General features: G+C 44.3%; 3 protein-coding genes across 5 annotated transcripts in view; all 3 read left to right on the plus strand.

Annotated features, from left to right (window-relative positions):
• Window positions 1-64,487, plus strand: part of LOC137571446 (diacylglycerol O-acyltransferase 2-like) — an 82,452-nt gene extending 17,965 nt beyond the window's left edge. For 2 of the 3 annotated variants that reach the window (XM_068280561.1, XM_068280562.1), the window contains 6 exons: window positions 8,110-8,217; window positions 38,544-38,614; window positions 51,405-51,609; window positions 52,187-52,361; window positions 54,505-54,707; window positions 61,427-64,487. In XM_068280561.1, coding sequence (XP_068136662.1) covers window positions 8,110-8,217; window positions 38,544-38,614; window positions 51,405-51,609; window positions 52,187-52,361; window positions 54,505-54,707; window positions 61,427-61,581 — 917 coding nt within the window. In that variant the 3' untranslated portion in view covers window positions 61,582-64,487. Of the gene's footprint in view, window positions 1-8,109; window positions 8,218-29,220; window positions 29,259-38,543; window positions 38,615-51,404; window positions 51,610-52,186; window positions 52,362-54,504; window positions 54,708-61,426 lie in introns of those variants that run through there. The other variant, XM_068280563.1, reaches the window with a different exon arrangement.
• A 20,730-nt stretch (window positions 64,488-85,217) lies between these two features.
• Window positions 85,218-237,896, plus strand: ACSL3 (acyl-CoA synthetase long chain family member 3). Its single transcript, XM_068280564.1, has 15 exons — window positions 85,218-85,427; window positions 142,749-143,139; window positions 156,313-156,490; window positions 186,628-186,737; window positions 187,905-188,037; window positions 194,423-194,573; window positions 195,563-195,686; window positions 202,479-202,550; window positions 206,215-206,354; window positions 211,417-211,589; window positions 212,795-212,869; window positions 217,963-218,154; window positions 223,902-224,016; window positions 224,435-224,592; window positions 228,887-237,896. Exons 2-15 carry the CDS (start codon window positions 142,789-142,791, stop codon window positions 229,042-229,044), a joined length of 2,130 nt encoding a protein of 709 aa, XP_068136665.1. The 5' UTR covers window positions 85,218-85,427; window positions 142,749-142,788; the 3' UTR covers window positions 229,045-237,896.
• A 39,555-nt stretch (window positions 237,897-277,451) lies between these two features.
• On the plus strand, window positions 277,452-282,892 carry KCNE4 (potassium voltage-gated channel subfamily E regulatory subunit 4). The gene is made up of 2 exons (XM_068279189.1): window positions 277,452-277,552; window positions 280,275-282,892. Exon 2 carries the CDS (start codon window positions 280,345-280,347, stop codon window positions 280,834-280,836), a length of 492 nt encoding a protein of 163 aa, XP_068135290.1. The 5' UTR covers window positions 277,452-277,552; window positions 280,275-280,344; the 3' UTR covers window positions 280,837-282,892.
• Window positions 282,893-288,358: the final 5,466 nt, after the last annotated feature.

The raw sequence follows: 288,358 nt of genomic DNA on the forward strand, positions 1-288,358 counted from the left end.
TCACATCTGCAGGATGGGGAGTGCATGTGAGTGAATGAAGTGAGTGACGTATGGAGGCTGACATACTAATTTCCTTTGAAACATTGCAAATTGCTTGGCTGTCCTGCTGATCCTCTGCCTTTAGGGCTCATACACAGGTCCAAACAATCTGCCCAACTAAACATGGTTTGTTGAAAGACATTTGGGCTTGTGTACCGCTGTCAAACAACAAGATGACCAGCTGGTAGCAGGTTGTTTGCCAGATCCAACCGGTGGATCAGCCTGCCCAACTATAGGGCAGGTTGGAAAGCGTGTACAAGTCTTTTGAACAACTTGTTGTTTTTGAATGAGGACATGTTGTGCAGATTATCATTTAGCTTGTGTGCATAGTATTTAAGTGAGTTGGTTGTTAAGTTGGTTGGCGTGTGTGTACGCAATTGTCAGATAAATAACTTGTTGTGCGGTTGGTCATGTTCTGCGGTTGATCCTGCATTATGTTGGACATGTGTATGAGCCTTTAAAGTGGTATAAAACCCAGCATTTCTTCTTTGCTCTGAAAGAATATTTACAGCATATAACATACTAACACAATTTTTTTTTTAGCAGAACAGCATTCAAAGAGTTAAAACACAGGACTTACTTTTTCAATAGCAAGCTCCCTGCAGGGAGATCCGCACCCAAACTGGTGATAACATTATCTTGTGTTTAATGAATTGTAGCAGAGAGGAATGTAAACATTCCCTGACTGTGCAGAAACTTCTTCTAATGTGTCCTGAACTGAAACGCTGCTCAGAAATCATTACTGCGTACATTACAATATAAATACACCAGTTATAAATAAAATGCAATGGCTGCTTTCAGATCAAATAAAACTGTACTTTGGGAACTTGTAATTTCTAAATGAATAATAATACTTATGCACAAAAGCAAATATGATAACTGTATGGGATATAAAAAGTAGGAAAACACATTTTTATGGAATAGTATGTCAGAGTTTAGTACCACTTTGAGGGTCCTTTCACACTATATACATTGTTAAAAAGTTAGAAGTGCAGTTTGATGCATACAGTGACGCATATAGTACATTGAAAGTACGCCTCTTTGGCACTGTAAAGCCACACATTGTTTGGTAAGGCACAGCATGCTGTGTGTTATGCCGACGTAACCCACCGCACCCCAAGTAAACGTACCAAAGAAATGTAATTGCATTATGAAGCGATCATATTGTCCATTGCAACAGACGCAGTGTGAAAGGACCCTGAGGGAGGGATCACACTTGTGTTTGCAACAAACGCAGACGATGCCCCATGAGCGTTTTACCACATGATATGCATTTTGCTTGCGTTTTAGCGCATACATCTTTTTTTTACAGTAGCCAGTGCTTTTCAACGAGGAATCGCATGCGTTGTGTGGAAAAGTAGTGCAGGTTATAGGTGGCATATTATAATCCTAACAGGACCTAGAGGCATGTTGTGTGCACAATGACATTCCTCTGGGTCATTGTACCGCCGCTGTCAGACCCCCTGCGCCGTGCTGCACCCCCTTAAAAGACCACCAGCCTAGCAACAAGCAGATTGTCGCTAGCTGGCTTTATTTATGTGAGGCTGTCAGTCAGCCTCATAGCATCTCCGCCTCGATTCCAGGCTCTCCCTGCCTCTGTTAGCTTCCACCAAAAAGAAGCCAAGGCGCGACCCAGGAAGTACCTGGGTCGCGGCCTTTCTCAAATAGAGCATCAGAGGAGTCAGTATGGCTGATATTGTGGTGAATCCCCTCCCACAGTGTGATGTCATGAACATGGTCCTGACATTATTCTGTCTGTGAACCTCATTGCATTTTGGGAAATAACGACTTTTTCCACCTGCCAAGCAAGCAATATCTCGCTCAGCGCATAGAACTCTCAGTAACAAACATTCTGCAGACATCACTTGCCAGTAATAAAGATGTCTCCACCAGTCATACATTTCAGAATGTAAATCAGGGAGAGGAAAGATTTTACAATAATTAAACACCGACTAAATAATTTATAAATGAATATTGTAAAAAATATAACCAATTTTATTCATTATGCTGTTTTCACTACAGTTCCTCTTTAATATACAGTATCTTAACCTGCAACTCATTGAAAGCTTTTTATTCTAGAATAGATCATCGACTAATTGATGCATTAATTGACTGATTTACAACGTACTAACCTTGGAAAGCATCAGAAGAAATATTAACAAAAGTAAATAGTAAAGCCCTTTCTTTTGTGATGTGGTTAAAGAAGGGTGGGACAGTTTAAGTGGGGATCATTGTGGGTGACAGCTGGGAAGAAAGTTACATGAATGGCGGAAGCCTTGAAACTTTTGTAGCCAACTGTTTATTGGAAGCAGAATGTGAAGAAATAGTCGGGAAGTAAGATTAGTAATAAGTAATGTGCAGGAGATCATGGCCGTGAGTCACACATCTGCAGGAACACACAGCACACCTTAACTTCCGAGTTGCCCAGTATTATTTGCTTTATCGTGTTGTGTGAGGAAATATTTCAGACGTAACGTGAAGATTTTCACCTTTGTGTTACTGAGCTCTGGAATTTCACCCTTGCCGTGTTGACAGCTCATCCCTGAAGCAATTTCACTGTGTGAAAAGTAAAAGTGTCAATATGGTTGTATTTGAGATGTACGGTAACTGTTCTTCATTATTATAGGTAAAAGTGCATTCACATTATGAGGGCGATTCATTAAAGAGAAACTCCGACCAAGAATTTAACTTTATCCCAATCAGTAGCTGATACCCCCTTTCCCATGAGAAATCTATTCCTTTTCACAAACGGATCATCAGGGGGCTCTGTATGGCTGATTTTGTGGTGAAAACCCTCCCACAAGAAACTCTGAGGACCATGGTACTCCTGGAAGTTTCTTGTCTGTGAACCTTGTTGCATTGTGGGAAATAGCTGTTTACAGCTGTTTCCAGCTTCCAAAACCGTAAGCAGCAGCTACATCACCTGCCAGCAGTAAAAATGTCACCATGTGATAAATGTCCGAATGTAAATCAGGGATTTAAACCACTTCAGCACCACAGGGTTTTTTGCTTAAAAACCAGAGCAATTTTCACATTTCAGCGCTCCTCCCATTCATTCACCAATAACTTTATTGCTACTCATCAGATGTAAATGATCTATATTTTGTTTTTTTTGCCACAAATTATGCTTTGGGAGGGTGATATTTGCTTTTAGTAATTATGTTATTATCTGTGCATTTTAAAGGGAAAGATGAGAAAAAAAAAGAAAAAATACACTATTTCTCCATTTCCATCCACTATAGTTTTCAAATAAACAATGTTACCATAGGTAAAACCCACACATTGTATTTGCTAATTTGTCCTGGTTATCTCAACATTTAAATAATATTCCTAGTACAATGTATGGCGATAATATACTAGTTTCTGGTTTGTGTTTTTTGATTTCTCATTGTACTCTATCAGTAATTAAAAGCCCTTTTCTTCATGATTAACAGTAATACACTCTCATGGCATACATATTTTAAAAGCTAAGTCCCTAGGGTAACTATGTATTCTCTTTTCAATGCTGTCACATTTGTTGTTTTTACAAGTATTTATTTGGGGGTATAGAGTACATGAAAATAACAGTTTTATTGCTTTTCATTCAGTTTTCCGGTAAAAAAAAATCACATGACTTATCCCTCAGTTGTCAAACACCACAAAATCTATTCTCTCACTTGTCACGGTTAAAATTATACCCTATATACATAATCAGATAGCTTATTGGGCATACAGCACACTGTTTACCACAAGTACGCCTATCTACTCCCCTGAGCTTCAGATGAAGTTTTGTGGGGAGTAGATAAGCGTAGCAAGGGTTTCAAAGTGGTTAAAAGATTTTACAATGGGCAAACGCTAACTAAATCATTTATACATAATTATTCAAAAAATTAAGCACTTTTTTATTACATTATTTTTACTGGAGTTCCTCTTTAAATTAGCAGCACAGCTAATCTGAGCAGCGCGAGTAAAAATCTCAGCATGCATGCTATGCGCGGTAGTGCTGCGTAGCGTGCGCTGATAATTTATGCCCACTCCTTTTAAATAATGGTCGCTCTGTTAATCCTGCCCTTAGCCCTATCGGATCCTGTAGCTTTTTAGGATGTGATTCCCACACCTTGATTGGTCCAATAGGCTGCCAGTCAAGTGACAGGCAGCTTGATAAATTGATCTGTATATCCATTGCATTGCAGAGTAATTCTCCATGTGAATTCACTACCAGGGGAGAACTGGGACCAATTGGCCTGTGGGGAAACCACAGCCCAGAGGCCCTTTAGCGGCAGCCCCATAAGTATATACAGTACATACACCTATACAGTTTTCTATCATGTTTTGATGGAGTAGCACACAAGAAGCATCAAAAAGTGGGCAGTTTAAGTGGGGACAACAATGCTTCCGGCCACAACTCAACTGATCCAACAGGTTTAAAAGCTTGCCAACATGCCAAGGGAGGTCAGGGCTGCTGTTCATATGCTAGATTCTTGGCAGACATGGTTGTTATCAATCGAGTTTAATCTAGCGTATGTGTAATCCAGTCTGCTAACACACAATAAAACACAGCTACCCCCCTCCTGACATCAGTAACCTATAGTGAATGTAAAGATATTTCAATTCAAGCAATCAATGCAGGAGAAATACATTTAACTAGAAATGCAAACAGCGTATATCACACACAGTATACGTAAACTGACAGCTATGATAGCCAGGATGAACAACAAAGGCATGTCACTGGTATAGCAGTGAATAACTTTCCTATGTCCTCTTTATGCCTTCTTATACACTCTTCTCAGTGTTCCCTTAGCCATGCATAAAGTAAAAGTACACTTCATAGAGCAGCCACTGCCCAGAAGTCATTAGTACTCTGTGGGCTTAAAGGACAACTGTAGTGAGAGGTAGATGGAGACTTCTATATTTATTTCCTTTTAAACAATACCAGTTGCCGGGTACCCTGCAGATCCTCTACCTCTAAAATTTTTAGCCATATACCTTGAACTAGCATGCAGAAGATCAGGTGTTTTTGACATTGTCAGATCTAACAAGATTAGCTGCAAGCTTGTTTCTGGTGCGATTCAGACACTACTGCAACCAAATAGACCAGCAGGGAAGCCAGGCAAATGGTATTGCTTAAAAAGAAATAAATATGGCTGGCTCTATAAACCTCTCGCTTCAGTTGTCCTTTAAGGGCTTGGGTATTCTGGTGTACTGGTCCAAGCCCTGAACTGGTCCGACCCCTTAAATTTTAGAACCCTTTGCCTCCCATCAACATTTGCTAATCCCTGAGCAAGCATATTAGGCAATTGACTCCTATAAATGTTTACGTTTCACAGGCAGAGCCATGTGTGGTTTGGATGCAAACATAATGAAAATAAATGTAGCAGATTTTTGTTTTGTTTTTTCTCGTGCAGCACATAGCGAGCGAAAATTTGCATGAGAGAGTTACTAGCCCATTGACTATAATTAGCATAATGCATATTTTCGTAAAAAAAAAAAAACCTTGGAAAATCTCATGGATGTTTCAAAACTTAAAGGACTTACGAGGCGAAATTGCTAAAAAAAGTAAATTACCTGCCTCATCTTTTATGGCACGGAGGACGCCGTCCGCGCCCTCCGTGTCGATCCGCCAGGTCCCCCGCTCATTAGATCGGGGGGGTTGGCCCTAGAGCTGCGCAGCCGCACTCGCGGCCAGGCGGACTGCGCAGCCGCGGCCAGAGGAAGCGGCCATGTTGCGAGAGGCAGGCGAGCCCGACCCGGGCCGCGGGGTCGGCAGCCGGCCCGGGGGGCTAATGAGCAGGGGGACCCAGCGGATCGGCACGGAGGGCGCGGACGGCATCCTCCGTGCTTTAAAAGATGAGGCAGGTAATTTACTTTTTTTAGTAATTTCGCCTCATAAGTCCTTTAAGGCCTGTACTCTCTGGTAGATGGATCAAGAGGAGTGCTCATTGACGTGACCCAAGGAACGAGTTTTCCCCCAATCCATCTTCCTTCCCATGGGAGCAAGTGACGTCACGCGAAGGGTGTGAACGAGAGTTCAAATGATTGCATCGTTTTTTGCAGGAGTCGTCGGGAATCTTAACGATCTGATCTGCCATGATGGTCGTAATAACCGCATATCGCCAAATGTCATTTGGTTAATCATGTACATTTATCCACGTCGCATCATCGCGGAAACGATCACTCATCTCAGGAAAAAGAATAATAGTTTGAAAACCGCAATGTGGGTAGGTAGCTTAAGCCTTACTATCTGATTCCAGGGTGCTTAGTGATGGTTTGAGTGTTCCACTTGGTTCATATTCCTGTCTTGGGACCATATCAGAGTAATATCTTTACCAGGTTTCTGAGATGAGGAGGCAAGGACTAAAAGTGGTCACTAATGGTCTAATTTCTAGCGAAAAATCGTTCGAGCGATCAGAAATTCTGATGGGATGAAAAATTGTTCACTACACCATCAACGAACCAATCTTTGCTTCCTATCTATCACAACCAACAAGAAAATCCAAATTTTGGTTTGACAAAAATCCAATCGGACGTAATCATTTGTAATCAAATGTGTCCATCAACTGAGATTATTTACAACCAATCCGATCAGAATTTCTGATCGCTCGAACGGTTTTTCGCTAGAAATTGGACAGTTAGTGGCCACCTTAAGATGGACTGGTTTGTAGGTAATAAAGCTGGCTGTTGGTAGGTTATCTTGTTTTCTTGCCACAGGAATCACCCCCTCAGATGAAAAGCATAAAAGAAAATAATTTTGGGTGCTAACAAATATTTTAGCAACTTACAGTATATAAAATGTGTAATGGTGTTAGATAAATATATTAACCACTTTTTCCCCCACTACGGTATATCTCTCTGACTTCATCTAAGCCACGAGGACGTAGCTATAAGTCATGTAGCTGAAGCACAGCTGTGCAGGATTGGGCTTGCTCCTGTGCACACTTCTGGCACTGTCTGCTGCACTAATCGATGAAAGGGAATATATGTTCCCTGAGCCAATAAGATTGATTTTTACCAATAAAAATACTTTTATTTTCTCATTTCATAGTGAAAAATACACAATTTTGCATTATTTCAGAATCAAATATCTTCACCATAAATTGTGACAGGAAAGTAATTTAAAGAGGAACTGTAACGCCAAAACGGCCCCTGGGGGGTACTCACCTCGGGTGGGGGAAGCCTCAGGATCCTAATGAGGCTTCCCACGCCGTCCTGCGTCCCTCGGGGGGTCTCGCTGTAGCCCTCCGTGCAGTCCGGGCAGCGGTGACGTCATTATTTACCTTCCTGGCTCCTGCGCAGGCGCTCTGATGCCTCTCGGCGCCGAAGTAGGCGGAAATACCCGATCGCCGTCGGGTCTGCTCTACTGCGCAGGCGCAAGTTTCCGGCGCCTGCGCAGTAGAGCGGACCCGACGGAGATCGGGTATTTCCGTCTATTTCCGTGCCGAAAGTCGCCACAGCGCCCCCGCTGGAGCCAGCAAAGGTAAATATTGAACTGACAGTCGGCACAGTCGCCGGCTGTTCGGAGGGCTGCGGCGAGACCCCCGTGGGACAGAGGACGGCGTGGGAAGCCTCATTAGGATCCGGAGGCTTCCCCCACCCGAGGTGAGTACCCCCCAGGGGAGGTTTTTGTTGTTACAGAGTCTCTTTAAGTTTTGTGATAAACAGTAAAAATAGCCAAACAAAATTTGTGTTTTTTATCTACAGTAATGCTTTTTATTTTTAAACTGGAAATGGTAAAAATGAGAAATAATGTGTTTTTACTACTTTTTTCCACTTTTTCCTATAAAATGCATAGAAAACAAAATTGTTTGAGGCAAAAAAAAATGCCATACAATGAAATCCTATTTAGTCTTGAAAAAAAGATATATATTTCATTTAGGTGTCATAAGTAGGGATAACGTTACTGCTGATTAAATAGGGACATAGCTAAAATGTCAAAACTGCTCTGGTCCATAAGGGGGAAAAAGGTCTGGATGCAAAGTGGTTAAGCCACTTTTTGGGGGGTTGTTTCCCTTTTAACTTCCATGAAACTAGTATGCTAGTGTTTTTGTTGTGTGCTAGTGTTGCTGTATAATGTCTTCTGTGGTATTGCCCCAGGTCCTGTGTGTGTCCTCCTAATCACCTGGATTGTGTTCAGTCAGCTGTGGCCCCTGTTTGCCATCTACATGATATGGATGATTTCTGACTGGAAGACGCCTGAAAGAGGTAGGTCAAAAATAATATTTTGTCTTTTAATTCATAGTTGTTGAGAATGCTACCAGAGAAAATGCTAATAGACGTACAGCCAGTACCTACCCACGGGCATCCAAGGCCGGATTTATACTTTTGCAAGTTTGTTGTGGCTCCCCTTTCTTGTGCTGCAGTGACCCTACCATTCCATGTGCAGTTCCCTCTCCCATTTGTATCATGCATTTAATGCACTCCCCCTCCTCCCCTCCTCCACCCCTCCCCCTCTTCCACCCCTCCCCCTCTTCCACCCCAGCTGCACTCACTCCTGAACTTCACTCACTCTCCCGTTTCATCTTTTACCGCCACAGTTTACTTTAAATAATTTTTCCCCACACAATGGTCATCATGTTGGACAATGCAGTACAGTGTACATCCTGCAACATGTATGCATGCCTTGATCAGCGGATTGAGGGTGTTTACTGTTGCCCTGGGTGTGTGCGTGTTGCTCAGTTAGAGGCGGAAGTCGCAGAGCTAAATAAGCATCTCGCAACACTGAGACGCATACACAATATGGAGATGAGCTTGGATCTCACGATCCAGACACTGGATGGAACCGTTGAAGATGAGGTGGGTGGAGTAAAGCCGGAGCAAGAAGCAGAGGTAGCCGCTAGTTGGGTCACAGTTAGAAGGGGTAGGGGAAAAAGTGGCAGGGAGACTAGTCCCGAGTTGTCCCTCACTAATAAGTATGCTTGTTTGCGTAATATTGGGGAGGATGATTCAGGAGTAGCAATGCTGCAGCAGGATGTGCTCCTTAGCAACCAAGGGGCAGACTGCTGTAACGAGAAAGGGAATAGGAGTGCAGCTATGGCTAGACAGGTACTGGTGGTAGGGGATTCAATTATTAGGCGTACAGATAGGGTAATCTGTCGAAGAAACCGTGAATGCCGTACAGTCTGTTGCCTCCCGGGTGCTCGGGTTCGGCATGTAGCGGAAAGAATTGACAGATTATTGGGTGGGGATGGGGAAGACCCGGCTGTCATGGTACACATTGGCACCAATGACAAAGTTAGTGGGAGATGGAAGGTCCTCAAAAATGATTTTCAGGTACTTGGAGATAAACTTAAAGCAAGGACCTCCAAGGTGGTGTTCTCTGAAATACTGCCAGTGCCACGTGCTACATCTGAGAGACAGAGGGAGCTTAGGGAGTTAAATAAATGGCTGAGAAATTGGTGTAGGAAGGAAGGGTTTGGGTTCCTGGAGAACTGGGCAGACTTTGTAGTCGGCTACAGGTTCTACAGCAGGGATGGGCTGCACCTTAATGGGGAGGGTGCAGCTGCATTGGGGGAGAAGATGGCTAAACGGTTGGAGGAGATTTTAAACTAGGATCTGGGGGGAGGCGGGAGGATAAAGTCTCAATATGTAAACAAGATAAGGTAAAAAGACAGTGGGAGCCTAACATTATGGGGGGGGGGGGGGTGGAGAGGGGATGGGGACAGTGTAAAGATTAAGGAGGTTGGTAAAACTTCAAGTAGCCCATTTCATGTAAACAAAATTGGTAAATGTGGTGGTAAAAATATAAAGTGCATGGTAACCAATGCTCGGAGCCTTGCAAATAAAATAGATGAACTAGAGTTCATTCCGAATGACAAAGGCTATGACATTGTGGGAATAACCGAGACATGGATGGATGAAAGCCATGACTGGATAGCTAATTTAAAAGGATACAATGTGTTTAGGAGGGATAGAACAGGGAAAAAAGGTGGAGGGGTTTGTCTCTTTGTTAAGAATTATTTTACAGATGTCCTCAACGATGAGATGGAGGAAGATTGCGAAGATGTGGAGTCCGTTTGGGTAAATATTCATGGTGGAAATAAAAGTTGCCATTTGCTTATTGGGGTATGCTACAGACCACCTCATATTAATGAGGCTGCAGAACTGCGATTACTACAGCAGATTGAAAAAGCTGCAAGTAAAAATGAGGTCATAGTTATGGGCGATTTCAACTTTCCAGACATTGACTGGGGTATTGAGGCTACCCATTCTGGTAAAAGCAGCAGATTTCTGGCAGCACTACAGGACAATTACTTGACTCAAATGGTAACGGAACCAACTAGGGGTAATGCGTTACTGGATCTGATCATTTCTAATAGACCAGATAATGTATCAAATGTGCAGGTTCAAGAACATTTGGGAAATAGTGATCACAACATGATAACGTTTGATCTGGTGACTGATAGGCCACGGGGCAGCGGGACCACTAAATCTATGAATTTTAGAAAAGCAAAGTTCAATCAAATTAGGCAGGCACTAAGTTTGGTGAACTGGGATAATGTACTACAAGGGGAGGACACTGAAGGGAAATGGCAAGCTTTTAAACTTATTCTCAATCAATATTGTAGTATGTATATCCCATATGGAAACAAAATGTCTAGGGATAAAAAAAAGGCCTCTATGGATGAATAGAAAGGTTAGGGATAAAATGAAGAGGAAAAAGAATGCCTATAAGGTCTTAAAACAGGAGGGGACCGAGGCTGCACTAAGCAATTATAAGGAGTGCAATGAAAATTGTAAAAAAGAAATTAGGCTGGCAAAGATCGAAGCTGAAAATCAAATCGCTAGGGATATCAAATCTAACCCAAAAAAGTTTTACAAGTACATCAACTCTAAAAAAAGAAAGGTTGACTGTATAGGACTCCTAAAGGATGAGGATGGGAACTCAATGGTGGATGACCAAGGTAAGGCAGAGTTATTAAATGCTTTCTTTGCTTCTGTCTTCACAAAGGAAACAGCACTGTTGCAAATTACAGAGGCAGAAGAGTCTCAATCTTCTAACTGTAATATTAAATACTTAACACAGGAGGAAGTGAAGGCAAGACTAAATAAATTAAAAATAGACAAGGCACCTGGCCCGGATGGCATGCATCCTCGGGTCCTAAGGGAATTAAGTTCAGTTATAGATAAACCCCTTTATCTTATCTTTTGTGACTCTCTTGCAACTGGCAGAGTCCCAGTGGATTGGCGTACAGCCAGATTAAGGCTAAATGGGGCCCTAAGAAAAGTAACTGATTTGGGCCCCCCATCATGACGTAATAAAATTAGAAGATGCAGCTGCACAGCAACATGCCGCACACACTGGGGTAGCCGAGCTACTGGTTGCTATGGGCAACAGCCCGCTTTCCTCTGTGGGAGCACAATGCAGGGAATAGCAGCGGCAAAATGCAGAGTGAGAGATGAATGGCTGGGACATTTGCACTCAGGGGCTGGGGCACCCCTGTGAAGAGGGCGCCAGATATCACAGCAGCAGCACTTCCTCCTGCATCTCCAGCCTGGCAATAGCAGAAAGCTCTGGACACTGCCAAACCGGGAACCGTTCCCCAGACAGAATTACATAACCACCCCCACCACTGAACAACCGATTCCTCCCAAACTAGACAGCCATCATGCAGCCTCCATCCCAGTGAATACGATAGTCCAGCAGAAAAGGCAGCCGCAGCGGGGGAGAATGACAGCACCAGATGACTCACATTCACCTATTGCGATCCAAGCAATAGAGGTCCCGTCATCCGGAGCCCATCTGTCTCCTCTAGAGTGCTGCCGCTCTGTTACTACTACTATTACTACTTCCTACTTCCTGTCTGATCTGAGAATCAGGAAGTTCAGAGCGAGCGGCTGCACTGTAGAAGAGACAGATGGGTTTAAGATGACGAGATCTCTATCGCTTGGATCATGGATAGGTGAGTGAGCGTTTGCCATCTGTTGCTATCATTCTTGCTGCAGCTGTGGTTCTCTGTGGGAAGGGAGGGCGGAGTGGGCAGCAGCAGAGCGCATAGTAGCAGGAGGGGGACCTAGGAGACGAGACTGGCTCTGAAGACAATCTGCAGCGCACGGCATCATTTGACAAGACAAATAACATTTATATCGCGCTTTTCTCCTGGCGGACTCAAAGCGCCAGGGCTGCAGCCACTAGGACGCGCCCTATAGGCAGTAGCAGTGTTCGAGAGACTTGCCTAAGGTCTCCTACTGAATAGGTGCTGGCTTACTGAACAGGCAGAGTCGAGATTCGAACCCTGGTCTCCTGTGTCAGAGGCAGAGCCCTTAAAGGGACTCCGAGCAGTGCCTGTGGGTATGCCTATAAGCATACCCACAAGTAATTAATTACATCCTCACACCTACCAGCATTATGTTTGTAATTATATCCCCCTGGGTTCCTTATATTTCATTGCATTTTGCTGAATCAAGCTGCCGTCTTTGGAGAAGTCGTCCTGTGGCCGCGATTTCAATCGCGAAAATAGCAAAAACTAAAAGGCATAGGGCGGCCGTTTATATATCATTGAAAAGAAGAGAAAGAGAGCTTTAAAATGATATGCATCTTTCCATAGTTACTGCACTGCTCAGAGTCCCTTTAACCATTATACCATCCAGCCACCGCTGACAGGATGGCGAGGGCTGGTTTATGTTCTGATGGGGCCCCTTTGACTCTGAATGGGGCCCCATGCGACTGCTTTTGTTGCCTGGTCGGTAATCCGGCCCTGCGTACAGCCCACGTTTTCCCATTATTTAAGAAGGGCAAAAAATCAGATCCAGGAAATTATAGACCTGTAAGCTTAACATCAGTTGTATGCAAACTATTTGAGGGGTTACTAAGAGACACTATACATGACTTCATAGTAGAAAATAATCTTATTTCTCAGCATCAACATGGGTTTACCAAAGACAGGTCCTGTTTGACTAACATGCTCAGCTTTTATGAGGTAGTGAATGCTAATATGGATACTGGGAAAGCTGTAGATGTGATATACTTGGACTTTGCAAAGGCCTTCGACACGGTTCCCCACAAAAGTCTGGTGCAAAAGTTGAGGATGCAAGGACTGGGGAAGAGTCTGTGTGCTTGGATAGGGAACTGGCTAATGGACAGAAAACAAAGAGTTGTGGTCAATGGATCATACTCAAAATGGGAGACTGTTAGCAGTGGGGTCCCACAGAGGTCTGTACTGGGTCCAGTGCACTTCAATGTATTTATTAATGACCTAGTAGATGCAGTAGTGAGCAATGTTGCTATTTTTGCAGATGATACAAAATTGTGCAGAATCATCAACTCTCAGGAAGATAGTGTCATATTGCAACAGGATCTGGATAGGATGGCTATATGGGCACATAAATGGCACATGAAATTCAATGTTGAAAAATGTAAAGTCATGCATTTTGGTCGTACCAATGGTCTAGCACCATACAAAATAAATGGGATACAGTTGGGGACATCAAATTTGGAGAAGGACTTAGGAGTACTCATCGACAAAAAGTTAAATAATCGTACTCAATGCCAAGCCGCTGCAGCTAAAGCTAACAAAATTTTGGGATGCATTAAAAGGGAAATAAAAACTCGAGATGCTAGCATAATATTGCCCCTGTTTAACTCTCTAGTAAGGCCACATCTGGAATATGGAATTCAGTTCTGGGCACCACATTACAAAAAAGATATTGCCGTTTTAGAGCAGGTGCAGAGACGAGCAACAAAATTGATATGTGGGATGGAAGGTCTCGCTTACCAAGAAAGGTTAGATAAACTGGGTTTATTTAGTCTAGAGAAAAGACGCCTTAGAGGGGATCTAATTAACATGTATAAATACATCAGAGGGCAATATAATAGCTTGGCAGATGAGCTTTTTGTCCCTAGGCCTTCTCAAAGGACTAGAGGACATAATCTGCGCATGGAGGAAAAACGGTTTAGCCATTTATTTAGGAAAGGGTTCTTTACAGTAAGAGTGATTAAGATGTGGAATGCATTGCCACAGGAAGTTGTTATGGCAAACTCTATACCTGCATTTAAAGGGGGCTTAGATGCTTTCCTTGCGTTGAAAGACATCCATGGCTACAATTACTAGGTAATGCCTAATGATGTTGATCCAGGGATTTTATCTGATTGCTATCTGGAGTCGGGAAGGAATTTTTCCCTTTTGGGGCTAATCGGACCATGCCTTGTAAGGGTTTTTTCGCCTTCCTCTGGATCAACAGGGCAGTGGCGGCTCCAACTTCAGATTTTTGGCGGGCTCAAAGGGGGCACAAGGGCTGGCAGGCCGGGCTTTGCGGGGGGGCGCAACAAAAAAATGGGCGTGGCCATGACGTCATGTGGGCGGGGCTAACTGTAATGTAGTTGTACCAGCTAACGTAGTTACATTAAAAAAAATGAAGTAAACGTACATAATGACAGCCTTTCACCAGTAAATGCACAAGAGTCAGCTTTTCACCAGTAAATGCACATAATGACAGACAGCGTTTCCCCAGTAAATGCACATAAGAGACAACTTTTCACCAGTTAATGCACGTAATGACAGACTGCATTTCCGCAGCAAATGCACATAAGAGACAACTTTTCACCAGTTCATGCACATAATGACAGACAGCGTTTCCCCAGTAAATGCACATAAGAGACAACTTTTCACCAGTAAATGCACATAATGACAGACAGCGTTTCCCCAGTAAATGCACATAAGAGACAACTTTTCACCAGTTAATGCACGTAATGACAGACTGCATTTCCGCAGTAAATGCACATAAGAGACAACTTTTCACCAGTTCATGCACATAATGACAGACAGCATTTCCCCTGTAAATGCACATAAGAGACAACTTTTCACCAGTTAATGCACGTAATGACAGACTGCATTTCCGCAGCAAATGCACATAAGAGACAACTTTTCACCAGTTCATGCACATAATGACAGACAGCGTTTCCCCAGTAAATGCACATAAGAGACAACTTTTCACCAGTAAATGCACATAATGACAGACAGCGTTTCCCCAGTAAATGCACATAAGAGACAACTTTTCACCAGTTAATGCACATAATGACAGACTGCATTTCCCCAGTAAATGCACATAAGAGACAGACAGCATTTCCCAAGTAAATGCACATAAACGACAACTTTTCACCAGTTCATGCACATAATGACAGACAGCATTTCCCCAGTAAATGCACATAAGAGACAACTTTTCACCAGTTCATGCACATAATGACAGACAGCATTTCCCCAGTAAATGCACATAAGAGACAGACAGAATTTCCCCAGTAAATGCACATAAACGACAACTTTTCACCAGTTCATGCACATAATGACAGACAGCATTTCCCCAGTAAATGCACATAAGAGACAACTTTTCCCCAGTAAATGCACATAATGACAGACTGCGTTTCCCCAGTAAATGCACATAAGAGACAGACAGCATTTCCCCAGTAAATGCACATAAGAGACAACTTTTCACCAGTTAATGCACGTAATGACAGAGAGCCAGTGTCCCCAGCATAGGTAACCAGGTGTATAGCTGTCCCCAGTATATGTAGCCAGGTGTATAGCTTTTCCCAGTATATGTAGTCAGGCTGGTGGTGGTGGGCTGGGGGCCCCAGGGCACCTCAATCCTGACTGGTGGTGGGCTGGAGGCCTCAGGCCTGTGTGGCTGGTGGTGGTCTAGGGGTCCCAGGGCAGCTCAGGCCTTGCTGGTGGTGGTGGGCTGGGGGCCCCAGGGCAGCTCAGGCCCTGCTGGGGGTGGTGGGCTGGGGGACCAAGGGCAGCTAAGGCCTGGCTGGTGGTGGTGGACTGGGGGACCCAGGGCAGCTTAGGCCTGGCTGGTGGTGGTAGGCTGGGGGCCCCAGGGCAGCTCAGGCCTGGCTGGTGATGGTGGGCTGGGGGCCCCAGGGCAGCTCAGGCCTGGTTGGTGGTGGTGCCGGGCTGGGCTCAGGGCAGCTCAGGCCTGGCTGGTGGTGGTGGGCTGGGGGCCCCAGGCAAGCTCAGGCCTGGCTGGTGGTGGTGGGCTGGGGGCTCCAGGGAAGCTCAAGCCTGGCTGGTGGTGGTGGGTTGGGGGCCCCCCAGGGCAGCTCAGGCCTGGTTGGTGGTGGTGCCGGGCTGGGCTCAGCTCAGAGCAGCTCAGGCCTGGCCGGTGTGAAAAAGGAAATTTGCCTGTTGGCTGGCTGTCCACCCACTCACCAACCTTGAGTCTTCCTTCCTCCAATCCTCCTGATGCTGCTGCTGAGCTGCCTGGCTCCAGTCCGACTACTGAGTCCTCGGAGGCTCGGACGTTTGTGCGTGCTGCCTGTCTGCTGTGCTGTCCATGGGTGGGTGTGAGTGCTGGCTCTGGCTGGCAGCCAGTCACTCACAGTGATACAGTCTGGCCTCAGTGGTGCTGGCCTGCTCCCTATTCAGCCGTCGGCAGCAACTAGCTGAAGCTGCCTGGGCAGGCAAGGCGAGCGCGCTGCACGTGTCACGTGACGTCACGCCGGACGTCGTCACGTGACACAAATTTATACGCCACCAGCCCACCACGAACGTACCCTTGTGGCCAGCATCTATGACCCGGGATCGCTGTCAGACAGTCAACCAGGCCCTCCTCCAGACGATCCTCCTCCTCATTTTGCCTGTCTGTGTGCAAAATAGGAACTTGCGGCGCCCGCCGGGGGGGGGGGGGCTTGCTTTAGGCAGGGCTGATAAGTCGCCAGCTGGGGCTGAAGCCTGGACAATCCCCAGCGTGGCGCCGCCGCTGCAACAGGGATATGTGAGGGAGCAGGCTGGTGTTGTACTTTATACTGGTTGAACTCGATGGACGTATGTCTTTTTTCAACCAAAATAACTATGTAACTATGTAGCTCATCTCTTTCATGAACAGCTCCCTTGGGCATCAGTTTTCCTTTTTCCATGTGCTGCTCCCATTTTCATGTTTTTTTTAACTTATACATCACATCACTTAAAGGAGAGGTCTGTGGCCCAGTGCTGGCCTTCAAGCTGTTTTGATACGGTCCGCAGGCCTAACCTCTCTCTCTGGTTTTTATTTATGCACGGCACCAGGGTTGCCAAACCAATTTTTTATTTTTCCTGGACAAAATGGTCAAAATTCTGGACACGCCATGGTTTGGACGGACAGGAGGCAGTAGCAGGCTTTTAAGGAAACTTCTTGTGAATTTCGGAAGGAGAGAAACCTAGCTAAAGCTATATGGGCACATATCACCAGTACATACACTATGTGGGCAGCAGCCGCAGCACATTTCATCAGTAAATACATGTTGTCAGCACTTTTCACCAGTAAATACATGTGGGCATGGGCAGCACATTTCACCAGTAAATACACTATGTAGGCAGCACATTTCACCAGTAAATACACTATGTAGGCAGCACATTTTACCAGTAAATGCACTGTGTAGGTAGCACATTTCACCAGTAAATGCACTATGTAGGCAGCACATTTCACCAGTAAATGCACTATGTGGGCAGCACATTTCATCAGTAAATACATGTTGTCAGCACTTTTCACCAGTAAATACATGTGGGCATGGGCAGCACATTTCACCAGTAAATACACTATGTAGGCAGCACATTTCACCAGTAAATACACTATATAGGCAGCACATTTCACCAGTAAATGCACTATGTAGGCAGCACATTTCACCAGTAAATGCACTATGTAGGCAGCACATTTCACCAGTAAATGCACTATGTGGGCAGCACATTTCACTAGTAAATACATGTCGTCAGCACTTTTCACCAGTAAATACATGTGGGCGTGGGCAGCACATTTCACCAGTAAATACACTATGTAGGCAGCACATTTCACCAGTAAATGCACTATGTAGGCAGCACATTTCACCAGTAAATGCACTATGTAGGCAGCACATTTCACCAGTAAATGCACTATGTGGGCAGCACATTTCACCAGTAAATGCACTATGTGGGCAGCACATTTCACCAGTAAATGCACTATGTAGGCAGCACATTTCACCAGTAAATGCACTTTGTGGGCAGCACATTTCACCAGTAAATGCACTATGTAGGCAGCACATTTCACCAGTAAATGCACTATGTAGGCAGCACATTTCACCAGTAAATGCACTATGTGGGCAGCACATTTCATCAGTAAATACATGTTGTCAGCACTTTTCACCAGTAAATACATGTGGGCATGGGCAGCACATTTCACCAGTAAATACACTATGTAGGCAGCACATTTCACCAGTAAATGCACTATGTAGGCAGCACATTTCACCAGTAAATGCACTATGTAGGCAGCACATTTCACCAGTAAATGCACTATGTAGGCAGCACATTTCACCAGTAAATGCACTATGTGGGCAGCACATTTCACCAGTAAATGCACTATGTGGGCAGCACATTTCATCAGTAAATACATGTTGTCAGCACTTTTCACCAGTAAATACATGTGGGCATGGGCAGCACATTTCACCAGTAAATACACTATGTAGGCAGCACATTTCACCAGTAAATGCACTATGTAGGCAGCACATTTCACCAGTAAATGCACTACGTAGGCAGCACATTTCACCAGTTAATGCACTATGTAGGCAGCACATTTCACCAGTAAATGCACTATGTAGGCAGCACATTTCACCAGTAAATGCACTATGTAGGCAGCACATTTCACCAGTAAATGCACTATGTGGGCAGCACATTTCACCAGTAAATGCACTATGTAGGCAGCACATTTTACCAGTAAATGCACTATGTAGGCAGCACATTTCACCAGTAAATGCACTACGTGGGCAGCACTTTTCACCAGTAAATACACTATGTAGGCAGCACATTTCACCAGTAAATGCACTACGTGGGCAGCACTTTTCACCAGTAAATACACTATGTAGGCAGCACAGTTCACCAATAAATGCACTATGTAGGCAGCACATTTCACCAGTAAATGCACTACGTGGGCAGCACAATTCACCAGTAAATGCACTATGTAGGCAGCACATTTCACCAGTAAATGCACTATGTGGGCAGCACATTTCACCAGTAAATGCACTATGTGGGCAGCACATTTCACCAGTAAATGCACTATGTGGGCAGCACATTTCACCAATAAATGCACTATGTAGGCAGCACATTTCACCAGTAAATGCACTATGTGGGCAGCACTTCTCACCAGTAAATACACTATGTGGGCAGTACATTTCACCAGTAAATGCACTATGTGGGCAGCACATTTCACCAATAAATGCACTACGTAGGCAGCACATTTCACCAGTAAATGCACTATGTGGCCAGCACTTCTCACCAGTAAAATACACTATGTGGGCAGTACATTTCACCAGTAAATACATGTGGGCATGGGCAGCACATTTCACCAGTGAACACATGTTGGCATGGGTACTGCAGCACATTTCACCAATAATACATATGGGCACTGGGCAGCACATTTCACCAGTAAGCACACGTGGGCATGGGCACTGCAGCACATTTCACCAGTAATACATGTGGGCATGGGCACTGCAGCACATTTCACCAGTAAGCACATGTGGGCATGGGCACTGCAGCACATTTTACCAGTAATAAATGTGGGCATGGGCACTGCAGCAAATTTTACCAGTAATAAATGTGGCCATGGGCACTGCAGCACATTTCACCAGTAATACATGTGGGCATGGGCACTGCAGCACATTTCACCAGTAATACATGTGGGCATGGGCACTGCAGCACATTTGCCCAGTAATACATGTGGGCATGGGCACTGCAGCACATTTGCCCAGTAATACATGTATGCATGGGCAGCACATTTGCCCAGTAATACATGTGGGCTTGGGCAGCACATTTCCCCAGTAATAAATGTGGCCATGGGCACTGCAGCACATTTCACCAGTAATAAATGTGGCCATGGGCACTGCAGCACATTTCACCAGTAATAAATGTGGGCATGGGCACTGCAGCATATTTCACCAGTAATAAATGTGGGCATGGGCACTGCAGCATATTTCACCAGTAATAAATGTGGGCATGGGCACTGCAGCACATTTCACCAGTAATGTAGGCAGAACCTGACTTCACCTGCAGACGACTCCTCTCCTGAGTCCCAGTCTTCATTACAGCGCAGCTCCCCTGGTCTGACTCTTCGCAGCCAGCAGCTGCAAAATTCCCGCGCTCAGCCTCACACTCACAGGCGGAGCTATGGGAAAATGCTGCCCGAAGACCTGTACTGGAGACACAAATAGTCTCAAGTGCAGGGCTTCAGCAGTCATCTTCCCGTAGCCCTGCTCTGCTGCTGGTGAACTGACGCGGTCAGTTCACGTCCTGCCTGCCAGGCTGCCACCCCTCCGCGGACAGACGCCTTTCCCCAAGGACGGGCAGGGACGGACACTGCCTTTTTGGGGTTAAAAAGGCAGACTGTCCGTAATTTCACGGACGCTTGCCAACTATGTATGGAAGTTTGTAGCACAGCATCGTCAGGTGTCGCCTTTTTTTTCTGGGGGGGGGGGGGGGGATAACTATGGTAGAGTGGTAGAGTATTTTTATGAAATTTAAAGAGAACCCGAGGTGGGTTTCTGCCATGAATATTAGGACACAAAGGCTGGTTCTGCATACTGTCACTAGCCTCTGTGTCCGTATAGTGCACCCCCAGACCCCCCCCCCCCCCCCCGCGCTCTACTTTCACCCAATATAAAAACAGCGATGCTAGCGACATGCAGCTTTAGTTGTTTTGTGCGTCCCTTCCCTCCCTGCCTCCGTAAGCTTCCTCCAATCCGCTTACAGAAGCGGGGAGGGAAGGGACGCAGGCGGGGAGCGGCACTATGCAGGAGCTGTACTGTGCTTGATTATGCTACTTTGTAGCAGCCTTGGGGAAAAGATTGATATCTTTGATAGTGCAGATGAGACCTATTTTAAATGTATACACTATGTGGGCAGCAGCCGCAGCACATTTCATCAGTAAATACATGTTGTCAGCACTTTTCACCAGTAAATACATGTGGGCATGGGCAGCACATTTCACCAGTAAATACACTATGTAGGCAGCACATTTCACCAGTAAATACACTATGTAGGCAGCACATTTTACCAGTAAATGCACTGTGTAGGTAGCACATTTCACCAGTAAATGCACTATGTAGGCAGCACATTTCACCAGTAAATGCACTATGTGGGCAGCACATTTCATCAGTAAATACATGTTGTCAGCACTTTTCACCAGTAAATACATGTGGGCATGGGCAGCACATTTCACCAGTAAATACACTATGTAGGCAGCACATTTCACCAGTAAATACACTATATAGGCAGCACATTTCACCAGTAAATGCACTATGTAGGCAGCACATTTCACCAGTAAATGCACTATGTAGGCAGCACATTTCACCAGTAAATGCACTATGTGGGCAGCACATTTCACTAGTAAATACATGTCGTCAGCACTTTTCACCAGTAAATACATGTGGGCGTGGGCAGCACATTTCACCAGTAAATACACTATGTAGGCAGCACATTTCACCAGTAAATGCACTATGTAGGCAGCACATTTCACCAGTAAATGCACTATGTAGGCAGCACATTTCACCAGTAAATGCACTATGTGGGCAGCACATTTCACCAGTAAATGCACTATGTGGGCAGCACATTTCACCAGTAAATGCACTATGTAGGCAGCACATTTCACCAGTAAATGCACTTTGTGGGCAGCACATTTCACCAGTAAATGCACTATGTAGGCAGCACATTTCACCAGTAAATGCACTATGTAGGCAGCACATTTCACCAGTAAATGCACTATGTAGGCAGCACATTTCACCAGTAAATGCACTATGTGGGCAGCACATTTCATCAGTAAATACATGTTGTCAGCACTTTTCACCAGTAAATACATGTGGGCATGGGCAGCACATTTCACCAGTAAATACACTATGTAGGCAGCACATTTCACCAGTAAATGCACTATGTAGGCAGCACATTTCACCAGTAAATGCACTACGTAGGCAGCACATTTCACCAGTTAATGCACTATGTAGGCAGCACATTTCACCAGTAAATGCACTATGTAGGCAGCACATTTCACCAGTAAATGCACTATGTAGGCAGCACATTTCACCAGTAAATGCACTATGTGGGCAGCACATTTCACCAGTAAATGCACTATGTAGGCAGCACATTTCACCAGTAAATGCACTATGTAGGCAGCACATTTCACCAGTAAATGCACTACGTGGGCAGCACTTTTCACCAGTAAATACACTATGTAGGCAGCACATTTCACCAGTAAATGCACTACGTGGGCAGCACTTTTCACCAGTAAATACACTATGTAGGCAGCACAGTTCACCAATAAATGCACTATGTAGGCAGCACATTTCACCAGTAAATGCACTACGTGGGCAGCACAATTCACCAGTAAATGCACTATGTAGGCAGCACATTTCACCAGTAAATGCACTATGTGGGCAGCACATTTCACCAGTAAATGCACTATGTGGGCAGCACATTTCACCAGTAAATGCACTATGTGGGCAGCACATTTCACCAATAAATGCACTATGTAGGCAGCACATTTCACCAGTAAATGCACTATGTGGGCAGCACTTCTCACCAGTAAATACACTATGTGGGCAGTACATTTCACCAGTAAATGCACTATGTGGGCAGCACATTTCACCAATAAATGCACTACGTAGGCAGCACATTTCACCAGTAAATGCACTATGTGGCCAGCACTTCTCACCAGTAAAATACACTATGTGGGCAGTACATTTCACCAGTAAATACATGTGGGCATGGGCAGCACATTTCACCAGTGAACACATGTTGGCATGGGTACTGCAGCACATTTCACCAATAATACATATGGGCACTGGGCAGCACATTTCACCAGTAAGCACACGTGGGCATGGGCACTGCAGCACATTTCACCAGTAATACATGTGGGCATGGGCACTGCAGCACATTTCACCAGTAAGCACATGTGGGCATGGGCACTGCAGCACATTTTACCAGTAATAAATGTGGGCATGGGCACTGCAGCAAATTTTACCAGTAATAAATGTGGCCATGGGCACTGCAGCACATTTCACCAGTAATACATGTGGGCATGGGCACTGCAGCACATTTCACCAGTAATACATGTGGGCATGGGCACTGCAGCACATTTGCCCAGTAATACATGTGGGCATGGGCACTGCAGCACATTTGCCCAGTAATACATGTATGCATGGGCAGCACATTTGCCCAGTAATACATGTGGGCTTGGGCAGCACATTTCCCCAGTAATAAATGTGGCCATGGGCACTGCAGCACATTTCACCAGTAATAAATGTGGCCATGGGCACTGCAGCACATTTCACCAGTAATAAATGTGGGCATGGGCACTGCAGCATATTTCACCAGTAATAAATGTGGGCATGGGCACTGCAGCATATTTCACCAGTAATAAATGTGGGCATGGGCACTGCAGCACATTTCACCAGTAATGTAGGCAGAACCTGACTTCACCTGCAGACGACTCCTCTCCTGAGTCCCAGTCTTCATTACAGCGCAGCTCCCCTGGTCTGACTCTTCGCAGCCAGCAGCTGCAAAATTCCCGCGCTCAGCCTCACACTCACAGGCGGAGCTATGGGAAAATGCTGCCCGAAGACCTGTACTGGAGACACAAATAGTCTCAAGTGCAGGGCTTCAGCAGTCATCTTCCCGTAGCCCTGCTCTGCTGCTGGTGAACTGACGCGGTCAGTTCACGTCCTGCCTGCCAGGCTGCCACCCCTCCGCGGACAGACGCCTTTCCCCAAGGACGGGCAGGGACGGACACTGCCTTTTTGGGGTTAAAAAGGCAGACTGTCCGTAATTTCACGGACGCTTGCCAACTATGTATGGAAGTTTGTAGCACAGCATCGTCAGGTGTCGCCTTTTTTTTCTGGGGGGGGGGGGGATAACTATGGTAGAGTGGTAGAGTATTTTTATGAAATTTAAAGAGAACCCGAGGTGGGTTTCTGCCATGAATATTAGGACACAAAGGCTGGTTCTGCATACTGTCACTAGCCTCTGTGTCCGTATAGTGCACCCCCAGACCCCCCCCCCCCCCCCCCGCGCTCTACTTTCACCCAATATAAAAACAGCGATGCTAGCGACATGCAGCTTTAGTTGTTTTGTGCGTCCCTTCCCTCCCTGCCTCCGTAAGCTTCCTGCCAATCCGCTTACAGAAGCGGGGAGGGAAGGGACGCAGGCGGGGAGCGGCACTATGCAGGAGCTGTACTGTGCTTGATTATGCTACTTTGTAGCAGCCTTGGGGAAAAGATTGATATCTTTGATAGTGCAGATGAGACCTATTTTAAATGTAAAATAATATGTATTCCTGATGTTGACTTTGAAGCTGATTTTTTGGTTAATTGCCGGGGCTACACCATACTGTATATAGTGGCTCGATAGTGTACTGGTTAAGGGTATTGCAGGAGACCAGGGATTAAATCTTGGCTGTACCTAGCAAGTTAGCCAGTATGGGGTCCTTAGTAGAAGTAGTAGTTCTTGGGCAAGACTCCTTTAGACTGCAGGGTGGCCTGTTGAGCACGCCCTTAGTGGCTGAATTAAGCGCTATACAAATGTTGGCATATATTTTAGTATGTTTACCAAATGGCACTAGCTACTAATCGGGCTACAAAGGCAAGTGAACAAGAGTCGGTTTGAACTGAAAGTGACTGATTAGTAATTGGGTTTGTGTGCTTTGTAGATGCTGGCATGAGTACTTGTGCACTTACTTTATCCGTTACCAAGTTCAGTAGATTGCAGGTCAGGCTGACATTCTATGTCAATGGCCAGCCTAAGAATAGAAATGGAATATCAGTATATCAGCTGGGTACACTGTAAGTCAGCGTGGTGTGATGTGATTGCAGAAATAGGAAGGATCTCATACTCAGTCCAAAAGTTGCTAAAGACATACCTTTGTCCAATTGTAATCATTTATGGTTGTATAAGGCAGTATGTATAAGGCAATGATCGTAAATACATACGGATTTAAACCAACATCTGCAACAAAACCTCCACAGGAAAATATAGATAAAGTGAAAGAGCTTTTTCTGTTGCAGCCAGTCGGCATTCCCTTAACCACTTGATGACCCACCCTTTACCCCCCCTTAAGGACCAGCGCTGTTTTTACTGATTTGTGCTGGGTGGGCTCTGCAGCCCCCAGCACAGATCAGGTAGCAGGCAGAGAGATCAGATTGCCCCCCTTTTTTCCCCCCTATGGGGATGATGTGCTGGGGGGGTCTGATCTCTTCTGCCTGCTGGGTGATGCGGGGGGGGGGCACCTCAAAGCCCCCCTCCGCGGCGAAATTCCCCCCTCCCTGTCCTACCTGCTGCCCCCCCCCCGGCGATCGAGGCTGCACAGGACGCTATCCGTCCTGTGCAGCCAGTGACAGGACGTCCCCTGTCACATGGAGGCGATCCCCGGCCGCTGATTGGCCGGGGATCGCCGATCTGCCTTACGGCGCTGCTGCGCAGCAGCGCCGTACAAATGTAAACAAAGCGGATTATTTCCGCTTGTGTTTACATTTAGCCTGCGAGCCGCCATCGGCAGCCCGCAGGCTATTCACGGAGCCCCCCGCCGTGAATTGACAGGAAGCAGCCGCTCGCACGAGCGGCTGCTTCCTGATTAATTAGCCTGCAGCTGGCGACGCAGTACTGCGTCGCTGGTCCTGCAGCTGCCACTTTGCCGACGCACGGTATAAGCGTGCGGTCGGCAAGTGGTTAAAGAGACACTGAAGCGAAAAAAAATATATGATATAATGAATTGGTTGTGGACTATGAATAATTACTAGAAGATTAGCAGCAAAGAAAATATTCTCATATTTTTATTTTCAGGTATATAGTGTTTTTTCTAACATTGCATCATTCTCTAATATGTGCAGATTACACAACACTCAGCATTCAAAATGATTCTTTCAGAGCAGTCTGTGAACTAATGACCTCTCCTCTGGCAGAGAAAAAGTAAATAGTTAACTAACAGTTGAGATAATAAAAGTCAGAAAACAGCCCTCTCCACGACTTTGAAAGTCGTAGAGCTTAATGGCTTTTTTGTATAGAGATAACAACCGGAGTTTCTTAACCCTTCCTGTACTGGAAACAATTAGACTGATGTATCTGATCTTAATGTTTTATTTCTTAGCTGTGCTACACATACAAATCATAATATCATCATTTTTTTTTCGCTTCAGTGTCTCTTTAAAGGGACTCCAAGCACCTCTCATGGGCATGCCTTTAAGCCAGATGACTTCCAACAAAGTCGCGCTATGATCCCTCTAGAGGAGCCTCTTGCAATGGCCATGCGTCTCACTTCCTCTTCCTGCTTCATTCAGTGATGTACATCTCTAACAGAGAAGACAGGGGTGACCCGGAAGTTATAACATAGCCAAGATGGCAGTCGTGATTTTTAAATTGAAATAGAACGAAAACTATTTGGTGTAGAATGATGATTCAGGCATCAAATAAAAGAGCACAAGCTACAGAATAGTATGAATCTTTAAGTACTTTGCAGTACTGGTCGGAGTCTTAAAGGCATGCCCATAAGAGGTGGTCAGAGTCCCTTTAATTCTCTGCTTCATCTCTCACTTCAGAGCAAAGACCTGGCAATATCAAGAAACTATTGCACACAGTGTACATGGTTGCCAGAAATGATCAGTCACTTTTGGTAAAGGAAAAATCATTACCATAAATGAGTGAGATCTTACCATACGACTCATTTACAGTTATATACTGTATTATTTTGTATTTATATAGCGCCAACATCTTCCGTAGCGCTGTAAAGAGTACAAAACAAATATTAGGCAACATAGATACATGTATAGTTCAAAACACTGTACAATCAGAGCATGCAGCAATACAAGTACAAATATATACATAGTTGATGTGTGGTTTGAGACATCATTAAAATTGGTACACATTCATATGATAAATTGCAGTAAAGTAAGAAACAATAGGAGAAGGTCCTTGCCCTTGCGAGCTTATGATCTAGAGAGGGTAGTGGGATGGAGACACTAGGAAAGGAGACACAGGAGATACCGTATATACTCGCATATAAGCCGACCCAAGTATACGCTGAGGTTCCCACTTTCCCTCAGAAACCGGGAAAAGTGATTGACTCGCATATAAGCCCCCTCCCAAGTATTGCCCACTCCACAGTAGCCAGATGTGCCCCCAGTACAAGTCAGCACCTCTCCCCATAGCCAGATGTGCCACAAGGGTGATAGTTGTGCCTCAAGACGCCACTAGATGGCGTCGTAGATATGAGACACAGCGATTGCCACACAGAAAGAATCCCTGATCATTGCACCTCTGACACATTTCTTGCACGCTCCGCTCCACAAGCCAGGGGAAACTGGTAGTTTGAGCAGCGCACTCTGCACACCATGTTGCAGGGGATGGAGGGGCACGGACACAGCAAGGAGCCAGCTGGCAAGAGCAGAATTACTAGTGCATGATCTTTACGCTTCTCTGCCAGTAACAAAACCTGCTCTACCATCCATTCTGCTCCGCTGACTCGCATATAAGCCGAGGGGGTAACTTTTCAGCACATTTTTTTTGTGCTGGAGAATTAGGCTTATACGCAAGAATATACAGTAAGCCCTTCCACTGCGACCTACAGCACATATATCTAAGGTTTATATACTGCCATATTACTAGCCCAGTGATTTGATTAGTCATATCGTCAGGTTTTATATGTTAATTAGCCTATCTCCACAACTGTGTAAATACATCCGTGATACCCAATGATGCGATTGCACACTTGGTCAGTTATCTACGAAGTCAAATGACTGACAGATTGCCAGAAGTGTGGACTGAGTACTAGATATATTATAATGTGCATTTATATGTTGCCAACTAGATTTCTGGGGCATAAGGCCCTGTTCACAGTGCTCAGTTGCATTGTAGAATAATTCTGCGTGTCAACTCACCACCCATACAGTTCTATGGGCCTGTTCACAGTACTGCGCTGTAACGGATCGTGTTATTCTAACTCGCTGCATACAGGCTTTGTATTACAGTCCAAGTCCAGTCTCCACTGCAGTTCACACTCATTATAACGCGTGTTATGCAGCTGACCACTGTGAACCTAGCCTAATTCACAGTGATCAATTGCATAACATGTTATAATGCATTATAATGACCGTGAACTGCAATGGAGACTGAAAATAGACTTTAACCACTTCAGCACCGCAGGGTTTTTTGCTTAAAAACCAGAGCAATTTTCACATTTCAGCGCTCCTCCTATTCATTCACCAATAACTTTATTGCTACTCATCAGATGTAAATGATCTATATCTTGTTTTTTTGCCACAAATTATGCTTTGTGAGGGTGATATTTGCTTTTAGTAATTATGTTATTATCTGTGCATTTTAAAGGGAAAAATGAGAAAAAAAAGTAAAAATACACTTTCTCCATTTCCATCCGCTATAGTTTTCAAATAAACAATGTTACCATAGGTAAAACCCACACATTGTATTTGCTAATTTGTCCTGGTTATCTCAACATTTAAATAATGTTCCTAGTACAATGTATGGCGATAATATATTAGTTTCTGGTTTGTGTTTTTTGTTTTCTCATTGTACTCTATCAGTAATTAAAAGCCCTTATCTTCATGATTAACAGTAATACACTCTCATGGCATACATATTTTAAAAGCTAAGTCCCTAGGGTAACTATATATTCTCTTTTAAATGCTGTCACTATTGTTTTTTTTTTACAAGTATTTCTTTGGGGGTACAGAGTACATGAAAACAACAGTTTTATTGCTTTTCATTCAGTTTTCCGGTAAAAACAATCACATGACTTAGCCCTCAGTTGTCAAACACCACAAAATCTATTCTCTCACTTGTCACGGTTAAAATGATACCCTATATACATAATCAGATAGCTTATTGGGCATACAGCACACTGTTTACCACAAGTACGCCTATCTACTCCCCTGAGCTTCAGATGAAGTTTTGTGGGGAGTAGATAAGCGTAGCAAGGGATTCAAAGTGGTTAATACAAAGCCTGCATGCAGTTAGAATAACGCGATACGTTGCAATGCAGTACTGTGAACAGGCCAATTGAATTGCATGGACAGTAAGTTGTAATGCAGAATAATTCTGCAGCGCAACTGAGCACTGTGAACAGGGCCTTATGCTTTTGGATGTACCAGCACTTTTTCATAATTAGTGGAATTCTGTGGGGCTGTGCTTTTCAGCTGACTTTATACTGGCTGCTCCTAGGTATATGGATCCATTGAATATTATATTCTGATTTTTCTTTTATGTATATTTATAGCATGTTTTGCTGCAAGCCAGCGTTTGTTTCACATGCACGTGAGTTTTATATGTATGTGTGATTTTATTTTCTGTTTGCTGTGGTAATTTCATAAATTAGATGTTTTAACTCTAATTATTACTTTTCACTGTCAGTGTGTACACAAATGTCTACTCCCATGTTTGTTTCCATTATCGCACTTATTGACCTGTGGCACACTGATAGATATCTTTATTTATTGTTTTCTTTTCGTATTTTTTTCATTGTTCACTTTTGGGGCTTGATTCACTAAACTGTGATAACTCAAATATCACACCTTATGAAAAGATATTACACCTTATCAAAGTTAACATGCCTTATCAGAGTAGCAAAGCGAGCGCTACGTACATGCAGGGGCTCAGGGCAGGACGAGTTCCATTGCCAATTAGCAGGCATAAGTTCATAGCACTCACTCTGCTACTCTGATAAGGCGCATTAACTTTGATAAGGTGTGATATCTTTTGATAAGGTGTGATATTTGAGTTATCACGGTTTAGTGAATCAAGCCCTTTGTGTTTTTTTTTCTTTTTTGGGGAGGAGGTTTTACAATTTATTGGGTATTTACTAGTCTAAAACCGGTCAGTAAGAGGTTTTGAGCTACAATAAATACATATTACACTCAAAATTTAGCCTGAAGTGTACTCAGACATATCACCTGAATACTATCCTATAATAAGGAATAAATATATATAGGGGAAATAGGGTCATTGACCCAAATCATACATTGTCAAAAAAGAAAAAGAGATTTCCCCTTTAAATAAAAGGATAGGACAATACTACAGCGAATCCAATAACAAATCTTTATTAGCCAACAATAAAGTTAAAAACACTTAAAATCAAGGCATGGCCAGCCGGGCTCGTAGATCCCAATGATTAAAAATGGTGTAATGTTACCCAAACACCGTCACTAAGGTCAGCAGTACATGGGTCCAAAAATAAATTGGGGTGTTACACCTTCATAATAACCAATCAATATTTGTATATGGTGTGACACTGGATCAGTGTACTGCAGATCAAGAGTCATATATCTCCTTTACAACTAAGCATTAAAGAGAACCTAAACTGAGAAGGATATGGATTTTTTTCTTTTAAAAGAATACCAGTTGCCTGGCAGTCTTGCTGATCCTCTGCCTCTAATACTTTTAGCAACGGCCCCTGAACAAGCATGCATAGTAGGTGCTCTGACTGAAGTCAGACTGGATTAGCTGCATGCTTGTTTCAGGTCTGTGATTCAGCCACTACTACAGCTAAAGACATCAGCAGGACTGCCAGGCAACTGGTATTGTTTAAAAGGAAAAATCCATATTCCTCTCAGTTTAGGTTCCCTTTAAATCTGGCACAGATTTGCATATATTCAGCAGTGATGCACTGGGAGACATCTCGGAAGTTACTCCAACCTGAATTATCACAAATACTTTCTGTTCTAAGAAAGCAAACTTTTGTTTTTCTTGTAAAAGAGGAGACGATGGAGAGCTTACCGATGTAGGCAAAGTAGCAGAACCCGGGCGGCCACGCTATCCTACTAGTTGCATCAGTCTTCGCTGTAGTATAGTCCTATTGTTTTATTTAGGCTTCTTGCACACCAAGACGTTGCATTAGGTGGCACGTTAAGGTCGCATAACGTGCACCTAACACAACGTATGGTGCTGCAAGAGCCGACGGTAGAGTGAGCCGCGTTAGGCGGCTCGAGTCCTATAATGTCTCCCAGAGTGGCGCTGATTGGCCAGCGGGACCACGTGATGCGGAGCGAGACACTCCGCATCACGTGGTCCCGCCGGCCAATCAGCGCCCGCCAGTGCAGTGAATATTAAGTAGCCATGTGCGCGGCTACTGTAGCTGGCTCTCCCCGCCTCCTCTCCGCCCCCCACTGCGCATGTGCAAACAGTCTAACGCGGCTATAGCCGCTCCAACGCCGTAGCATGCTGCACTTTGCACCGAACGTGCAGCGTTACATGTAACGCAACGTGGGCTGTGTGAACAGCCCACTTGTGTTACATTGCTGTGCGTTGGGGGAGCATTACAGGCGCACTAACGTGCGCCTGTAACGTCTTGGTGTGCAAGCAGCCTAAAAGGGGAATTTTCTTTTTTGACAGAGGTTTTGAACTATCAGAGTAATAACACCTTCTATAAGTGTCAGCAACAAAGGGAAAAAGTATGTTTTAGTGCATTTTAGTCTGGGACAGATGTGCATTTTAAGTGTATTTTATATTTTATAGTTTTTCTCAATAGTGGTTTGTTAAAAAAAAAACTAAGGCCCTGGAATAATGTTGGTTAAAATCCTTGCTATGTACACTGCTTGACCTGTAGGGCAGGATTTTCATAGTGGCATTTGGGGCATGACCACTGGATTCCAGGTGTGCTGGGACTTACCTCTCTGTACTGCTCTGATTTAGGGCTCTTTTACTCTAATCAGTTGCTGTCAGTTATAACTGAAAGACAACTGATTTTCAAAGTAATGTCCATGTTTTCCTATGGCTTAGTTCCCACTATACACGTTTTAAGGATGAACTCCAGTGAAAATAATGTAATAAAAAAGTGCTTCGTTTTTACAATAATTATGTATAAATGATTTAGTCAGTGAGCTATAACATTCATCTCTCCTGCGCTACTCTGTATCATAAGGTGGGAGCAACAGCAGAGGGCAGTGAGCTGTGGGCAGGCAGGTAAGTATGTTGGATGGCTAGGGAGAGAGACCATGCAGTGCCCTGCTCACAGCACTGGGGCTTCCCCAGTGCCCCAGCTGTGCATCCTTCACTGTCTTTAGCCAGTCTTCGTGGGACACCATATTACATGTGACACCATGGAGCTTTTTGATTTGTCAGTGCTGCATTTGCATAAAAATAACAGTAAAAGTTGCTGCAAATTGCGGCAGAACATGTTCTCGCAGCACTTTTACCACGATTTTTATGCAAGTCAATGGGAGCGTTTTTTTTTTCTTAAAAAATGCAAATGCCGAGCTGACAGATCAAAAATCGCTCTGCAGCGTGTCTCAGGCCTTACAGGTGAATTATCGCCTTCTGTTTTAAGAAGGCAAAATTACATTTAGCATTGCTTTTTATCACAGGGCTTTTTTTGGTCTCATTAAAGAGACACTGAAGTGAAAAAAAATCTATGATATAATGAATTGGTTGTGTAATACGTATAATTACTAGAATATTAGAAGCAAAGAAAATATCCTCATATTTTTATTTTAAGTTATATAGTGCTTTTTATAACATTGCATCATTCTCTAATATTTGCAGTTTCCCCACTACTCAGCATTGTAAATGATTTTTACATAGCAGGCTGTGAACTTTTGACCTGTCCTGAACTGCTCTGCAGAAGAAAAAAACCTGACAGCTGCGATAATAAACTTCAGATAACAGAGCTCTCTGTGACTTTGAGGGCTTGTTTCCACTGTTGCGACGCGATTTCGGCCGCATTCCGACGCTTGTAAAAACGCATGCGGATGCGTTTCCACATGCGTTTTTACCCGCGATTTCGCATGCGATTTCGCATGGCAGGGTGCCATGCGAAATTAACCATGACACTGCCAGGGCTAAATAAAATTGAAAAAGGTGCGAAATCGCACGCGAAATCGCGGGTAAAAACGCATGTAACAAACGCATGCGTTTTTACTATTAAATACATTAGCGGCGATTCGCACGGATTCCCGACGCAGGCGAAATCGTTGGCTCTTTTGTGCGTTTTTTTCACGCTGAAAAAAACGCACCTCAACAACGCTACAGTGGAAACAGGCCCATCCACTTGTATTACATGTGCGGATCTGCATGCGTTGGACGCATGCAGATTCGCGATAGTGGAAACGAGCCCTTAAAGTCATGGAGCTGAATGGCTTGTTTTGCATAGATAACAACTAGAGTGTCTTAACTCTTCCTGTACTGGAAACAATTTTAGACTTATGTCTCTGCTACCAATATTTTATTTCTTAGCTGTGCTACACATACAAATCAGTATAGCATATATTTTTTTTCGCTTCAGTGTCTCTTTAAGCCCTTTATACCTCCTAGGTGGTTCTGTGTCACCATGAGCTAGGTATTCCTTAGTAAAGACAAAAGGTGAGCAAGGGTCCTGACAGCTTCACTTTCCTTGCAAGTAGCTTTGTATGAAGGTCCCCCACTCATCTGGAGAATGCATAATGGAACCTGGAGAAGTGAAAGTGGAAATCCACAGTGAGTGGATCTGGAGGAGTGAAAGAGGGGAATCCAGAGTGTGGGATCTTGGCAGGCAGGGAAGAGAGCGTGAGTCAAAACAAACGCCCAGCTGCTATTAGGTTGTAACATTTGTTAGGCATTTGCTTTAGCCCAGGAGTGAGTATAGAAAATTGACTTAGGGCTCGTTTCCACTATCGCGAATCCGCATGCATCCAACGCATGCAGATTCGCACATGGTATACAAGTGAATGGGCCTGTTTCCACTGTTGCGTTGGTGATGTACGTTTTTTTGAGTGGTGAAAAAATGCACAAAAGAGCCAACGATTTCGCCTGAGAGTGGAATGCATGCGAATCGCATGCAATGTATTTAATAGGGAAATCGCATGCGTTTTCCCCATGCGTTTTTTGCCGCGAATTCGCATGCGAATTCGCATAGGTCCCGATGAAAATTCACACAGGCAGTGACATGGTTAAAATCGCATATACCCTCACCTATTCGAATTCGCGGCAAAAAACGTATGGGGAATCGCATGCGATTTCATCAGCGGTGGAATCCAGGCGATTCCGCACCGCAATAGTGGAAATGAGCCCTAATTAAGTATAACATGAACAGGACACGTGGGACCCACCACTGTAGAGGATATTTTACTTTTTTTTTAAACAAAAATGGAGGTTTACACTTTAAAATGGACCTGAACTCAGAACTTTCTCTCTGTTCTAAAAGATAAGCAACATCATAATAACATTTAAAGAAAAACATTTCTTGCTTACAGCTGATACAAATCCTGCAATCAATCTGCAGTGTGCCTACTTCCTGCTTTCATGGAAGCAGACATAGGGTTAACATCCAGTGTTTATAAATTAGCTGCTCTGCTGAGTCAGCCAGCTGACACAGCTAAGAGATCAAATTACACTGTTGATTAATGGGATGAGAGGGAATTAGACAGGATAAACTCTCTAAATACATACAGGGTGAATTTCTTCTTCATTTTCCTTGTGTCCTGTGCAAGAGTTCAGGTCCACTTTAAAAGACTGTGATTTTTCTTAAACTGCTATACACCTTCCCACTGATTTCTATACCTAGCATAGCGTTGTGAAACTATGTCCTACCCACGGGCAATGACAAATTTCTCAGCCACTTCACTTGCCTGAGATATAGGAACAGTTTCCTTGTGTGAAGTATTTTTGGCATGCTGCTTTGTGTATGCTATGGAAGGCATGCAGCAAACCTATTATCACAGTAACAGTGATCAGCACATGACATGACACTTGTGTGTGTCCGAAAAACAAGGTCATTTCAGCTGAATACCTTTGTGTGTGTTAGCAGTTGTTTCACCTTTAGTACAAATAACATCTACAGATCATATGTCAGGAATAGTCATAGCCGGCCTTTGACATGAGCGACCGGAGCGGTTGCTCAGGGCACCAGCTTCCAAGGGGGCGCCTATAGCTGGTTGCCTATACTGAGGGCACCTACATCTGATTTCCTATACTGAGGGCACCTATAGCTGGCTACCTGTGTGTGTGTGTGTGTGTGGGGGGGGGGGGCTAGAGACCTTCAACTGATTTCCTATACTGGGGGCACCTATGCTTGGCAACCTATATTGAGGGCACCTACACATGAGATCCTATACTGGGGGCACCTATACCTGGCTACCTACCTATACTGAGTCTGAAGGCGTTTTAGGGGGGGGTGCACTGCAGCTATAACGCGTGGTGCAAATTGTCGGTGCTGTGCTATCATTCTAAATGGGGGGGGGGGGGGGGGCTAACTGTCCCACTGATTGTTTTTATTAATATTCCTGAAAGGTTCTAGCCTTCATTTTTAAATGTATTCAGGATAATGCACTCTTTCCATCCATTTGTGGTTATTAATAGTATTTTTTCTATTATACATATGTGACGTGTCACAGAGATCTGAGCATTGGCACTTTGAGTCCGCAAGGAGAAAAGCGCAATATAAATGTTATTTGTCTTGTCTTGTCTTGTCATTTGGCGTGATGTGTCACAACGTCAAAAAGGTTTGGAACCACTGTTCTATGAGATATCTCAGGAGAAAAGGAGAATTGCATATGGGCCTGTGTATGTATATACGTGCGTGCGTGTGTGTATATGCACATGAGAAGAGGATGAAGGGGAAGGGTGGGCACAAAAATCAGGTTTCGCTCAGGGCGCTGTGAAACCTAAGGCTGGCCCTGGGAATAGTGATCAGCAAAAATTCTCACGTAATGGGAGGGAGGAGGAGGGGCCTCAAAAAATATTAAACTGTAAAATAGAACTGGATGGCTCTCAATAAAGGTCAATCGTTCATGAAGAAAACAATTTATTACACACTAAAGGGATAAGGCATTTCAAATTCTTTGAACGTTCCTTTTATAGTTGTATTCTAGACACTGTATTGCCCCGAAGAAGCGGGGTGCACAAGCAAAACGCGTAGTCCCCTTAGTGTGTAACGCATTGATTATTTTGCATCAACAATTGCCCTTTATTGAGGTAAGCCATTCAGTTTTATTTTACAGTTTTATATTTTTGGGGCACCTCATCCCTCCTGTTATGGAGATGTGAGAGAACGCGGAAAAGCCGCCGCGTGTGCTGACAGCAAGGCGGCTAATTCCGCGTCCAGCGCGGCGGGTTACATGCAGAGGCATGCGTCTGGTACTGGGAGTGAACGCGGAAGGGCCGCCGCATGCACTGATAGCGGGGCGGCTGGTTCCGCGTCCAGTGCGGCGGTTTGCACGCAGCAGCATGCGGCTGGTGTGGCTGGGTCTGTTAGATCACACAGATTCAGGAATACGCGCGCGCGCGCTGAGAGGCAGAACTTTTATGACGGCCAGGGGGGGATCAGCTGACCAGGCTGGTCAGCTGACCTCATAACTAGTGGCTATTGGACTATCACTTAGGGGTGGCGCCAGAGAGCGCTACTCTATATATAGTTACGGCTGGACAGACACAAGTTGTCTGCCGTTGTGAACACTACGTGGAAGCACTCAGACCTTAGTCAGATCCAACAGTGTGTTTGAACCAGGAGGACCTGGGAATTCACACTGAGCCAGATTACTACTGTATTATTATTGTGTTATACTTCAGACTACTTCCAGGGTGTAGAGACCACGGACCTCACACCCAAGACTAGGGAACTTGTGTTATCATTCTGTTATACTTCAGACTAGTTCCAGGGTGTAGAGGCCACGGACCTCACACCCAAGACTAGGGAACTTGTGTTATCATTCTGTTATACATCAGACTAGTTCCAGGGTGAAGAGACCACGGACCTCACACCCAAGACTAGGCATTGTTTGATATCTGTTATGACCTATTGCTTTCCTGACTAGCCCTCCGCTCGCTGATTCGGTACCACGCATATCTGATTACCTGTTGCCAACCCTGCCTGTCTTGGATACCGAACCAGCCTTCTTTCTTTGTACTTTATTTGTCCGTGTGTTGCCGACCCGGCTTGCCCGACCTCGAGAGCTATCTACTCTCTTTAGGAGATAGTCTCCAGATCAGTTAGTGACATCCACCTTCAGGTGTCACTCACTCTCTGACCCTTCCTACTTCAGCCTGAGACTCCACCCCTTGGAAGAACTCAGGCTGCTGGAGGGTTCTCATGCTTCTCAAAAGAGCAGTGTTACCCACACTGCCAAGGACCACCTGCTCATCAGGTGGATTACTCAAAGTATACTGTTGCACCAAACACTCACGATATATACAGGTGTCCAGAGGTTAGTAATATATCTGTATTATTGGTGATTCTGCAGATCATCAATAATCAGGTATATATCTGTATTCTTGGTGATACTGCAGATCACCAATAATCAGATTCTCTCTGTGTGCTGACACCGATCGTTACAGGAGAAGATCTTGTCTCTGTCACACAGCTGGTAGCACAAAGCAAAAAAATAATGCTCAATAGATTTGCTTTTGTTATGCAGCTTAACCTCCTTGGTGGTAACCGCAAGTCAGGCTCGGGTGAAAATAGAAGCCAGGAGTGGTAATCCTGAGCCTGACTCGGGGTAGCCGCAGGGTGGTATGGGGAGAAAGCACGGGGCAATTAGAACTCACCCCGAGGATCCAGATGCTGGCAGCCATTCTTCTTCCTGTTCTTGGAGGCTCTGGATCCCTTGAGTTAGATCGCTGTTTGTTGTCACAATGACAGATGGCGATCTCACTATAAGGCTCCCTGCACACTGCAAATCCGTTTTCCGATTCTGATTCCGATTCCGTTTCCGATTCTGATTTTCAATTCCGATTTTCCCTGAATACATTCAACAGAAAAACGGATCAAAAAATGCAGCATGCAGTAAAGATTAAAAATCGGAATCGGATGTAAAAACCGATTAAAAAGCGGAATCGGAAATGCATGCAGTGTGCAAGAGGCCTAAGACCTCTTGCACACTGCATGCATTTCCGATTCCGCTTTTTAATCGGTTTTTACATCCGATTCCGATTTTTATTCTCTACTGCACACTGCATTTTTTTTTTATCAGTTTTTCTGTTGAATGTATTCAGGGAAAGTCGGAATTGAAAATCGGAAACGGAATCGGAATCAGAAAATGGATTTGCAGTGTGCAGGAAGCCTAAGGGTGCAGCGCCACCTGAAGGACAGAGGGATAATTGCAGCTCTGGATCCCAGGGAGGCGAGTAAGCGCAGGGCTGCTGCAGAGCAGCCATTTTTTCCTGGTTTTTAGGTCTAAAGGGGTGTGAAAAAACTGCACCACTTTTAGACCCTAAGGCTAGAAACCCACTAGGAGAGCTTTTCTGAGTGCTTTGTGATTTGAAAAGCTCTAGCTAATGTAATGCTATGGGTGTGATCCCACTTGAGTGATGTGATTTTATAAAAATCCCCCATAGCATTGCATTACCAAGAGCTTTTTCAAATCACTCACGCTTACAAAGCGCTCCCAGTGGGTTTCTGGCCTTAAATCCAGAAATAATCATACCGCTAGGGAGGTTAATTCACAAAATTGCCTCCCTACTACCCAGTATGTCTGCAAAACATTCTTCATTGTTTCAGGAACCTAGCATATGGCAAACATGGCAGCATCATTCTATATTTATTTGTTTAATGTAAATTAAATAAATATGTAAATATTTTTTACTTTTATTACTTGGACTTCAGCTCTAGTTGCCTAATGTTTAATTATCTTACAGGAGGAAGGAGATCTGTTTGGATGAGTAGGTGGACAGTCTGGAAATACTTTAGAGATTATTTTCCTGTACAGGTAGGTACCATATATAATGTTAGTTTGAGTAAAGCTATTTTTGTAACTCTTAGGGTGGCCATACATGGTACAATTTTTCATTTTCGATTAGATCATTTAGTTCTGTTATTCTGTTAGATCAAATATAAAGATTTTTCCAGCATGTCGGATCTAATTTTTCTCAAAAAAATGGGATAATCTTTTCAATTTCTTGATCGAAAAAAAAATATTTTCAGCTTTCATTCGATTCGATCATTTAGATCGAATAAACGGGATAATCGAACGTTTTTATTGTACCATGTATGGCCACCACTAATCAGACTTGGACCCATATCTTTTAAGTTTTCTCCTAAGTGATATTTTCAAATGTGTCAATAAAATGCCTCTTGAATCACCAGCAAGCAAAAAAAAAAAAAAAAATACTTAAAATAGTTTTAAAAGTGCTTTTCCGCCTACTTTTTGGTACTTTTTCAATTGCAGAGCGCTGAAAAGTTATTCTAAATAGAAGATGAAAAACTCTCTCCTAGGAGAAATCATAGGAGAAAATACTCATTGCATATGGGCCCTTCTTGCAAAGGAAGCAGACAATTCTTGGGTTTAGATTTTTATATTTGAAATGACAGTAATCAGTTTTTAAAGCGGCCCTGACGTTAAACTCTCCTGTGTTCCAACAGTTTAGCCACATTTTTATGGACAAACATTTATATGATAAAAAGTGACTGAAAAGGTTGCAGTGGGACAGAACTTATTTATTTTTTAAAACCATCACATTTTATTGAGGATTTTTGCAAATAAAAAAACTTTCATTCTGACTTTTACAATTAAAAAGTACAAGTATACAGATGTCAAATGTCCATCAATTGCGGGTGAGAACTTGTATAACATACCGTACATATTATTTTTTTTTAACCCTCATGTACCAATTCTTAGGTACAAGAATAGTCGTATGACATAGATCACCTCTTTTTACAGTGGCTTGCAAAAGTATTCGGCCCCCTTGAAGTTTTCCACATTTTGTCACATTACTGCCACAAACATGAATCAATTTTATTGGAATTCCACGTGAAAGACCAATACAAAGTGCTGTACACGTGAGAAGTGGAACGAAAATCATACATGATTCCAAACATTTTTTTACAAATAAATAACTGCAAAGTGGGGTGTGCATAATTATTCAGCCCCTTGAGTCAATACTTTGTAGAACCACCTTTTGCTGCAATTACAGCTGCCAGTCTTTTAGGGTATGTCTCTACCAGCTTTGCACATCTAGAGACTGAAATTATTGCCCATGCTTCTTTGCAAAACAGCTCCAGCTCAGTCAGATTAGATGGATAGCGTTTGTGAACAGCAGTTTTCAGATCTTGCCACAGATTCTCGATTGGATTTAGATCTGGACTTTGACTGGGCCATTCTAACACATAGATATGTTTTGTTTTAAACCATTCCATTGTTGCCCTGGCTTTATGTTTAGGGTCATTGTCCTGCTGGAAGGTGAACCTTCGCCCCAGTCTCAAGTCTTTTGCAGACTGCAAAGCTACGTACACACATGCGACAACGATCGTTCGTTGTCAACGACAAACAAACTTTTAATTGATGAAAGAACGACCTAAGTAAAGTTAGTTTTAAAAGGTGTGTAACAGGGGCGTAGCTAGAAATGACTGGGCCCCATAGCAAAAAAAAATTATGGGCCCCCCCCCCCCACGACCTTCCAACCCCACGGACCTCGGACCTCCCACCCAAACATTTTGTGGAGAAATCTGATTTCCCCACAAAATGCACCCAGATTGGCGGCAGATTTCCCCACAAAATGCACCCAGATTGTCGGCAGATTTCCCTACAATATGCAACCAGATTGTCGGCAGATTTCCCCACAAAATGCATCCAGATTGTCGGCAGATTTCCCCACAAAATGCATCCAGATTGTCAGCAGATTTCCCCACAAAATGCACCCAGTTTGGCGGCAGATTTCCCCACAAAATGCACCCAGATTGTCGGCAGATTTCTCTACAATATGCAACCAGATTGTCGGCAGATTTCCCCACAAAATGCACCCAGATTGTCGGCAGATTTCCCCACAATATGCAACCAGATTGTTGGCAGATTTCCCCACAATATGCAACCAGATTGTTGGCAGATTTCCCCACAAATTGCAACCAGATTGTGGGCAGATTTCCCAATAAAATGTAACCAGATTGGTGGCAGATTTCCCCACAAATTGCAACGAGATTGGTGGCAGATTTCCCCACAAATTGCAACCAGATTGTCAGCAGATTTCCCCACAGGGTAGGCAGATAGGTAGACAGGTGGGCAGGGTAGGCAGATAGGTAGACGGGTGGGAGGGAAGGCATATAGGTAGCCGGGTGGGCCGGTAGGTAGCCGGGTGGGAGGGTGGTCAGTTAGGTAGCCGGGTGGAAGGGTAGGCAGTTAGGTAGCCGAGTAGGCAGTTAGGTAGCCAGCTGGGCGGGTAGGTAGCCGGGTGGGTGGGTGGACAGTTAGGTAGCCGGACAGTTAGGTAGCCAGGTAGACGGGTGGACAGTTAGGTAGCCGGGGGTGGGTGGACAGTTAGGTAGCCAGGTAGCCGGAGGGGTGGGTGGACAGTTAGGTAGCCGGGTGGGTGGACAGTTAGGTAGCCGGGTGGGTGGACAGTTAGGTAGCCAGGTAGCCGGGTGGGCGGACAGTTAGGTAGCCGGGTGGGTGGACAGTTAGGCAGCCAGGTGGGTGGGTGGACAGTTAGGCAGCCGGGTGGGTGGGTGGACAGTTAGGCAGCCTTGGACAGTTAGGCAGCCGGGTGGGTGGGTGGGTGGACAGTTAGGCAGCCGGGTGGGTGGACAGTTAGGTAGCCGGGTGGGTGGGTGGGCGGACAGTTAGGTAGCCGGGTGGGTGGACAGTTAGGTAGCCAGGTAGCCGGGTGGGCGGACAGTTAGGTAGCCGGGTGGGTGGACAGTTAGGCAGCCGGGTGGGTGGACAGTTAGGTAGCCGGGTGGGTGGACAGTTAGGTAGCCAGGTAGCCGGGTGGGTGGACAGTTAGGTAGCTGGGTGGGTAGCCGGGTGGGTGGACAGTTAGGTAGCCGGGTGGACAGTTAGGTAGCCGGGTGGACAGTTAGGTAGCCGGGTGGCCAGGTGGGTGGACAGTTAGGTAGCCAGGTAGCCGGGTGGGTGGGTGGACAGTTAGGTAGCCAGGTATGTGGACAGTTAGGTAGCCGGGGCGGGTGGGTGGACAGTTAGGTAGCTGGGGCGGGTGGGTGAGTGGGCAGACGGGTGGCTTAGTGGGGTAGGGCCCCCCTCCATCCCTGCCTCACCTTAGGCGCTAGAGGTCCAGCTGCCTCCGGGCTACGGTGTCTCCTCTGTATGCTGCTCGAATACAGAGGAGACGCCGTAGCCCGGGGGCAGCTCTAGCGTCTGAGCCTGCTGGACCTCCCGCCGGAGCCTGGTCTATATGCCGCTCTCCCGCGCCGCTCATAATAGGAGGAGGGGGGCCCCCCGAGGTGAGGCAGGGAGGGGGGGCCCGGGCCGGAGCCGGAGCGCCGGCATTATTATAATTTTAAAAAAAAGTCCTCTCTTAGCTGAGGGCGGCGGGCCCCCTGTGACGTAGGGCTGTCGTGGGCCCTATAGCAGCACTATGGTTGCTATAGCGATTTCTACGCCGCTGGTGTGTAACGATCTGATCGTTAGAACGAACGTTACATCACGTAAAAGCAACTATTAACGATCTAGCTCGTCCGTCGTTAGACTTAATGGTCGTTGGCTGCTTTTTTTTTAAACGATCGTCATTTTAAACGATCGGGGAATGATCGTTTCAAACGACTATAGTCACATGTGTGTACGCACCTCAAGAATTTTTCTTCCAAGATTGCCCTGTATTTGGCTCCATCCATCTCCCCATCAACTCTGACCAACTTCCCTGTCCCTGCTGAAGAGAAACACTCCCAGAGCATGATGCTGCAGAGTGATGTGCAGTGTTAGTTTTCCGGCACACATAGCGTTATGCGTTTTGGTCAAAAGTTTAATTTTTGGTCTCATCTGACCAGAGCACCTTCTTCCACATGTTTGCTCTGTCCTCCACATGGCTTGTGGCAAACTGCAAACGGGACTTCTTATGCTTTTCTGTTAACAATGGCTTTCTTCTTGCCACTCTTCCATAAGAGCCAACTTTGTGCAGTGCACGACTAATAGTTGTCCTGTGGACAGATTCCCCCACCTGTGCTGTAGATCTCTGCAGATTGTCCAGAGTCACCATGGGCCTCTTGACTGCATTTCTGATCAGCGCTCTCCTTGTTCAGCCTGTGAGTTTAGGTGGACCGCCTTGTCTTGGTAGGTTTACAGTTGTGCCATACTCCTTCCATTTCTGAATGATCACTTGAACAGTGCTCCGTGGGATGTTCAAGGCTTTGGAAGTCTTTTTGTAGCCTAAGCCTGCTTTAAGTTTCTCAATAACTTTATCCCTGACCTGTCTGGTGTGTTCTTTGGACTTGATGGTGTTGTTTCTCCCAATATTCTCTTAGACAACCTCTGAGGCCCTTACAGAGCAGCTGTATTTGTACTGACATTAGATTACACACAGGTGCACTCTATTTAATCATTAGCACTCATCAGACAATGTCTATGGGCAACTGACTGCACTCAGACCAAAGGGGGCTGAATAATTACGCACACCCCACTTTGCAGTTATTTATTTGTAAAAAATGTTTGGAATCCTGTATGATTTTCGTTCCACTTCTCGCGTGTACACCACTTTGTGTTGGTCTTTCATGTGGAATTCCAATAAAATTGATTCATGTTTGTGGCAGTAATATGACAAAATGTGGAAAACCTTAAGGGGGCCAAATACTTTTGCAAGCCACTGTGTGTGTGCATATATATATATACATGCTGTAATCTGCTGGGGGATTAGCCAGGTACATATTATGCATAGGTAGCTTAGAAAACCAATCACAGTTGGATGTTAAACCCCAGCTATAAGCAAGAGTAGCCAAGAGTTGAGGTTTATGTACAAGACGGTTAGAGGGTGACACCTGTATTGTCCATTCACCTTTGTTGTCCATGGACAACATAACACTCACTGATTATAGAGCCTCCAGCATGGACTCACCTTCCCTTTATTCAGAGGCGTATTTAGAGGGGTGCAGGCATGACTCATGCCATGGGCGCCACAGCACCATGGGCGCCACGCTTGCTCCTGTGCTGTGCCACTATGCTTGCTCCTGTGCTGTGCCTCCCCCCAAATCAGATTAGTTCTGTTATCTGAGGCTACTTAATTTTATGTAGGGTGTATTTGTTTCAGTGTTAGGAAAGTGGATAGAGACAGGGCCGGCCCTAGACTTTTTGCCGCCTGAGGCAAAATTTAAAAAAATCGCCGCCCCAGAACACCCCCCCCCCGCAGGTGTGGGGGGGCCACTGAGCTGGAGGGGTAGCGGGCAGGAAGGGGGTATTGGGACTAGTAAGTGGGCGGCGTTGCAGGAAGTGACGTCAGTGGAGCGCTCGCTGGAACGCGGAAAAGGTGAGTGGTCCCCGCCCGTTGCCTCTTAATCTATACGCTGCCGATGGTACTTAACTTTTTACAGCTGGAGGGGAGCGCAGATCGGGGGACCCAGGCGAGGGAGGGGGGGTCCGACTTCTCTCCCCACCGCTAGGCCCAATACCCCCTTTCTGCCCGCTACTCCTCCAGCTCGGCGGGCGGCCCCCCACCCACGGACAGGCAGGTGCCGCCCCCCCAGATGTGCCGCCTGAGGCAAATGTTTCACCCCACCTCATGAGCCCTGGATAGAGAGGGAATAGGAAGATGTAGGAAGACATACTGTATTTCCAAAAAAGTAACTTCAGAAATATTCTGAGCCAAAAAAACACAGGTAACCATAATAACACATGTTTGCAAGAAAGGAGAGGATGCTGTTTTTAGAGGAGAATGGGGCTCTGATGGAGGAAGGGGGTGTGACGCCGGGCGACGCCCAGTCGTCCGAGGATTCGCGGCCGATTGTCCGATCGCAACCGTGATCGGAAAACTGACATTCTTTATTTTTAAATAGAAGTTTTTCCTTCCTGCCTTTCCCCCCTTTTTGCCATGAGGGCTGAATGGGCCTGCGTTAGCATATGGCTAAAGCAACCTGGTTTAGCAAGAAATCCTTTTAAGGCTCCCGGAAAAGCTCTGGTGACACTAATGTGCTAATTGGGCAGAGCTGAAATACCAACAGAGTCTATTCAACAGGGGAAGCTAGCACAGCATGAGGTCTATTGACACCTACATTCCTCCCAGTCTTGACGGCACCGACTAAACTGAGTATGGAATGCATGGTGTTGATAACTTTGTCACATTTTGCAAATACCATCCATGGGAGGAATATGAAAATTACATAATTTTGTTTCCCTAATTCTGTAGAATATGGTGATACTAGACATAGCCAGGTAACCCGAGCAGGGGCTGAGATATGAATAATGGGGTCCCCGTGCGCCCCAAATATTGCAAGTTTGATGTCCTATGAACGTGTATTCTCAGCCCAATCTGAATATGAAATCGGTTTGCATGTGCGACAAAACCCCGGCGGGGTATGAAATTGGACATATTTTGTGGATGGCTGGAAGTTCCTCCCCTGAGAACTCACTGCCTGACACGCCCCTGGGCTGAGCTTGAGACTCCGCCCAGAAATGTCAGTGCTCAAAACTGATTGCATGAGGACCCCCAGCCAATTCCCCCACTTTCCATCATACCGAAAAGACTGCCACTGCTTGGGGAAATAGCAGTGGCCATCTTGCAGGCGGAGCAACGGCCATGTGGTTCGGCCATATTGCGAACTAACTGCAACAAAGGAACTTTGTCTTTTCCCGAACGGACTTTCCACAGAATCATAAGTATTCGTTCTTTTTATCCCTTTTTCTTTTATGTACTGTGTTATCACTGTCTCTCATCGTTTAATTGTTCACGATTGTCTGTATATATTAATTATTTATATTGTAACAAATAAAGGCTTTTTAAAAGGTCTTTACCTCTCAGTAAAACCTTCTATTCAGTATACACAGACGAGACCTAAACTTCCGAAGGGACGCTACTGTTTTGATAGATAGATAGGAATTGCACAGTTTTAACCGGTTGTTTGTTTCACAGGTCTATAGCCAGTTAGCAGTTATCTCTGGGCTGATAGAAAACAGAGATGGTGGCAAATCTACCCCTGGGTTGGAGTAAAAGTGTATTTTCGTAACCTCACAGGCTCCCTACTGCGTCGTGACGCTCAAACTCCGCCAATTCTACGCAGATTGCGTCCATAGCTCTCAATCTGTGTGCTAGAATCGGATCGGACGGTTTTGCGTGTTCACGGCCAGTGGGGCTCTTGTGACAGTGGTCGGCAGCGTTTGGGATCTGTGTGTGCTGATAGTATCTCAGGTAGGGCTATCGAATTAGCCCTATCGAGAAACGAACTAATTCGTTGGTAGTGACTGAGTGCAATATATTTTTCATATATACAGAGAGACTGTGTAACCAGTACCCCTCCCCTAAGTTTTCTTTTATTTGGCATGGAAATGTCCGGGAATTACAAGGTCATGGTCCTATCCGACCTGCAGAGTCTGTGCGAGGCGAGAGGCATGGACATCCGCGGCAAGAAACAGCAGGACCTGATAACGGACTTGTACCGATGGGATAGCCAGAATCTGCGGACGCTGGAGGTGTCCACTGTGGAGGACACCGGCTCATCTAACGCAAGTCGAGGGGAACCAGAGACTGAAGATCCTGTGCGTACCGAGGTTGAGCAACCCGCGGGCAATGCGGCAACAGATACGCAGGAGGCTGTCAGTGTGATCCCCGACCCCAGAACCCCTGAAAGTACTCGCCTGGAACCGGCCAGTACTGGACTGTCCAGTTATGTTGATCCAGTAATGCAGCAGGCATTGCAAAAGCTGATGGAAACTGATGTGGACAAGTACCTGCAGTACATGGCGGAGCAAAAGCGAGAGGAACGCCAATCTGCAGAGGCGCGGGAGAGACGACAGCATGAGCTGAACATGGCGAAAGTGCAGCAAGCCAGCCGGAGTTCAACGCCCAGCCTCCCTGCTGAAGGGACTGCCGCTCCAGTAAGTGCAAAATTTAAATTTGCTATTATCGAAAAAGACACTGACATTGACTTGTTTTTGAGGTCTTTCGAAAAGGCCTGCCGTCAGTATCGTCTGTCCCAAGACCAGTGGGCCAGACATCTGACACCCTTGCTGCGCTACAAAGCGCTTGATGCTTTCTCAGAGCTGCCTGTGGAAAAGGACAATGATTATACCGCTATAAAGGAGGCTATAATCACTAAGTACCAGCTGACGCCAGAAGCCTACCGGAAAAGGTTCAGGTCCTGGCAGAAAAAATCTACTGATTCTTATCAAGATGTGGTCAGCAGTCTGCTCACCACACTCCGCCAGTGGACGCTAGGCCTCACTAAAGGGTCTTACGGTGTCCTGGAGGACTTAATCGTCCTGGAGCAGTTTCTGAACATTTGCCCGGCTGATGTACGCCAGTTTGTGCTGGAGCGCCGACCGGCGTCAGCGACGGTCGCTGCAGACCTCGCTGAGACCTTTGCAACGACCAGGGTGCCGGAGACCCGCAGGACTGCCCCATCTAGCTGGAGAGGAGGTCAGTCCCACAATTTTGCAGACTCTCCTACCTCTGTGAGCCGTGCGCCCCAGAGGCCCTCCAGCGCAGCTGCTGCGTCCAGGCCTGCAGTAACAGAGGGCATCACCTGTCACTTTTGCCGCAAGCCCGGACACATGAAGTTTAACTGCCCGGAGCGGAGGCAGACAGCGCCAGCTCCTGCACCACCTACACCTCGCCCACGGCAACTGCCGCCAGCCAGCGCACCCCAGCCGGGAGCACCCAACAACGTCATGTTCGCAGGTGGGAGAGGGATCCACTCCGCTACGAGCAACCACCAGCTGGTTACAGTGAACGACCAGCTTGTTACCGGTTTCCGCGACACTGGAGCGGATGTCACCCTGGTGCGTGCGCACCTGGTCCCGACGGAAAATATCCTCCCTGACAAATACCTTACCCTCACTGGAGTGGGGGGCACTCTTTCTCGCATTCCCCAGGCTCGGGTGTCCATCGATTGGGGGGTGGGGGTTCAAGAGAAGGTTGTTGGGGTCCTGGACCAACTGCCGGTCCCAGTTTTGTTGGGGACCGACCTGGGCAAGCTTGTGTCCTATTATGAACCTGCCCCAAGCCCCTCAGACTGCCAGGAGGGAGACGGACTCTCCGCCCACACTAAGGTACTTTGCACCAAGGGGCAAGAACAGGGGGGAGGTGGGTTGAATGTGCCCAGTCCAGGGGTACCGAGTCCAATAGTACCTGTGTCACAGGTACCTGTGTTTGATATACCGATTGTTTGTGATGAAAATGTTGTTGTACCTGTCACTGTAATTCATGCATGCAGCCAGGATGTGAGTAATGCCAGTATGTGCCAGTCTGAAGGTGTACCTGTACTGGCAGTAACACGCAGCCGCGCTGCTCAGAACCTGGGCTCAGAGCAGGTGGAAGAGGTTCCGGCCTCCTCCCCCTCCTCTGACCACAGGGATGGTAGCGTGGCCGAGCGGTCATTTGATGTGGGTGACAGGGTATATGCCCTTCTTCCCGTGAGGCAGAACAAGCTGCAAGCAGCCTGGGAGGGGCCTTTTACTGTAGTGCAGCGGTTAAACCCTCTGACGTATCTAGTGAACATGGGGGGCAGGAAGCAGAAGAGCTTTCATGTAAACATGCTGAAGGCCCACCATGACAGGACCCAGTATGCGCTGCCAGTGTGCAGCCGGTTAGAGCAGGGAGAGGCAGACCCCCTGTTAGACCTGCTGGCTGACGTACGAGATGTGGACGGCGACCTAAACGTCAATCCACAGCTCGCCTCAGCCCAGCAAGAGCAGTTACAGAAGGTGCTGGGCCAGTACCAGCACACCTTCTCCGGTATCCCGGGGCGGACCAGTATGGCGGTGCATGGGGTAGATACAGGTACCCATCCCCCCATCAGGCAATCCGCTTACCGTGTCTCTCCCGAGGTACAGGCGGACATGCAGAAGGAGGTGAGGGAGATGCTGGAGTTAGGGGTGGTTCAAAAGTCCAGTAGTGCCTGGGCAGCCCCTGTTGTCCTGGTCCCCAAGAAGGACCAGACAACTCGGTTCTGCGTAGACTACAGGAAACTGAACGCCATCACCACTACAGACGCCTACCCCATGCCTCGCATTGATGAGCTGCTAGATACACTGGCATCAGCCAGGTACCTATCAATCATGGATCTGAGCCGGGGGTATTGGCAGATACCACTTGCACCTGACGCGAGGCAAAAGTCGGCCTTCATCACCCCTTTCGGCCTCTTCGAGTTCACGATGATGCCCTTTGGGATGAAGAACGCCCCGGCCACGTTTCAGCGGGCCGTGAACGACCTGCTAGAGGGAATGCAAGGGTTCGCTGTAGCGTATCTGGATGACATTGCGGTGTTCAGCCCCACCTGGGAAGAACACCTCAAACACCTGTCCCAGGTACTAGAGAGGCTGGCCATGGCCAATCTGACGGTTAAACCGAGTAAGTGTCAGATTGGCATGACCGAGGTGCAGTACTTAGGTCACCGGGTGGGGGGTAACACCCTGAAACCTGACACGGGAAAGGTGGACGCCATCCTGGCATGGCCTCGACCTATCACGAAAAAGCAGGTCCAGGCGTTCCTGGGGACCGCCGGCTACTATAGGAAATTTGTTCCCGCCTATAGTACACTGGCGAAGCCCCTGACCGATGCCACTAGCAAGAAGCACCCCAAGGTTGTTAGCTGGACCCCCGCTTGCGAGAATGCCTTCCAGGCCTTGAAGCAGGCCCTCGCAAGCGCCCCTGTGCTTCAGGCCCCAGACTTCAGTCGTCGGTTTGTGGTGCAAACCGATGCCTCTGACTACGGTCTCGGCGCAGTCCTCAGCCAGGTGGATGGAAAGGGGGATGAACACCCTATCCTCTACCTGAGCCGGAAGCTCCTGCCCCGAGAGGTAGCCTACTCCACAACTGAAAAGGAGTGCCTGGCGATCGTGTGGGCCCTACAGAAACTGCAGTCGTATCTGTACGGCCGCTCCTTCACGATCGTCACTGATCACAATCCCCTGAGTTGGCTAAACCGTACTGCTGGAACCAACGGCAAGCTCCTACGGTGGAGCCTGTCATTGCAGCAGTACGACTTTACGATCCAACACAAAGCAGGCAGCCGACACCAAAACGCTGATGGGCTGTCGCGGTGTCAGGGGGAACCCGACCCAACAGCGCCAATAGCTGCTACGGAAGGCGTCCTGTTGACACCTCCCTGAGCAGAGCTCGGGAAGGGGGAGGTGTGACGCCGGGCGACGCCCAGTCGTCCGAGGATTCGCGGCCGATTGTCCGATCGCAACCGTGATCGGAAAACTGACATTCTTTATTTTTAAATAGAAGTTTTTCCTTCCTGCCTTTCCCCCCTTTTTGCCATGAGGGCTGAATGGGCCTGCGTTAGCATATGGCTAAAGCAACCTGGTTTAGCAAGAAATCCTTTTAAGGCTCCCGGAAAAGCTCTGGTGACACTAATGTGCTAATTGGGCAGAGCTGAAATACCAACAGAGTCTATTCAACAGGGGAAGCTAGCACAGCATGAGGTCTATTGACACCTACATTCCTCCCAGTCTTGACGGCACCGACTAAACTGAGTATGGAATGCATGGTGTTGATAACTTTGTCACATTTTGCAAATACCATCCATGGGAGGAATATGAAAATTACATAATTTTGTTTCCCTAATTCTGTAGAATATGGTGATACTAGACATAGCCAGGTAACCCGAGCAGGGGCTGAGATATGAATAATGGGGTCCCCGTGCGCCCCAAATATTGCAAGTTTGATGTCCTATGAACGTGTATTCTCAGCCCAATCTGAATATGAAATCGGTTTGCATGTGCGACAAAACCCCGGCGGGGTATGAAATTGGACATATTTTGTGGATGGCTGGAAGTTCCTCCCCTGAGAACTCACTGCCTGACACGCCCCTGGGCTGAGCTTGAGACTCCGCCCAGAAATGTCAGTGCTCAAAACTGATTGCATGAGGACCCCCAGCCAATTCCCCCACTTTCCATCATACCGAAAAGACTGCCACTGCTTGGGGAAATAGCAGTGGCCATCTTGCAGGCGGAGCAACGGCCATGTGGTTCGGCCATATTGCGAACTAACTGCAACAAAGGAACTTTGTCTTTTCCCGAACGGACTTTCCACAGAATCATAAGTATTCGTTCTTTTTATCCCTTTTTCTTTTATGTACTGTGTTATCACTGTCTCTCATCGTTTAATTGTTCACGATTGTCTGTATATATTAATTATTTATATTGTAACAAATAAAGGCTTTTTAAAAGGTCTTTACCTCTCAGTAAAACCTTCTATTCAGTATACACAGACGAGACCTAAACTTCCGAAGGGACGCTACTGTTTTGATAGATAGATAGGAATTGCACAGTTTTAACCGGTTGTTTGTTTCACAGGTCTATAGCCAGTTAGCAGTTATCTCTGGGCTGATAGAAAACAGAGATGGTGGCAAATCTACCCCTGGGTTGGAGTAAAAGTGTATTTTCGTAACCTCACAGGCTCCCTACTGCGTCGTGACGCTCAAACTCCGCCAATTCTACGCAGATTGCGTCCATAGCTCTCAATCTGTGTGCTAGAATCGGATCGGACGGTTTTGCGTGTTCACGGCCAGTGGGGCTCTTGTGACAGGGGGGTGGGCGCAATTTCATTGTTTGCCATAGGCGCTGTATTACCCAAGTACGCCCCTGCCTTTATTGTAACCTGGTTTTCTTTTACCTCTTTTAGCTGCATAAAACAGTAGATCTGGACCCAAAAGGGAACTACATCTTTGCCTACCACCCTCATGGCATTATGAGCCTAGGAGCATTCTGTAACTTTGGCACAGACAGTACTGGATTTTCTCACATGTTTCCCAATCTGAAGCCACACCTCACCACGTTATCTGGAAATTTTAAGGTGCCTTTATACCGAGAGTATCTCCTAGCTGCAGGTAAGCGATGGACTCAGATAGTCAAATGTGACCATGTCAGCAGACATATCAAATGAGCCTTCTCCTAAGGGAGGTTCGTAAATGATGCGGGGTTCTGGGGGGGACAACGAGCATTTACTTATATAGGGGGGGGGGGGAGTAGTGGCTGCTCCATAGCACTCCAACTTTATGCGAGCCGCCATCTTCTCTACCCTACTTAAACTACCCGTGGTGATGTTGCACGTCCCTGGCCTCCGCCATGCAGGAAGATGTACTTCAATATGATTATGGATTACATCTCCCAGCATGCATTGCAGCAGCCGGAGACATCACCGCAGGTACTTCTTCCCAGCAGTTCTGCAGGCAAGGAGACAGGCAACATGTAGGCCTGAATATAGATAGAGGGGGGTCTGTGGAGCAGCCCCTCTAGGTAAGTGAATGCCTGCTACCCCTCAAAAACCCACACCATTTACAAGCTTTACTTAGAGGGAGATTCATTTGGGAAGTTTGAAAAAAATTGGTGCCAAGTTCCCTTTAAATTTAGTAAAAGAAAATAACAGAACTAAATAAGCTCTGACCATTGTTTCCTTGGTTGCAGGGATGTGCTCAGTGACCCACTCCTCCATAGACTACCTCTTGTCCTGCAATGGGTCTGGCAATGCTGTGGTTATAGTTGTCGGCGGAGCAGCAGAGGCATTGCATTGTGTCAGGAATAAACATGTACTCACCTTAAAGAGACGGAAGGGATTTATAAGGAAAGCGCTGGTTAATGGGTAAGTTATATTATTTTATTCAGTTTCCACTTTGATATTCTGAACTGTCCACATGCATTAGGCTTGGTTAACACATAAATCGGTACATTTCTATTCCAGTCCTGTCCTGTCAGTTTGCAGCAGTTTTGCAGCAGTTTTTTATCCGTTTCACCTGGCAGGATTAAAACCCCTTTTATGTCTGAATCAAGCCATAGAAAACTCATGCATAATGGACAGGACAGGACAGGACTGGAACTGAAATGTACAGATTTATGTGTGAACACAGCCTATATAGAAAGTTCATACAAAAACTGACAGGACTGGAACTGTACACCTTTTATGTGTGAACCCAGCCTTAGACTTATAAACTGTCTAAAGTTTTGGAACAACTAACTGCCTGCCTTTCCTACGATGACCTTCAAGCCTTCTAGCTGTGAGTCCGCTGCTGCCTTTTAAACTCTTTATAAGGCTACATTCACAGTTGCACTGCAATGCACCACCAATGTGTGGCGTGGTTCGGCGGGTGCGTTGCGGTACAATGGGGTGCGGCATAGTAATGCACTGCATTAATGGTTACAGTGAAGCATACTTTTTATTGACTGTATGCTTCACTGTATGCTACACAATGTGCAAATAATATGTAGCGTCGCTTTCCCAATCCATTGCACTGCATTTCTGTTGCTACAGGGAACGCAACACAAATGCCTCTGTAAACATAGCCCTAGGCTGAGTTGTTTATGGAGCCTCAGGCACATCTACTGGTCGTGATTTAAAACTATATATTTTAGGTAATTGGCCATTGTAAAAATTATGGGCTTAGGATCTCATTAGTTTATTGTATAGATTTGCATATCAATTCACAATGATCAAAGCATATTGTAAAAGCTGAAAAGTTACGGATTGCATGATCTTTATTATCTTATTGCCCAATTCATGACAAGCCTTTAAAGGTGCGTCCGTCAGACCCTCCCGCTGGGCGGTTGTTCTCCCGACAGTAGTGCGTGTGTACAGTCTGTCTGCAGACTAATAAGGCTGTTTCTGAACAATCCGCTGCACCTGCGCAATACAATCTGGATGACATCAGTGCAACTCCATGAACCGCACACAGGGGCGTAGTAAGATGCCGACCTGGTGAGGTTGGCATCTGTTCCGGAGGAGCCCGGGAGCCACGGCGAGGGCACAGGACGGATGCCAGGGGCTGGAGGAAGCCCCAGGTAAGTAGATTTTTGATTGTTCTTCACCCCGGACCTTCCCTTTAAAGTAAACCTGAAAGGATTTGTAGGAAATAATTTTTACTTCCCTTGGGCTCCCTCCAGCGCCCTGTAGTCTGTTTGTTTCCTCGGCGTGTCGGATCCCCTCTGTTATGTCGCTGTGAAGTCAATGATCCAGCTGGGATTTGAGTCCCGGCCACGCACACCACCTGATCATGTTTTTCTGCATTTACTTACAGACTTCTCTGCCACACAGACACATTATTTGCTCACTGCAGCTTCTATATGCCTTCTCTACTTAAACAGTTGCCTTGTATTTTGCTGCTTCTAGGTTTGCTCAACTGCCCTGCACTTACACCTCTACTATTTAGCATGGTAACTTGCTCTGTGCTGCACAAAATGTACCTCCATTTACTAGTGCTTTTTTAAAGGGGCACTATGTTGAAAAACTGTATAGAAAAATCACTTTGCAAAGCTCTTTTTCAGGCGCTTAGCGATTATATATTAGGGAAATCGCTAAGCTCTTGAAAAAGCGATTTGAAAATCGATTTCCCGAGCACTTTTAATGAATGTATTTGTATTTATTCATTTCCGGGGCAAAGATGACTGACGTCAGGAAGTGAAAAAAAAAACGCTGCTCAAAAGTGCTTGTCTAAGTGAAAATCGCTCTGAAAGCGTTTAAAAAAAAAGCTTTCAAAAGTGCTCAATAAATCGCTCAGCGCTTGTGATAGCGCTGGTGATTTGTAATGTGAACAAGGCCTGAAGGTAGTGAATAATCACTGATCACAACATTTCCAAGGCACTGTCACAAGTGATTAAGTATCAGCAGCATCTCGGCTAGCAGGTGAGTAATATATTATTCTGACTGCTGCTGATGGAGTAACTGTAGTTGTGTGCTATCTAGGAGCTCACCTGTCTGGTGTGAAATCATAATATAATTGTTTTCTTTACAGAGCCTCTTTGGTTCCTGTGTATTCATTTGGGGAGAATGAAGTTCTTCAGCAATACCACTTTGAACATGACAGCTGGAAGGAGAAACTCCAGAAACTATTCCAGCAATGGATTGGTTTTGCACCTTGTATTTTCTTTGGTCAAGGAATTTTCTCCAGTTCTTCCAAAGGAATAATGCCCATAAGAAGACCTATCAACACCGTGGGTCAGTGCTATTTATTGTGTGCTGGCATTTCATACATTTTATATGTACTGTATATATTTTTCTTCATTAAGGGACACCCGAACTGAGATGGATATGGAGGTTGCAATGTTTAAACTCAATCTCTTTGGCTGTAAATGTGCATGAATCACACACCTGATAAAAGCATGCAGCTAATCCAGTCAGACTTGAGTCAGAGCACCTGATCTGCATGCTTGTTCAGGGGCTGTGGCTGAAAGTGTTATTGACACAGTGTAAGCAGGACAGCCAGGCAACATGCCTTGTTTAAATAAAAATGAATGTCAGCTTCCATATCTCTCTGATCACTGGACATGATTTACTGAAGTTTTCCAAGGCTGGTGAACACTGGAGAGCATAACAGATGTACCAAACCTGGCCTACAGTTATAAAAAGAACTGTCAATAAGCTGCCACAAGTTTGCAACTCTGTTCTATAACCTAGGTTAATGTGTGGTACGCGTACCCCAGGGGGTACTTCTGATGGTTCCAGGGTGTACTCAGACTTGATATACTTAACCAAGAATAACAAATTTAGAATTTTAGAAAATTATAAATCTTATATAAATCTTATTTAACCTTCTTGGCGGTAACCCCGAACGTAGTTCGGGGTAAGCCGCCGGAGGGTGCCGCTCAGGCCCTGCTGGGCCGATTTGTTTAATTTTTTTTTGCTGGACGCAGCTAGCACTTTGCTAGCTGCGCCAGCACCCTGATCGCCGCCGCCGCGCGCCCGATCGCCGCTATCCGGTGCGGCGCGCGCCCCCCCCCCCAGACCCCGTGCGCTGCCTGGCCAATCAGTGCCAGGCAGCGCCGAGGGGTGGCCCGGGACTCCCAATGACGACCCGACGTCAGTGACGTCATTCCGCCCCGTCGCCATGGCGACGGGGGAAGCCCTCCAGGAAATCCCGTTCTTTGAACGGGATTTCCTGATCGGAGATCGCCGAAGGCGATCGAAGAGGGCGGGGGGATGCCGCTGAGGAGCGGCTATCATGTAGCGAGCCCTGGGCTCGCTACATGATATAGAAAAAAAAATTAAAAAAAAACTGCCGCGCTGCCTCCTGGCGTATTTTTTTATACCGCCAGGAGGGTTAAGCAACATCAAATTAGTATTTTAGCTATTTAAAGCGGAATGAAGACCAGCATTTCTACTTTGCTCTAATAGATTATTTATATACAACCAGCTTTTTTCTTTTTACTAGAACAGCATTCAAAGGGTTAAACACAGTTCTTAGAAGCTTCCCTGCAGGGAAAGCTGCAGGAATCCAAACTAGAGATAATGTTATACTGTGTTTAATTGTATCAAGTGAGAAATACAAATAAAATGTTGAGAAACACTGCTCTAAAGCACTGCAGCAGACAACCATGACAACTGCTAAAAGATTAGAAAAAATTGCAGTCACATGATTGCAGAGCATCCTGGATTTATGACAATGTGGTCACCTTAATACAATTCAAACAACTGCTGACCTTTAAAAAAGCCTTTCTGTGGCCTGCTATGACTGAGGTGAGAGATGCAAACCTTTGCCACCTAATATCAATTTTAACCACTTTACCCCCGCCCGTACGGATTTCTCCGTCCCTTTTTCCATCCTTTAACCCCCAGGGACGGAGAAATCCGTACTTTCCGTGCTCCCGCCGCTGCCCGCGCTCCCGCTCGTAAACACGCCACCCACCGCTAGTAAACACGCCGCCGCCCGCTCGCCCGGAGATCAATGAACGGGAAAATCCATTCCTGTTCGTTGATCTAAGCCCCGCAATGATCCGCTGCTCTCCGATGGGCAGCGCGAACATTGTGAAAAAAACCAAACACTCACAGCCTCCTAGTACTTCCTGCGAGCGTCCGGAAGGACGCTCGCAGGTCGCAATAAACAAAAAGTTACTGTTGCCATCTTGTGGCCAAATAGTAAAACTACACCCTAAGCATTTTTTACATATAAATAAATTAGTGTTACACAAAAAATTAACTCATTACCTCCCACACTCCCCATTTTTTTTTTTTTATTAAATTTTTTTTTTAAAAATTTACAATTAAAAAAAATACATAAATAGTTACCTTAGGGACTGAACTTTTTAAATATTTATGTCAAGAGGGTATAACACTGTTACTTTATAAACTATGGGCTTGTAATTAGGGATGGACGCAAAACTGAAAAAAATGCACCTTTATTTCCAAATAAAATATTGGCGCCAAACATTGTGATAGGGACATAATTTAAACGGTTTTATAACCGGGACAAATAGGCAAATAAATTTCATGGGTTTTTATTACAGTAGCATGCATTATTTAAAAACTATATAATGGCCGAAAACTGAAAAATAATTATTTTTTTTCCCACATTTTTCCTATTTTCCCATTAAAACACATTTAGAATAAAATAATTCTTGGCATAATGTCCCACCTAAAGAAAGCCTAATTGGTGGCGGAAAAAACAAGATATAGTTCATTTCATTGTGATAAGTAATGATAAAGTTATAGACGAATGAATGGAAGGAGCGCTGAAAGGTGAAAATTGCTCTGGTGCTCAGGGGGTAAAACCCCTCAGTGGTGAAGTGGCTAATAAATCTAGACCAAGTTTCCAGAATCCTTTAGGTTGTTCATTGTTCTCACATCCCCATGAGCCTTAGGTCGCATTCACAGTGAGACGTTGAGTGTTAATGCGACGTTAAAGTCGCACCATGTCTGCGCTGAGAGGTAACGTACTGCAAGCAGTGAGTTACCACAACGCAACATTTTTCAATGCGACTTTAACGTCACACTGTGAACGGCCCATAGGTCTAGCATTCCAGTGGCACTGTGAATGCAACCTTAGTAAACCGGGCTTAGAAATTGGCCTCAATTCACTAAGCTTCTCTCCTGTCTTTAATAACATTTCTCTAGTTATCACCATGGTGACGACTCACGAGGCATGTAGTACTCAGGAAACATTTTACCTCAGGCAAACCTAAAGTTAACTCTTCTGTCTTTAAGTTAACTCTTCAATCCTTAAAATAACTCCAGAGTTAAAGACAGGTTGTTAATTAACTGCGTGTGAAAATAACTACAGAGGAGGTAACAACTACAGAGGAGGTAAATTAACTACAGAGGAGGTAACTTAAGAATTGAAGAGAGAAGATAACTCTCTCACAGTGTGGAGGTAAGTTTTCTTTTGCCTTATTATCTCCAGCATGATCTTAGTGAATTGAGGCCATAGTGATTTCAAATCTTTTTCTTTAAAGGACAAGTATCACGAAAAATTGTGAAATGTAAAATACATGTATGCATATGCATAAAATGTAAATTTGTCCCAGAGTACAGTGCAATATAAATTACTTTTTATTACCTATCTTATTACCTACATCACTGTCACTTATAGTAGGTAGTAAATAACTGACAGATCTATCAGGTTTTGGACTAGCTCATCTCCTCATGGGGGTTGCTCAGGGTTATTTTGGGTCTTTTTTTATCGATTTATCCATAACCGTGCGCTACCGAGCATTGAATAAACAAAGCAACCTTACAATCAATGAGTGCTTAGGCCACAGTTGTAGAACTCCAATCCTCAAGGGCTGAGGCCTCACACAATTTTGACACAGCTCAAATGAATTGATGGGACTGAATCAGGAAAAGGTGTGGTTCATCAAGAAGAACACATCTCCCTTTCTCCTTTCATCCTAAACACTGGCATGGATATCCCTGACTTAGAGAAAACAGTATGTTCACAATCATCAATAGCATAAAATTACAAGCTTCACCAGCAGGCTCGGATTTACCTCAGTACTTACCTATAGGCACAGATGTCCTGGCACCCTAGACTTTTCTGTCCATGATCCTACAAACCCTCCGCCGAACCACAATGCAAGTATACTGGCTGTCCCAGCTGGCACTCCTCCCTTACTTCCCTTGCCCATCATGGGTAGCTACAGGTGTACCTTTAGTATTAGATAGCCAGAAATACCCTTGATATTAAAGAAAACCTGTACTGAAAAAAAGTTCCCCTGGGGGGTACTCACCTCAGTAGGGGGAAGCCACTGGACCCTATCGAGGCCTCCCCCGTTCTCCTGTCACTGTGTCCCACGGCGGTCTCGCTGCAGCCCCCAGAACGCATAGGCGACAAATCCGACTGCCTGTGCAATATTTACCTTTTTGGGCTCCAGCAGGGGCGCTGTTGTGGCTCTTCTGACGGAGATAGGAGATAATAGCCGATTTCCGTCAGGTCCGCTGTACTGGGCAGGTGAAGGAGAGCGGCCCGACGGAGAACGGCTATTTTCGCCTATCTCCGTGGGAAGTGCGGATACTGCGCCTGCGCTGGAGCCAAAAGATAAATATTTACATCGCCGCCGCTCCGGGAGGATTTTCTCCGCCGCCGTGGGACCGAGGAGGACGGGGGAAGCCTCAGTAGGATCCGGAGGCTTCCCCCCACCCGGGGTGAGTACCCCCCAGGGGAGTTTTTTTCATTACAGATTTTCTTTAAGTAGCTTGAGGTGCCCCCAAGTATTAGGTAGCTAGCGGAATCTCAGTATTAAAGTGAACCCGAGGTGAGATTGATATGGAGGCTGCCATATTTATTTCCTTTTAAACAGTACCAGTTGCCTAGCAGCCCTGCTGATATTTGGCTGCAGTAGTGTCTGAATAACAACAGAAAAAAGCATTCAGCTTGTCAGAAACACCTGATCTGATGCATTTTTGTTCAGGGTCTATGGCTGAAACTATTAGAGGCAGAGGATCAGCTGGACAGCCAGGCAACTGGAATTGATTAAAGGAAAAAAATATGGCAACCTCTATATCATTCACACCTTGGGTTCGCTTTAAGTAGCTAGAGGTGCCCCTGACTGAAGGGAGATCTCGCAAGTGGAATGCTGAGAGCCGTGTGAGTAACCTCTCATTTACACTCTCGTCAGGACTCTGCATAGGGAATGAGAGAGGGAGGCGCTCGGGAGCGGAGTGTGCTTTCCATCATGCATCATAAGGCGCCTGTAGGCACGTGCCTACAGTGGCGTATGGTAAATCCGGCCCTGTTCAGCAGTAAATATGACATAAGTGTACATGAATATATATTACAACCTGCTCATGGTTATCTTTATTTACAAAAACTATTACTGATTCACAGTTGCCCAGCATAAAAACAAAAAGAACAGGAAGTGCTCACTACCAAGCAGCACCTTAAAGACAACTGTAATGAGAGGGATATGGAGGCTACCATATTTATTTCCTTTTAAGCAATACCAGTTGCCTGGCTATCCTGCTGATCCTCTGCCTCTTAAGCTACGTACACACATGCGACAACGATCGTTCGTTGTCAACGACGAACGAACCTTTAATTGATGAAAGAACGACCTACGTAAAGTTAGTTTTAAAAGGTGTGTAACCATCAGATCGTTAGAACCAACGTTACATCACGTAAAGCAACTATTGCGCTTGCGCATAAAAATGAAAAGTTCCATGGAGAAATAGTGAAATGCGCATGTCAAGCCTAGTACGAACGATCGTTTCCAACGATGTACTACTTTTGCAAACGATCGTCGTTGGGAAAAATCCGCCGAGCTAGATCATTCGTTTTGAACGATCTAGCTCGTCCGTCGTTAGACTTCATGGTCGTTGGCTGCTTTTTTTCAAACGATCGTCGTTTGAAATGATCGGGGAACGATCGTTTCAAACGACTATAGTCGCATGTATCACCTTTAGCCATAGACATGGAACGAGCTTGCAGCAGCTCAGGTGTTTCTGACATTATTGTCAGATCTGACAGATTAGCTGCATGCTTGTTTCTGGTGTTATTCAGACACTTCTGCAGCCAAATAGACCTAATGCTGGGTACACACTATGAGATTTTAGTTTCGATTTTTTTTTTTTACCAATCGATAAATTTGGTCGATTTATCGAACATAATATAATTGCATGCATCATCATTTTGCCTCCACACAGTTACGATTTCCAGTGCGATTTTCTTAGTTTTATCGATTGTTTTATGAATCGAAAAGTGGGTTAACTCATGTCCAGTGTTTGTGAGCAGGTCTGTGGAACAGTTCTTTCTCGTCCATGTTATCGACAGAAGCGGTCGAACAGGCCTACAAACGGTAGATTTTCGATCTATTTCGATAGATAATATCAAACATGTTCGATCGCTTTTCGATCGAGAAAACCTTCGATACCATTGTCAGAATTGCAGAAATGCACTCGATACCTGGTTGAACTTTCTAATCGATTCGACCGCATTATCGATCGAAATAAAAATCAAGGTATTCTATGGTATGTACCCAGCATAAAGGTCCTTTCTATCATCATTCGTTTTTCTTCATTTTAACATTTGAAAATTAGAAAAATTTCATTGTAATTGATGTGAATAAAGTTTAGAGCCAGCTAAAGACATTTTTCAGTAGAAGAATACATATATTAACATAGATCTGCACATCAGTCCTGAAAGAGGGACAAAGGGATTTTGTTACCAAAGAGTGACTGTCCCTCCAAAAGAGGGACAGTTCGGAGTTGTGTTTGAGCCATCACCTCTTAGGTAGGAGTCTCACCACATGTCTAGAGCTGCTTACATGGAATGAAAACACAGAATACTAGGTCACATGTATACAGCCATTAATATTGCATTCACGTGGCCTGTAAAAGGAGCCTTGGTTAATTACAAGGTGTGTCTCCCTGATGTAGAGTTTTATTAAGGATGCCAGCTATGCTGTTTGGATTGATTACGCTGACTTGAACATTTTCTTTCCTTCCAGTTGGGAAACCGATCCCTGTGCCTAAGATGAAGAATCCTTCTGAGCAGCAAGTGGATGCTTACCATGCTCTCTATGTCAAGTGTCTGCAGGAACTTTTTAACACCCAGAAAGAACAATTTGGTTTACAGAAAACAGACTATCTGTACCTGGTATAACAGAAACACAAAGGACTGCATTTTGTAACCGGATAGAACAGAACTTTGGATTAGACACAAAATACCACTGCTAGACTCTGCTAACAAATGATAAGATTATGATGATCTTTCACAACTTCCAATGGAAGATGTTGTCCATTTAGCTGATCAGTGTGAAGTCTTCCAAGCGCCAAAAAATTGTGTCCAGTATTTTCATCTCTCAGTTTATTTGCCAGCTTTTAAGACTACGGTAATTTGTTATATTTAAGGGCCTATTTTGCACGGCACCGTAGACACCAATCTGAAGTGTCCAATGTTTTCTTGTCTGTGGGTCTGTTTGCACTAGTGTGCTGTAGCTAGTGGCTAAGCTAAGGAGCTTTGAGCCCCAATGCAAGTTTTACATTGGGCCCCCCCCCCCCCAAGCATTGTTCATACGGTGCAATAAAACCTGTCAAGCACATCCATTGTCAGAGGTGTAAGAAGAGGAGGGGAACAGTTTAAGGATTATTACTATTCAGAGCATATACAGAAGTGATAATTACCAGCATAGCACCATTAAAGAGCAAATACTGTGATTGAGAGAGGGTCCCTTTGGGCAAAGGGCCCCGGTGCGGTCACAACCTCTGCATCCTCAATTGCTACACCACTGGCTGTAGAGGAGTCTGTAATGCCAATGTACCTCTGCATCTGCATTCATGGACAGTGCTTATGTACATTGAATACATTCCTATTGGGACATTTAGTCTCCACCTTTTTGACACTTGCATTTATGACAAATCTCTGGTCCAGAATTTCCTGTTTTCTGATATTTTAGGTGCAGGATGAGCTTATTCATCATTTTTTCACTGAAAAGATCCAAATAATTAATGCCTCAAATTTGTGGCAAGGCAATTGAATGCTCAAGATCCTCAACATCAAGATGGCCATCAAACCAACCTTGGCAGGTGATCAACCATCTGATTTGATTATTATAATCTGAATCGGATGCAAATTGGGTGATTGCCTGATCCACACTGCGACCAATTCTGGCCGAATTAGTCGCACTAATCGGTTGGACATGCTGCAAGATGTAGAGCTGACTTTAACTCAATCGGGTGCTTGGCGGTAACGGCGATTGATATTGAGACGAATGATGAAACCCCCATCGCTATCCCCCCAATGTGTAATGTGCACTATACATTACCTGTCTGTGGCTGCCGCTTATCCTCCGCTGGCTCTGGGCGCAGTCCTTCCTCCATACACACGCCCTGAGTACACGTGCTGGAGTAACGGGGGTGCATGTGTGACGTCACATTCGCCCGCATGTACACTGGCAACCACATGTGGCATGTGTATGGATAAAGGACTGCATAGCCAGTGGATGCTCAGCAGCGGCCATGGACAGGTGTATAGTGCACAGGGGGGGGGCACGTTACACATTAGGGGGTTGGTGAGGTCAGCAGATGCCAATTCTGGATCGATTTCAGCATGAAATTGATCGGGAATCGGCCTGTAGTGTATGGGCAGTGGACAGATCTCTCAGATCAAATTAAATCAGAGAAAGATTTGTCTCTTGGTCGAATCTGCCCTTCATCGATAGATGTATGGCTGGCTTAAGTCAACTAAGATCTTGAAAATTGCAACAAAATCCTCCACAAACCACATGTTGCTCTTTTCTCCAAGATAACCACACCCACATGATGTCTAAATGCTGCATCCATATTATGTGGTCATAATTTAACAATTTTCCTCTGTTAAATAGAAAAACACACATCAATGCGTTGAGGAATACATGCATGGAAACATTGTGCAATATATAGTGTGAATAGATTGTTCAGAGCAATGCTGAGTAAAAATAATTCCCCTCTATGCAAATTTCTGTTCACCAGAAACACTAAAAATATGGAAGGGCTAATGTGAGTCTTCAATTGTTTAGCAATGAACCAACAGCTGATAGCGTGCACACAGCTGCCTGTTTGGTATTGGGCAGTTTGGGGGTCTTATTAACTCCTGCACCTTCCTGGCTTAGGCTGTGTTCCCACTTGTGCTGGACCACGCATGGCCAGTGGGGGTGGACAGTGTAGTGTCCGCTCTGATGCTCCGCTGTGGTCTGGCTGAAGCCCGGGTCAGATGTTTTACCATTACAGGCTATATGTGGAAAGCATCCGCCTGCCTGAGATTATCGCAGATAGCACAGAAGTGCGGCCTGCTTACCACAACCCCAATTCCTAGGATCTGTTGCAAGTGTGAACGGCTCCTACTTATAAAATAGGAGCCATTCACTCGATTGGAGAACAGACAAAAAATGTGGGACAAAGCCGTAGGGTCTGTTTCCATTACATGCGGTGCGATGCAGCTACATAGCCACATCACACCGCGGGTGTCCTGTAACTAATGCACGGCAATGGAACAGTTTTGAACATGTGCATTGCATGCGGAGCGATCTGTGAATCTACAGCATGATTCTAGCACTGCTGCAGCCGCCCGCCATCCCCTCCTCAAGCTTCAGCATCGGGAGATGCGGAAGTGACGCAATGCGGCGAGGTAGCCGCATTCGCATCACTATCCCAGTGGGCCCTTTTACACTTAATCAGTTGCTCTGTTATAACTGAAAGAAAACGGATTTTTAAAGTAATGTCCATGTTTTCCTATGGCTCAGTTCCCAGTATATGCATTTTAACTAAAACCTTGTTCACAATCCACTGCTATGGAAAACCACATACTAATGTACTTTAATACATACCAACGCATCAAGTGTAAAATGACCCTTAGTCAGATTTCACTTTACTTAGGTCTTGCCAATAAAATCTGAACTCTGGCTGAAAATGTAAAATGATTGGACCCTTTACATTGATCTTTGCCTTACTGAACAGCCCTGATTGTGAACTCTGTAAGGAGATTTTATGATGAATGTCTACAATAAAGGTATCTGTATAATCGGTCTATAACCAATGGATAAAGTGCAATTCTTACCTGTCAGTGCTTCTACAATGGAATTATGTATTCCTCTTTATGCTATACAGAATAGGATGGGATTGAACAAGTGAATATCAGATTTTCATATTTTGGATGGGCTCTTTAGACCTTCCAGATATGCTTTGTACAGTATTGCTGGTAGACCTTTGCCTGGGTTTTTGGTCACTGCAGCAAAACACTGGACCAAGGTCATCAAATCAAAATATCAGTACTTTGTGATTGAAGCAACAGCAGGATTACAAGTAGTTCAAAATTTATTATAGAAACATTGAGTCAGTTTCTTTATAAAACACAGTTTTTGCTTTTCAACTTACATTTGAGCTTGAAGAAATGTCTTCATCAAATCAGTACTCCACCCAGATTTGTTTTCATTTACTTTTAGTCTTTAGGGAAGAGTTAAGCGGTCTGTAGATGTTTGGGACATTCAGATCTGCAGGCACAGTCAGAGGCGTATCTAGAGGGGTGCAGGCATGGTTCATGCCATGGGTGCCACCGCACTATGGGCGCCATGGCCGTCTCCTCCTCCCTCTGCCCCCTCCTCTCTCATGCTCCACTACCATACTGAGGGATGACGCATGTTACTTGTACTTGGGGGACTAACTCTAGCAACCTATACTGGGGAAGCTACTTATATGGAGGGGGGGACTCATCTAAATACCTATGCTGGGAGGGGGGCACCTCTGGCTACCTATACTGGGGTGGACACACCTCTGCATATCCATACTGAAGAGAAACCTCCAGTATGGATATGGGGCACAATTTCAGTGTTTGCCATAGGCGCTATATTACCCAGATGCGCCCCTGGGCACAGTGCACTACTAAAGCCTTGTACACACTCTAGAGGAAACTCAGCTAATGACCACTAGTAATGGTCATGTCTAGGAAAACTCATGGAGAAGCATGTGATCAGTTTGAACAGGTGATAGATATGCAAGTCTCTGATTTGCTGGTCATGATCATGCACTAAAGCAGTAAGTGATCACAGCAAATCAGAGCTTTACAAATCTTATCAGCTAATCAAACAAATCACATGCTTCTCCATGAGTTCTCCTAGACATGACCATCACAAATGACCACCTCTGCCGAGAATCAAGAGTGAGTGCAGCGTCCCCCGATGCCTCGACCACCAATCAGCTTGGTTGGATGAATTCGGCTGAGCATTAGCCGAAAAAACACTGTCCAAGAGCGGAAACCGCATGGATCAAGAAGCTTTGGGAAACAGGCCATAGTACGTGGCAGTAGTGGATGGTTTCTGGAGCGTTTGGAGCACCCACACGTGTCTGTCCGGTAGGCAGATGGAGGAGAGCCCGTTACCAAACTCTATGCTGCTGAAACAATCTAGCTTATGTGAGAGCATTTTATTAATACATTTAATTGTTTTCAAGCTTAATTACACTATGAATGCGATTATTTTACATTGAGGTGTTTGATATCCAGCGAATGGGGTAAGGAAGAGAAGAATGTGCTTACCTGAAATTATCCAACAATTTGGATCTTCCAGTAATGCATTAGGACCTGAGCATACTTCAGCGCTTCTGTGGATTATTCCGCAAATTAATCTGTAACATTGATGTGTTGCGGTTGATGCAGGGCCCGCATAAGGTGTAAAGGTATAAGGAGACCCTGGGCAAAAATAAAGATAGGGACCCCTACATGATACTGGCTAACAATATTCGGTAACGTTTGTTTCCCCCCCACCCCCCTTTTCCCACCCAATAGCAGTATTAGGTGGCCCTGCCCCCCATAGCAATATGAGGTATTTTTTGCTTTTCTCCACAACAATGCAAAATAAGCATGCTTGTCCTGCGCCACACTCCCCCCAGTTTCCTTCTTCGGTGCAATTCAGCCTCAAGTATTTCCCCACTAGTGCCTCTTCTCCAGTTCCTGCAGGCATGTACCCACTGGAGGATGCAACTAGGAAGGAAGGAAGAAAGAGGAGTGAGCCGGCCGGACAATTGAGATATTACACTCTGCTCTGCTAACTCTACATTAACCCCCATCTGTCATCTCCAAGGCACGCTACAACCCCAAGACACCCATACTGCTGCCACTGAAAGGGGGAGACTTGGTGCCCACTATGACCATGGGCAATGGACCAGTTTGATCTAATGGAACCATTGGCCCTGGGCAGCTGCACATATGCTAGATTGTTGGCACAGGCGAACCCCACAGTTATTTCTTTGTTTAGGCTATGTTTCCACTGCGATAGTGGTCCTTTGGACATTACCCCAATATTTTAAACACAAGGGTATTTTATTATCTTCACCGAGACAGTTATAATCTGCATAATGAGCGTCAGTTGGCTTGACTCTTTGTTGCCTGGAATTCTTGAATTATCTCTTCATATAAGTTTCTGGGTATTTCTTCCTCCACCTCTCTCTTTAAGGGGCCCATACACTCAGCCGATTTTCTGGCCGACCGATCGATCCCGATCGATCGATCGATTGATCGATTGAAAATCGGTTGGCCAATCGACCGATCGATGGCCGATTTCGATCGATTTCGATGGATTTCCATCGAACTGGCAGGATGGAAAATTTAGGTCGATCTGATGAGATTGCTTATCAGTTTGCATTGGCCTTAATGGAAATCTGATGGCAAAAAAATGCCATCAGATCGAATTTCAATAGATTTCAAACTGAAATCTATTGGAATTCTATCCTGGTAAAAAATGTTCTAAAAACGCATCAGATAGATCATCAGATGCATTTCTTATCTATCTGCTGCCAATCTGACGAGTGTATGGGCACCTTACGTTTCCAGTACAATTGACAAAGAGACCTCTAGATAGCACACAAAAATGTAGACAGTTGAAGCAACAGTTTCTTTGGATTTGGCTTCTATGAGCTATTGTTTGTTCTTGGTCTGTGGTAGCCTACTATAAAGGCAGGATTCCTTTGACAAGCCTAATCTCCCCACCCTTTGGTTTATCTGGTTCATCAACTGTGCCTTGGCAGAGATTTACTGTATGAGGTGTGATCAGTCACTCTGTGTAATTGAGCTGCACAGAGTTGTAAATGATTATACTATGGAATTGAATCCCTGCTGTTAAATTGTAAAGCACCAGCTATAAAGAATATAAAACACAACCATAAGTAAAGATTTACTGATGCAAAAAAAAAAAAAAAAGTGCATCAAAGTAACAATCAAGTCTGCTGCAGAAAGTGCATTAAGTATAAATATTTAATGGCAATCTACACAAAAGAGAGGTATTACAAAGTGAAATCCAATCCAATGTCCTTCTTTTAAGTGCCTCTTATAAACAGAAAGATCAGGCTGTGATAAGACTGTATAAATATTTCTCAAGTTTTGAAAAGATGGCCAAGTTAAACAAGCCATTGTTTAGATGAGGGTAGGTAGGAGGCCAATTATGGGATGTAAAAAATGGATTAACCGCCACTGCTTTCTGACACATAATCGTTGACTCTGAGGACAACAGAACGGAAAGGTCAACAGAAAGACAAATATAAAGCTTTAAGGCTAACCTGATGCAGCATGAATGTAAAGTGATGATGCAGACATAAAAAAATATTTTCTGGTTGTTGTGCTGATCCAATCCTCGAATATCTTCACACACTGACCCTGAAGAAGTAAGCACTCACGTTAGCCTGCCACTTCTGACTGCATTATTGTTGCAGGTGGTGTGACTCCCTGAGGCCATGGAAGATGAGATCAGCATAGCAGCTAGCCAAGCATAGTGTGCATCAGTTGTGTCCCAATCTTCCAGAACCCCAAAAGTATGACCCGGTTTTGTCCTGTTGCAAATGGGTCTCAGCTTTGTATTGACTCAGGCCCCTTTCACACTTATCGCTTCACGTTGTGTTGCACAAAACTGCCGCATCCCACTGCAGAAGCAGTGATAGTAATATGAAGCTATCACATTTATTGCAGTGTGGAGGGTCACGTCAGGATGATGCAAGAGTTGTAGTCCGTTTAATCGTTTAATCCTGAAGTGAGGCATACTTTTATTGTAAATAATACAGCTTTACCTCCTATCGCCTGCAGGTGGCACTGTGTGCCAGGACTATACCAAACTTCCACTGTCCACCAGCAGTTGGCCATCTGCACTTGTTGGTAGTCCAGGTCCACCTCTTACCACCTGCAAGTGTGTGCCAGGTCTACACCAAACATAGGCCAGTAGTAGTGTTTAGGCTGCTCACATCATACAAAACTTTAAGGGATACTGTAGGGGGTCGGGGGAAAATGAGCTGAACTTACCCGGGGCTTCTAATGGTCCCCCGCAGACATCCTGTGCCCGCGCAGCCGCTCACCGATGCTCCGGCCCCGCCTCCGGTTCACTTCTGGAATTTCTGACTTTAAAGTCAGAAAACCACTGCGCCTGCGTTGCCGTGTCCTCGCTCCCGCTGATGTCATCAAGAGCGCACAGAGCAGGCCCAGTATGGTCTGTGTCTGCGCAGTACATAGGGTTGCCAGGTCGGCTGATGGAGAAAACCGGACAGGGGTGGAGTTAGGGGTGGAGTTAGGGGCGGAGTCAGAAGCGCACTTTTATGTAGAGTGGGGCTAAGCAATGGGCTTTAAAAAAAAATTATAGTATTTATATCGCACTGACATCTTCTGCAGCACATTACAGAGTACATAGCCATGTCACTAACTGTCCTCACCAGTAGTACTGGTCCAGTGCACATAAGAGACAGTTTTTCACCAGTAACTGCACATTATAAGAGACACCTTTTCGCCAGTAAATGCACATAATAAGAGACAGCTTTTCCCCAGTAAATGCACAAGAGACAGCTTTCCACCAGTAAATGCACATAAGACACAGCTTTTCACCAGTAAATGCACATAATAAGAGACAGCTTTTCACCAGTAAATGCACAAAAGAGACAGCTTTTCACCACTAAATGCACATAATGACAAACAGCCAGTGTTCCCAGTATATGTAGCCAGGGATATATGTGCCCAGTATATGTAGCCAGGGGGTATATATGTCCCAGTATATGTAGGCAGGGGTGTAAATGTCCCAGTATACGTAGGCAGGGGTATATATGTCCCAGTATATGTAGCCAGGGGGTATATGTGCCCAGAATAGGTAGCCAGGGGGTATATGTGCCCAGAATAGGTAGCCAGGAGCTATATGTGCCCAGAATAGGTAGCCAGGGGCTATATGTGCCCAGAATAGGTAGCCAGGGGCTATATGTGCCCGGAATAGGTAGCCAGGGGGTATATGTGCCCGGAATAGGTAGCCAGGGGGTATATGTGCCCAGAATAGGTAGCCAGGGGCTATATGTGCCCAGAATAGGTAGCCAGGGGGTATATGTGCCCGGAATAGGTAGCCAGGGGCTATATGTGCCCAGAATAGGTTAGGTAGCCAGGTGCCCCCCCCCCCCCCCCCCCGCAGGAGGAGAACAGTGCAGCAGAGAGAGAGCTGGGAGCAGCGGTGGAGAAGGGGGGCAATCTCCCCCCCTTCCCTCACCTTAGGGTGCTCTCTCTCCCCCGCTGTCTCCTCCAATATGATGTGCAGGCTGGCGGGTGGCTGCGGGCGGAACTTACCTCTGTGTCGCAGGCGCCGGAAGTTCTGGTCCCGCAGCCGCTGAGATTCGACTCAAAAAAGATCCAGATCAAAGATTCGAATCATTCATGAGCCGGACAACACTATTCAGACTGATTAGCGTTGTCCGGCTCATGAATGATTCGGATCTTTGACCCGGATCTTTTTTGAGTCGAATCTCAGCGGCTGTGGGACCCGAACTTCCGGCGCTGGAGCGACACAGAGGTAAGTTCCGCCTGCAGCCACTCGCCAGCCTGCACATCATCCTGGAGGAGACAGCGGGGGAGAGAGAGCACCCTAAGGTGAGGGAAGGGGGGGGAGATTGCCCCCCTTCTCCACCGCTGCTCCCAGCTCTCTCTCTGCTGCGCTGTTCTCCTTCTGCGCTGCGGGGGGGGGGGCTCTAAACCGGACAACTTAATTGTCCGGTTTAGCATGCCTTTTTGCACCGGACACAGCGCACAAAAACCGGACTGTCCGGTGTAAAACCGGACACCTGGCAACCCTAGCAGTACACTCCTGGTGACATCAGCGGGAGCGAGGACACGGCAACGCAGGCGCAGTGGTTTTCTGACTTTAAAGTCAGAAATTCCAGAAGTGAACCAGAGGCGGGGCCGGAGCATTGGGGAGTGGCTGCGCCAACACAGGATGTCTGCGGGGGACCATTAGAAGCCCCGGGTAAGTTCAGCTCATTTTCCCCCGACCCCCCTACAGTATCCCTTTAAGCAAGCTCACTATGTAAGGACTTCAATCTGTCTGATTCAACCTTGCTCCCTACAAGAGTGGTGACCCCTACAGCCGGGGGGCCAGCCTCCCCATGGTCATATAACAAGTATGGCTACCACGACAACCATCAACTGTAACAAGTGTGGCCACAATGACACTCTTCCTTCCCCTTAGCAATAACCTCAGTATAGTGATGTTCCCAAATGATTGTCAGGATGCAACCCCACCACCACCACCCCCATCCCCATGCTGTGCAATACAGTGAAATAGGTTTAAATATTGTTACCAGTGTTGGTATGCACTGCAGTCCCTCTTCTCTCATCTTCCTGTAATGATTGTGGAACTTTCTCCGTGATCAGCGCACAACGCGTGCGCTGATACGGCGGAAATCCTCCACAAGCGTATAATTGCAGGCACCCAGCAAAAGGTGCTACGCACCCGTAGAGGGAAATTCCTGTCGGCAGATGGCGCTGGGGAGTGCAGAGGAACCAATCCTCTGTACCTCCACAAATGCCAGACAGGAATTGTACGAAGCGCAGAACGCAATCGCAAGAGAAGCGATTGCGAATGAGAACGAGCAAAGGGACAGATTGTATGTGTGTGCGCCAATCTAGTCGCCACCCCCGCGACCGCGCACACACAACAGCAGATACGAAACAGAAACGCAACCGCAAGAAAGGCGATTGCCAGAAGTGACACAAGGCAGATCAGAACAGAATACGAGGATAGCAAAGGCACAGCAAATCATACAATGAGGAGATGCGGAAAACAACAAACGCTAGCTAACCGCGAACACCGCACTCATTCGCAACAGTGCACGCGGTTATGCGCGGTCTCCACATGATAAGCACAATAGAGACAAGCGCGCCTAACTAACCATCGACAGACAAACATGAAACAGAGGACGCGAAAGCTTGCTTAACGGTTACCTCACCGAGCCTCCAGCAAGCGGTCGTAGCAGACAAGACAGACCCACGAAAACAGAGACAAGCGAGAGATAGGATCCACAGCACTAGCGAAAGTGGCTAGCACGATCCAGGTACAGAGTAGCAGAACAGAAGGATCCACAGCACTAGCGAAAAGTGGCTAGCGTGATCCCAGGAGACAGAACAGAAGGATCCACAGCGCTAGCGAAAAGTGGCTAGCGCGATCCCAGGAGACAGAACAGAAGGATCCACAGCGCTAGCGAAAAGTGGCTAGCGTGATCCCAGGAGACAGAACAGAAGGATCCACAGCGCTAGCGAAAAGTGGCTAGCGCGATCCCAGGAGACAGAACAGAAGGATCCACAGCGCTAGCGAAAAGTGGCTAGCGCGATCCCAGGAGACAGAACAGAAGAGATAGCTGGTAGCAACCGCTGCACCAGCTATACTCCAAGAACAGAGATCAGAACCATTTCCTGTCGACCACCGCTGGGACAGGACAACAGCAACAGAACAAACAAGCAGATAAACAATCCTAACTGCATTAGGGAATCTGCCTAGCACAGTTTCCAGGAATTACTCTAAGCTGATCTTCAAACAAAGAGCATGGCTGACACTCTCCAGAGTGTTTCACAGGAAGACTCCTTATGACCAGCGAAGCATTGTGGGAAAGACATAGTACTTATAGTACACGCCTCCAATGAATGTGGCCAGGCAATTTGCATGACAACGTATGCAAATTCCTCTGCAAGCACAAGCTGCAAAACTGACAGAAGCTCTTCTTTCCAGAGTCCTGCAGCATGAAAACCTACACAATGGTCAAAAAGCTGCCTGCCTGCACAGGCAGCTGAGCAAATCATCACACTTCCCTACTCTACTGGCAGCTTCCTTCTTATGTTTATAGTTGGCACTTGTATGATGTCAGAGAAGCGCCTTCAGGAGACTGATGCAAGGAGATGGCAGCGGCCCTCTAAGAGAGTGAGGCTGGCAGGAAGAAGGGGAGGGAAATCTTGTATTGGGGAAAGTAATAATTTGGGCCTTCAAGTCTCTGGCCGTCCTACTGCAGGTGAATTGTTCCCAGTAGTCATGGGTCTGAATGGACATTAATTTGTTTGCTGTGTGTTTTTTTTCCCTTTTTTTATTATTGTGGCTACATTGTATTTGTTCACTTTACACTTGTTATATACATTTATTGTAGTTTTTCTTTTATGAAGCACTGCTGTATCATATTTAGTAACTCATCAGTTAGCATACGTGGTGGTTATCAACTCCACTTCATGTGAGGTTTATAACAGAAAGGGATGTCAATGCATGCAGCAGTGTGTTACTGAAATGCACTGCACCACAGCATTTTAGTGGGAACATTAGTTATTGCTTTCTGTGCAATTTACCATTGGTTTTTGCATTAGGGCCATAGAGTGAACAAGTCCTAAAATACTGCAGGAAGCGTAAGCTCTACCTAAAGTGTAACTTAAAGTGTACCAGAGACAAGGTTTTAAAACATTTTTTTTACTTACCCGGGGCTTCATCCAGTCCCACAAGCACAGATGCATCCCTCTCTGTCCTCCTGAGTGCCTCCATTAAGCAGCAATCTTCTCCGGTATTCGGCTCTGGGACGTCAGCGGGGGGCCTTCTGCGCATGCCCAGACCCTCTGCGCAAGTGCAGAAGACCCCTGCTGACGTCACTCAGTCAGACTGAGCCCGACTGACCCGAGTACCGGGGATTGATTGTGGCTGAAAGGAGGATTGCAGGAGGACGGCGAGGGACGCATCTATTCTTATGGGGCTGGAGGAAGAAGGAAAAACATTTTTAAACAGCTTGTCTCTGGGTCATTTTAAGCAAAAATAAACTGATGAGATAAACAATTGTATCTATTCTCCTACTTCTAAAATGACTTTTAGATAATACAGTTTTATGTTATGTTTAAACACTTCAAAAAAATAAGTAGATTTTTAGTATTGTGAAACAGTCTGTCCTTTGTCTCAGAGTGCTAAAATATATGCACTATTGACCTTTTTCATCTATGCTCTCCTGGCAGAGAGCAAACTATTTTATGGTGGTAGTTCCTTATCAGTAAGGGACACTATAGTCGACTGGGTCCCAAATGGAGAAAAACTGTTGCATAGTTGAATATTAAATCTGTCAGGAAGACAAAGAAGAAAATCAATGTGGCATATTTATTTGTCTGATTGGCACTGTATACGTACACATGTCTATCTCATCATGTCACTTAAACAGGAACTGTAACCAAGGATTGAACTTCATCCCAAACAGTAGCTGATACCCCTTTTCCCATGAGACATCTTTACCTTTTCTCGAATAGATCATCAGGGACGTCTGTATGGCTGATATTGTGGAGCCTTGTTGCATTGTGGAAAATAATTTCCAACTGCCAAGCAACTAGTATCTCCCTCTGAGCATATGTATATTTATAAAAAATAAACCTTTCGCAATAGCCTATCGCATTGTTAGAGGGTGTGGTTATAGATAATGGCAGTTGCAGCTGTTTTTTTTATGTCTGCCAGTAGTAAAGATGATTACATGCTGCCTCATTGAGGATCAAACAACATGAACTAATTACATGGCAAATATCATTTGTTGATCTCTCTTTTGTTTTTTAACGTCTCACTTTGCAATGTATTGATTTATTTTTTTCCCCTTTTCACTAAAGTTCCTCTTTAGCTTCCTTATAAAGTGAAAAAAAGAAAAGACTTACCTAAGAAGAAGGAAGTCTCTGGGTCCTATAGAGGCTTAAAGAGAACCTGAACTGAAAATTAAAAGTCAAAATAAACATAAACACATCATACTTAGTCTACTCATCCATCTCTTTCTCCTCTCCTGCGTCCAGTTTGTCCACTTTGATCGATGGAATTCTCTGTCCTCCATTTTGAAAATGGCCATTACCCCATAGCAGATTCCTGGTCAACACACTGTTAAGCTGTAATATCACCCACATGAGCCATAGGGAAACATGGACATTACCTTGCACATTCAGTTGTAACTGACAGCAGCTGATATATAACTGATAGCAACTGGTATATTTCAGTTCTGACAAAATCTCGTCAGAACTGGAAGGGATCACTGTAAGAAGAAAATGGTGAGCCTCTGAGAGGAACTGACAGTGAGTTAAGTATGTAATATTCATTTGCAGGTACGTCATGTGTTTATTTTAAGTAATTTTACTCAGTTCAGGTTCCCTTTAATTGGTCCTCCTCGCTCCTGTCCTTGCCTGCTGGGACACCGAGTAACCATGCCGCGCTTCTCCTCAAGCACAAACATGAGAGCACAGCCATACCTGCACAGTAGCGCTGAGCGACTTGTGCTTAAAGGGAACCTGAGATTAAAGCTGGCCATACACTGGCCCGATTTGCCGCCGTTTCGACAGCAGATTCGATTACTGGGATCGAATCTGCTGCCAATCGTTCGCGTTACACGCCGAATTTCGATCCATTTCGTCCGATCCCATCGATCGTTCCGTGTGGAAAATTACCGTCGATCGCCTGCGGGTAGGAAGCGCATCGCTAGCGGCATTCGAGTGCCCGACGACCGATGCAATAGAGCGGCAATACATTACCTGCTCCGCCGGCACGACTACCCCCGGTCACCGCTGCTCCGTGTCCGCGCTGGTCTCCGGCATGCTTCAGTTCCTCCTGCCCGGCAGGAAGTTTAAACAGTAGAGGGCGCTCTACTGTTTAAACTTCCTGTCGGGCAGGAAGAAGTAAAGCATGCTGGACCTGGAGACCAGAGCGGAGGAGACAGCAGAGACCTGGGGACTGGAGTCGCACCGGCGGAGCAGGTAATGTATGCGGGCGGGGGGAGCGGCGGCAGCACCACCACCACAACAGATTGTGAACGGTTTCAGGCTGAAATCGGTTCACAATCTGTTTGCAGTAAAGGTAGCCATACGATCCCTCTCTGACCAGATTCGATCAGAGAGGGATTTATGTTGGTCGAATCTGATGGCAAATCGACCAGTGTATGGCTACCTTTACAGATACCTTTACCGGCTATTCCTGTAATTTTTGCTGCTCTCCTGTGCTCAATCATTTCATTCTTAATTTTTCATTTTTATCCTGCCTAAAATCCAAGATGGCCGCCATCTGCTTCTGGGTCAGTGTCACTGTGTATAAAGTTTTCCATCAAATAATGTATGCAGGGACATATGTATATAAGAAAAAAACATACAGATATATATACACACAGGCACAATTACTTTTACTTTTTCCTGGAAAACCAAAGACAAGCACAGCTGCTGCTGCTTCCTGAGATTGTGTGTGCAGTCATCATCATCATTATTATAGAGAAGTGTCCCTGTATGTTCCTGGCTCAGATGGGAAGAGATAAGTGAGTAACTCAAGCCCAGACACTAATTAGCTGCATAGATAAATAAATCTGTTTACTGAGCTGCTTCAAGTTCTCACATCACAGGCACTGCTCTCTGTGATGCTGTTCTGTGCACAGATAGGGAGAACACAGGCAGAGAGGGGGGCGGGCTTGAGCAGACTGCTCTCACTGCTATAGAGCTTCCTGATAAAGCAGCCGACTGAGAGCTCAGTCTGTGGTTTTTACAGGGGGGATTAGAAGCTCATAGGGCAGATCAGAATGAAACAGACAGCGGGGTAAAGGGGTCCATACACCTAACGATTTTCCCGCCGATATACAGCAGATTTGATCACTGTGATCGAATCTGCTGTGAAATCATTAAGCAAACGCTGACCGAATGATCGATTTCCATCCGAAATCGATCGTTCTCGTCGATCCGTCCGTGCAGAGGATTCGATAGCGGCATTCAAATGTCCAACGACCGACGCTAGTGGCAATACATTACCTGCTCCGCCGGCGCGTATCCCCACTGTCACCGCTGCTCCTTCTCCGCTGGGCTCCAGCAGGCTTCACTTCTTCCTGTCCAGACAGGAAGTTTAAACTTCCCCGGACAGGAAGTACAGTGAAGCTGCAGCCCAGAGCGGAGAAGAAGACAGCGGAGACCGGGGGACTCGCGCCGGCCGGATCAGGTAATGTATGCAGGGGGGGGAGAGGGGGCGGCAGCAGCTCCACAGATTGTGGTTGGTTTCATGCTGAAATGGATTCACAATCTGTTTGCAGTAAAGGCAGCCATACGATCCCTCTCTGATCAGATTCGATCAGAGAGGGATCTATCTGTTGGTCGATTTGATGGCAAATCGACCAGTGTATGGCCACCTTAAGTGTCTGTTCTCATGTCCCTACTAGTATATAGTATGAATTAAAGCAGGTTGCTTCGTTTCTGGTACACTTTAAGAGGAACGCGGCCCTGATCATATTTCTGACAAGCCCTTGCCAAAAATTCTTTGGAGGTCTGTAAGCGTCAACGGGGGACTAGAGTTGGGCCGAACGGTTCGCCTGCGAACGGTTCCATGCGAACTTCCGTGGTTCGCGTTCGCGTCCCGCAGGCGAACCTTTGCGGAAGTTCGGTTCGCCCCATAATGCACCATGGAGGGTCAACTTTGACCCTCTACATCACAGTCAGCAGGCCCAGTGTAGCCAATTAGGCTACACTAGCCCCTGGAGCCACTCCCCCCCTACTAAAAGGCAGGCAGTGGCGACCATTACGGTCACTCGTGTGCCTGCGTTAGTGAGAGTAGGGCGAGCTGCTGCACACTCTCTCTCATAGGGAAAGATTAGTTAGGCTTAGCTTGTCCCTGGCTGCATACCTGTTCTGTGAACCCACCACTGCATACCTGTTCTGTGAACCCACCACTGCATACCTGTTCTGTGAACCCACCACTACATACCTGTTCTGTGAACCCACCACTGCATACCTGTTCTGTTCAGTGAACCCGCCACTGTATACCTGTTCTGTTCAGTGAACCCGTCACTGCAAACCTGTTCTGTTCAGTGAACCCGCCACTGTATACCTGTTCTGTTCAGTGAACCCGCCACTGCATACCTGTTCTGTTCAGTGAACCCGCCACTGCATACCTGTTCTGTTCAGTGAACCCGCCACTGCCTACCTGTTCTGTTCAGTGAACTCGGCACTGCATACCTGTTCTGTTCAGTGAACCCGCCACTGTATACCTGTTCTGTTCAGTGAACCCGCCACTGCATACCTGTTCTGTTCAGTGAACCCGCCACTGTATACCTGTTCTGTTCAGTGAACCCGCCACTGTATACCTGTTCTGTTCAGTGAACCCGCCACTTTAGGCCTGTCATTTAGCATTCAATATGATTTCTGCCCTTAAAACGCTGCTTTGCGTCAAATCCAGATTTTTCCCGGGGACTTTTGGCGTGTATCCCACTCCGCCATGCCCCCCTCCAGGTGTTAGACCCCTTGAAACATCTTTTCCATCACTTTTGTGGCCAGCATAAATTTTTTTTTTTCAAAGTTCGCATCCCCATTGAAGTCTATTGCGGTTCGCGAACTTTAACGCGAACTGATCCTTCCGCGGAAGTTCGCGAACCCGGTTCGCGAACCTAAAATCGGAGGTTCGGCCCAACTCTACGGGGGACCAGAGATCGCCATGGAAAGCCTCTACACAAGATCCAGGGGCTTCCCTTTTCATAGGTAAGTATTTCCCTCTTGACCCGAGCTTCAGCTTGGGTACATTTTATTTATTTAAGTATTTATATAGCGCTGACATAATATGCAGCGCTGTACAGAGTATATTGTCTTGTCACTAACTGTCCCTCAGAGGGGCTACAATCTAATCCCTACCATAGTTACATGTCTATGTATGTATCATGTAGTGCATGTATCATAGTCTAGCGCCAATTTTATGGGGAAGCCAATTAACCTATCTGTATGTTTTTGAGATGTGGGAGGAAACCGGAGTGCCTGGAGGAAACTCACACAGACACAGGAAGAACATACAAACTCCTTGCAGTTAGTGCCCTGGCTGGGATTCGAACTGGGGACCCAGCGCTGCAAGGCAAGAGTGCTAACCACTACACCACTGTGCTGCTGATTTATTATTATGAATTTTACATTCATAATAATAATAATCTTCATAGATCAGTTGACCTTCTAGTTATGTTTTCAGTATATGAAGTGAGGAGTGTCTTCCTTACACATGGATGTACTAGCTGCATAGCAACAGTAAACTCCATGTCAAATATCTCATGTTATGCACAGCTCTAATGCAATTACATACTCACTGTGGTGTGCTGAGGCATCCGGTTATGGCTTCCAGTGCTGATAAAAGCAGCAGTTAATGGCCTCTAAATAGCCATAACCATCTGGTCAAAAGTGATGCAATGTGCCATCAAATAACACTTATGTGACTTCAACGTTCAATATTACTGTGATTGGCAGTTCGAAAGTATTGGACTGATAGGCATGTTAGGTACACAGTAACACCCATAAGCTAAACAAGATTAAGAACAATAAAACCATAGCAGAAAAATACTTGCGTAGTCATCGGTCAATGTGTGCAACACAGCAAAAGCCACATCATTTCCATGACCTAAAAAGAAATTGATCCTGATTTGATAAACTTTTCTCTAGCGTTTTCTCCCAAAATATGTTTTCCCATCTTATCCATCAAGTGCTTTTCAGCCTTCAGCAAGGAGAAAAGTTCTAAAATGTACTTGTCCTAAAAGGGTTTGGTGTTACTTTTTTTTAATACATATCCAATTGAAATGTAGTTAATAATTAAAGGGACCTTAAAGTGAGAGAAATACGGAGGCTGCCATCTTTAATTTCTCATAAATAATACCAGTTGCATAACTTTTGCGCTTATGTTCTGCCCCTAATACTTTAAAGGGACTCCGAGCTCTGAAAAAAAAGGAAAGTTGTACTCACCAGGGGCTTTTTCCAGCCCAGTGCTGGTCGGGAAGTCCCACGCCGGCGTCCTGGCTCCTCTCCTTCTCCCCGCTCCGGAATGGCTGGCAGGCCGCAGCCCGGGCGACACTCTCCCGAGTGTCGGGCTGCTTCTTCCGCATATGACGCGGATTATGTCACACGCCGGCCGCCTCGCGTCATCACGGCGGCCGGCGTGAAAGTACTGCGCATGCGCGCTTTGTTCGCGCATGCGCAGTACTTTCACGCCGGCCGCCGTGATGACGCGAGGCGGCCGGCGTGTGACGTAATCCGCGTCATATGCGGAAGAAGCAGCCCGACACTCGGGAGAGTGTCACCCGGGCTGCGGCCTGCCAGCCATTCCGGAGCGGGGAGAAGGAGAGGAGCCAGGACGCCGGCGTGGGACCTCCCGACCAGCACTGGGCTGGAAAAAGCCCCTGGTGAGTACAACTTTCCTTTTTTTTCAGAGCTCGGAGTCCCTTTAAGTCACTGGCCCAGAATGAGCATGCAGATCAGATGCTCTGACTCTGGTCTAACTCCACTGGCTGCATGCTTGTTGCAGGTGTGTGACTCATAAACAACTTAAAGAGAGCCAGTGGCGGTTCCTTGCTCTCTGCCCCCCCTCCGCCACGCTATAACCCCCCCTCCCCCCACGAGATTAGCGACAATATTTGTTGCTATCTCGGAAGTAAACAAAGAGAGAGGGATTCCCTGTTTAAAATGCCCGCCAGGGGCGTTCCTAGAGGGTTTTCAGTGCTGCCATTGGGCAGCTCTCTTTCCCTCACTGCGCCCTCCTACTGCTCCCCCACCTCCCTTCACGCTAGATGAGAGAATAAATCTCTCTTTCCAGCGTCCTGACCTATAGGTCACAAAAGTGAAAGTGGGCCATTGCGGCCTACAGGAGCAGTGGGGAGCGGCAGTTTTTAAGGCTACCTGATCCACTCAGCCCCCCCCGATCAGCCTACTTTTTTTCTTTTTGAGCCCACCTCGGGCTCTCTTTAAAGGAGTGATCCAAGCATTAAAAATAAAAATACACTTAGCTGGGGCTTCCTACAGCCCGTGGCAGCCATCCTGTGTCCTCGCCGCAGCTCCAGTGGCTCCCGGTCTTCTCCGCTGGCGCAGCCGACCTTGCTAGGTCGGGTTCCGGATTGGCTTCTTCTGCACTCCACCGTGCGGGTCTCGTGGTCTCTCCAACGTCATCAGGACAGTGCTGCGCCAGCGCAGAAGACCGGGAGCCTCCGGAGCTGCGGCGAGGGCACAGGGCGCCTGCCACGGGCTGGAGGAAGCCCCAGGTAAGTGGATCTTTTTTTTTTTTTAGCTTAAGTGTTTCCTTTCAGCCAGAAGCTCAGCGTGGCAACCAGGGAACTGGCATTGTTTAGAAGGGAATGATGATGGCAGCCTCCATATTCCTCTCACTTCAGGTTCACTTTAAGATGAGAAAACATCTGAGAGAACTCACATGAATTGAATCAGAATGTTTTTGCAGGTGCATGGGTGTGGTGTCCCAGAATGTCAGGTGACGTATATTGTTTCTACCATATACAAGAGCAATCTTTTTATTATCTATGGAATGGGATAATGTCTATGAACATAGCAGTAAAACCAACTTTACTCTGTGTTAAAAATGAAAAGGGGATTACCAGAGTGAATACTGCTTTTCACATCAGTCACGAAGGTGGAATTTTTTTAAATTAATACAGAGAGTGTCGAAAGACTCAAGTGAGTTTTTGCCATTTGTGTTTTTAAGGATCTTTTCTCATGGTACCACTCCTGTCGGTGCTCTCTCTGAAGTTCTGTCTGCATTTACTGTCTGGAGTTAGTGACAGTATCACTGGATTTAAAGTGTATTCTCCAGAAGAATACATGGACAACGGGCTACAGAGGGGAAACAGGACATTTAGCTCACTGCATAATAATGATGCAAAACAGAAATTTGTCTTCTTAAAGCGGTATCGTCACCATAAAAATCTAATTTCAACAGCAACTGGTCTGAGTGTATTAAGTGATAAAGATGCTAATCCTGCATTTAAAACTTTCAAAACTTTTTCTGCTGTTATGATTTGGAGTTATCACATACTTAAGGAAACACTGGCCCTTTAGTAGTCGTGCCAAAGAATTGCATGCTGGGGGTTCTTTTTATCTATAATCTATTACTCCTCTTCCCTTTATTTCCCTGCCAGCTGCTTATCTGAAACCTAATCCCCTACTCACTTGTGTTTACAAGCAAGGCTGAGGCGACTCAGTGATTGGAGGAGACAAGAAAAAAAGTAAAGGGCAGAAATGACATCACGAGTTAGCCTTAACTGTGGGCAAAAGACATGGCCCCCACCAGGAACAGAATTCCTGTCATTTACTATATAACATTCACTGAAATCAAAACGTGGATAGTATAATACATGTGTTATGTAAGTAGATCAAGTATTTATCTACTTGTATATGTGTTTTTTCCCTGGCATAGTATGGCTGATTCTACTGCTTTAAAACAGAAGGTATTTGCGATTATTCAGGTTGGAGTGTGCGTCTGCAGTGTCCCACGGTCAGAGCCGGGAGAAGGTCCTCCTGCACCCAAGGCTGAGACACCAAAGTGCGCCCCTCCATCCCTGCCACCCCAGACGTCACACACTGATTGCTATTAGACTAAGAGGTGCCGCAGGACCCACAACCTCCCCAACACCTTAATATCTAGTTATTTGGCTTGCAGTCACTGCTATGTATCCCTTTTTCTTATTTATTTCTGCTTCAAACACAATTAGGAATGACAGTTGAATGAATTCTGCGCCCCCTCCTACACTGCGCCCTGAGGCTGGAGCCTCTCCAGCCTATGCCTCGGCCCGGCCCTGCCCACGGTGCATCACTGCTGAATATTTCATATAATTGTATGTCCCTGAAAGCCAACCACACCTTCAGAACAGGTCAACATCTGCAAGGAGATTGTATATTCTCCCCATTTCTGCGTGGGTTTCCTCTGGGCACTCCGGTTTCCAACCACATCTCAAAACATACAGATAAATGAATTGGCTTCCCCCTAAATTGGCCCTAGACTACACTGCACTACTTGATACATACATAGACATGACTATTGAAGGGATTAGAATGTGAGCCCTCTGAGGGACAGTTAGTGACAAGACAATATACTCTGTACAGCGCTGCATAATATGTCGGCACTATTTAAATCCTTAAAAGAAATAAAAAATAAAAATGTGTCAGCACAATAATCCAGCATGCTTATAGACTGTTTCGGATTGGTTGGTCCTCATCAGTTCATGGTATGGATAAATGTGGCTCTATGGCAGTGATGGCTAACCTTGGCACTCCAGCTGTGACAAACCTACAAATCCCATCATGCCTCTGCCTCCGAGTTATGCTTAGAGTTGTCAGAGTATTACAATGCCTCGTGGGACTTGTAGTTCCACCACAGCTGGAGTGCCAAGGTTAGCTATCACTGCTCTATGGGGTAGGGGTAAGACTTGAAATAACCAGAGTAACAGATTCCTCAGCAAGCTCATGGTGAACCAGAACTGCTAGGAGTGTGTAAAGGGATAAAAAGGACCAAAAAAGCCCTCTTACTAAAATGCTATGCAAAAACATCATGCACTGATAAGGACCAACCATCTAAACATCCTGAAAAAGTAAGGTTGAGGCCTCATTCGCGTTTGCGTGCATATTTGGAAGTGCGTATGATGTGCGACACGCTATGATGCGCTTGCATACTGCTGCATGAGTTCTGTCCACAAGCACAGTGCTGACCCATTCACTGTAATGGGCTCTATTCATAAAAAAATTGTGGCGAAAAAACTCCTGGAGGGAAAATACCGCAGCGGTATTTTAGACTTCTGGGTGGTAATTCATAAAAATGTTGGCAGCTGCGATGCAAGAGCGGAGATCTCCCGCTGAAGACTGGCGGTAAGCTGTCGGAAGGCATGCGGAAACACTTAAGCCGGCAGAGTCCCTCCGTGCGCTGCTCTCTCTGGGAGGTCTGTCCCATTCACTTGTATGTAATCCGCAGGCTTCTCGCTAAATCAGAGGAAGCGGTATTTCCCGTCCACATAACGCTTCCTCTAATCACTGGCATAACAATAGGGCCTGCAGCCCCTGCACCCGCGGGGGGGCCCGGCCTTCCTCTGGGGCCCGCTCGGGGCCGTTTTGTGGGGGTTGGAGGGGATGCAGCATGAGGGGAAAGCCATGCAGCAATTCGGCGGGGAGGGGGGAAGGTCCCCCCCCCCTCCCTCACCTCGGGGCTCTCCCCTCTGCGCTCCCCTCCGCCTTACATCTAAGTCCGGGCAGTGTCTGGGCAGCGGCGGGCAATCTTCGGGTGATCCGGATAGTAGTTATCCGGATGACACCCAGTACTGCTGTGCTGTGCGGGCTGGGCAGAGGATCAAGCTTACCCTTCTGACGTCTTCTCCGGCCGTCCCTCGGCGCCTCCCACGATGCGTTCCACTCGGCGCTCGCGTGACTTCAAACACTTCCTCCTTCCGGGTTGAAGGAGGAAGTGTTTGAAGTCACGTGAGCGCCGAGTGGAACGCATCGTGGGAGGCGCGAGGGACGGCCGGAGAAGACGTCAGAAGGGTAAGCTTGATCCTCCGCCCAGCCCGCACAGCAGTACTGGGTGTCATCCGGATAACTACTATCCGGATCACCCGAAGATTGCCCGTCGCTGCCCAGACACTGTCCGGACTTAGATGTAAGGCGGAGGGGAGCGCAGAGGGGAGAGCCCCGAGGTGAGGGAGGGGGGGGGACCTTCCCCCCTCCCCGCCGAATTGCTGCATGGCTTTCCCCTCATGCTGCGTCCCCTCCAACCCCCACAAAACGGCCCGGGGGGGGGGGGCCCGCTCAGAAATTCTGCAGGGGGGCCCGGTGGGGCCTAGTTACGCCCCTGCCTCTAATCTTTATGAATGGCCATTTTGTTACTTTTTTCTAGATAAATCTAGAAAAACACTGCAGAAGGCGGAAATTTCTCGCTCTGCTGGGGGATTGTAGATTTTCATGCGGGAACAGCTTTTATGAATGCCCACTTTGCTAAATGGTCGGGAAAATCCGCTGTTTTGAGCGGAAAACTTGCGGTAAAGTTTTATGAATAGAGCCCAATGAATTGGATCAGCAGACCAGCGGTGCAGATGGCATGCAATCGTACACATTGCGTTCCGATCACACTGCCATCTGCGCATCATGATGTAAACGAGGCCTTATTGCGCATGTTGTGCAACATCTGTGGGTGTTAGTATTCATGAAATAAACACACAAAAACATTCGAATCCAAGTTAGTCAGAATCAATTCTCAACATATTCCAGTTGACTCGACTTACAAACACATCCTGGAATGCAACCTGTTTGTAAGTAGGGGGGCACCTGTATATGTGAATTATTATTATTTATTGTATTTATAAAGCGCCAACATATTACGCAGCGCTGAACATTGATTTAGGTTACAGACAATATTTAGTGAATTGTTACCTTGTCTGTAACTAGGGACAGGGATTAGGGAAAAACTATCTGTAGATTGCCCTTCAGCATCTCTGTGTGGGAGAGTATCGTCTGCCAGCTCTATGACAACAGTGCACTTGGCTGGCTGTACCAAGGAGAACCACGTGCTCCTGTTTCATTGTAATACACATGGAGATAAAACGCCTGCATTCCTCCACCTCAACTACGACCTCTAATAACCCCTTCCCCGCCTCCCTCGACGTCACGCTCCAGCCCCCACCAACGCGCCACTTTCTACAGCCAACCAGCAAGCAGTTCTCAACGTCCTCAATGACACTGGAGGAAGGATGTGGGGGGCGTGGCATTGCGCTTCACGAACGGACAGGGTTACACCTCTGATTTGCCGGCTGCTGATTGGCTGCCAGAGGCATGGTGGCGGCGTCACTGGCTGTAGTGCGTGTTCACGGCGGTGACACCGGCTGCGGCGAGCATCTTCTACGTGTGTCTTGTGCGTGTAGCATCCATCAACCGCCGGGACAGCCGGCCTGTCCGCCGCTTGGGTGAGTGAAGCGCCCCGCTCTCATCTCTCGTTACCACGGCAACTGGCTACCGTTGTGCAGCGCTGAGGTTACTGGCGGTCATCCGGCGCCCCTGTTGCCCTGGCGCGATCACTGTTGCCTTATGATGGCAACGCCGCATTGTTTGCATCTGTGTGATCTGTCTGCTTGTACCCTTGTGGCTGGAACCCACTAGAGCGATTTTGTGAGCATTTAACTGCTAGCGATTTACTTAAATGCTCAGCTAATGTTAACGGATGGGCCAAATTCCACTGGAGCGATTGCGATTACCAAAATCGCAAACGCAGGACATGCAGCATTTTTAGCGATTAGCGTTTCTGCAATATAAAGTATATAAATGCTGGCATAATCGCTTGTCAAAATCTACACAGAGCGATTTTGCTAGCGATTTTGCATTTCTGTACACTGTAAGTTACAATTAATTGAAAGGACCAATCAGAATTAAAAACGCTACACAATCGCTGGCAAAAAGCTGACACTCTTTACAAATGCTACCAAAATCACTCATGAAATCGCTTACAAACCGCTCATACAAAACTCTAGCGATTGCGATTAGCGGTTTGTAGTGGGTTCCAGGCCTTATGTGTTAAATATGCCTCCTTTTTCGTGCTTGCGCACCTCCAATTTTAATTGACTAATGATTGGCTAATTTTATCTCCTTCTATGTATTATAAGATCTCACATACTCTGTTCATAGTATTCAAATTTTGTTAGCCCTCGTGGAAGTGGTAAAATTGGTGATTGGCCAATCAAAATTTGATGTGTGTATGCACCCTAGTCAGTGCTATTCTCCATGTATCTAACACTATTTTATGTAAAAATTACCCAGTGGTTAATACTACTTTTTAATCCATCTCAGTAAGGACGTTTTGTTTTGTATAGCTGTGTAAATATCTTATGACTTGCCTTCAGAAAGAAGTCTTTATTTTCATAAAACCATTAAAACAATCTGAAACAAATGGTTACATGCATTTCCTTTATCTTTTACTCCCCACACTGAGTGACCTTTGGTCACCTTGGTAACCTTCAGTCTTAATTTGGCCTTGTTGTTGTTGTCATTGCTGTGTGATGTTTACATCACATGATGTAAACATGAGTCCAGTATGAGACCATGTCACGTGGGCTACTTGTGACTCCAGAAATTTGGTAGTGCCTGTGCTCCTACAGAGCGGAGCATTGCTTTTCAGCGCTGCTAGATTTGGACGCAGCCGGCGCCTCCATAGACTACAATAGGAATCACTCCTATTGCAGCACTCAGTAACGTCGGCTCTGTCAGAAGACGGAGCCGAAGTTGCTTAAAAACATAATAATTCGGCCTCCAGCAATCGCTGGAAGCCAAATTATTTTATTCCCCCACTATCCATGTCGGCCTGGAGGGGGAATAGTAATTAAATCGGCCCGGACTTGTGCAGAAGCAGGATCAGCTATATACCGCTGTATCCTGCGCCCAAGTCTACCGGCGCCGATTTCAAATGTACTCCTACAGAGTGCTAGTCTCTGGTTTTAGCAGCACTAAGCAAAGTGTTCTGTAACCTGGTAAGGGCTATACGAAGGTGCTTATCGGTGGTGGGCTAAGTTACTGGGTGTAGGTTAGCATTAGTAGGGAGTGCTAGGTTGATGTTAAGCTTAGTGGTAGGTTAGCGTTGGGAGTTAGTGTTAGGCCTAGTTAATGTTAGGTTACTGTTAGGGGTAGACAAAATGAAGGTTAGTGCAAGCAGAAGGTTAGGTAAAGCTAAAATTACTGTTTTTCAATTAGTGGGATTATCTAGCGCCCAATTGTAGAATATCTGTAGTATTGCCGATATTTTGCTAGTGGCGCCACCCTGAGCCATCCGATGTGCTGGAAAACCATGCATATTCGCAACTTTTTTCAACTACAGCTTGGCCTTGTTCCATGGGGCAGGGAGCCAATTAGCATGCTTGTACAAGAATGTAACCTGAAACTATCACAACCATTTTGTTTGTTTTCTAGGCAGGCAAATCCTGAAGTGTGAACCAGGTTTAGGCATCTTTCAGATGGTCATCTGAACTGCCTGCTTGTTGGGCAGTTCAGCCTCCTGGCAAGAGGCATGGGCATCTTTTGGCTGCTGCAATTTAATACAGCCTAGTGACAATGTTTGAAACCCCATGTGTCAGTATTTGACATGAGGTGGAGTTACCCGGTGGCCAAGAAAAGTGACACGTTGCATCAAAGGTGCTGCCTTTACTAGGCGCTTTGGGGCATGGAATCAGATAACAGGTGGTGAGGTTATTGCTTTCAGCCTCCCATGTGAAAGTGGCCTTAAAGGACAACTGAAGTGAGGGGTATGGAGACTGACATTTATGTCCTTTTAAATTATGCAAATTGCCCGGCTGACCCGCTGATCCTCTCTCTGCCTTTGATACTTTTAGTTCGTAGTTTAGACACTACTATTGCCCTCTTAAAGAGACACTGAAGCGGAAAAAAAATTATATTATGATTTGTATGTGTAGCACAGCTAAGAAATAAAACATTAAGATCAGAGACATCAGTGTAATTGTTTCCAGTACAGGAAGAGTTAAGAAACTACAGTTGTTATCTCTATGCAAAAAAGCCATTTATCTCTACCACTTTCAAAGTGGTGGAGAGGGCTGTCTTCTGACTTTTATCTCAACTATAAGTAAACAGTTTTCTTTTTATCTGCTAGAGGAGAGGTCATTAGTTCAGACTGCTCTGAAAGAATCTTTTTGAATGCAGAGTGTTGTGTAATCTGCACATATTAGTGAATGATGCAATGTTAGAAAACACACTATATACCTGAAAATAAAAATATGAGAATATTTTCTTTGCTGCTAATCTTCTAGTAATTATTCATAGTTCATAGTACACAACCAATTCATTATATCATATTTTTTTTTCACTACAGTGTCTCTTTAAAGCCCAATCTACACGATACGATTCTTTATACGATCTGATTAAATCCAACATGTCCGATCGGGATTCAATTCGATTCGTTTTGCCATTGCAAAACAATGGCAAATTGAATTGAATCGAATCAAATCCCGATAGGACATGTCAGATTTAATCGGATCGTAAATAGAATCGTAATCGAATCGTATAAAGAATCGTATCGTGTAGATTGGGCTTAAGAGGTCAGGGGGACTGCCAGGCACCTGGTTTTGTTTAGGGCTGGATCACACAGACAGTTCTGTAACACTAATGCTGGGCATTACCGTTTTAGATAGTTTTTATCAATCGAGCTGCTGATGGCTCGATTGATAATATCCAACCTGTCCGATCACCGCGGCGGATCGATTCTGCGCTTGATCCCCGCGGGTGGACAGTGGAAGAAACGAGCGGCTGATAACGAAGTGCCTGTGGGGCCAAACGGGAGTCGATCCGCGGGACGCGCCGGCATCGAGCCAGCGGCTCGATTCCGGCGCATAAACGCATCGTGTATGCCCAGCATAAGGGCTCTTTTCCACAGGCGGCTGAACTGTGCACTTAGTGACCAGTTGCCAGGCAGCAGCAAGCAGTTATGAGAGTTCAATATCTTTTCACTGCCTTTCAAGTGCTAGTGGAAAAGGGTTCTAAACTATGTCTGCGGCACCCGTCGAGTAACTGTTCATTCAGATAAATGGACAGCTGTCTGTACTATCGTTTGCGCAACCACTGCATTTTTGACCACCCCCCAACCCATCCTGGAAGTAACATGATGCTTCCAGGATTGTTTACTGCTAGGCTTCTGTGTCCCGCTGCAGGGATGAAAAATGCCGCACGCGAGTAAGCGCAGCCGAAAGCAAAACTTGCAGAAAAGCGTTTGGAATTAGACGCCGGGCTGCTGCAGGAATGGGAAGACAATAAATATGGTAGCCTCCTCTTTTTTTCCAGGTGTACTTTAACAGGTGCTAAGAATTCAATGAATATTTATTATTACATTCTTTGGTTGAATATTCATCTTCAGTAAACATTGGCTAGGTAAATATGAGAAGAATTAGAAGTAATAGTGATGATACACAGTGGTGAAAAAAAAACAAAAAACAGTGACAGTGGTGGGAAAGTTGGTGATCCATGAAAACTGCCTGAATTTACAGAGCATAGCAGAAAAAGCCATTACGACAGGCTGCGTATGGTGAATTGATTAATGTAGGGTGATACGTGGGGTTTAAAAGGCATTGAGTAGTTAATACTGCTTGTTTTCATGGTACACATAACAAATAAGGAAGAAGGCAGCTGCAAAATTGAGATCTATTTTCAGGAGGTTGTCTTTTTCGCAGACATCTTGCTCCTTTTGATTCTGTGGCGTGAATAGGATGGATTGAACCTGCAGAGACCTTGCCTGTCTCATAAGTGCTGCAACAAAAGCCCGGAAGCAGAAGGGGAATGGGAGCATTTTTCCCAGGGATGAATAGGGACGATGCATAGGCAGGACTGTGTGCCGAACTGATGCAGGGTGCATATTTATGTCATCAGTAAACAACTCTATCACGTGACCCAAACCAGCAGAACATCCATTCCATCCTCCTCCTATAAATAGATCCAGCGTGCACTTGCCATGATTGTGATGAAAAAGGGTCTGCCGTAAGCATTCTGTAGAATTTACCGCATCCTTGTTAAGTAAAGAAACCTTTCTGTAGACGAGTGCTGCTTTGCCTGCAGCGTGCGGACGTTCAGCGCTGCTCTCAATATTTGCTCTGTTGCGTAGTTATGTTAATGCATAGTGAGTCTGCTGTGATTGTGTCAAGGTGATAACCTGAGGTCTAGGAAAATCTGCCACCACAAACTGTTTTGCATTCTGTTGTTTGAATTCATCATTCTAGGAAGTAGGAGGTTGTTGTCATAATATTTTAACAGTATGTACCTTGTTACCTGTCTAGAGGAATCGCAACTATAGACTTGCTGTTTTTTAGCATTATATGTAAACAATCCCCAATTAGATGCTAATTTTAAAATATTTGGTACTAATGGCATGCCGCTTTGAATTAAACTAATCCTAATTGGCATCTAATGTATTTGATTGGCTCAGTTTCAGTCTACAATACATATATTGTTTATCTCTACAGAACACAGCAAATCTAGCTGCAAACAGCTTCAACAGTTTATGATTATTTATTCATGTGATACAATGAGGGCAGCCATGTTCTGATTGTCATATTACACACAGGCAAAGCTGATAGCATCTCCAGCTCTCTGCCTGTGACAAATTCACTCTGCTCTCCTCCTCCCACCTCCCCTCTTCCTCTGAATTCTCTGGCTAGTAACCACCTCCTCCTGCCCAAACTGATCTCCCATAAGCCCTTGCTACAGTGCCAAGGCTCTCTGAAAAAACTGTGGGCGAGGCTTGTTTAGTTTATAGGGAATTAGAGTATTAAAACAAAAAAAACAAAAAAAAGTATTTGGCTTGAGGAATGCCCTATAAACTATATGAAAGGAACACAGTTATGCATTGAGTAAAAGTTTCTCTTGGATCCACTTTAACTGCTTGTGGAAAAGGACCCTGATTGTTCATCTCGGCTGTAGGCCTCTGAACAAAGTATGGGAGCAGACTTTAGGTGACCATACCTAGGTTGTAGTGAATTGATTTGGCAAACTAAGGCCTCTTTTCCACGGGCAGTTGAACTGTGTGCTCAGCAAGCAGTTGCCAGGCAGCAGCAAGCAGTTGTGAGAGTTTGAGAGGCATTTCACTGCCTATCAACTGCCCATGGAAAAGAGGCCTAAGGGTCGGCGCCCACTATCTGAGCTCCTGGTGCCGTTGCTAATAGTCAGCGATTGGCACTAGGACAGTGGAACCCTATGAGGGTGATTCCACTGCCGCAATCAGGTGTTTTGTATGAGATCTTAATGTGTGCATGTAGCATTTTTAGAGTGATCACGGTTAAAGGAAAGCAAGGAAGAATCACATTCCTTCAAATCGTAATGATTTCAAAAATCGCTTTGAAAATGTTCAATAAACCCGCAGTCTGAAGAAGGCAGAGTAGCGAAAGCTTACTCTCATTCTTTTAAGTTAGACAATAAATCTTCCTGATTCAAAACTTCGTGTTAATGCAAAGTTATGTGACCCCAACTGATCATCAAATATTTAGGCATTCCCGGTTAAGCTTTTATTTGATCAACTGTCCACAATTGATTATTTATTGAATGGGCTAGTGGGGTCATGTGAAGTCTGCTGCAAGTATTCTGTTTTCCTCCCAGCAACCAACCAGCTTCCTCCTTTCCTGTTTCCATGGTTGCTTGGGGCATGTAAGCGGGACAGAGACTGGTTTAAAGCAGAGTTCAAAACAGTAATCTACAAGCAGACGTTACATACATGTCTCTGAATGTGATCTAATGTTAATGCCTCCCTCATTCTTGTGAAATATGATAATGATAGGTATAGGTCTGCTTGAAATATCCGAAGTAAGCATGTTGCTAGACTGGGTATAATCATTCTTCAAATTGCTGCCTTATACTTCTAAACCTGTAATAAACTGCTTTTATCTGTTTAATTTATTCCAGCAGTGTAACTCAAACCATCTTGTGCAGTGAAGTGTCGTCTCCAGAGATTGGCAATTGTACTTCTGTCATTATATAGAAATTATTGCGGCGAAACAACCAAAGATTACTACATTTATTCCATGTTTCTTTCTGGAGCAGGGTGTACTTTCAACAAAAAGGCTGCTTTCACAGTAAGACGTTACAGGCGCACGTTAGAGCAGCCTGTAACGCAGCCCAACTCACAGTAATGAAAAATCAATGGGCTGTTCACAGTGCCCATGTTGCATTACAGTGTAACGCTGGACGTTCAAAGAAAGTGCAGCATGCTGTGCGTTCTATGTGGTTTTAGCCGCATTAGACTGTTTGCACATGCTCAGTGCAGGAGAGGAGGAGGGGAGAGACCGCTATTGTCCCTAGCTACATGGCTAATTAATATTCACTGCACTGTGTGATGTGCAGAGTTTACTTCCTGGAGCGGCCGCTTTGTGCAGTGATTGGCTGGCGGGACCACGTGATGCGGAGTGTTCCGATCACGTGGTCTCCACAGTCTTTTGGATGCATGCGCCACTTTCGTTCTACCAGTATCGAATGAAAATGGCGTACCAAGAGACGCATAACGCATCTCTATGTAGCGTCCGAGTTTAGCACCACCATGCGTTGCGTTAGGGGAACGTTATGTGACCTTAACGTCCCCTCTAACGCAACATCTCTCTGTGTGAAAGAGGCCTTAAACCAAGCACATTGCCTGGCTGTCCAGCTGACCCACTGCATTTAATATTATTTAGCCATAGACCCTGAACAAGCATGCAGCAAATCAGGTGTTTCTGACAAGATTAGCTGCATGCTTGTTTCAGGTGTGTGATTCAGACACTGCTGCCTAGAAAGTTCAGCAGAACTGCCAGGCAGTGTAAAAGGAAATAAATATGGCAGCCTCCATATATCTCTTACTTCGTTCTTTTTAAATTTGCCTAAAATCTTCATCATCTTGGAATTATTGGTATCTCCTTCACCATCCATACCGATGAAATGATCAGAGATGCAATCTACAACAAATCTAAAATAAACTTGGAAAATGAACATCTCATTGTTATTCTCCACTACTACTTACTTACTAGTACTAGTGGTACTACTACTAGTCCATTGTTTGCATGTTTTCTTCGGTGGAGGTTGTGGTCATGTTAACCTGCTTTTGCACATCTTCACTTCTTGCACTGGGGATAGGATGCTGCATTGTAGACTGAGTGATCCTCATCTGTAGGGATGGTAAGCAAGATGCTAATAATAATAATAATAATAATAATAATAATTGTTGTTCTTATTCTTATTCTTATTATTTATTCTTATTGATTTATAAAGCGCCAACATATTCGGTGGTGCTGTACAAAGTAAGAAACAAACATGGGGTACATAAAACAGATAATGGTGTACACTAATACACAAGATACATAATTGGTGACAAAATACAAAAAATGATACAGCATACAAAATACAGAATTGGTAAGGCCACTGATAAAAGTAACATGATGAATAAAATGAATAATGATTTCCAAGACACAAAAGGGGGGGAGAGCCCAGCCCTTGCGAGCTTACAATCTAAAGGGAATGGGGGGAAACGAGGGGTAGTATACGATAAAATATATAAAGGCAATGTGTTTTAGGATACCTAGTAGGAGTGCAATTTAGTCTTAGGACAAAGGGAAGTGGCCTAAGGTAGCGCATATGCTTGTCGGAACAAAATAGTTTTTAAAGAGCGTTTAAAGGTAACAAAGGTTGGCGAGTGACGGATGTGTTGTGGGAGGGAATTCCAGAGAAGGGGTAAAGCGCGTGTAAAATCTTGTAAGCGTGAATGTGAGGAGGTGGTTCTAGAGGAGGACAACAGAAGATCGTGTGCAGATCTGAGATTGCGATTGGGTTTGTATCTGGAAATTAGTGAGGATATGTACTGGGGAGAGAGATTGTGGAGAGCTTTGTAGATTAGGGTTAGTGGTTTGAACTGGATCCTTTGGTTAATTGGCAGCCAGTTAAGAGCTTGACAGAGAGGGTCAGCAGAGGAAGATCGAGAAGAAAGATGAATGAGACGAGCAGCTAAGTTCAGTACCAACTGGAGCGGGGCCAGTCTGTTAGAAGGTAGTCCACAAAGTAGTATGTTGCAGTAGTCCAGACGAGAAATTATAAGAGCATGTATTAACATTTTGGTTGTGTCTTGAGTGAGAAAGGGACCGATGCGAGATGTATTTTTGAGTTGGAGATGGCAGGAGCTGGTTATGGAGTTAAGATGAGGAATAAAAGAGAGAGAAGAGTCAAATATTACCCCCAAGCACCGTGCTTTGGGAACTGAAGTTATGGGAGTGTTAACATTTTATAGTTATGCAGGATTACGCACATTTTTGCAGCTTGAAAATGCACCAATCAGATGTTGCCAAGGTAGAATACGATTTGTCAGTTTTCACACTGCATACACTTGCACACTTTTTGCATAATTCTGCATCAACTTGAAATGATTTGCAGCTCATTGACCATCGCTACCCATTGCAGTGTGCTGTGGAAAGGAGGGTGTTGGACTTTGGCTTTTAGTTCAGTGCTGGCTAGAAGTGCTAAATAGCAGTGTGACTGGTTGGTTTCCAAGAGAAAAAAAAGTGTTTGCAGATCTATTTTTATTCTATTACATCACTAGTATATCTTTAGATTTTGGGTTTAGAGCAGGACATTTGTATTTTTGTGGCTGAAGCTCGGCTCTAATGTAAACATGTTCCTTCTATTCAAAGTACCCCTAAAGGGCAAAAAGTTTGAATTAAGCCCATAGTGCTCTATATTACTCGCTGGTGCCCCTCTTCATGCTGCTTGTTGTCTTTAGGGTCCTTCCCATTCCCCATCTTCTTTATACTGGCTTCCCCAGTCAAATAGTTCTGAAGAAATTGGGCAGGCACAAGCAATTCAGGACTGTGCTTGCATGAATCTGAACCGGACTTGTGCAATTAAGAATCGCTGGATTGCTGTTCGGAGGAACATCTAGGAGTGTGGGGAGTGGAAGAGGACCTGAAACGGGCAACTGGAGGGAACCTGAACAACAAGCAGCAGGAGGATGGTGAGTAGTTTAAGGCCTTGTGCACATCTAAAATCGCAATTGCTGACACCAGAGTTTTGTGATTTTTGTGCGCGATTATTTTTCGTGCCTCCTTGGCGCTTACCTGCACGTTGCAATTTTTTTATAAAGCGCTTTTCTAAGAGCTATTTGTTTTTTCACTTTCTGATGCTAGTCGGGTAGGGAATTCTTTGACCCGGAAAATAATAAATACAATGTATTTATTCTTAAAAGCGCTGTGGAAATCGTTATACCAAGAGCTTTTTCAAGGGTGTTGCGATTTCGCTATACCTGCTGATATAGGCAAACTGCCCCAAAAATGGTACAGGCAGTGCTTTGGTGAGTGGATAGTAATCAAACCGCTCGTGTGAACACTCTAATAGGGAATCATTGCACAAGCGCCTTTAGGGCAATTTTTGAAAATCCCCGGCACTTAAAAAAAAAGCCAAAAATGCCCTTCTTTTGAACTTGCACACTGATATTCCAGACTATTGTCATTTGAGCAAGCAGAAGTGACATTTCAGAGGACTTGTGCACATTCTTTGGAACAATGACAGTTGACATGTACACACTGGCCAATAATGTCTGCCCAATAGTCCTCTGAATTTCACCACCAGTTGGTTTGAGCGTTTGTATGGCTAAATTTTAACGATTGTCATCGTGTATAAGGATCAAGTCTTAAGTATCCTTGGAAAGTATTTTTGACTTTTTTCCCCCCTCTCCTGTGTCTTGCCAATAGCTTAACTTACTAGTGCTAATGTAAGGTGGGCAGTGACTTCCCATGGCAAGCAAGATTTGCATATGAAGCACAGTGTTCTCCCCAGTATGCAGAGATGAAAAATTTGCCATCCAAAAAGATTGGTTGTGGTATTTCATTTGACAGAAAGCCAGCGACCCTCATCCAATACTTGGCTTTGCTGAGTTTCACTATCCCTGTACAGATGTGCAGGCTCAGCAACGTGCTGTACTGTGGGAGGGGAGATGACGGTAGAAGATGCTCAAGTGATGCATTATTCATGTCACTTGTGTGCCATAACCCAGCACTCTATCAGTTATAGAAAGTCTGCATAAAAAAAGGTCAGCTTCAGTAGGCAGGACAAACACAGGGCTACTGTCATGAACCATTGTTTTTTGCACTGCAGTCAGATACTAATGTCTAAGTAGAGCCTCATGCACACAGTAAATGCTTGTTTGAGATGGCTGTTAGGCGCCACCTCAGCCTATAATTTAGCCACTTATACAGCCGTCACCGATTCCATCTGAATCTTCAGCTGGAGACTCGAACTGCTGGCCTAACGCCTCTGTGCCCTGGTTAAATCCACTGTTCTCCCTCCATACCTGTACCTCTCAATCACGCACCACATGCAGTCTCTCCTCCCTCCTCCATAGCAACAGAATGGCTAGCAATGCGTCTGCCTAGCATCACTCCCTGAACTGACATCTGAATGATCAAGTCCTGACCCTTCCTGGCAGCAGTATTTGAATGTGTGTTCCTAGCTTTGCGTTTTGGCATGCAAACAAACTTGCGATTTGGCATGCAAACAGACCGGATCCGGATCGTATCAGGACCTGATCCGGATTGGAACCGTACGGTTCCGATCCGTTTGCATCAGGACTGCTTCAGGCTGCCATCTGGATCCGTGGGGGGGGGGGGGGAACAAAAAACAAAATACCTTAAAATTTGTTGGGGTCTGCAGAAGGTGCACCTGTAGAATCAGGTCCTCCGCTGTAGGCCTCACCTCCACCTCCGACATACTGCTAAAACAGCTCCAGCACGTGTGTCACTGCTGCCCCACTCCAGATATGCTGGGCCCATGTGTCCCCATCTGAAATGTCTGCTATAAATACGCATAGGAAGTGGGGTAGAACGTCCGGTGTTGTCTCCAGTTTGTTCTGTGCTTCCGTTTTCCATTGGTTTTCTTTATCCGGATGGTGCAGTCAGACTCCGGTCCGGGTGCGTGGGTCGGATGAGCCGGACCAAAAAAATAGCGCATGTTGGAAAAGTGTCCGGATCCGGTCCTGCTCCGTACTGTACGGAACGGACGCGTGTGAACGTCCGCATAGCCTTTGCATTGCTATGCGGAACGTACATTCTGTTTGTACAGTATATGGTCCTGATCCGATCAGGCGGATCCGGACAGGGAACGCTAATGTGAACCGGGCCTAAGGCTTCACAATAGCAGACGTCTTAATAGTAGAGCACTACTTCCACAGACAATGCTGACAAACACAAGTTTGACTTATGTTTAGGTTTATGTTTCAGAGTAAGTTGTTAACCCCTTCAGAACTAGAGCTAGTTTAGCAATGTAGCACTATATCAGTGTAACCTGCATTCATGCTTTGCATAAAAAGATTTTGATCTGAATTTGAGATTATTCTTAACCTCATGAATAGAACTTTCAGATGTAAAAATAGGTTAATATCTGTTTCTTTTCACATGCAGGACTCTGGGCAACAATATAGTATGTGACTTGTGGGGAGAAAAGTGGTAGACTGGAAGGATCAATCTGGTCGTCTCTGGTCGATTGTTCTTTTTGTGCAGCTTTGATTGACAGGACCACTATCCAATCAGTAGAGCTGTGTCTGGAGGGAATGGGGCCAGACAGACGGATAGAGACATTTGTTGCAGGCTTTGTTGCCTGGATTGTCTAACTGCTGCTGACAAAGTGGTGCTAACTGCCTGCTGCTGCTCGAAGAGCAATAGCTGTTGTAGCTGGCTTAGGGCCTGTTTCCACTACACGCAGATTGGATGCAGATAAACTGACTCCAACGAATGCCTATGGGCCCGTTTCCACTAAACGCAATTTTTCTGATGCAGATTTTCCCATAGGCATTAATTGGAGTCAGTTTTTCTACATCCATTCTGCATCCAATCTGCGTTTAGTGGTGGCAGAGTTTTGCTAACTGCTACTGGGGCAGAGTGTAGCTAAGTGCTGCCTGTGCTGTGACAAATCGATTAGGTACCCCGCAGCGACCCACTTTCGTTTCTGGCAATTCAGTAAGTCAATAGCCACTGCATCCTCGAGCTCGCTCTCGCCCCCTGGAACGTCCTGCGCATGCACAGTATCAGACTTTGGCTTCAGTTCACTACGCTTATCTCCTGTCTTTAATAACGTTTCTGAGCTGTTTTTTTAGTGTTTATCACCGTGGTGATAAGGCATGTAGTAAACGTAACTCTTCTGTCTTTAAGTTAAAGAGAAATCTCTAAAGGTAACTATTCAATCCTTAAAATAACTACAGAATTCTAAAGTTAGACAGGCTATTAATAAACTGCATGTGAAAATAACTACAGAGGAGTTAAAGAGAAACCGCAACCATGAATTGAACTTCATCCCAATCAGTAGCTGATACCCCTTTTTTTTCCATGAGAAATCCATTCCTTTTCTCAAACAGATCAGGGGGCTCTGTATGGCTGATTTTGTGGTTAAACCCCTCCCACAAATCATGTCAGCACCTCACAGCACTGAGGTATTGACATCACACTGTGGGAGCCTTGTTGCATTGTTGGAAATAACAGCTGTTTAAAACTGCCAAAAAATGCAAGCAGCAGCTACTTTCAGTGACATAACTTGCCAGCAGTAAAAATGTCACCATGTGATAACTGTTAGAATGTAAATCAGGGAGAGGAAAGATTTTACAATGAGCAAACACTGACTAAATTATTTATACATAGTTATTGTAAAAATGAAAGTGAACCAGAGACGAAGCACCCTCATAGTTATTGTGAAAATGAAAGTGAAGCAGAGACGAATCACCCTCATGTATTTTACATGAGGAATGAAACAGAGCAGAGTAGGCGTTTTCTCTAGTGTTCCCACTGATCTATATGGTAAAATACATGAGGGTGTTACGTCTCTGGTTCACTTTAAGCACTTTTTTATTACATTTATTTTCACTGGAGTTCCTCTTTAAAGCAGATCCTCTTATCTAAAGTTTAGATAGTTTACACAGCAAATATAGCTGCAAACAGCTTTAATAGAAAATGATTATTTCTTCCTGTGATACAATGACAGCACCCATGTTGTTTGTAAACATTACACAGAGGCAGGCTTATCTGTATCTTGAGCACTCAGCCTGTGAAAAAAACCTAATCCCCATCCTCCTTCCTCCCCTCTGCCTCTGAAATCAATGGCTAGTAACACCTCCTCCTCCCCAGACTGAGCTCCCATGAGCCCTTGCTACTGCCAAGGCTCACTGAAAACCTGTGGGCGTGGTTTTAGTTTATAGGGAATTAGAGTATTAAAACAAAAACAAAAAAGTACATGGCTTGAGGAATGCCCTATAAACAATAGGAAATGAACACAATTATGCAATGATTAAAAGTTCACCTCCGATCCACTTTAAGGACTGAATTGATAAGATAACTCACTGTGAAAACTTATCTCTGTGATGTGTGGAGGTAAGTTTTTTTTTTTTTTTTTTTTTTTTTTTCTCTTGCCTTATCTCCAGCATGATCCTAGTGAATTGAGGACTTTGTCGTACTGTGCATGCGCAGGATGCTCCTAGCGACAGGAGCGCAATCGGTATGTCACGGCATAGGGCGGCTGCAGAAGCCCCAAATAAGTTAAAGAGGAACTCCAGTGAATATAATGTAATAAAAAAAAAAGTGCTTCATTTTTACCATAATTATGTATAAATGATTTAGTCAGTGTTTTCTCATTGTAAAATCTTTCCTCTCCCAGATTCACATTCTGACATGTATTACATGGTGACATTGTTACTGTGGGCAGGTTATGTAGCTGTTTTCTAGCTGTTCTGGCTGTTACAGACAGCTGTTTCCTGTCTGTGAACATTGTTACATTGTGGCAGTTTGCCCAGAGTACCAGCGGACCCAGAGCTTCTTGTGGGAGGGGTTTCACCACAATATCAGTCATACAGCGCCCCCTGATGGTCTGTTTGTGAAATGCAATAGATTTGTCATGTAAAAGGGGGTATCAGCTACTGATTGGGATAAAGTTAAATTCTTGGTCGGAGTTTCTCTTTAAACTGGCTTTTTTTTTTCAATTACTTTAGGTTTCCTTTTAAAGAGACACTGAAGCGAAAAAAAAAATGATATTATGATTTGTATGTGTAGTATAGCTAAGAAAGAAAACATTAAGATCAGATACATCAGTCTAATTGTTTCCAGTACAGGAAGAGTTGAGAAACTCCAGTTATCTCTATGCAAAAAAGCTATTAAGCTTTCCGACTAACTTAGTGGTGGAGAGGGCTGTTATCTGACTTTTATTATCTCAACTGTTCCTGGACTATTTACTTTTCCTCTGCTGGAGGAGAGGTCATTACTTCACAGACTGCTCTGAAAGACTCATTTTGAATGCTGAGTGTTGTGTAATCTGCACATTATAGAATGATGCAATGTTAGAAAAAACACTATATACCTGAAAATAAAAATATGAGAATATTTTCTTTGCTGCTAATCTTCTAGTAATTATTCATAGTACACAACCAATTCATTGTATCATATATTTTTTTTCGCTTCAGTGTCTTTTTAAAGCGGATCCGAGATGGAAAACGAACTATAACAAGTAACTTGTCTATATATCTTATCTAAAGTTTAGATAGTTTACACAGCATATCTAGCTGCAAACAGCTTCAAAAGCTTGATTTATTCCTGTGATACAATGAGGGCAGCCATGTTCTGTTTGTCACATTGTCACAGGCTGAGGGCTGGAGATGCTATCAGCTTGCCTGTGTGTAAATTCAGTCCCCTCTCTTCCTCCCTCCACCCCTCTGCCTCTGAAATCAATGGCTAGTGAGCTCCCATAAGCCCTTGCTACAGTGCCAAGGCACAAAAGGAGCTGTGGGTGAGGCTTGTTTAGTTTGTAGGGAATTAGAGTATTAAAACAAAACAAAAAAAGTATTTGGCTTGAGAAATGCCCTATAAACAATAGGAAAGGAACACAATTATGCAATGAGTAAAAGTTTATCTCGATCCACTTTAAGCTTTCAAGAGAAATTTGAAGCCACTTGAATCAGTGTAACAGATTGCCCAGCAAGTTCATGGTGAACCAGAACTCCTAGGAGTTTGTAAGGGACTAAAAAGCCCTCTTACTAAAAAGCTATGTATAGCAGAAATGTACCTTCTTAAAGAGGAACTCCAGTGAAAATAACGTAATAAAAAAAAAGTGCTTCATTTTTGCAATAATTATGTATAAATGATTTAGTCAGTGTTTGCCCATTGTAAAATCTTTTAAATCCCTGATTTATATTCTGACATTTATCACATGGTGACATTTTTACTGATGGCAAGGGATGTAGCTGCTGTATGCTGTTTTGGCAGTTGGAAACAGCTGTAAACAGCTACTTCCCACAAGGCAACAAGGTTCACAGACAAGAAACTGCCAGAAGTACCTCGGTACTCAGAGCTTCTTGTGGGAGGGGTTTCACCACAATATCAGTCATACAGCGCCCCCTGATGGTCTGTTTGTGAAAATAAATAGATTTCTCATGTAAAAGGGGGTATCAGCTACTGATTGGGATTAAGTTCAATTCTTGGTCGGAGTTTCTCTTTAAAACAGAAGGTATTTGCGATTATTTAGATTGGAATGAGCTCTGAGGTGTCCTACTATACATCTCTGCTGAATATGCAAATTGCTCCTTGACCCCGTAAGCTCAACACACCTCCAGAACTCCTGGAATGCAATTGTCATGTTGATAATATTACAGAGCCACAATAATGAACAACTGTAAACACTTCCCTTACTTTAGCATTGATAATGAACCCTACTGTGCTACTTCCCTTTCCTGCTGCTGCAGCTCTGTCTGGCCATACAGAGGGCCATCTGCAGTGCATGATGAATTCTTTGCTCAGGCGTAGCACACATCACATTTTCCAGCATCTCACATGGGAGGTTGGTCATTGCTCAGCAATCAGATTTCCCAGCAAGTCTGGAGTTTCATTGTTATCCTACTCAAAACAGAACTATTCCCTGGAATGTCACCACGTGTTAAAGATGACTGGTATTTCCATTAAATAACAGAAAATGAGTAAGTGCAGCAGTGTACAAGTAAACTCCTGTAAATCTGAATCCGAATCTCTTTATTTCGCCAAGTGCAGCAGGTGCTGTAATCGGAATTATTTGTGGTTCACATGGCATAGACAGAGTATAAGACAGACGCACAGCACGTGCAATATAAAAAATGCAGTTATCAGATCATATCGTCCATTTCACTGTGGTGCAACAAAACACCCAGAAAATAATACAACTCTAATAATAATGATGGAAATAATAATAATGATGCAGGTAATAGCCCGAGTCTGTCTGGCCTAGGCCAGGCAGGCCGCAGCGGGGACCTGTCGATCGACCCAGCTAGAGCGCGATGGTATGCGGGCCCGACAGGGGGAGGTTGGAGTTCAGTAGCCGAACAGCTTGGGGGAAGAAGGTGTTCTTCCGCCTGGTGGTTTTGGATGGTATAGTCCTGTAGCGACGGCCCAGCGGGAGGAGCTTGAAGTAGTGGCTGCCTGGGTGAGAGGGGTCACGGGAGATCATGGTGGCCCTCTTCCTCATCCTAGCGGAGTGGAGGAGATCGAGAGGTGGAAGAGGAGATCCGATGATCTTCTCCGCGTCCTTTATGACTCTCTGAAGTTTGTGTTTGTCGCTGGCCGTCGCGCCAGCATACCAGACAATGACTGAGGAGCAGAGGATGGATTCTATGGTGGAAGTATAGAAGCTGGTCAGCAGCTCCCTGGGCATGCCAAATCTCTTCAGTTGGCGCAGGAAGAACAGCCTCTGCTGAGATTTCTTCTGGATCTTGGTGGTGTTTTGCTCCCACTTCAGCTTGTTAGTGAGAGTTGTGCCGTGGAACCGAACAGATGTCACCTTAGATACTTCTGTACCCCTAATGAGGACAGGTGGGAGGGGTCTGGTCTAAATCTGTGTCTGGTTTAAAAATAATGCTGTTGATGCATACTACCATTTTGTGCAAATTTTATTCAAATTTCATACCAGTACCCAAAGGACTGAGCAAAGTAATTTACTATATCAGAAATTCCTTCTCAAGCACATATACTGTAGTACTGTTCGGCTTTTTTTTTTTGTTTTTTTGTTTTTTGTTTTTTTAGTTCTGTCATTAATTGGGAGTTATGTTTTCCCTTTCTGATGGCATTTTATTGAAAATGCTAATCTAAAACAGTACAGTTTAACAAATCAATGCAATTCAGACTACTGTATATATTAATTAAAGCGGACCTGAACTCAGAACTTCATCTCAGTTCTTCTATAAGATACCCAACAGCGTAAAACCTTTAAAGAAAAACATTTTATTGTTACAATAAATCTGCAGTTTTTTTACTTCCTGCTTTCATGGAAGCAGACATGTTGCTAACATCCTGTATTTACAAATGAGCTCTCTTGCGTGGCAGTCAGCTGACACAGCTAAGGGATCAAATTACTAATTGTGCCTAGTCACAGATGAGGGGGAAATTAAAACAGCCATACACTGGTTGATATAGGGAGGGATCTAATGGCTGCCAATTACTGCACACAGACTTTGAATCGATTTCAGCTTGAAATCGATTCACAAGCTGTGGAGCTGCCGCCTGCTCACCGCCCCCCCAGCCTGCAGGGATACATTACCTGTCCGCCGGCGCGAGTCCTCAGCTGACACTTTCTCTAGCTGGCATGAGAGAACTGTGTGACTGTACTGACACAACTGGTGAGACAGTCTGGTACACACAATTTTCTCATCAGATCGGCGGGTCAAATCCGTAATTTACGCCATGTCCGTCCTGCTCACAAGAATGGGATCGCTTTTGTGCAGTACCGGTTTGAAAGGCTATCGTTCTCAATCGGGAGCAGATTGGTTGTGCTGGAAATTATCAATTCAACTTTTTAATCGGACTGGAAATTGTACCGCATGTACCAGCAAGTAATCAGGCAGCAGCTCACCAGTGGATGCAGTCGTGCACTGCCCGGTAGTCGCAAAGCCCGATATAAATGCAGTGTTCAATACATACAGTAACGTAATCAAGCTGCAGCTCACCAGTTGATGCAGTCTTTTTAGCGCAAGCATTGGCTGGTACAGTAGCAGAGGAAAGCTGCACAGGCCAGAGTGGCATGAAGAAAGCGGGCGGCCTGACCACGGCTCACATGTCTCACCATGATGCATGCACCCGCCCACTTTCCACTATAGCTGGGTACAGAATACAGCAGGGGCCAAAAAACAGGTTTACTATACCTGAAGTTCTATTACATCTCTTACTATACCAGGTGTTACTCACATATACTCTTAATGGAGTTCGGCGGCAGAGTTTACTATAACAAGATTTTGCTGTATTACTATTACAGAGGCTCTATCCTTTTGGATCTCATATCCTCTGAGTGCTGGGCGGTGGTGCTGACTTACAGGAAGGATTTCCACTATCACATGTGGTGTCACTATTTCACCCCACCAAGCACTGCACTATAGTCATCTAAAAACCACTTGCTGTCTCTATAGATGATAACCTACGCACGTCAGATTTTTCCAAAGACCGGTCATTTGGACGTCAAATCGGGCGTGTGTACAAACGGTCTTTCAGCTGATAACGCTGGTTTTGACCGATCCGCCAAGCAGTTCTGTCAACCAGCGTTATCAGCTGAACGCCCATTTGTACACACGCCCGATTTGATGTCTAAATGACCGGCCGTTCAGACGTCCAAACGACTGGTCGTTTGGGAAAATTTGTTTCTCATCAGACCACTCGCCACAAGGACCTTGCCAATAGGATGTTCATTTGGTTAAGCTAACTAAAGCCTTAAAGAGAATCTGTATTGTTAAAATCGCACAAAAGTAAACATACCAGTGCGTTAGGGGACATCTCCTATTACCCTCTGTCACAATTTCGCCGCTCCTCGCCACATTAAAGAGAACCCGAGGTGGCTTTGTATAACGTTAGTGGGGCACAGAGGCTGGTTGGGCACACTAACACCAGCCTCTGTTGCCCCATGGTGTGTGTCAAAGACCCCCCTGCTCGCCGCTATCCTTCCCGCAGTGCTGGCGACACGCAGCGCGTCGCCAGCACAATGTTTACCCTAGCGCTGTCTGTCAGCGCCGCTCCCCCGCCTCCTCCGCATCGCCGCTACCCGCCCTCGTCCCTTCCCTCCAATCAGCGTGAGGGAAGGGACGAGGGCGGGTAGCGGCGATGCGGAGGAGGCGGCGGAGCGGCGCTGACAGACAGCGCTAGGGTAAACATTGTGCTGGCGACGCGCTGCGTGTCGCCAGCATTGCGGGGGTATAGCGGCGAGCAGGGGGGTCTTTGACACACACCATGGGGCAACAGAGGCTGGTGTTAGTGTGCCCAACCAGCCTCTGTGCCCCACTAACGTTATACAAAGCCACCTCGGGTTCTCTTTAAAAGTGGTTAAAAACAGTTTTAAAAAGTTTGTTTATAAACAAACAAAATGGCCACCAAAACAGGAAGTAGGTTGATGTACAGTATGTCCACACATAGAAAATACATTCATACACAAGCAGGCTGTATACAGCCTTCCTTTTTAATCTCAAGAGATCATTTGTGTGTTTCTTTCCCCCTGCAGCTATCTTCCACTGAAGTGTCAGGCTGTTTCTTACTGCAGAGTGCAGACAGCTCTGCCCGTATGTAATTCATCAGTATGTGAAAGCCCAGCCAGCTCAGAGGAGGATTTATCCAGCTTGTAAAAGATAATAGAGCAGAGAGAAGCTGCACTAATCTAAATAACACACAGGCAGTGTGCAGAGAGGGGCCTGGAGGGGGGAGATGCATCACAGAACCACAACACTGAAGAACTTGGCAGCCTTCCAGACACAGGCTGACAAGTCTGACAAGAGAGAGATAAGTTGATTTATTACAGAGATGGTGATAGTAGAATGTGCTGCAGTAAGCCAGAACACATTAGAATAGCTTTTGGAACTTGTAGGATGATAAAAAACAGGATGCAATTTTTGTTACGGAGTCTCTTTAAGGCAGAATTCTGGGAATTCCTAACTTTGCTATCTCTGCTTCCCTACCCTTGAATACCTCAGACATGATGCATTTTTAACATCGAGCATTTTTAGCTGGGAAGACAATTTTTTTTTCTATCTAGTCTTATGACTACACACTGAGTGTTTTGGGGATCAGCACCTTAGACAACCCCTCCCCTCCCCGAGCGCTGTACTTAAGGGGAAAGGGGGATCTGGCAGTTAGGGCTGGTGCACACCAGAGCGGTTCTGGAGCGGTTTTTAACCCTCCTGGCGGTCTAAAAAAGGAGGCAGCGCAGCAGTTTTTTTTGTTTTGTTTTTCTTATATCATGTAGCGAGCCCAGGGCTCGCTACATGATAGCCGCTGCTCAGCGGCATCCCCCCGCCCGCTTCGATCGCCTTCGTCGATCTCCGATCAGGAAATCCCGTCCAAAGAACGGGATTTCCTGGAGGGCTTCCCCCATCGCCATGGCGACGGGGCGGGATGACGTCACCGACGTCGGGACGTCATTGGGAGTCCCAATCCACCCCTCAGCGCTGCCTGGCACTGATTGGCCAGGCAGCGCACGGGGTCTGGGGGGGGGGGGGACGCGCGGCGATCGAGCACGGGGCAGCGGCGATCGGTGTGCTGACGCAGCTAGCAAAGTGCAAAAAAAAGAAAATTAAACAAATCGGCCGAGCAGGGCCGGAGAAAACCTCCTGCACGGCTTACCCCGAATTACCGCCAAGGAGGTTAATACGCTTGCAGGGGGAAACCCGCTTGGCTAATGAAAGTGAATGGGCTGGTGCACACCAGAGCGGTTTGTTTTTTCCACAAACGCAAACTCGGGTGCTGCATTTTTTTAGATTTCTGAGGTGTTTCTGCCTAAATGTTAAAGAGGAGCTGTTAGGTATAAGGTCTCAGAGAAAATAAACACATATATCAGTAGCTAAAGATTGGCTGTACTTACATTACATATGCATTTCACTGTCCACGTTTGTACTTCACAGAATTTTTATATAGTATATGCATAGATTGATGCTCCTGACAGCTCATGGCAGGTTCCATGTTTTTCTGTCTTCTATGAAGCCAAATGTGTCGTCATGTCCTGCCTGCTTCCTGATCACAGAAAAGCTCATACTGAATAACACAGTGTGCAGTGAATATTAATTAGCCATGTGGCTAGGAACAATAGCTGACTCCTGCAGTGTACTCTGCCCGGAGATTTATCAGTGCTACGCGCTGGACTGATTACAAGCTGCTGTAACGTCTCATTAGCAGCCGAGGGGAGGGCCCCAGAATGCTTTGCAGTATAGTATGCAGCTTGCGTCCTGCTTGGGTCTAACAGCTTTGCTGATAAGCACACATCAAAGGTAAGAGAGATTTTTATCTTCAGTAATGCCTTTTTGGCTTCCTTCTAAACTGTTTAACACAGGAGAATAGAGGTTTAAATTAGCTTCTGCAGCCTGACAGTTACTCTTTAAGTATAGGAAAGTGGAAAACTGCTCTGAAAAACGCTAGATCAGAGCGGTTTTCCAAGCGATTTTGTTACAGTAGCTGTTCAGTAACAGCTTTACTGTAACAGTATTTGAAATCTGCTACACAAAAACACTCCAAAAAAACGCTAGGCATGTTTAGAAAACCTCTCTAAACATGCCTAGATTCACTCTGAAATCTGCTTCAAAAACCGCTAGCGTTTTGCGGATCTGCTAGAGGTTTTTGGTGTGCACTGGGCCTATATCTTGTAGGCCACTGTATGTGCATCAGTTTTTGTTTTTTTTAATCTGTTCTGTGCGCAGTCAATACGACTCATTCGTAGATCTGAAAAAAATCGCTCCCACCCCAAACCTGTCGTCTGTTCAGTGGAATGGATCTGTTCCAACAAAACAATGTGAACAGATCCATTGATTAGCATAGGATCTGTTCATCTCCGTTAGGATACATTTTTATGGCAATGTGACGCAGGGCTAATGCTGTAGTTGTAAAAGTTTTCTCAAGATTCTTATCACAGTGGCATTGCAGTGGAGATTACAGCTGTTGTGGGGTTCTGATCCTTTAGGGCCTATTTTCCACTAGTATGTTACATTCTGCATCCATTTTCCTGGATGTGGATTTTCGCATTGATTCTACGAATGTTAACGTGGGAATCTGGATGTGGCTATAAGTCATGTGGGAAATGGATGCATGCTGCAGAAATCCATTTTTTTTTCTGCATCGCACTGCAATGGCAAATTCACATGCAATGGAAATGACTCCATTGACAGGGAGCGCTTGTGATTGATTAGCACTTTCTAGGCGCTTTTTAAAAATCGCTCCCATTCACTTTCACTTTCATTAAAATTGCTGTGATCGCATACGCATAAAATCGTTGGTTTTTTTACCGTGATTTTAATGAAAGTGAATGGAAGCTATTTTTAAAACTCTCAGAAAGCACTAATCAATCACAAGCGCTCAGAAAAGCGCTTATATTGTGGCTGAGCTATAAATTTTCAGTGTGCCCAGAATCCCTCTAAGGGCTGGAACCCACAAGAGCGGTTTTTTTGAGCATTTTGGCAGCACTGCGATGCGCTAGCGTTTTGCCAAAACGCTCAGCTGATAATGGATGGGGCAACTTCCACAGGAGCGTTTGCGTTTCCCAGAAACGCAAACGCAGGACCTGCAGCATTATGGGAGCGTTAGCGCTTCAATGTAAAGTATTGAAACGCTAGCAGAAACGCTCAGCAAAACCTAAACTGAGCGGTTTTGCTAGCGTTTTGCGGTTCAGCACACTGTAACAAAATTTAAAAATAATTCACAGGACCAATCAGGATAAAAACGCAAAACGCTACACAACCACTGAGGGAAAAAATACACTGTTGCAAAACGCGACCGAAAACTCGCATGAATTCGCTTGCAAACCGCTTAGGCAAAACGCTAGCGGTTGCGTTTTGCGTTTGCGGATTTCAGTGGGTTCCAGGCCTTAGGGCTGGTTCACAGGAACGCTTGGCGGCGTTTACCGCCAAGCGTGCAGGACACGTCAGCTAAATGCTCCCATTCAAGTGAATGGGAGCATTTAGCATCGCGCGGTTACTGGCGATTACGCAAACGTGGCATTCTGATCCCTATTTACCACGACGTTTCAGGGTCGCCTAGCCGCCGCGGCTTTATGACCCCTTGCGGGGATGAAAAACACAGATCATGACGGGAAGCTGACTATCACTGTACTGCCACCCCCGAACAAGGCGTCACAGGACGACGCGGCTTCTAGCCGCCGTAAGCCGCCTGCCGTCCGTGTGAACCCAGCCCTTAAGGTGTCCACTAACGATACAATCTCTTTCAGCCAGTTTTACCAAATCTATGTAGTGAATATATTGAATGGATAATTTGGTAAGATTCGATGAAAAAGATTGTATCGTTAGTGGCCAGCTTTAGTGTGCTACTCGTATGATCGCGTTTGTTCTAGGAAATTTCTCTAGCAATAACGTGTACTTTTTTTTTTTTTTTTTTGTTCTACTTTTATTGTTTGTTTTTTTATTTCAAAATAAAGCAATAACAAAGTGCGACGCATCTCTTAGCATAAAGTAGGAGAATAGACATAATAGTCCAAAGATAGGAGGTAGACAATGAGATGACAAGTAAATCAGTCAACTAAAAAGTATATTAAGTCATGAACAATAAGAGTGTTTGATGAGAAATAAAGCATATATCATATTCGCAGAATATGAATCCAGCATAGGAGAAGCGGAAAGCCAGCGGAGTAAAGAAAGAAAGAAAAAAGATACACTCTAATTTTAGAACAATATCTTATAGAGAGAAGATCAGTCTTCTCAGAAGAAGAGGGTGGAAATTGGAGCTAGGTTAATATGGTTGACAGTGAAGGGCAACCCCACGATATAGGCATAAAAGAAAAAGTATTCGAAAGCCAGGGCTAAAAAAAAAAATTAGGATGATGTTAAAATCCAGTAACCTATGACCAAATACGTAAATATTTAACATGATTATTTTAGACATTCCTTCTTGGTCTGATTCATCCATACAAGAAAATCAAGACTAATGCTGGGCATACACGGCCAGTTTATGCACCGGTATTGAGCCAGCGGCTCAATGCCGGTGTGTCACCGCTCGTCTGTGCGGATCGATTCCCGCTCGTCCCCGATCGAGCGGGGAATCTATCCGGTGGGTCATCGGACCTGTCGGATATTACCGATCGAGCCATCAGCGGCTCGATTGATAAGGAAAAAACTTACCGTGTATGCCTAGCATAAGGCCCAGTGCACACCGAGCGGTTTTAGCAGCGATCCGCCAACCGCATCCGCCTGTGAAACCGCTTGGCTAATGTTTTTCAATGGGATGGTGCACACCAGCAGTTTGAGGTTTTTAGCAAACCGCAAATGTGCTTCCTGCTGCACGTTTGCGGTTTGCAGAAGCGTTTCTTCTGTAAAGTATAGGAAAAACGCAAACCGCTCTGGAAAACGCTAGATCAGAGCGGGTTTCCAGGTGGTTTTGTTAGAGGCTGTTCAGTAACAGCTTTTACTGTAACAATATTATTATTATTCTGCTACACAAAAACTCTCCCAAAAACGCTAGGTATGTTTAGAAAACGTCTTTAAACATGCCTAGAATCACTCTGAAATCTGCTACAAAAAACGCTAGCGGTTTGACGATCTGCTAGCTGTTTTGGTGTGCACTGGGCCTGACAGCAGGTTATAGTACATTGAGGTGTAGGTTAATCTTAAAGGTTATAATCTCAAGTTTTCTACGTAAGTATTATGTCTTGTTGCATAATACTCTGTAATGTTCTGTACATCAGGAATCACAGGTCATTGCCCCAGAGTCTCAGAAACCTTTTGTACACCTTATCTCCCTGGGATGACGCAGACAGCAGTGACAACCTGACAATTTCCTAGCTCTATGCTGACCACACGTGATACAATTGAATTGGTTAATACTGTGATGAAACCAATGTATATTTTCTCTTCATAGATGGTGACATTTCAAACGTAAACAGTCATGGTAGTATTTTTCATGATGAAAGGACTGAAAAGAACATAATGAATAAAATTGCTTATTTTTCCACAATATCATTTTATAAGGTATTTAGGCAGTGTTTGCCCATAAAATATATCCCTACCCTGATTTACATTCTGAAATTTATCACTGTTGGTGACCTCTTTTGTCCTGTCAGACGCAGCTCTATGGAATGTTTTATTCTGAACTGAAATGAGTTCTGAAGCCAGAAAAAATATATCTGGTCTCCCAGAATGCCTGGGGGGTGGGGGCAGGGGGATGTGAAAGAGAATTCTGCATAACTAATCGGCCTAGGCTAAACCTCACGGGGCGGCAGGGCTACATTCAATATACAGTAGTGTATACATATGTCAGTGTTTCCAATGGTGAAACCAGGAAAATTACATTAATAGTGGGTATCCTGAATAATTTACTGCATTGTACTGTATGACACTACAGTGCATTTTTTTTAACCGCTTCCCGACCGCCTAATGCAGATTGGTGGCGGGAGAGCGGCTCTCTCGTTCCTCCGACGCATATGAGTCCTCTTGCAAGGAAGGAGAATTGATGGGTGTTTTTTTTTTTTTTTGTATTGTGTTTAGTAATTAAGGTCATGCGGCGCTATACAGAGTATAGTCTTGTCAGGATCACAATCTAATCCCTACCATAGACATATGTCTATGTATGTATGTATGTATAGTGTAGTAATTGTATGGTAGTGTAGGGCCAATTTTGGGGGAAGCCAATTCACTTATCTGTGTTTTTTTTTTTTTTTTTTTTTTTTTTTTTTATGTCTATCTATTTTTGTATTAACCTCCGGAGCGTTACGCCGCTCAGGTTTTGCACTATTAGTCCCTCCCCCCCCCCCCACGCTAATAATGTAGTATTTTATTTGTAACCATTAGATACTAGCGAGTACTAGGCTAGATAGCATTGTCTGCCGGCACCTCTGGATCACCCCCCCCCCAATTCTCCCCCCCCCCCCCCTTCCCCCTCATTGCCTGCTGAATACATTACCCTGCCTGGATCCCGCGATAGGTGCAGCCTCCCCGCTCAGCTCCAGTCTTCACTATGGGGAGGATTGTACATGATGTCACCAACGTCATGCGCAGTCCCGATCCTGCTCATAGTGAGGACCGGAGCTAAGCTGGAGGTTGCTCGATCGCTGGATCCCGGTGTGGGGTGCCTGCAGACAATACTAGCTGGCGTAGTGCTAGCTAGTATCTAAAGGTTATAATCAAACAAATAAATGAATTCCGGCGGGTCCCGATCGGCCGGAAAACCTCGGCAGCGGCATGCCCGACAGTGTCGGGCATACCGCTAAGGAGGTTAACATTTAAAAAAAACGAAATATAGCTGCAGCAATCGCATACCACCTAAGAAAAACAGTTATGTGCAGAATTGTAAAAAAAGGCCTGGTCACTAGGGGGGTATAAACCTCTGGGGCTCGAGGTTAAATTACCTTCATATTTGAGCATTCCCCAACCCCCTCCCCCTTGCATCCTACTGGTAATCCTGTGTAAAATTAGTGATTAGCACAATGGGGGTGAATATCCTAATGCCTCTCGTCATTGGTCACCTGAATACTGGACCGATATGCTGCATTGCATGCTGGTGCTTGCATTGTTACAAGGTGATGGATTGTCACTAATCCCTAGTGACAATCCATCACCTTGTAACAATGCAAGCACCAGCATGCAATGCAGCATATCGGTCCAGTGATCAGGTGACCAATGACAAGAGGCATTAGGATATTCACCCCCATTGTGCTATTTCGGTCCTTCTTCTTATTATATTATTTATATAGCGCAAACATATTACGGAGCGCTGCACAATAAATAGGATTACAGACAATAACGGGTGACAGCACAATACAGGCAATAGACAATAGATACAACCATACAGGTAATAAGCAATGAGATACACAATGCAGATAGTAATACAATGCCAAATCATACACTGGAGTGGTAGTGATAAATTACAAGTTCCCATAATTCTGGGTAAAGTGCACACAGCCATGTATGATAGACAAGCCGAGAGGGCCCTGCCAAAAGCTTACAATCTAGATCAGGCATGGGCAAACTTGGCCCTCCAGCTGTTAAGGAACTACAAATCCCACAATGCATGTGCCTTTCTCAGTTATGACTGTGGCTGTCAGGCTCCTGCAATGCATTGTGGGACTTGTAGTTCCTCAACAGCTGGAGGGCCAAGTTTGCCCTTGTCTGCTCTAGATGGAGGGGTTGGTGACACACAAGGAGGGGTGCACCAAGAAGTACTTGGCAGAGAGGGTTAGAGCAGTATTGAGTTGAGGTAGGCCTCCTTGAAGAAGTGAGTTTTGAGTGCTTTTTTTTTAAAGGTGGGGGCAAGCCTGATGGGCAATGGGGGAGAGAGATGCAATAAGATGCAAATCTGAATAAATACAGGATTATGCAAACCTATGCAGTTATGTAATGGACCAAATGAACCCTGCAGAGGTAGAATTTGGTTAGTCAATTTTCTATGTGCATATATTTGCATCATCACGCATCACCTCAGACTTATTTGCTTCTTATTAACCATCCATAGTTGTCACTGCTGTATTCCCATGTGATTCCAATTGCCCATATGTTTGATGATTAACAGGAGAGCTGCTTAAATAAGTCAAAAAAAAAGTTTTACTCACCTGGGGCTTCTACCAGCCCCCTGCAGCCATCCTGTACCCTCGTAGTCTCGATCAGATGCTCCTGTCCCCCGCCAGCAGCCACTTCCGTTTTCGGCCACAGGCCTGGCCGCAATAGCGCCCTCTATGCTGCTATTGCAGCCAGGACCGCGAAGAATCACTCGCGTTCCCAGGCCTGTCACCAAAAACGGAAGTGGCTGCCGGCGGGGGACAGGAGCATCTGATCGAGACTGAGGGCTCAGGATGGCTGCAGGGGGCTGGTAGAAGCCCCGGGTGAGTAAAGCTCATTTTGTTTTGTTTTTGTTTTTTTGCATGATTTAAGTGTCACTTTAAACCATATCCCTAACCTGCATGAGTGGAAACCTACATTGGGCATTTATTTGTCTTAGTTGATAGGACAATTTTCGGTATGTAGACATGTAAACAAGAGCTGCCTATTTAAGAATGGGAATAAGGCATGGAACCCACTTGAAATAGCAAATTGCTAGCACAATTGCTCGAGTTTTTAATTAGCGTTTTGTAAGCGATTTCATGAGCATTTTTCGGCGATTTTGGCAGGGCTGTGGAGTCTGAGTCGGGGCAATTTTGGGTACCCGGAGTTGGAGTCGTTGATTTCATAAACGTCGGAGTCGTCTGATTTTTGTATAAAATCCACAGCCCTGTTAAGTATTAGACTAAGGAGTCGAGGAGTCGCAGTCGGAGCCATTTTGGGTACCCGGAGTTGGAGTCGGAGTCGTGGTTTCATAAACTGAGGAGTCGGAGTTGGAGTTGGAAGATTTTTGTACCAACTCAACAGCCCTGGATTTTGGGAGCTATTTATTTTTATTTTTGTGTAAGCTTTTTATCAGCTATTGTGATGACTATTTGTCATTGGCGTTTTTAATTCTAATTGGTCCTTTCTAGTTATTTACATTTTTTTACAGTTTCAAGTAACTGAAAATTGCACACAAATCACTGTTTAGCGATTCATGAGCGACTTTCCAGCGCTTCAATACTTGACGTTGAAGCGCAAACGCTCCCAAAATGCTACTTTTCCTGTGATTGTGATTTTGCTCATCGCAATCGCTACTGTGTAATTTGTTACATTTATTTAAATTGGCAGAGCGTTTAGGGAAATCACTAGCAATTTTAAAGCACTCCCTAAAGACTCAGGCTACTTTCCCACCAAGACGTTGCGTTTTAGGGGACATTATGGTCGCATAACGTGCCCCTAACGCAACGCATGGTGGTGTTGAAGTTTGACGTCAGATTGAGCTGCATTATGCAGCTCTCAAAGCAGCCGCTCCCAGGTTAGCAATAGGAAGTCCGGATCTTTTGAAGGATTTGGATCATTTGAATCGGCTCATTGAAAAGGACTTTCCCTGCACTGTACATTCTGTATGTTCCTGTTTCTTCCAGACAGACATCCACTGTGAACCGAATCTTTCATTGTGACGATCGGGATGATTCAACTCACGAAAAAAATCCGAATTAAATGAAAGATTCATTCATTCATGATCCGGACAACACTACAGTCCCACCATGAGTCACCACAGTGTAGTGAATATTAATTAGCCATGTGGCTGGCTGCAGAGGAGGAGGGGAGACCTCCTCCTCCAACATTACCGAGCATGTGCAAACAGTCTAACGTGGCTTAGTCCAGTATAACGTACATCATGCAGCACTTTGTTTAAACATGCTGCGTTACTATGTAACGCAACGTGGGCACTGTGAACACTGTGATGGTACAACACTGTGAACAGCACATTGATTTTACAGTGCTGTGAGTTAGGCTGCGTTACTGGCTGCTGTAATGTGGGACTTTAACATCCCACTGTGAAACCAGCCTCAAAGCGCTCTAGTGGTTTCCAGCCCTGAAAAGTGGTTTCTGGGAATTGTAGTGTCAGGCATGGATAAAACAGAGGATATTGTGTGTTTGAGAACTTTGATCATGCCTACCGCTTCAGTCCAGAGACTGGGATCAAAACTACTGCTTGTGTTGGAGACACGTAAAATGATAGACTAACGTCATTTAGAAAACTCGGGAGAGTTCGGAATGCTGCACAATATTAGGGGAATGGTAGATCGCTTATTTGTCTTGTTTTGTTTTTGTTTTTTTTGTTTTTTTCCAGTTGTTGATTTTGAAGATCACCTCATATAAGGCCAGCATGAGGCTTGAGATATTATGCTTAGTACACACAGTGAGATTTCCTGCCAGATCCATTATTTCCAACATGTCCGATCTGATTTCCGATTGATTTTCCATAGGGGTGAACAGAAAATCGATCGGAAATCAGGATGGAAATTTATTCGACTGTCTATCAGCATGGTGTGTACCAGACATTAGATATGTTTAGGTACTCAGTCATGGAGTATGTCTATCTGAGCAGTTAAGTGTGTAAACCACTTACCGTATATACTCGCAAGAAAGACTAATTTTTGACCCCCAAAAAGTGGGTCAAAAGTTGGGGGGTCGGCTTGCTTGCGAGTGTGTCAAAAAATGAAGCCCCTCCCCCCCCGCGGCCGCTGCTGCTATTACCTTAGCTCGGCGCCGCTTCTATTCCCCTGTCCTGCTCGTATAATCCACAGCGGCGCGCCCCACGGCGGCTGCTGTGATGAGGGAGGGAGCCGTAGAGAGAGAGCGGTTCCCATAGTAACGGCGATAAACATCGCCGCTACAGGAAGCCTCTCTCTACGGCTTCCTCCCTCATCACAGCAGCCGCCGTGGGGCACGCCGCTGTGGATTATACGAGCAGGACAGGGGAATAGAAGCGGCGCCGAGCTAAGGTAATAGCAGCGGCGGCCGCGGGGGGGGGTTTACTATACTACCTACGCTGGGCACTATACTAAGCTATACTGGGGCACTACCTACCCATACTGGGCACTTTACTAGCTATACTGAGGCACCACCTACCTATACTGGGCAATATACTAGCTATTCTGGGACACACTGGGGGGATCACACAGACAACATTTCCTACCCCCGGCTTACATGAGGGTCAATCATTTTTCCTGGTTTTCCAGGTAAAAGTTGGGGGGTCGGCTTATATGCGGGTCGGCTTGCTTGCAAGTGTATATACGGTATAGAATACTTGATAGAAGACCCAATATTGGCCACTTCCTGTATCGTAGACTGCCATTGCTGTAGTCTGCAATTTTTCTTAGAAGATTCAGTCTGGGTCTGTCCCTTCTATAGCCCCAACAAAATGATAAAATTTGTCAAGCAGCAGCCCCACCCACAGAAACAACTCATTCTATGTACTCCCTTGCTTCTGGGCATGTCATCAACCCTTAGGGCTTTTTTCCGCTAGCGTTCGCGCTAAACGCTAGCGATTGCTGAATCGCAAGTGCAGGAAACTTCCCGGCGATTGCGTTCACGATTTTGCTATGCAATGCACTGCATAGCAAAATCGCGGCAAAGATCGCTCCGCGGTGCGATCGCATTTGAGTCAAAAACGAATCGCGGTACTGGAAATTACCTACCGCGATTCCTATGTTAAAAAGCAAACCATAGCGATTTCAAAATCACTAGCGGTTTGCGATTTTGCGATTCAGCATCGCAAACGCCGCTAGTGGAAAAGGGCCCTTCTTCTAGATGATATTTTTAGCTGTAGAAAACTCATTTCATACAATGGAGAACCTCTGAAAACTCTGATCACTGAGCTGTTCCATGAGCTATTCAGATTTGTTCCTGGAGATGGGCTTGTGTTTTGCATATTGCTATCTGTACCATAGAATTGATTGCTTTGTACTGACATCTGGAGACCAACCCAGGAACATAGTTCTATCTGTGCATCAGATGATTGGCTGCATTTCTTAAGCAATCACAAATTACAGTTTGCTGTATTTCTCCCTCATCAGTGGCCATTGTCTTCTGAGCAGCCACTACAGAGGTTAGATGGTAAATTAATATGGCCTACTTGAAATAGTCGGCTCATTAGTCAGCAAATCAATGTTTGCTTTTTGGCGTTAGCTGCAATATGATTAAACAGGTTTCAGTTACCATCTGTCCCAAATAGGAGCTTGCCTGTTCAGAGCTGAGATTAAAATGAGGTTTTCTGCTGAGATTTTCCTGTGTTTGCTTTTCTCAGCGTGAGCTGATCTTGCATTTCATTCCTGAACTCTGAATAGCACAGAAGTTGTACTGGAGTAGATAAAGATAAAACCGTGTTAAAATCCTTGTTTTTTTTTTTTTTTTTTCCCAAACTGGATTGTCTGCATTAGGCAAGGCTCACCCGTGTGGCTAATTTTCAAGTTATTATCCTGTACTACAGGTGTGGTCGTCTGCATTACAATGTATGCGGTTAAATCGCTATGCAGCAAATGGAATTTACATTAAACGTGAACAAGCCAATTGATTAACATAGGCTGTCAGATTTAGGCTCTGTTCACAACACATCCTGGCGCTCCAGTACGCGCTATGATTTTGTGCAAAGCGCTTTTGTAAGCACTTTTGCAGAGCATTTCCGTTTTTTCACTTCCTGACGTCAGTCAGAAAGTGAACTCTTTGACTCGGAAAAGAATAAATACAATGTATTCATTCTTTAAAACACTAATGCAGTCGGCGAATTAAAAAAAAAAATTGTAAGCAGTTTGCGTTTTTTCCTATACTTTCCATTATAGCAAAATTGCCCTGAAAATGGTACATGCAGCGCTTATGTGAACGGAAAGCAGTTGAAACGCGCTGATATTAACTATCTCGTAAGGATTTATTGCACATGGTATTTTAGGGCGTTTTTTTTTTTTCAAAATCTCCGGTGCTCAAAATAAGCGCAAAACGCACTAGGTGTGAACAAGCCCTTAGGCCTCTTTCACAGTGGGACGTTGCGTTTGATGCGACGTTAAGGTTGCATAACGTGCCCCTAATGCAACACATTGAAAGACTATACCTTGGACATTATTTAGCCCTGCGTTTGGTGCGCTGTTTTCGTCGCACAGTGATGGAACGAAAACGATGCATGCGTTACATTTAAAAAAAAAAAAAAAAAACTTACTGAGCATGTGCAACACACATCACAGCAAATGTACTGCTAAATGCACAGCATGCAGCACTGTCTAAATATTGCTACACGTTACACACAACGCAACGTGTGCACTGTGAATGTTGCACAGACTTTATATTGCTGTGTTAGTCCACGTTAAAATATTTTCTAGCGTGCGACTTTAATGTTGCACTGTGAAAGAGGCCTTAGTGTAAATTTGTATGTGTGGCTAGGAAAGCAGCACGCAGTTTTTAGTGCATAGTGTTTGTTTTTCGGTCTTGTGTGTTGACTAATTTTGCAAAGATGATAATAGAGGTAAAAAACACGCTGTGTGCTTTCCATGTGCTACGTTTATTATTATTATTTAGTATTATTTAGTATTCATATAGCGCTGACCTCTTCCGCAGTGTTGTACAGAGAATGTTGTCTTGTCACTGGGGTTCACAATCTAATCCCTATGAAAGTCAAATATCTGTAGCCTGGTTCACACCGCAAGGCTCCTTTTTTATTTTTTTATTTTTTTTTTTAGCACTGGTGATGTAAAACCCTTTTGCTAATGCAATGCTATGGGAGATTTTATAAAATCACATTGCTCAAGTGAGAACAAACTCGTAGCATTACATTAGCAAGAGCTTATAAAATCACAAAGCGCTTAGGAAAAGCTCTTGCAGTGTAAACCAGCCCTATGCATGCATAGTGTAGTGTATGTATCAGTCTAGGTCCAATTTAGTTGGGAGCCAATTAACTTATCTGTGTTTTTAGGATGTGGGAGGAAACCCACGCAGGCATGGGTCGAACATACAAACTCCATGCAGATAGTGCCCTGACTGGGATTTGAACTGTGGACCCAGCCCTGCAAGTATTAGGAATGGCAAAAATGTTGCCTTCTGCCCTTTAGGGCTCGTTTCCACTATTGCGGTGCGGAATCGCCTGGATTCCACCCTGATGAAATCGCATACAGATGCGATTCCCCATGCGGTTTTTGCCATGAATTCACATAGGTAAGGGTATATACGATTTTTAACCATGTCACTGCCTGTGTGAATTTACATTGGTACCTATGCGAAATCGCATGCGAATTCGCGGCAAAAAACGCATGGGGAAACCGCATGCGATTTCCCTATTAAATACACTGCATGCGAGTCGCATGCATTCCACTCGCGAATTCTGCGGCTCTTTTGTGCGGTTTTTTCACCGCTGAAGAAAACGCACCTCAACAACGCTACAGTGGAAACAGGCCTATCCACTTGCATTACATGTGCGAATCCGCATGCGTTGGACGCATGCGGATTCGCGATAGTGGAAACGAGCCCTCACATACTTCAAGAGGGCACTCTATGTGCAGTACACAAAAACACACCAGTGTGTACAGTATGGCGTGGGTAGGTGGGTGTATATGTAGGTAGGTAGGTAGGTAGGTTTTTTTTTTTTTTTCTTTCTCTATACCTATTACAATATTTTTTTCTGTCCTGGGTACTGGTCATGAATAAGCATGTCCACACTGGGCATGAGCGAGTATGGGCAGTGCATGCCCAGCAGAGAAAAGCGCTTGTGCATTGGCCCATAGTTGCGCTTCCCCAGTGCAGATGTGCTTGTTCACAGCCGTACACCAGTCTGAGGATTTAAGGTGGCCATACACTGGTCGATTAGCCATCAGATTGACCAATAGATAGATCCCTCTCTGATCGAATCTGATCAAAGAGGGATCGTATGGCTGCTTTTACTGCAAACAGATTGTGAATCGATTTCAGCATGAAACTGATCACAATCTGTGAAGCTGCCGCCACCCCCCTTCCCCCGCATACATTACCTGCTCCGGCTGGCGCGAGTCCCCCGGTCTCTGCTGTCTTCTTCTCCGTGCTCTGCTCCTCCAGCTTCACTGAACTTCCTGTCGGAAGTTTAAACAGTAGAGGGCGCTCTACTGTTTAAACTTCCTGCTGGGACAGGAAGTTCAGTGAAGCTGGAGGAGCAGAGCACGGAGAAGGGACAGCGGAGACCAGGGGACACTCGCCACTCATAGCAGGTAATGTATTGCTGCTAGCGTAGTTCGGCGTTCGAATGCCGCTATCGACGCACTCTCGACCCGACAAGCGAAATCCGCACAGACGGATCGACGGGAACGATTGATTTCGGACGGAAATCGATCGTTCTTTCAGCGCTCATGCATCGATTTCACAGCAGATTCGATCACCGTGATCGACTCTGCTGTATATCGGCGGAAAAATCGTTAGGTGTATGGGCCCCTTAAAGGGGAACTGAAGGAAGAGGTATACGGAGGCTGCCATATTTATTTCCTTTTAATCAATACCAGTTGCCTGGCAGCCCTGCTGGTCTATTTCTCTGCAGTAGTATCTGAATAACACCAGAAACAAGCATGCTGCTAGTTTTGTCACATCTGACTTTAAAGTCTGAAACACCTGATCTGCTGCATGCTTGTTCAGGGGCTATGGCTAATAGTATTAGAGGCAGAGGATCAGCAGGGCTGCCAGGCAACTGGTATTGCTTAAAAGGAAATAAACATGGCATATTCCATATACCTCTCCCTTCAGTTCCCCTTTAACCACTTGAGGACCCACCCTTTACCCCCCCCCCCCCCCCTAAGGACCAGCGCTGTTTGTTGGGATCTGTGCTGGGTGGGCTCTGCAGCCCCCAGCACAGATCAGGTTGCAGGCAGAGGGATCAGATCGCCCCCCTTTTTTCCCCCCTATGGGGATGATGTGCAGGGGGGGTCTGATCGCTCTGGTGGGCAGGCTTGTTGCGGGGGGGCACCTCAAAGCCCCCCTCCGCGGCGAAATTCCCACGTCCCTCTCCTGCCTGCTCATCCCCGGTGATCGGGGCTGCACAGGACGCTATCCGTTCTGTGCAGCCAGTGACAGGACGTCCCCTGTCACATGGCGGCGATCCCCGGCCGCTGATCGCAGCAGCGCCGTACTATGTAAACAAAGCGGATTATTTCCGCTTGTGTTTACATTTAGCCTGCGAGCCGCCATCGGCGGCCCGCAGGCTATTCACGGAGCCCCCCGCCGTGAATTGACAGGAAGCAGGCGCGAGCAGCTGCTTCCTGATTAATCAGCCTGCAGCTGGCGACGCAATACTGCGTCGCTGGTCCTGCAGCTGCCACTTTGCCGACGCACGGTAGTAGCGTGCGGTCGGCAAGTGAAGGATGCAGCACTGGAACAATGGGCTGTAAGTGGATCATCCAGAAAGCCTCTGGATTTTCCACAGGCCTCCCACAGGTGAGGAGTGAGGAAAGTATCTTTTGGGTTGTTTATATTTGCCCACAGGAAGTTTAGAAACAAAAGTGTGTCAACATTCATGTAGTACATTCAGTAATCTAAATTTGGCAAATGTGACACTATTTGTTCATTGTATCAACTTGCCAAACATAAAGCCCTTCTCCACTGAGAGCAATTTGCTACATCCTACAGCCAGGTCAACATACTTCAGACTGCTGGGGGGCCTGAGTATACATGAAATGATGTAGAAACAATTACATTGAACCTAGGAAGTATAAACTATTACCTGTTAACAGTGTTGCTTGAGAATTTTCATCAATCATTTCCGCATTGAACATTTTTTTTTTTTTTTTTTTTTTATTTCAAGAAAATTTCACAACAGGCTTTGTATTTTTGCGGTTTCCACAAAAACGTGGAAAATCTATATTTTTACCGTAAAAAATTTATTTTTGTACTTCAACGCAGAAAAAGAATATTTTTGGTGCCAGCACTGCTATTCTATATGCCGGCTGCCAATATTTAAAGATGCAGTGGACTGCATATATAAGTAATACATTTTGAGAGGGGGGGGGGGGGCGTAAAAAAAGCATTAGGGGGCCACATTCGGCCCGCGGGCCTTAGTTGGAGGACCACTGTCCTACGGCAACTCAAAAAATGAACAAATGACCCTGCGGCAGAGTGCGTTGATGGGGTCATATGCATAGCGCCTCCCCCGCTCAGTGACATAAACTCTGCTACGCTGTAAGTACGTCACCGAGATACCCGTCGTGCGCTGCAATGCTCCGTCATTCCTGTCATGTGCGCCGCCCATTGACTTTCATTACCACAAGCAGTGTGTGTTAAGCGTAGCTGTGGCGATAACACGCTGCAGGCTCTGCGTCGCTATGAACATTTCTGGTGCAGTGTAATGTGGTAAGTGAAAGTCCCCATTGACTTGCATTTATATTTATTGTGTTCATAAAGCACCAACATATTATTGCTGTTGCGTTACCCTGTGGTAAAAAAATGGAATCTACAAACAAAATATTTTCAGTCGGTAGGTTGGCCCTGAAAGGCTGTCTCAACTTGTTTTGGACTAGTCCATCTCGTTATGAGGGACTCTCGGGGGTTTTTCTTTGTTTTCCAAAGCAATTGCTTTCCTACAAAGCAAATTATTTTTGTCCTGCCATGGTAAAAAGAAGTTTGTGTCTTGAGGTGCTTCCACTGATTTTCTAAAGACTCTAGCAAGGGCCTGGTTACATTGTCTGTACTGTATTTTGACAGTGGTCAAATTGCAATCATTTTATGTGAGCTTGTTTTCCGTTCCTGTTTTGTTTGTTGTGTAAAAAGTCTGGCTGCATGTGGGACATAATGATAGTTGATGGTATTGTGGAAGAGCAGGATGAATAACTGTGGAGAAATAGCTTTATATGTAAGATTCTGAGGACAGACAGAGCAGTAGAAAGCAGTCCGCCGGGCTATTTTTCAGTGTACAGAACCTAATAATTACAGTATGGTAGTTCAGAGTCATGTGACAGTGTTCAACCTAGTTATGAAAACTCTGCCCACCTGCGCCATGTCTGAGAGGAAATTGCACAGACCAGACAGTGTGGGCTTCAACACCATCACAGCACATTAAGTACAAAGGAGAATTTTTAATGTTTCTGTTTAGTTTACTGATAGGCTCCTAACTGACCTCTCCCCCATTTCTAATAGAGAAAAGATACAAGTGTGTGGTGGAAACAGCTCTAAGGTGTTTTCCCTTTTTAGCTTTTGCTACATGGGTAGATTGCAGCTGCACACGTGAGAACAGCTTCATGTGCTTCATGCTGCCTGCACCTGGCACACCTTATACCTGATGGGCTGGGTGTTCCGCCCTAAGGCCTATTGAGGAGGTTACTTTACAATCGCAAAAACTTTTTCCAGTTCAAACTGACTTTAATACAACTGTGAGTTGTTTAAAATGTTTATGTTCTCCTTTGACAGGCTTATATTTAAAACTGAGCAATTCTTGACTACAATAGAAAATCTATCTCCGCCTTACTAATGGAGGCTTCGCCCAAAAGTCTCACACAAAGAAATCCACTTATAAGAGGAACCCTTTTCAATGGTTATGTTTCCAGTTGTGCAGTGTAAGGCAGACACTTGTTCTATGAGGATCAGAGCAGATATTTGTGTGGGATCTGCAGCAGGAAGAGCAATGCGCTCGTTCGTTTGCTCCACATAGTGGACATCTATACCTCATGGGATACCTATACTGATGCTAGAATATCACAATAGACAGTCATGAAAGTCTGTGTAGGTAGCCATACATCTAGCAATTTTGGCAGCCAATGGACCAAGAGACAGATCTCTCTCTGATCATATCTGATGGGTGAGAGATCTGTTGGCTGTTATAGACCGCAGGCTGATTCCTGATCAACTACAGCATGAAATCTTCTTCAAATTGACTGCTGCTCCCCTTATGTTTTATGTCCTCTCTCCCCGCACCCCCACCCCGCCTGTTGCCTGTGCAGTTATGCTTTACCACCTCATTATATACTTCCGCTGTCCTCTTACTTTTGCATTTGTGCCACCACGAGGTTGGCAGCATTATAACACATGGGGCAACTGGCTGTATGGACCCATCGCTAGCCTGTAGTATAATGACGTGTTCTGTTGCTATGCAATAGGGAGAAGGGCCGACTAAGCAGCACACAACAGAGGGGGCAGGGTGTGTGGGGAGAACACCCTCTGCCGAGTTAATCTGCCAGGCCGATGGCTGACTGAGGAGGTTTGGAGGCCACTGTGCTCATGCTAGGTTCCCAGCAGAGGTGGCCCTGACTAGCTGCCTCTGCTGAGTATGCATGCTACATATACCCCTGGGGTTACTGGGGTAAGGTTGGGATCAAGGGGTACTTGTGCATATCATAGTCTGTGAAGTATAGTGAGTTTAGGTGTTAAAAAAAGTATATAAGCAAGCCTAAATAAACATGAAAAAGCATATAATTTTTTTTATTTTTTTTTTACACAAATATTCAGGAGTCCTAACAAATGTGGTGAGTATTCACTATAGCAGGTACTCACAAAATACCACTTTGCGTAAAGGGGTAGTTGCTCTAAAAATGTTGAGAAACGTGGCTCTAGCAGGTGTACAAGGTTTTGGGCAAAACCAGTTTTGGCACCTTCCTGGTGTGAGACATGACGTGTGGTGTTACCAATCACTGCCATTCGGCGCGTGCGGCCAGCAGCTTAACTGCTCGACAAACAAGCTACTCAGCCGTCCATAGAAAAGAGGCCCTAAAAAGTGGCCTTACAGGTGTAGAATTCTGTTGGACTTGGTTTGAGGATTTCGGAAGACATTGCAAATACATCAGGCCAAGTACAAACAACATGCGGAGTATGACTTTTGGATATGCAGTTATGTAACTTTCTTACATTTGCTGTAGCAGATATTTGCAGGTACATCATGCTCACTGGTCTAATCAGTAGATCTTGAGAATTGCACCAGCTTCCTATTTTCTGCTTCTGTTTTTTTTTAACAACTTTTCTATCCTCTGATCTGATAAACATTCACAGCCGCAAGTCTTGTGACTTCTACGAATTAACAGCAATTTACATATAAATCTTTTTTGTTTTGTTTTTACAGCAACTCTACTTTTTATTTTCCCTTCTCAGAAAGCTTTAAAAGTAGCTTCTGATGAATTTTGCAAACTTGCTGCATTATTTATTTGCTATTAGATGGCTCCCATCATTTTTGTGTTTTTTTTTGTTTTTGTTTCCTGCAGCTTGCAGTGAGAAGTGTATTATTTTTCTTGGCATATTCTAATTTGAAAGGGACCCCCACACCAATTTTTTTTTTTTTTTTTTTTTTTTTTTACTTCAGTATTTAGTTTAAAGTTTCATTTTGGTGGGAATGTATTGGCTGCAGACTTTCAGGCCTAGTGCACACCAAAAACCGCTAGCAGATCCGCAAAATGCTAGCAGATTTTGAAACGCTTTTTCTTCTTTTTCTGTAGCGTTTCAGCTAGCATTTTGCGGTTTTGTGAAGCGTTTTTGGTGTAGTAGATTTCATGTATTGTTACAGTAAAGCTGTTACTGAACAGCTACTGTAACAAAAAACGCCTGGCAAAGCGCTCTGAAGTGCAGTTTTTCAGAGCGGTTTGCGTTTTTCCTATACTTAACATTGAGGCAGAAACGCATCCGCAATCCACAATCTGCAGCAGCCCGGGAGTATGCGTTTCTGCAAAATGCCTCCCGCTCTGGTGTGCACCAGCCCATTGAAATACATTACCCTGGCAGAACCGCACCCGCAAGCGGATCGCAAACCGCAGCAGAACCGCTCTGGTGTGCACTAGGCCTACGTGTTTTTCTGCATGGGAAAAACACATTGGAACTGCCTGCCCATGTAAAATGAGCATTTATTTATTTATTTTTTTTCCTCATACGTGGGAAAAAAATAAAAACTGCTTCTTTTCTGAACACCATGCAATATCATCATTTAGTATTTATATACAGCAGCACTCACCTCTTTCGCAGCACTTTACAGTCTACCAGATTTTTCAGACTATAAGACAAAAATCTTTGGTTTAGAGGACAAAATCGTGGGAAAAAAATATATATAGTAAAGCTGGTGCATCCATGGTGAAGGGGCATCTTGTGGATTATGCCCCCTTTGTACCTCATGCCCCCTTGTACCTTGTGTCTCCCTGTGTCTTCCTCTGCCCCCTTATGTCCTCCTGTGTCCCCCATGCGTCCGCCTCTATCCTCCTCTATGCCCTCTGTGTCCTCAGTTTGTCCCCATGTGTCCCCCTCTGCATGGGCACAGTACAGGGAGTCCCAGACAGTGATGTGGGTTGGAGGTTTGTATTGGCAGAATTTACAAGTCAGGACCTCCCTGCATTTGGACTTTAAGATGCAGTGACTTTTTCCCCCCCACTTTTAGGGGAGAAAAAGTGAGTCTTTTAGTCTAAAAAATACAGTGTATATAATCATTAGATTATATAGTCTTGTCACTAACTGTCCTTCAGATGGGCTCACAGTCTATTCCTTACCATAGTTATATTCCCACCAGTGCCTAGGGGAAAGCCAGGAATGTATGTTTCTGGGATGTAGGAGGAAACCAGAGTGTTCAGAGGAAACCCACACACACTGGGGGGGGGATACAAACTGCTTGGAGATAGTGTCCTGGCTGGTATATGAATCGGTGGCCCAGTGCTGCACCGTGCTGCCTATTCGTGCATTGAACAGCATTTCATTGCTATGGAAAATACAGGTGGTTTATCGTGTGCAAATTTGCTTATCGTGCGTGCTCTACAGACATATTGCATGGTTACTAGCCTAGCATCCTATTCTATCCTGTTGGGGGTAGCAGGGGAGTGGATCCTTGCTACAGGAATTTGAAGTAGTCCCGCGGCTACAGTGATGGTTGGAAGTATGTGGTCCAGATTGCTAAAAGACGTCCAGTGACACTTGTACACACTTTAGATTTCCCTTGATTGAAGTGTTTTGTTTTTCACATCTGAAAATCCAATGGTTACATGGTCTAAAACTAGGTGGTGTGAGTAGGGCTAAAGGTTACCTGGCCCCAGGCGAAGCTACATGAGGTAAGCACAGAGATATGTCCGTGCTGGATTCACATACCTCAGTGCATTATCTCTTCCTCTCCTCGTTCCCCCTCTTCTAAAATTTAAGTTTTGTCTAAAAATCAAGTTGTTGGACAGGAAGGCAGTGCGGCAATGTTCCCTCCTTTCATCCTCCCTTTCCCTTCTCTTCTCCACCCACTGGAAGCTCTTTGCCATAAGACGCAGGTGTCAGACACAAGGCCTGCAGGCCGAATGTGGCCCTCCTTACCATTTTATGCGCCCCTCTAATGCTTCAAATATGCGTCATTAGAAGCAGTAAACGAAAAACAGTACACCGCTTTCCAAACCAGAGGATGACAATGTTTCTGGTTGAAACATTGTCAGTTTAAGCCCGGGTGCAGCAGCAACCCATGGGTCCCACACATTCACCTACACACACTCTACCTTTCCCCTCTGCACCATCTCCCCACAATAGTGCAGCAGAGCAATGCTGGGAATAATACAGTTTTTTTTTTTTTGTTTTTTTTTTTTGGGAGGGGGCAGATAGGTGGGTCGATAATTTCCAACAGGTCCGACCTTATTTTGATCGTTTTTCTGATCGATTTTCTCATAGAAGTGAATTGAGAACGATTGGCTAGTAAATCTGCCCAAAAAACTCATTGTGTATTCCCAGCATTCTATTTACCTGCTCCAGCGCTGCATCTTCTCTTTTCTGTTCTTCCCAGCTCTAAACTTCCTCACCTTCAGACCTAAAGCAGCACTGAAGCAGGCAAATGTAAAATGGTGCTACTCTGCAGAAGAGGAGGAGCGGTGATCCAGGCCCCCCACGGTTACTATAGTTATGACACTTTTTAAGATTTAACTTTATTGAACAGTCTCCAATAATTTGTCCCACGACTTGGACTGTATTTTAGATTTTGGCCACTTATGGGATGGAGGTTGACACCCCTGCCATAGCAGAACTCCGGAATATATAAGCAGTGGAAGCTGCACACCGCCGGTGCTGGACACACACCTATCCTCAGAGGGTTGGCTGTAAAATGAATGTGCCGTAGCAAACAGTACATAAGTATTCTGCAAGCTAATGCTGATCAGTGAGAATCCAGGCTGGAAGACACAGTTGCACAAGGCTTATCTGTCTTTTATTATATAAGGTTCCATATGAGATAATGACAAATTGATATTATAGCTGGTATGATGGTATTACTCGAATTCAGTCTTGCGTTAGCATTATATATTCTGTTTCTGTTGCTGAACTTTCCTTTACTTTAAACATAATGCAGTTTTTGACAGATCTTACATCTTATAAGGAAAGAAAAAAAAATCGGGTGATAAGAGAGCAGCACCTAATGACCTCACACTAAAAGCTGCACTGTCTAATCCATGCAGGTTCATCTAGGGACACTGATCTCTGTGGTCATGCTCCCCTGACAGCACAGATTACACACTACCTCCTTGTGTCTGGCAGTTATACAGTGGCAGTATGCCATGTAGTGTGTATTCTGGGAGTGCTATGTACTATGCAAATGCAACTAACCCTTCCTGCCAACTTCCTTCTGAATTACAAATTGTAAGGCAACTTGTAGTCCATTCTTTCATGTGTATAATCCCCAGTTAAAGTAAAATGTAAAATATGTGCAAACATAGACAAATAAGTACATTTTTTTTTCCCGAGTAAAATGAGCCATAAATTATGTTTCACGCTCCTGGAAGTAAGCATATGGGATCAAGTCGCTGATGGTGCCTTCACTGCGACTCACCAGGTTGGTCCCCTCAAACGGCTGCATGAGCCTGCATGCATTTCGCATGAGTGTCCAGACATCCCCATCTCCCCAGACTGTGTCCTTCTACCGTAGTTGTAGAGGTACTGGGTGACGGCTTTCTCCTGTTGTAGCAGGCGGTCGAACATCAGCAGGGTCGAATTCCAGCGAGTCGGGCTATCGCAAATCAAGCGTCTCACCAGCAAGTTGTTTCTCCGCTGAATATCGGCAAAGCGTGCCATGGCTGTGTAAGACCTCCTGAAATGCCCACACAACTTCCTGGCCTGCTTCAGGACGTCCTCTAAGCCTGGGTACTTTAACACAAATCTTTGTGACTAGATTCAGCACATGTGCCATGCAGGCTACATGTGTCAGCTTTCCCAAATTGAAAGCGGAAATGAGATTGCTGCCGTTGTCACACACCATGTTGCGATCTCCAGCTGGTGTGGGGTCGGCCATTTATCCGCCTTTTAAGAGCAGCCAGGAGAGCTGCGTCAGTGTGACTCTCCGCTTTGACGCAAGACATGTCTAAGATGGCGTGGCACAGTCGTACCTGGCATGCAGCATAGGCATTGGTAAGATGGGGCTGTGTAGCTGGAGAGGAGATTGCAGCACCAGTAGTAGAGTTGAACTGCCACTCAGCCGAGGAGGAAGAGGATGACTACAGCAAAGAGGATGTAGCAGGAGGAGAGGAGGTGGCAGCAAGCCGTGGAGGTGTCACAAGTTGGTCCGCTGCTAAGCCACGTACTCCCTGCTTGTCGTCTGTCACCAAGTTGACCCAGTGGGCTGTGTAAGTTATGTAACTGCCCTGCCCGTGCTTGGCAGACCAGGCATCCGTGGTCAGGTGGACCCTTGACCCAACGCTGTGTGCCAGAGATGACACCACTTGCCTTTCAACTTCACGGTACAGTTTGGGTATCTCCTTTTTAGAGAAATAATTGCGGCCTGGTATCTTCCACTGTGGTATCCCAACGGCCACAAATTTACGGAAGGCCTCAGAGTCCACCAGCTGGTATGGTAACAGCTGGTGAGCTAACAGTTCCGCCAAGCCAGCTGTCAGACGCCAGGCAAGAGGGTGACTGGCAGAAATTGGCTTCTTCCGCTCAAAGATTTCCTTCACAGACACCTGGCTGCTGTGGGCAGAGGAGCAGGAACCGCTCAAGGTCCGAGGCGGAGTGGAGGAGGGTGGCTGTGAAGGTGCAAGGGAGAAAGTGGTTGAAGATGCTGCACCTGAAGGAGGGTGGCTTTTCTTTTGTGTGCTGCTTTTCCTCTGGTGCTCTTCCCATGGCAGATTGTGCCTTTTCTGCATGTGCCTTCGTAAGGCAGTTGTCCCTACGTGGGTGTTGGCCTTTCCACGGCTCAATTTTTGGAGGCAGAGAGAACAGATGGCATTGCTCTGATCTGAGGCAGACACATTAAAACATTTACAAACCGCTGAGCCCTCCTGGGGTGATGGCACTATGGTGGCATCAGCAGCTGACTCTAAAGGGCATGTTGGCTGACTGTACATAGGTGGCGATACATGGCGCCGGACCCTGTCACCAGCTTTTTGACGACGAGCTCCCCCTGCTTCTTTCAGGAACTCTTCTCCTCCTACTCCTCTCTGACTCCCCCCTCTGAACTGTCCCCCTATTCATCTCCTCTATTGGGAACAAACGTGGCATCCTTTTCATCATCCTAATCATCCTGCCCAGCTTTGCTTGCCTCAGACACCTCCAAAACTGCACCAACAGCAGGTACATCCTCTTCCTCCTCCTCCTCCTCTTCCTCCTCCTCCTCCCTCCATTTCCCCACCAAATAACTCTTGCGAACTGTCAAATGCAGCGGATGTGGTGCTTGTAGTAGCGCTGGTGACTGTGGAAGATGAGGTTTTCTGTGTTAAATAGTCAACCACGTCCTGACAATCTTGGGAGTTGATGGGACATGCCTTCTTCTTAGCACTGTACTTTGGTTCAGGGCCGCACAAAATCACATCAGCACGACCTCGCACAGACCTGCTGGGTGGCCTTCCTCTGGGTCTGCCTCTTCCTGTTTTGTCCATATCGGGGGGGGGGGGGGGGGGGAGGGGGATGAAGTGAAAGGTATGCACTGACTTGACTAATACAATGTGCAGTCACACAGGTGCAGTTAACAGGTATGCACGGAGTGGTATATCACACTGCGTGCACTCACGTAGATAGGAGGGTGCACTGAACACAACAGGTAGGTATATCCAGTGATGGGTATTGCAATGTGCACCTGTCGCACGCACACTGCAGGCACACGAGTGAGTGAAAAGCCTGACACTGCCTGCCTTTTATAAGGGGGGGGCGACAGAAGGGAGTGTAGGCTGATTGGCTACAATGTGCCTGCTGACTGTAATGTAGAGGGTCAAAGTTGACCCTCATGATGCACTATGGGGACGAACCGAACTTCCAGAAAAGTTTGCGGTTCTCCGCAAACGCGAACCACCGAAGTTTGCCGTGAACTGTTCGGCGATCCGTTCTGGCCATCTCTACTAGCTACTTAACACTGAGGATACTTCTTACTACCTAATGCTAAGGGACACCTGTAGCTACCTATGACGAGTAAGGGAGAAGGGACAGCTGGAACAGTCAGCTCACTTGCTGTGTGTTTCAGCAGGTGTTTGTAGGTTCATGGATGGCGAAGTCTAGGGTGCAAGGACATCTGTGCCTATAGGCTCATGTGATGTAAATCCGGGCCTGCCCCCACTGTCAACTCTGCCCCCCTGTTCCCTCAGAGTCCCCCCTCTGTGCCTCCACTGTGTCCCCCTGTACCACCTGTGTCCCTCTTTGTGCTTCCTTCTTTCCTAGTGATAATCATAATGTGCTATTTTCACAGAACTCTGAACTCTCTATAGTGAACCACAGCAAAACATCATATTACAGAGGTTAATAAAAAAATAAAGTTAATTTGAATTTCTTGAAATTGATTCTTATCAAACTGTTTGAAAAAATATTTAGTTCCCACAGAATCAGATACAGTTCGTATCTCAGGAGGCTTGTAAGTCGGGAACTACCTGTACTGTACAGTGTATGGTTAATGGCTCACTAAAGCCAGTCTTGGCTCATACACTTTTGCTAGTCTGCAAGTCAGTCAGAGTTCACCTTTATTTCCTGTGATGTCAGGAAGTTGTGGCATTGCCTCAATGACTTTGCAGAGCAGCAGCTGTGTACGAATCACAGTAGTGGTAAGATAGGATAACCATTCACATGGCATATAATGAAAGGGTTGCTCTTAGTGGTTTGTAATAATATAATTTATATGGTGTTAGAAATGCAGTGCTCAGTAACTAAAGCGATTTGTAGATTCTCAGCCATTTTCCTCCTCCTCTTTAGCTTGCAGCAGCAACTGCCTCAGTTTCTTTAGCTTTTGTCCAATACGTGTTTGTGTACGTGTGCCCACTACGTTTCATTTTTGTTTTGGTCAAGTGGATAAAAATAACAGCGCAGGCAGTGCCATTTGTCTGCAGAGGAAAGTGGAACCTGCCTGATCAGTCATTCTGGGCAGCCTTCTGATAAGGGATTATTGTCTGATGTGGCATCTTGTGTCTACTGGCAGCTGTCCTGACAGGCTGCAGCTCTGCCGTGATTGGTCGCTGCATTAGACAGAGGCGGGAGCACTACACGATGAGTTCAGTGAACAGATGACTAGACCAGAGCACAGAGGCAAATCAGATTATCACGTCTGCCTTTCCATTTCGCCGCATGTTCTACTTTCCATGTTTTCCAAAAGCACATTGAGAGAGTCTGGATAGTATTCACTTTCCTAACAGGTATTATGAAAGGAGAATATCTACAATTTCACAACACATTACAGCCACCCAGCACTTCACAAGTTGCCAAGCAATATAATTATAGATATGACCTGAGAATTGTATACAGCTCTTGTGGCTGGCTGGAGAATATGTATAGGCAGTCCCCTACTTGCACACAGGTTCAGTTTTGTGGAGATTGTAAGTTGAATTTGTTTGTAACTTAAGTCCTGTGTTAAAAGTGGTAAAATATGGAAAAGTGATTACTCTTGACAACTCTGGACATGGATTTGGACATGGAGTATGAACTGTGTGTTTTGGTTGTTTTCAATGTGCTTTTAAAGGGACAACTGTAGTTAGAGGGATGTGGAGGCTGCAATATTTATTTCCTTTTAAACAATGCCAGTTGCCTGGCAGCCCTGCTGATCTATTAGGCTTCAGCAGTGTCTGAAGTACACCAGAAACAAGCATGCAGCTAATCTTGTTAGATCTGACAATATCAAGAACACCTGATCTGCTACATGTTTGTTCAGGGTCTATGGCTAGAACTATTAGAGGCTAGAGGATCAGCAGGACAGCCAGGCAACTGGTATTGCTCAAAAGTAAATAAATATGGCAGCCTTCATATCCCTCTCGCTTCAGGTGTCCTTTTAAAGTGTATCCGAGGCGATTAGAAGAAAAACCCACATACTTGCCTAAGAGGGAAGCTTCTGGATACTGTAGAGCAGGGGTCAGGAACCTTTTTGGCTGAGAGCCATAAATGCCGCACTTTAAGATGTAATTCCGTGGGAGCCATGCATTATGTCTCAAATGTGGACAGTGCGCATGCGCAGCAGAGGGCTCATGTCCCTGTTGCCATGGTGATGTGTATACAGTTGTTTCGCCGGACAGCGGAAGTGTCAGACAAGTCTTCAGCTTCTCTTGGGTTTCCGCAACATCAGCAATTTTCCAGACAGGAGAATACCGACTAGCAGCTTGTATAATTAGCTAGCCGACTTGGGGTTGATTTACTTTGTAGTACGAGATTCCCGCACTTTGGCCCAATAGGCTGCCTGTCAAGTGGGCCAATTGGGCCAATCAAAGTGCGGGGATCTCGGTCCTACAAAGTCAATGGACCTGACTGGGTCCAGAGTGGGACAATTGGAGCAGCCATTCGTTTTGGGGAAGCGCGAGTAAGTTAGTGGTGCATACTATCGCAGTAGCGTGCCTACTTTGAAAATTTTATTTGTGCTGCCACACTAAGCTGTGCTGCTTGAGCAGTGTAGCTTAGTGAATCAACCCCTACTGATTTGTATGTGAGCCAAATGCAGCCATCAAAAGAGCCACATCTGGCTCCCGAGCCATAGGTTCCCTACCCCTGCTGTAGAGTCTTCCCATGCCATCCTCCATTGCTGCTCATGGCATCAGTATTTTGTGCTTTACAAAAGCATTCCCCGGAAAGTATCTATACAAAGATGGCAGCCAGCCTCCCTACTCATTTGCATATGATTCTAGCAGTTGGCCTGAGCAACTACAGTTCAGTAAGTGCATTTGTAAATGGATAGCTCAGAATTTCCCATAAGGAGGTCGACTAGTCCAAAACTAGACATATCTGTCATATTTTCACTATCTCCTGTAAGTGACCAACATAGGAATAAAGTGATTTATAGTGTATTGTACTCTGGGAGAAATGTATGCCCATTGTAAAATCTTTCCTCTCCTTGATTTACATTTTGACATTTATCACATGATGGGTGTGACAATTGGTTCACGATTTGCACCACAGTATGCAATCTTCATAACCAAAATCGAAGAGGAATACCTCAATGCATGTCGCATAAAACCCATGGCCTACTTCCGCTTCATTGATGATATTTTAATCATCTGGTCTGCTAGTGAGGATGATCTTCTCCAGTTCCACAGGAACTTCAATGCCTTCATCCTACAATCAAATTAACTTACCTACTCTCACACAGAGATTAACTTTCTGGACACCACCATGTACATCAGGGGTAACAACCTACAAGTCCCACATACCTAAGATATGACAGTTTTCATCCCAAGCACATTAAAGGGAAGGTTCAGGGAACTCTTGAAAAAAAATAAAAATCCCTATCCACTTACCTGGGGCTTCCTCCAGCCCGTGGCAGGCAGGAGGTGCCCTCGCCGCCGCTCCAGGGGCTTCCGGTCGTCTTCGGTGGCCGACCTGGCCAGGCCGGCCTCTTCTGCGCTCCATGGCCGGGCTCTTCTGCGTCCCACGCCGGCGCGCTGACGTCATCGGACGTCCTCCGGGCTGTACTGCGCAGGTGCAGTAGTTTGCGCCTGCGCAGTACAGCCCGGAGGACGTCCGATGACGTCAGCGCGCCCGCGTGGGACGCAGAAGAGCCCGGCCATGGAGCGCAGAAGAGCCCGACCTGGCAGCCGGCCTGGCCAGGTCGGGTCGGCCACCGAAGACGACCGGAAGCCCCTGGAGCGGCGGCGAGGGCACCTCCTGCCTGCCATGGGCTGGAGGAAGCCCCAGGTAAGTGGATAGGGATTTTTATTTTTTTCAAGGTTTCCCTGGACCTTCACTTTAAGAACTATATTTACAGCCAAGCTATAAGGTACAACCGGATTTGTTCTGACAGGATGGACAGAGACAAGCACCTGGATCGCCTTAAGAACACTTTCATTAAACAAGGTTACAGTCCTCCTATGGCTGAGGCCAAAATCAGGAAAGCCAACGTCATCCCCAGGACTGAACTCTTCAAATATAAGCAAAACCAGAAAGAGGACCGTGTCCCTTTGGTTGTCACCTACAATCCACACCTGGAAATCTTGAGGATTGCTAAGGAACTTCATCCCATTTTACACAAGGATCACAGACTGAGAAAGATATTCCTTAAACCTCCCCTCTTGTCATATCGGCAACCACACAATCTAAAACAGATGATTGTCAGTTCTTTGCATAGGCCTCAACAAAACTGAACATCACCCTGCCGACAAAAAAGGTGTGGGACCTGCAAACACTTTTACTCCACTGACAGGTTAATGATACCAGGTTCACAACAGGAGTACAGAGTACAGGGCACATTTTCCTGTGATTCCACCAATCTGGTATATCTGATCATGTGTGCTAAATACCCCAATGTTGTGTACGTGGGAGAAACTGGACAACACTGCGCAAACGTATGAATGGACACAGGCACACTATTAATGATCTCAAATCAGAACTCCGTTGCTACACACTTTCGTTCCAACGTACACAGCATGTATGATCTTTGTGTCACTGCCCTGAAGGGTGGCTTCAAAACGTCAAATGATCGTTTAATAGCAGAAACAAAATGTATAAATTGGTTCAAAGCAGTGGACAAGGGCTTGAATAAGATGTTCTGTTTCACTTAAGGCATCTTAATGACATGTATTTATGCTGGAAAATAATCTGTTTTCCCTTTTGATGTTGCATGTATTAAACTGTCTGTACCACCAGCCTGCAAGCAAACAGGATTTTAGCCCGACGAAGGCTGCAAGGCCGAAAACTTGCTTATTTTTTTTAGTTAGCCAATAAATGGTATCATACTGATTTAAAACTTCTTGTTATTACATGGTGACATTTTTACTGCTGGCAGGTGATGTCACTGGAAGTAGCTGCTGCTTGCTTTTTAGGCAGTTGGAAACTGCTATAAACGGCTATTTCCCACAATGCTACGAGGTTCACAGACAGAAAACTGCCAGGACCATGGTCCTCACAGTTTCCTGTGGGAGGGGTTTCACCACAATATCAGCCATACAGCGCCCCCTTATGATCAGTTTGTGAAAAGGAAAAGATTTCTCATGGGAAAGGGGGTATCGGCTACTGATTGTTCAATTCAATTGGTCAATACTTGGTCACGGTTTCTCTTTAAAGTACTTACAGCAGTTTATACAATACTGTAACATGTAATAAAAAATGGTATTGTATATCATATTACATTAAGGCTGGTTTCACACTGCCAACCGGTGTTTATGGGAGCGCTGCGGTGCGATAACTGCATCTCGTCGCAACACTAAAAGCCTTCGGGATAGGTCCCTTGTTGCATACGCCAGAAAGATGATTATTCTTAGATGAAAGCAGGCTTTAGCTCCCAGTAAAAAGGACTGGTCCTCATATGTGCATAAAGAGCTAGCTATTATCAAACCCATATACCTTAAGAGAAAGTGCCCTAAAAAGTTTAAGAAAATGTGGTCTTGTTGGATCCTGCATTACAAACTAAAATTTGAAGATTAAACACTGCTATATGGTAAGTTTCCTGGATGTTTGTGGGGAGATGTACTTGAGTCATGCCACCCTTGTCTATCATTAGAATGATATCCTTTCTTTTTTCTAAATCACAGTCTGGAGCGACAATGTACTCTATGAATCCAATCTGGAATGGATAATGGTCATGTTAATGTTATAATTGTTCGAGTGCCGCCATGGTTGGCTGGCACACTTGTGTTTGTTTATATGAAAAATATGAATAAAAATTATACTTTAAAAAAAAAAAGCCTTCGGGAGATACTCGTGCCAGTGCGCGATAACCTCCCTTCTGGCTGCAGGCCAAGCGGGAAGTGAGGCTCTCCAGCACTCCCTTCCTATGGGCAAAATTAGAATTGCGTATTGGAAAAATAAGTTTGCGCAATGCGAATGCAAAAAACGTAAGAAAAAAAAAAGCTGCGTCGCCGTAGACTTGCATGGCTTCTGGTTCGCCGCACATGTTGCCCGACAACGTGCTGTTGCTCTGGCGGTAAATTTCTGGTGGATCGCGTCACATCGCTCCAGGCATGAAATGCCCGATAGACTTTCATTGGTGTAGTGTTACTCTATGGCAAAACAGGGTTACGCAACACGCCAGTGTGAAAGGGGGACTAAGACCACTTTGTATTTCTGATTTGTAACTAGAGTTGTAGGGGACTGCCTGTATTTATAAGGTTTAGTATGTAACCCTGTCAGAGCTATTGCTGTCTAAACTGGTCACAAATAAGGCTCTAATCATTTGTGAGCAGGAGATTAACCTCTTGTTGCCAAATACCTCATATGTCACATTTTCAAATCAGTCTGAAAGTGAGGCAGTCCTCAGCCAGAGGGTAATCTCATGCCGTGATTAATGGACATGCAATGTAGCCTTAATGCTGACCATCTGCTTGCTATTCTGGACTATACGAATTGGCCAGTCAGAGGGTAAAAGGCACATTCCATTAGAATAACACGCCAGGTAAATTCTGGAGATGGCAAGAAAGGTTACAGCATCTGCCATGTTTTTATTGCCATTTTATCTGTGATGGGGATATGTCCTTCATAAAAACCTTTTGTTTTATTAAATTATTTGGGTATTCAGAGTGAGTGGCAAATAAAACTGCCTTTCCATTCACTTCTATGAGAAATCAGAAAAACGATTGGACATCATCTATCAAACCATCAATCTGCCAAACTATCTTATGGTGTGTACCTAGCATTAATGCCCCTCATCTATGTCTTAATCACCATGGAAATTTGATTCCTCAGATGTCTAATCGGGAATCTCCTCTGCCACAGTAGAGCTGCTAATTTGTAAACACAGTAGGTTAACAATATATCTGCTTCCGTGAAAGCAGGAAGTAGACACACTGCAAATGTATTTGCAAGATTTTTATCAGCTGTATCAAAGAAATTTTATTTTTCTTTAAAGGTTGTTATGTTGTTGCTTATCTTGTAGAGCAGAGAAGTTCTGAGTTCAGGTCCACTTTAATGCTGTGGCTGAGCAGTGTATCTGCAAGTCATTTGTCATCCATGTACACTTTCGAGCCCCCTGCCTTTTGAATGAGCTCACGATTGAGTGTCCTCGTTGGCTTGCCTGCTTTCTCTGTTGATCTGTTTGCCACGTATGCAGCACAGCTCACTGTCTGACTGGTGGAATTACTCCTATAACTGCTGCAGTGGACAGAACAGGATTTTGGCTTCTAGGGTTTGAAGGTTGCTTGTGATTTCCGTTGCCTTTTGCCAGAGTATCCGAATCGGCCTCTTCGATGGACGTTTTTTCATTTGTAAATCAAATGCCTAGTCATTTATTTTTCCCTTCTGTCAGGTGATCACAAAGCTGACCATGTCTCTCATTCTGCTCTGAGAAGCTGCATGGTCTGCATATTTAAAACACATTATACAGTATGATACAATACAGAGAACCATGTGTACACTTCTGGTATCGCCACCTGGTGGTTCACAAGCACAGTACATGCCATGTAGCAAGCTAGGAATACTGTACATACAGTAATGTTATACTGTGAGCTAGATGATGTATGAATCTGGGTCTGTTTATTCTATCTGGTACTTCGAGTAGGGCAGTATTTTTGGTAGCAATATAGTGGAGATGCTGTAAAGCTACAGATGCACAGTGAACTTTTCCTACCCAAAAAAGAATAATCTGTGATCATTTCCATTGTCAGTCTGTCAGAGGTGTATCTGGGTAATATAGAGCCTGTGGCAAACTCTGAAATTGCACCCCCTCCCTTCTAAAAACTGCATCCTGTCTCCCGTACATTTGTTATGATTGCCTGTGATTTTGGGCTCAGGATATTGCTGAAGTTACTTTTTCGGAAATATGTGATTGGAGGCATGGCGGTGCAGCACAGAAGCAGGCAATGGCGCTCATGATGCTGTGGCACCTATGACACACCCATGCCTGTTCCCCTCTAGATACACCACTGCAGTCTGTACAGGTATATTCTGATGTCTGCAGCCTCCTCTTTATCAGGTCTCTGCACACACTGTGCACACAGCATTCGATGCTGGTTTGGATTTAGGTGGTAGTTTTGATTTTGATGCCATTTATATCATGACATCTTTGTCCCAATTGTCATGCTGAGGAGTCTGTTCCAGAAGTTCTGTGAAATATGTAATATTGGGGGTTGGAGATCTAGGGGCGGGGACTATTGTGGTCACTTGACTGCAATATTAGAAGCAGTTCCTAGAGGTGTATCTTTATTTCAGATAACTGGGATGACATTAGGGAATTTTTGAACTCCTGTCCTCATTGTTCTACATATATGAATAATATTGTATTATTAATGTACATTGCCAAGTTACCTTCCTGGCAGAGCTGCCTGATACATCTGTGTCATTAGGGCTGCTGTCTTGCTTTCTGCACACCCTGAAAAGGACATCTCCTTTCTGACTCTAAACCAATAATGTTGGCCTCTAAAGCTACATATAGACTTTATATCATTTTGCCTGAAATTATCATTTTGAATGGCCGTTTTAAAATAATCACTTTACAGACGTGATGCTTGGCTCCCATTTGAGTTATTTGTTCTGTGAAGGGGAGGTGGGTGATGTGCATGCACCACCATAGTGCAGGAGCTGCGTTTTGAAGTCCCCGCAGGGAGCATTAGAAATTGGCGGACAGTGATCAGACCAGTTGCATTGAGGGACACCTGTACACAATTTAAATTTCTATTTATAATGATGATTTAGTCTGAGGAAAATGTAAAATATGTACACCGCTTAAATGGGAACCTGAACTGAGATTGATATGGAGGCTGCAATGTTTGTCCTTTTTCAAGTTGCCTGGTAGTCCTGCTGATCTCTTCGACTGCAGTAGAGCATGAATCTCGAACCTGAAAAAAGTATGTGACTCATTCAGTCAAACTGGGGTCAGCAGGATAACCAGGCAATCTGCATTGTTTAAAAGGAAATAATTGTCCTCTCCATCATATTACACAAGATGGCGCCGGACTCGGACGCCTCGGCCACAGGGCTCCGGTCTTTTTTTTTTTTTCAATTTTTAAATGTAATCTCTCCCTCCACTCACCTCTGAGCTCCTCTTCACGCTGGGGAGGGATGTGGAGGACATGGTCTTGCACTGCTCCAGCCACGCGCCGCTGTCTGCGGGTCGGCGAGGGAATCAGCTGTTCGGGGCCACGTGCAGGGCGCAGGCATGGAGAGGTGACTCGGACCTGCCGATCGCCGCTGCCTCCAGACCATCAGCGTCGCCACCCACGCTGGTCCCACCACAGCACCGCAGCTCGGGATCCGGGACGGCTTCCAGCGGAGAGGCTCCCGTCCGGCCACGGAGGATGACACCATGCAGGCCACCCAGCTAGCCCAGGGCGCCTGCTAGCTGCGGGCCAACAGCCGATCAGCTGTTCGGGCACTCGTTCACACTGCTCCGCTGCCTGACTCTTGCTGCTCGCTGTGCGACTCTCGAGCCAGCTCCTCTGCCACCGCACATCTCTACCCCTGCTGGCCGCACATCGCCTTCGGTACAGAGTCCCGCTGGATACCACGTGGGGCAGCCACAACACTGCTGCCGGGGCAACCAGACGTCGCTCAGGGAATGCAGCTGCTATCCGGGGACTGCCTGCCCCGCACTGCTGCAACTACACCACCGCTGCCCGGGGACGCCATCACAGTAACAAGCAGGCAGCTCCACCTCCGCAGCCCGGAGAGGTATGTGCACCACCACTCTCTCTGCTCCCTCACGATCACAGAGATGCAAGGCTGCGGCCCCTCCACCACTGTGACCCGTAGGGGGATGTGCGCCTCCGTTCACCCCGATCCCTCTCCTGCTCCATACACGCCACTGAAACAAGTCAGGCCCTGCTCCCCACCACCGAGCCTTGCAGTCCTCAAACAGCACAGTGCAGCTCTGTAGTCCCCTTTGCTCTTATCCATCAGGCCACTCTGACCAGCCTACACAGCAGCCCTGGATCCCTGGAAGGCCCAGTTTTCCTCCACCAGAACTGGCTCCATGTTCTTTTTGCTACCAGGTGCACCGGGCCCCCCTCTGCTCGGACTGATTTTGTCGGACTGTACTGGGGGGGGGGGGGGGTTCAATTTGCAGCCCTGAAGGAACTCTCTGCCTCTCTCCTCTTGCTTGGGTTCTCTCTCTTTCCAATTCTCTCGTTCGCTGTCCCTTCTCTCTCTCTCTCTCTCTCTCTCTCTCTCTCTCTCTCTCTCTCTCTCTCTCTTCGCTATCCACTCTTTTCCAGGACACACTGTGGGGCAGTAGTTGGGGCTGCTCCCCTCACATAGCACTCCAGACTTCCCCACGCGTCCTCCACTATAGTTAAGTGCCGTATGTGTATATATAGGTATATGCTTACTTTGTACTATACTGTATTTGATTGTATGTGTTGTAGTTCGCATGTATGTGTTTGTACCATCACCGACCCTGTATGAGCCAAAAACAATTCCAGGTACAACTCCCGTTGTACTTGGCGAAATAAATGATTCTGATTCTGATCTCACTTCAGGTAGCCTTTAATGCCTGCTACGCATCAATTTCTCGTCTGATCGGGTCGAATCGATAATTTCCGACAGGTCCGATCTAAATTCTGATTGTGTTTCTGATCCATTTTGTAGTGAAGTGATCGAAAAATCAATTAGAAAAATAATCAGAGATCAAATCAGACCAGTCGGAAATTGATTCGACTTGCCGATCTGATGAGAAATTGTAGGAAGGTAGGCAGGTCAATGAGCAGCAACTATGGTCTCCCGAGACTGAAACTAGACAGGAAATGAGGATATCTCCACAATGTAAAATTGATATTGATATTGTTTACTTAATGCACCCCTGAATTGAGAGGAATAGATCATTCTAAACAATGCAAATTGCCATGCTTTCCTGCTTATCCTCTACCACCAGTACCTTTTTAATCAGAGATCCTGAACAAGCCTGCTGATCAGATGTTTGACCAATGTCTGACTAGTTTAGCTACATACAACATATTGCAAATTTACAGGGCTGAATTGGGGCTTTTTTGGATATCTACGTTAATGAGATTAGCAGCTACATAAAGATGATGTAAGGTATTATAGTTTCCATACAGTAGTCCTTGACTGTATCGGAGGTGCATTGATCTGAGGCTATCAGGTTCTTGCCATATTTACCGGTATGTCAAAGGTGAATTTGATAGGTTGACATTTTTAGCTCTTTTGATGCCTTTAAACGTGTGAAGTTCTGACCCTCTCCTGTTTCCTGAATAAAGATTACACAAATTACATTCTCTCCTGATTAATGTCTGTTTCCTTTCAGGTCTTTCTGATACTATCTGCCCCCGTCCCTGAACACAAACATGAAGATAAATGAAGATATAAACCCAGTGCTGCGTTACTTTTTGCACTTCTGTATGTGGCTGTATGGTGTCCTGACATTTGTCCCATGGTTCTTTCTGTCTGGAGCAGGAGAGAGACAGAGACTTGCCACTCGAGTAAAGGCCAAACCTGTAAGTGAGGATCCAAAGAGTCCGTACCGCTCAGTGGACAGTTTCAGCAGCCTGGCCACCTCCCTCTATCCAGGCTGTGATACTTTGGATAAAGTCTTCAAGCACGCCTCAGAGCTCTTCAAAAACAAGGGCTGTCTGGGAACCAGAGAGGTGCTGAGCGAGGAAGATGAGGTCCAGCCTAATGGGAAGGTCTTTAAAAAGGTAGGTGAGCACATGTGGTAAGTGATACTAAAGTGTAGGAAGATCTGGAGGGGCAGTTGGTGTTCAGACCATGAGAACTTGAATTTTAGGCACACAGTAGCATAACCAGAGAAAATGGTTTTGTATCAATATGCATAGTATGCAATAGGTGAACACCCTATCCTTACTCTATCCCCCTCTAGACCATACATATAAGGATCTCAACCCAAGCCAGGACCCACTACACAACCTAGGCCCATCTTCAAGGAAAACGCACAATGTAGTTTCCTAAGAGTGCTCTACAATATCTTTGGCTTCTTGAGAGTCCTAAAAAAAAATCCGTCCAGACTGCCCACTTGAGAACATATGCGTCCATTCTATCTTGTGAAGTGTGGTAGAGTCAAATATCAAATATTGTTTTTCTTTAAATATCTGCAACATGGGCAGTATAGCCAAACTTTTCAAGTGACAGGCTATTAAAAGTTTAGCTACTATCATTGAGTGAAGTATTCTTGGCTTGGAAGAAGAGATAGTAAGGCTATTTCCGGTTTGAATGAAAGCTTTTGTGAGTATACTGTCTCATTGAGGGACGAAATTGCCTTCCAGAAAGTTTGAATAACAGAGCAGCTCCACCACGTATGCTTATAGGTACCCACTTTAGCACCATATCTTTAACAAAGATAACTTAGAAAGTCTGGGCCCGGGCATCGGTACCACCTGGACATTACTCTACTCTCCTTGGATTGGGCCACTATAGTTTACTTATGTCTCTCCTTCCAGCTGGTAACCCAGATCACTCTTCTAGGTAGAAGTCATTTTTTTGAAAAGCACTGTAGTAACTGTACATATTAACATAGCATACAGATATCTTATGTTGCCCGGAGTACTGTGAGGTACACATTTGATCAAAAGGTAGTAGGAACCAACTTACCTTGGTTGCTTTACTGGGTTACCCAGGCTCCCCCATTCTACCAGGGAGCCAGTACTTGTAATGTGTCCGAGTTGTGCCCAGAAGTGTCTATACCAGCCTAGGAATGAATTGGCTCCGACTCCCATGGCAAAATCTGGAGTGTGTAGTAGCGGGGAGAGGGCAGTGAGTAGAATAGTTCCCAAATTTGTGTTTGGCCAGATTCCACCCCTTCAGTTCCATGCTAGGGACCAGTGGAAGTCCTCCCCCTGGTCTAAGTAAGGCTGGTACTCATAGTAGGGCTCCTGGGTCCAGATCAGAGAATAAGGAGTCTAGAACCATTGATAATTGTTTCTGTTCTGTAACCAAACCAGTACCCTTGTCAGGATAACCGCAGTATAGTAGGTTTTTAAATTGGGCACCTCCATCTGGTGCCAAATGACGTTTAAAGGATACATGAGGCAAAAAACTTTATTGCTCATCTACTTACCTGGGGGTTCCTCCAGCCCCAGGTAAGTAAATCGGCAACAAACTGTTTTTGCCTGATATATCCTTTAAGAAATAGAATTGAAGTCCATTAAGAAAAGTGCCAGGAAGCCTAATCTGGAGGGCTTGCATGACGTAGAGCAGCTTCGGCAATATATCCATCTTTATTACGCATATTCCATTTACGCAGTTCCATTTCTTCAGGTCTTGTTTTATTGTTGCAGACAATGGTGGGAAGTTCAATGCAAATAGGTCACTTAGATTTTTAGAATTTTTTTTTTTTTTTTTTTTTTTTTTTCAATTATTGAAGTTTCAAAGGATAAACAAACATAACAGTGCATTTAATGGTACAAAATGAGCACATATCAAACACACAGACAAGTAATAGTGCAACCACTAGCACCTGCGTATTATAAATAAAATGTGAATGAGAATGATAAACAGGAGAGATGGGGATATTTCTAGACCTGTTCACAGCTGAATGGCGATGTGATAACAGACCATCAAAGGCAAAATGCATAGTGGAAATCAACATGAACTATACATTGACATGGATTAGTGAACAACAAATGTCTTAATAAAATCACATAATGTGTAACCAAACCTGCACCCATTAACTTGACCTTTCACGTCAGAGTAGCAGTACAGCCACCTGAAGAGAAAAAGGAACATGAGGTTTCTATTCACATAACTTGTCATAAATGACTTATTTATCACCTAATTGATAAAAATAACCTTTCAGCACATTTACAAGCAAACTAATCACTCAAAGTAAGTTGTTCCTGATTAACTTCATTTCAATGTTACTTGTCTTACCTCGATTATATTATATTTTTGCTCTTCGGAAGCTTAAAAAAGTAAAATAAGGTGAAAATAGGTGAAAAAGCTTTGTGAATCATGCCCATTGTAGTTTGACTACAGGAGTGTGTGTCTCCTAGTTCTACAGTGTCTAACGAAAGGTGTGGGAGCAACCCCAAAGCACAAAGGAAAGAAGGGAGGGAGGTGTTCTGGGAGTGGAGTGGGCCTGTGATCGCTGAGTTGTTGGGGACTAAGTCCCTGGAGCTTGACTGAAGGTTATTATTAGAGCAAAGTCTCTGGGCTCATAAGGGCACCATAGTAGTTGTCATCTAGAGGGAACCAGCTGGCCTAGAATCGAGTCAACTTCTCTTCCATGACGGTCATTTTTTCAAAGAATAGATAGTGACCCAATTCGTTTCTAAAGCGCTTGTTGCTATTGTAAGTTTGACTGCGGTTAAGATCTAAAATGTAAGGTGCTATTGTGCTTTCAAGAGGCCTGCAATTTCCCCACCTAATAGAACTTCTACAGGGTCCTTACATATAGAAAAGCCCAGTGCAGCATAGATCCATTAACAAATTTTGGTCCATAGGTATTTTGGCCTTGGGGCAATACTACCAGATATGCAGGTAGGTACCTTCCACCCGACATCCTCTGAAGGAGTGTCTGGTCTGCTATCAAATTAAGGCTCCTTGCACACTGCATGCGATTCCGATTCAGATTCCGCTTTTTAATCGGTTTTTACATCCGATTCCGATTTTCAATCTTTACTGCATGCTGCATTTTTTGATCCGTTTTTCTGTTGAATGTATTAAGGGAAAATCGGAATTGAAAATTTGAATCGGAATCGCAAAACTGATTTGCAGTGTGCAGGGAGCCTTAGCCTGTTGTGATGGGGTTAGATTACCACCTAACACCCAGGTATTTAATCCTTCCGGTTTGCCATCTATGGGGGAATGACATAGATAGGAAATGTACCAATGTGGGAGACAAAGTACTGTAACGTTTTGGATATATTCACTCTGAAGTTGCTTGGGACCCCATATTCACATTTCCTGGTATATTAAGAAAGGCTGTTTTTAAATTTGATAAGTACAAAAGTAGATCTGCAAATAGAGCTAGCTTGGTATGAACATTATCTTTATCGATACCTACAATGGAGGAGTTATTTCAAGCCATTGCAAGATGCTCCATGCAAATAGCATATATAGTAGAGGAGACAGAGGGGCACCCCTGCCTGGTTAGTTATTTCTATTAGTAGCATTCAAGCAACCAGGATCTACAGTTATCTGGCACATTTCAATCCCTGCAGATGTTGGATAACTGAGATACTGCTGTACTTGGAATCCAGGAATCATTAATATTCTTGGTAACTTTGTTTTCCTTTAGGGCTGGTTCACATCGCATGCGATTTCCACGGGGATTAGCAGATTGCTAGTGCAGTGTCTCCCTATTGGAGCATTGACACTGCAGCATTTGTGATCGACGAAGCGCTGCATGAAAGCACATTTGGATGTGATCGTGAAAAATCTCCCAAAAAATCACAATCGCAGGTTTTTTTTTTTTTTTGGCCAATGTTCGGTGTGGAACAGCCCTTAATGGGAAGTGCATGCCTTGGATGTATGCAGGGTCGGGCCGAGGCATAGGCTGGAGAGGCTCCAGCCTCAGGGCGCAGTGTAGGAGGGGGCGCACAATTCATCCAGCTGTCATTCCTAATTGTGTTTGAAGCAGAAAGAAATAAGAAAAGGAGATACAAGGAAGTGAGTACAAGCCAGATAACTAGAGATTAAGGTGTTGGGGGCCCTGGGGTGCCTCTTAGTCTAATAGCAAACAGTGTGTGACCGCTTGGGTGGGAGGGATGGAGGGGCGCACTTTGGTGTCTCAGCCTTGGGTGCTGGAGGACCTTGTCCCGGCTCTGGATGTATGTCTTGGGTAGCCCAGGTAACCTCCTTGACCTCTCTTCAGCCACAACCACCGATCGATCTGTGAGAGCCAAAGTGCCACGTTGTTTCCCACCAGCTTGCCTAGGTTCATGCTTTATATTTTGTAGTTCTGCATTTTGCCACTGAAGGGCAGTGTTGGTCTTTCGGAGCTTTTTAGAGTCCTATCTGTTTTCATCAGAGATTTTCACTCACACAGTTTAACCATTAATCATTTAGCACAAGAAAGCCAGTTTTACGGTTCTTGAGACTTTCCATGTTAAAGGGTCATTGTAGGGAATACAGTTTCCATATTTATGCTTACATATTCTAGTAGCTCTTGGTGTCACGCAAGATTTGATGTCTTTTATTATCCAATTCCCTTCATGAGTTATGTTCATTATGAGGCATTTCATTAGCTTGTCTCCATTGAGCATTTCCTCTGTATGAGTAATGGAGAATATGCTTATGGAAGGGCTCCTGAGGGACATAGCTTGGCAGAAACTGGAGTGCCTTTACTGGGATATGGTCCTTCTGGGGCAGGGACTGGACTGGACTGTGCATTAAGATAGAATAGATCATCGCTTCAGGTATACTGAGCCTTGTTTTGTGATGGATTTAAAAATGGCCTTTCTGTTCAGCTATGTATGCATCCCTAATTAGGGCTCAAACCCACTAGTAGCCTTTTTTAAGCGCTAGTAGTGATTTGAAAACGCTCTCGCTAATGCAATGTTATGGGGGATATTTATAAAATCTCGTCCCTCTAGTGGGATCACACCCACAGCATTACATCAGCAAGAGCTTTTCAAATCACAAAGCGCTCAGAAAAGTGCTCCTAGTGGGCTCCAGGCCTTATGCTGGGAATACACGTTAAGTTTTTACTTTAGATAGATGGGTTCGATAGATAAATTCCAACCTGTCGGATCTGGTCGATTCTACTTTTGTTTCGATTCTCCTCATTCAAGTGAATGTAATTGATAAGAAAAGATAAGGAATCGAGAGGGGAATCGAGCAGTGAATCGAGAGTAGAATCGATCGAAAGTGAAAACGACGGCAAAAACGAACGCAAAAACGCATCGTGTATTCCCAGCATTACTGTGTATGGATGCACTACTCCGTATCTTCACCCAGGATGATCATGATTTCAGGCGATAAACATTTATCTTTAGTAGTTAGCCAATCAACTACAGATGTGTTGGAATGAAAGGGCTGTATGTGATGTGTATGGCCCAACCCTTCCAAATGCAGAGTGCTGCAGGTAGCTTTGTGATGGTTACCTGATCTACCATACAGCTGGTCTCCTCTGTCCCAGGAGCTGTGCTGTACGCTGACATCCTCCAGCCCCCAATTACATGTCACCTGCATTTTGGGGGTAGACGAGCATGTCAGAATATCCCCAGGTACAGTGCTGCTGAACAGTTATCTCAAAGGAGATAACTTGTGCGCAGTGGCCAAAAAGTTAGAGAGAACCTGAAGCAAGAAGTATATGGAGGCTGCCATATTTATTTCCTTTTTTAAACAATGCTAATTGACTGGCAGCTCTAATGCTCCATATTTGCTGCAGTAGTGTTTGAATTGCACCATAAACAAGCATGCAGCTAATCTTTCCAGATTTGACAAAAATGTTGATCTGCTGTATGGCTTGTTCAGGGTCTAAAGTATTAGAGGCAGAGGATCCATAGGATAGCCAGGCAACTGTATTTCTTTAAAAGGTAATAAATATGGCAGCCTCACTTCAGGTTCCCTTTAAGTAAAATGTTACTTTTGTTAGGCCTCTTTTCCATGAGCAGCTGCAGGCAGTGAAATCTCTACTTGACAGCTGCTCCCATCCACTGGCTGCGTGCTTGCTAGTGCTCAGCATAGGAGGTGGACAGGTGGCCCCCCGATGTTGCATCTGCGCACGACAACCACCGACATGAGATGTTTTTTCGCCATTGCTTAACATCTCGTGTCAAACGTTACAAGCGCAGTTTTACTCAACATTGTGCATGGAGCTTGTGGCCATCAGCTGTGCGGTTGAATTGCTCGACAAACTAGCAGTTCAGCCGTCCATGTGAAATAGGCCTTAGGAATGAATAATCTTTTTCAAGTCATTTGTGTACATGTACAAAGATTTTGATAAACGTTTCCAGTTTTCTTACCTGGTTTGCTACAAGCACTGTTTTAGTTCAGATAAACCAAAAAAGAAAAAAAGGTTGCTGATCTTTCTCCTGCACGAAGGTTAGAGTTTGTGAGCAGTCTGTACACGAAGCACTATACTGTTGCTGTAGTTAAAAATAAATTATAGACAATAAATACAACAAAAAGTGCGCTCACTCACTCCTAGAATCCTACCCAGATTCAAAATATGTGCAAATTTACAAGATGTAAATCACTTAGTTCATCATGTCACATGTCCATGGATCGCAGAATCAGTCACCAAGCATATAGTGTGTAATCCAAAATCTGTACAGGTAATCCTGCGCTCACATGTATCTCCTCCACTCCGTGATAGTATTATACATAGAGAAAAGAGAAAACACAGAACATAGCATAATACTGTTTAAATGACCTATATCCTTTATACAGTCCCCAATGCCTTGCATGCACACATAAATCCACCAGCGGTCAGTTGTCATACGCCCTCACCGTGTGGTACCATTTACCGTGCCACACCCAGCTGAAAGAGCCCTGTGCAATAAGCACTCAATCAACCTTGGCAGAAAATGGTGAAAAGACAGGCACTTTCCGCAGTGATTACACCATAAACAGGGTCTTGCAGGTCCTCACCCTCTAACGTGGCCGCCCAGGTACAGACAGCAATAAAAGCACAGACCCACAGGTTCGAATCACCTCCTCCTGTGTGTGAGTTCTTAACCACCACCACTAGCCTCTCACCTTTTAGGCTGCTGCCCAAATTATAAGACAGCAACCACACTTATGATTTTTATCCCCGGCACTCTCCTCAGCGTTTCTTCAGCGGAATACTAATCTCCCAGCAAAAGTGCTCATCCAACCTAATGACTGAAGGAGCTCAACATAGTGTAAAACTGTATTATTTATTAGAAGTTAAAAAGTAGTGCACTCACATCTCCCAGATAAAAACAGCGCATATCAACAAATGTAATCCAGCATGCCGACTTGTCCAACGCCTCTAAGCTCCGCCCAACGCGTTTCGTACCTCCGTACTCATCAGGGGCTGGAGGCGTATGGGTGATCGGTGTTTTTATATCCACCATCCTAACTCGTTAACCTGCCGGCGTTATGCCCATAAACAAGATGGCCGCTTGAATACTTCCACCCTCAATGTTTCCCAGCAGACTCACTGCTTCCTATCCCAGCATCATCTTACCCAATAGAGAATGTCTACGTCAGACCAGGCGTGCCTCTAGTCCCATCACCTGCCTTCAATGGCAGAGCTCCGGTCCGTCCCACCTCGGACGTCATGAGGTTCCGCCCCCCGGCATCATTCCGTAAACATACGGAATCGGCTCATAGGATTAAACGGAGGGAGCCGATTCCCATACAGCAAACTGCAATTAAACCTGATGTGTCTTACCAGTTACATAAAAATAATATAAAAAATATAAAAAAGGGGGCCCAGGTATACAAATGTATACATACATATAAACCCTCGCCTCGAACCCCGTTGTGCACCCCCAATGCATAACAGACCATACAAATCACATAGCAGCATAACTAGTACATAAATCAACTAACTACACATTACCCAAATAGCATAAAATATATGACTGCCTCCTATTCATAATAATCCCACTCAATACCCCAAGAAAGTAACAATGTACCTAACATGTACATACTATATGCACTGCGGGGAAAAAAAGGGGGTTAGGGGGGGGGGAAACAGGAACAGGGGACAGGGGGGTTAGGTATAGGGGAGGGGTGGGTTTGGGGGGGGGAAGGGAGGGGGGTTATTTCAATGCACCTGCAGCGGGACAAGGGGGAGTCTACCAACCTAATATCTCCCACTTTAATCATCTGATATAAAACAATTGAGATCAAACTCAATATTGAGACCCCTTGGATGCATGGTCTGCATTTCAAATATCCATCGTGACTCCAGCTTGGATAATTCCCTAATCCTATTGCAGCCCCTCCATTTCCATGTTAATTTCTCTATCCCACAGAACCGTAGACCCGTCGGATCCCTTGCATGCTTCTCAGAGAAGTGCTTAGATAAATTATGTGCCTCATTACCTTTCTTAATGTTTCTTACATGTTCCCCTATGCGTTCCTTGAGTTTCCTTGTCGTCCTCCCTATATACTGGTACCCGCATGGACACCAACACAAATACACCACATGGTGCGTGTTACATGTGATACAGTCCCTAATTTTGTAATCTTTACCATTACTCCATCCCACAAACTGCTGTCCCCTATATCCCTGCGCTTCCCTGCACCCCACACAACTATGGCAGGGAAAGAAACCTTTGTTACCCAATAGATCTCCCCTGTGAACATTAGGGCCATCTATAAAGCTAGGAACTAGTAACTGTTGCAAATTTTGTGCCTTTCTATATATAAACCGTGGTTGTGCTGGTACTCTTGATCCCAAAACATTATCAGCCCTCAGTATATTCCAGTGTTTCTTAAACACTCGTTCCACCTCATCATATCTGGAATTGTAATCCAATAATATGGCATACTCAAATTTATTCACATCTTGTGTTCTACTCCTCCCATTCTGTAACATATGTCCCCTATCCATACTCTGTCGCTTCCCTAATCTGCACTAATTTGTCTCTATCGTAGCCTTTTTCAGTAAACCTATCAATTAGCATGTCTGTCTGCTCCCTAAAGTCAGTAATCTCTGAACAATTCCTTCTGATTCTATACATTTGGCCTTTAGGTATATTGGTGAGCCAATTTCTGTGATGGCAGCTGGAGTATGGGATATACCCATTTCTATCGGTCTTTTTGAAATGTGTCCTCATCTGTAGTCTATCCAGTTTCCTATAGAGGTCCAGGTCCAGGAAGCAAATTCTGTCTTGACTGTATTCCGCCGTGAGCTTAATTCCCCTATCATTGGAGTTAAGCCAGCGCAAATACTTTTCAAACTCCTCTGCACTATCACCCCAGATAATGCAGAGGTCATCAATGTACCGAAACCAGTTTTTTACTGGGCCGCTCCTACTATGTCATAATACCTCTCTTTCCCATTTGTCCATAAAAATATTCGCCAGACTGGGGGCAAACTTGGCCCCCATAGCACATCCCGTGATCTGTCTGTAAAAATCACCCGCATACCAGAAACAGTTATGGAACAAAACGAATTCCAAAAGTCGCAAGATAAACTGAATTTGCTCCCTCTTAAGAGTACCCTCATCCGCCAGGGCATGTTCAACCGACTGTAACCCTAACTCATGGGGTATTATTGTATACAATAATGCCACGTCGGCGGTCACTAGTAGGTCACCCTCTCTCAATCGCAGCTTCTCTGCCTCCTGGATCATCTGTTTCGTATCGTCAATCAAGTGTGGAAGTTTTCGTACTATTGGCTGCAAAAATTTGTCAATATATTCTCCTACCCGTTGATTAAGGGATTCTATCCCACTTATTATGGGCCTCCCCGGGGGTTTCTCTAGATTTTTATGAATTTTTGGATTTTGATAGATGACCGGAATTTTTGGGGCGTCAATCATAAGGTATTTGAACTCTACATCATTGATTATATTGGCCTCCAAACCCCCTCTTAAAATGGTTCTTAATTTATCTTTATACTTTTTTGTGGGATCCCCCCTCAATTTCTCATAAGTTGATACATCGCCAACTATTCTATCCAGTTCTTCCACATATTGTTCTTTACTCTTGACGACCACCCCACCCCCCTTATCCGCTGGTCTCACCAATAAATCTTTCCTTTCTGCCAATCTTAGAGCTGTCACAAGCTCGCCATCTTTTCTCTGATCATCTAATTTCTCTAAGTCTGCCACTATGAGACGTTTGAAAGTTTCAACAGTACTTCCAGTGCTGCTACCTCCTGGGTTAAACAGTGACCTATTGCGCAGGCCTGTATGTACATACTCCGTCCGATATTAATATATGTCCCAAACTTGTTCAATCCTTGCCTCGGGGCATATTTGAGACCTTTATCTAGAATAGCCACTTCCTCAGGTTTCAATTCAATCTGGCTGATATTAAAGATACCCTTTCCTTTTACCTTCTTCTTTTTTCCTCTCCCCCCTCTGCACCCTCTTCTATTCCTCGCTTTCGTCCCCCCCCCCCCCCCACCCGGGTCCAACTCCCCCTCCCCCACCCGCTGCCTCCTCATCTCGTCCCATATCTTCCCAAAAAAATCATCCCCAACCTCATTCGAAGGGTCATATCGGTTCTGTGTTGGCACCTGCTCTGAGTTGTTATATTGCATGTTTTGCGGTTTCCATTCCCGTTTGGGTCTCTGGAAACTAGTGGGCGGCCTGTACCCTGGGGTTCTGGGTGTTTCATACTGGTTTCGCCATCCCCCACTCCCACCATAATGGCCATCCCTCTGATGTCCTGCTCCCCTGTTGATTTTACCATACTTGGTGTAATGGGGTCTGGGACTATCTCCCCACCTCTGTCCCAAAGAGGAGGTGATTCGAACCTGTGGGTCTGTGCTTTTATTGCTGTCTGTACCTGGGCGGCCACGTTAGAGGGTGAGGACCTGCAAGACCCTGTTTATGGTGTAATCACTGCGGAAAGTGCCTGTCTTTTCACCATTTTCTGCCAAGGTTGATTGAGTGCTTATTGCACAGGGCTCTTTCAGCTGGGTGTGGCACGGTAAATGGTACCACACGGTGAGGGCGTATGACAACTGACCGCTGGTGGATTTATGTGTGCATGCAAGGCATTGGGGACTGTATAAAGGATATAGGTCATTTAAACAGTATTATGCTATGTTCTGTGTTTTCTCTTTTCTCTATGTATAATACTATCACGGAGTGGAGGAGATACATGTGAGCGCAGGATTACCTGTACAGATTTTGAAAAATAAATTATAAACTGAATATCCTGCCAATTTCAGAACGTTATATCTACCTGTGGATTACTGTATTGCTTTGGACTATAAGACTCACTTTTTCTCCCCCAAAAGTGGGGGAAAAAAAGTCCCTGCGTCTTATAGTCTAAATGCAGGGAGTTCCTGACTTGTTAATGCTGCCAATACGAACCTCCAACCCGCCGCGATGTTGGGGACTTCCTGTACTGTGCCCATGCAGAGGAGGACACTGGGACAAACTGAGCACACAAAGGGGCATAGAGGAGGACACAAAGGGGCATAGTGTCACTTCTCCCATTTGCATCTAAATTACTTGAACGCCACATTCATGCTGAACTAAGTCAGTATTTATCTGCAAATTCCTTGCTTGATCAGTTCCAGTCTGGCTTCCGGCCAAACCACTCCACAGAAACAGCCCTCACCAAAGTAGCTAATGATCTCCTCGCAGCTAAATCCAAAGGCTATTATTCCATACTCATCCTTCTAGGTCTGTCATCAGTATTCGACACCGTCGACCACACTCTACTCCTACAGATCCATTCATCCATAGGAATACAGGACCTCGCTCTCTCCTGGATATCTTCCTACCTCTCTGGAAGGTCTTTCACTGTTTTTTATTCAGATCAGGCCTCCTCTGTCTGTAGGGGTACCTCAAGGCTCTGTCCTTGGTCCCTTCCTCTTCTCCATCTACATGCACGGTCTTGGTAACTTAATCAGCTCATTTGGTTTCCAATACCACCTATATGCAGATGATACACAACTGTACCTCTCGGTCCCAGACCTTAACTCCCTCCTCACATGGGTTCCCGACTGCCTGTCCGCTATTTCCTCTTTCATGTCCTCTCACTTCTTAAAGGGAACCAGAGACGCCAGGAAAAAGATTTTATACATACCTGGGGCTTCCTCCAGCCCCATACGCACGGATCGCTCCCACGCCGCCGTCCTCCGGTTCCTGTATCAGCCAGTTCCGGGTCCCGTAGTTTCGGCCAGTCGGCGTCAGCACGCGGCCAATTGTCTGCATCACAGGGGCTCCCAGCATACCATTACGCGTGCGGCTGCATACTGCGCAGCCGCACGCGTAAGGGTATGCTGGGAGCCCATGTGATGCGGACAATTGGCCGCGTCTGCCGGAAGTGACGGGACCCGGCACCGGCGGATCAAGGAAGCGGAGGATGGCGGCGTGGGAGCGATCCAGGCTTATGGGGCTGGAAGAAGGCCCAGGTATGTATGAAATCTTTTTTTCTTTTTCTGATTCCGGCGTCTCTGGTTCCCTTTAAAACTTAATATGAATAAAACTGAACTAATAGTCTTTCCACCATCCCTGTCCACCCCTTTGCCTGATATTACAATAAATGTTAACACGTCTATAACATCAGTTCCCAAAGCACGGTGCTTGGGGGTAATATTTGATTCTTCTCTCTCATTTACTCCTCACATTAACTCCCTAACCAGCTTCTGCCATTTCCAACTGAAAAACATAGCACGTATCCGACCTTTTCTCTCCCATGACACAACCAAAATGTTAGTACATGCTCTTATATCTCGATTGGACTATTGCAATATATTGCTTGGTGGACTTCCAACGAACCGACTAGCACCGCTCAATTCTGTACTGAACTCTACTGCTCGACTCATTCATCTCTCCTCTCGCTCTTCCTCTGATGACCCTCTCTGTCAAGCTCTTCACTGGCTACCAATTAATGAGAGGATTCAGTTCAAACTCTTAACCCTAACCTACAAAGCTCTCCACAATCTCTCTCCCCTGTACATCTCCTCACTAGTCGCCAGATACCAACCCAACCGCAATGTCAGATCTGCACACGAGCTGCTTCTATCCTCTTCTACAATTACCTCCTCACATGGTAATGTCATTAACTCTTTCAGGCAGAAAAAGAAAAGGGACATAGTTATTTGTATGCCTATTCACTGTACATACACGTCTATCATGTCATGTCACATCAGGTACACTTTAAGGGAGTACAGTAATACAACTGCAGCCATGAGGTTATCTTGCACCACTATTATGCAGTGCTTACATGAAAGCTGTGACAGGGGACCCTTTCTTCTCTCACGATACTTGGAATCATGCTTGCCAATTCTGTCTTTACAGGTGATCTTGGGGAAATACAATTGGATGACCTATGAGGAAGCCTACCTAGCTGCCTCTCAGTTTGGAAGTGGACTTGCTGCTCTTGGGCAGAAGCCCCGGTCTAACATCGCCATTTTCTGTGAAACCCGGGCAGAATGGATCGTATCGGCGCAGGCATGCTTCATGTACAATTTCCCACGTGAGTAATAACTTTCACTCTGGGGGGAATTGACTGCTTGTCTGGGAATGTCTTTTTCAGCTCAGAACGTGAACATATTGCACTGTTTTTTTTATATGTAATATTCCAATTTGCCACAAGCCTGCCATGTGATGGAATTTTCAGCTCTGTTTCTCGTTCTGCACATCTGTTTTACATGTAGCTTTTTTAAAATGTTTCCTTTTTTTTCCCCTTTTAATTGGGTAATTTTGCTTGAAGTGAGGTTTTAGAACAGAATGCATCATGTTTCTGTCCTCTGTTAGCCAGGATACAGTATTTGTGATGGCACAGCTGACGCATGACCCCGCACTGATTCTGCTACATAAACAGATGCTTCCTGAAAACTGTGTTGCAGGCCTCCAAGCACGTGAGGTGACTTAGAGGCATCCCAGCAGTTGATGTGTAGCTGGCATACTGTCTAGAAATGGCTTGAGGCCAGCAGTTGTGCGGTTAATCTAAAAAAGGGCAGCCCTTTACTGCACTGAGAGTCCTAATATGACATTTCTTGTCTTGTTTTTATGCACGTCAGTGGTGATCGCTGAAGTCTACTCCTATCTGGGAAGAAAGGGGCCACCCCTCTAATAATTCAGTACAAAAACAAAATACAAATTGAAGGTTTCTCCAGGGCTGTGGAGTCGGAGTCGTGGAGTCGGGCAATTTTGGGTGCCTGGAGTCGGAGTCGGGAAAAAATGCACCGACTCCGACTCCAACTCCTAATGAATTTGTAACTGTAATTAAAATAGAAAATATGATAAAATGTTCTATTTCTCAGATAATAGTCATTAAAAATAATGTATATATACAGTAATAGCTGTGCTTAGTCCACAAAAATGAAATAAACCAATCAAAATTAGTTACTTGTGCTGCTTCAATAAAGCAGTCCCCGTATTTTTAAGGTCAGATATACATATCTGATTGTGACTGTATATATGATGCGTACACAGGAATCTCTTATATATACTAAATAACATCTATGCTGTAAGAATAAAGCCTGATGTGTAGCTGTGTCACTAATAGAGATGGTCAATGAGATGGAAATAATTCTGCACTGATGCTGATTTATGCAAATGTATGCACTCCCTTTGCTGATGAAATCAAATAATTTGATATGTTATTAAAATTTGGTTTGGTGACTACAAATTAAAAGGTACCTGAGACGGATGAAAAGTAAAGTTTTTTTTATACATACCTGGGGCTTCCTCCAGCCCCCTTCAGGCTAATCAGTCCCTCACTGTCCTCCACCACCCGGATCTTCTGCTATGAGTCCTGGTAATTCAGCCAGTCAGCGCAGTCCGGCCGCATGCCACTCCCACAGCCAGGAACATTCTGCACCTGCGCAATAGTGCTGCACAGGTGTAGTATGCTCCTAGCGGTGGAGTGTGTTCATGCGCACTACGCCAGACTGGCTCAAGTACCTGGACTCATAGCAGAAGATCCAGGTGGTGGAGGAGGACAACGAGGGACTGATTATCCTGAAGGCGGCTGGAGGAAGCCCCAGGTATGTATAAAACTTTAATTTCATCTGTCTCAGGTTTACTTTGTTACACAGTAGTACTATACTCTACATATGCACTCCTCACAGAGCTGCAGGGAATCCACTGAGAATGCTGTGCACATTGAACACAGAGGTGTTGTCTGTTTACAATCTCCTCATTCCCCTGCAGAGTACCTGCACATCATTCTTACATGTACCCACACTTACATTGCCTAGGGCCTGATAGATGTTCTTTGTTCCGGTTTGTACCTTTTACAAGTACTATTACTAAGGACTAGTTTTAGTCTAAAGGGAATAAATATAGTAGTCTACATATCCTTCTCACTTCAGTTGTCTTGTAAAATTCCTAAGCGTTGGCAGTTATGAGACGAATTTCATGTTACATACTTTTAATCAACAAAATTGTAATATGCAAATTAGAGGAGTCGGAGTCGTGGAGTCGGAGTCGGTGGAATCCTAAACTGAGGAGTCGGAGTCGGTGGATTTTTGGACCGACTCCACAGCCCTGGGTTTCTCAGCTTAGTAATCTTATGCATAAAACATAACTTTTAATAGTAATGCCAATAAATCGTCATACAAGTAATATAGCATAAAAAAGTCCTCAATACACATTGGTCATAATATCAATAGCCTAACGCACGTTTCGTGACCTATGACCAGGTGGCTTCTTCAGAGACAATTTTTTTTTTCCTGAGTTCATGGTTCGTGAATACAGGATAGTTTATAAAAGCATAACAAAAACAATTTACAGCCACATCCAGATTATGTGAACGCTGGAACAAGGGAGACGGGGAAAGCATCTGGATTATGTAGAGACTTCCCTCTCCTGAGGAGTTAACCGGTGCTCTTTTTTTATTTTATTTTTTTCCCCCTACAGGTACACTTTTTATAGGACAACTGAAGTGAGAGGGATATGGAGGCTGCTAGATTTTCTTTTGAGCTATGCTAACTGCCTGGCTGTCCTGCTGATCCTTTGCCTCTAATACTTTTAGCCATAGACCCTGAACAAGCTTGCAGATCAGGTGTTTCTGAATTAAATTTGACAGGATTAACATGAAGGCAGACAAAAAGAGCGCACACTAAATATTGGTATATATGCAGGGACAATGTCCTGTTGGAAAGGTCTCACCTCATGTGGGGCTGGAGACACCCGTATGGATTATCAGCAGCTGTGGAGGCTTAAAGAAACCCAAAACCAAAAATTAGACCGGGACTGGCGGCTGGGAACGGATGATCGTAGGAGGAAGGTGCCGGGCATGATAGCTGCAGGGTGCCGATAGAAGCCCCAAGTAAGTGTTAGTTTTTGTTTTTTAAGGCTCCATAGAACCCCTTTAAGAGCCGGAGACGGGCATTAAACAGTGGCTCCTCTGGTTCCTGGGCTTACCTGCTTTTGCCTCAGGCCATGTCTGGGGAAGCTGTAATAAGTTCCAGTGTAGCCACGTGCCACACATTTTGTGTGTGGATAAATGTACTCAGCCGGAAGAGCTTGTCCATTGGCGGTGCGTGTGGTAAGAAGATTAAAAACAGCGGTGAATGGCCTCAATAAGATAGATTCAGTAATAGTAGTATACTTTTTTTAGCCACGTGTTCCGCAGGGCATTTCTCTGCTTTTTTCAAGGTTGTACTGGATTTACTGCATGCTTGTTTCAGATGTGAGATTCACACACTACTGATGCATGAAAGATCAGGAGGGCAGCCAGGCAACTTGTATGAAGTAAATATGGTTGCACATGTGCAGCATGGAGCAGCCTGTCTTCAGGAGCACTCTAGCTCCCGAAGTGTTCTAAAGCCTCCCTCGCGGCAGGGAGAGAGCAGCAGGGGCGGCGCCAGGGGGGTGCAAGGGGGTGCTCGAGCACCCCCTAGAATTGTCCAAGCACCCCCAAAGCACCCCCTGGAGTGAACTGACTTCAGGCGTCTAAAAGACGCCAAGTCAGTTCACACAGCGGCAGCACGGAGCAGCAGGTAGGGCTACGGTAAGATGGCCGCCCGGAGCCCTGTTCTGCAGACTTCGAGTCTGCAGTGCATGGCTTCGGGCGGCCATTTTCCCGTAGCCCTGCTCTCTGCATGCAGGCAGGAAGTCTCGTCGTGACGTCGGGAAGGAAGAGGATCGTGGGCGCGCGGGCGCTGCGCGCCACAATGAGGTCGGGACTCGGGACAGGAGGTCGGGAAAGAAGGTCTTCTGGCTGTAGGTGAGTAAATGGGTTTTTCTTTTCTTTTTCAGGTGATGCTGATTATGCATATTGGGGTCATATCTGCTACGGATTGTGCATATTGGGGTCATATCTGCTACGGATTGTGCATATTGGGGTCATATCTGCTACGGATTGTGCATATTGGGGTCATATCTGCTACGGATTGTGCATATTGGGGTCATATCTGCTACGGATTGTGCATATTGGGGTCATATCTGCTACGGATTGTGCATATTGGGGTCATATCTGCTACGGATTGTGCATATTGGGGTCATATCTGCTACGGATTGTGCATATTGGGGTCATATCTGCTACGGATTGTGCATATTGGGGTCATATCTGCTACGGATTGTGCATATTGGGGTCATTTCTGCTACCGATTGTGCATATTGGGGTCATTTCTGCTACCGATTGTGCATATTGGGGTCATTTCTGCTACCGATTGTGCATATTGGGGTCATATCTGCTACGGATTGTGCATATTGGAGTCATATCTGCTACCGATTGTGCATATTGGGGTCATTTTTGCTACCGATTGTGCATATTGGGGTCATATCTGCTACGGATTGTGCATATTGGAGTCATATCTGCCACCGATTGTGCATATTGGGACCATATCTGCCACCGATTGTGCATATTGGGACCATATCTGCCACCGATTGTGCATATCGGGACCATATCTGCCACCGATTGTGCATATTGGGACCATATCTGCCACCGATTGTGCATATTGGGACCATATCTGCCACCGATTGTGCATATTGGGACCATATCTGCCACCGATTGTGCATATTGGGACCATATCTGCCACCGATTGTGCATATTGGGACCATATCTGCCACCGATTGTGCATATTGGGACCATATCTGCCACCGATTGTGCATATTGGGACCATATCTGCCACCGATTGTGCATATTGGGGTCATTGGACGTGTTTTTTGTTAAAATCTGCTCACATTATGTGAATTTTCTGGGAAAAGGGTCACCAAAACTTGGGCCCTCTGTCTTTGCGTTGCACTTTTAAAGGGAACCCGAGGTGAGAATAATATTGAGGCTGCCATATTTATCTCCCTTTAAGCAATACCAGTTGCCTGGCTGCCGTGCTGGTCCTCTGCCTCTTATTCTTTCAACCATAGACCCTGAACAAGCATGCAGCAGGTCAGGGGTTTCTGACAATATTGTCAGAACTGACAAGATTAGCTGCATGGCTTGTTTCTGGTGTAATTCAGTTCACTACTGCAGCCAAATAGATCAGCAGGGCTGCCAGGCAACTAGTATTGTTTAAAAGGAAATAAATATGGCAGCCACCATATCACTCTCACCCTGGGTTCACTTTAAATTACAGTTAGCCCCGCCCTCATCCGGTCATGACCACGCCCATTTTTTTTCGCCGCGCTTCGCGCGCCGCAGGTTGTAGCCACACCCATTTTTTGACGCAGCGCGCGAAGCGCGCCGCAGGTCATCAGCTCCCCCGGAAATTGGTCCAGCACCTGCATAGCACCCCCTAAAAACATTTCCTGGAGCCGCCACTGGAGAGCAGTATTTGACCAAATCGGTTGAATACTGCTAATGGGGAGCCAGCGCTGGAACAGAGACCAAGAGAGGAGCTGGAAGGATGTATAGGACCGAGAGCCTTTCCTGTCCTTGGGTAATTGGTTTTGTTTTGTTTTTTTAAATCTCGATTCCCATTTACTTTTAAAGTTGGGATTTGATGACTGTAACAAGTTATACAGAATAAGCTGCAACTATCTACATTTGCCACTTGCTATAGTAGCTTTTACATGGTTACTTATAGACAAATCTGGCTAGTGGCAGCTGTAGCCCGAGCTCCTATTGTCACACAGTTTAATGGAGGAAGAGAGATAAGTTTCCAGGAACCTGTGACTGTATATGTGTGTTTGGACGCTGAAATCTGGTGTTGGTGAAGTGCAGAAATCAGTTTTGAGAGGAGCAGCTTTGTCTGGGTCACATCTTGTGATTTCTGTGTCTATAGATAGCAGTCTAGTGTCAGAACATGCTGTGCTTTCCATAGCTGAGACTAGGGTTGCTTTCTCTCGTAGTATTGGATTAATAAGTCATAGCATTGTCCAGTGGTGGGTGGAGGGAGGAGGGTGACACTTGCCGAACGTGGTGTTTACCTGAACTATCTTTTGTTTTTTTACAATAGTAGAATTTTCATGTGCTTGTTTGCACGTGTGCAAGTATAGTAGTCTCGGTTATCCTACAATAATGGGGATCAGCTGATGCCAGAGAAGTGTGCTTCCTGGTTGCTTGAGACTTCATATTAAAAATAGTCCTAGTTAATACAGAGCTATACTACATTCTAGTATATACATGCCATGAACTCTGTATTAATTGTTAATACTGAAATTTAAAGTATATTAACCTTGGGGGAGCCATGATGCCCAGTCTTTAAGGGATACATGAGGCAAGAAACAGAATTGCATCTTAAATTACTTTTTGGCTTCTTCCTGCCTCTAGAAGTCTGTGTCCCTCTCCTCAGTTCCGCTTTCACCCGGTATTCTGCGGTTGGTGGCTTTTAGGGGCTGGAGGAAGCCCCAGGTAAGTAAAGATGCTTTCTTTTTTTTTTTTTGCCTCATGTATCCTTTTAAAGTGCACCTGAGACGTGAAAAATAAAGATTATACCTGGGGCTTCCTCCAGCCCCCTTCAGACTGATCGGTCACTCGCCGTCTTCCCAGGCCGCCTGGATCCTCCGCTAGGCAGCCCGACCGGCAATTCCGCCAGTCGGCACAGTCTGGCTATGCGTGCTCCCTCAGCTGGGAGCTTTTTGCGCAGGTGCAGAACTCTCCCGGTGATGGGAATGCACGGCCAGGCCATGCAGGCACATTTTGCCCTGACTGGCGGAATTACCAGGCCTCCTAGTGGAGGATCTAGGCAGCCTGGGAAGATGCGAGGGACCGATCAGCCAGAAGGGGGCTGGAGGAAGCCCCATGTATGTATACTTTTTTTTTTCTGTTTCTCATGTATCCTTTAAAGGACATGTACAGTAAAAAAAAATAAAAAAGCAAGATCTACTTACCTGGGTCTTCCTCCAGCCCCTGGCAGCCTATCTGTCCCTCGCCTCAGTCCAGTGTCCCGGCATCCCCTCCGTTGCAGATGCCGACCTCGCCAGGCATCTTCTGCACCTGCAAGAGCACACCGCTCACAATCGCATTCACGTGGCCTGGAGCGTTCTGTGTAGGCATAGAAGTACTGCGCCTGTGCAGAACACTCCAGGCCACGTGAGCATGCATGGTCCAGCTGCACCCTTGCGCAGAAGATGCCGACCTGACGAGGTAGCTACAATACAGTGTGAAGCCGTGTGTGTGGTTAGAAAAAAAAAAGTTATAATGTGCCACTGTAGTGTGAAAGGTTACATGAAATTCTGTGGAATTTTAACCATGCAGATCCCATATAGTGCACCAGAACTGATGGCAATGTACAAAGGGTGAAGGAACCCTCCCCGATTATTCTTTGTTGGCAAGGCTGAATAGAGGACTAAGCTGTTACTCAATTTTCATATTAGATGCTGCTGTTCCAGAGAAATCCCCTTTGAAAAAGTCATTTACATGACCCAGAGATCTGTGCACAAAGTATAGGGCTGCTGGCATAGTAGGAATCGGTTTGCCACTTGACTAAACCCTCCGCCCCCCTCTGCTCTCTCCTGTGCTGCAAAGCATGAAGGTGGGCAGGTTTTGCAACAGGAGCGGAGTAAAATCAAATTGTGTTTCACTCATTCCTTGGATGAGTTGGATAGAGGTGGTATTTAGCAGCTATTTGTGTTTTTTCCTGTGGTTATTTAGACACTGTGCTAATAGCTTTTTATTCTGTACATTACTATTTCATATGCGATTTGAGTGACGATAAAGCCATTTTGATGTATGTACTTTTGTCAGTTTGCAGTTTAGATGTAGCAAGTGTCTGCCACTCCTGCGCTAACCTTTTACTGAGGTAACGTTGGTGGCACAGTGCCTGGAAAAAGCCTTTAGATGCTTTGTAGTGGCTTTACATACTTGCACTGCCAGCAGCTATGTGCATGTTCTGTCAATGTTTTCTTAGTACACTGAACAATATTTGTTAGGGTTTCACACATCCGATTTCCTGCTATGCTTTTATTATGGCACCGACACAGTATATTCCAGGGAACATTGCACCATTTCACCACTCAATGTCCCCCAAAGGGGCTCGGAATCTCACCACACTCCAGGATATATGGAGGGGAGTGTTTTAGCACAACTATGCTGTTATATAGGAGGAAAAGGAAGCAACCATTCAAACATGGGCAGGACAATACAAACTCAGTGTACATAGCTTATCAGGTTAAAGTTGGGGATTCTAGCGTGCACAAATAGGAAAGTCCTTTTCACTTTAAAGTGGACCTGACCTCTTGCACAGGACAGATGGAAAACCTAGAGAAATGCACCCTGTATGTATTTAGAGAGTTTAGCCTATTCACCCTTATCTTTGACTAATCACAGTGTATTTTAATCTCTCAGCATGTCAACTGGCTGCCTCAGGAGAGCAGCTAATTTGTAAACACAGGGTGTTAACCCAATATCTACTTCCATGAAAGCAGGAAGTAGACACTGCAGATTTATTGCAGGATTTGTATCCGCTGTAAAAAAGAAATGTTTTTCTTTAAAGGGTATTATGCTGTTACTCTGCTCAAAAATATACACAAGTTCTGACTTAAGATCTGCTTTAAAGGACAACTGATGTGAGCGGGATGGCTGGAGATGGAGGCTGCCATATTTATTTCATTTTAAGCAGTACCAGTTGCCTGGCTACTTTTGATCATAGCCCCTGAACGAGCATGCAGCAAATCTGTTTTTTTTCTGACATTGTCATATCTGACGAGATTAGCTGCATGCCTGTTTCTTGTGTGATCCACACTATTGCAGCCAATAGATCAGCAGGATGCCAGGGAACTGGTATTGTTTTAAAGAGGAGCTGTCAGCCATACTATCTCAGAAACAAACACATTGAAGTAGATGAATACTTGCTCTACTTACATATGTATTGCACTGTCCACTGTTTGATTTTAGTGATTTTTCTACAGTAAACAAAGAGAAAATCATTCTTCGCATTTCCCATTTTAAGTCTGGTTATTTTGAAGTCAATCCTGATGTCCTTTCCTCCCTTACACTCCTCTGCCTGATTTGCCCGCCCTTCACTAAAGAAAGTACATTGTTTCAGCCTGAGAAATTTTGGCCAACCAGAGAGGAACAGAGGTGTGGGAGGGGAAAACAAGAGGGAAAGAGGCTTCAGCCAATCAGGCTGCATTAGTTAAGTCTGAGGGGAAGTAGAGAAGCAAAAAAGGACAACCCAGCATGCCCTGCAACTTCCTTTTTGTGTCCCAAATTTTGTGTGTACCAAATAAGTCGGGTAAACTAGGGAATGATGATTTATCAACAAGAAAAGTAATAGCGATTTTAACTTTTGGATTACCTGGTTAATATCCTTACTGTTTACCAGATAAAAATAAAGAATTGATTTTTTTATTTTATGCCCGACAGTTACTTTAAATGAAATAAATATGGCAGCCTCCATATACTTCTCACTTCCGTTGTCCTTTAATTACAGCCCAGCAGCCATCTTTATTACCCTGTGCCTCGACTATGTCTCTGGCTTATCCAAGCTCATGCCTGGAATGCTTGTGATTTCTCCATCTTCATATCTCTTATGTGGCCACATCCTCTTTGCTTCCCATCATGGTAGATTGGGAAGTGGAGTAATCCTGTTTAGTTTCTCATTGTGAAGTTACCTAATCCAGAATACTTGGAGAGCATTTGGTGACCCACAGCCACTAGGAGAGCCTAACAGGCTAAGGGGCCACTCACATTGGGGATCGCAAAACAGTAGTTATTACCCTTAATGTTTTGTGGCTGCGATTTTTCACGGTAAATGCATAATTTTTTTTACTGTACATTGTGATTATTGAGCAATTGTGATTAGCGTTTTTTTTTTTAAAAGATTGTAAACTTGATCAGTCAAGCATCACGAAAAAGTGATTCGCCGTGTTTGTATTCACCGTGAAAAGTGGGCAATTGCGGCAGTTAAATCGCTTGCGTACACTTTAGATTACACTAGCGCGATCGCTGACAATCCGCGGCAAACACCTGCGTATCGCTGCATTGTGCATGGGCCCTAAAATGGACTGAAAAGCCCACCTATTCATCATTACCTAATTCCGGCAGAAGTCTTGCGTTACAAATACCGTAACTTTAGCAGACGTAAAGATTGGACTCAGTGATTTGTGTTTTTTAAGGACATGTGAGACATCCTAATTACTCAGAATTTCTGTGGAACCATGTATGCTATGGAGCAGGATGTTTTTACAACTGCCATTTATCACCATGATATTGGCAGGGTGAACATTCTTTCTGGAAACCACGCAATCTAGTATTTTCCCTCAGTTGTGATGTCATATACACTAAACAGACTTGGAACATCTTGCACTGTCACATGCACAGACTGCACAATCCTTCCTTATGCTGTTTCCCTAGTTATTACTGGATATATGCTTGTGAGAGGGCTCTTATCACACTAGGAAGGACAGTCTCCCCACCATCAGCAGCGTGTAACATGCAGGGCCTGACTCTTCCTTTAACGTAAACATTCTGTAGGCCCCTACTCACCCCAGCTCCAGCTTTCCCACCGTACTGGACAGCAGTGCAGCAGGATGTGAGGGGGAGAGCGGAGTGCTCAGGGCATGAGGTCTTTGAGCTTTCTTCGAGTCCTTGAAACGTGCTGTCTCTCACTCCTGGCCTTTTCCCTTAACACGGAAACTGCTGCATGTCATGTGGCTCACAGCTCACTGCTCTAAAATCACATCCTGCTGACATGGGCTGTGTGATTTTAGGTGAAATCTGAAATTTAAGTTTAGTGTCGTAAAAGCCCCGTTATCCAGAACTCGGTTAACCAGAAATCTCAAGCAACCAGAAAAAAAATCTTGGCCTTGATGGATGCATAAATCTACTTTTAACATGCAGAGTTTATGGTAAGCATTTAGGCCTCGATTCATAAAAGTGCTGTGGGTAAGGTAACGTCGAGCGGGGAAACACCGCTGTCGGTATTTCCGCCTTCAGGGTGGTAATTCATAAAAATTTTGCTACTTGTGACAGGCGTGCGGAGATATTCCGCTGTAGGCAGGCGTTAGGCTGTCGGGAGACATGCGGAAACAGGAGAAGCAGGCGGAGTCCCTCCGTGCGGTGTTCTCTCTGCAGCTGCTTGGGAGGTCTGTCCCATTCACTGCACTGTATTCCGCACGCTTCTCGCCACATCAGAGGTAGCGGTAATACCCGTCCGCATACCGCTACCTCTAATCTTTATGAATTGACATTTGTTACTTTTGCTATGATAATCACCGCGCAAGGCGGTGATTGATCACTCTGCTCGCGAATGTCGGCTTTTCATGCGGAAAAAGCCTTTATGAATACAGATTTTGCTGTGTGGTCGGTAAAGTGAGCGGTTTTCTGCATTTCCGAATGCGGGAATGCTTTATGAATCGAGGCCTTAGTGTTGGGTATAGTACTGTGTGGCTATTTTAGCTAGGCCTATTTTTAACATTGACTCTCAAGTAACCAGAATCCAGCATCAGCCAATCCCTTTTAGTGCAGAATAATGCGGCCTGTATTACTCTCTCTACTTAGTGAGGTTGTGTGCGTGTATGCATGGGCAAATGCGCCGCTCCCCCACCAATTATAAATACTGTACAATTCGTGTTCTCCCCAGAATTTTTTTTCCAGCCGGGTGGCATGAAAAAGTAGCCGGGTGGGATGCAATTGGGGGAATGCAGGGCTGGTGCAACTCTGCTTACACTACAGCATAGGAGGAGGAGGTGAGCGAATGACAGCCGGGTGCTCCCCAAATTAGCCAGGTGTGGCACCCGGCTAAAAGAGCCTGGGGAGAACACTGCATTTATTTTTTCATAGAAAATTTGTGTGTCTAGTATTACCAATATTTAACCATCAACTTACCCGGTCCCCTATTCTCTCACACACCGACCAGCCCCCAGTTGCCGAACACTACATTCCAGCTGACGCTGTAGTAGCTGTTTTGGTAGTTTTGAACAATTGGCTATTCCTACTTCTACTTATTAGTATCCATTCAACTTATGATCCTCCTTGGCTCTGCGTAAGCACTACATTGCGGTTTATTACAACACGGTACCCAATTGAGCTGATCCGTAGCTGGAAAAGATGTGATCCAAGTTTGTAGAGATTTTACAGATGTACTAATTAACGGTAATATCCTGCGTCAAACTTATCTTCTGTAGTAAATGTATGCAGATGTGGGGCTTGGCTTCAGCCAGTTGCTTGTACTCGGAAAAACCTAGTAAATTATTCTACAACACTTTAGCAGTAAATGGTGGGATGTCTACTTGCAGTACTGTTTGGATAGAAAAGATTTGTTCAACTGTGGGATTTTGCCCCGGGATTTAGGGGTGATAAAGGCGTACGAGAGATAACAGCACTGGAGACTTAGGCGCGGGATTCAGCCGGTATATGGCTGATCCTGCTGCCGCACAAGTCCCGGCCGTATTAAATACTATTCCCCCTCCAGGCCGCCATGGATAGTGGGGAATGAAATAATTCCGCTTTCAGCAATTGCTGGAAGCCGAATTCTGTTTTAAAAGTAACTTCAGCGCTGGAGTTACTCTGTGCCTGCTATAGCTGTAATTCCCGTTACGGCCTATGGTGGCGCCGCTGCGCCCAAATCTCCTGCGCTGGTTTCACCGTGTTCGGGATAAAGACCTTGTACTGCCGCGGGATGCGGTGATACTGCTGAAGAAGATTCTGAAAAAAAAGATTATTTTTTGCTCGCTTCAGTCGGAAGGGTGGAGCATTTATTCTTTACAAAAGGATATATCTATACAAATCTGCCACCTGGTCTCCCTACTCTCTTGCACTCTATTATGGCAGTGCAGTTGGACAGAACAGCTGCGGTTTGAGAAGCGCTTTTAAAAATAAAAGCTGAAAAATCTCCCGTGATTAATTATCCAAAAATCTGTCAGATTTTTACAATCTATTGATAGTGACAGCGATATAGGAAAAAATAAGTTTATAGTGCAATTTCGTCTGGAACAAATGTACATTTTATATGTATGCATACACCACATTGCTTTTGGATAGTGCAAAGAAAGTTAAGTACCTACACTAAGTTGGATGTATTTTCTGAGTTCACAATGAGAATTTTTTTCACACTTTTGGTTTTGCTTTCATTGGTGTCAAGGGACGGAGCAGGAGGGGTGTTCTCCTTGAAAAGTTGCATTGACCACTAGAGTGAGCACGGATAAGAACCTCTCACATGTTTTAATGCAATATGTTACCATCACTTCCTGCCCCACTTAGGGGTGTCACAAAAGTTAGGGAAGAAGGGCAATTATATGCACTATGCCTAGGACGTTGCATTGTGATGTGGGGGGCGGAGCATCGCAACACCAGTCTCCAATGTAAATCGGGCCTTAAGCATAATGAAAAAAGTACTTTTCACTGTCAAAGGGTGACAAGTGGTGGAGGCAGCAAAAGATGACAGAGAGGACAACCCAAAAGTGGGGAAAAGATTAAAGCCAAATCGGTAAATGAGATAAAACACAACTTCGAGAAATGTCATGTTTCTGAAGTCCGAACTACTGCCAGGAAACCCCACTTGTGATTACACAAATGCTGTGGCTGCTCCAGGCCTGGTGAGGTTAAAACATATGAGAATCTTGTGCACTTGCCAAAACACTAGGCTGACGTCATGAGCCTGACAGAGGGAGAGGAAGCAGCTGGAATACAAAGCTGTGCTCAGGCCGGGCCGCACAGCCAAGGTGTGGATTAAGATTTCTAAGAGTTTGAAAGCATCCACAAGTGGTCTCAGGAGCGCGGGCTTCCTGCTGCAGACTCTGAAGGCTATCATCTGCATGAAGCAGCCTGAAGACCTCAGAAAATATACTGCTTGTTCTGCTGCTACAACAGGTGGAGAAATGGCGCGACTGCACGTCTGCTCTAAACAAGATCCAGCCTCAGACGTCATCGAAGAAACGCATGTGCTGCAAGCCATGTTTGTTTATAGGCTGTAATAAAACAAGCATTATTATACACGGAACATTGTCTAAAGTACTGTTTTCGTTAACCACAAAAATACCCTTTAACAAATCAAAATTAAGTAATGAAATGGATGTCCAGAAGACATAAGAGACTAGCCTCAAGTACCTTCTATACAACATTCCCTGCACTAGCAAGTCAAAATGGCAGCCAGAAGGACACTGGTCTGTGGCAGTAATCCTCATAGTGAGATCTGCGGACCCGGCACTGACCTATTAGTAGTGAAGAAAGGCGTAGAAGGCAAGTGAAGGCAAACTATATACAGTATATACATACACAAACAAAGCAGCCGCATGTATGAGAAGACGGCAACGTAAAATAAAATAGAAAAACTAGGCTAATGATATCGGAGCAGGAAAGATAGAAGCAACACAGGTATAGAGCAAAGAAACCTGGAAGACCAGCCCTATGCAAGTACTTTGACATCCGTGAGCAAATTTTAAACTTTAACTTTACAAGGTTAAGGGCCTGTTTCCACTAGGGCTGATTTTGCCCAATTTCACACACACAAATGCGGATCCAGAATCTCAGTCTGTTGAAATGAATAGGCTGCTTCCGAATTCACGTGCATGAAAAGATTCTGAAGCAATGCTTTAGAATTCTGGTACTGTAATTTTCTGCAGAGGTCTACTCCAACTTGCTTTTTAAGTATAGTGAGTAGTATTTGGACCAAGGACTTTGCAAAAAGTCTTTGTAACTTTGCAAAAAGTCTTTGTACTACACCTATCTACTAGTTTAGCGAAAAACTTGTCCATGCCACAATTACGACTTGTCACTTTTTTTTTTTCATAGTTCTTAAAATTAAATGTGCATAAACTTGCACACAAAAGTCTGGGATCACACTAGACACAGCCTCTGTTGCAGTATGGATCACAAAGTCCCTCTTGCACAACTTTTTTTGGACAACGCATGTGCTACGTATACCGACAAGGTTTATAGAGACAAACTACATCTGCTCTCACTAATGTTTTCAATGGGAATCTGGCATGACAAATATATTAAAAAAAAAAAAAAAAACACACAAAAAAAAACCCCAGAGCACTCCAAAATGAGGTCTCCCTTGCTGTCCATTGTCAAAATACTGTACATGCTACATTGCATACAAAGAAAGGCATGTCAACATAGTGTGTACCTAGCCTAACTTCTTGTTGCTGTCTTGTCAGTCACTGCTAACTACAAGGTGCTCCATGTTAGAGCGTGAATAATGTGCACTGGCTGAGATTGTCTAGTATTCTAAAATGTCAGTAAGAAAAAAACAGTTTGACAAGTTTTTGGTGACATTTTCCTCTTCCGGTGTTAAGTCTTTTACATATGCTAGACAGTTCTCAGCTGAGGCCACCGCCTACAATGTACCGTGGTCCCTGACCTCCAATCAATGTATCAGCGGTCAATCTTGACCTAGTGCCGGCCGAAAGCATTGCTCTTCTACTTGCTTCACCTTCTGTGATGTGTGCTGCTCTGTCATACCTTCTCCCCCCAGGAATAAAGCACATTTCTACAGCCTTTGCCCCCGAGGGATTTAGTCCCGATCCCTGCGGGCAACAGTCCTTGTAATGGGCTAGCCTTTGCAAAACAGACAGGATTCTGCTTGTTGTATTTTGCAGCCATTCCTAGTGGACAACCTTCTACAAACAAGGAAAGTTCATATTTGATCCAGAGTCCCACCTTATTCTGCCATGCATCATTTGGTGGCTGCTGAGGGACATTTAAACAATTGTTTATGTCCTATGAGTCACTTTTTGCTTGTGTCTGTGGGAAAAAATACTGTTCTAGTTTGAGGTAGCTATTAGTTTCTGGACTGTAAAGGGTGTACAATCACTCAAGTGCATATTAACTTCAGCAGAGACCCAGGCTTTCTCTGCTCTTAATTGTTTGTGTAACTGGGGTCACATGCGTGATTTAAGACAGCTTGTGGGAACCATCCAGCCAGTGGCTGGTTTTGTGTTAAATATCAGCAGTTCAGCGAGCAGAAGCCTGGAGGAACGCTCTGGCCATGTGTGTGCCTTGGGTTCTCATCTCAGTAACCCTGTTGTAATGGCCATAGAAGTAAATAAAGTGTGTGTGTGCATGGTCTGTGTGATTCAGTAACCTCAGCAACTCATGCAAGGTTTACAGCAAGATTTATGGGCTGCTTCTTTTCAGCAGCAGGCAAATGATGGGCTGTGTATACATTAAAAACTGAAACCCTGTGTCCTTCACCACCCTGGAAAATTAAATGTCATCTGGTAGCTGCAGTAATGGTTTCACTTTGCTCCAGCTTTACATATTGTAGTAGCAAAATCGCAGTGGAAGCTGCTCTACATGTTATAGCAGCAAAATGTGATCCAGGGGTAGCCGCCGGGATGTATGGGAGCGCAGCGGCAGTTAGAACTCACCTCCCCCTGGATCCAGGCACTTGCAGCCTGTCTTCTTCCGGTCCTCGAAGGCTCCCAATCCGTTAAGTGAGATCATGGTTTGTCACATGATGATAGATGGCGATCTCGCTATAGGGGTAGAGCCCCACCTGGAGGACAGGATGAAGAATTGCCCAGGGAGGTAAATGCAGGGGCTGCAGCAGGCTCTCCGGGGGTATATATATTTTTTTTCCCTTGCTTTTTGGGACTAAAAGCTAATGAAAAAATTGTACCACTTTTAGAACTTAAAATCAGGAAAGAATCGTACCGCCAGGGTGGTTAAAGACCTAAGACGACCAGCCCCTGCACATGACATCTGTACCTGGAATGGGATTTTAAACCACCGTTTGACCACATAAGAACAATTTGGTCAGCTGGCGTACACCTCAAACAGTGGCTGGATAGTGTACAGGTTAAGGGTAATGCCTTTGACATAAAAGACCAGAGCTTGAATCCTTGCTAGGAACAGTACTTATTCAGTAAGGCGTCCTTGGGGAAATCTAATGCTCCCTCACTGCCGAGTGCCGAAACCCGGTGCCCCACAGCAGCAATCTAATGTGGGGGGGATGGAATAGCGGCGGCACGGGGTGGGGGAGAGCTGGGGACAAACCGGGGGGTCATACTGGGGACAGAAGGGGACGCAGGAGGATACCAATTGGGGGAGAACCTCTACAAGATGCTTATGGAATATGGATGCTCCAGGTTTAAAATAAATCTATATGTATGTGTGTGTGTATATATGTATGTGCAGGTGCAGAAAGAGAGCAACCAAAATTGCCTCTGACCCCTCTCACCCAGCTCACTCCATCTTCCAGCGCATGCCTTCAGGAGTAAGATTCCGGTCAATCGCTACCAAAACCTCTAGACACAAGAACAGCTTTTTTCCTCAAGCGGTAGCCATACTTAAAGGGAAGGTCCAAGCAAAAAAAAAGAGTTTAACTTACCTGGGGCTTCTACCAGCCCCATGTAGCCATCCTGTGCCCTCATAGTCACTCACTGCTGCTCCAGTCCCCCGCTGGCAGCTTTCTGACCTCGGAGGTCAGGGCCGCATTGTGTACATTTTTACGCATTCCCGCTAGTGCAGGAACCTTAACATATACATTTTTATGCGTTAGTGGTGCAACGCATACATTTTTTTTCCTGCACTATCTGGAATGCGTAAAAATGTATGCAATGCGGCCCTGACCTCCGAGGTCAGAAAGCTGCCAGCGGGGGACTGGAGCAGCAGTGAGTGACTACGAGGGCACAGGATGGCTACATGGGGCTGGTAGAAGCCCCAGGTAAGTGAAACTCATTTTTTTTTTTTTTGCTTGGACCTTCCCTTTAATGCTGAACCACGTTAGAGCTGCCAGGACTTGATAGTAATCAGCACAGAACTGTAAATGAACAATTCTCACATTGCTTACTGCCACTATACTTATAATGTCCTTAACTTGTAATATTCACACTGTCTGTCCTTGTATTGTTTTTGTTTGTGTTTGTTAAGCAACTGCCAAGACTAATTCCTTGTAGGTGCAAACTTACTGTACTTGGCGAAAATAAATTGATTCTGATTCTGATGTATGTATGTTTATTTATATTCAGATATTCTCTATCCCTCTAAATCTAGATGCGACTTATATTCCAGAGTGTCTTATACAGCGGAAAATAAAGTATATTTACACCCCTGTTCAATTTTTCATTAATGCAATTATCTAATCAACCAATCACATGGCAGTTGCTTCAATGCATTTAGGGGTGCGGTCCTGATCAAGACAATCTCCGGAACTCCAAACGGAATGTCCGAATGGGAAAGAAAGGTGATTTAAGCAATGTTGAGTGTGGCATGGTTGTTGGTGCCAGACGGGCCAGTCTGAGTATTTCACAAGCTGCTCAGTTACTAGGATTTTCACGCACAACCATTGCTAGAGTTTACAAAGAATGGTGTGAAAAGGGAAAAACATTCAGTATGCGGCAGTCCTGTGGGAGAAAATGCCTTGTTGATGCTAGAGCTCCGAGGAGAATGGGCTGACTGATTCAAGCCGATAGAAGAGCAACGTTGACTGAAATAACCACTCGTTTCTTGAACATGACAATGAGTTCAGTCACCAGATCTCAACCCAATAGAGCATCTTTGAGATGTGATGGAACGGGAGCTTCATGCCCTGGATGTGCAACCCACAAATCTCCATCAACTGGAAGTTGCTATCCTATCAATATGGGCCAACATTTCTAAAGAATGCTTTCAGCACCTTGTTGAATCAATGCCACGTAGAATTAAGGCAGTTCTGAAGGTGAATGGGGGTCAAACACCGTATTAGTATGGTGTTCCTAATAATCCTTTGTGTGTGTGTGTGTGTGTGTGTGTGTGTGTGTGTGTGTGTGTGTGTGTGTATGTATGTATGTAGTCATTGCTTAATCAATAGGAACGTAACAGAAATGTCAGAATCAACCACAAGCAACTTTTGGACTCTCTTTACCATTGATCCTTCACTCTGTTTGCTAATCTGCACATCCTCTTCAATCCAGAATACACTTATATTTGTAAAAATAGTTTGATCTTCATGATAATTGATCGGCTAAAGAGCGATTTGGATTCTACCATGATGAACACGGATAAAGTTTTCAACAGGGGATTAGGAGACCATACTACTTCCAGAGGTCTGCTGTTATCGGCACTACACCCCGCACAGCCCACCCCTTCCTTCCCTTCTAATAAGTATGTGGAATCCTGTCTTTTGAGTAGGAAACTTGAGACCTCAATTTTAATTCAGTGGAAATTGATATCGCTTCTAAAATCACACACTGTAATCAAAGTAGCAGCCTATTATTTTTGTCATGCTCAGATGCATCTGGATATGTTTATAAAAATAAATAAAAACAAGGCCAGAGACTAAAGTGTACTCATCTAAATTTAAGCAAGAGAAACTTTTATTTTTGTGTTTTCACCATTAAGAGGTTGCCTGAAAACTAAATGGATGGCATCTAATGAATTTTAAAGGATTTATTTTAACCCGTTGCCATTAATCACAGCTCATGAAGCGCAAAAATACAAATAAAGCAAGGAGCGCAAGGTCATCCATAATCCATTTTCCCATGGTAGATCACCACTTAAGCTGCAATGCCTGTTTGGACCGCCTACGGACTTTCAAAGCTCTTATTCCCTTGTCTTTAAGGCTGCATTAAGAGAACATCTAGCTAAACTTCAGATGTGGTTTTTGTCCAGCAGAATGTTCGCTGGTGTTTCCTCTGTTTTTGGCACTCTAGTAAGCAGTGAGAAATGGAACTTCACTTTACATGGCACAAACCAAACATCTGTCCACATGTGAACGAGTTTAGTAAAATGTCACGTTGCTCTTAGCCTGTAATAAAAAATGTAATTGGTCCCTTAGAGCTACACCCACTTTCTGTTGTCTGTCTTTTTCCTTTTTTTTTTTTTTTTTTATTTGCACCTTTTCTGTGCCCTGATTTGGGAATGTGTATAATGAATTTCTAAAGATGACCTTAATAAAGATTTAATCACTTTAAATGTGCCAAGGATCTTTTGGCTGAATTCATACTTTAATGCAGTTGATAAACTTCCAATCAATTAGACAGTATCAAGTCTGAAAGGTGGTCATACTTCTAGAGATTTTGCAACCCGATCAACCATCTGTTTTAACCTCCCTAGCGGTATGGACAGAAATGTCCGTTCAAAAAAACATGCTGTGAACAGTATAAACATGCATACACATCAATACTCTCCTGCACTGTATACTAGACCCTTGCTTGACACATTTTGGCAAGTTACAAGAAAAAAAAAGTTTTAAAAATAAATTTTATCACTGTTTGCACAGAAATCCTGGGGAAATTGAACGCTGGGGAGGTTAATAATTTTATCAAATGGGAGGAAAATCGGTGCCGCAACAAGCATGCCTGATGGACAATTTAACAGATTTTGGGGCGGAAACCTTTCCATCGTATCGGATCGAGCATGCTGGAAAATCTCAGGCCATCTGGTCGATCGGGTGCACGAAGGTACCTGTGTGCAATATCGCAGTGGACACCTCTGCTGCCTGCTGGTCTCTCAAATGTGCCGCTCTGGCGGCTGCACAATTTATATCTCGGCTGCTCCAGATGCCGCGACCGTCCACCTACTTCGTTTCATCCACTGCTTCCCTGTGTGTGACGTCGCACATTCACCATCTGCTATACGCACCACCACTTTGTGGCTGCATGTGACAGCGCGCTCTTGGGAAGCAGCAGACAAGACTGGAAGCAGCTGGAGCGTCGCGGAAGCTGGAGTAGATGAGATTTGAATGCACAGCCATCCAAGGGGCTTTTTTACATTTGAGGGGATAGAGGCGGAAGCATTTCTTGTACCACACACCAAGATTTTATGGCAGCCAACCGTTCCTTCAGATCAAAGTCAGAGAGATCTGGCTTTTGGTTGCTAGGTGTATGGGCACCTTAACTAGGCTTGGCTGTACATTTTTGAGATGGTTAGGGGAGGAGCGACAGAGGATTGATATAGCCACCTCGTGGCTTTGTCCTGTACAACTCTTAATAGAGGAAGAATTTTTAATTGATTCTTAATATTTCTATGGCAATCTGATTACAAATCAAATAGGACAAGGTGACACATTGATTACTACTATAGATCTGGGAGCAATTGATCCACTTGATCTGTTCATGTTGATAAAGAAACCTAGCCCTAGAGCAAAACAAAAGTAACGAAAGTAACTATACTCAAGGAACTAACCCACTTTCTTTGTTAGTAGATGTTAATAGGGAACTATGCTATTTCTCATACCGGTTTCAGATTGAATGCAGCTGTCACGTTGAAAGTCTGTCACATGTCTCGGGAATCCATTCAGGAAACGGCAGGTAACTGGCGTTTGGGTTTTTTCTAGCCAGTGCACAGTCTCCAGCACTGAGCCATTACCTGGCCTTACCCACCTCCCCCTGCTGCTGAGAGATTAAAGGTGGCCATACATCTATTGACTTGGCAGCCGATCGACCATCTGATTCAATAATTGATTTGGATGAAAATTGGTGCTGCCAAGTGCATGCTCTATTGACGCAACCAGTTTCGGGCTGAAACTGGGCATATGAACCGATCGGACATGCTGAAAGGTGTTGGGCCGTAATGGCGAGCGATATTGGGATGAGAAACTAACACCATAAATCCCCCTCCCCCCCCCCCCCCCCCCCTCCCAGGTGTTGTCCACCCTAATGTAATATGTGATGAAGTAGACTACTCGTAATATGTATGATGGATTTACCTTTCCTTTACTTTACCTTTTCAGTTAAGGATTGCTTTAAGGTTTTGGGGGTTTTTTTTGTTACAGAAGTTACTGGCAATCCATCTGCCAGAATAGCATACAAGTCAGTAGGGTGTTTTGCCGGCATCCTAAATGTGCCTGTCATTGGTACAATTGTTTTCACCAAATGTGATCTTTCGATGTGATTTTTTACGATCAAATTGTATAGAAAATGTGGTGTTTTTATGAAGGCAATCGATAAGGGACTAATCTTTGGTCGATTGCTAAATAGGATAAAATCGATCCGGAAGTGGGATTTTATGATCTCATTGAAAGAATCGCTCAGTAAATGTGAAGAATCGGTAATTGCCTTTCAATTAGTTATGATTATTTCAATTGCATCGAAAGATAACATTTAGTGTAAAATTGTACCGTTAATGGGCACCTTTTTATATAGAGATTTTCCAAAGAGTGCTTTTCTAAAGATTAAAGGGGATACTGAGAATCCCCTCTGAGGAGATGGACTAGTCTAACACATGTCAGATTGATCGTATATTTTTGCTACCCAATGCTACCTGTTGTAAGCAACAGCGACATACGAGAAAAGTAATTCATGGTGCACTTTACTCTGGGAGAAATGTCCTTCCTATAAATATGTATTTTGTTACAATGTTATGGTGATAGTGGTCCTTGAAACAGCTGCACATAGAAGAACAGAGTATGGCTGAGGGTCAGGAATGTCCAGGCCTAGTAGCACATAGTGTATCAGATTATTCCCAGGTACAAAAACATTGCTTTTGGGATTATTACAAAGACTTCTGTACACCACAACAGACGAGCAGTTTAGTCACGTTTTTGTCATAATAACTTTAAGAGTGGCCAGATCCAAATTAAACCCATTGCTACACTTGTAAACACTTACTGTAGAACGATTTTATTTTGTAATATTATTTACTTAGCTTCTAACTTGACTGGCACAAGATCTTCCTCCCAGTGATGTTGCATTGCACAACAGATGAAGTGTTTCTGGTCTCTCTAGTCTCCCACACTGGTGTTTAGCTCCCAGGCAGAAGTGCAGCTGCTGTCCCCTTGTATCCTCCTCTCTGTGGGGGATGAAGGAACACGTTATGAGCAGCTCTGCGTTGGGTTGACACAAGTGTGCATACGAGTCCTTCAGATTGTCTTCCATGCGTGGAAGTTCAAGCAGCTGGTCCACATTAGTTCAAATATGTCCCAGCACTGTGTGCAGACCGTGGCCTGACGTCCCATTCCCAAGGTTTTACAAGAGAAGGTTAAAATAGATTGCTTTCCAACAAACATGGAGGTTTTCAGAACTGTAAACGGAACACGTGCAGGGTTTCTTTTGTTTCTTTTGATTGTTTTAGATCTATCTGCTTTACCAGGAAATTCAACCGATCCAAGAAGTTTAGAATTTTTCTCAATTAAAAATTGTTCACCTAAGCTTTATAGTCTTAAAGCTCTAGCATACCATGTGCTACCAGTCTGATCACGTGTATAATGGTTTCACATCATGTATGAAAAAAGAATGGTTGTGTACTACCATACTTCCAATGCATGGCTCATTGCACAATAATTTGATTGCCCTTCTTGGAAGAGACTTCTCAGAGCATTTTTTTCTTTGCTCATATGCTGGGAATACACCATACAATTTTCTGTTAGATTTTCTGTTAGAATGCATAATTAGATTTTCTGTAGAGAATGGTCATCATCTCTGGTGCATTGTCTTCTGTTTATCTCCTGCCTAATTGCTCGGCAGATATATTGTAGGATAGATACATTTCCAACATGTTGAACTTTATCTATCTGGCAGGTAAATCTAACAGAAAATTGTGTGGTGTATTCCCAGTATAAAAGATTTACAGCCTTATGCTGGGCATACACGGTACGTTTATTCCCGCTAAATCGAGCTGCTGGATTGATTCCGGGGCTTCCCCGCTCGTCCCCGCGGGCGCTTCTTATCTTCTGCTCGTTTTCTTCTATTGTCCTGCCCGTGGTATCGGTGGGGAATCGATCCGGCGGGTGATCGGGCACGTTTGATTTTATCAGCAGCCCCCCCCCCATCAGCGGCTCCACTCAGCGGGATTAAACGTACCGCATATTCCCAGCATTAGACTCCCTGCACACTGCAAATCCGTTTTGCGCTTCTGATTCCGATTTTCCCTGAATGCAATCAACAGAAAAGTGGAGGAAAAAAACAGCATGCAGTAAATATTAAAAATCGGAATCTGATGTAAAAAACGATTAAAAATCGGAATCTCATTGCAGTGTACAGGGAGCCTTAAACCTACTACCACAAAAAATGTATCAGAATAGCATTCAAACAGTTAAACAGCACTTTGTTCTGCAATGGAAGGTTCCTTCAGCTTGTGATCCGCATCCAAAAAGGAGATATCATCATTTATTTTTTTTTTCTATTCCTCTATTGCTACACTTCTAGCTGTGCTGAAAAGGAGCTGTCTCTGCTTCTAGCATGCACACTGTTGAGAAGTAGTGTTCTTATGTAATCACTAAACACTTTTAATATATAAAAAAAGCAGCTATGAATAAAATGCAAGCCGCTTTCAGAGCAGATAAACTGTATTTTGGGAACTTGTAATTTGTAAATAAACAATATTGTGCACAAAAGAAAATATGGTAACTGAATGGGTAAAAAAAAGTAGGAAAACACAATTTTAATGAATGTCATGTCAGTGTTTCAGACCACTTTAAGTACATGGTAAACACGGTTTACCGCCCTTTCCATAATGAAATAAAACCAGATTTGTGTCAATGTAAGTTTGCATTTATGTATGTTAAAAAGGGAAGAAGAGGGCATGGGAACAAGATTTATGGGGTTGCAAGCTAATTATAGTTTAACCATGAATTTAAGTTACTCCATGGTGGATTCATGCATATACAGTATGTTAAATTGTACATCCTTCAAAAGAGATGTTTAATGAAAGTACAGTTTTTCTTACCATGACATGTTTTTCTGTCCTATTCAACCATATGTATGAAGTCTGCAGGTCACCTAGGCCTGCTTGCCGGCTCTCATGTGATCAATCCTCAAACACTCCCATCTGATGAATCCTTAGGGGAAGTGGTGAGAAGTGATCACATGGGAGTTGGTTGTGCCTTCAGTAAGGTATTGAAACTGTAAGATTTTTGTATGGCTGGATAAGACAGAAGATGTCCAGAGTAAAAACAAAAGAAAACCTGTTTTATAAATGCTTCTGTATCAGGATGGATGGATCTGCCTTGGGTCATTTTAAATGTTATCGGTAATATCTAGATCCAACAGATCTGTTACTGGAAAACCATCAGACGCTATTTTTCTACTTTTATGAGTAGCATTTGCCTGAACTAGTAATTTATTCGTTTGATTCAAATGGCTGCACACTGTTAAGGTGGCCATAAACTTATAGATTTGCAACAGATTCGACCATCAGATTTCTGTCAGATGCCTAAGTCTAATCTGACAGGAATCTATCTGATGTGTGCCACACACTAGGAACAGATTTCCAATAGATTTCAGAATGATATCTATTGGAAATCGATCTAAATGCATTACTGCACCATTAGATCCAATGCAACTCCATGGGCCATCGATCTGCTGCCAGCAGCAGATCGACCTAGATTTTCCATCCTGTCAGATCAAATCGGTTGAAATCTATCAATCATCCACAAATTGATAGGTTTGATAGAATCTATTTCCAATCGATCGATTCTATAGAATCGATCAATTGATGGCTAAAATCGACCAGTGTATGGGCCCCTTAAAGAGGATCTGTTAGGTATAGGGTCTCGGAGAAAAAAAGAAACACGCATTACATATGCATTTCACTGTCCACGTTCACAGAATTTTTATATAGGATTTGCAGAGAATGATGCTCCTGACAGCTCATGGCAGGTTCCATGTTTGTCTGTCTTGTATGAAGCCAATTGTGATGTCATATCCTCCCTTTCCTTGCTTCCTGATGATTCGACTCACAAAAAAGATCAGGATCAAATATCCTAATGGTTCATGATCCGGACAACACTACTGTGCAGTGAATATTAATTAGCCATGTGGCTAGGAACAATAGCGGACTCGTGCAATATACTCTAACCAAACATGTGCCCTGTGAACAGCACATTGATTTTTCAGTGCTGTGAGTTTAGGCTGCGTTTTCCCATTATTTAAGAAGGGCAAAAAATCTGATCCAGGAAATTATAGACCTGTAAGTTTAACATCAGTGGTATGCAAACTATTTGTGGGGTTACTAAGAGATACTGTACATGACTTCATAGTAGAAAATAATCTTATTTCTCAGCATCAACATGGGTTTACTAAAGACAGGTCCTGTTTGACTAACATGCTCAGCTTTTATGAGGTAGTGAATGCTAATATGGATATTGGGAATGCTGTAGATGTGATATACTTGGACTTTGCAAAGGCCTTCGACACTGTTCCCCACAAAATTCTGGTGCAAAAGTTGAGGATGCAAGGACTGGGGAAGAGTCTGTGTGCATGGATAGGGAACTGGCTAATGGACAGAAAACAAAGAGTTGTGGTCAATGGATCGTACTCAAAATGGGAGACTGTTAGCAGTGGGGTCCCACAGGGGTCTGTTCTGGGTCCAGTGCTCTTCAATTTATTTATTAATGACCTAGTAGATGCAGTAGTGAGCAATGTTGCTATTTTTGCAGATGATACAAAATTGTGCAGAATCATCAACTCTCAGGAAGATAGTGTCATATTGCAACAGGATCTGGATAGGATGGCTATATGGGCACATACATGGCAGATGAAATTCAATGTTGACAAATGTAAGGTCATGCATTTTGGACGTACTAATGGTCTAGCACCATACAAAATAAAAGGGATACAGTTGGGGACATCAAACTTGGAGAAGGACTTAGGAGTACTCATTGACAACAAGTTAAATAATCGTACTCAATGCCAAGCAGCTGCAGCTAAAGCTAACAAAATTTTGGGATGCATTAAAAGGGAAATAAAAACTCGAGATGCTAGCATAATATTGCCCCTGTTTAACTCTCTAGTAAGGCCACATCTGGAATATGGAATTCAGTTCTGGGCACCACATTGCAAAAAAGATATTGCAGTTTTAGAGCAGGTGCAGAGACGAGCAACAAAATTGATGCGTGGGATGGAAGGTCTCACTTATCGAGAAAGGTTAGATAAACTGGGTTTATTTAGTCTAGAGAAAAGACGCCTTAGAGGGGATCTAATTAACATGTATAAATACATCAGAGGGCAATATAATACCTTGGCGGATGAGCTTTTTGTCCCTAGGCCTTCTCAAAGGACTAGTGGACATGATCTGTGCATGGAGGAAAAAACGTTTTAGCCATTTATTTAGGAAAGGGTTCTTTACAGTTAGAGTGATTAAGATGTGGAATGCATTGCCACAGGAAGTCGTTATGGCAAACTCTATACCTGCATTTAAAGGGGGCTTAGATGCTTTCCTTGCGTTGAAAGACATCCATGGCTACAATTACTAGGTAATGCCTAATGATGTTGATCCAGGGATTTTATGATTGCCATCTGGAGTCGGGAAGGAATTTTTCCCTTTAGGGGCTAATTGGACCATGCCTTGTAAGGGTTTTTTCGCCTTCCTCTGGATCAACAGGGATATGTGAGGGAGCAGGCTGGTGTTGTACTTTATACTGGTTGAACTCGATGGACGTATGTCTTTTTTCAACCAAAATAACTATGTAACTATATGTAACTATGCTGTTACAAGCTGCTGTAACATGAGCCTGTAACTTCCCACTGTGAAAGCAGCCTTAGGGCGGCATAGGGAAATGAAGGGGAGGACCAAGGGAGTGCACTGGGGAGAAGCAGCCCCAGAATGCTTTGCAATATCTGTTATGCGTCCTGCAGGCCTCCTTAGGAGCTTGGGAATAGAGAGCCTTGCTGTCCAGCAAACATCAAAGTAAGAGAGATTTTTAACTTTAGTATTACCTTTTAGGCTTCCTTCTAAACTGTTTAACACAGGAGGATAGAGGTTTAAATTAGCTTTTGAAGCCTGACAGTTACTCTTTAAGGCTTGTTTGCAGCTAGCAATGCAAGAAAGTTGAGGCACAACCAAAGGAAATTCCGGAGGTGTTGAGAAAAAATGGTTGAAATATCTGTATGTAAAAGTTACAAAGAGCTAGCTAAGGCTTTGTGACTGTTATCTCCAAGCCGAGAGGAGATGGAAAACTGGTGAATTATCTTGGGAATGGCCAGTCTGACAGAATTACTGGAAGCACTTTCAGGGACAACTCCTCTAAAGTCTGACAATATTACAGGAGAAACTCCCAAGGAACTGCAGGCCTGTGTAGCCTCTCCCTAGGGTTGTTTTACACAACTCTTCAATAAGAAAGTTTATGGGCTAGATTGGATTTGTGAGAGAATAGCTAGGAAGAAATGACTGCTGTCTCATGTTAACAAAAAAATACATATAAAAAAAACATAGGTGATCTCCAAGCATTCTGCATTATGCTGTAAGGACAGGCCAGTAGGCTCTGGACAATACTGTCCTTAATTTTTGTCAGCTAATATAGTAATCCACAGTATAGAATCAGTAGTCAAATGCATTGGTGCTAGTATGATGCTGCTGGGGTGTTATGTTGCCTCCAAACTTGAAAGGCTTGCTTATGCTAAAGTAATCATACATTGTGTATGGAATCAAAATTCAAAGTCCATCTGGTGATATGGCTGCAGTGTAACTGAGTTATACAGCAAGCCTTTCTGAATAGCAGAAGAAATTAAAGTGATTAGTTTAGAGGGGTGGCTGAACTGTGCAGTTACTGCATGCTGCAGCTCAATGCAGCCATTAGTCTACTACACACTTGGTTGCTGCAGATGCTAGTTAGGCCAGTGATTCCCAAAGTCAATTCTGGTCAGTGGATGCTTCATGATGATCAGCTGCACAGTTCATGTCACATGCACAGGATAGTGAATCCACTATGTATTAGCTGCTGAATACGATCCTAGCCTTAAAGGATACCCGAAGTGACATGATGAGATAGGCATGTGTATGTACAGTACATGGCAAGGAAATGAACAGCGCTACTTAAAAACAGACAAGTGCCTACCTGCAAAAGAGTGCAAGCCCCACTTGTGGGATAGAATACACACCTAGCATACACATGACCTGTCTACCACTGGAGGATGTTGGTTTCCGTAACAGCTTGCATGCAACCTATTAAGTACTCGTCCCTCCCACTGCGAAGAAGTCAATCCTCCATGGGAGGGGACCTAACCCTAACTAACTAAATCCTAACCTATGTATATGCATAGCCTGGGTGCGGCTAATCAAGTAAATTCGAAAATTGAAAATTGCGCAAAAGGTGGATCAGCGCATCACCAGGCCGCCTCCGAATGGCCTCGAATCAGAGGTGCGCTGAGCCCACCCAGAAACTGCAAACGCACCTTGAACCCAAACGGAAGCTCTGCATATACACCAAAAGCAAAGCTGTTAAGTGGGAGCAGCTGGGGGGCTCAGCGCACCTCTGATTCGAGGCCATTCGGAGGCGGCCTGGTGATGCTCTGATCCACCTTTTGCGCAATGTGTATGTACAGTGCCTAGCACACAAATGACTATGCTGTGTTCCTTTTTTTCTTTCTCGGTCCGAAAGAGTTAAATATCAGGTATGTATGTGGCTGACTCTGACAGGAATTGACTCCAGTGTGGCCCTCACTGATGAGAAATTCCAACTATAAAACACTTTCCTAGCAGAAAATGGCTTCTGAGAGCAAGAAAGAGATAAAAAGGGAAATTTCCTATCAGTGAGGGTCACACTGTAGTCACTTCCTGTCTGAGTCAGGACTGAGACAGACACTTACATATCTGATATTTAACTCTTTCATGCAGAGAAAGGAAAAAAAGGAACACAGTATAGTTATTTGCAGGGCTGTGGAGTCGGGGCAATTTTGGGCACTTGGAGTTGGAGTCAGAGTCGTTGATTTCATAAATTGAGTCGGATGATTTTTTTACAAAATCCACAGCCCTGTTAAGTATTAGACTAAGGAGTCTGAGCCATTTTGGGTACCTGGAGTCTTGGTTTCATCAACTGAGGAGTCTGAGTTGTAATCGAAAGATTTTTGTACCGACTCCACAGCCCTTGTTAATTGTGTGCTAGGCACTGTACATACACATGTCTATTTTATCATGTCACATGTCACTTCGGGTATCCTTTAAGCCTGGTATACACTTACAATTATGATTGGCCAATCACTGACCAATTTTACCACCTCCAGGTAGTATGAAGGTCAACAAATATTGAATACTATGAGCTGATTGTGTAGGTAAAACATAACTATCTCATGTTTTGAATTTATTTTTTTTCAACTGTAAATCTTTTAGCAAAAAAAAAAAATATCCTATATAATAATGTGCAAGTGTCTCTGCATCCCATCCCTCACTTCCTGTGTGTCCCCCGTGTTTTTGCGCTACTGCGCAGGTGCAGGGAGGGACGAGAGACACTGAGGAGAGCTGAGGACGGTGCCAGAAGGGACAGTGGAGTAGTGACAGAGGTCACTAGTATATATTTAATATAACAGCATTAAAAAGTTAGACTTTTCCATCACTATTTGAGAAACTATCTGTAGTACTTTATTGGCAAAACACATTTTATAGACTTGTGCATTGAATATGCTTTTCGTTAATCATTTGCTTGGATTTTTAATGTTACTTACATTTAAATATCTCTCTCCTGTCTCCATATTTTGCAGTTGTCACCTTGTACGCAACTTTGGGAGGTCCTGCGATTGCCCATGGACTTACCGAAACTGAAGTGACCCACATAATCACCAGCAAGGAGCTCCTCCATTCCAAATTACTGGTATGATTTGTGCTCAAGGGCAAGCCGAATCTAAGGATACATTTCACTAACTGAATCAAAAACTGCAATCAGGCAGGAGAATAGACATTTTACTTATTTTCTAAAGCTTCCAGTATATTTCTACTAAATGCTAGTTTAAGAACAGCCACGTTTAGGGAATATAAACAGTTCTTATCTATATTATGAGGTCAGAGGCGAAGGTGCCGCTTTGTATATCAGTGTTCCAGCAAGCTAAGCAGTTTCATTCTCTAGCAGCTCATTTGTGCGACGTTTATCGTGTGTTATGGCAAGTCGGTCTTATCTCTGCTTTCTGTTTATGCTCTGTTTGATGTGAAAACCATTTTTACTCTAACTGGGACCTGTCCACTGTATATACCATGGATAGAAGCATATAGACTAAAGCTACATAGATACGTTAAATGAAACTTGGCTGAGGTGGCAGATAACGATTGCCTTGTGCTTTTACTTTATACTGCTGCGCAATGGAGCTAAGTGGCCCATTTATTAAGTGGCCATACTTCAGCACCTTATAGCTCACCTTGCACCAGTGCTTAGCACACCAAGCAAAACGTCAGCCTATTAAGAACTAGCAGCAATGGCCTCTTGCTTCTGATGATCATCCATTTGTTCGAATGGATAACATGACTTTAATATCATCATGTGACCTGATTGACCAATGAGAGAGCAGGTGAATGTCCTGCCTTCTCATTAGTACAAAGTAAAGTGATTGGAAGCCAGGGGTTTACCCAGAGCAGGATTCTCCACCAGGCAACATAGGCGGGTGCTTGTGGCCTAGTGGGTGTCAAGGGACCCTCCTGCCATCTTTGACCTACACTTCAGCTTACCAAAAGGACCACAAGGGGCCCCAAATCTACTACCTTGTCTAGGGCCCCATTACATCTTAATCCACCTCTGGGTTTACCAAGGGGTTTTTATTGGTTTTCTTGGAATCTGATTGGGATTAGGTGGAGATAATTTGGTCTTAATTGAGGAGTACTTCATTTGATTGCTGCATAATCAGCTGTCCATCCGTTTTCCTTCTGTCCTGTGCGAGAGTTCAGGTCCACTTTAAGTGCCAAATGAGCACAGTTAGATGACTCAGGTGGATGATGGTCATAATCAGCAAGTCTTTCCCTGTACTAATTAATGTCTTCTTTCCTCCCACAGAGTATACTTCCTCAGGTCCCTCTCCTGAGACATATCATATTAGTTGATGGCAGCAATACACAGCCAACTGACTATCCCAATAATATCACTGTGCACAGCATGACTTCCGTGCAGGCGCTTGGAGAAAAGCAAGGTAAGTCACAATTTTTTGGTTAAGCCAGTGGCAGTCCCCATCATGCACCTGAAACATACTGTGACAAAGAATATTTATATTGTGCTTTTCTCCTGATGGACTCAAAGTGCCAGAGCTGCAACCACTAGGAAGCGTTCTATAGGCAGTAACAGTGGTAGGGAGTTTTGCCCAAGATCTGCTACTGTATAGGTGCAGCTTACTGAACAGGAAGATCAGAGATTTGAACCCAGACCTCCTGTGTCAGAGGCAGAGCCCTTAAACATTACACTGTCCACCCACTGCATGTGCCTACAGCATACTCTCCGCACCATGCACCCTAAACATACACACTGCTCCATTCACCTGAAACACACACTCCGCACCATGCACCCAAAACATACTCTGCACCATTCACCTGAAACCACACACTCCGCATCATGCACTTGAAACATACTCTCCGCACCATGAACCCAAAATATACATTCCGCACCCCCAAGTAACATACACACTGACAATGCGCTCCTAATTACTTGTACTGTGCAAAATGGGCCCCACAAAAGCAGAGTTGGCAATAGAATTGTTTATATTTACCTCCTTCCACGTTCCTGCAGCAGCTCTCATCCCAAATAGCACATCCAGAGTTCCTCCTCAGATTCACGACCATGTTGCACGACCGTGTGACCGATGAGAAACCGAGTCTGTACTGCTCACTCTGTATATTCATTTTTAACCGAATTGGGAGATGCGCTGCAAGAAGGGGAGGGAGCGGAAACTGCACATAGAGGGGAAGAGATTCAGGATTGGAGCAGGAAAATCTTCAGTTGTGGCGCTCATCCGTATCTCTTGGTTCAGCCCGGTTCACAATACACGATGGGGGGAGAAGCCGCGGCACCCCAAGGATGTGCCAATGTGCCGTGACCCCCAGTTTGAGAACAGCTGGGCTAAGCCAAGGTTTCCATCTCTCATTTGAGTAGATTCTGGGTTACCTGGTCTGCTTCTATTGCTGAAATAATTCCAGGAGTGAGGTTGTATTGCTAACATGCAAGAAAGCATGAGCAATGAGGTGGACATGCAAAGCACAAAAAGGTTCCCAATAATACTTTTATCTAAGATCTGCATATGCGCACACTGACCCCAGCAAAGCATACATGTCCATTTTCAGAGAGGCAAAGGAGACCTTCCTTCATGAAGACACTATTAGCCAGGAAGTGCCCATTGCTTTTCTCTTCAGGTTAATATTGTTTGAACCTGATTGCCTCACACAGCAGATCCGGGGGAATGCGGCGTGTGAGATGTCAAGCTGATATAAAGACATAACCAGGCACATACAGCAGTTGTGTTTTTAAAATATATTCAAGCCATCTACATTAAATACATACCAGTAAGTAGATTAAATGCCTATGGCAATGTTTATCTGCCTGAAGTTTTGCTTTATTACATTAGCTACATGCACACGTTGAATGATCATTGCCCAAAACCGTAACTCCTGATGGTATTGTTTAGGAATATTTGTTGTACAGACACTCCGCCCTCGGTTGTAGGAACAACTGTTACGTTTTCTAGCTTGGTTCATCAATGAATGGGAGGCCACCAACAACTTGGGACATCTATACTCCCTTTCCATCACAAAATGAATACAGCAGAGTCTCGGTTATCTGGCACTAACTGGGATTGGCTGATGCCGGCTAAGTGTGCTTTCTGATTGCTTGAGGCTCAATGTTAAATATAGGCCCAGCTAAAACAGTACTTTACCTACAGACATACCATGAACTTTGTGTTAAATGTTAAAATACAGTCATTGAAAGTATATTAACCATGGGAGTCCACAAACGGCTTGAGAAGTTGGCCCTCACCAGTGTGCGTACTGCCGACGATTTGTGCTGGTTTCAGTTAATCATGACTCTACTGTACAAACCTTTACTTCAGGTGACAAAAATGTACTGTAAGATCTTCATAACTTCATGCCACTGGCTGGCTTGTTAAAGAGAGCCAGAAATGGGAGCAGTATGCAGGCTGCCATCTTCATTCCCTTATAAACAATGCCAGTTGCCTGGTTGTTGTGCTGAGCTTAAGGGCCTGTTTCCATTACATGCGGTGCAATGTGGCTAACCAGCTGCAGGTGTCTTGAAACCAATGTACGGCAATGAGTTTCCATAGCATGCGTAGCGATCTGAGAATGCTGCAGATTCTCGCACAGACGCATCCGCACGCATCTGCCCCCCAATCTCGTCCAGTCGCTTCCGCATCGGGAGCTGCAGAAGTGATGTGGCCAGCAGCGGTAGTGATGCGGCGAGGTGGCCGCGTTTGCATCACTAGTCAATGGAAAAGGGCCCTTAGTTGTTTTTGAGGCACACACCTGCAGCAAGCATGCAGCTAGTAGAGTAAGACCAGTGTCTGAGCATATGATCTGCAGGCTCATTCTGCACCAGTGACTTAAAGAATTAGAGGCAGAGCAGCAGTCCAGAAGTCGGGCAACTGGTATTTTTTGTTAGAAAATGAAGATGGCAGCCTCTGTATTCCTCTCATTTCTGGTTCCGTTTAATTAGCATCTACGTTAAAGTATTGTCTTTGTATGATTAACTTCACAATAGAAACATCAATGTTATTCCATATTGTGGAAATGGGCCCTTTTCTGTAATATCTAATATTTCCAATTTGGCAGAAACCACTTTAAGTATGCGCTTTACAAAGTTCTGATAGCCACTGTCTGACATTGGAGTTGGGGATTCTGGGGAACTTAAAGTGGACCCAAATTAAAAATACAAGATTTCAGAAATGAAATCTATTTTCTAAATTATAATAATAAATAGCAGCCTTTTTTCAGCTACATGATGACAAATATAAAATATTCAACATTTATTGGAGGAACCACCTCCCTTCCTTTCATATTGCCGGGACAGAATCCGGCAGACTGGTGGAGGAGATGGTGTCTGGCAAAGGAGGAATTTCTATTGGCTGCCCCCAGTATATCCCTAGTTATGAAAAGAGAAGGGTGAAAAGCATGCACTGAAATGCTCATAGGTTTGAAGGAGTGTTTATTTATCTTTGTATGCAAGATAGCAGGCAACTGGTATTGCTTAAAAGAAAATAAATATGGCAGCCTCCATATCCCTCTGGCTTCTGTTGTCCTTTAAATATGCTATTAGGTGGAAAGCACATAAAAAAAATGAAAAATATTTCCATTAAATGTTTACCTTTTTTTTCTTATATGCTGTTATTTGCATTTATCTGTGATGTTGCAAGAAGTCTGTTATCTCCTTTATTATGCTCTTATACATTTGCTGTAATGTCCTGCATTATCCTTTTTTTTTTAAATAAACCTTTGGTTGATGAAAAAAAAAAGTTTACTTTTTCACATTGCCGTATATTAGAGGGTTAATTCCCAAGATGTAAATACAAATCAGGCTATCCCAATGTTAAGCTTCCTCCCACAGCAGGAAATCTAGAATCCTCCAAGCAAGTAATGAACTGGGCACATCCCACCCTTCCCCCTGTTCAGTGTGGTGCTGGAGGACTAATCTTCCATGTGAACAGATCTCAGGCCCCCATACATCTGGGACATATTACATAAACATGAAGAACTCCACCACCACTTTTGTTCCCAGCTTCAGCTGGTGCCTGACACGCTTATAACACATGTTCAGCTAGTTAGCAGTGCTGAGATGCTGGAGCTTGTATAGGTCTTGTGATCATCTCTGGCGTTCATCTACAGGAAGGGAGCTTGTGATAAATGATCAATATGGGATGCAGCGGGTGAGAATAGAGGCCTGGGAATATATGTGCTTAGATTGTAAGCTCCTTCGGGTAGGCTCCTCTTCACCCCCTAAAACAACTGCCACTTATTATTTATTTTTATTTTTTTGTATGTTTGTAATTTGCACTCATTACTATTATACTGTGCAGATATTCTATAGAATGTGTTAGCGCTCTGTTTATTATCCTGCTAGCATGCATTTGAAATGTATAATATTATATATATTATAACTATATAATATTTCAAATCTTTTTAAAAGATTCAAAGAAAAAATGGGTTTTAAACGTGTATAAACATGTACAGAGGGCAGAGGTGACACAGAGGGGGACACTGGAGGCACAGGGGGGCACATATGAGGTACAGGGGACAGAAAAAGCACATTGTTCCGACTTAAAGGGAATTTTCAAGCAAAATAAAAAATGAGTTTCACTTACCTGGGGCTTCTACCAGCCCCATGCAGCCATCCTGTGCCCTCGTAGTCACTCACTGCTGCCTCAGTCCCCTGCTGGCAGCTTGCCGACCTGAGAGGTCGGCGGGATGCATTGCGTACATTTTTACGCATTCCCGCTAGTGCAGGAACATTAACACATACATTTTTACGCGTTACTGGTTCAATGCGTAAAAATTTACGTATTGAACCAGTAACGCATAAAAATGTATGTGTTAATGTTCCTGCACTAGCGGGAATGTGTAAAAATTTACGCAATGCGTCCCGCCGACCTCCCAGGTCGGCAAGCTGCCAGCAGGGGACTGGAGCAGCAGTGAGTGACTACGAGGGCACAGGATGGCTGCATGGGGCTGGTAGAAGCCCCAGGTAAGTGAAACTCATTTTTTTATTTTGCTTGGACATTCCCTTTAAGAACAGATTCAGGTTAAGAACGAACCTACATTCCCTATCTCGTTCGTTAACCAGGGACTACTGTACATCCCTAGTTTGTATATATGAGATTTTAACACAACTAAACACGTTAATGAGTTGGGCCTGTCAGTGAAGTGAATATACAGTGTTTGTTCAGTGTTTGGGTTTCACAGTCCATCATGAGAGAGAAGTAAACAATTTTGTGGGACAGCTGCGCTGAAGCTAGATTGTCACTAGATGATCATCTCAAACAAACTGTAGCTTATTTTTGTAACTTTTAAGGTAGGCTATCAGAATCCTATTGTAGAAGCTAACTTGCAGTCACTCTCCCCTCCCACCCACAGCTGCTAAGCAAATGAGTAGTTGTTTTACTGTTACCTTAAATTTGTCAGTCATGTGACTACTTGTGCCATCTCATAGGCACCATACTTAGTTGGAGGTGCAATACCACTGCTTCAGTTTCCACGGAATGCCCTATTGCATGAGGTAGAACTACCACATATCCCCTCTCACTCTACATGAGCCATGCCTTCACCATCCTTCTTATATTGGTGATTGACATAGTCCAGACAAGGGTTATCTGGGCAGAGGCAGGGCTTCTTGGCTCACGGCTCAGCCATAATTTGGGGTCCTGGTGATTACCGGACCCTGAATTGCTTCCACCTCCAAGTTGCTACAACTTGGAGGGGGATAGTAAATAACGGAATTTCATGGGCAGCTGGGTAAGTCATCAATTGCTCATCCTGCTCCAAAGTGGCCAGGTGGCAAACTGCCACGTATGATATTTGGGCACCTAAACCCCTGGATGGGGAGGTAATCCAGGCAGAGCCTGTAAGATTTTGGCATGAAATGTGATTTATTCTAACATTAAAACAAATGGTAATTTATAATTGTAGGATGCACACATTTTATTTAGTTTATGGAACTTCGCTTTTAAAGTGTAGACCCTTTAAAGCGGTATAAAACCCTGACATCATAATCAATAAAAACATGGTTTCCTACATTTTTATATGCCCTACGGTTATCATACTTGCATTTGTGCAGAAGTATTATTCTTCATTTAGAAATTATACGTTCCCAAAAGTACAGTTTTTTTGTTTTGTGAGCTGACTTTGCATTTTATTCATAACTGGTTTTATTCATTATGCATTGAAGGCAGAAATGCTTTCAGTGTCTCTCTGTGTCCAGCAGCTTCTCCACAGTCAGAGAATGTTTCTCATTCCTCACTTGATACATTTAAGTAAACACAAGATAAACATTATCTACAACTTCAGATGTGTGCACATTTCTCTGCACTGAACTTTCCAGCCCTGTGTGTAACCCTTTGAATGCTGTTTTAGTAAAAAAAAAATGCTGGTTGTATATAATATGCAGCAAATACTTGTTTAGAGCAAAGAAGAAATGCTGGGTTTCATTCCGCTTTAATAGGCCTAATTTCCCATGCCCATGTTTCACACATTTGTCATTCGACTACCTGGACTCTTCTTTATATCATGTGTGGGTGAACATTTTTGTATCTAGTGTGTAATGGTGATGGTGTAATGGTTAAGGGCTCTGCCTCTGACACAGGAGACCTGGGTTCGAATCTCGGCTCTGCCTGTTCAGTAAGCCTGCACTAATTCAGTAGGAGACCTTTGGCAATTCTCCCTTACACTGCTACTGCCAATAGAGCGCGCCCTAGTGGCTGCTGCTCTGCTCTGGCGCTTTGAGTCCGCAAGGAGAAAAGCGCAATATAAATGTTATTTGTCTTGTCTTGTGTCTGTCTAACTAAACTAGTCTCTCTTGCTGCACAGCAAACCAGAAATGCTCCTCCCCTGTGGCCAACGACATCGCTGTGATTATGTACACCAGTGGCTCTACTGGCATCCCAAAAGGAGTGATGATCTCTCACAGCAATATCATCGCTGGCATAACCGGCATGGCACAAAGGATACCAAACTTGGGGTATGATGGCTTCAACTCTTATCAGTTATTGTCTGCAGTGCAGGCAAGAATCGAGAAAAAAAATAGTTCTTAATTTATGATGTTGACATTTCACAAATTTGAACTAGCATGACCTACTCTACCCAGTTTAGTTTGTTGTTTTTAATTTACTCGTGTAGCTTTAAATGGCATGAGTTTGGTCCTCCACATGGATACAGCCTACAGTCTAGGTCTTTGCCGACAGCAGATCACTGGGATCCTCAATGCATGCTTACCTGTGGCAGATCCAGCTTGAATTGGTTTTAGCAGGCTTCATTGTTCCCCTTGTAACTGTGGCCAAATGTATACAAGTTAACAATATTTGAAATAGGGATTTACTGTTGAAGGGAAATTCCATTTTGTGGCGTAAAATGTAATGTTCTGCTTTTAGTCTGGCTCTACTTCTATATTGCAAGATTTATGGCAAACACTTTTCAGTGTGATTACTTTTTACGTGTATATGGAAATTTCAGTTACACGCTTGTTCCTAGAACAACTCTGACGTGAATTGAGAACTGTCTGTTGGATCTCTACAGTGTTTTTCAAGGCATTTGCAAGTAACTTTTATCAATGTGCCAAGTTAGTTAAATTAATATGGACAAAGGTCAGTTGGGTAGGTTAGGGGGCAATCTTGCAGCTGGTGTCCCATTGGCTGTAAAGTTAACTCTGCCATGAATATTATCCATTGCTTGAGTAAAGGTACCTAGAGTACTTCATGTAAATTATAAGCAGCTTAAAATTGGACCAATCAGAATAACTCCTGTCAGTTTCTGTTGGTCGAAGTTCAAGCTGCATAACATTTAGGTGAAATTTGAATGCAAGGAGTAATGATTTGCATCTGATTGATCATACTTAATGCATGCTTCCTGCCTCTGTAAAGTTCTTTCATATGTGGAAACTGTATCAGTGCGTTCTACAATATGTTGTTCACACTTTACGCTGTACCAATAACTTTGTCTCCCATATTCCAGAGAGACGGACACCTACATTGGCTACTTACCTTTAGCACATGTGTTGGAGCTGAGTGCGGAGCTGGTGTGTCTGTCACGTGGATGCGGCGTGGGCTATTCCTCACCACAGACGCTCTCAGACCAGGTAAGCTTTGTATACCTACCATGTATTTTTGTTGTTGGTTTGTTTTGTTATTTTGTTTGTTTTCTTTTAATTACACTTTTAACACTTGCACTGGAAAACCTGCGTTGTTACCCTTTTTTAACCCCAAGCGGCCAATGTGAATCAATGGAGCATTGCACACTTATTGCTGTGCTCCATAATTTGCCGATTCAACACAAGGGCTGAAGCACGTTACCACACACTGCGCTTGATACACAGAGCATGTTGTAATGAAAGTCTATGGGCGATGCAGGTAAACTAAGTGCGGCACTGCGCATGTGTGAACTGATGGGAATCCCAGTGACATGCTTCCTGTCCAGCAGGGAGTATGTCACTAAGTGGGGGGCATGTCTATGCATATGACCCTGTTGGCGCACTCTGCCGCTGGGATCACGATTGATACTTTTTGCATTGTAGTAGAAGACAGTAGGGCTTTGGCATCGAAGCCCGGGGATGAACACTGGGTGCTGTGTCTAATAAGTGCAACGTAAAGCCAGCGTGCCCAGGTGTGATGATAAACAATCTGTAGGTGGGAGAAGGAGGAGAGGGAAAACCGGTACTGCTGGCAGCCTTCTATATTGTGCAGACATGAAAGATGCATTCAATCCTTGTAACACATGGAGGACATACCATTGTAGTAGAGGTACATGAGTTGGTGGGTGCAGGGGACAGTAAGCCTACGTCTTGACTTTTTTGTGATGGAGCGTCGCGTCACAAAAAAATCAGCGTTAGGGTTCAGACACAATACAAGCGCTTGTTTACCTTCAGAGCTTTCTGAGAGCTTTTTTTCTTATTCGTCTCACAGGCATCCTATGGTAATTTCTTTATGACAAATTACAGTGGAAAATTGAGGTGGCTCTACCGCCACACTAAACACTGGGAAGCAATGTTTGGCAGCAACAATACACCACATTCCAAATTATTAATACAAATGATATTTGTTTCTGATTTTTCTAGCTATGCCCCATTGTGTCCCCCGGTGTCCTCCATTTGTCCCTCTGCATGGGCACAGTACAGGGAGTCCCCAACATTGCAGCGGGTTGGAGGTTCATACTGGTAGGCGATCACAAGCCAGTAACTTCTTGCTTTTGCACGATTTAACCACTTAAGGACCGCCCCCAGCCGATGGGCGGCGGCAAAGTCCGGCCCCAAACGACCGCAATACGCCCATCCGCGGGGGCGGCTGCTGGAGTGGCTATGCGGCGATCGCGTCATTCGTGACGCGATCAGCCGCCGGGGACTGGCTCTGCCCCCGTTCGCTGTAACCCGCCGGCCGTTCGGAAGCGCCGGCGGGTTACTAGCACCCGGATCGCCGCTGAAACAATGTATAATAGGCTTTGTAATGTATACAAAGCCTATTATACTGGCTGCCTCCTGCCCTGGTGGTCCCAGTGTCCGAGGGACCACCAGGGCAGGCTGCAGCCACCCTAGTCTGCACCCAAGCACACTGATTTCCCCCCCCCCTGCCCCAGATCGCCCACAGCACCCCTCAGACCCCCCCCCCCCCCCCTGCCCACCCCCCAGACCACTGTTTGCACCCAGTCACCCCCCTAATCACCCATCAATCACTCCCTGTCACTATCTGTCAACGCTATTTTTTTTTTTTTTTAAGTCCCTAATCTGCCCCCTACTCCCTCCTGATCACCCCCCACCCCTCAGATTCTCCCCAGACCCCCCCCCCCCCCCGTGTACTGTATGCATCTATCCCCCCTGATCACCTGTCAATCACCCCCTGTCACTGCCACCCATCAATCAGCCCCTAACCTGCCCCTTGCGGGCAATCTGATCACCCACCCACACCAATAGATCGCCCGCAGGTCCGACATCAGATCACCTCCCAAGTGCAGTGTTTACATCTCTTCTCTCCTCTAAACACCCACTAATTACCCACCAGTCACCCATCAATCACCCCCTATCACCACCTGTCACTGTTACCCATCAGATTAGACCCTAATCTGCCCCTAGGGCACCCAATCACCCGCCCACACCTCAGAACGCCCCCAGACCCCAGCCCTGATCACCTCGCCAGTGCATTGCTTGCATCTATTTCCCCCCTCTAATCACACCTTGAGACACCCATCAGTCACCTCCTGTCACCCCCCTAGCACTCCTATCCATCAGATCAGGCCCAATGCATCCTGTCATCTAAGAGCCCACCCTGCTTATGACCGGTTCCACAAAATTTGCCCCCTCATAGACCACCTGTCATCAAAATTTGCAGATGCTTATACCCCTGAACAGTCATTTTGAGAAATTTGGTTTCCAGACTACTCAGTTTTGGGCCCGTAAAATGCCAGGGCAGTATAGGAACCCCACAAGTGACCCCATTTTAGAAACAAGACACCCCAAGGTATTCTGTTAGGTTTATGATGAGTTCATAGAAGATTTTTTTTGTCAAAAGTTAGCGGAAATTGGATTTTTATTGTTTTTTTCACAAAGTGTCATTTTTCACTAACTTGTGACAAAAAATAAAATCTTCTATGAACTCACCATACCCCTAACGGAATACCTTGGGGTGTCTTCTTTCTAAAATGGGGTCACTTGTAGGGTTCCAATACTGCCCTGGCATTTTAGGGGCCCTAAACCGTGAGGAGTAGTCTAGAAAATGCCTCAAAATGACCTGTGAATAGGACGTTGGGCCCCTTAGCGCACATAGGCTGCAAAAAAGTGTCACACGTGGTATCGCCATACTCAGGAGAAGTAGTATAATGTGTTTTGTGGTGTATTTTTACACATACCCATGCTGAGTGGGAGAAATCTATCTGTAAATGGACAATTGTGTGTAAAAAAAAAAAAAATCAAAAATGTGTCATTTACAGAGATATTTCTCCCACCCAGCATGGTTATATGTAAAAAATACACCACAAAACACATTATACTACTTCTTCTGAGTACGGCGATACCACATGTGTGACACTTTTTTGCAGCCTAAGGGGCCCAAAGTCCAATGAGTACCTTTAGGATTTCACAGGTCATTTTGAGACATTTGGGTTCAAGACTACTCCTCACGGTTTAGGGCCCCTAAAATGCCAGGGCAGTATAGGAACCCCACAAGTAACCTAATTTTAGAAAGAAGACACCCCAAGGTATTCTGTTAGGTGTATGATGAGTTCATAGAAGATTTTATTTTTTGTCACAAGTTAGCGGAAATTGATATGTATTGGTTTTTTTTCACAAAGTGTCATTTTCTGCCAACTTGTGACAAAAAAAAATCTTCTATGAACTCACCATACTCCTAACAGAATACCTTGGGGTGTCTTCCTTCTAAAATGGGGTCACTTGTGGGGTTCCTATACTGCCCTGGCATTTTAGGGGCCCTAAACCGTGATGAGTAGTCTAGAATCCAAATGCCTCAAAATGACCTGTGAATAGGACGTGAGGCCCCTTAGCGCACCTAGGTTGCAAAAAAGTGTCACACATGTGGTATCGCCGTACTCAGAAGAAGTAGTTTAATGTGTTTTGGGGTGTATTTTTATACATACCCATGCTGGGTGGGAGAAATCTCTCTGTAAATGGACAATTGTGTGTAAAAAAAAAATCAAAAAATTGTCATTTACAGAGATATTTCTCCCACCCAGCATCTGTATGTGTAAAAATACACCCCAAAACACATTATACTACTTCTCCTGAGTACGGCGATACCACATGTGTGGCACTTTTTTGCACCCTAACTGCGCTAAGGGGCCCAAAGTCCAAGGAGTACCTTTAGGATTTCACAGGTCATTTTGCGACATTTGGTTTCAAGACTACACCTCACGGTATAGGGCCCCTAAAATGCCAGGGCAGTATAGGAACCCCACAAATGACCCCATTTTAGAAAGACGACACCCCAAGGTATTCCGTTAGGAGTATGGTGAGTTCATAGAAGATTTTATTTTTTGTCACAAGTTAGCGGAAAATGACACTTTGTGAAAAAAAAACAATTAAAATCAATTTCCGCTAACTTGTGACAAAAAAAAAAATCTTCTATGAACTCACCATACTCCTAACGGAATACCTTGGGGTGTCTTCTTTCTAAAATGGGGTAATTTCTGGGGTTCCTATACTGTCCTGGCATTTTAGGGGCCCTAAACCGTGAGGAGTAGTCTTGAAACCAAATTTCTCAAAATGACCTGTGAAATCCTAAAGGTATTCATTGGACTTTGGGCCCCTTAGCGCAGTTAGGGTGCAAAAAAGTGCCACACATGTGGTATCGCCGTACTCAGGAGAAGTAGTATAATTTGTTTTGGGGTGTATTTTTCCACATTCCCATGCTGAGTGGGAGAAATATCTCTATAAATAGACAATTGTGTGTAAAAAAAAAAATAAAAAATTGTCATTTACGGAGATATTTTTCCCACTCAGCATGAGTATGTGTAAAAATACACCCCAAAACACATTATACTACTTCTCCTGAGTACGGCAATACCACATGTGTGGCACTTTTTTGCAGCCTAACTGCGCTAAGGGGCCCAAAGTCCAATGAGCATCTTTAGGCTTTACAGGGGTGCTTACAATTAGGCACCCCCCAAAATGCCAGGACAGTGAACACACCCCACAAATTACCCCATTTTGGAAAGTAGACACTACAAGGTATTCAGAGAGGAAAATAGTGAGTCCGTGGCAGATTTCATTTTTTTTTTTGTCGCAAGTTAGAAGAAATGGAAACTTTTTTTTTTTTTGTTGTCACAAAGTGTCATTTTCCGCTAACTTGTGACGAAAAATAAAATCTTCTATGAACTCACCATGCCTTTCACTGAATACTTTGGGATGTCTTCTTTCCAAAATGGGGTCATTTGGGGGGTATTTGTACTATCCTGGAATTTTAACCCCTCATGAAACCTGACAGGTGCGCAGAAAAGTCAGAGATGCTTGAAAATGGGAAAATTCACTTTTGGCACCATAGTTTGTAAACGCTATAACTTTTACCCAATCCAATAAATATACACTGAATGGTTGTTTTTTTTATTTTATCAAAGACATGTAGCAGAATAACTTTCGCGCTCAAATGTATAGGAAATTTTACTTTATTTGAAAAATGTCAGCACAGAAAGTTAAAAAAGTCATTTTTTTGACAAAATTCATGTTTTTTTGATGAATATAATAAAAAGTAAAACTCGCAGCAGCAATCAAATAGCACCAAAAGAAAGCTGTATTAGTGACAAGAAAAGGAGGTAAAATTCATTTAGGTGGTAGGTTGTATGACCGAGCAATAAACCGTGAAAGCTGCAGTGGTCTGAATGGAGAAAAAGGCTCTGGTCCTTAAGGGGCGAAAAGACTGTGGTCCTCAAGTGGTTAAGACACAGTGAATTTTTTTCCCCCCACTTTTGGGGGAGAAACGGTGAATCCTGTAGTCCAAAAAATACAGTATTTACATGCATTTTGGCTGCGGCAAGATCCTTTTTCTTTCTTATATTGTTTGAAAATGGGGTGCCAAAGAACAACCTTCTTTAGTAGTTCTTGCTTTAATTGGGCTCACCTGGCAAACAAAATATAACAGGTGTCTGAGATATTAATTTCAGTGATCAAAAGAGCCCGGAGACGCGATACCATCCATAAGTTTAATTGAAAACAAAATATTTATACTTTGACACTTATAGGACCACTGCCTCGAAAACCATAAGGTTTAAAATACATTTGAACACATATACAAATAAGAAGTACATTTCTCCCAGAGTAAAATGAGCCATAAATTACTTTTCTCCAATGTTCCTGTCGCTTACAGGAGGCAGCAGAAATCCGGTTTTGGACTACCCCATTGCCTCATGGGGGATTCTCAGGGTGTTCTTTATTTTCAAAAGCACTTAGTGAATGGCATTCCGTCCAGCTGTCAAAAAAAGTGTGAAGCGGGCAGGGAGGCTTGCCATCATCTTTGTATAAATCCTTTTCAGGGAGTGTCTTTATGAAGAATAAAGGTCATGCTTAGAATCCCCCATGAAGAGATGGACTACTCAAAAACATGTTGGTTCTGTAAGATCTCTCCCTATTGTAAAGAACAGCAACACAGGAGAAAAGTAATTTATGGCTAGTTTTACTCTGGAAGAAACGTACTTCTTACTTGTATGTGTTAACATGTTTTTCAAATTTTACATTTTTCACAATAGTGGTCCTTTTAAATACAATTTGCACAATAATTTGGTATACAGTGTTCTGTTCTCTGAAGCCAGAACGCCACTGTGAATTTTCCCTTATTTCTATGCAGGGAGGCAATGGTAAGTACACATGTGGAATGACTTTTGTATTCCTGAAACTTTATAAAATGTATACAGCTGTCAAACCACAATTTTAGATATGGTTTTTCTTCTGTTTTCAAAGGCATTCTTGTGGTTGTACAGTATATGACGCTGTATCTTTTCTTTATATCGGAGTTCCTTTGTTTGGGTATGGCTGCTCTTTCTTCTGTGCACTGATTGGCTCAGACAACAGTGTGCCTCGTGGAAAGAAATACAGTAGCGGAACAGTCTGATCTGAATGTGTGTCCTAGCCTATTATAATACCCTATAGAACAATCCAGGAACATTGAGTTCTTTGTTACTGAAGCCTAGGCTTGTGCATTGATGTAAATCTAGGAGATGGAAAGGAGGAATGTTGCGTTGTGGGTGATCACATGCGCAGTGACTCACTTGAATATACATGTGTTCTTTGTACAATTTATAAAAAAAGACAGAACAGTGAAATGACGCAAACCATATACTGTTCTTGTCAGCTTGTGTTACTCCATGCTCTGCAGTGGCCAGGCTTTGATAAACACCTGCTCTTGTAGAAAGGTCACTTACGAAGGTTTTTTTTTTTCAGTCCACCAAAATCAAGAAAGGAAGCAAAGGTGACGCGTCGGAGCTGCAGCCCACCCTGATGGCGGCTGTCCCAGTAAGTTGCTGCTCAGAAATAATCCTCTCCACTTGTCATAACTGGAATCTGGTGACTTTGACGTTGGGCTGTCTGACTCAGCGCTCAGATTCTAGAACAGTGTGTGAGGAGATGCAGGTACAAATATTTACATTGATTTCCTGCAAGCCTCCATGATGACTGATAGATCTGCTGAGCGTTCATCAGATGTTTCTTACTAAGCACTGCTCCTGCACCCTCCCCCCTTCACTGTTCCCATCCCTCGCACACATGCATACTCTGACTTTAAAGAGAACCTGAGACAAGCAGCGTCTCAGGTTCCCTACTTAACATTTCTTTGTTACCGCTGACAGAAATTCTGCAACAAATTTAGTGTCTACTTCCTGCTTTCATGGCAGCAGACATAGGGTTAACCATCTGTTTACAATTTTGCTGCTCTGCCAAGGCTGCCGAGATTCTTGAGCAGATACCACTGAGAGATCAAATTACAACTTGTGATTAGAGATGAGTGGGAATTAGACAGGCTAAACTCTCTAAATACATACAGGGTGATTTCTCTCTATTATCCTTCTGTCCTGTGCAGGAGTTCAGGTCCACTCTAAAGTGCCCCTGAGAAGAGAAGAGCTTCAGGTTCCATACTTACCTGGGGTTTCCTTGAGGCCGCCCGTCCCTCGCTGTCTCCCCGGGTGGCTCCTGTCACCCGCAATACTGCCTGAAAGACTGGCCGAGTCGCGCTTCATTCCTCATGCTCAGCCCGGCAAGGCACAATCCCCCGTCGTGCTCCTGTCCCTGGAAGTGTTCTGCGTTGTAGTACTGTGCAAGCACAGAACGCTCGCATCCGTGGGAGCGCACCAGCCATGCATCCGCAACTTGGGCAGGCTTTCAGGCAGTATTGTGGGGTACAGGAGCCAGCTGGGGAGACAGCGAGGGACGGGCGGCCTCAAGGGGGATTAAGGAAGCAACAGGTAAGTATGGTACCTGAGATGCTTCTCTTCTCAGGTACACTTTAAAGTGGACCTGAACTCTTGCACAGGACAGAAGGAAAATAGAGAGAAATCCACCCTGTATGTATTTAGAGAGTTTAGCGTGTCTCATTCTCCCTCATATGTGACTAATCACAAGTGTAATTTGATCTCTCAGCGGTATCTGCTCAGGAATCTTGGCAGAGCAGCTAAATTGTAAACACGTTAACACTATGTCTGCTGCCATGAAAGCAGGAAGTACACACTGCAGATTTGTTGCAGGATTTCTGTCAGCTGTAACAAATGTTTTTCTTTAAAGGTTATTGCTTATCTTTTAGAGCAGAGAGGAAGTTCTGAGTTCAGGTCCACTTTAATCACAGACTTGTATGCCATGTGTATCCTTTACCTTTTTTAACCTGTAAGAGGATGAGACCGGCACCATCAACTTTGAGACAGATAACACTGCTTGACAGAGGAGGTAGACCCTCTGAAGCATTGCTATTACTATGTGCTATGCCTGTCTTAAATAAAAGATATATAAATTGAAGAAAATTGATGGTGCCGGTCTCATCATACGAGTGACTATTGGCTCATTGTGCTGCTGAAGTCAAAAACCATGCACATCACACTGGGGAATACAGGAGTGCATCCCATTGAAAACGAGTTGCCTTTTTTTACCGAGATAAAAAAAATGGTTGTGAGCAAGTACAATGACCTACAGGATTGTCAGGTGAAGGCCAAATGGTCTTATGCTAGGTACACACAATGCGTTTTTTCGGTCGATTTTCTGTCCGATCGATTTTCGATTTGATTTCAGACCATTTCCCACTCGATTCTCTTATCGTTTCTTATCTATTTCCATTCACTTCTATGAGAAATCGACCAGAAAAACTATTGAAAATAATATCTGACATGATGGAAATTATCTATCGAACTTTCTAACACAAAATTGGTATGATGTGCACCTAGCATAACATTATACCAAGATGTCAGGTTAAATAAAGCAAGTGCAGAGCAAATTGTCTGCCTATAATCACTGACTTCCATGTCATGGGTATCCTCTGCCTTTAAAGAGAGTGGAGCCAAAATAATCAAGAATGAGGTTTTCTTCCCCCAAAAAAAATCTCGGGGCAAAATTCCAGGATTTTCCAGGTGATGGATTTTGCTGCCCGGGGGAGACAGATCTTTTTGTTGTAGCTGTGCCTCCAGTCCAGTCAGTCTCTGCGGATCTCCGCCTTCTCCCGCCCCTCTCATTCTTCTTTCACTGGGAGAGGCGGTGATTGGGCAGAGATTGACTGGACTGGAGGCACAAGCTACAGCGCAAAGCTCTGCCTCCTCCAGGAAGCGAGGGGAGAATTTTGCCCGGGGATTTTGAGGGTGGGGGGGGGGGGGTGATAACACCTCATTCTGCCGTGCTGTTGCGGTGGATCTGCTATGGTGGTATTGCTTGACATAAGTGGGCAATAAAAACAAGAAATGATTTTGGCTTCAGACTCTCTTTAAAGCAAATCTGAACTGAAAATAAACATGAGATAATTGTATTTCTTTGTTTTATTAATGGTAAATAAAACATTAGTACAGGTAGTCCCCGGCTTATGAAAACCTGACTTACCAACGACCTGACAAATATAAACAGCCTGACAATGTAAAATTTTGATTCTAGGAAAACAAAAAAAAAATCATTAAGACCTTGTAGTTTTTAAGAAAATCCATTTTAAACAATTTTAAGAAAAAATGTTTGTCTGTGAAATATTTTGCTGCAGTACACTGGGGACATGGGAGTTCAGAGGTGGCATGGGGGAACAGAGGTGACAGAGGGGTACACTGGAGTCTCAGGGGGGCAAAGGGGAGGCACAGGGGACAAAAACAATTCCGGGCATGACCCAGTCATGCTTGGCGAAATAGTTATTCTGATATGGCACAGTGTTTCGTCTTATGGGCTGATTCAGGTTAAGAAGCAACCTACACTCCCTATCTCATTGGTTTACTACCTATAACATAAAACAGTCTCTGATACTTTTGATTTCAGTTTATGGGCTTCATTTTTAATTTAATTCTAAACACTGGCTGTGACAGCCTAATTTCAAATCTGCTTTTATTTAGCTGCAAAGCAAACAGAACAATCCTTTGAACTTTTCTGCACTAAAACCATATCTGTAGTCTTTTTTTTTTTCTTGGCTAAAATAAAAATGATTTTTACTTTCTATTTACTTTTCAGGAAACCAGGCTGAAGTAGACCAGTTGTTCAATTAGCTCATTACATAGATAATTCTGATTAGGATCAGCCATGCCAGCAGCTATAGTTTTACCAATTCAGGCTTTCTCTGAAATGAGCATATAATATAAAATATAAATATAGGGCTTGATAGAATGCTGGTTCTCTGACTAAATGCATGCTTTATGATTTCTCTGACCTGGAACTAGTGTAGAACCACTGGCAGGAGCCAGAGCTTAGGATAAGGGACCATGAAATCCAGCAAATAGAACCTTTGCGGTGTTTACTAGTCTATGTTTTGTTATAGAGATACCCTTTACTTTGTTGCTTCATCACCAAGATAGTGACTTTTTGCCATGATTAAACATGAGAGCTTGTAACCTTTCTCTGCCCTAAGCATGGTAGTTATATTTTGGTCAGCAGTTTTTAATCAATTTTTTAATGTGAAACATACATACAGTATGTCCTGTCATATTTTATCATATTTACAGGTTCTTTTTATTTTTAGGAAATAATGGATCGTATTTACAAGAATGTTATGGGTAAAGTTGCTACAATGAGTCCAGTTCAGAGAGGCCTCTTCTCTCTTGCCTACAACTACAAAATGAAGCAAATCTCCAGAGGGTACAGCACGCCACTATGTGACAGGTAATGTCTCTTTCCCCTCCTAAGAGATGGGATGTGTGAGGATGAGCTGGACAGGACATGAGGAGCAAGATCGATTTTGTGAAAAGCGTAATCGTCCTGGGAATGGGAGGTTCAGGCTGTGTAAGTTGAGTTTAATTCGACTAGATCGTCCCTCCCTTCCGATGTCCTCCCTAATTCTCTTCATCTGCTGACACTTTCACTTTCTAAACCGGAACTTCGGCTGTGAAGACAGAAGTGTCAGAAGATAGAAAGCAACGCAGAGTGCATCAGAAGGGAGATGGCGGCCTATGTGAGCTGACCCCTGCTTACAAAGCGCAACATCCTCACCCCCGCACAATCTGTACAATTTTGCTTTTCTCAAAATCGATCTAGCTCAGGGGTCAGGAACCTTTCTGGCTGCGAGAGCCATAACCGCCACATATTTTAAAATGTAATTCCGTGAGAGCCAATATGTTTCAAACTGTGACTGTGCTCATGCGCAGCAAAGGGCCAGGTAGTCCTGTTGCCATGGTGTTGTGTATACAGTTGATCCGATGGGCAGCAGAAGTGTCAGACACGTCTTCAGCTTCTCTTGGGTTTGAGCAAAATCAGCAATTTCCCTGAGAGCCAAACAGGAGAAATACCGACTAACCGCTTGTACAATTAGCTAGCTGACTTGAGGGTTTGATTCACTTTGTAGGACGAGATCCCGCACTTTGTCCCAATAGGCTGCCTGTCAAGTGACAGGCAGCCTATTGGGCGAATCAAAGTGCGGGAGTCTCGTCCTACAAAGTCACTGGACCTGACAGTCCTGAGTGAGACAATTGAAGCAGCTATTCGTTTTGGGGTAGTGTGAGTAAGTTAGTAGTGCATGCTAGAGCAGTAGCGTGCCTACTTTGAAAATGTTACTTGTGCTGCCACACTAAGCTGCGCTGCTTGAGCTGTGTAGCTTAGTGAATCAACCCCTACTGATCTGTCTGTGATCCAGATGTAGCCATCAAGAGAGCAACATCTGGCTCCCGAGCCATAGGTTCCCTACCCCTGATCTAGCTCATCCCTAGAACAGATTGGATGAGGAAGGGAGAATAACGAGATGAGATTAAGTTGCCCCTCAATTATACAATCTTGTTTGTACAATCTTGCCCAATCTGTGTTGTAGAAGGGTACACAGAGTGAATATACTTTAAATGATTACTTTTGGTAGTCCTTTATATTGCATATAAGCGGTGAGATTATTAAATCAAGATTGTATCATAAATGGACATCATTAATATTATTGGCCAATCACTAACCAATTTTACCACCTCTATGTAGAATGTACACAATCTACTCATACTATATGGAGGTGGTCAAATTGGTCAGGGATTGGCTGCTCTTAATTGAACTGTTTACCAGACTTTAGACTGACTTTTCCAAAGGAATTTTCTTTGGAACGGCTGCATCAAACATGCAAATAGTTTGCATAATGGCATAGTCCTGTATTCCGCTTTACCAGCAAAGCGGTTTTAGTTTATCCACCTGGCTTGCTAGAAGCAACATGTTAAGCACATAAAGGGTTACTGATACTTGCAAAAAAAACGCATGAGGTAAATGGCAATCTACAGACGTTTCACAAGGTACTGTGGCAGCAACAGGAACGCATGTTTTATTGAGACCGTCTGTTGCTGGCCCAGGGAAAATGAGGCCACAGGGAGGGGCATTGTGGCATGACTAGAACTATAAATTTGTGAGAAGGTCTAGGAGTCATTATCTGCATTCTGGGAAGTGGATTGTCTCCGCCTGTTAATGGCTTGTCTAGAGTTCACTAGGTGACCTTGCTTTGGAGTCCTCTCCAGTTCTTCTATGGAGCAATGGCCTCTTCCAGCTGCTGTCTAGCAACACATAACAGCTCAGAGGAAGTATGACCCTGCACAGCAAATAAAGCCCCCTCAGCCCTGGGCTCTGAATTTGTCATGGTACTTTAATTTTTAGTAGGTTAGTTCAAATCTCCATAACATGTCTGTTCTTGGATTATATATGCGGCAGGGGCGTAGCAATAGGGGGTGCAGAGGTAGCGACCGCATCGGGGCCCTTGGGCCAGAGGGGCCCGAAGGGCCCTCCCTCAACTACAGAATTGGCTCTCTATTGATCCTGTGCTCATAATTATCACTTCTATAGATACTGTGAATGGTGGTAATCACTAACAAGCTGTTCCCCATCCCCTTCTTGCACCTCAGACACTGTAGTTGCCATTGGCAGGTTTTGGTGCGCCGTATCAATTATGTATAGAGTGCTTGGGGGGCCCCATTGTAAAACTTGCATATGCGGTACTCCAAATGCTACTGTTTGCAGTTATATTGGCAAAAGTCCTGTCTGTCAACTCAGAACCAACTCTACTAGAGATTAGTGTTCCTGAGGGTTTACTGTAGTTTGCCGCCTTAAAACAGAAGGTATTTGCAATAATTCAGCTTTAAAGGGGAACTGAAGAGAGAGGTATATGGAGGCTGTCATGTTTATTTCCTTTTAATCAATACCAGTTGCCTGGCAGCCCTGCTGGTCTATTTCTCTGCAGTAGTATCTGATTAAAACCAGAAACAAGCATGCAGCTTGTCTTGTCAGATCAGACTTATAAGTCTGAACCACTGAAACACCTGATCTGCTGCATGCTTGTTCAGGGGCTATGGCTAATAGTATTAGAGGCAGAGGATCAGCAGGGCTGCCAGGCAACTGGTATTGTCTAAAAGGAAATAAACATGACAGCCTCCATACACCTCTCTCTTCAGTTCCCCTTTAAGGGCTGGAACCCACAGGAGCGCTTTTAGCAGCGTTTTGGCAGCACTGCGATACGCTAGCAGTTTGCCAAAACGCTGTGCTAATGTTAATGGATGGGGCAACTTCCACAGGAGCGTTTGCGTTTCTCAGAAACGCAAACGCAGGACCTGCAGCATTTTGGGAGCGCTAGCGCTTCAATGGAAAGTATTGAAACGCTAGTGGAAACGCTCAGCAAAACCTAAACTGAGCGGTTCTGCTAGCGTTTTGCGGTGCAGCGCAATGTAACAAAATGAAAAATTATTCACACGACCAATCAGGATAAAACCGCAAACCGCAAAACGCTACGCACCCGCTGGGCAAAAAAATACAATGTTGCAAAACGCGACCGCAAACGCGCATGAATCCGCTTGCAAACCGCTGTTACAAATTGCTAGCGGTTGCGTTTAGCGTTTGCGGTTTGCAGTGGGTTCCAGGCCTAAGTGAGTGGTTGTGATCTCCCACAATGCACCACTACTGAATATGCAAATGACATCTTTATGCCCCTGAAGCTAGGCTTACATCTAGAACCGCTGGTGTATACCCTCCCCCTCTCAGCACACCCGAACTGAGAGGGATATGGAGGCTGCCATATTTATTTCCTTTTACATAAATACCAGTTGCCTGGCTATCCTGCTGACCCTCTGCCTGTAATAATTTTAGCTATAGACCCTGAGCAAGCATGCAGGTGCTCCAACTGAATCCTGACTGCATTAGCCGCATTCTTGTTTCAGGTGTGTGATTCAGACACTACTACAGCCAAAGAAATCGGTAGTATGTCAAGGCAACTAATATTGCTTAAAAGGAAAAAAAATATGGCGGCCTCCACAACCCTCTCACTTCAGGTGTCCTTTAACCACTTAACGACCGCCTAACACCGATAGGCGTCGGCTGGTCGTTAGTGGTATAGCATGGAATTTCCATGCCAGTTCACGGAGGGTGTCTCTGTGAACAGTCTGCGAGCCGCCGATCACAGCTCGCAGGCTAAATGTAAACACGTGGGGAAGAAATCCCCGCTGTTTACATCATACGGCGCTGCTGCGCAGCAGCGCCGTAAAGGAGATCTGCGATCCCCGGCCTCTGATTGGCCGGTTATCGCCGGCATCTGATAGGCTGGGGCCTATCCAAGGCATCGCAGGACTGATATCCGTCCTGCGCAGCCCATAGGAAGGAGGGGAGGGAGGTAAGGGGAAGGAGGCGGAAAATCGCTGCGGAGGGGGGCTTTGAGGAGCCCCCACCGAACGAAAAATAGCCGGCGGCGATCAGACCCCCCCAGCAGGACATCCCCCTAGTGGGGGAAAAAGGGGGAGGGGGGGGGAGTCTGGTCGCCCTGGCTGCCTGCTGATCTGTGCTGTGGGCTGGAAAGCCCACGCTGCACAGATTGTGCTGATCAAGATCAGCAGGGCTGCCAGGCAACTGGTAATGATTAAAAGGAGATAAATATGGCAGCCTCCATAAACTTCTCGCTTCAGGTTCCCTTTAACCACTTAAGGACCGGGCATCATTGTGCTAATGATGCCCGGTCCTTAAGTGGTTAAAGGGAACCTGAAGCGAGAAGTTTATGGAGGCTGCCATATTTATTTCCTTTTAATCATTTCCAGTTGCCTGGCAGCCCTGCTGATCTTTTTGGCTGCAGTAGTGTCTAAATAACACCAGCAACAATCATGCAGCTAATCTTATCAGATCTTACAATAATATCAAAACCCCCTGATCTTCTGCATGCTTGTTCAGGGTCTATGGCTAAAGGCATTAGAGGCAGAGAATCAGCAGGATAGCCACGCAACTGATATTGCTTAGGCCTATGCCTCAGTTCCCCATGCTTTTTCTATGGGGTTAACCCTGCCAAATAGCTGAACAATTGTAGGTATTAATATGCCGATATATGCTGAGAATAACAGTCAGTGACGCTACTGGCTTAATCGTATTATTTATTTGGATGTTGGATTGTGTCATGTATGTAATGTAAGGAAGCTGAAAGGTAATGTGGTAATTTTGGGGCTTTACAGGCATGCAGTTTGGCTCCTGGCCGGGCAGGATGTTCCACTCTGGAGTTGGGCGGGAGGGACAAGACAAATGAGCGGGGTCCTGCTGCAGGAACTTCAAAAGAAAGTCCTACAAGAACAAAAGCAGTCGGGCAAGAGTGAACTGTGAGAGAGCTAGCAAATCACATCAGGGAGCCCCTGTGTACACTCCAAGATTTTTGGTCAAGAAAATGATGAATAATCGCACACAATTATAGAAAAGTTGACTAATCCTTTGTGTTGTCCCCCCCCCCCCCCCCCCCCCCCCTTCTCAGGGTTGTATTTCGGAAAGTGAGAAAGCTGCTTGGAGGGAAGCTGAGAGTCCTGCTGTCTGGTGGTGCCCCTCTCTCTGCTGCTACTCAGCGCTTCATGAATATCTGTTTCTGCTGTCCTGTGGGTCAAGGCTATGGCCTCACTGAGACCTGTGGTGCTGGTACCATTACTGAAAGTAAGTATCAAACAAGGATACAATTATTTTCCCTTCATATTTTAGCCTTATTTAAGGGTTGAGTAAGAGGAGAGAGGTTCTTTTTTTCTTCGGTTTGGTGAGGAGTTAATGCTGCTTTTTGACTCCTTCTGTGGGACTTTCTAATACTTCTTGTTCAGATTTTGTGTCCATCTCTGACAACTTCTAATACTTCCTGTTCAAGCAGGAAGTAAGTTAATCTCTGTCCAATGAGATGGAGACCGCAACAGAAAACACATTTGTGTAGAGTGGGGAAATCAGAATTTCTTTCTAGCTTTTATTGCTGTCCTTTATTATCAGCTAGCTTTCAAATGTAAAGCTACAACGCCCCAAGAAAGTCCCAAAGACAGAAAGTGAAGTAAAATCTCCACACTGAGGGCACAAGTCGTCAGACTGCAGGGCAGCCGCTATAGCGCAAACTGAGCCTATGGCTGGCTTCACACTGCATATTGGCGTCAGCAGTGCAACGGCAACACCGCACCGCCAAAAACAAGCCTTCAGGGAATACCATGTTACGATGAAGTATTCACCCTTCTGGCATCTGTCCAAACAGGAAGTGCCGCAGGCTTGCGGTCACTTCCTGTTTCGGGTATACGGAAGTGCATTGTAAAAATACGCTTCCACGCACCGCCGCCACCAACATTTTTAAAATCCCTGTATCTCCACAGACTTTGGAAATGTGTTAGATTGAGCACTTCCAGCGCACCGCAGGTAATATGAAAGCACCCATAGGCTTTCATTGCCCTGCAGTAGTAATGCGGTAAATTGTGAAAAGGCCCTATAGGTTCAAAGGGTTACTTGCGTAATGAGTTGTGTTCATGTGAACAAAGTGTAAGTGTGTGTGTGAGATATAATGGTAGGGAAGTTAGTGAGAGTAACATGGGAAGTGGACCCCATTACAGGTTTGTAGCTACACCCCTGCATTGTACATATTGTTCTGTTATGCTTTATAGTGCTGTGACTCCGGTTTATACCAGTTATGCAAGTATTCTCTGTTGAGGTTTTGTTTTAATGTGAAAGTCAAGAAGCGTATTGTAGTTCGTTATCTTAGCAGAAAGCAGTGTAGCCAACAGTGCATAATATTTTGTGATAAACCGGGTTGCAGACGGCATCATATTTTATTTGCTCTATTTTGTTCACTGCTGCCGCAAGACTTGCAGGATAAAAAGTACGTTTCTGTATTTCAGTGTGGGACTACAGCACGGGCAGGGTGGGAGCGCCTCTCGTGTGCAGCGAGATTAAGCTCAAGAACTGGGAGGAAGGTAAGTTTATGTCAATGACCTATGTTGCATGGGTGCCAATCTTTTAAACCTTGTCTTATTCCTTAATGCATATCATAGTAAATTAGCATTAAAGGACAACTGTAGTGAGAGGTATATTAAGGCTGCCATGTGTCCTTTTAAAGTGGATCCGAGATGAACTTTTACTCATTGCATAATTGTGTACCTTTCCTATTGTTTATAGGGCATTCCTCGAGCCAAATACTTTTTTTGTTTTTGTTTTAATACTCTAATTCCCTGTAAACTAAACAAGCCTTGCCCACAGCTTTTCAGAGTGCCTTGGCATTTTCAGACAGTAGCAAGGGCTTATGGGAGCTCAGTCTGGGCAGGAGGAGGGGGAGGTGTTACTAGCCAGAGATTTCGGAGGCAGAGGGGAGGAGAAAGAAGGGGGGGGATTCACAGGCTGAGTGCTGGAGATACAGATCAGCTTGTGTGTAATGTAAAATATGGCTGCTGTCATTGTATCACAGGAAGAAATAATCATATTCTGTTGAAGCTGTTTGCAGCTAGATTCGCTGTTTAAGCTATCTAAACTTTAGATATGATATATAGACCAGTTGTTCTAGTTCATTTTTCATCTCGGATCCGCTTTAAACAATACCAGTTGCCTGGCAATCCTGCTAATAACTGCAGTAGTGTCTGAATAACACTAGAAACAAGCATGCAGCTAATCTTATCTTATCAGATCTGACAATCATGTCAGAAACACCTGATATGCCACATGCTTGTTCAGGGTCTATGGCTAAAAGTATTAGAGGCAGAGGATCAGCAGAACTGCCAGACGACTGATATTGTGTAAAACAAAATAAAAATGGCGCCTCCATATCGCTCTCGCTTCAATTGTCCTTTAATTAGCAATGTATAATATACACTCCTCTGCCTATCCCATCACCACCCACACATGACCTATGTAAGCTTTTTGCACAAACTCGATTCTCCATCATTGTAAAAAGAGCGATTTAGACAGTTTGCGACAGTCAATGTCAGTGCACAAGTCCGTGATCGTTGCGGGAAGCATTCTCTCCCTGTGAGAACTAATCTGACCTCTTCCAAGATATTAATTTTTGTTTGTTTGTTAATTGTTGTTTTTTCCTGCAAGTCATGACTGTTAAAGATTTTCTTGCTAGAAAGGAACATTTTCAGATCATGAAATCTCCTGAAGCGATGACTGTTGACACTGAGAGACAATGAGCCATTGTTAGACACCATTAGAGGTGTTTGAAACTATTATTTTAAAAAGAAGGCTTTAAATGTTGTTTGGAATACAAATATATGGCCTGGGACCGACTAGTGGCACTTTGCAAAGCATCGCAAAGTGCCGAAATTATCTGAAATCGTGGAGGTCTGCGATTTTACCATGCAAACTATACTAAAGCACTGCTAGTTGGTCCTAGGCCTTAGGGTGCTTGCTTCAATTAATGTGAGGGTTATGCTTTTAAAGCACAATAAATAATAGTGGTGAGCTGTTCTGCATTGCCTTGTAATTCTCACCACTACCTGCTGCTGTCTTCTGCAGTCTTGTTGGGGGTGTGTGTAGGGTCCCCTCACTCTGCCGTGCATCTGTGCACCCTCCGTTGCGAGGACCAGTATTCACGTTTCTATTTCTCATGGTCTTTGCTCTGTTTTACTACACTAGATAGTGTGTTTTCATGCAGACACCTAACAAGCAGGAAGGCTGTACCTTGTACCACTACACTAAACTGTGGCAGGAGCAATGGCAACTTCAGGAAAATAATGGCTGCTGTTTAAGCCAACAGGCTGTCGTTATGTGATTTATTTTGAATGTGTATATTAGATATTGCACTTAAGCACTGAGCACTTTTTTACCCCTGAAGAAGTCCCCCCCCCCCCCCCCCCCTATTTGATGGGATGAAACATGTAGGGTTGTTTGTGGGTGGTGTTTTATTTACACTTTAGTGTAGGTTGATGTTACCAAGGCTGACCTGTCCTCAACCCACTGTCAATCATCGTCACGTTTCAGTATATTTTAGCAACATGTCTGTTTTTAACTAAATTATTAAAAGTTACATTTTATTATATTGGTCTCCTCCAAACAAGGTTATAATTTTTGAATTATGAGTTTCAGGCCTGTTATTTGTTCACTGCAGATAAATGCTAGATTAGACATTGCTAGCTTTGCTGTTCATTCTCTGAGTTTAGTAAACATGTAAGTATTGTAGCTAAAGGGTCAGCATTTGAGCCTAGCTCCTGTTACTCTGTGAAGCGCAGCAGTGACTAGAGCCATAGATTTATTTTTCCCATTATGGCATGACAGATGAAGATAAAGTAAACCTGCCACTTCCTTGCCAAAAAAGGGCGTTTGCACCATATAGAGCATATTTACCACAAAATATAAATGTGTGCTTTTTATTCTAAAATCCGCTGCCAAATGTCCAAAACTTTGCAGGTGAATAATCTGTCCATCATTTCTGAAAATGACCTCACTGAGCTTATGCTTTCTGAACTTCCACACTTTCCCACCCCCTCGGTCTTTACAGTGCCTGCTCAGCTGATCATATGACTCCTCTACAGACTCTGCTATGGGGTAAACTTGTTGTAGCCATCAGGTTCACTTTAAAGTAATCTTGCTGTAGTAAATTAGATGCCATTTGATGTCCGAAGGTGTCGGCACCTCTGTCACAGGACTCCAGCAGCCTGGCTTAGCTAACTAGACAACACCATTATTTGTTTGGTATCAGGGCCTTTCACACTGCATATGTTACAACAGATAATGATAATCAAATCCCAACATGACGCAATGATATTTCTATAGTACAGTCACATCAAGTATGGTGCGGCAGGTCCTATCAGGGTGGCACACAGCATGCGGTGTGTTTAACATGCATATTTACAGTAGCAGTGAAGCATACTCTGTGTACTACTGTATGCTTCACTGTATGAGTTTCATCACTCTTCTAACCTGCAAGGTGACTTTTCACCACCATTGCATTACGATGTCATTGCAACATGTATAGTGTGAAAGGACGCTAATGGAGCAGAGGCCCACCCAAATCCCCAGGATATTGTCATGAGTGTCAGGGTTTGAACATGCTACCATTCAGAAAGTGTGTACTCTGGAAGCGCTGGAGCCCTGTGTTGGGACGTGGCCATACCTCCTGGCAATTCCCTGCAATTCGTAAGCATTAATTACGATTTCAAGTACATTTCAACATTTGAAATGTGTACTTCAGGTGTGTTATCTTCATCTGTATGTGGCTACTTTTATTTCATTAGAAACTAGAGGCCACATTAGTAGGTGCCTATTAGGGACAGAACATGAGATGCCTTCATGCAGTTGGTCAAGGCACTCTATGGTGCATCTGTAGAAATGAACCAGCACCTTCTGAGGAAGGTTTGCGCTCCTTTGCTTTCTCAAATAGTTGGTTTTGTGCTTTGCCAAATACAGCTTAGGTGTTGTCTGCGATGGTGACTCCCAGAAACTTAAAGCTGGGAACTCTCTCCTCATTGATCATTATCAGTTTGTGATTGGTCTTTTTGGTGGTCCTAAAAATGCAGGATAGCTTCTTTGCTCTTTTTTTGTATTTAACAACAGATTATTGATGCCACACCATGCAGTCGGGTTCCTTACTTCTTCCCTGTATGCAGCCTCCACATTGTCTGATATAAAATGACAGTTGTGTCCTCTGCAAATGTAACAGTTGCGTTTAATCCATGGGTGAAAAGTGTGTAGAGGAGAGGACTTAATACACAGCCTTGTGGCACGCCAGTGCTCGGGGGTGTAAATGGAGAAAATGTGTTTTCCTAACCTGACCAACCTGACGCCTTCAGGGGGATTGATAAGAAAGTCCAATAACTAGTTACATATGGAGGGAGAAACCCTAGCGCATTAAGTTTGTTGCTTTACTTGTAGCTTAATTCAACACCATCCATCAAAAAGTTAAAAAAAAAACCTTACCTTCCTGTGAAAGTTAGAAAAAACAGCTTCAGATTTTGAAAAGTAAAAAATGTTACATACCTTAGATGATTACCCGAGCTGCAAGCGAAACCAGGAGAGCGAGGAGATTTGGGCGCTCACTGAGTAACTTCAGCGCCTTTAGAAGAATGAGCAGAAGTTACATTTTAAAACACTATAATTCCCCACTATCCATGTGGACCTAGAGGGGGAATAGTAATTAACGTCGCCGGGACTTGTGCAGCAGCAGGATCAGCCATACCGGCTGTATCCTGTGCCCAAGTCTCCCGGTGGCGATTGCATATGTACGCCCAGGAGAGGGGGAAAAGAGGATGCCGGAGGACCTCGTGGGCTACGGGGGGCTGGATGTAGCCCCAGGTAAGTCTAAATTTTGTTTTTAATTGGCGCTCAAGGTCCTTCTAAAAACTAACCAAGCTCAAGCCTCCTATATGGCTCTTACCCATTTGATTGAGGAATATCTGCCACTTGCCACATTGGAAATTAATGCATGCATTCCTGTATGGCTATTGCAAGCATACAGCCTATTGACATAAAATACTGAAATGCTAGCTGTTCAGTTAGATTATGAATACCAGAGGCAGATTACAGCGAGAGTGCAGTATAATAGATTTGGCAGCTTACATGTGTCCTAACCTTTCCCTGCCCATCAAAAGCTTGAAAAAATGCTTTTGACAACCGTTTCACTTTTAGCTTATTTAAGCTCTGATCCATTACATGTATATGCACGCCAGTGATTTCATCAAGTTGAAGGTGGAGTTTAGCCAAAAGCTGTAGATGTGTACATAAGCGGTTTTCTATGATTTATTTCTTGGTGTTCAGCGTGATGATGCAGAAGTATAGACCCTTATCTCCAAGACCTTAAATATCCTGCCTTCATAAACACTTCTGATGTCAGCAAATGATAACTTGGCAGGAAATGACATAAAGATAAGCTCAATTCCTATGTGATATATCATATTTTTCCCTAATATTTTTTCTCATGAGGGTCAGCAGTTCTCAGATAAATGAGAAGTAAACTTGGTGGGAAAAACTTGACTTATTGCTTTATTTTTCCTTGCTGCCAAGAAGTGTGCCAAGTTATCTGTCATGTTAATTCGTCATAGTGACCTGTTTCCCAATGTATAACCAATCTGTTACACAGGTGGTTACTTCAACACTGACAGGCCGTGTCCCAGAGGAGAGATCCTGATTGGTGGGCCTAATGTAACTATGGGGTATTACAAGAATGCACAGAAATCAAAGGAGGACTTTTATGTGGATGAGAATGGTCAGCGCTGGTTCTGCACTGGAGACATTGGAGAGTTCCACCCTGATGGCTGCTTAAAAATCATTGGTAAGATGGTGTTTTGATTGTGTAAACATCCTAACGGAATACTGATGGAAGAATACAGTCTACTACACGCTGTTATGTAATTCTAGTATTTACTTTAAAGACTAACTCTGGGAAAACTATGATAAAGGTCTGAAGAGCCGCTAGTTTTGCTGCCTATCCTATGAGTTCTCTGTGTGAAGAAATTCATGAGAAACTGAGCTGCCATGTGACTGCTTAGTCACCACCCCCATCATGCAGGGAGTGGGTCTGTTTGGGTTTTCCAAAGAAGTTTTTATTTAAATCAAAATGTTTTTATTGGACGAATTCCAGAAAAACAAATATAAAAAAAAAACATACAGCACTGTTTGTGTCCGAAAGTTAATAAGCATATGAATCAGTAAAGTAGCCACACACTGTATAATTTTTATTTTGATTTGACCAATCCGATCAATTTTTTCAGTGGATTGGAATTTTTTCAAGAAATAGTACTATTTAACACACGTGTGTTTGAGATTTCCACAATATGGGGGAAAATAACCTATGAAGCAGGTCCCGGGGGTCCCTTTGACATTTAGGACAGTCTGCTGCCACTACCATTGGGTAAAGCTGCTTGAGGGTTAGATATGTTCTGTGAATATTTGAATTTATTTCTGCAAAGTATTAGAGGTAACCCGAGGTGAGAGCCATGTGGAGGCTGGCATGTTTATTTTCTTATAGAAAGTGCACATTGCCTGGCTGTCCTGCAGATGCACTGCCTCTAATACTTTATTCATAATCACTGAACAAGCATGCAGATCAGATGCATCTGACAAGATTGGCTACATGCTGGTTTCAGGTGTGATTCAGACCCTACTGATGACAGAGATCACCAGGATGCCAGGCAACTGGCATTGTTTAAAATGAGATACATATGGAAGCCTCCATATGTCTCTCCTCTGGTTCCTTTTAAGGCTCACTGTCACATTGCTGAGCGTACGCCATCAACACGCCAGGGGACTTCAAACCGCTGTGCATAGACACCACTGTCAGACCAGCCCACTTATTCACTGCTACATGTATTTTATGAGCAGCGTAGAGCTGTTCTGTTCAGTGTAGTTGAATGAGGTCAGCTCTGCAATGGAGACCAACGCAGGTGCCATGTGTTTATTTAAATGACAGATTCTTTTTAGTAGCAGTCCTCCTACCTTATTTATCACTGCATTGTGCAGTGTCTTTCTCCTTTAGTTTCTGTTCACTTGTGACCAGTTCTGCCACAAGACTATAAAACAGGTAAACATATTTCATTATACTGATCAGGTTACTGGTTTACAAAATGATTAGAACAGTGATTGCTAACCTTGGCACTCCAGCTGTGGTGGAACTACAAGTCCCATGAGGCATTGCAATACTCTGACAGCTCTAAGCATAACTTGGGGAGGCAGAGGCATGATGGGATTTGTAGTTTTGTCACAGCTGGAGTGCCAAGGTTAGCCATCACTGGACTAGAACATAGGCAATCTGTGACCTTACATGCCAGGCTGGGAGTTTTCAATCTCTAACAGCTCATTAGCTACATAATGCTTTAAAGAGGAACTGTAACGACATATAGAAGAATGCAGGATATCCTGTTTTTACGTGAAATATCCTGGTTTTAGCATCAGAAACACGTTCTATACCTATATATTTCTGTACATTGATATGTAGCCCTACACTTCCACTGACGCTTATTATGTGGAACTCCCAAAACAACTCACACCACCCCCAGAGGTTCCTGAGAGACATCTATATTTTCAACTGGTTTTAGAACTCTCAGTAAATGATCATTCCGCAGAGATCACCTGCTAGTACTAAAGATGATGCCGCCTATAATACATTTCAGAAAGTAAATCGGGTAGAGGAAAAATTTTACAATGGGCAAACACTGACTAAATAATTTTCATTGTTATTTTCACTACAGTTCCTCTTTAGGTTATTAAAGAATTTGTAAAGGTGCTTCTTTCCTCTAAAAAGGGTAATTTTCTCTTATTTCTAGCATGAAACATTTACTATATGTATTGGTTGTTAACGGTGAACTTTTAAGGTACCCTTTTCCAGAGTTACTCTTCAATGCCTGTTAACAAATTAAGCTTTTCTCTAGTCTGTGTACTACTAAAGCAGCAAATTGCATCTGTTCCATAATCTAGCGTTTCCTTCGTTCCCTACTGATGGTAGCTGATCTGTGTAATTCATAGGTTGTACCAGCCAATACTAACAGAAACTGCCTATTTAACACATTGACCCAGAGTAACTGAGCTCTTGTATTCTACAACCAGGTGTCAGTCCTGTTTTTCAGGACACGCCTACATCTTGTATTCTGTGAATGAGGTAGATATCCCAGATCAAGACTACTGCAGGAACTACTACAGTGACTTAAACTTAGATTCCATGCTATACATTACAAGTAGAGATAACCTGCAGACTACAGACATTTTTTTAGAGGATTAAACGACCACTATTGTGAAAAAATGTAAAATGTGCATGCATGTTGAGAAGTAAATTTCTCCCGCAATAAAATACACTAAAAATTACTTTTCAGAATCAGAATTTATTTCGCCAAGTACAACGGTGGGTTGTACCTGGAATTGGTTTTGGCGCATACAGGGTCGTTGATGAAAAGAAAAAAAACAAGAAAATAGGATACGGTTAAGCATGGTACATACGTAGACATGGGACAAGCATACATAGGACAACATTAACAGCTTGTGCGTACAGTGAAGCAGAGCATCGTATACAGTTAAGCATGGTACATACGTATACGTATAAACAATAAAAGCAGAACAAGAATAAAAAGCAAAAACAAAGCATTACAGCATACATGTACAGTTAACGTAAAACAAGCATAGCAATTACATACACTGATGGCAGGAACAAAAAAGAGTGGGACAGGAATACAGCCTGAGAGCTGATATGAGCTCTGCCATTTTCGGCACTGGACGCTACACAGCGACACGCTCCCAACAAGACAGGTGCACCCGATTGTCCACGGAAGTAGAGAGAAAGCAGAAAGCAGAAGCAGCGGGGCATCCTGATGGAGGCGGACAGCAGAGTTCACTCGAACCGGGTTGCCCGAGGAGTAGCGCTTCTAATTACAAGTCCGCACGGCTGGGTTCTGAGGGCGCAGACACAGTGGGGCCCTGTGGTGCCAGGGGGGCACTTATGCTGGGCAGCAGTGGAGGACGCGGGGCCACCCCGGCTGGGCGGCAGTGGTGGCCGGGGGGCACCTCGGCTGGGCAGCAATTTGTGGACATAGGGCCGGGGGCACCCTGGCTGGGCAGCAGTGGACAGGCCAGGGGCAGCATACCTCGTCTGTAGCTGCGATGGGGCAGCAAAAGGCCCTCCATTTCCGCATGGCAGCGTGGCCATTTCCATGGTGCCTGGGGGAGCCGCTGCGATTAGGCCTCCTCACGTGTCCCACGTTCCCATGCTGGCCTCCAATCTTTACCCGTGGTGGAGGGGGTCCGGCAGCCCCACCATTCCAGAGCTGCCCAGACTGCGGCTGGTGGTGGCGGCGGGAACAGCTGCGATCGCTGGGAGTGACGGAGTGGGGCCCACGTGGCATCCCCAGACATCTGAGTGCGGTGTGGAGCCGCCGCTGCCCCTCTATGAGGTCCCGGCAGGAGAGGCAGAAACATGCGGCGTGGAGGCGGCGCTGCGTGCGGTGTTCTGGCTCCAGAGCGGTGTTCCGGCTCCCCCGGCTCAACGCATTCCCCCAGGTCAGGCGATCCCCACCCCGCAGCGGAGCAGAGCACGCGACCTCCCGATCCTCCAGCAGCCCGCGGGGCCCATCCGAGGCCCCTGCATCATTCTCAGGTGGGTGGAGGTGGTCAGGAGGTCGCCAGCGGGGGAGATAGGGAGAAAAAAGAAAAAAAGACCGGAGCCCTGTGGCCGTGGCGTCCTCACCCGGCACCATCTTGTTGTTTTCTCCTTTGTTGCTTCTGCTTACAGTAGTATGTAAAAATCTAACAGATTTTGGACTAGTCTTTCTCACTATGGGGGATTCTCAGGGTTTTATTTATTTTCAAAAGCACCTACTGAATGGCAGTTGCTCAGTCCAACCACCAAAATATTGTGCAGTCAAGTGGAGAGGGTGGCCAGCATTTGTGTACAGATCCTTTGTAGCGAATGCTTTTGTAAAAAATAAAGGAGATAATCCTCCATGAGGAGGAAAACCTTGCAGATCTGTCATATTTTTTTTACTGCCTACTGTAAGCGACAGGAACATAGAATAGTAATTTGGTTATTGTGTATTATCCCGTCTAGCAGAACGGGCTCGGCAGTTAGACAGGCTGGAAAAGTGTGCATTGTGCTTCTTGAGCAGCTGATTCACCACAGATCAGCTGCTCCGTTCCATTCAGCTTTCCTCACTGCGCAGTGTTGTAGCCCGTCCCGAAGTCACAGCACTTGTCTGTGTAAGATGTGAGTAGAGGGGCTGTACAGCACACTGAATGCAGTGTCCTCCGCTCCGTAGACAGCAGCCACTGATCCCCGCTTAGGTAAACTCTCCCTTGGTGGGCTGTGATTAGGGGTGAGACCCTTTTATAGACAAGCTGTATGATAGCGGGCAGATTGCTGCAGGGCACAGCGCTGTACATAGCAGGGGGTGTGAGGTGGATCACCTTGTGCTGGTGCTCAGCAAGTCCTCTTCCCTGTAATGTGATTAGGCAGAGTTGGTATGCCGCTAGAATTACTTGTAATTCCCCCTCCTCCAGGCTGGAAGGCTTCATGCCTCTTTCATTATTGCTCTCTATTGTTCTGCGGTCTGATCGCTGACGGAAAAGGCAACACAGCGCAGTGAGGAAAGCTGTGTGGAACAGGGCACCTGATCTGTGGTGAATCAGCTGCTCAAGAAGCACAGTGCACACTTTTCCAGCCTGTCTAACTGCCGAGCCCGTTCTGCTAGACGGGATAATACACAAGTACCAGTAATTTATAGTGCATTTTACTCTGGGAGATATGTACATTTGTTCCGGTAATTAGATTGTAAGTCTCTGGCTGTTTGTGCGCATGTGATCTCACTTCTAGTTTTTGTATTGGCCTTCAGGAAGTAGAGGGTGCGACATAACATATTAATCACCTGGCCAAACTGATGGAATCGCTCAAACTAACCCCAGAAAATCAGCATGACTGGGCACCTGGGATTTTACCAAAGGGACAGTCCCAGAATCCATTGCATTCCTTTGTGTCAGGGTTCTTTAAAGGTTATGTCTAGGATTTTTTTTTTTCTTGGTCTTCTCACTCCTCCCCCATTTATCCCTTTAGGGGTACTCAGTTTCAGCAATGTCTTCACCCATACCATGCAGATTGTGTTACTCTTTTCTGTACCAACCAGGACTCTATTGGCCAGATGCATAGGCCGGATGGAAAGCATCACCTGCACAACCCCCCCCCAATCCCATTGGTCAGTCAGGACAGAGGGAGAATGACACATGCTTGGTCATACCTTCAATCAACTGGCACCTTTTCAGTAGGATTTAGTTTCCTATACATGCACACTTCTCATGCACAGCTGCATGGATAGGAGGGTTGATGTTTCTCACATCTACTTGTACCATATAGTAAGATTTTGTATAGTGTTTCATTACCCAAGGACACAATTTGATTGCATGTGTTATGGCTGAGCTATGCAAGAGCGGTTTATCTGGGTCTAAGATGTTAAAGTGGCACTTTATATGTATAGTATAATTATTTCACTATCAAATTTGCCCATATGTGAAATGGATTAACATTTTTGCCGTGTGTGTGTTCCATAGACCGCAAGAAGGACCTGGTGAAGCTTCAAGCTGGAGAGTATGTTTCTCTTGGGAAAGTGGAAGCTGCCTTAAAGAACCTGTCCATTGTGGACAACATCTGTGCATATGCAAATAGGTGAGACTGAACACCAACAGTGCTAAAATACTGTGAATTATTCATTGTACATATAATGACCTGTTTAGACATGTAGTCATTCATTTAGCTGTAGAGCTAGGGATAGGAATTTAAAGCGGAACTGTAGCAAAAAGGGGCTAAATAAATCAATACATTGCAAAGTGAGAAGATAAAAAATAGAAGAGAGATCAAGAAATGATTGATATTTGCCATGTAATTTGTTCATATTGTTTGATCTACAAATAGGCCTGCACGTAATCATCTTTACTACTGGCAGATATGGGGAAAAAAAACGGACCGCACTTTTCTGTGGGATCTAGACTACTTGCTGTTAATAATATCTAGCACTGTTGGCTTCCTAATGAAGTAGGAATTTTAGTTTTTACTGCATTGTTTACAAGCTTGTGTTTCTTCCTAGTGATGAATCCTATGTGATCGGCTTCGTGGTGCCAAATCAGAAGGAGTTGCTGAAGCTGGCAGAACAGAAGAGGACTCAGGGGAGCTTTGAGTCCCTGTGCAATAATCCCATCATGGAGAAGGAAGTGCTCAGAGTACTGAAGGAATCTCCAGCAGCAGGTGAGCACAACGCATGGCACTGTAGTAACTGGTGAGCCTCATAAGGTCGCCAGCTCTGATCTGAGCACCTAGTGCTTGTGAATTCTGTAATTCAGTACACTGAACCATTTGTTACCATGGCTATAATCCCATTTAAAAAAAAAAATGGGAAAGGTCTAGCAGTAGCTGGTGACTTGGTCTATAGAAATGAGTAAAATCAGTTCACATGTTCTAGTGTTGTCACGCATGTCAACCAGTCACAACTTTCATTTGAAAAGAAGCTGACATTTGCAGTTGAAAAGAAGCTGACATATGTTAATAGCATGTATTTTTTTGTGCTGCTCCAGTGTTTGTGATGACTAAAGCTCTAGTCCATTACCTTTTTTAAAGAAACCCTGTAACGGAGAAAACCTCCCCTGGGGGGTACTCGCCTCGGGTGGGGGAAGCCTCCAGATCCTATTGAGGCGTCCCACGACGGCTGTGAAAATCCTCACGGAACGGCGACTATGTAAATATTTACCTCCCCGGCTCAAGAGCAGGTGCAGTATCGGCTCTCTGCCTCGGAGATGGGCGGAAATTGACGATCGCTGTCAGGCCGCTCTACTGTGCAGGCGCAAGTCCCCTGCGCCTGTGCAGTAGAGCGGACCTGAGAGAGATCTGCTATTTTCGCCTATCTCTGTGCACAGAGCTGCAACAGCGCCCCCGCTGGAGCCAGGAAAGGTAAATAAATCAGCGCTTGTCAGGCTTGTTGAGGGAGGATTCCGGGACACTTCGGGGGAGCCAGCGATAAACTGCCTTTAGCTACAGGAGTGGGGGAAGCCTCATTGGGACCCTGAGGCTTCCCCCTCCCGAGGTGAGTACTCCCAGGGGAACTTTTTTTTTTTTGGTTACAGGGTCTCTTTAAAGCAGCAGGGACAGCCATACTATCCCAGAAAAAAAAATAAGTAGATACATACTTGTTCTACTTGCATAACATGTATTGTACTGTCCATGGTTTCATTTCAGAGATTTTTATATAGTAAATAGAAAGCTGTTCCAGTCATTTTCCATCTTTACTGCCTCTGTCTGAAGCCAATCTTGATGTAATTTCCTCCCTTACTCTTCCCTTTGCCCGGCAATGTACCGGAATAGAGCCAGACTGACTGAGATAAGAATTGTTGCAGCAGAAACATTTTATTATATTGAAATGTTTTCGATACAGGGTCAGGATGTAGCAATCGTAGGAGAGGTATCAGTGCACAGGACTGTGACCATAAGAACTGCTGGAGTGCTGTAGCCCAATTAACAGTCCATCCAATAAAAAGTGAGAAAGCTGGGCACGCATATCCAATGCAAAATATAATTTATTCTTCTTAATAAGTAAAAGTACAAAACAGGTTACAGTACCAGTAATTGGAGAGAGGTACAAGTCGTGGGGGAGTATGTCAACAGCTGTTTCACGCCAAAGGGCTGTGGGGCTTCATCAGGACATCTAAACACATGTATGCAAACCCCTTATATACACCTAGTTGACTCATTTTACATAATTAGGTGAATTACCTACCACAATCATGCATCACAGGTGTGTTGGAGGACATCCCTAAGGTGGGGCCAACTTATCTGCAGCCAAGGGGGGCATCTTGTATCAGAGAAGAATATATAATAGGAGGGCTCGCTGGCTCCATTATTTCCCATCCTATAATGAAACCGCAGCGCTTCCGGTTGCGTAGAGCGCACGCCAAACTGTATTCAGCTGCAAATGGTCGCGTCCGTCCATAGATTAACGTCCCTTCCGGCTGTGCCGGGAGTGACGTCTTGTAAGTCTGTGGATCGCACCGTGCATACAAACAAGCGCAAATACGGCGACAAGGAGATCCAACACGCCATCCCCCATATCCTGGGGAATGACGTGTGTTTCCCAGCCTGCAAAACACCCCAGTCAAAGCTGCACATCAAATAAAGATCCAAAGGATAGATGTGCAATGGTCCACATTTCATTGGTTACCTCAGCCTCCAGTGGAGCAAAAAGAGAATAACTCCATACTTCTCAGATATTAAGCTCCAACTGTCGACCAGGTGATTATAGTACATTAGAGAAGTATATCAACAATATTTATTTAGACCAGAACACTCACCCCCCCCCCCCTCCCCCGCATATGATACCTCGCTCAATCAATTGGGACCGCCTCCATACCTGTAATAGATTAAAACAAGGATACCCGGTTATTATCATATTAATTAAAGAGACACTGAAGCGAGAATAAATCTTTTATTCAGCAGGGGCATGTGTGCCCCTGCTAAAATGCCGCTATCCCGCGGCTGAACGGGGTCCCTTACCTCCCAAACCCCCCCCTGCAAAATCCACGACCAACTTGGTCGTAGATTTTGCTGCTCTTGAGACAGGGCTAACGGCTGCAGCCCTGCCTCTCAGCGCCGTTTATCAGTGGCGCATCGCCGCCTCTCCCCCGCCCCTCTCAGCGAAGGAAGACGGGGAGAGGCGGAGATACGCACTGATAGACGCGCGTGGAGGCAGGGCTGTGGCCATTAGCCCTGCCTCACCTGGAAGAGATCCCCGGGATTCCACAAGGGGATTTAGGAGGTAAGGGACCCCCGTTAAGCCGCGTGATGGCGGCGTTTTAGCAGGGGCACACATGCCCCTGCTGAATATAAGAGCTGAAGCGAGTTTTGTTCTCGCTTCAGACTCTCTTTAAAGGAATAAACATACACGTTATTAAAATGGGGGCAAGAAAAGGAAAAGGACAGAAAAATTGTTAAAACAATCTCTAACCCAATAGAAGCTATTCCTTACAGTTCTACAAAAACACAGACAAGTTATTCTTCTCATTCAGTCCCAAGTTATTGGTTGTGTCAAAATAGGAAATCCAGTAACTCTCTCTTCTTAATCTGTTTTTTTTCCAGTCTCCCCCACGTCTATCCCTATTGACTATTTCTACACCAAAAAATCGTAGAAGGGTAACATCGCCCTGATGCGCGGAATGCATATGTTCTATTACATGAGGGCTCCCCACACCATTATGGACCGACCTGCAGTGATCTTGGTATCTGTCCTTCAGGGGTCTCGTTGTCTCCCCAATGTAAATCCTATTGCATGGGCAAATAAGGGCATAAACGAGACCCCTGGATTGACAGTTAATAAATTGTTTGAATCTGCAGGTCTTGCCAAATCTGGTGAAGGAGTCACCTCTACAAATAAAATTACAACAAGAACATCGTCCGCAACGGAAATTTCCCACAGGGCGATTGCCACCCAACCAGGAAGACGGTACAGGGACTCACAAATTCACTTTGTGTCAGTTTGTCTTTTAAGCTAGGACCTCGTGTATAGGAAACACACTGCAGGGACCTACCCTTTGGCCCTAATGTCCTATTCTGTGGGATTATCACCAATTATTTCTAATGGAGGTCTTGATCTGTTCAAACACGGGGGAGTACGTGAAGTGCATATAAAAACGCTCCACTCAAGGGCGTGTTGAGGATGTTAACAGTTGTCCCCTATTTTTCCCAGCTGCTCTCGAAAAGGCATCTTGTATAACTCTGTTATTATACCCCCTGACTAAAAACCTGGTCTTTAATTCCTTAGTTTGGCTTACAAAGTCTTCCCATGTACTGGCATTCCGTCTAAGTCTTAAAAATTGACTATATGGGAGGCTCTTAACAGAGTTAGGATGTAGACTACATAATAAACACAGAGCAAGTTGGTAAATGGCTAAACCAAGGGTTTAAAGAGAACCCGAGGTGGGATTTAATTATGTTACTGGGGCACAGAGGCTGGTTGTGCACACTAAGACCAGCCTCCGTTGCCCCATGGTGTGCCTCCATGTCCCCCCTGCGCGCCGCTATACCCCCCGCAGTGCTGGCGACACGCAGCGCGTCGCCAGCACAATGTTTACCTATGCGCTGTCAGTCAGCGCCGCTCCCCCGCCTCCTCCGCATCGGCGCTACCCGCCCGTGTCCCTTCCCTCCCGCTGATAGGAGGGAAGTGACGCGGGCAGGTAGCGCCGATGCGGAAGAGGCGGGGGAGCGGCGCTGACTGACAGCACATAGGTAAACATTGTGCTGGCGACGCGCTGCGTGTCGCCAGCACTGCGGGGGGTATAGCGGCGCGCAGGGGGGACATGGAGGCACACCATGGGGCAACGGAGGCTGGTCTTAGTGTGCACAACCAGCCTCTGTGCCCCAGTAACATAATTAAATCCCACCTCGGGTTCTCTTTAAACCTCAACTTCAGTTCACACTGCTGACAATCTCTGAAACAAGCAATGCAATGAAATCTAACTTTTGAAAATAAGTTGCCTCTTTATTGAATTTCTTCCAGCCACCTTGGAGAGGTTTGAGGTCCCAGCAAAGATCCGCCTTGTTGCCGAGCCCTGGACTCCAGAGACTGGATTGGTGACAGATGCCTTTAAGCTAAAGCGCAAGGAGCTGAAAAGTCATTACCAGGAAGACATAGAACGGATGTACGGGGGCAAATAAAACACAGGAGCCATTTTGCCCCTTTAGGAACAACTAGTTGCTTCCGGTAGTTGTTGCAGACCTGGCGGCAGCAAATTGGACCAGTAGCCAGTCTGCAGCCGGGACCTGAGATCAATGGAAAAGCTTGAATATAACTTACATTAAAATTGTTACCAAACCACAGGGAGAATAACATTTTACACAGATTTTTTTTTTTTCTTGTTTCATTTGTAACAGCCATTGGGTACTTTGCAGATACTGTTATTTAAGACTGTGATATAAGAATTCCTTGATTGCTCTTCAAGCAGCCCAGTAGTGTCATTGTAACGAAAGGCTTCTCAGACCTGAGCTAGACCAAACACTTTGCAGTTCTGTACAATATGTCCCGCCGTCCCTCTAGTGTCCACACTAGCAGCGGGGTACCTCAGAGGCAACTCGTGCAAAGCAGCAGCTACTTATGTTACACATCTTCACAGTCACTGGTTGGAGTTCCTTTTTTTGTTTGTTTTTTGGGGAGTTTTGTTTTTTGCGTGCATAATTTAGTTCTGTGCAACTCCAGGATTTCAAGGAAACCAGACTTTACCATATATAATGAAATTCTGTATGCTGCCCATCATATCATCACAGTCACTTTTATACACAGATAGAAATCTGAAGATTTTGAAATGTGAATTCTGTTGGTACCATAGAGAAAAGCTGTGTGGTTATAAATGTGAAAGCCGTCATGGTGTGTATATTTGGAGGGGGTGGGGGGCTGATCCTTCTGTAATATGCTACATACCTTGCTGAAGTACTGATCCCTTGCCCCAAAATCAGCATGAAGCATGCAGATTGCGCGCCTTGCTCCACTCGCACTGTCCTGGATCGGTACTGGTTATTCAGAAGCTGTAAAGGCAGTAGGACCAGCATAACTGCTGGGCATTTGTAGCATTACCTCAGCACTGGCAGCCTCTATTAGTGGGAAGCGTTCTGTCATTTTTGTTACACTTCATGTTTCAGAATGGTTTGACAGAATCCTATGTATGTGTCTGCAGGTCAGGATTCACCAGCAGTGTGTGAAGGTTCACAATAGACTATCCTAAAGACTATAGCAGTGTTCATTATGGCTGGAGATGATGAAATATAAGGTGTGCTAGCATTGAGTTGCCTCATAGCTACATCCGCCGCTAGAAATTATCATCTTTCTTGTAGATCCACAAGGGGGGTGGGTGTATTTCCAGCCCATACACAGGACCCTTACTTTTGGATTGGGCACAACCCTCCTCTTTGTTTAGTTATGTTATAGGTTCACCCTAATTAAAAAAAAAATCTGTTCTCTTACTCAACAAGTATTCCAGTTTGCTAAATGTATTTCTAGCTGGTCTGAGACAACTGACACACTGAGAAAAGGATAAAACCAATAACCTTAGCAGAAGGATAGGAAGGTTTCTTTATCTATCTCATCCGAGAAACATAAGACCGGGTGTAAATTCTTGTAGATAAAAACCTTGCATTGTGTCCGTAAGCTGAAATGTATAACTGGTACAATTGCCGTTCCGTGAAAACCTGCTAGCTAACGCATGCATGTTTGAAGCCCCTTTTTTCTCCTCAATAATCACACTACACTTCTCTACATACTGTGCACATGATAGCATAGGACTCTCTCTTGTCTCAGTGTTGTCTTTTTATAGACCGCTGCTTTAATATATGAGTGACATTTACTTGTCTAAAGGAAGTGCAGGGCGACATGGGCTTGTAATGGTATCGCAGAGGTTAAATCCTAAGGCTGTATAAGTTATCAAACCCTTTGCACATGAGAGAATGGATGTGTTCTGTTAGATGCACTGTAATGGTGGGCGTGGCCTGATGTAGTAATCACACATTGGCTTTTGCACAGAGCCTGTCTGTGAGGTAGATCCAGGCTGTTCCACACTCGCACTAGCAGCTCATCTGTAGAGGCCTGGAAGACTGGGAATTAGGAGCTGTGCCTAATCATAGCGACCCAGCACCAAAACAGGAAGGAGCTTATGCCCTAGTTCTGACTTTTGGCCTGTGCAAATAATTTGTTTATGACCAGCCTTGCGATAAGTCACTGATTTAAAGCACAGGTAATTTGCAACTATGGAGTCTTTTTCCATTCGACACCCCATTGGTTCAAGGCTTTCTTGGCTGTTACCAGTGCAGGGTGTGGCTTATATTTTGGAGGAGGGGTTTCTGGGATAGCTTTCGGTTGACTTCTCCATACTGGTCAGACTAGGTTTAGTGTGGAGATAAATGCAGGAGGTGTGCCCTACCTAAGTTGTCTCCAGCATAAGATGACTGAGAACCCATCACGTCCCTCCTGTGCAAAGGCAATAATTGTTCATGGTCGTTATTTCTGTGGATCTGATTGAACAAGAATGCTATGCTGTACATTGTATACAAATTCACCTTACCTTTATTAGTGCGTGTGCTTTTAAGCAATGTTTTGTTTTAGGTGGGTACTGATCTAAAACCCGTCCGTGTATTGCTTGATGTATCCAGTCAGCCGTCTTCTGTCTTCTCCTAGTTGTGTTCTGTGGACCCCGTATCCTCAGTGATGCAGGATGAATACGAAGAAGGGAGAGTGGGACATTATTTATTGCTCTTATATTTTATAACCTGCCAATATTCTCCATTTACCTCATATCTATGGAATCTGAGCATGGGCCTAGTAAACGCACTTGTGCTTGTATGATATAGGATGAGGCAACAGTTATAGATGGTATGAAATGTACTGATGAGAGCTAGGTTCTAGGCAATATCAAGTTTACTGGTCACGTCATTATTTTCTAATGATTGATCAGCTTAGTATTCATTCTACACACAAAATGGCTGCCTTCAGTGCATAGTTTTTGCCCACACTCAGGTTGACAATTGAGAACCTAAAGTAATTCTATCACTAGTTTACCCTATTTTCACTAAAGTCCAAATCTTTTGGGATGATGGAACCTGAACCAGGAGCAGTATTTTGTTGCCATACAGTAAATTGTATGCAGTGTTAAAGTGTCTGTGTGTTCCTTCACCACTACGGACTACATAAATTTCTATAGAATGGTTCATGTTGAGTCATCGCAAAGTCTCACTGAGAACGCTTACAGTTCATCTTGTAGTGGCCATTATGGCTACTGATTAAGATGAGAGGAGCCAGTCAAAGGCTTTGGTCTTCCAGGACGGTCTGTAGTTTAACTAAGTTACACTAGTGACAGGGATACTTTAATTTCAGGTCTTTCAATGTCTCTGTGAGCTTCCTCTTTCAGTAAAGGGAACCTGTTGGGGTGAAATATGGACGTTGCCACTTCAAAATGTGAGTTATGGGAAATGATCCATGACATCAAAGATACGTGTTCATTATTTCACCTACTCTGACCCAAAGTAGGTAATTTGGGCACCAGTTGGATGGTAATATTGGTGCCCCAGATACCTCATTGTTAATTGGGGCCTTTAATAGAGCCCACTGTATAATTTTGGCGTTGCACTTCGGTTTTGCGATCAGCAGCATCGGCAAGTGATCTTCCTGGCAACTGTTTCCATTTACGCTTTATTCAGGCTCATTTTATGCCCCTTGCAGCCAGCTTCAGTCCCCATTGTCATTCAGGCTCATTAGTTGTCTATGCATAAGCCTATTTATTGTTACCATACATCCAGTACTTTGTCCTAATATCTGGCCAGTTACACTGGGCTGAACCATTGTACAGCTTAGACACTATAAATGAAATTGTACATACACTCCTTTTAAATTATTGTGTACAGCTCCTTTTCTTATAGTCTTTCATCTCTTAATGGAAAGTCCTCCCTCACTGTCACATCTTTTTACTGATTTGTTACATCCCACATGTATGAAGTCTCCCTCAGAACTTCAATGTTTTTTTTTTAATAAACTCCAAAGTTTTTTTGCACATTAACATATTTGTTTCTTTCTCTTTCATTGCATTTTACATATATTAATAAGTCTGCTTAAAAATGCAATGTTTCCAGATGTCGACGCAAAATGTTGTTTTTAATTTCAAAAGTTTTTTCAGTCAGCATTGTTTAGTAGTGGTTTTATATTCAGTCCATGGAAAGCCAAGGAATTTTCATTGTGTGCATTTGTCCTGTTCACTTGCATTGAAAAGTGGTGAAGTCACAGCCGATAACTCTACCTATGATGACCATTATTTGCAAAGCACTGATACCGGCAACAGTGCCGACCAGGCTGTTTGAAACTTTAATCTCTGCCCTCCACTACACCCCCTGGGATAGGCTGCTATTATAGTGGCAATCACCAATGCTCTTCCTGCTTGACCACTTTTTGTAGATTTGCAAAATGAAGACCATGGTGGCTTTAGGTAATTCTAGTGACTATGGCAACTAGCAGCATGTAATGTCTGAAATTAAATTTTAGATGCAGCTATTGTCGTCTGAGTTAATTTCAATTCAGCATTTTCAGATTTAGGTAAAATATACTCTTTAAATTAAATCTCTGTTCAGGGATCTTTCTTCTGAATACATTTATTGGAGACTTATTTAATATTTTAGTGGATATAAAATTTTAGGGAGATTTTTCTTTCTTCCGTTTTATCTACAAATAAATGCAAAGCACACGGTACACCAATTCTTTCCTGCTTAGCTCCTCAATAAAGACTCCCAGCTGCTGCTCCCCTCCCTCCCACCCTCAGAGTTCAGCCAGCTGCAGTGACATGAGTAGCAGCAGGGAGTAGCACGCTCTTATTGAGAAGATAAGCATAACTGCATCTGAAAGATGGTCTCCTCCTGCATAAGGGGATACTTGCATCACTGTAGGGTATATGCTCAAGCTAAGGTAAAGTGGAGGAAAAAGGGAGCTACAGCTTTATGCCTTTAGCAAGTAACTCAGCAACAAAGAATTGGTATATCAGGTACTTTTTATTTATTGCAAAAACTAAAACCTTTTTTTTTCTTAAATGTTCTATATATTATCAGAAAAGGTCCCTGAACTTGGGTATCACCTCTAGACATTGGCTATAATTAGAAGTTGCTTAGACTTTTCCTTGGGAACAAGTCCTTTACTAGTGCAATGAACAGAGTGGGCATGTAGACCTTCAATTTCCCCTAGTATTGTAGAACAGTTTTCTCTGTTTTTATTATATAATCTGAAAAAAGTGATCGATTTTTCCCGTTACCTAAAAGAGTAAATTTATTCTCTCTATCCCCTTTTAATGTACTTGTGGTTTCTAAAGAACATCGTAGCCTTCCTCAATAGCTAAACTAGATAGTCCAGCTTGTTTGGTGTAATATGTGGTGTTTCCTTAGATGTGACATCGGTGTTCAGAACTTGACCAGATAGGAGTACCATGTGGACTTGTTAGAGGACCTGGTGGTACTCTGGCCAAGAACCTGAATGTTTGCGTAAAAACACTTCCATAGAAAATCCTAATAGCCTTGAATGAAATGTATTGTGCTAATTTAATTCTCTGTTCCAGGCCTCAAGTCCAAGATCCTTACGCATCATCTATATAGTTCTCATTTAACAGATGGAACAGATGCGTTAAGGTGTGATTAATTGACTTTTTACCACAGTTCTATAATAACTGGCCCTGCTTGATGGCGCTGGAGGACTGCTATTGGACAGCCCTGTTCTTATTTCAGATTCTTTTTATTATCCAAATGTCGCCTGTATGTTTCCTTTTTTTTTAATTCCTTTTTGCACCTTGAAGGCAATGTAATGTTTTCTCCGTAGTGTTTGTGTGATAATCCAAGGGACAGCCATAATGAGAATGGGAAATTGATTAGTTGGAATCCTTTTTATAAGGATGCCAGTTGTTAACATTCAGCCAGTTTTATGATGAAACCAGCTGAGAAATTTGGTGTTTTACGTTCTTACACAAATGCATCTGTAGAGATTGTTCCAGGCTTTGCTCGCATTCTCGTTTAGATTGCAGTTGTTATGCCAATGTGGCCTTTGTACAGTGAAGCGGATTTTACTAAAGAACATTGATCGCTATGGCAATCAAACGTGCTGGTAGTGTGAACTCTATTCCATTTACAGCAAACGCCTCCAGAGATCCAGACCTAGCAAAATCAAAGGTGATATTATGCTACCACACGTAAACACAAGCGTATATATAGACTTCTGCTGCCACGGTAGGAGTCACTGATCTCTGTGATGACGTCATTGATACTTGTGTTACTTATGCTACATCTATTTGCCAGGCCATGCGTAGCTTCCTAGCAACCACTGTGCAGTTCTTTTTTTAACTGGCCTTTTGTACACACATTTGACACTTCACAGTAATTCAGTCAGCGTACACGTGGTATGGGGGTAATTGAGGTTTGAATTATCCCTGTAAAGCTCATCCCCCAGGCAAGTCCAAATTTACCATCTGGAAGATGGCAAACGGCCAAAATGTTCTGTTTTCATGTCTGTGAGGTCTGCACTGAAAGAGCCTCCTTAATGTCACGTGACTTGAAGGGCGATAACTGCAGGCTGTTTGCCTCTGCTTGGCATAATCCTGCTGTCTGGACTACTGGGGGGTGGGGCACAGACAGCTCTCTGAGAAAAGTGCAGTCTGGAGCACTGGGAGTCTGAGAAATGATCAACAGCCAGCTTAAATGCAGAGAAGCAAATGACCACTGAGTGCCTGCACAGAAGTAGGAGACTTTTGTGCCTTGAGGCTTTTAAAACCGCATAACACTTAGCAGTTAAGTGTTCAGGTGTGCTGCAAGATCAGTAGCAAAATGATGCTTCAAGCTGAAGTCCAGGCACTGTGTTTATATGCATTGAATAGAACATTAATTTACATTAAAGGACAACTGAAGCGAGAAGAATATGGAGGCTGCTATATTTCCTGTTAAGCAATACCAGTTGCCTGGCAGCCCTGCTGATCTATTTGGCTACAGTAGTGTCTGAATCACATCAAAAACAAGCATGCAGCTAATCTAGTCTGATCTGACAATGTCAGAAACACTTGATCTGCTGCATGCTTGTTCAGGGTCTATGGCTAAACTTATTAAAGGCAGAGGATTAGTAGGGCTGCCAGGCAACTGGTATTGCTTAAAAGGAAATATATATGGCAGCCTCCATATCACTTTAACTTGATTTGTACCTTAAAAAAGAAAGTTGCACATTTATTTTGCTAAATACTTTCTATACCATCCCATAAATACTTATGTCATCCTCAACGATCACCAGCCATTTGCTCACTCCTGGCCAGTCACTCCTTACTAGAGACAGCCATGATATCCTTAGAAAGCAGTCATGGATTCAGCCACAGAGCAACCCCCCTCTCCCTTCTATGGCCATGTGACTAATGGGGGCGTGTCTGAGTGACTGGGCGTATGCATCATGTAACATAATGTTTTGCTGAATGCATTTAAAACAAATAAAAATTAACTGCAATGAAATGGTTTACAGCATATGTAGAAATGATTAAAAATTGTACCTCTCTCTCCAGGACTATCCCGGCTCTTTCAATGTCTATGTGAGCTTCCTCTTTCAGTAAAGGGAACCTGTTGGGGTGAAATATGGAAGTTGCCACTTCACAAAGTGAAGTTGTCACTGACTTGGAGTAAGGACTGAAGCCAGACTACTGGCCGCAAGCTTTTCCAGTCTAATAGCTTCCCAAGCAGCAAATATAGGAAAAGGATGACAGATTCTGCTGGACATACTGTAAAGGTGCACATACACGCCTCAGTGCCCAAGACACACACCCACATGTGACAAATTGAGTGATCCCTCCCCAATCAGAATCTGATCAGAGACGGATCAATTCCTTACACGCACACAGTACATTATTTATTTTTTCATAGATTTTAGCAGGGGATCTATTGAAAATAGATTGAACTGATTGATGCAGTGCAACAACATGGCCTATCATCCAGACCAAATGTTCTGTCCTGTCCAATCAATATGTCTGATCAATTAATTGATATTGGTGCAATAGATCAATGGGAAAATCAATGTGTGTATGGCCTACTTTAGACATTTTTAATAATTAGACATTAGATTCAATATAAACCAACAATCTACTTCTAATATTGGGAAAGGCCATTGTTTGGGAGGCTGAGCAAGGCAGAGCCTGAGAGGGGGTGGGACCACATGCCCAAGCAACACAGCATGAGGAGGTGGGACCACAGGCACTAGCAGCACAGAGCATGAGGGGCGGGACCACAGGCATGAGCGGCACAGATCATGAGGGAGTGGAACCACAGGCACAAGTAGCACAGAGTGTGAGGGGGTGGGACCATGGGCACGAGCAGCACAGAACAGAAAGTGGGTGGCTGTAGCGAGAAGAGGAATATTACATCACTCTTCTAGTTCTGATCTAATATCCAGTGGGTGAACCAGGAAAGGTCCTAAATGATCAAAATTTGGCAAATACCAATTGTTTCCCACAACTAGCAACTATATGCCCAGCTTTAGAGTTTCCATCTGTCAAGTCAATATTGGCAACTACCATATTTCACTTTCTTGGTTCTTTTTCACATTTAACCTTTACACTTTAAACTATTTTGGCAGAGCACCTGAAATATATCTATTTATTCTTCTATAGTGATATTCTTATGCTTCTGTGAAGCGGTTACATTTTCCTGGCTGGTAAATGGCATTCAGGGTGGCGTTTTGATTAAAAAAAGGAGTCATTTGTGGTGTCTCTAAGAAACCAATAAAACTTTTATATAGGACACCTTCTTCCTAATATTTGTGTACTAGATAAATGTGATTTGTTTGAAGCCTCTGACATGTAAACATTGTGTGGTTGGCAGCGGGGGCGGCCGGGCCCGAGAGCAGTGTACAGACTGGCCGGCCTCTCCTCCGCTGCCATTCTCAAGCAAATGTCACTTTTGGGTTATGCTGTTTCAAATTATTTATTTGTTACTCTAAATGGTTTGAGGTTTTCAAATAAACTATGTGAATTGAATTTTTTTGTGGTGGTCTTGTCTTAATGTGGGAATTTTTAGCTGTGCAAGAACATGCACACAGTGGAACTGCAGGAAATGGAAGATCAAAGGGACTCCATGTTTTTATAAAGCCCACTTAGGAGATCACTAAGGTGGCCTTTTAAGACAGGTGGCTGTCTGCAGATATCACACTTTTCTGGAGCTCTGCAAGCTGACAAAATCTGGCAACCAGTTGGAATTGTCACCATTTTTACAAGGGATTCCAAATGTCTGCAGTTTCCACAACTGCCAGGAATTATCAGCAAGAAAGTGATCAGATTTATAGCAAGGTGATCATTTCATTGATCGGCAAATGGCAACCTTAAAAGTGGAGTACGCCCTAGGCTTCAGTGGAAAGCAGGGGTCTCCTTTTTCAAACACCTTTGCCACTTTTAAAAGTGGAGATGAAAGGGGTGGGCGGGGACATAATGGTCTATTCAGTAGCTCTTGTGAGCAAGTGCAGAAAGCGCTGTAAGGGACCAAAAAGCCCTCTTACTAAGATTATATGGAAATCAGAAGCAGGGCCGGCCTTAGGTTTCACAGCGCCCTGAGCGAAACCTGATTTTTGTGCCCCCCCCCCTTCATCCTTTTCTCACGTTGCATATAGACACACGCACGTATACACCCATACACAGGCCATAGCTCCCAACTGTCCCTCTTTCGGAGGGACAGTCCCTTTTTGGGAGCCCTGTCCCTCTCATTTGTCCCTCTTTCAGGACTTTGTCCCTCTTTTTTTATAAATATTTATATTTCTATACTAAAAATGTGTTTGATTAATTCTAAACTTTATGCCCATCCTTTAAATTGATATATTAATAATTTTAAAATGTTACTATGAAGGAAAATGAACCAGGATAGAAAGAACCAGTGTGGTTTGAATTATAAAACATATTTTTCTTATGACATCTTTATAGTATGCGTGACTAAGGGCGTGGTAGGGGCGCGACCAGGGGTGTGGCATGGGCATGGCTTAAGTGTCCCTTTTTCTCATCTCAAAAAGTTGGGAGGTATGACACAGGCCCATATGCAATTCTCCTTTTCTCCTGAGATGTCTCCTAGGACAGTGGTTCCCAACCTTTTTGATGTCATGACACATCATGCCAAATGCTCAGATTTTTGTGACACGTCACGTATGTATAATAGAAAAATACTATTAACAACCACAAATGGATGGAAAGAGTACATTATCATGAATACACTTAAAAATGAAGGCTAGAACCTTTCAGGCATATTAATAAAAACAATCAGTGGGACTGTTAGCCGCCTCCTCCCCCATTTAGAATGATAGCACAGCACTGACAATTTGCACCACGCATTATAGCTGCAGTGCGCCCCCCCCCCTCCAAAACGCCCTCAGACTCAGTATAGGTAGGTAGCCAGGTATAGGTGCCCCCAGTATAGGATCTCATGTGTAGGTGCCCTCAATATAGGTTGCCAAGCATAGGTTCCCCCAGTATAGGAAGTCAGTTGAAGGTCTCCATCCCCCCCCATAGGTAGCCAAGCGCAGGTGCCTCCAGTATAGGTAGCCAGGATTAGGTGCCCTCACTCAGTATAGGTAGCCAGCTATAGGTGTCCCCAGTATAGGAAGTCAGGTGTTGGAGCCCTCAGTATAGACAACCAGCTATAGGCGCCCCCTTGGAAGCTGGCGCCCTAAGCGACCGCTCCGGTCGCTCATATCAAAGGCCGGCTATGATCAGAAGTTTTCCTTCTGAATACAGAAGGTATTAACAATTATTCAGTTTGGAGTGAGCTCTGAGGTGTCACACAGTGCATCACTGCTGAATATGCATCTCGTTGGTGTCCCTGATGCTTTGCTCCAGGCTTGCAATGGGTTCTGTTGCTATGGAGGGGGTACAGGGACTCTTCGTGGTGAGGAACATAAGGGGAGAGGTAATGAGGATAAGCAGCTAGGACCTGTTGCTGATGCATATGGGGGGGGGGCACAAAGAAATGCGCCCTGTATGTATTTAGAGAGTTTAGCCTGTCTAAATTCCCCCTCATATGTGACTAATCACAAGTTGTAAATGGATTTCTTCAGCTGTGTCAGCTCCTGCCTCAGCTAAACTGCTACTTTGTAAACACAGGATGTTAACAATATGTCTGCTTCCATGAACGAAGGAAGTAGAAACACTGCAGATTTATTGCAAGGTTTGTATCAGATGTAACAAAGAAATATTTTTCTTTAAAGGTTATTATGCTGTTGCTTATGTTTTCGAGCAGAGTGGAAGTTCTGAGTTCAGGTCCACTTTAAGAGTAAAGCTTTGTACGCAGGGTAGATGGTTCTGGGGTGATGCAGCAAATCTCTCCCTGTGTACAGAGAGGTTTCATCCCTCCCCAAATCTTGGAAGGAAATCCAGACTGCCAGATCTTGTCTAAGCCCTGGTCTACTCCATTCTATTCCTTGCCACTCCGCCATGCTCCGTTCATCCACAGTAACAGTGTGTTCCCTAGCCTACAGGCTAGGGATGCGTCTGTATTGAACTCTGCCCTGAACTGTCGCCTGAGGGATATAATATGAGCGGACAACAGCAGCTTGAAACTTTGTGTATATCCTAATGCTGCTTGGAGGTGGAACTCTGGTGCCCAGCTCCTGACGCCAACAGTATCACAACCAATACGTATACATTTGAGTATCTACTTCTGCCTTCAGCCTGCTGACATTCAAGGCTCTAAACTACATGGGACCCAAATACATAGCGGATCTATTGCAACTTTATGCCCCTCCACGCATCCTCCAATCTGCCAGTAAGATGAAGCTGGTTATTCCCAAGATACACTTAACATTTGGTGCTCGGGCCTTTTCCTATGCAGCCCCTACTCTATGGAACTCGCTTCCACAATCAGTACGAGAGGCTCCTTCTCTGGACAGATTTAAGAAAAGGCTAAAAACCCACCTTTTTTTCCCGAGCCTTTGAGACTTCATAACGCAGGTCACAACGCTTTAAGTGCCCAGGGAGAAAAGCGCTATACAAATATTGTTGTTGTTACTTAATTTTGTCCCATCTATCCTTTTACTGGCTTTGATCTGCCCCCATGTTCCCTATTGCATTTGTAAAGTGTCATCTCATGCATCATAGTCATTTACATTTGGACATCACACGTCTGATAGTTCTGTTGTTTTCCAATAATCAGACTTTGTAGTCAGATCTCATTTTGCAAAGCAATTTTTTCTTGGAACATGAGGAAAAAGTAATGTGAAGATGTATGCATGTGCACAATTACACAATGGGAAAACCTTTGTTGTTTTCTCCTGCAGCCCAACACATCAAGCGGAATGTGCAATTACCCTCTAATTGGCTGGGAGTCTTCAGTCTCCAGCTCTCCAGATGACATCACAGATAGATGTGAATTATAATGCTCTCAAACCATCTCCCATGAGAGTGGCCCCAAGAGGAGGAATTACTAATTCAATATGAAATGTTAACTCTGAGAGAGAACGCACTGACCATACTTATGCCTCAACTAAACTAACAAGAAGACCTCCCATGATGCAGAAGAATAAAGTGGTAACGCTCCCTGAAAGATGTGAGAGACGTCCTGCCACTGATAATATAGCCAGATGTATTTATAGAATCCATGCTAGATCAGAAAACACTGCTTTATCTTTTTAATTTCTGTATAGTTTAAGACAAGGGGTTGTGCATGTGTCAGGACCCACTATTTGCAGGCCTCTTATCACATCTGATTCTGCAAATACCCATAGGAAAGCTGGTACACAAGGCTGGTTTTACAATTTTAGCACCCCTAGGCCAACTTTCTTGTTGCTTCCCTTTCATGAGCAGGACCCCTCCCTCATTAAATGTGCAGCCCGTTTTCCATGTGTAAAATCCATGTACGGTAGACTCTCACATCTAGCTTTCTCGCGCAGCATTATCTCTTTTCTTTATGATGCTCTCCATTTGTAGTTTCCCTTTTCCAATTTGCAGCCTCGTTCTTCCATGTCCAAATGGCCCCCTTGTTTTGCAGCTATCCAAGGCCCCTGAGTGGGCTAGCCAGAAATTCAACCTTGCTGGTATGGAACAAACCAAGAGCCCGGAAGACGAGATGTGGGGCTCACAATGTGGTAAGCCTATATTTGCTTATTGCATACAGTAATTACAAATTTAGGCTTAGAAAAAAAGCCAGTTTAGCCTAAGATTTTATATGAATGTTAAAGGTCTGTGAAAGATTGCAGGTCAATTGTTAACTGAAATGAAGGAACATTTATTATGCAAACTTGACTGTCATGCAAAGGAGGATCTCTACCAGGTTAAACAATAGAGACATACAAATTTTGCTGAAAAGGCCATCTGTGACAATCTTGCCTTCCAGAGGGGTCCGTGCTGCTGGCAAAGCTCCCACGCTGATATCTTCTGGCGGCATCCTCCGCTCCCCTGTGGCGGTGAATTCTAGCGCACGCTAGGTCTTATAGCTTAAGGAGGCGGGTTTGAGCAACGTCAGCCATGATGTAATTTTGATGACATCACCATGTAGTAGGTGCTGCTAATTTAGGAGTGGTTTCTGGGATTGTGTATTTTGTATTTTAAGGCCAGAGCTCTGTCGCTCACCGGTCTTGATACTAATCAGTCCGCTGGTTCTTGGCCTAGTTAGTGAGTTTTGAGAGCTACATTTATACTGTATATTGTGCTTCAACACAATATATATGTACTCAAGTCAGTCAGTATCCATTTTGTAGATATATTTTGTAATATCATATCGTAATATTATATTGAAGTAACATCATATTGTATATCTGTGTACCGACCTCTTGCCTGTCTTGACCTCGCTCCTGTCTTGTCCTTCTGTTTTACTGCCATCTGATACACGTGTTGACTCGGCCTGTCCCTGACTATTCTACTGCTAAATCCTACCAATACGACTGACATGATTCACGTGACCCTACCTGTTTACTGACTCTGATTTTGCCTAACGACTTTGTACCTCGACGATACTTCTGACCTTGTGTACGACTTCGGCCTGAACCTGACTACGCTTTACTTACTACTTGTAAATAGTACTAGTTACGCTAACTCATCACGTATCGTCGTGATATTATCAAGGCCCCAAAAATTATAGAGGAATTGCGAGACCAGATTCTGACACTCGCAGGTGCAGTCAATCACCTCACTGAGCATGTGGCCACTCAGCAAACGCAGCTAACTCAGCTATCCAACACACGTGCTCAGATGAATATACCAGCAAATGTTAATAATCAGCAGGCTCCTCCACCGGCTCTTATTCCAGCATTTATTGAGCCTAAAATGCCACTACCTGAAACATTTTCAGGTTCCCGTTCTGACTTCAGTAACTTCTGTAACCGTTGTATGTCATATTTTGAGGTTAGATCTAGGTCCTCTGGTACAGAGTCCCAGAGAATTACTCTAAGACTTTACTGCAGGGTGACTCTCAAACCTTGGCCTTTCAGTTAAGTCCTAATCATGCAGCGCTATCTTCTGTGGAAAGTTTTTTTTTTTTTTTTTTTTTTTTTTTTTTGATATGGCAACTATATACGCCGATCCAGATATTTCAGCCACAGCTGCTCGTAAGTTACGAGATTTACGTCAGGGTAGACATACTGTTAAGGAGTATGCGGCTAGTTCAGGAAATGGTCTGTATCCGTCAAGTGGGGTGAGGCAGCACTCTTAGACCATTTTCTTTTTGGTTTAGCTGATTCTGTAAATGATATGCTTGTAAGCCATCCTGAAGCTAAAAATTTGGAAGATGCTATCTCCCTGGCCATAAAGGTTGACAGACAGATTAAACACAGACGTCAGAATAAAGTCTATTCCGTCTCAGGGAACCTTAGGTCCGGTAGTTCATCTTCCAGTGAAGAACCGATGCAACTGGGCTTCAAGCGACTTTCACCCGCAGAGAAGTTCAGGAGAAAGCAAGCAAGGCTTTGTATGTATTGTGGTGAAAAGGGTCACTTCGCTCAAACTTGTTCTGCAAAGGGAAAGGCTCTGGAAAACTCCAGCGACCTAGGTGAAGTTGGGGAACTTCACTTGGGTGAGCCAGTTCTTCCCCTCAAAGAAAATTCTATTACCAGTCACCATACATTGGGGCAATAAGTTGTTCCAAACCGAAGCCTTTATTGATTCAGGTGCGGCAGGAAATTTTATAGATACCACTTTTGCAGCCAACCTGGGTATTCCTGCCCTCTCTTTGCAGAACAAGCTTTGTTACAGCTATCGACGATACCCCTTTGCTGACCAAGCAACCCATTTCCATTACACTTGAGATTTCACTACAGGTCGGGGCTTTACATTATGAGAAAATCCAGTTGTATATGTTCAGAATGCCTTCTAGTCCTCTCGTGTAGGGGTTGCCTTGGTTTCAGAATCATAATCCCCATATTGATTGGTGTACAGGACAACTTACCGGTTGGTCACAGCATTGTCAGGACTTATGTTTAAAGGGGATTCCTCTCCTCAGCTTAGGGGTCAAACAGATGACATTACCACCACCTTACGAAGATTTATCTGATGTATTCTCTCCTCAGTCAGACGACAAATTACCACCACACAGACCCTATGATTGTCCCATTGATCTATTACCCGGGACCATGCCCCCGCAAGGTCATCTCTACAACCTCACAGGCCCTGAAAAGTTGGCAATGAAAGAATATATCATAGAACTTAGAGAAAGGGTTTATTAGTCCATCCACTTCACCAGCCGGCGCCGGCTTTTTCTTTGTGGAAAAGATGGAGGTTTGCGCCCCTGTATTGATTACAGGGGACCAGGGCCGGATTTGTACTTACCAGTGCCCTAGGCCTGCTGTCACCAAGCGACCCCCCCCCCCCCCGCAACCACCACCACCAAAAAACATTCTGGCCAACTATCTGACTAGCGATCACTGGTTTGAATGGGCCCATTTCAGTTGTGCTGCTGTGCCCCTCATTGAACAAAGAATCAGTGGATGCTCTCTGTCCTCTCACGATGGAAATTTGCGCTCCTGCCCGAATGTGCACAGCAGCCGATAGTGTTCTGGGCATGCATACTTGAGAAATTACGGTGATGTATGATCGGTACTTGTCAAGAATGCATAACACTATACTGGCCTCGGTTGCTGTGCACATCTGGGCAGGAGCAGGAAATTACAGGGAGCTCAAGTGGCCAGAGCATGCGCTGCTTCTTTATCCTCTGTGCGACTGGCAGCAGTCAGAGCCACAAACAGGTGTCAGGGAGCGTGAGTGGCCAGAGCATGCGCTGCTTCTTTGTCCTCTGTGCGACTGGCTGCAGTCGGAGCCACAAATAAGTGGCAGGGCAGAGCAATGGAGAGAAGCCCATCCAAAACAGAGAACAGGTAAGTAGCAAACATCCTGTCAAGACCCACTTTGAATGTTTGGTTGTAATTAGTGTGGACCTGAACTCAGAACTTCCTCTCTGCTCTAAAAGATATGCAACAACATAACCTTTACATAAAAACATTTTTGTTACAGCTGATACAAATCCTGCAATAAATAGACAGTGTGTCTAATTCCTACTTTCATGGAAGCAAATATATTAACATCTTGTGCTTTAAAATAAGCTTATATGCTGTGGCAGTCAGGTGACACAGGGAAGATATCAAATTTGTGATTAGACACAGATGTGGAAGAATTCGAAAGGCTCTCTAAATACATACAGGGTGCATTTCTCTGTTTTCCTTCTTTCCTGTGCAAGAGTTCAGCTCCACTTTAAAGCATCTGAATGACATTTATTTATATTTGCTGAAAAATCTACGTATCTCTTTTGAATGCTGAATGTACATAATAATAACAACATATTGGCAGTATACAGCAACAAAGTATGAAGAAGGCTTATTAGCAGAAAGATTACTTTTTCTTTTAAGCCAATAAATGGTATCATCCTGATTCAAAACTCTCTGCTTTTACTGATGGCTAAGATGGTAGAATGTAGAATGCTCTAATGCTACAGGAAAGCAGAAGGATGCCAAACCATACACACTAGCATAGAGGTAGTAACAGCTCAGGTGACAGTGACAGTTTAGCAATGAAAGGGAAGCATACAGCATTTTTATTCCAGGCTGCAGCAGTTCTCCTAGATGGTCGGAGCTGACGGACAGAAAATGAGTCAGGAAAGAGTTAACTTAAGCAGAGACGAGATCACTGGCTAGGAAGAAAAAAAAGCAATAAATTACGGCTAGATAAGAAAGTGTAATTTACAACTGCCAGGGTCAGTCAGTGTCACAGCTGTAAAAAAGAAGGCGAAGAAACTAGCAGAAATGTTTGTGAATGCCTGCATTAGAACTCAGCTGAACTTAGTTTTATCTGCTTTGTAATGTAAATCCCTGGTATTTCTCACATCCACTTGTACTGTATGTCGATCATAATTGGATCATCAGGTAACAGTTATGATTGATCCTGATTGTTATAACACATCAGGAAGTGAGAGGTGCAGGGATTGGGGAACTCTGGAATTCATGTATTAGTGCAGAGCAGGGTGCTGGATGGCTGCGCTGTGGGAACAGAGGAGATGATTTACTTTGACATATGACCTCTTCTCTCTCCAAGTCCTGCCGCCCTTCTGATCTTATCTGATTTTATCGCCCTAGGCCGTGGCCTTTGCAGAAATCCGGGCCTGCAGGGGACTGAACAAAATCACCATTAAGAATAGATACCCTTTACCTTTGATTGATTGATCTTTTTGCACAGGTTTCAGGAACAAGAATTTTCTCTAAGTTTAGACTTGCGGGGTGCGTACAATCTGATTAGGATTCGTCAGGGAGATGAGTGGAAGACAGCCTTCAATACCCAGGATGGTCACTACAACTATTTAGTGATGCCCTTTGGCCTATGTAATGCACCAGCTGTCTTCCAGGATTTTGTAAATTGTGTTTAGAGATGTATTAGGAAGATTTGTGGTAGTTTATTTAGACGACATCCTAATATACTTAAATTTATTGTCTGAGCATCGGGGACATGTAAGATTTGTGTTACAAAAACTGAGGGAGAACTCATTATTTGCTAAGTTTGAGAAATGCCTGTTTGAGGTCACACAGGTTCCTTTCCTAGGCTATGTCATTTCAGACACTGGCTTGTCTATGGATGAAAAAAAACTGTCAGCAGTTCTGGACTGGCCACCACCCAAAGGCCTCAAGGCCATCCAGCGATTCATAGGTTTTGCCAATTATTACCACAAATTCATTAAAAACTTCTCTTCTCTGGTTGCCCCTCTGACCGATTTAACTAAAAAGGATGCAGACCCTGTCAATTGGTCATCGTAGGCTTATGAGGCATTCTCTTATCTCAAGAATGCTTTCTGCTCAGCTCCTATCCTCACCCACCCTGATGTAAACTTACCTTTCATAGTTGAGGTGGATGCTTCTGATTTAGGGGTGGGAGCAGTGCTTTCTCAGTTTTCCGGCCGTCCTGAACGGTTGCATCCTTGTGCCTTCTTTTCCAAGAAGCTTTCCTCTGCTGAATGCCATTACGACATAGGTAATCGTGAACTCTTGGCAGTAAAGATGGCTTTCGAGGAGTGGAGGCACTGGCTGGAGGGAGCTATCCATCCTATAACAGTGTATATGGATCACAAGAACCTAGAATGTATTGAGGGGGCTAAAAGGCTTAATCCCAGGCAGGCAGGCACAATGGGCACTGTTCTTTTCCCGTTTTAATTGTGTGATCACATGCAAACCCGGGTCTAAAAATGTAAAGGCTGATGCTTTATCTAGAACATTGGAGTCCGAAACATTCCAGGGTGCAGCCCCTAAAAGTATTGTGCCCACACAATGTGTTCTGGTCGCCACTCACACCCAGGAGTTTCCTGATTTGTACGACTCCTTACAGTCATTCCAACAAGATAGTCCTCCTGAGAAACCCCCTAATGTAGATTATGTACCTTTGCACCTTCGACTCCAGATTCTACAGTCTAAATTAGCAGGGCACCCAGGAGAAACTAAAACTTTGGAACTCATGTCCCGTCATGTATGGTGGCCTTCCATTAGTAAGGATTGCAAGGCATTCGTGGCAGCTTGCGCCACTTGTGCCAGGAATAAGGTGTCTTGGGTTGCTCCCCGAGGTCATCTCATGCCTTTACCCATTCCATCGAGACCTTGGTCTCATCTGTCGATGGATTTTGTGGTGGATTTACCCTCCTCGGGAGGTAAAAGTGTTATTTGGGTCATTGTTGACTGGTTCAGTAAAATGGCACATTTCGTACCTTTCCTTGGTTTACCCTCAGCTCAAGAACTGGCTAAGTTATTTATTATACACATTTTCCGCCTGCATGGTATTCCTGAGAATATAGTGTCATACAGGGGGGTCCAGTTTGTGTCACGCTTCTGGCATGCTTTCAGTGATCTCCTGGGCATCAAACACTCTTTTTCTTCCGGGTTTCACCCAGAAACCAACGGTCAAACAGAGAGAACTAACCAGTCCCTGGAGCAGTATCTCCGCTGTTTTGTATCAGACTGTCAGGAGTCATGGTTAGATTGTTTACCATTTGCTGAATTTGCCTTTAATAACCTTCCTAGTTCATCTACCAAATTGTCACCGTTTTGGATTGTCACCGGTCAAAACCTTAAGTTTTTACCTTCTTCCCATCCTCTCCTTCTCCTTTTCCAGCTTTGGAGGAGTGGAGTACTCATATTCAACAAATTTGGCCTCAGGTCCAGCAGAATCTACGGAATGCTGTGTCTCGACAGAAAAAGTATGCTGATGCTCGACGTTTACCTGAATTTAAATTTTCCCCGGGTGATCTTGTATGGGTTTCTACCCAAAACATCCCTTTACGCCAACCCTCTGTGAAATTAGAGCCTAGATTTATTGGTCCCTATCCCATTCAGGAGAAGATTAATGATATGGTTTACAGGGTGACATTGCCTCAGTCTATTAAGGGAATCCATTCATTTCACATCTCTTTTAAAAACAGCAGTTAACACTATTTCATCCTCTGCTCCTCCTCCAGCTGTCGAGGTGGATGGTGAACCCGAATATGAAATTGAGAGAATTCTGGACTCCAGGAAAGTTTTTGGTTCCTTGCAATGTTTGGTGGACTGGAAGGGCTATGGGCCGGAGGAAAGGTGTTGGATTCCAGCCCGTCAAATTCATGCTGATCAGTTAATTCATGATTTTCATCTGGAATTTCCTGATAGACCTGGAGGAGAGGGTGTTTGGTGACCACTCCTCAAGAGGGGGCGGGGGTTATTGTGGCAATCTTACCTTCCAGCGGCAAGTCCCGCGACGTCTCGGACGGGGTCCGTGCTGCTGGCGAAGCTCCCACGCTGAATTCTTCCGACGGCATCCTCGGCTCCCCTGCGGCGGTGAATTCTAGCGCACGAATGCGCAATGCGTCCAAATGGACGCGCGCGAGACCTGAAAGGCCTTATAGCTTAAGGAGGCGGGTTTGAGCAACGTCAGCGGTGATGCCATTTTGATGACATCACCATACAGGAGGTGCTGCTAATTTGGGAGTGATTTCTGGGATTGTGTATTTTGTATTTAAGGCAAGAGCTCTGTCGCTCACTGGCCTTGATACTAATCAAGGTAAAGGGGGAAGAGGCGCCCAGAGCAAAAAGATTAAACATTAAATCTCATAGACTAGGCATACTACACATTAACCTTCCTGGCGATTTGCAAAAATCCGCCAGGGGGCAGCAAATGCGTTTTTTTTTATTTATTTTTTTTTTGTCATGTAGCGAGACAAAGTCTCGCTACATGATAGCCGCATCCCCCCAGCCCCTCCGATCGCCTCCGCCGATCGGAGATCAGGAGATCCCGCTCAAAGAACGGGATCTCCTGGAGGGCTTCCCCCGTCGCCATGGCGACGGGGCGGGATGAGGTCACCGACGTCGTGACGTTAAGGGGGACTCCGATCCACCCCACAGCGCTGCCTGGCACTGACTGGCCAGGCAGCGCACGGGGCCTGGGGGGGGGGGGGGGGGGGGCGGCTGCGGCGCGACGGTTAGCGGCGGATCTGCGGGTAGCGGCGGCGATCAGGCACTGCACGCAGCTAGCAAAGTGCTAGCTGCGTGCAGCAAAAAAAAAATTATGCAAATCGGCCCAGCGGGGCCTGAGCGGTGCCTCCCGGCGGCATAGCCCGTGCTCAGCACAGGCTTACCGCCAGGGAGGTTACACAAATGCAGCTGCACTGGAGTATGTCCCCAGTGTAATACTGCTTATAAAAATAGCATGTCATTAATAAATAAGAACAAAAACATGTGCCTAAAGATAAATGTGCTATATGGTCCTATAGTGTATGGTTCCAGGGAGGGCTGCATGAATGGAACACTCCAAAAGGGTAAAAGGGGACAGAGCGGTGTGCATCATATCAACAGGATAAGTAAATGCACCATATAAACAGCATTCTGTGGTATGTGCTGCACTGTATAAATGACACTCTGCATAACGTAAATGCTTACATAGAATGTTTAGCATAGGGAAAAGGGTATATGTTGTGCTGTATAAACAGCACTCTGTATAAAAAGAGATTAGCATGGCAGTGGAAGGGGATGAACACTGTGGTAATAGTACTCGATGCCCATAAGACAATATAAATGTAGTAGGAGCATAACACCATAAGAGGGAGCAATTTGATTAATTAAGCAAGTACATTTCTTACCTAATAGTGCTTGTAGCCACAAATAAGGCGCCTCCATTTTTCCAGGTAGTGGTGCCTCTCCTAAATAGCTTTAGATTTAATCAGCAGCTGTCTCAGATCAGAGGCAGACTGCTGTAATTGGATAGTGTCATGGTGTCATCACACATGACATCAGATGCTCTAATAGTCATTTTAGGTAATGGCAATTTGCCCATAGTATAAAGACTGGAATTTTCCGGCCACCAAAGAGAGCAAGAGTCAAGGGAAAGATTCAGAAAATAGTAGTGACTTGTGTGAGGAAAAGTCACCAGAGGGAGCTCTAAGTGATAGGAATAATATATATAAAAATTATAAATAATAATAAATATAAAAAAAATAATAATATAAAAAAAAGGGTTTGAGCAACGTCAGCGGTGATGTCATTTTGATGACTTCACCATACAGGAGGTGCTGCTAATTTGGGAGTGATTTCTGGGATTGTGTATTTTGTATTTAAGGCCAGAGCTCTGTCGCTCACAGGTCTTGATACTAATCAGTTCGCTGGTTCTTGGCCTAGTTAGTAAGTTTTGAGAGCTACATTTATATATTGTGCTTCAGCACGATCTATATGTACTCAAGTCAGTCAGTATCTATTTTGTAGTTATATTTTGTAATATCATATCGTAATATTATATTGAAGTAACATCATATTGTATATTTATCTGTGTACCGACCTCTTGCCTGTCTGAACCTCGCTCCTGTCTTGTGTTTCTGTTTTACTGCCATCTGATACACGTGTTGACTCGGTCTGTCCCTGACTATTCTACTGCTAAATCCTACCAATTTGACTGACATCTGATTCACGTGAATGACCCTGCCTGTTTTCTGACTCTAATTTTGCCTAACTACTTTGTACCTCGATACTTCTGTCTTTGTGTACGACTTCGGCCTGAACCCGACTACGCTTTACTCACTACTTGTGAGTAGTACTAATTACGCTAACTCATCACGTATCAGTGTGATATCATCTTTAACTTTTAACTCCGTATATTAAAGGTGGACTGATTATTTTAAAAGCTGCAGATGTCACTATAACAGTATTGTGGCATTAGATTTATGCTAAACAAGAAACCTTAAGAGCAAAATCAGAGACCGCACTCAAAGCCTTTTTCAATCACTTTATTGACCGTAACCAGAGCAAACCGAGGCACACGACATGTTTCGGCATAGCCCTTCCTCAGATGTGCCACACCAATCACCAGTGACACCTTTATACCCCACCCACAAAGTCATCTGACGAATTCACATCACATGATCATACAAATATATACAACATCTCATCGTATACAATCTGAACATCAAGGGAACTACACTATCGATTGTCTACCCCAGTAATCATTGAGTGAGGGCACCCCCAAATCAGCATAGTTCAACATTCTAACATTTTAACATGAACATAATAATTTCTATTTTTTAATATCAATGATACCAATGTTTCATAGTCCTGAATTGGATATCCACAGGCGGCCATAAAGAACCTAAAGTATTACAGAAAACATTTTGGGCTAAAAATTTAATTCAGCCCATTTGGCTGTATACAACTAAATTTCCTAATCCACCTCGCTTTTCGCTTCAGAAGCAATTTTTTCCTATCACCCCCTTAGGGAGGTACTTGCACCCCATCTAACACACACCATCTCAATCGGGCTGAGGTATGATGTTCACTCAAGAAGTGTCGCAAAACAGACATTTCATATTCTTTTTTTGCCTTATTAGTGATGACTCTTATATCTTTGTATTCACTCCTTCACTGCTCCCAACGTACATGTACCCACAGGCACACATGAGCCAGTAAACATAGGGACTCAAGCAGGTAAATCTGCCCCTGATCGGCACCTGCACGCTGGTTAACGGATGCGAGATGGAGCTGCCCCTGATAATCGCATTACAGCAATTGCAACTAAGGCACGGTACAGTACCTCTCCGGTTAATGGGCACTTTTTCATTAGGCAGATGCCTAATATCCGGTTTGTTGACCTGCAGAGGCAGGACGATCAGGAATTGGGTCAACAAACCGGACCCGAAACATGTCGTGTGCCTCTGTTTGCTCTGGTTACTGTCAATACAGTGATTGAAAAAGCCTTCTGAGTGCGGTCTCTGATTTTGCTTTTCCAATTGGTCAAGTGCAGGAGTGGTGTACCTGCAGGGCACCTGCATCGGCACTCGCGTCAAGGGACTCTGACCTGTCAAGAGGTAGTGGAGGTGTGTGTTTTGTACTGTAAGAAACCTTAGAAGGGTGGAAAAAATTCTCCAATCAACTTATTTATCTAAACAGTTTATTATTCATAGTAGAATAATTAAACTTCAAAACATATTTGCATCCTACTGCACTGTCAAGCCCCACTCTCTGCTGAGCAGTCCCATCATATGAAGATTGGAGGGGGAGGGGGGGGGGTGTCTGTACAGACGCTCTGCAAGCAACACAATGGCAGTCAAGTAATGATTATTTTATTTCAAAGACCACTAAATAAAATAAAGCCTGTACCTATTTCGATTGGCCAATTTTACCACTTCAATGTAGCATGAGAGCTTACCTAAAAAATCTGTTCATAGTGCTCAAAATCTGTTGGCCCTCCTACCCAGTCATAGGCCAATCCAAATTTGATGTGTGTACAGTAAAACCCCCAGTATCCAGCACAAGCATGGAGAGCCTGATGCTGAATATGTGTGCCTTTCAGTTTCTTGAGAAGCCAAGCAACCGGCCCTATAAAAACACTAACCTCCTCCCTGTTCAGAGGTGTGCAAAGGAGAAGCGACTTACTGAATCTCTGTGCACAGTCTACACTTCCTGCAGCTCCCAGCTGTTTTCTTACATCCTCTGTGTACAACTCCTGAAGCATGCATGTGACCCTATGCAAGTCAAGTGACACACCGGGAGCTGTACATGGATGATAGAAAGCAGCCTGGAGCTGCAGGAAGTGTAGAAGACTGCCGCCGAGAGGTTTGGTAAGTTGCTTATGCTGTGCACAGCTCTGCAAACCACTTAAGTTCTGCCCCCGTTCTCCCCCTCAGGCATGTCAGATGGTTGAGACTGCCACATGCCTGAGTTCCAGGTGACAAGGGTTAAAGGAATGGTGTTGGGTTGAGACAAGCAAAAAAAAAAAAAGGTGCAGGAAATTTGGGTGCACCGACCACGCGCCATCATAGGCCATAATGTAAATTACAGCTATAGCGGAGCTCAGACAGTAATCTGGGTGCCCTCAAAATACGGAGCCCAAATTACTATAAAAGCAGTGTAATTAGGCTGCCGGCTATTGGTAGCGGCCGAATTACACTGTTTTTTATAGTAATCCATATGTAGTCCATGGTGGCCTGGAGTAAATAACGCCACTGGGACTTTTACAGGAACAGGATGAGCTGGTTTTCGGCTTTACCCTGCCCCCCCCCCCCCCCCAATTTCCTGGTGCCTTTATTACACGCATGTGTCAGGGATACCTTTCAACCAAAACAATCAGGACTTATTGGGATGATGAAAGTTTACTGTGCATAAAACGCTTCCATCTGCAAGAAAGGGCCTTATTTATTCCTGGCCTTTTCCCTGTTGTTGAGATTTATCTATCTTGTGTCACGATAACAATCTTGTGACATGCAGGATATCTTGCACACACTTTGGTTAGACAACTTCAAATAAACATAAAGTGCTCAAGGTAGGATGAGGGTGGATGACGCCACCCTCCTAGTAATGAGTCCTCAATGACCTGGGATTCCTTGGCTTATCTAATAAACACTGAAGTATTAAGGAGGTGGCCGTTATTATACAGACTCAGGATAGGAAATGGACTGTTTAGATCACTGATTTTATCCTTGCCTGGTGTTCCCCTTTAAATTATAGTCAAAAGTACCTCCAAACGTTTGGCTGGGGAAGTATTATGGAAAACCTCATTGGCGAGTTTGAGGCCCAGTTATGGCTCATGTACCACAACACGAATAATGTTTATTACTGACCAGGGATGTTTGGACAGGAAATCATACACTAAGGAGATAGAGATTGGCAACATGTACTATAGCAGCTCATTTGGAACTTGTATCCACAGCATGGAAAGACAACAAAGGCCCAGCGTTTCGCCCTATCAGTTTGGCACATGTAGGAAAGTGGGTAGAAGGTCTGTGCTGTGTGTCGCTATGTAAGTGCAGCTTGTGCTTCCAGTAAGAGCTCTTCCAAACAATATCCCGCTAGTAGTAACTGTGAGCAGGAACATATGGCAACTGGCGAGGGGGGGGAGAGCCAGTGTCACAACTGTCACTGCTTCCACTCAGGGACAATTATTTATGCAAATCACAGCAAATGAGAAAAATACAGATCATAAGTTGGGTAGTCAAATGCCCGTAAATGTGACTAACATATGTATAGTGAGCTATTCACTCAAGCGTTTCATTTTCAAGTTTTCTGACTAATCACAACCCATGTTTTACTGGAGTTTGTTGAAGCATTTGAGTGATCTCTCAGAAGTATTTACCAAGTGTGCAGGAAGTTTGGTGTTTAATGAAAACCAGTAAAGCCTTATAATGCAAAATTTCCCCTAGAAGCCATAAAACACTTAATACTATTGACCCAGTATACTGCATCATTGTTGTTAGTAGTGATAATAATATTCATAATTTATGTAGAAACATCATCTTCCAGGACCTTATGCAAATAAGGCAATAAACAAGGCTGCAGAATACAATCTCTACTATACGCGGTATGTAATATAGATTTGGAAGACAACAGTCACTGTGACTAATAGCAAAACGCATCGCAATTACAAGAAATACACTGTAGATGTTAGAGAGCCCTGCTCTTGTGAGGGCGTGAGACAGAGGTTGTGGTTTTAGGGCTCATTCTCATTATGCAATGTGTGCACATACAAATGACTTTTTTCTCCTAAGTTCTCCGATGACCCTTATTCAATTGACTTTTTCTTCTGTTTAACCATTTCAGCCCACGGGGATTTTTCACCTTATGCAACAGAGCAATTTTCACTTTCCATTTAGTCGCTAATAACTTTATCACTAATTATCGCAATGAATTGATCTATATCTTGATTTTTTCCGCCACCAATGAGGCTTTCTTTGGGTGGTACATTTTGCTAAGAATTATTTTTTTCTAAATGCATTTGAACAGGAATATTAAGAGAAAAAATTGAAAAAAAATCATTTCTCAGTTTTCGGCCATTATAGCTTTAAAATAATACATGCTACCATAATTAAAATCTAAGTATTTTATTTGCCCATTTGTCTCGGTTATTACACCATTTACATTTTGTCCCTATCACAATGTATGGCAAGATCACAATGTATGGCAAGAAGCGAGAAGAGGACGGGAATTTTTTTTTTCAGAAAGATTGCGGTCTGATAAGAGACTGTCCATTTTTCTGCTGGGGACTTAGATCATTGAACGTGATCATCCGAAGCGTGCATCAGCAGGAGAGCAGCCGTCTGGACATGAAGATCACGTCCAGGCGGCATATTCAGGCATGGTCGGAATAGCCAATTTCCGATTCCGTGGTAATTCCGCATACCGCCACTACCGAAATTCCGCTACCGTTTCATTCCGAGGGAATTCCTGAGCCGTTCCGCGGAATTCCGAGATACACGGAATTCCGTCAGAATTTTTTTTAAATCTCTCTCTCTCTCTCTCTCTCTCTCTCTCTCTCTCCCCTCCTCCCTCCTCCTCCTCCCCATCCATCCATCCATCCATCCATCCATCCATCCTCTTATATCATCCAGTAAGGAATTGCAGATTTTCAAAACAGCTTATATACCATAGCTGGGATTTGAACCCAGGATGCAGTGTGTAGTAGGTATCTGTCTTAACCTTTGCTGTCTCAGCCTTGGGTGCTGAAGGACCTTGTCCCACCTCTACATGCTAAAGCTGGCCTAGCATGTACCATACTACCATTATGATCAATTCAATAGATATGCTATGGTATATAAGCATGCTTTTCAAAAAGTACCAATCCTTAATCATGCTACTTTTTCTATTGAATTGATCATAATGGTAGTATGGTTTTATGCTAGGACAGCTTTACCATGTAGTGTGGTTCATGGTCTAGAGGTTAAGACAGATACCTACTACACACTGCATCCTGGGTTCAAATCCCAAATCGCTAATAACTTTATCACTAATTATCGCAATGAATTGATCTATATCTTGATTTTTTCCGCCACCAATGAGGCTTTCTTTGGGTGGTACATTTTGCTAAGAATTATTTTTTTCTAAATGCATTTGAACAGGAATATTAAGAGAAAAAATTGAAAAAAAATCGAGGAGGAGGAGGAGGAGGAGGAGGAGGAGGAGATCCGTCTAACAAAATCGGAATTAATAATTCCGCGGAATTTTCCGACCATGCCTACGGCATAAATGGTTAAAATAGCTTTACTGGACTCCACAATTTAAAAAGTACCTAATAGTAGTTGAAAAAGTACTGTGTATTTTCTTGCTTGCTGGTGGCTTAAAAAGCAGTTTAAGTGAAAATATCACCTAGGAGAAAGGGATTGTTCATACTAAGAGCAATTTCTCTCTTTTTTTTTTTAAGCGCTGGCGATTTTAAAAATCGCCTTAAAAGCACTAGTGCAATGATGCTCAATATGAGTGTTCTCACATGAGCAATGCACTTTCTATTGAATCGCAAACGCTGCTCCTGCACCATTTTCTGAGCGTTTGTGATTCAATAGAAAGTGTAACGATTGGTGTCAGCACACAGAGAGAATCTGATTATTGGCGATCTGCAGTATCACCAAGAATACAGATATATACCTGATTATTGATGATCTGCAGAATCACCGATAATACAGATATATCGCTAACCTCTGGGCACCTGAAACGTGTAAGTGTTTGGTGTAACAGTATGGATCGGACCACCGGGGTAGCAGGTGGTCCAATAAGTAGAAACAGACTCTACTGCAGTCAAGCACTCCAAGAGGGAGCAGACCTTGACTGGTTTGCAGCAGTGCCCCCTCTGAGAAGCAGGGGATCCCTGCAGGAGGACTGAGCACCCAAGGGGTGGGTGACAGTCAGACAGGTCAGGCAGGCCGGGTCGACAACACACAGACAAAGTACAAAGACAGAAGGCTGATTCGGTATCCAAGGCAAGCAGGGTTTGGCAACGGAATATCAGAAGTGCAAGGTACCGAATCAGAGATCAGAGGAATAGTCAGGAAAGCAAAGTCATAACCGATATCAAACAATGCCTAGTCTAGGTGTGAGGTCTGTGGTCTCTTCACCCTGGAACTAGTCTGATGTATAACAGAATGATAACACAAGTTCCCTAGTCTGGGTGTGAGGTCCGTGGTCTCTACACCCTGGAACTAGTCTGAAGTATAACAGAATGATAACACAAGTTCCCTAGTCTGGGTGTGAGGTCCGTGGTCTCTACATCCTGGAACTGGTCTAATGAATAACACAGATGAAACACAGTAAACTGGCTAAGTGTGGATTCCCAGGTCCTTCTGGTTCCACCACACTGAAGGATCTGACTAAGGTCTGAGTGCTAACACATAGGTATTCGCAAATCCAGACAACCAGCAACTGAACAGCAAGAGACATATATAGTGAAGCGCTCCTCAGCGCCGCCCAGCTCCCATCAACCAATCATCTGCTGAGCTGGGGTCAGCTGACCGTCCCGATCAGCTGACCCTTCTCCTATTGGCATAAAGAGCCTGTCTTGCGGCGCGCGCGTAGCTCTCCATCTGTGTGTACTACTAGGTCCAGATAACCCAGACGCATGTTGCTGTGAGGAAACCGCCGCTCTGTGCGCGGAAACCGCCGCCTCACTGTCAGCACGAGCGGCGGCTTCTCCGCAATCTTTCACAGAAAGTATATGGAAATCGCAAAGTGCTTTGAAAAACAATGTCCAGAGCACTTTTATTAATAAATACTGTATTTATTAATTTACGGGTCAAAGAGATCACTTCCTGAATGGCGTCAAGAAGTGTAAAAAATCATCGCTCCACAAAAGCGCTTAGAAAAGCGGTTTTCTGTGTGCAAAGCGCATGGAAAAGCTCTTTTAAAAGCACTACCTAAATCTCTAACCAAATCGATCAGCGCTTGCGCTAGTGATTTGTAATGTGAACAAGGCCAAAAAGTGAATTTAATAAGGTCCAATGGACCTGATGCACTTAAACAGTAAAGTTGCCGTGCACAGGAAGTGCATTGCAATTTCACCATTACTGGCGCAGGGGGAGTACCAGCCATTAACCCATTAGCCTCATGTGCATTACAGGGTTAACGCACGTGCCGCTATGAATAATAACTGACAGCACTGCACATTGGGCTAATGTCACTAAGAATTACCACATGCAGTGAAGCAAAAAAACAGCAGACTTTACCAAACATTTTGTCACATGTCAATTCACAAAGGCTATTACCACACGGAAAACTAAAATTACCGGTACTGAATAGAAAGGAAAATAACACTTATATACTGTATAATATAAATTCACAAAGGATAACTTCTGCGGTAAAACATGTGAGATGTTTGTTATCTTTATCGGCTAGAGATAAAATACATAGCAGCCATTTGTGAGGTTACAGATGGGTGTCAAAATGGAGAGAGATTAGGAAACAGAAGTGTATAAATTAAAAATGGTTAATAAGGTGTAATGGTTTTCAGCTGATTGAAATTTGATGTTAATTTTATGCAAATATGGATTAGCGCCTTACTTGTCAGGATAATAAAGAATGCTTTCTTTTTTTAATTCAATAGTTTTTTTATTATCCCCAAAAATAGAGTAAAAGAAAAGCTAGAACAAAAACAGTTATAACAATGCAGAAAACAAGGCATGTTGAAACAGCAGTATATTGTAGTTACACATACAGATGATACCATAGCACACAGGCCAATCAAATATCCACATACATGTGTATCCATCAGTGTGTATGCATGTCAGCCACAAATATCTAAAAGCATAGCAATCGCTGAATCCAACTCTACCCTTGGTGAACGAAGTACAGTGGGTTACAAAAGTATCCGGCCCCCTTGAAGTTTTCCACATTTTGTCACATTACTGCCACAAACATGAATCAATTTTATTGGAATTCCATGTGAAAGACCAATACAAAGTGGTGTACATGTGAGAAGTGGATCGAAAATCATACATCATTCCAAACATTTTTTACAAATAAATAACTGCAAAGTGGGGTGTGCATAATTATTTGGCCCTCTGAGTCAATACTTTGTAGAACCACCTTTTGCTGCAATTACAGCTGCCAGTCGTTTAGGGTATGTCTCTACCAGCTTTGCACATCTAGAGACTGAAATCCTTGTTCATTCTTCTTTGCAAAACAGCTCCAGCTCAGTCAGATTAGATGGACAGCGTTTGTGAACAGCAGTTTTCAGATCTTGCCACAGATTCTCGATTGGATTTAGATCTGGACTTTGACTGGGCCATTCTAACACATAGATATGTTTTGTTTTAAACCATTCCATTGTTGCCCTAGCTTTATGTTTAGGGTCATTGTCCTGCTGGAAGGTGAACCTCCACCCCAGTCTCAAGTCTTTTGCAGTCTCCAAGAGGTTTTCTTCCAAGTTTGCCCTGTATTTGGCTCCATCCATCTTACCATCAACTCTGACCAGCTTCCCTGTCCCTGCTGAAGAGATGCACCCCCAGAGCATGATGCTGCCACCACCATATTTGACAGTGGGGATGGTGTGTTCAGAGTGATGTGCAGTGTTGGTTTTCTGCCACACATAGCGTTTTGCATTTTGGCTAAAAAGTTCTATTTTGGTCTCATCTGACCAGAGCACCTTCTTCCACATGGTTGCTGTGTCCCCCACATGGCTTGTGGCAAATTGCAAACGGGACTACTTATGCTTTCTGTTAACAATGCCTTTCTTCTTGCCACTCTTCCATAAAGGCCAACTTTGTACAGTGCATGACTAATAGTTGTCCTATGGACAAAGTCTCCCACCTGAGCTGTAGATCTCTGCAGCTCGTCCAGAGTCACCATGGGCCTCTTGACTGCATTTCTGATCAGCGCTCTCCTTGTTCAGCCTGTGAGTTTAGGTGGATGGCCTTGTCTTGGTAGGTTTACAGTTGTGCCATACTCCTTCCATTTCTGAATGATCGCTTGAACAGTGCTCCGTGGGATGTTCAAGGCTTTGGAAATCTTTTTGTAGCCTAAGCCTGCTATAAATTTCTCAATAACTTGATCCCTGACCCGTCTTGTGTGTTCTTTGGACTTCACAGTGTTGTTGCTCCCAATATTCTCTTAGACAACCTCTGAGGCCCTCACAGAGCAGCTGTATTTGTACTGACATTAGATTACACACAGGTGCATTCTATTTAGTCATTAGCACTCATCAGGCAATGTCTATAGGCAACTGACTGCACTCATACCAAAGGGGGCCGAATAATTATGCACACACCACTTTGCAGTTATTTATTTGTAAAAAACGTTTGGAATGATGTATGATTTTCGTTCCACTTCTCATGTGTACACCACTTTGTATTGGTCTTTCATGTGGAATTCCAATAAAATTGATTCATGTTTGTGGCAGTAATATGACAAAATGTGCAAAACTTCAAGGGGGCCAAATACTTTTGCAACCCACTGTATATCCGTTACACCCACCCTTTTCTCCCCCACCCTTTTCTCCTCCACCCACAATCTCCTCTGGTGAATCAACCACACATAGCGACAGTCACACATTGGTTCAAAGTACATGACCTGGATCCGTGAGAGCTGAGCATTAATTTCATTAATATGGAAATCATATTTAATAATTATATAAACCAATCATATCAAATGAAAGGCTTAACATTAGTTTTCCGCCTTCTGACTCAGTGTAAATATTCCAAAGTGTCCAGGAGAGAAAACGATTCAAGGGCCTCCTGGAGCGGTTCTGGAGCATTTTTTAAAATGCTTGCAGGGGGAAATGAAGGCTAATGAAAGTGAATGGGATGGTGCACACCAGAGAGGTTAGCAAACTCGGGGCATTTTTTAGACTTCGGAGGTGTTTCTGCCTCAATATTAAAGTATAGGAAAGAGGAAAACGACTCTGAAAAACGCTAGATCAGAGCGGTTTTCCAGGCGTTTTTGTTACAGAAGCTGTTCAGTAACAACTTTTACTGTAACAATATTTGTAATCTGCTACACAAAAACACTCCAGAAAACACTAGGCATATTTAGAAAACGTCTCTAAACATGCCTAGAATCGCTCTGAAATCTGCTTCAACAACCTCTCTCGTTTTGCAGATCTGCTAGAGGCTTTTGGTGTGCACTGGACCTAATAGCCTAACCTATTTTCAGTATACCAGTCCCTCATAGAAGGCAATTCTGTCTGAAAAAGAATGCTTTCTGTGTCAGATCTAACTTCTATTTTCCATGCACTGCAATAATCCTTTATAGAGACACTGAAGTGGAAAAAAATTGATATAATGAATTGGCTGTGTAGTACGGATAATTACTAGAATAATAGCAGCAAAGAAAATATTCTCATATTTTTATTTTCAGTTATTTCTTTTTTTTCTATAAAATTGCATCATTCTCTAATATTTGCAGTTTACACACTACTCAGCATTCTAAATGATTTTACAGAGCAGGCCAGTGAACTTTTGACTTGTCCTCTGCAGAAGAAAAAAAACATACATTGACTGACAGTTGAGATAACAAGATAACAAGCTTCAGAAGATAGAGCTCTCTGCGACTTTAAAGGGGCCCATACACCTAACGATTTTCCCGCCGATATACAGCAGATTCGATCACTGTGATCGAATCTGCTGTGAAATCGTTTCGCAAACGCTGACCGAACGATCGATCTCCGTCCGAAATCGATCGTTCCCGTCGATCCGTCCGTGCGGAAGATTTCGCTCGATTGCCGGCGGGTCGGTAGTGCGTCGATAGCGGCGTTCGAATGTCCAACAACCGACGCTAGCGGCAATACATTACCTGATCCGGCCGGCGCGTATCCCCACTGTCACCGCTGCTCCTTCTCCGCTGGGCTCCGGCAGGCTTCACTTCTTCCTGTCCCGACAGAAAGTTTAAACAGTAGAGCGCCCTCTACTGTTTAAACTTTCCTGGACAGGAAGTACAGTGAAGCTGCAGCCCTGGAGCCCAGAGCGGAGAAGAAGACTGCGGAGACCGGGGGACTCTCGCGCCGGCCGGATCAGGTAATGTATGAGGGGAGGGGGGGGGGGGGGTGGCAGCGGCAGCTCCACAGATGGTGAATCGATTTCATGCTGAAATTGATTCACAATCTGTTTGCAGTAAAGGCAACCATATGATCCCTCTCTGATCAGGTTCGATCAGAGAGGGATCTATCTGTTGGTCGATCTGATGGTAAATCGACCAGTGTATGGCCACCTTTAGAGTCGTGGAGCTCAATGGCTCTTTTACATAGATAACTGGAGTTTCTTAACTCTTCCTGTACTGGAAACAATATTAGACCTATAAAAACGAGGAACACTTGTTTGTATGTTGTATGGTTATTAAATAGAGTAAATATTAATACTCACAAACCAGGGTTACCATTAGGCAACCACTGTAAAGGCAGGTGGGGAGATTTTCCTGACCCCACTCAGGAATAAGAAGTTGCTCTCTGTAGATGAGAAAGTAGGGAGTTCAACCCTCCACCCAGGGTAGACTCAATATTATGCAGGAGAACAGAGGCGCCAAAAGGATAAAAGGAAGCTAAATGAGCTTAAAAACCAAATTCTTGGTGAATAGAGAAGGCAGTGGTGGACTTACCTCCTCCAAGTAGACACACAACAACTGTAGTAAAGACAGTCAATATATTTTATTTATGAACTCCAAATATGCAATGCGTTTCGCAGGTTTGATCCCGCTTCATCAGGCAATAACAACGGAGCAATAGCATATGTGGTCAGTAGAAGAGCCAGGCACCTCTGTCACACCTCTGTTTACAGAGGTGCCTGGCTCTTCTACTAACCACATATGTTATTGCTCCGTTGTTATTGCCTGATGAAGCGGGATCAAACCTGCAAAACGCGTTGCATATTTGGAGTTCATAAATAAAATATATTGACTGTCTTTACTACAGTCGTTGTGTGTCTACTTGGAGGAGGTAAGTCCACCACTGCCTCCTCTTTTCACAAAGAATTTGGTTTTTAGGCTCATCTAGCTTCCTTTTATCCTTTTGGCGCCTCTGTTCTCCTGCATAATATTAGACCTATGTCTCTGTTCCTAATGTTTTATTTCTTAGCTGTACTACACATTTTTTTTTTTTTTTTGCTTCAGTGTCTCTTTAAATACCGAAAGAAATACTGCATGATTCTTTAAAATACCACACAAGGTAAAAATGTTTGTGAATTGTCATGAAGTTGTTTGATAATTTATTAAATTGTTACCGCATGTGTGAAAATGTTATAATGAATACTTTACTACTTTTTTTTACCACATGAGGTCATTTACCTCAATCTAATTTTTACCAGACAGGTCTTCTTGAATTGAGCCCGTAGTGTGAACAAGTTGTGGCCGAAGCAGATCATGGTCAGAGGTCGGAGGGAAGGGCATGGGTTAGAATATAAGCTTGTATTGGCTTTGGCCAGCAAGCACCATACTTATTTCAATTTTTGTGTGTGTGTGTGTTTTTATTTTTTTCCTGTAAAGAAAGGGAAGGTAAGAAAAAGATGGAAGCCATTCCTGACTCTCACTAAAGTGTTGTATCATCCAAAACTAAACAAGAGCTCCTGCTTCTCCCTTCTTTAGGCCATGAATGTACTGTTGAGAGCTCATTATATCTGGAGAGCATTGGAAGCATGTCTTCTGTACACAGAGCTGGACAATATCATATGATGTTACGTGGAAACTTTCCTCCATATTCTGTGCAAGATACATGCAAGAACATTTTTTACCTAAGTGATTTCTGAAATGTCGATGCTCTGAGATCTTTAAATTTCACAGGGTTTGTGTACTGGGTGTTTGAGTGTGTTTGTTTTGTTTATGTATCCATGCATGTGTGTACAGTGTATGCATGTGTGAGTAGTGTGTGTTGTGTACAGTGTGTGTGCGTATGCATGTACACTATGGCCTCAATTCACTAAGCTTTATCAAATGTTTGATAATTTCTCTCATGCGCAAAATCGAATTTTGAATTCACTAAGGTGTTATATATTTATTAAATGTTTTATCGATAAAACATTCAATATATATATAACACCTTAGTGAATTCAAAATTAGATTTTACCCTTGAGGTAAATTATCAAATGTTTGATAAAGTTTTTGATAAAGCTTACTGAATTGAGGCCTGTGTGTTATGTTTGTTCGGTATGTGTGCAGTGTGTGTGTGCATGTACAGTATGTACACTGTGTGTGTGTGTGTGTGTGTGTTTGTTCGGTATGTGTGTGTTTGTGTACAGTGTGTGTGTGTTTGTTCGGTATGTGTGTGTTTGTGTACAGTGTGTGTGTGTTCGTGTACAGTGTGTGTGTGTGTCGAATTTCTGTGGAAGGGGGTTCTTAAAGAGATCCTAAACTGATAATTAGATGGATTTTTCTTTTTAAAATACTAGCTGCCTGACTCTCCTGCTGATCCTGTGTCTCTAACACTTTTAGCCACAGCCCCTAAACAAGCATACAGATCAGGTGCTCTGACTGAAGTCAGACTGGATCAGCTGCATGCTTGTTTCAGGTGTGTGATTCAGCCACTGCTGCAGCCAAAGAGATCAGCAGGACTGCCAGGCAACATCCATATCCCTCTCAGTTTAAGTTCCCTTTAAGCCATTACCAGCCAACTTATTTAGAGGCTTGCAAGTGCTCCAGGCCAATTTATTTTAACACATTTTTTAATTTCTTTGTTACATTTCCCTGCTAATAACTAGTACTGCTGTAATGTGGCTTTATGGCCACTTGTCACTAGGGGGGCAGTGCGAGACAATAACAGAAGACTTCTGCTCAGAGAGAGAGATCAAAGAATTCCAAGAATTTAAAGCACAACAGGTTATGCCAACTGAGGTAAAAAGCAGTGCGCTTATCTCACGCTTATCTTATCTTATTATGAGATAACTCTATTGCAGCTGCTTATGGGATAAAAACCCCTTTTGGTGCTACGTGCATATCCACTATCACCCATGACCCAATATTTGGCTCACTTTGTGCCAATTACCATTTCCAAGTCCACTTGCACATTAAGAGCAGATGACAGTAAAACAAAGTTTGGGCTTGAACTGTATAATAATGGATGACGTCCACAAGTGCTTGGTGGTAATACACTATGCTGGCCACTGTTGAGGCCTCTGTTTGTGGAGTCATTGCAACAGATGCCTTTCTTGTCTGTCCTACAGGCAGTACTGATTGGCTAAATCGTGCCACTTTTTGATTTGGACATTGTCCTTCAGACGCAAACAGCCTAAGCTGTGCTTGTGCACTCCTGTTCCTTATGTGGAAACCATTTAGTTGATAAAGCAATGTCACAAGCAAAGTAGCGTAAGCTCTTATAAATAGTCCCAGCTTCATTCAAACTTTCAGGTAGCCCCAATCTCTGCCACTCTTTTGGCCAGATATGAGCCACTTTCACTTTTAGTGATCCCTGGGTCACGACCATGCCAGATTTGTTCCGTGTATGTCATCACAGAGCACAATGCAGGGAGGTGGGGGAGAGGCGGGGAGAGGTGGAGTTGCCCTATTAGATCCTGGGAAGGGGTATTAGGTATGCCCCCAGTGGGCATTTTTGTAGGAGTGCCTCTCCTGCATGATACGCCCCTCCCCCTCGAGATTGCCGATAAGCTGCATGTCGGCAATTTTGGGAGGTGACAGTGGGGCGCAAGAGGGGCAAAGAGTGGCAGATAGGGAACACAAAGGCATGTCATGGAACAGGGAACATGCCTCTGTTTCCCACCTGCTTTGCCTCAGATACTCTAAAATCAAGCTTTCCTGAGCCTAGTCTTCAGCTGTGAAAACATAAGTTCAGTACCATGGAGAGCACTTACCTTCTGCAATGCTTTTCTGTACTAGTAGCCTTTCAAGAACTATAGGGCAGTACACGTCACGCCCAGTATAGCATGCATAACTTACTGAATTTACCAAAATCTTGGGCAAAGTTAAATCATCTGGGATCACTTTCATCACTAATGATGACAGAAGCCAGAGCTGGGACCAAGGTCCTTCTGCACCCAAGGCTGAGACACCAAAGTGCGCCCCTCCATCCCTCCCACACCAGCCCTCACACATTGATTGTTATTAGAGTAAGAGGCTCCCCAGGGCCTCCAATCCAACACCTTAAAGAGAATCTGTATTGTTAAAATCGCACAAAAGTAAACATACCAGTGTGTTAGGGGACATCTCCTATTACCCTCTGTCACAATTTCACCGCTCCCCGCCGCATTAAAAGTAGTCAAAAACAGTTTTAAAAAGTTTGTTTATAAACAAACAAAATGGCCACCAAAACAGGAAGTAGGTTGATGTACAGCATGTCCACACATAGAAAATACATCCATACACAAGCAGGCTGTATACAGCCTTACTTCTGAATCTCAAGAGATCACTTGTGTGTGTTTACCTTCTGTCCCCAGCTTCTCTCATGCACTGAACATTACAGGCTTCCTGCAGACAGCTCTGCCTATGTCGTTAATTCCTCAGTATGTGACAGACCAGCTCCTTTCACAGCCTCCAGAGGAGGATTTTTATCCAGCTCTCTTCTATCACTGATAAGATAGCAGAGAAGCTGCTGTCTTATGTAAATAAAACACACACTGGAGTGTGCATAGAGGAACAGTTCAACACTGAAGAACTTGGCAGCCTTCCAGACACAGGCCGACAAGTCTGACAAGGGAAAGATACATTGATTTATTACAGAGATGGTTATAGTAGAAAGAGCTGCAGTAAGCCACAACACATTAGAATAGGTTTAGGAACGTGTAGGATGGTAGAAAAAACATTGTAATTTTTGTTACAGAGTCACTTTAAGTTATCTGGCTTGCAGTCACTGCCATGTATCTTCCTTTCGTATCTCTTTCTGCTTCAAAAACAATAGGGGAATGATAGCTGAGTGAGTTGTGCACCCCCTCCTACACTGCGCCCTGAGGCTGGAGCCTCTCTCGCCTCTGCTTCGGCCCGGCCCTGACTGAAGCATGGATGATTCGATCGCTTAAAGGACAACTGACGGGAGAAGAATATGGAGGCTGCCATTTATTTCCTTTTAAATAATACCAGTTCCCTGGCAGTCCTGCTGATCTATTTCGCTGAAGTAATGTCTGAATAACACCTGAAACAAGAATGCAGCTAATCTTATCATATCTCACAATAATGTCAGAAACACCTGATCTGCTGCATGCTTGTTCAGGGGCTATGGCTAAAAGTATTAGAGGTAAAGGATCAGTAGGATAGCCAGACAACCGGTATTGCTTAAAAAGAAATAAATATGGCAGCCTCCATGTTCTTCTCACTTAAGTTGTCCTCGAAGCCTAGTAAACACTTTCAATTATGATTGGCCAATCACTGACCAATTTTACCACTTCCATGTAGTATGAGGGTTTACCGATACAATCTGCTTATAGTAATCAATATCTGTTGACCCTCATACTAAATGGAGGGGATAAAATTGGTCAGGGATTGGCCAATCATAATTGAAAGTGTGTACCAGGCCTTCGTTGTCTCTGCTAGTCCGCTGGCTATTTTGCTCATCCTATGGCTGGCTGCACAGCTTAGTGAGTGAGTTACCTGACACAAGCATGAAGGGTGGGAATTCGGGCATCACTAACTTCAGGTTTTTGTGGGTTACCAGTAAATAAGTAAAACTCTATCATGCATATAACCAGCAACAGCTTAAAGAAAAAGAAAGGAAATGCCCACAGTTATGACCGGTTCACTTTAATTAGTAGGACGATGAAAACTGCCTATTGTTTCTAGATGCCTCCTGTCTGGATCTTTATATGTTCTTTTGTGTTTAGAGCAGCTCACATTTTCCATGACAGCACTTGTGTTTCATAAGATATCACTGAAAGCCAGCCAAATATAAATAAAGCGGGAGCCGGGTCTGTTCTATGCCTATAATACTCCCGTCTACAGCGTCAGATTCACAAATAGCCAAAACACTGGACGTTCTGCAGCTTAAAACAAACAAGCGACAAATCAGCCAGGGAGGGTTACGTTATTATGATCCCATCTTAGCTACTGGACTGGTAATATCTTCCACGGTGTGAAATATGGGGGGAAAGGACATGGGCCAATGTCTGTGTTTATTTCCTGGATTTAGTCTCCCAAATATTATAATATATTTTTGTTGAGATGAGGTACATCTTATGACAATTCTATTGTTATGATGTCATCACATCTACAACATTGCTTCTGACCTCAGTATCTGTGGAGAGGAAAGCTTCTGACATCACCAACCTGGCAGAGAGTCATTGGCCAAACACGGGACAAGGTATTTCCCTGCCCATGTAGGGTAGATAGACACACTGAGAGCAGCTACAATGATGTTCCCAATACTTGATTCCTTATCCTTCCCTTTCTGCTGCTGTATACCCCACCCACACACCAATATCACCTATTCTTTCATATGTGGTAAATAATAACCTGAGAATGGTAAACCTCAAAGTTCTGTAAGAATGACAAGGTACATAGGAGCAAGGGGTGAGGTGAATGTGTCTTCATACTTAACTTGTGGTACACCTTCCCATAAGGGTACTTATTTGGAAAGTGGTCACACAGAATGAAATATTTAACTTTTTATTGAGTACTAACAAATACTTTTGTATTAAAGCACACCAAAAGTGAGAGGGACATGGAGGCTGACACAGTTATTTCCTTTTAAGCAATGTAAATTGCCTTGCAGTCCTGTTGATTCTCTGCCTCTAATACTTTAAGTAATAGACTCTGAACAACCATGCAGATCAGATGTTTCTGACTGAAACTTGACCCAGTTATCTGCATGCTTGTTTCTGGTGTGATTCAGACTCTACTGCAGCCACAAAGATCAAGCAGGATGCCAGGCATAGAGTATTGTTCAAAAGGAAATAAACATGGCAGCCTCCATATCCCTCTCAGTTCAGGTGTCCTTTAAAGGGATACTGTAGGGGGTCGGAGGAAAATTAGTTGAAGTTACCCGGGGCTTCTAATGGTCCCCCGCAGACATCCTGTGCCCACGCAGCGACTCACCGCTGCTCTGGCCCCGCCTCTGGTTCACTTCTGGAATTTCAGACTTTAAAGTCGGAAAACCACTGCACCTGCATGGCCGTGTCCTCGCTCCCGCTGATGGCACCAGGAGCGCACGGCGCAGACACAGACCATACTGGACCTGCGCAGTACGATCCTGGTGCCATCAGCGGGAGTGAGGACACGGCAACGCAGGCGCAGTGGTTTTCTGACTTTAAAGTCTGAAATTCCAGAAGTGAAGCGGAGGCGGGGCCGGAGCATCGGTGAGTGGCTGCGCGGGCACAGGATGTCTGCAGGGGACCATTAGAAGCCCCGGGTAAGTTCAACTTATTTTCCCCCGACCCCCCTACAGTATTCCTTTAAGATGACCCACAACAAAGAGTACTTGGTAAACCACCATTTTAAAAGGTATACACTATAATAGTGTTGAGAAACACTTGGTTAGTGTATATCTGTAAAGAAGGCGAGAGGGAGGAATATAAGATGACAAGTGGTTTTATTCATTTATTTATTTTTTATCATATATCTGAAACCTCCTTTCTGCGGCTGCTGAATTCATTGTGGCCAGCGCTGCAAAACTACCGCAGAATCTAATAACTTCCTGTAAGGTTCCTCCCTGACCTGTGTATAAGAAAATCTGTACCCTTTTCACTCTCTCACCAGTGCTTTTATTAAGAGTCAGATATAAAAGCACAGAGAAATTATGATCGTTACAGGTAGAGCTGGGTTGTCAGAATCCGCTCTGCTGGCCATTATTCCCTGGACAGTTTTGCTCCCTATGCAGCTTGCATAGTTCAGTCCAGGGAAAAGAGGCCTTTCTGTCAGTTTGCAAGGCTGACTGATTTGCATCTACTTATCTTGCAATCTGCTTGTCTGCTTCCTGTGAAGGTTTCCAGTATAAATGTCACTTCCTCCCAGAATTCCTTGCTCGACATAGTTCCTGATTAGGAAAACTAACCTTAGAGCCTCAGCATCGTTGTTGCTAATATTCTAGTGTAGTTAATTCTTGGGGAGTGCTCTTTGCACTCCTATTAGTGCAGTCAGGTTTGTGTAGATTTGTACTGCCTATTCTGTCTTGTCTTGTCCGTGCGATTGCGACCAGCGGTGGCTGACAGTGAATCGTTCTGTCCTGTTCCTAGATCGTATTCGCCCTAGCGTTAGAGGCGGTGGATCTCCCTTGTCTGAATCTTGGAGTATAACCTTAGCTGCGGTTGCTACTGGTTACTCCTTCTGTCTGTCTTGTCTGGAACGAACGCTTGCTGTTGTCTGGTGTGAGGCAACCGATTAGCAAGCGTTCCCCTCTTGTCTGTATCTTGGAGTATAACCTTAGCTGCGGTTGCTACTGGTTTCTCCTTCAGTCTGTCTTGTCTGGAACGAATGTTATCGCGTTATCTGTTTGTCTTCATTCTCCGTGTTCATATGTTAGTCAGGGTAGGTAGGTTTTGTCACTGTTGCGCTTAACGTGCGGTGGCCGTGAAGTTAACGCGCTTGTCACTGTTGCGCATATCGTGCGGTGACCGCATTTAGCTAGTTCATTTGTTATTTTCCTTGGCGTTCAGATTGTAGTTATTTGCTGTGTCTTCCTTACTCAGTTCATGCTCTGTCTTTGCTCAGTCTTGTGTTGCTGATAGCAATCGCCTCTCTTGCGTTTAGCTTTCTTACTCTGGTCTGGTCTGTTCTGATGTAATATGTCTACCGTCGCTGGGTGGCGACTAGAATGATAGACATTCACATGTTCAGTCTCTGTTCTTGCTTTCTTCTGAGTTGCTACTTTGTTGCCTAGTCTTGCTTAATCGTACAATTTCAATCTGGCATCTGTGGCTGTACAGAGGACTTATTCCTCTGTACTCCACAGCTCCATCTGCTGGTTGGAATTCTCCTCTACAAATCTATACTGGGTACTTTGCTTCTGTGATTGTGGCGATTTTCTTCTGCTTCAGTGCACGTGGTGTGCGCTGACTGGAAATCGCCCGCAGATCATTACATGGGTAAGGAGATACACACCTATGTTTCATAAAGACACTGGAGAGGGTGTGGGAAGAGCTAAAGGGAACTAAAGTGAGTAAAAAGTAGGCAGTTTAATTTACCTGGTGCTTTTCCCACCCCCCTGCAGCCCTTCTGTACCCTCGCTGCCATTCCGCACTCCTCTGCTCATCTGCAGCACTCTTCTGACAGCTCCACGCTCTTGTGGATGGGACCATTCTGCGCTTATGCAGTACTTGAAAATTGCTACCGCCCATGTGCTGAGCGCTCCCGTCTATGGGAGGGAAATTGAGGAGGCGTGCGGCCGTGGCCACACATATGCAGTAGCAACGACTGGCCAAGTCAACAAGCTTTGAGAGGGGCCCTACTGCTGAATGGAGGAGCACAGAAGGACTGCAGGGGGCTGGAAGAAGCCACAGGTAAGTTAAACAGACCTTTTTTTTATTCCCTTTAAATTTATAACTGACTACACAATGGAGTAGGGAGGAACTGCAGTTGCAGTGATGGCCTAAAAGAGTGCAGTACTGGCAGCCAGGGAGAAAGATCCCCTGGAAGGAGGAAGAGAAAGGGTCATCAATTGCGAAGTGTTAAGAGTGCAGTAGGAGGAGTTGGATCAGGTCAGGCTGGGAAAATAACTTCTGCTCCTCTGTCAATAACGAGCTACTGGATGCAGAAAGAAGCTGTACAGGTACTTGACATGGTGGAGGAAGGGGTGTTATGTGGGGGGCTGTAGGCTGCTAGGATAGCATTTAATTTGAGGGAAGGGCTGCGAGGACGCAAAAGCGAAATACAGCCAAGTCCCTGTTTTCCGAAACTCAGGCAATCGGAAGTCTCAACTAACTGGCATGCCTGAGTAGGATAACTACTCACCAATATCCAGGCACCGTCTTTTTACGCATTCTGCAGCTCCCATACGGCTTTCCGGCGTCCATGCACGGCTCCTAGCGGGTCACGTTACCCGATGTGGGTCAGGTGACACACTTGGAGACATACACTGAAGATGCCCGAAAGCCGTGGGGTTCTGCAGTGCAGAATGTGTAGGAGACGACGCCTGGATATCAGTGTGTAGTTCCTGCTACTCCGGGGGTGGGTGTTGGACGTTCAAACAACCGGCAAGCGCATGTATACCAGGGGTATTGCTGTAGTTTGTCAGCAGGCAGTTGTGTTGGAGGGGATTTATAGAGCTCCTACAATGTGCCCGCTCACACCACAAAATTACCGTACTCGAGATAGTTCAGCCTGACAATGTTCTCTAGAGCAGTGTTTCTCAACATTTTATTGGTATGTACCCCTTATAAAACCCTGTACTCGACAAATACCCCCACGCATAGTAACATTATCACAAGTACCCCTTAACAAATATATATTTAATCCTAGTACATGATAATTGGTTCTAAGCAATTTCCAAGCATTGACTATTGCTTTTAATTAGCTAAAAAGTTTCTGTACCGTGTTAGCCAAACAAATTATGTAGGTAGAAAAAACAAAGTTTTGTACAAGTAATACCTTTTAATGGCTAACTGACTTAAAGGGGTTCTTTCACGAATGAGGAAAAAAATAAAAAGTGGTTTATGCATAAACTATTAAACATCCTTCTAAAATAGTGTAAAAAGTTTAAAAAAAAAATAATGGTTTCATTAATGCAACATATGATGTAATGTAACACAGTGACAGATGATGGACTGGGAGGCTAATCCACTTGTTAGGTGTGGTTTTTTTCTTTACTTTCTTTCACAACCATAACTGCTGCCTAAGTAGTTTTCAGTGGTATAACCCACTTCTAGCAGGAATCGCCTTATAGCCCTAACAGCTTAGCTCCTGTTCAATATGTGTTTACATTGTTGCTAGGCAACCAGAGGCCAGTGCAGAGATTCCAATGTGAAAAGAGTCATAAGCTGTTGGGAGAATCAGTCCCATCTACACCATATGATTCTTTGTCAGATTCGATTCAATTTGATTTGATTCATTGATTTGATTTGATTCAATCTGATTCGAATTGAATCGAATCATGAATCAGACATGTGAGATTGAATCAAATCAAATCAATGAATCGAATCAAATTGAATCGAATCTGACAAAGAATCATATGGTGTAGATGGGACTGATTCTCCCAACAGCTTATGACTCTTTTCACATTGGAATCTCTGCACTGGCCTCTGGTTGCCTAGCAACAACGTAAACACATATTGAACAGGAGCTAAGCTGTTAGGGCTATAAGGTGATTCCTGCTAGAAGTTGGTTATACCACTGAAAACGACTTAGGCAGCAGTTATGGTTGTGAAAGAAAGTAAAGAAAAAAACCACCCCTAACAAATGGATTAGCCTCCCAGTCCATCATCTGTCACTGTGTTACATTACATGTTGCATTAATGAAACCATTCTTTTTTTTAAAAAACTTTTTACACTATTTTAGAAGGATGTTTAATAGCTTATGCATAAACCACTTTTTATTTTTTTCCTCATTCGCGAAAGAACCCCTTTAATAACTAAAACACTAATTTGGTGCTGTTTACATATAATTTATCATTTTCTTAAACTCTAAATTTGTAATTCTTGGTTTAGTTTATAAAACCCTAGTATCCCCTGGAACCATCAGAAGTACCCCCTGGAGTACACATACCACATGTTGAGAACCTAGGCTCTAGAGTGAGAGAGTACTTGGGTAAGGGCTCGTTTCCACTAACGCCGTGCGCGGCTGCACTTCCTGGTCAGCAGGAACGCTGACGAATCCCATAGGCCATGCCATGCACGGCTATGGGATTCGCAGCCTCCCGCACGGAAACTGATGGCAATGTCGGCCGAATCGCTAAGGTAAGCGATTCGGCCAGTGGCCCCATTGTTTCCTATGGCAGAGTTTCTGCGCGATTTGCCTGCTTTGTGAATTCGGCCCGGTTTCCCGCGCTAGTGGAAACGGGCCCTTAGAGTTATTAATAGTTTTATGCTCCACTGCTACCACTGGGCAATTTATTTTACTTTAGTATTTTACTTGCATTTAACTGAAAAGCTCTTCCTCTTTATGAACGTACCGTTTTGTGCATAGCATTTTAGCACTACACCTCTCCAGAAGGACTGTGCACAAACCAATCCCTCAGCACTCCCACCCTCTGAACACATCTTCTCTCACTGTTTGTGTTAACAAGCTTTTTAGTAGCTAATGTAAGTGGCCTTCCAGCAGCTGGGCACAGACAGTGCTGCGTATCATTAAATCCTCAGCTGCAATAAAACCATCTGTGTCAAGAACTCACTCCTGTGTACATTGTAATCCTTGTATAACAAATTAAGGTTTGATTTATTCATTTTCCATGATATGTACGTCTGAAATTCTCATAATGGATTATACAGTACAAGTTGTTTTTAATAAAGGAAAAGTATTACATGGCCCAGGAACAAGCTGCTACTCTGCGATTCTTATCTGTACTATGCATGTGATGTATACAATATGGGCTCTATTACAGGTACACAGAGCATCTATTGTCTGTAGTGTCTGATCTTTGCAGTATTCAGAACGACTAGTTTTCTCTGGTTCCAAGTAGGAACTGTTGAAGATCTGCCCTTGAAAATTCTGTGTACAGCACAACTTGAAAGATACGGACTGGATGACCTAACCGGAACAAACAAGGACTGAAAAGAGTAAGACACAAAGAAAACGACTAGGAGATACAAAATTAGCTGCATAGGAATGCAGCCACCAATTCAAGCCTGTGGGGAGGAACCAGTCCCATTTCTGTTTCTTGCTATTGTTTAAGGACATACGAGGTGAAAAAGAGCAGCAATCGTTACTTGTAAAGAGAAGAACCGAGAGCCAAAATATAGTGTAGTAGGTTATGGTAATGGGAAAAATTAAAGAAGAGTACAACGATATACTCACAAACACGGGTTACCTCCAGGTAACCACTATATAAGCAGGTGAGGAGATTAGCCTGTCCTCACTCAGGAATAAGAAGTCGCTCTCTGTAGATAGGAAAAAGATGGGGTATCCTACTCCACCAAGGGTGGATATTAAATATGACGAGAACAGAGGCGCCAAAAGAATAAAATCAGTAATTAAAAGGTTTAAAAAATGCTTAGGAGGCAGTGGTGGACTTACCTCCTGCAAGCAGACACAACAAGCTGTGTATTTGGAACAAAATAAATGTATTGGTACACTCCGGGGGGTAGTCGCAACGCGTTTCGCAGGTAAAACCTGCTTCCTCAGGCAATGGTAAACGGAGTACACAACAGCAATGAGTCCGGGTAACACCTGGCGCCTCGTGTTACCCGATGATGCTGGGCACACGGCCGACCATGCGCTGAAGGGTCGCCGAGCTTCACAGGCTGACAGCGGGACATCGGGGAGCACCAGAGCTGTGGGGAGGGACTCAGAAGACATCTAGGGGCTGGAAGAAGCCCCAGGTAAGTAACGATTGCTGCTCTTTTTCACCTCGTATGTCCTTTAACCACTTCCCCACTGAGGAGTTTTTCCCCTTCTGGACCAGAGCAATTTTCACCTTTCAGCGCTCCTCCCATTCATTTGCCAATAACTTTATCACTATTTATTACAATGAAACCATCTATATCTTGTTTTATTCACCACTAACTAGGCTTTCTTTGGGTGGTACATTTTGCTAAGAATTATTTTATTCCAATGCATTTTAACAGGAATAATAAGGAAAAAAATGGAAAAAATACATTATTTCTCAGTTTCTGCCATTATAGGTTTAAAATTAAACTTGTTACTTTGGATAAAACCCACACTTTTGATTTGCAAATTTGCCCCGGTTATTACAACATTTAAAAGATGTCCCTAGTACAATGTATGGCGACAATATTTTATTTGGAATTAAAGGTGCATTTTTTCTGTTTTGCATCCATCACTAATTACAAGCTCTTACTTGCAAAAAGAACAGTAATATACCCTCATGACATGAGTCAGTTCAGTCTCTAAGGTAACTATTTATGTATTTTTTTTTTAAATGTAATTTTTTTATATATGCAAATTTTTCATTTTAGTATCTATGGGAGAGTGGGGGAGGCAAACGGTTCATTTTAATGTGAAATGTATGTTTTTTAATTAAATTGATGTAGATAGGTGTAATTTTACTATTTGGTCACAAGATGACACACACACACACACACACACACACACACACACACACACACACACACACACACACACACACACACACACACACACACACACACACACACACACACACACACACACACTCACTCACTCACTCACTCACTCACTCACTCACTCACTCTCTCTCTATTGTCACTGATCGCTGGACCTTAGATCAATGAATGGGAACTGTGGTCCCATTCACTGATCTCCAGGGTAACGGACAGGATCCAGCGCCGGGGGTATCATCGCATTCGTCACTCATCCCGATATCGTACGCCATTACATCCGAGCACCAATCAACCATGTTGGCCCTGCATCCTGCAGCGTAGGATGACCATCAATTATATAATGTTGATTGTACAATCTTAACAAATCTATGTAGTAGAAGGGTAAAATGAGCGAATATACTTTGAATGAACAGCTTAGGTGATTCCTCATATTACAAAAAAGTAGTAAGATTGTACAATCAAGATTGTATCCTTAATGGGCACCTTTAGCAAGTCGAGCTGTCCCTTTGTATTCTGCTCTACAGATAGGACTGCTGGCTCAAGCTTTGCACATCTGACTACTGTCTAAATTCTGTGTACAGCTTGATAATCAACATTTGGAATGGTCTGTTTTGCATTACTACACATTGCTCCTTGCCTTATTAAAGTTCAATGACTTACTTTGCTTATGTCACTGGGACCTAAATGCCTGAGCTCTCCCTTTCCTCCATCTCCCGCTCTCCCTGGCGGCTGCCACAAGTTCAGTGGGATGATCTGCGTGTCTTCAGGCACAAACCAGCTCCCTCCCCCTTCTACATCATGTCATGCAGACGTCCACAGCTGCCTATTTATTCTCCAGCAGCCTCAGCCGATTCCACACAATCAGCTGCAAGTCTCATCTGTCCAGACCATCCAACAGCTGCCCATCACACACTGCTCTGCTGCTCTATCAGGAGTCCTTCCTCACAAGTAAGTGTCCTCCTCCTCCTGTGCATTGCATGTGGGTACATGTTTTACTAATAATGCAATAAAAAGTCATTGTTGAAGTTCTAAGACTGCCTGCAGACCTCTAGTTGCAATCTATTATTAGTAGTAGTAGGAGTAGGAGTAGTAGTAATATAAATTGCATCTTATTTTTATGGGGATATCATATTATTGTTTGGGTTGTTATTGAGATATATAACTCATTCAAATGTTTCCATTCCAAGCATGTTATACAAGCATAATTCAAATGGGTTGGCACCACCAAAAATAGTTTTTATAGCTCTTTATTCATAAAAAATTACACAGCAGTGACAGACTGGTGTTTCAGGCAATCCTAGCACTTTCTTGAACTGCTTTAGTGCTGTTTATCAAAGTTTGATAAAGGGCTAAGACTGCCAGAAACACCAGTTTGTAACTGCTGCCTAAATTTTTTATGAATCAAGTGCTAAAAAAACTATTTTTGGCGGTGCCAACTCATCTGAATTATTGACTGTTGCACCACTTCAATATATCACAACCATCGTTATCTGACTTGAATCAAGGTTGGTGCTTAGTGATACAGTAATTGCTGCAAGCTAGTTCATTTAGGCAGTGCAAGGAACATTAATATGTGAAACACTGTAACCTAAGTCACCAATCAGATCAATGAACGGTAAACTGTGATAACTGTGATTGAATGCTATGGATCCCTGGATGTTAACCCTAAATTTGTTTTTAATTGCATGATAAGCCTGTTCTGTATATGATCACAGAACCATAGCCGTCTTGCTTCATAGCTTTTAGTGTGGAGCCAGAGTTTGCTTGTTAGAATATGAGTATTAAGTCACTGCTTCACTGACATGTGGAAATGAAATGGATTAGCTGCATGTACTGACTAATTACAGTAATCAGCTATACGTGACAGTGACATAATCGCCTTCACATGCAGAGGCCAGATTTTGCCATAGTACTGTACATGGAAGTCTCTATTTACCTGCTCCTGTTTGAATGCCTGCAAGCTCCCTGATTTGCTGATGTCATTATAGCACAGACCATCTGTGCTATCAGCTGCAATCTGCTCAGAGAGGGTAAGACTGTGCCTTCCCTCCTGAACAGTGGGGATGATACAAACTGAGGCAACGGCAGCAGCCACGCCCACAGAGTCTGCTGCGTGGAACTCATTTCACACACAACAGTTTACATCTATGCACTCTAATTACCAGGAAGATTATTTATTTTTAGCTTTCTACACAAAGTCTACTATTAGGATGCAAATTCAGTCCTCCCCTGGGTCATATCACTCCTGAGCAAGTAAGGCTGGTAAAGCAGTCTTGCAATTATTGTCACTTATAGAGAAATGTATGTATGTTGGATTGCTTATTTTTTCCAGGGATCGACAATATTCTCAAGCACTGGAGAAGGGTTCTAAATATGGTTCATATTACCATTTCATTTCAACACCTTTTACAGTCCCAGACTGATGCAGTTTTCTGGAATGCTTTCCTGCCTTACATATGAGACTGCGTAAGACGCATTCATGCAGAGACCTCTATGTATACACACAGACATGAGATGTAGCAGATCCCTTTTTCTGTCACCAATATTCTAGGAACTAGTTCTGGAAGCTGTCGTGTTGTTATATTTCACATTCTGTACAAACAGCTTTCAAACCAATCTAATAATACATCTATGCGCCCTCAATAAATCCTATCATGGAATCAAACAGCATACCATACCAATCATACAAAGGACACAAGGAAGTCTAGCATGCAGAAACTCATGTATTCATATACAGCAGCCTCTTCCTCCCATGTGCAACAACCATGTGCAACAGCCCCCAACCCCCCCCCCCCCCCCCCCCCCCCCCCCCCCCCCACACACACACACACACACACACACACACACACACACACACACACACCAGCTCCTTTTTCAAAGTTTAGTAACTTTTCTGTTTTCATCCTTGTCTTCTTGGTCAGTGGCCCCTCTTACTTGTACTACTTCCTTCCCTTGGGTGGCAGGCTCCTTCTCTGTCCTACCTCCTTCTCTTGGAAAGCAACCACTTTCCCTATCTAACTTCTTCCCCCTGGACAACAGCCCTTTTCCTTGTCCTACCTCTTCCCCTTGGGCAGCAGCAGCCCCCTTCCCTGTCCTTTTTCCTCCCCTTGGTCAGCAGCCCCCCTTCACTGCACGTACTTCCTCCCCTTTTGGCAGCATCCCCTTTCCCTGACCTACCTCCTCCCCTTTGGCAGCAGCCCCCTTCCCTGTTTTACTTCCTCCCCTTAGCAGCCCATCTTCCCTTTCCTACATCCAATCCTTGGGCAGCAGCCCTCCTTCCTTGTCCTATCTCATCCCCTTGGGCTTGTCGTATAGGCAACAGTCTATGTGGCCTTTGCAGAAATCTTTTCCTGGCTGATTTCTTTAGGCAGGGACCAGAAATTCTGGCACTGAGGCATGGAGAATCTTCCCAGTGCAAACAAGGATCATAATTGATACTCCATCAGAAATGTTTGTTGCATTTTACGTGCACTAATTTTGACAAATCACGCCCATTATTCTCAGTTTTTCAGTATGCTTTAGAGACATATGAACTAGGTGGGGAGTAAAATATAACTAATATAAGAACACACAATGACATTTTATAGACAGAAAACCTTGCAGATGTGAATAAAATAATTAGATGTTTGGATTTTGGGTACAGTAATTTATTTATTTATTTTCTTTCCAGGCTGTATTTTTCAGCATCAACTTATATTGTCATATATCTACTACAGCAACTGGATCCAAATTCTGCTTCAATGTTGAGGATGGAAGAAATGCTTAATGGTACCCTGCCAACCCAAGGAGATAATTCTTCTCAGGATCCACCAAGTCAAGTAACCAATGAGAAGGACAACACCGAATACTTATACATATTGATTGTCATGTCTTTCTATGGAATATTTCTGATGGGAATCATGTTTGTCTACATGAGGTCAAAACGAAAGGAGAAGGAATCCAAGCTCTTCCTCCTCTACCAAGATGAGGCGAAGCAGTGGATGGAGATCAGAAAAAGTCCATCTTCATTGTCTGTGTCCAAACCAGCCCAGCCATCCACTGTGCTTAGCATCCTGCAGGACCACTTTGTAGCAGGCAGGTTCTGTACTGACTGTAATGGAGCTGACAGTAGTGTGAGCTCCGAATCATCTTCTTCTGAGGTTCATGTCACCATTCAAGAAGAGGCCACAGAAGGACTTCCTCAGGACAAAGAAGAGCATGAAAAAGTAGAGGATGCATCTCAGATTTCCTAGCGATCTTCAAAAGACTCTATGTTAATGTTAATAATCTACAGGATCTCTCTTTCTGAGACATTCAACTTGGGTTGAGGGTCATATAGCCTAGTGAGCTCCCTTTAGGGAAAGGAAGAACAAGTGGGTTAACATCAAGTGTGTAGCAATAGGTTATTACTGTGTGAAGAAGGTATAATGACCCTTTCCACTGCAGGGAAATAGAAGGCTTCATAGGCTTTAGTACTGAGCTTAGCCCTGGAATCCGATAGCAGGTGCTTCCCGATTGAGGGCTTAGTGTTGACCAGGTAAGCACTCTGGGTGTCCATACCAGTCTGTAGGACCAGACTGAATTAATAGTGTCAACCTTAGATACATTAGTTATTACTGTTTTGCAGGGTTGGTCTCCTACCTTCTGGGCTATCTGGCAATACAGCACACTAACAGTTGTAGAGGTTCACAATCTGCTTTAGGGCCAAGAGTGGATATTCCATTGCAGGAAAGCCAAGCACTTTCCAGCGTGTTTAAGCAAAAGGAAAAAACAGAGAGTTGTACATTTTCTTACATTGTTAATCAATGTCTTATTAACAAAGTCACCATTATCATTCACTACTTCACACAAATCTGCATAGTAGAATGTCAGGTAGGTTATGCACTGATAAAGTTGCTCTTAAGTCATGTTTTTGTTCTACGTGACGCTCAATTTTAAAGGAGACATGGTTGATCCAAGAACGTGGCCAGAGATCTTACTGTTTCCATGAGGTATACATATTCTGCAGTTTATTCACACTCTATATTTTCATTGAAAACCAAAATAATTGATGGGTGGATTTAGAGTATAGATTAGCAGCACACTGTATTGGGAGCTACACTTGGATCTGCAGTTTGATATAAGGCAATACAGGTATGGTGTACATGACAAGGGGCACTCATGCGGCCTTCCTTGTCTAGCTATAATCAGTGCACAAGAATAGATCTTCCACTTGCTGCTTACAGTGTTTATTGAATGTTATTAATATGTTCACAGTGCACACATTTACAGTTGAAACTCGAAAAATTAGAATATCGTGCAAAAGTTCATTTATTGCAGTAATTCAACTTAAAAGGTGAAACTAATATATGAAATAGGAACCCTTTGCAAGTGTTTTGGATTATTTAGCTGATTGGAGTCAGACACTTTGAGCCTAGAATATTGAACATTTTCACAATATTCGAATGGTGTGAGTTTTTGATTTTGGGGTTCTCATAAGCTGTAAGCCATAATCATCAAAATGATCACACATACAGGCCCATATGCAATTCACTTTTTCTCCTGAGTTTTCTCCTAGGAGATCATTTTTCATCCTCTATTTAAATATTTTTTCCGCATTCTGCTGTTGAAAAAGTAACAAAGTAGATGAAAAAGTACTGCCAAAATTATTTTGAGTATTTTTTGCTTGCTGGTGGCTTAAAAGACATGTTATTGTCAAGTTGACCATATCACCTAGGAGAAAACTCGGGAGACAAATGTAATTGCATATGGGCCACAGGCTTGAAATACCTCGCTTTGCATGTAATGATGACTATTTCATATATTAGTTTCACCTTTTAAGTTGAATTACTGAAATAAATCAACTTTTGCACGATATTTTAATTTTTTCGAGTTTCACCTGGATGCCTAAATGAACACGTCTAATGCAATACAAGGCTGTGTTGTACTTGAACAACTACCATAAACACAATAAACCATTTCTCAGTTTGTACATAGCAAAGAACAAAAAATGATTCTAGCATGCAGATATCCTTACTACACCACTCAATGGAACTGAGAAGCAGACAAAGTGGAAGATGTACAGTAATTCAGGGATATTACTGTTATTTGCAGTGATGTAACTTCAATACACAATTTTAAGTTTTTAGACTAAAAATGAAAGCTGTTATATGATGATTATGGCCTTTGTTTAGTTTGTGTACATCACAATTTATTTAAGATTGTTATTTATATTGGATAGTTTTAAAGAGTCTTCCATAGTATTGAATGTGTTACTGTGTTTGCATTTGTGTTACTATTGTCATTATGTCATAATTGGTGCTACACAAATAAAGGATTTAAAAAAAAAAAACAATTTTGTGTAAATTTTCTAATAATGATTTGACAAGCATAAAATAAATTCCTAGTTGTTATCATGATGCTGTGAGGACTGAATTTTGACCACAGAAGCTGCTACATATTGTCTCCATTGTGTTTGCTACAGGGAAAAGAGAAGCAAGAATGCAATTGGCCACAGAATATGCTACCATATGGGCACAAAGGAAATGACGCCCAATTGGATTTCTCCTTCTTAGATATGTTCTTTGGGTGTGTCTGTTAAACCTCCGGTTGAGGTGGAGCTCAAGGCAACTATTTATACGAAGGATTCAGATCAGGGTTGTCCAGCTCCAGACCTCGAGCGCCAGGATTCTCGCTCATTTTCAGTATGGTTATAATTAAGTGGAGTGCATGAGGTGAGGTGTGGTACAATAGTATCTGTGCATCACAGAATACTAACATGTATGCAGCCAATGAAAACTGGAGGTGAAGGGTTGTAATTGTCACCTTCTTATTTTTGTCTGTTCCCACTACTAAAAAATCCTCTCCTTTCCCATTAAAATTACAATTAACTCAATGAGAAATGAGGAGAGTTTTCTTCAACAACACAGCATTAAGGCTGGTTTCACACCAGGACGTTGCGTTTTAGGGGACGTAAGGGCTCATTCACACTACACAACGCAAGCACGAATATGATTTCGTGCTTGCGTTGCCATCGCACGGTCAACGCACGGAATGTACGTCGGGAAGCGCTAGAGCGCAGACGCCGGCAGCCGTACCCGTCGGGAAACGTGTGCGTCGTGCGATTTTATGTCCCCAGAGGCGTTACATAGTAACGCATGGGAACGCACACCTGTATTGTGAATGGTAACATGAAAGTCTATGGACTTTCATGTTGCCATGTGGACCGTACACTATGTGCGTTGCGTCAAAACTGACAGCGCAGCACATAGTGTGAATGAGCCTTTATGGTCGCACAACATGCCCCTAACGCAACGCCTGGTGCTCTCTGCTTTGGACGTCAGAGTGAGCCGCGTTGTGCAGCTCACTCTGGCGTCCGTGATGCCGTGATGCGCACTCTTGGACGCATGCGGCATCACGTGGTCCCGCCGGCCAATCGCCGCACAGAGCGGCCGCTCCAGGAAGTAAACACTGCACGTCACTGAGTGCAGTGAATATTAATTAGCCATGTGCCTGGCCGCTCTCCGCTCCTCCCCAACGTTACTGAGCATGTGCAAACAGTCTAACGCGGCTCTGCCGCTTACAAAGTACTGCATGCAGTACGTTATATTATGGCGCAGCGTTACACTGTAACGCAACATGGGCACTGTGAACAGCCCATTGATTTTTCATTGCTATGCGGTGGGGTGCGTTACAGGCTGCTCTAACGTGCTCCTGTAACGTCCCACTGTGAAACCAGCCTAAACGTTTGGAAAAGTTTTTAACCTTCTCCACCTTGCTAGATTTAAAATGGACAAAAACAGAAATAAAAATGACAGTTATAATCTTTCCTGGGTTCTATCTAAAACTAAAAAAAGTTTTTTAGCTTGAGTAGCAGAGGTATTCGGGGAAGGGGAGTGTCTTCTCTGTGGGACATCACACTTGTTATGTGGGGTGAGGGGAGAAAGGGTCCCATTTTTTCTGACCGACCTGTTGTTGTTAGTTACATCCTTGGACAAAGCTATAGTGGCAGTGATGGGGGGGGGGGGGGGGGGGGGGTTCCTTCTAGTCTCTAATCACTTAAAGAGACTCCGTAACAAAAATTGCATCCTGTTTTTTATCAACCTACAAGTTCCAAAAGCTATTCTAATGTGTTCTAACTTACTGCAGCACTTTCTACTATCACAGTCTCTGTAATAAATCAATGTATCTTTCCCCTGTCAGACTTGTCGGCCTGTGTCTGGAAGGCTGCCAAGTTCTTCAGTGTTGTGGTTCTGCTATGAACTCCCCCTTCCAGGCCCCTCTATGCACACTGCCTGTGTATTATTTAGATTAGAGCAGTTTCTCTCTTATCTTTTACAAGCTGGATAAATCGTCCTCTGAGCTGGCTGGGCTTTCACATACTGAAGAATTACAGACAAGGGCAAAGCTGTTTGCAGGAAGAAACAAGCAGCCTGAAACTTCAGTGCATGAGAACAGGGGGAAAGAAACACACAAATGAGCTCTTGAGATTCAAAAGGAAGGCTGTATACAGCCTGCTTGTGTATGGATGTATTTTCTATGTGTGGACATACTGTACATCAACCTACTTCCTGTTTTGGTGGCCATTTTGTTTGTTTATAAACAAACTTTTTTAAAACTGTTTTTAACCACTTTTAATGCGGCGAGGAGCGGCAAAATTGTGTCAGAGGGTAATAGGAGATGTCCCCTAACGCACTAGTATGTTTACTTTTGTGCGATTTTAACAATACAGATTCTCTTTAACCATAAACCTGCAAAGTGTGAATTTCACAGAAGCATGACTTTTTTTCTTTTTACAAATAATTATGTGAGGATGCATTTTAGTACAGCCTATTAATTTCATTTTTATAAGAATCCTTGTTTCCACCAAAAAAACAAGAAACCTGATACCACAGACAGTTTTAAACTTTCTGTGTAAAATATATATTCAGGTTCCAGTTCTATTAGCATACTTCTCCCTATCACTAGTCCCAGGTCTGTATGCACGCTGCCATATTCTCCAGCCAGACCTGCAGGTGGTGCAGTTTGAAGCTCTCGTGGCAGTAGTAAGCGTGTCCAACCACTGCAATGCATGCTGGGAGATGTAGTCCTTTGATGTTAGCTCATCTCCTATCTCCTGGCAAAGCATTGCAAAGGTCAGGAACACGTGACACCTTTATTCTTGACTGCATGCTATAAGCTCTTCAGATCTGAGAGACCTGAAGTAGCTGGTAAAGGAAAAGAAATGCATTATCGCAAATACCCTCTGTTTTAAAAGAAACCTAAGGTGATTAAAAAATCCCGGGATGCCTAGATCATCTGCTAGCTGTCCTGGTATTTCCTCCAGTTGGGGTGTACTGCGCAGTGTATGCCCCTTCATCCGTCAACGGGAGCATTCGTGGAGGGCACAGTCTGGCTGCGTGTGCTCCCCATCGCGGTCCCGTGAGCAGAAGCTTTCTGTGTCTGCACAGTAGTACTGGCGCAGATTGCTCACAGCAATATGAGCGTGGCGGGTGAGTGTGAGGCTGGACTGCGCATGTGCCAACTGCAGAAATTACTGGGCCACCCCTAGCAGAGGATCGAGGCCTGAAGGTGGCTGGAGGAAGCCCCTGGTATGTATAGCTTTTTTTTTTTAATTGTCTCAGGTACACTTGAAGAAGGCATATTACACTTAGCATTGCTTTTTAATAGGAGTGCTTTTCGGCCTCTTTTAGCCCCATATACTTTTCTAGTGGTTCTGGGTCATCATAAACTATCTGGGTATTCAGAAGAGCAACTGAAAAAGACTCAGATGATTGTTACGGAAAGCATTTAAAGCAAGTCTGAAGTGTCTTATAAAGTGTCTTATAAAAAAATGACTGAGGACAACGAGTGGGCTTTTTTAAGGTGGCTTCAATATCAATTTAACATCAGTTATTTCTTCTAAAGGATGTGCTACCAGTTAAAGGGTCGGCGGGCCGCATTGCATACGTTTTTACGCATTCCCACTAGTGCAGGAACATTAACACATACATTTTTACGCGTTAGTGGTTCAATTCTTAAAAATTTACGTATTAAACCAGTAAAAATGTATGTGTTAATGTTCCTGCACTATCGGGAATGCGTAAAAATGTATGCAATGGGGCCCCCGACCTCAGAGGTCGGCAAGCTGCCAGCGGGGGACTGGAGCAGCAGTGAGTGACTATGAGGGCACAGGATGGCTGCATGGGGCCGGTAGAAGTCCCAGGTAAGTGAAACTCATTTTTTTTATTTTGCTTGGACCTTCCCTTTAAGGGTGCCAATAATTCTGCTCAGGCCATTTTTGACGTTTTGTATGGAGTGTCTCAGATTTCCTTTTCTCTGCTTTTTTTGTGCCAACAAAATAAATAGATATGACAATACCAAACATGTGTAATTGCAACAATTTTCTGTGAGAAGTTTGTTTTCTGACGGAAATCCGAGGGTGCCATTATTTTTGGCCATGACTCTATGTACAGTGAGGATTCAATAGCAGATCTGTATACTTCCTCATTTATTCTGTGTAACAGGGCAGCATAGTAATTCTTTTTATAGAAATAAACAGGGGATAGGCCAATGGATTAGGCCTGATGATGACAACAATTTCATGGATGTTTTTCACACAGTACTCCATCATTTAACCACTTAAGGACCAGGCGAATTTCTATTGATCGGTGCTGCGTGGGCTCTACAGCTCGCAGCACCGATCAGGATTACACCAGGGCGATCAGACTTCCCCCCTTTTTTCCCCACTAGGGGGATGTCCTGCTGGGGGGTCTGATCGCCGCCGGCCATTAGTGAGTAGCGGGGGGGCTCCTCAAAGCCCCCCTCCGCAGCGATTTCCGCCCTCTCCCCGCTTACCTCCCTCCCCTCCTTTCTCTAGGTGGAGCAGGACGGATATCCGTCCTTCGCATTGTGGATCGCCGATCTACGTCACGGCGCTGCTGCGCAGCAGCGCCGTATAATGTAAACAGCGGGGATTTCTTCCCCGCGTGTTTACATTACGTGTTAGAGCCGCGATCGGCGGCTCGCACACTGTTCACGGAGACACCCTCCATGAACTGTCATGGAAAGGTTTCCATGCTATACCACTAACGACCAGGCGCCGCCTATAGGCGTTATCTGGTCGTTAACCGTCAGAATGGTGAGGGAAACTGTGCTTGTTCTGTCATGGCTTTCATTGTTTTTTTCAGGACTTAGAACCTGGAGTTTACCATCCTTTAAAAAGTGGAATAAAAATACTTGATTTGGGTTCAAACGTCAGTATGTCTAAACACCAAAGACGATTATATCTATTTGGTCTAATTTAAAATATCACTCAAGTAAAATCCCTCTGTATACCGCCAGTTTGTCTTAAGAATTTTCCCTTTCCCAGCGCAGACTTGTGTCACACATCCAGCAAGATCGGATGACGCATTGGCTAGAAACTCCATTTATTTTATCTTCTCAGCACAAATGTGAATGAGGTATGATAAAATGAATTATTTATTTAGAGGGAATTCAGGTGCCTGGAGAGAAGCCAGGCAGAACATGATTGTGTAATACAAGACAGCCCCTGTCCAGTTATCTATCTGCTAACTATGAAAGCAGTTTTTCTGGAGAGTAATCCAGTATGCAAGTCGGAAGTGGAAAATTTGTGTGCCTGCGGCTAATGGACGATTTGGGTGCAGCCGTAGTCGCTAATGCAAATATTGGCCATTGGGCAATGCTGAAATTTAGATGCCGATAAATATCGTTTTGAAAATAAAACCTATAGTTATTTAAATTTTTGGTCTATTGTATTTAACAATTTTTCTTTTTTTTTTAATTTTTTTTTACATT

The sequence above is a fragment of the Hyperolius riggenbachi genome, chromosome 4 (genome assembly GCF_040937935.1).
Source record: "Hyperolius riggenbachi isolate aHypRig1 chromosome 4, aHypRig1.pri, whole genome shotgun sequence".
Lineage (NCBI taxonomy): Eukaryota > Metazoa > Chordata > Amphibia > Anura > Hyperoliidae > Hyperolius > Hyperolius riggenbachi.

What these genes read in the sequence shown, in the direction of transcription:
- ACSL3 (XM_068280564.1), top strand. Translation starts at nt 142,789, where the DNA reads ATGAAGATAAATGAAGATATAAACCCAGTGCTGCGTTACTTTTTGCAC. An exon ending in TCCTCCATTCCAAATTACTG is followed by an intron (nt 186,738 to 187,904) that starts GTATGATTTGTG and finishes TTCCTCCCACAG; the next exon opens with AGTATACTTCCTCAGGTCCC. An exon ending in AGCACGCCACTATGTGACAG is followed by an intron (nt 206,355 to 211,416) that starts GTAATGTCTCTT and finishes CCCCCTTCTCAG; the next exon opens with GGTTGTATTTCGGAAAGTGA.
- KCNE4 (XM_068279189.1), top strand. Translation starts at nt 280,345, where the DNA reads ATGTTGAGGATGGAAGAAATGCTTAATGGTACCCTGCCAACCCAAGGA.